Source organism: Triturus cristatus, chromosome 1_1 (genome assembly GCF_964204655.1).
Source record: "Triturus cristatus chromosome 1_1, aTriCri1.1, whole genome shotgun sequence".
In the NCBI taxonomy this organism is placed as follows: Eukaryota; Metazoa; Chordata; class Amphibia; order Caudata; family Salamandridae; genus Triturus; species Triturus cristatus.
Window position 1 is genome coordinate 1,062,030,351 of NC_140579.1, and position 263,286 is coordinate 1,062,293,636.

Genomic DNA, 263,286 nt, shown 5'->3' on the forward strand with positions numbered 1-263,286 from the left:
AGAGTCTGTGAGAGAGTGTCTGTAAGAGTGTCTATGAGAGTGTCTGTGAGAGAGAGTCTGTGAGAGAAAGTCTGTGAGAGAGTGTCTGTGAGAGACAGTCTGTGAGAGACAGTCTGTGAGAGTGTCTGTGAGAGTGTCTGTGTGAGAGTGTCTGTGAGAGTATCTGTGAGAGTGTCTGTGAGAGTGTCTGTGAGAGTGTATGTGAGAGAGTGTCTGTGTGAGAGAGTCTGTGAGAATCTTTGAGAGAGTGTCTGTGAGAGTGTATGTGAGAGTGTGTCTGTGAGAGTGTCTGTGAGAGAGTGTCTGTGAGAGAGAGTCTGTGAGAGAAAGTCTGTGAGAGGGAGTCTGTGAGAGTGTCTGTGAGAGAGTCTGTGAGTGAGAGTCTGTAAGAGAGTGTCTGTGAGAGTCTGTGAGAGTGTGAGAGAGTGTCTGTGAGAGAGTGTCTATGAGAGAGTGTCTGTGAGAGTGAGTCTGTGAGAGAGTATCTGTGAGAGAGTATCTGTGTGAGAGTCTGTGAGAGAGTGTCTGTGAGAGAGTGTCTGTGAGAGAGTGTTTGTGATAGACTGTGAGAGTTTGTCTGTGAGAGAGAGTCTGTGAGAGAGTGTCTGTAAGAGTGTCTATGAGAGTGTCTGTGAGAGAGCCTGTGAGAGAAAGTCTGTGAGAGAGTGTCTGTGAGAGAGAGTCTGTGAGAGACAGTCTGTGACAGTGTCTGTGAGAGTGTCTCTGTGAGTGTGTGAAAGTGACTGTGAGAGTGTCTGTGTGAGAGAGTCTGTGAGAGAGAGTCTGTGAGAGAGAGTCTGTGAGAGAGAGTCTGAGAGAGTCTGTGAGAGAGTATGTGAGAGTGTGTGGGAGACTGTGAAAGAGTGTCTGTGATAGTCTGTGAGAGAGAGTCTTTGAGAGTGTCTGTGATAGTGTCTGTGAAAGAGAGTCTGTGAGTGTCTGTGAGAGTGTCTGTGTCTGTGAGAGAGTATCTGTGAGAGTCTGTGAGAGAGTCTGTGAGAAAGTGTCTTTGAGAGTGTCTGTGAGAGTGTGTCTGTGAGAGTGTCTGTGAGAGAGTGTCTGTGAGAGAGAGTCTGTGAGAGAGAGTCTGTGAGAGTCTGTGAGAAAGTGACTGTGAGAGTGTCTGTGAGAGTGTCTGTGAGAGAGTGTCTGTGAGAGTGAGAGAGTGTCTGTGAGAGTGTCTGTGAGAGAGTGTCTGTGAGAGAGTGTCTGTGAGAGTATCTGTGAGAGTGTCTGAGAGAGAGTGTCTGTGAGAGAGAGTCTGTGAGAGAGAGTCTGTGAGAGAGAGTCTGTGGGAGAAAGTCTGTGAGAGTGTCTATGAGAGAGAGTCTGTGAGCAAGAGTCTGTGAGAGAGTGGCTGTGAGAGTCTGTGAGAGAATGTCTGTGAGAGAGTGTGAGAGAGTTTCTGTGAGAGAGAGTCTGTGAGAGAGAGTCTGAGAGAGTCTGTGAGAGAGTATGTGAGAGTGTGTGGGAGACTGTGAGAGAGTGTCTGTGATAGTCTGTGAGAGAGAATCTGTGAGAGTGTCTGTGATAGTGTCTGTGAAAGAGAGTCTGTGAGGGTCTGTGAGAGTGTCTGTGTCTGTGAGAGAGTATCTGTGAGAGTCTGTGAGAGAGTCTGTGAGAAAGTGTCTTCGAGAGTGTCTGTGAGAGTGTGTCTGTGAGAGTGTCTGTGAGAGAGTGTCTGTGAGAGAGAGTCTGTGAGAGAGAGTCTGTGAGAGAGAGTCTGTGGGAGAAAGTCTGTGAGAGTGTCTATGAGAGAGAGTCTGTGAGCAAGAGTCTGTGAGAGAGTGGCTGTGAGAGTCTGTGAGAGAATGTCTGTGAGAGAGTGTGAGAGTGTTTCTGTGAGAGAGTGTCTGTGAGAGTGTCTGTGAGAGAGTGTGTGAGAGTATCTGTGAGAGTGAGTCTGTGAGAGAGAGTCTGTGAGAGTGAGTCTGTGAGAGAGTGTCTGTGAGAGAGTGTCTGTGAGAGAGTGTCTGTGAGTGTATGAAAGTGTCTGTGAGAGTGAGTCTGTGAGAGTGAGTCTGTGAGAGTGAGTCTGTGAGAGAGTGTTTGTGATAGACTGTGAGAGTCTGTCTGTGAGAGAGAGTCTGAGAGAATGTCTGTAAGAGTGTCTAGGAGAGTGTCTGTGAGAGAGAGTCTGTGAGAGAAAGTCTGTGAGAGAGTGTCTGTGAGAGAGAGTCTGTGAGAGACAGTCTGTGAGAGTGTCTGTGAGAGTGTCTGTGTGAGAGTGTCTGTGAGAGTATCTGTGAGAGTGTCTGTGAGAGTGTCTGTGAGAGTGTATGTGAGAGAGTGTCTGTGTGAGAGAGTCTGTGAGAATCTTTGAGAGAGTGTCTGCCAGAGTGTCTGTGAGAGTGTGTCTATGAGAGTGTCTGTGAGAGAGTGTCTGTGAGAGAGAGTCTGTGAGAGAAAGTCTGTGAGAGGGAGTCTGTGAAAGTGTCTGTGAGAGAGTCTGTGAGCGAGAGTCTGTAGGAGAGTGTCTGTGAGAGTCTGTGAGAGTGTGAGAGAGTGTCTGTGAGAGAGTGTCTATGAGAGAGTGTCTGTGAGAGTGAGTCTGTGAGAGAGTGTCTGTGAGAGAGTATCTGTGTGAGAGTCTGTGAGAGAGTGTCTGTGAGAGAGTGTCTGTGAGAGAGTGTTTGTGATAGACTGAGTCTGTCTGTGAGAGAGAGTCTGTGAGAGAGTGTCTGTAAGAGTGTCTATGAGAGTGTCTGTGAGAGAGAGTCTGTGAGAGAAAGTCTGTGAGAGAGTGTCTGTGAGAGAGAGTCTGTGAGAGAAAGTCTGTGAGAGGGAGTCTGCGAAAGTGTCTGTGAGAGAGTCTGTGAGCGAGAGTCTGTAAGAGAGTGTCTGTGAGAGTCTGTGAGAGTGTGAGAGAGTGTCTGTGAGAGAGTGTCTATGAGAGAGTGTCTGTGAGAGTGAGTCTGTGAGAGAGTGTCTGTGAGAGAGTATCTGTGTGAGAGTCTGTGAGAGAGTGTCTGTGAGAGAGTGTCTATGAGAGAGTGTTTGTGATAGACTGTGAGAGTCTGTCTGTGAGAGAGAGTCTGTGAGAGAGTGTCTGTAAGAGTGTCTATGAGAGTGTCTGTGAGAGAGAGTCTGTGAGAGAAAGTCTGTGAGAGAGTGTCTGTGAGAGAGAGATTGTGAGAGACAGTCTGTGACAGTGTCTGTGAGAGTGTCTCTGTGAGTGTGTGAAAGTGACTGTGAGAGTGTCTGTGAGAGAGTGTCTGTGAGTGTCTGAAAGTGTCTGTGAGAGTGAGTCTGTGAGAGTGTCTGTGAGAGAGTGTCTGTGAGAGTGAGTCTGTGAGAGAGTGTCTGTGAGAGAGTGTCTGTGAGAGAGTGTCTGTGAGAGAGTGTCTGTGAGAGAGTGTCTGTGAGTGTCTGAAAGTGTGAGAGTGTCTGTGAGAGTGAGTCTGTGAGAGAGTGTCTGTGAGAGAGTGTCTGTGAGAGTGAGTCTGTGAGAGAGTGTCTGTGAGAGAGTGTCTGTGAGAGAGTGTCTGTGAGTGTGAGTCTGTGAGAGAGTGTCTGTGAGAGAGTGTCTGTGAGAGAGTGTCTGTGAGTGTCTGAAAGTGTCTGTGAGAGTGTCTGTGAGAGTGAGTCTGTGAGAGAGTGTCTGTGAGAGAGTGTCTGTGAGAGTGAGTCTGTGAGAGAGTGTCTGTGAGAGAGTGTCTGTGAGTGAGTGTCTGTGAGTGTATGAAAGTGTCTGTGATAGTGTCTGTGAGAGTCTGTCAATGTCTGTGAGAGAGTGTCAGTGAGAGAGTATCTGTGAGAGTGTCTATGAGAGTGTCTGTGAGAGAGAGTCTGTGAGAGAGAGTCTGTGAGAGAGTGTATGTGAGAGAGTGTCTATGAGAGAGTGTCTGTGAGTATCTGAAAGTGTCTGTGAGAGTGTCTATGAGAGTGAGTCTGTGAGAGTGAGTCTGTGAGAGAGTGTCTGTGAGAGAGTGTCTGTGAGAGAGTATGTGAGAGTGAGTCTGTGAGAGTGTCTGTGAGAGAGTGTCTGTGAGAGAGTGTCTGTGAGTGTGAGTCTATGAGAGAGTGTCTGTGAGAGAGTGTCTGTGAGAGAGTGTCTGTGAGTGTCTGAAAGTGTCTGTGAGAGTGTCTGTGAGAGTGAGTCTGTGAGAGTGAGTCTGTGAGAGAGTGTCTGTGAGAGAGTGTCTGTGAGAGTGAGTCTGTGAGAGAGTGTCTGTGAGAGAGTGTCTGTGTGAGAGCCTGTGAGAGAGTGTCTGTGAGAGAGTGTCTGTGAGAGAGTGTTTGTGATAGACTGTGAGAGTCTGTCTGTGAGAGAGAGTCTGTGAGAGAGTGTCTGTAAGAGTGTCTATGAGAGTGTCTGTGAGAGAGAGTCTGTGAGAGAAAGTCTGTGAGAGAGTGTCTGTGAGAGAGAGTCTGTGAGAGACAGTCTGTGAGAGTGTCTGTGAGAGTGTCTGTGTGAGAGTGTCTGTGAGAGTATCTGTGAGAGTGTCTGTGAGAGTGTCTGTGAGAGTGTATGTGAGAGAGTGTCTGTGTGAGAGAGTCTGTGAGAATCTTTGAGAGAGTGTCTGTGAGAGTGTATGTGAGAGTGTGTCTGTGAGAGTGTCTGTGAGAGAGTGTCTGTGAGAGAGAGTCTGTGAGAGAAAGTCCGTGAGAGGGAGTCTGTGAGAGTGTCTGTGAGAGAGTCTGTGAGTGAGAGTCTGTAAGAGAGTGTCTGTGAGAGTCTGTGAGAGTGTGAGAGAGTGTCTGTGAGAGAGTGTCTATGAGAGAGTGTCTGTGAGAGTGAGTCTGTGAGAGAGTGTCTGTGAGAGAGTATCTGTGTGAGAGTCTGTGAGAGAGTGTCTGTGAGAGAGTGTCTGTGAGAGAGTGTTTGTGATAGACTGTGAGAGTTTGTCTGTGAGAGAGAGTCTGTGAGAGAGTGTCTGTAAGAGTGTCTATGAGAGTGTCTGTGAGAGAGCCTGTGAGAGAAAGTCTGTGAGAGAGTGTCTGTGAGAGAGAGTCTGTGAGAGACAGTCTGTGACAGTGTCTGTGAGAGTGTCTCTGTGAGTGTGTGAAAGTGACTGTGAGAGTGTCTGTGTGAGAGAGTCTGTGAGAGAGAGTCTGTGAGAGAGAGTCTGTGAGAGAGAGTCTGAGAGAGTCTGTGAGAGAGTATGTGAGAGTGTGTGGGAGACTGTGAAAGAGTGTCTGTGATAGTCTGTGAGAGAGAGTCTTTGAGAGTGTCTGTGATAGTGTCTGTGAAAGAGAGTCTGTGAGTGTCTGTGAGAGTGTCTGTGTCTGTGAGAGAGTATCTGTGAGAGTCTGTGAGAGAGTCTGTGAGAAAGTGTCTTTGAGAGTGTCTGTGAGAGTGTGTCTGTGAGAGTGTCTGTGAGAGAGTGTCTGTGAGAGAGAGTCTGTGAGAGAGAGTCTGTGAGAGTCTGTGAGAAAGTGACTGTGAGAGTGTCTGTGAGAGTGTCTGTGAGAGAGTGTCTGTGAGAGTGAGAGAGTGTCTGTGAGAGTGTCTGTGAGAGTCTGTGAGAGAGTGTCTGTGAGAGTATCTGTGAGAGTGTCTGAGAGAGAGTGTCTGTGAGAGAGAGTCTGTGAGAGAGAGTCTGTGAGAGAGAGTCTGTGGGAGAAAGTCTGTGAGAGTGTCTATGAGAGAGAGTCTGTGAGCAAGAGTCTGTGAGAGAGTGGCTGTGAGAGTCTGTGATAGAATGTCTGTGAGAGAGTGTGAGAGAGTTTCTGTGAGAGAGAGTCTGTGAGAGAGAGTCTGAGAGAGTCTGTGAGAGAGTATGTGAGAGTGTGTGGGAGACTGTGAGAGAGTGTCTGTGATAGTCTGTGAGAGAGAATCTGTGAGAGTGTCTGTGATAGTGTCTGTGAAAGAGAGTCTGTGAGGGTCTGTGAGAGTGTCTGTGTCTGTGAGAGAGTATCTGTGAGAGTCTGTGAGAGAGTCTGTGAGAAAGTGTCTTCGAGAGTGTCTGTGAGAGTGTGTCTGTGAGAGTGTCTGTGAGAGAGTGTCTGTGAGAGAGAGTCTGTGAGAGAGAGTCTGTGAGAGAGAGTCTGTGGGAGAAAGTCTGTGAGAGTGTCTATGAGAGAGAGTCTGTGAGCAAGAGTCTGTGAGAGAGTGGCTGTGAGAGTCTGTGAGAGAATGTCTGTGAGAGAGTGTGAGAGTGTTTCTGTGAGAGAGTGTCTGAGAGTGTCTGTGAGAGAGTGTGTGAGAGTATCTGTGAGAGTGAGTCTGTGAGAGAGAGTCTGTGAGAGTGAGTCTGTGAGAGAGTGTCTGTGAGAGAGTGTCTGTGAGAGAGTGTCTGTGAGTGTATGAAAGTGTCTGTGAGAGTGAGTCTGTGAGAGTGAGTCTGTGAGAGTGAGTCTGTGAGAGTGAGTCTGTGAGAGAGTGTTTGTGATAGACTGTGAGAGTCTGTCTGTGAGAGAGAGTCTGAGAGAATGTCTGTAAGAGTGTGTATGAGAGTGTCTGTGAGAGAGAGTCTGTGAGAGAAAGTCTGTGAGAGAGTGTCTGTGAGAGAGAGTCTGTGAGAGACAGTCTGTAAGAGTGTCTGTGAGAGTGTCTGTGTGAGAGTGTCTGTGAGAGTATCTGTGAGAGTGTCTGTGAGAGTGTCTGTGAGAGTGTATGTGAGAGAGTGTCTGTGTGAGAGAGTCTGTGAGAATCTTTGAGAGAGTGTCTGTGAGAGTGTCTGTGAGAGTGTGTCTGTGAGAGTGTCTGTGAGAGAGTGTCTGTGAGAGAGAGTCTGTGAGAGAAAGTCTGTGAGAGGGAGTCTGTGAAAGTGTCTGTGAGAGAGTCTGTGAGCGAGAGTCTGTAAGAGAGTGTCTGTGAGAGTCTGTGAGAGTGTGAGAGAGTGTCTGTGAGAGAGTGTCTATGAGAGAGTGTCTGTGAGAGTGAGTCTATGAGAGAGTGTCTGTGAGAGAGTATCTGTGTGAGAGTCTGTGAGAGAGTGTCTGTGAGAGAGTGTCTGTGAGAGAGTGTTTGTGATAGACTGTGAGAGTCTGTCTGTGAGAGAGAGTCTGTGAGAGAGTGTCTGTAAGAGTGTCTATGAGAGTGTCTGTGAGAGAGAGTCTGTGAGAGAAAGTCTGTGAGAGAGTGTCTGTGAGAGAGAGTCTGTGAGAGAAAGTCTGTGAGAGGGAGTCTGTGAAAGTGTCTGTGAGAGAGTCTGTGAGCGAGAGTCTGTAAGAGAGTGTCTGTGAGAGTCTGTGAGAGTGTGAGAGAGTGTCTGTGAGAGAGTGTCTATGAGAGAGTGTCTGTGAGAGTGAGTCTGTGGGAGAGTGTCTGTGAGAGAGTATCTGTGTGAGAGTCTGTGAGAGAGTGTCTGTGAGAGAGTGTCTGTGAGAGAGTGTTTGTGATAGACTGTGAGAGTCTGTCTGTGAGAGAGAGTCTGTGAGAGAGTGTCTGTAAGAGTGTCTATGAGAGTGTCTGTGAGAGAGAGTCTGTGAGAGAAAGTCTGTGAGAGAGTGTCTGTGAGAGAGAGTCTGTGAGAGACAGTCTGTGACAGTGTCTGTGAGAGTGTCTCTGTGAGTGTGTGAAAGTGACTGTGAGAGTGTCTGTGAGAGAGTGTCTGTGAGTGTCTGAAAGTGTCTGTGAGAGTGTCTGTGAGAGTGAGTCTGTGAGAGTGTCTGTGAGAGTGAGTCTGTGAGAGAGTGTCTGTGAGAGAGTGTCTGTGAGAGAGTGTCTGTGAGAGAGTGTCTGTGAGAGAGTGTCTGTTAGTGTCTGAAAGTGTCTGTGAGAGTGTCTGTGAGAGTGAGTCTGTGAGAGAGTGTCTGTGAGAGAGTGTCTGTGAGAGTGAGTCTGTGAGAGAGTGTCTGTGAGAGATTGTCTGTGAGAGAGTGTCTGTGAGTGTGAGTCTGTGAGAGAGTGTCTGTGAGAGAGTGTCTGTGAGAGAGTGTCTGTGAGTGTCTGAAAGTGTCTGTGAGAGTGTCTGTGAGAGTGAGTCTGTGAGAGAGTGTCTGTGAGAGAGTGTCTGTGAGAGTGAGTCTGTGAGAGAGGGTCTGTGAGAGAGTGTCTGTGAGTGAGTGTCTGTGAGTGTATGAAAGTGTCTGTGATAGTGTCTGTGAGAGTCTGTCAATGTCTGTGAGAGAGTGTCAGTGAGAGAGTATCTGTGAGAGTGTCTATGAGAGTGTCTGTGAGAGAGAGTCTGTGAGAGAGAGTCTGTGAGAGAGTGTATGTGAGAGAGTGTCTATGAGAGAGTGTCTGTGAGTATCTGAAAGTGTCTGTGAGAGTGTCTATGAGAGTGAGTCTGTGAGAGTGAGTCTGTGAGAGAGTGTCTGTGAGAGAGTGTCTGTGAGAGAGTATGTGAGAGTGAGTCTGTGAGAGTGTCTGTGAGAGAGTGTCTGTGAGTGTCTGTGAGTGTGAGTCTGTGAGAGAGTGTCTGTGAGAGAGTGTCTGTGAGAGAGTGTCTGTGAGTGTCTGAAAGTGTCTGTGAGAGTGTCTGTGAGAGTGAGTCTGTGAGAGTGAGTCTGTGAGAGAGTGTCTGTGAGAGAGTGTCTGTGAGAGTGAGTCTGTGAGAGAGTGTCTGTGAGAGTGTCTGTGTGAGAGCCTGTGAGAGAGTGTCTGTGAGAGAGTGTCTGTGAGAGAGTGTTTGTGATAGACTGTGAGAGTCTGTCTGTGAGAGAGAGTCTGTGAGAGAGTGTCTGTAAGAGTGTCTATGAGAGTGTCTGTGAGAGAGAGTCTGTGAGAGAAAGTCTGTGAGAGAGTATCTGTGAGAGAGAGTCTGTGAGAGACAGTCTGTGAGAGTGTCTGTGAGAGTGTCTGTGTGAGAGTGTCTGTGAGAGTATCTGTGAGAGTGTCTGTGAGAGTGTCTGTGAGAGTGTATGTGAGAGAGTGTCTGTGTGAGAGAGTCTGTGAGAATCTTTGAGAGAGTGTCTGTGAGAGTGTAAGTGAGAGTGTGTCTGTGAGAGTGTCTGTGAGAGAGTGTCTGTGAGAGAGAGTCTGTGAGAGAAAGTCTGTGAGAGGGAGTCTGTGAGAGTGTCTGTGAGAGAGTCTGTGAGCGAGAGTCTGTAAGAGAGTGTCTGTGAGAGTCTGTGAGAGTGTGAGAGAGTGTCTGTGAGAGAGTGTCTATGAGAGAGTGTCTGTGAGAGTGAGTCTGTGAGAGAGTGTCTGTGAGAGAGTATCTGTGTGAGAGTCTGTGAGAGAGTGTCTGTGAGAGAGTGTCTGTGAGAGAGTGTTTGTGATAGACGGTGAGAGTCTGTCTGTGAGAGAGAGTCTGTGAGAGAGTGTCTGTAAGAGTGTCTATGAGAGTGTCTGTGAGAGAGCCTGTGAGAGAAAGTCTGTGAGAGAGTGTCTGTGAGAGAGAGTCTGTGAGAGACAGTCTGTAACAGTGTCTGTGAGAGTGTCTCTGTGAGTGTGTGAAAGTGACTGTGAGAGTGTCTGTGTGAGAGAGTCTGTGAGAGAGAGTCTGTGAGAGAGAGTCTGAGAGAGTCTGTGAGAGAGTATGTGAGAGTGTGTGGGAGACTGTGAAAGAGTGTCTGTGATAGTCTGTGAGAGAGAGTCTTTGAGAGTGTCTGTGATAGTGTCTGTGAAAGAGAGTCTGTGAGTGTCTGTGAGAGTGTCTGTGTCTGTGACAGAGTTTCGGTGAGAGTCTGTGAGAGAGTCTGTGAGAACGTGTCTTTGAGAGTGTCTGTGAGAGTGTGTCTGTGAGAGTGTCTGTGAGAGAGTGTCTGTGAGAGAGAGTCTGTGAGAGAGAGTCTGTGAGAGTCTGTGAGAAAGTGACTGTGAGAGTGTCTGTGAGAGTGTCTGTGAGAGAGTGTCTGTGAGAGTGAGAGAGTGTCTGTGAGAGTGTCTGTGAGAGTCTGTGAGAGAGTGTCTGTGAGAGTATCCGTGAGAGTGTCTGTGAGAGAGTGTCTGTGAGAGAGAGTCTGTGAGAGAGAGTCTGTGAGAGAGAGTCTGTGGGAGAAAGTCTGTGAGAGTGTCTATGAGAGAGAGTCTGTGAGCAAGAGTCTGTGAGAGAGTGGCTGTGAGAGTCTGTGAGAGAATGTCTGTGAGAGAGTGTGAGAGAGTTTCTGTGAGAGAGAGTCTGTGAGAGAGAGTCTGAGAGAGTCTGTGAGAGAGTATGTGAGAGTGTGTGGGAGACTGTGAGAGAGTGTCTGTGATAGTCTGTGAGAGAGAATCTGTGAGAGTGTGCCTGTGATAGTGTCTGTGAAAGAGAGTCTGTGAGGGTCTGTGAGAGTGTCTGTGTCTGTGAGAGAGTATCTGTGAGAGTCTGTGAGAGAGTCTGTGAGAAAGTGTCTTCGAGAGTGTCTGTGAGAGTGTGTCTGTGAGAGTGTCTGTGAGAGAGTGTCTGTGAGAGAGAGTCTGTGAGAGAGAGTCTGTGAGAGAGAGTCTGTGGGAGAAAGTCTGTGAGAGTGTCTATGAGAGAGAGTCTGTGAGCAAGAGTCTGTGAGAGAGTGGCTGTGAGAGTCTGTGAGAGAATGTCTGTGAGAGAGTGTGAGAGTGTTTCTGTGAGAGAGTGTCTGTGAGAGTGTCTGTGAGAGAGTGTGTGAGAGTATCTGTGAGAGTGAGTCTGTGAGAGAGAGTCTGTGAGAGTGAGTCTGTGAGAGAGTGTCTGTGAGAGAGTGTCTGTGAGAGAGTGTCTGTGAGTGTATGAAAGTGTCTGTGAGAGTGAGTCTGTGAGAGTGAGTCTGTGAGAGTGAGTCTGTGAGAGAGTGTTTGTGATAGACTGTGAGAGTCTGTCTGTGAGAGAGAGTCTGAGAGAATGTCTGTAACAGTGTCTATGAGAGTGTCTGTGAGAGAGAGTCTGTGAGAGAAAGTCTGTGAGAGAGTGTCTGTGAGAGAGAGTCTGTGAGAGACAGTCTGTGAGAGTGTCTGTGAGAGTGTCTGTGTGAGAGTGTCTGTGAGAGTGTCTGTGAGAGTGTCTGTGAGAGTGTATGTGAGAGAGTGTCTGTGTGAGAGAGTCTGTGAGAATCTTTGAGAGAGTGTCTGTGAGAGTGTCTGTGAGAGTGTGTCTGTGAGAGTGTCTGTGAGAGAGTGTCTGTGAGAGAGAGTCTGTGAGAGAAAGTCTATGAGAGGGAGTCTGTGAAAGTGTCTGTGAGAGAGTCTGTGAGCGAGAGTCTGTAAGAGAGTGTCTGTGAGAGTCTGTGAGAGTGTGAGAGAGTGTCTGTAAGAGAGAGTGTCTATGAGAGAGTGTCTGTGAGAGTGAGTCTGTGAGAGAGTGTCTGTGAGAGAGTATCTGTGTGAGAGTCTGTGAGAGAGTGTCTGTGAGAGAGTGTCTGTGAGAGAGTGTTTGTGATAGACTGTGAGAGTCTGTCTGTGAGAGAGAGTCTGTGAGAGAGTGTCTGTAAGAGTGTCTATGAGAGTGTCTGTGAGAGAGAGTCTGTGAGAGAAAGTCTGTGAGAGAGTGTCTGTGAGAGAGAGTCTGTGAGAGAAAGTCTGTGAGAGGGAGTCTGTGAAAGTGTCTGTGAGAGAGTCTGTGAGCGAGAGTCTGTAAGAGAGTGTCTGTGAGAGTCTGTGAGAGTGTGAGAGAGTGTCTGTGAGAGAGTGTCTATGAGAGAGTGTCTGTGAGAGTGAGTCTGTGAGAGAGTGTCTGTGAGAGATTATCTGTGTGAGAGTCTGTGAGAGAGTGTCTGTGAGAGAGTGTCTATGAGAGAGTGTTTGTGATAGACTGTGAGAGTCTGTCTGTGAGAGAGAGTCTGTGAGAGAGTGTCTGTAAGAGTGTCTATGAGAGTGTCTGTGAGAGAGAGTCTGTGAGAGAAAGTCTGTGAGAGAGTGTCTGTGAGAGAGAGTCTGTGAGAGACAGTCTGTGACAGTGTCTGTGAGAGTGTCTCTGTGAGTGTGTGAAAGTGACTGTGAGAGTGTCTGTGAGAGAGTGTCTGTGTGTGTCTGAAAGTGTCTGTGAGAGTGTCTGTGAGAGTGAGTCTGTGAGAGTGTCTGTGAGAGAGTGTCTGTGAGAGTGAGTCTGTGAGAGAGTGTCTGTGAGAGAGTGTCTGTGAGAGAGTGTATGTGAGAGAGTGTCTGTGAGTGTCTGAAAGTGTCTGTGAGAGTGTCTGTGAGAGTGAGTCTGTGAGAGAGTGTCTGTGAGAGAGTGTCTGTGAGAGTGAGTCTGTGAGAGAGTGTCTGTGAGAGAGTGTCTGTGAGAGAGTGTCTGTGAGTGTGAGTCTGTGAGAGAGTGTCTGTGAGAGAGTGTCTGTGAGAGAGTGTCTGTGAGTGTCTGAAAGTGTCTGTGAGAGTGTCTGTGAGAGTGAGTCTGTGAGAGAGTGTCTGTGAGAGAGTGTCTGTGAGAGTGAGTCTGTGAGAGAGTGTCTGTGAGAGAGTGTCTGTGAGTGAGTGTCTGTGAGTGTATGAAAGTGTCTGTGATAGTGTCTGTGAGAGTCTGTCAATGTCTGTGAGAGAGTGTCAGTGAGAGAGTATCTGTGAGAGTGTCTATGAGAGTGTCTGTGAGAGAGAGTCTGTGAGAGAGAGTCTGTGAGAGAGTGTATGTGAGAGAGTGTCTATGAGAGAGTGTCTGTGAGTATCTGAAAGTGTCTGTGAGAGTGTCTATGAGAGTGAGTCTGTGAGAGTGAGTCTGTCAGAGAGTCTCTGTGAGAGAGTGTCTGTGAGAGAGTATACAAGAGTGAGTCTGTGAGAGTGTCTGTGAGAGAGTGTCTGTGAGAGAGTGTCTGTGAGTGTGAGTCTGTGAGAGAGTGTCTGTGAGAGAGTGTCTGTGAGAGAGTGTCTGTGAGTGTCTGAAAGTGTCTGTGAGAGTGTCTGTGAGAGTGAGTCTGTGAGAGTGAGTCTGTGAGAGAGTGTCTGTGAGAGAGTGTCTGTGAGAGTGAGTCTGTGAGAGAGTGTCTGTGAGAGAGTGTCTGTGTGAGAGCCTGTGAGAGAGTGTCTGTGAGAGAGTGTCTGTGAGAGAGTGTTTGTGATAGACTGTGAGAGTCTGTCTGTGAGAGAGAGTCTGTGAGAGAGTGTCTGTAAGAGTGTCTGTGAGAGTGTCTGTGAGAGAGAGTCTGTGAGAGAAAGTCTGTGAGAGAGTATCTGTGAGAGAGAGTCTGTGAGAGACAGTCTGTGAGAGTGTCTGTGAGAGTGTCTGTGTGAGAGTGTCTGTGAGAGTATCTGTGAGAGTGTCTGTGAGAGTGTCTGTGAGAGTGTATGTGAGAGAGTGTCTGTGTGAGAGAGTCTGTGAGAATCTTTGAGAGAGTGTCTGTGAGAGTGTATGTGAGAGTGTGTCTGTGAGAGTGTCTGTGAGAGAGTGTCTGTGAGAGAGAGTCTGTGAGAGAAAGTCTGTGAGAGGGAGTCTGTGAGAGTGTCTGTGAGAGAGTCTGTGAGTGAGAGTCTGTAAGAGAGTGTCTGTGAGAGTCTGTGAGAGTGTGAGAGAGTGTCTGTGAGAGAGTGTCTATGAGAGAGTGTCTGTGAGAGTGAGTCTGTGAGAGAGTGTCTGTGAGAGAGTATCTGTGTGAGAGTCTGTGAGAGAGTGTCTGTGAGAGAGTATCTGTGAGAGAGTGTTTGTGATAGACTGTGAGAGTCTGTCTGTGAGAGAGAGTCTGTGAGAGAGTGTCTGTAAGAGTGTCTATGAGAGTGTCTGTGAGAGAGCCTGTGAGAGAAAGTCTGTGAGAGAGTGTCTGTGAGAGAGAGTCTGTGAGAGACAGTCTGTGACAGTGTCTGTGAGAGAGTGTCTGTGAGTGTGAGTCTGTGAGAGAGTGTCTGTGAGAGAGTGTCTGTGAGAGAGTGTCTGTGAGTGTCTGAAAGTGTCTGTGAGAGTGTCTGTGAGAGTGAGTCTGTGAGAGAGTGTCTGTGAGAGAGTGTCTATGAGAGTGAGTCTGTGAGAGAGTGTCTGTGAGAGAGTGTCTGTGAGTGAGTGTCTGTGAGTGTATGAAAGTGTCTGTGATAGTGTCTGTGAGAGTCTGTCAATGTCTGTGAGAGAGTGTCAGTGAGAGAGTATCTGTGAGAGTGTCTATGAGAGTGTCTGTGAGAGAGAGTCTGTGAGAGAGAGTCTGTGAGAGAGTGTATGTGAGAGAGTGTCTATGAGAGAGTGTCTGTGAGTATCTGAAAGTGTCTGTGAGAGTGTCTATGAGAGTGAGTCTGTGAGAGTGAGTCTGTGAGAGAGTCTCTGTGAGAGAGTGTCTGTGAGAGAGTATGTGAGAGTGAGTCTGTGAGAGTGTCTGTGAGAGAGTGTCTGTGAGAGAGTGTCTGTGAGTGTGAGTCTGTGAGAGAGTGTCTGTGAGAGAGTGTCTGTGAGAGAGTGTCTGTGAGTGTCTGAAAGTGTCTGTGAGAGTGTCTGTGAGAGTGAGTCTGTGAGAGTGAGTCTGTGAGAGAGTGTCTGTGAGAGAGTGTCTGTGAGAGTGAGTCTGTGAGAGAGTGTCTGTGAGAGAGTGTCTGTGTGAGAGCCTGTGAGAGAGTGTCTGTGAGAGAGTGTCTGTGAGAGAGTGTTTGTGATAGACTGTGAGAGTCTGTCTGTGAGAGAGAGTCTGTGAGAGAGTGTCTGTAAGAGTGTCTGTGAGAGTGTCTGTGAGAGAGAGTCTGTGAGAGAAAGTCTGTGAGAGAGTATCTGTGAGAGAGAGTCTGTGAGAGACAGTCTGTGAGAGTGTCTGTGAGAGTGTCTGTGTGAGAGTGTCTGTGAGAGTATCTATGAGAGTGTCTGTGAGAGTGTCTGTGAGAGTGTATGTGAGAGAGTGTCTGTGTGAGAGAGTCTGTGAGAATCTTTGAGAGAGTGTCTGTGAGAGTGTATGTGAGAGTGTGTCTGTGAGAGTGTCTGTGAGAGAGTGTCTGTGAGAGAGAGTCTGTGAGAGAAAGTCTGTGAGAGGGAGTCTGTGAGAGTGTCTGTGAGAGAGTCTGTGAGTGAGAGTCTGTAAGAGAGTGTCTGTGAGAGTCTGTGAGAGTGTGAGAGAGTGTCTGTGAGAGAGTGTCTATGAGAGAGTGTCTGTGAGAGTGAGTCTGTGAGAGAGTGTCTGTGAGAGAGTATCTGTGTGAGAGTCTGTGAGAGAGTGTCTGTGAGAGAGTGTCTGTGAGAGAGTGTTTGTGATAGACTGTGAGAGTCTGTCTGTGAGAGAGAGTCTGTGAGAGAGTGTCTGTAAGAGTGTCTATGAGAGTGTCTGTGAGAGAGCCTGTGAGAGAAAGTCTGTGAGAGAGTGTCTGTGAGAGAGAGTCTGTGAGAGACAGTCTGTGACAGTATCTGTGAGAGTGTCTCTGTGAGTGTGTGAAAGTGACTGTGAGAGTGTCTGTGTGAGAGAGTCTGTGAGAGAGAGTCTGTGAGAGAGAGTCTGAGAGAGTCTGTGAGAGAGTATGTGAGAGTGTGTGGGAGACTGTGAAAGAGTTTCTGTGATAGTCTGTGAGAGAGAGTCTTTGAGAGTGTCTGTGATAGTGTCTGTGAGAGTGTCTGTGTCTGTGAGAGAGTTTCTGTGAGAGTCTGTGAGAGAGTTTGTGAGAAAGTGTCTTTGAGAGTGTCTGTGAGAGTGTGTCTGTGAGAGTGTCTGTGAGAGAGTGTCTGTGAGAGAGAGTCTGTGAGAGAGAGTCTGTGAGAGTCTGTGAGAAAGTGACTGTGAGAGTGTCTGTGAGAGTGTCTGTGAGAGAGTGTCTGTGAGAGTGAGAGAGTGTCTGTGAGAGTGTCTGTGAGAGTCTGTGAGAGAGTGTCTGTGAGAGTATCTGTGAGAGTGTCTGTGAGAGAGTGTCTGTGAGAGAGAGTCTGTGAGAGAGAGTCTGTGAGAGAGAGTCTGTGGGAGAAAGTCTGTGAGAGTGTCTATGAGAGAGAGTCTGTGAGCAAGAGTCTGTGAGAGAGTGGCTGTGAGAGTCTGTGAGAGAATGTCTGTGAGAGAGTGTGAGAAAGTTTCTGTGAGAGAGAGTCTGTGAGAGAGAGTCTGAGAGAGTCTGTGAGAGAGTATGTGAGAGTGTGTGGGAGACTGTGGGAGAGTGTCTGTGATAGTCTGTGAGAGAGAATCTGTGAGAGTGTCTGTGATAGTGTCTGTGAAAGAGAGTCTGTGAGGGTCTGTGAGAGTGTCTGTGTCTGTGAGAGAGTATGTGAGAGTGAGTCTGTGAGAGTGTCTGTGAGAGAGTGTCTGTGAGAGAGTGTCTGTGAGTGTGAGTCTATGAGAGAGTGTCTGTGAGAGAGTGTCTGTGAGAGAGTGTCTGTGAGTGTCTGAAAGTGTCTGTGAGAGTGTCTGTGAGAGTGAGTCTGTGAGAGTGAGTCTGTGAGAGAGTGTCTGTGAGAGAGTGTCTGTGAGAGTGAGTCTGTGAGAGAGTGTCTGTGAGAGAGTGTCTGTGAGAGAGTGTTTGTGATAGACTGTGAGAGTCTGTCTGTGAGAGAGAGTCTGTGAGAGAGTGTCTGTAAGAGTGTCTATGAGAGTGTCTGTGAGAGAGAGTCTGTGAGAGAAAGTCTGTGAGAGAGTGTCTGTGAGAGAGAGTCTGTGAGAGACAGTCTGTGAGAGTGTCTGTGAGAGTGTCTGTGTGAGAGTGTCTGTGAGAGTATCTGTGAGAGTGTCTGTGAGAGTGTCTGTGAGAGTGTATGTGAGAGAGTGTCTGTGTGAGAGAGTCTGTGAGAATCTTTGAGAGAGTGTCTGTGAGAGTGTATGTGAGAGTGAGTCTGTGAGAGTGTCTGTGAGAGAGTGTCTGTGAGAGAGAGTCTGTGAGAGAAAGTCTGTGAGAGGGAGTCTGTGAGAGTGTCTGTGAGAGAGTCTGTGAGTGAGAGTCTGTAAGAGAGTGTCTGTGAGAGTCTGTGAGAGTGTGAGAGAGTGTCTGTGAGAGAGTGTCTATGAGAGAGTGTCTGTGAGAGTGAGTCTGTGAGAGAGTGTCTGTGAGAGAGTATCTGTGTGAGAGTCTGTGAGAGAGTGTCTGTGAGAGAGTATCTGTGAGAGAGTGTTTGTGATAGACTGTGAGAGTCTGTCTGTGAGAGAGAGTCTGTGAGAGAGTGTCTGTAAGAGTGTCTATGAGAGTGTCTGTGAGAGAGCCTGTGAGAGAAAGTCTGTGAGAGAGTGTCTGTGAGAGAGAGTCTGTGAGAGACAGTCTGTGACAGTGTCTGTGAGAGAGTGTCTGTGAGTGTGAGTCTGTGAGAGAGTGTCTGTGAGAGAGTGTCTGTGAGAGAGTGTCTGTGAGTGTCTGAAAGTGTCTGTGAGAGTGTCTGTGAGAGTGAGTCTGTGAGAGAGTGTCTGTGAGAGAGTGTCTATGAGAGTGAGTCTGTGAGAGAGTGTCTGTGAGAGAGTGTCTGTGAGTGAGTGTCTGTGAGTGTATGAAAGTGTCTGTGATAGTGTCTGTGAGAGTCTGTCAATGTCTGTGAGAGAGTGTCAGTGAGAGAGTATCTGTGAGAGTGTCTATGAGAGTGTCTGTGAGAGAGAGTCTGTGAGAGAGAGTCTGTGAGAGAGTGTATGTGAGAGAGTGTCTATGAGAGAGTGTCTGTGAGTATCTGAAAGTGTCTGTGAGAGTGTCTATGAGAGTGAGTCTGTGAGAGTGAGTCTGTGAGAGAGTCTCTGTGAGAGAGTGTCTGTGAGAGAGTATGTGAGAGTGAGTCTGTGAGAGTGTCTGTGAGAGAGTGTCTGTGAGAGAGTGTCTGTGAGTGTGAGTCTGTGAGAGAGTGTCTGTGAGAGAGTGTCTGTGAGAGAGTGTCTGTGAGTGTCTGAAAGTGTCTGTGAGAGTGTCTGTGAGAGTGAGTCTGTGAGAGTGAGTCTGTGAGAGAGTGTCTGTGAGAGAGTGTCTGTGAGAGTGAGTCTGTGAGAGAGTGTCTGTGAGAGAGTGTCTGTGTGAGAGCCTGTGAGAGAGTGTCTGTGAGAGAGTGTCTATGAGAGAGTGTTTGTGATAGACTGTGAGAGTCTGTCTGTGAGAGAGAGTCTGTGAGAGAGTGTCTGTAAGAGTGTCTGTGAGAGTGTCTGTGAGAGAGAGTCTGTGAGAGAAAGTCTGTGAGAGAGTATCTGTGAGAGAGAGTCTGTGAGAGACAGTCTGTGAGAGTGTCTGTGAGAGTGTCTGTGTGAGAGTGTCTGTGAGAGTATCTGTGAGAGTGTCTGTGAGAGTGTCTGTGAGAGTGTATGTGAGAGAGTGTCTGTGTGAGAGAGTCTGTGAGAATCTTTGAGAGAGTGTCTGTGAGAGTGTATGTGAGAGTGTGTCTGTGAGAGTGTCTGTGAGAGAGTGTCTGTGAGAGAGAGTCTGTGAGAGAAAGTCTGTGAGAGGGAGTCTGTGAGAGTGTCTGTGAGAGAGTCTGTGAGTGAGAGTCTGTAAGAGAGTGTCTGTGAGAGTCTGTGAGAGTGTGAGAGAGTGTCTGTGAGAGAGTGTCTATGAGAGAGTGTCTGTGAGAGTGAGTCTGTGAGAGAGTGTCTGTGAGAGAGTATCTGTGTGAGAGTCTGTGAGAGAGTGTCTGTGAGAGAGTGTCTGTGAGAGAGTGTTTGTGATAGACTGTGAGAGTCTGTCTGTGAGAGAGTGTCTGTAAGAGTGTCTATGAGAGTGTCTGTGAGAGAGCCTGTGAGAGAAAGTCTGTGAGAGAGTGTCTGTGAGAGAGAGTCTGTGAGAGACAGTCTGTGACAGTATCTGTGAGAGTGTCTCTGTGAGTGTGTGAAAGTGACTGTGAGAGTGTCTGTGTGAGAGAGTCTGTGAGAGAGAGTCTGTGAGAGAGAGTCTGAGAGAGTCTGTGAGAGAGTATGTGAGAGTGTGTGGGAGACTGTGAAAGAGTTTCTGTGATAGTCTGTGAGAGAGAGTCTTTGAGAGTGTCTGTGATAGTGTCTGTGAGAGTGTCTGTGTCTGTGAGAGAGTTTCTGTGAGAGTCTGTGAGAGAGTTTGTGAGAAAGTGTCTTTGAGAGTGTCTGTGAGAGTGTGTCTGTGAGAGTGTCTGTGAGAGAGTGTCTGTGAGAGAGAGTCTGTGAGAGAGAGTCTGTGAGAGTCTGTGAGAAAGTGACTGTGAGAGTGTCTGTGAGAGTGTCTGTGAGAGAGTGTCTGTGAGAGTGAGAGAGTGTCTGTGAGAGTGTCTGTGAGAGTCTGTGAGAGAGTGTCTGTGAGAGTATCTGTGAGAGTGTCTGTGAGAGAGTGTCTGTGAGAGAGAGTCTGTGAGAGAGAGTCTGTGAGAGAGAGTCTGTGGGAGAAAGTCTGTGAGAGTGTCTATGAGAGAGAGTCTGTGAGCAAGAGTCTGTGAGAGAGTGGCTGTGAGAGTCTGTGAGAGAATGTCTGTGAGAGAGTGTGAGAAAGTTTCTGTGAGAGAGAGTCTGTGAGAGAAAGTCTGAGAGAGTCTGTGAGAGAGTATGTGAGAGTGTGTGGGAGACTGTGGGAGAGTGTCTGTGATAGTCTGTGAGAGAGAATCTGTGAGAGTGTCTGTGATAGTGTCTGTGAAAGAGAGTCTGTGAGGGTCTGTGAGAGTGTCTGTGTCTGTGAGAGAGTATGTGAGAGTGAGTCTGTGAGAGTGTCTGTGAGAGAGTGTCTGTGAGAGAGTGTCTGTGAGTGTGAGTCTATGAGAGAGTGTCTGTGAGAGAGTGTCTGTGAGAGAGTGTCTGTGAGTGTCTGAAAGTGTCTGTGAGAGTGTCTGTGAGAGTGAGTCTGTGAGAGTGAGTCTGTGAGAGAGTGTCTGTGAGAGAGTGTCTGTGAGAGTGAGTCTGTGAGAGAGTGTCTGTGAGAGAGTGTCTGTGAGAGAGTGTTTGTGATAGACTGTGAGAGTCTGTCTGTGAGAGAGAGTCTGTGAGTGTCTGTAAGAGTGTCTATGAGAGTGTCTGTGAGAGAGAGTCTGTGAGAGAAAGTCTGTGAGAGAGTGTCTGTGAGAGAGAGTCTGTGAGAGACAGTCTGTGACAGTGTCTGCGAGAGTGTCTCTGTGAGTGTGTGAAAGTGACTGTGAGAGTGTCTGTGTGAGAGAGTCTGTGAGAGAGAGTCTGTGAGAGAGAGTCTGTGAGAGAGAGTCTGAGAGAGTCTGTGAGAGAGTATGTGAGAGTGTGTGGGAGACTGTGAAAGAGTGTCTGTGATAGTCTGTGAGAGAGAGTCTTTGAGAGTGTCTGTGATAGTGTCTGTGAAAGAGAGTCTGTGAGTGTCTGTGAGAGTGTCTGTGTCTGTGAGAGAGTATCTGTGAGAGTCTGTGAGAGAGTCTGTGAGAAAGTGTCTTTGAGAGTGTCTGTGAGAGTGTGTCTGTGAGAGTGTCTGTGAGAGAGTGTCTGTGAGAGAGAGTCTGTGAGAGAGAGTCTGTGAGAGTCTGTGAGAAAGTGACTGTGAGAGTGTCTGTGAGAGTGTCTGTGAGAGAGTGTCTGTGAGAGTGAGAGAGTGTCTGTGAGAGTGTCTGTGAGAGTCTGTGAGAGAGTGTCTGTGAGAGTATCTATGAGAGTGTCTGAGAGAGAGTGTCTGTGAGAGAGAGTCTGTGAGAGAGAGTCTGTGAGAGAGAGTCTGTGGGAGAAAGTCTGTGAGAGTGTCTATGAGAGAGAGTCTGTGAGCAAGAGTCTGTGAGAGAGTGGCTGTGAGAGTCTGTGAGAGAATGTCTGTGAGAGAGTGTGAGAGAGTTTCTGTGAGAGAGAGTCTGTGAGAGAGAGTCTGAGAGAGTCTGTGAGAGAGTATGTGAGAGTGTGTGGGAGACTGTGAGAGAGTGTCTGTGATAGTCTGTGAGAGGGAATCTATGAGAGTGTCTGTGATAGTGTCTGTGAAAGAGAGTCTGTGAGGGTCTGTGAGAGTGTCTGTGTCTGTGAGAGAGTATCTGTGAGAGTCTGTGAGAGAGTCTGTGAGAAAGTGTCTTCGAGAGTGTCTGTGAGAGTGTGTCTGTGAGAGTGTCTGTGAGAGAGTGTCTGTGAGAGAGAGTCTGTGAGAGAGAGTCTGTGAGAGAGAGTCTGTGGGAGAAAGTCTGTGAGAGTGTCTATGAGAGAGAGTCTGTGAGCAAGAGTCTGTGAGAGAGTGGCTGTGAGAGTCTGTGAGAGAATGTCTGTGAGAGAGTGTGAGAGTGTTTCTGTGAGAGAGTGTCTGTGAGAGTGTCTGTGAGAGAGTGTGTGAGAGTATCTGTGAGAGTGAGTCTGTGAGAGAGAGTCTGTGAGAGTGAGTCTGTGAGAGAGTGTCTGTGAGAGAGTGTCTGTGAGTGTATGAAAGTGTCTGTGAGAGTGAGTCTGTGAGAGTGAGTCTGTGAGAGTGAGTCTGTGAGAGTGAGTCTGTGAGAGAGTGTTTGTGATAGACTGTGAGAGTCTGTCTGTGAGAGAGAGTCTGAGAGAATGTCTGTAAGAGTGTCTATGAGAGTGTCTGTGAGAGAGAGTCTGTGAGAGAAAGTCTGTGAGAGAGTGTCTGTGAGAGAGAGTCTGTAAGAGACAGTCTGTGAGAGTGTCTGTGAGAGTGTCTGTGTGAGAGTGTCTGTGAGAGTATCTGTGAGAGTGTCTGTGAGAGTGTCTGTGAGAGTGTGTCTGTGAGAGTGTCTGTGAGAGAGTGTCTGTGAGAGAGAGTCTGTGAGAGAAAGTCTGTGAGAGGGAGTCTGTGAAAGTGTCTGTGAGAGAGTCTGTGAGCGAGAGTCTGTAAGAGAGTGTCTGTGAGAGTCTGTGAGAGTGTGAGAGAGTGTCTGTGAGAGAGTGTCTATGAGAGAGTGTCTGTGAGAGTGAGTCTATGAGAGAGTGTCTGTGAGAGAGTATCTGTGTGAGAGTCTGTGAGAGAGTGTCTGTGAGAGAGTGTCTGTGAGAGAGTGTTTGTGATAGACTGTGAGAGTCTGTCTGTGAGAGAGAGTCTGTGAGAGAGTGTCTGTAAGAGTGTCTATGAGAGTGTCTGTGAGAGAGAGTCTGTGAGAGAAAGTCTGTGAGAGGGAGTCTGTGAAAGTGTCTGTGAGAGAGTCTGTGAGCGAGAGTCTGTAAGAGAGTGTCTGTGAGAGTCTGTGAGAGTGTGAGAGAGTGTCTGTGAGAGAGTGTCTATGAGAGAGTGTCTGTGAGAGTGAGTCTGTGAGAGAGTGTCTGTGAGAGAGTATCTGTGTGAGAGTCTGTGAGAGAGTGTCTGTGAGAGAGTGTCTGTGAGAGAGTGTTTGTGATAGACTGTGAGAGTCTGTCTGTGAGAGAGAGTCTGTGAGAGAGTGTCTGTAAGAGTGTCTATGAGAGTGTCTGTGAGAGAGAGTCTGTGAGAGAAAGTCTGTGAGAGAGTGTCTGTGAGAGAGAGTCTGTGAGAGACAGTCTGTGACAGTGTCTGTGAGAGTGTCTCTGTGAGTGTGTGAAAGTGACTGTGAGAGTGTCTGTGAGAGAGTGTCTGTGAGTGTCTGAAAGTGTCTGTGAGAGTGTCTGTGAGAGTGAGTCTGTGAGAGTATCTGTGAGAGAGTGTCTGTGAGAGTGAGTCTGTGAGATAGTGTCTGTGAGAGAGTGTCTGTGAGAGAGTGTCTGTGAGAGAGTGTCTGTGAGAGAGTGTCTGTGAGTGTCTGAAAGTGTCTGTGAGAGTGTCTGTGAGAGTGAGTCTGTGAGAGAGTGTCTGTGAGAGAGTGTCTGTGAGAGTGAGTCTGTGAGAGAGTGTCTGTGAGAGATTGTCTGTGAGAGAGTGTCTGTGAGTGTGAGTCTGTGAGTGTGAGTCTGTGAGAGAGTGTCTGTGAGAGAGTGTCTGTGAGAGAGTGTCTGTGAGTGTCTGAAAGTGTCTGTGATAGTGTCTGTGAGAGTCTGTCAATGTCTGTGAGAGAGTGTCAGTGAGAGAGTATCTGTGAGAGTGTCTATGAGAGTGTCTGTGAGAGAGAGTCTGTGAGAGAGAGTCTGTGAGAGAGTGTATGTGAGAGAGTGTCTATGAGAGAGTGTCTGTGAGTATCTGAAAGTGTCTGTGAGAGTGTCTATGAGAGTGAGTCTGTGAGAGTGAGTCTGTGAGAGAGTGTCTGTGAGAGAGTATGTGAGAGTGAGTCTGTGAGAGTGTCTGTGAGAGAGTGTCTGTGAGAGAGTGTCTGTGAGTGTGAGTCTGTGAGAGAGTGTCTGTGAGAGAGTGTCTGTGAGAGAGTGTCTGTGAGTGTCTGAAAGTGTCTGTGAGAGTGTCAGTGAGAGTGAGTCTGTGAGAGTGAGTCTGTGAGAGAGTGTCTGTGAGAGAGTGTCTGTGAGAGTGAGTCTGTGAGAGAGTGTCTGTGAGAGAGTGTCTGTGTGAGAGCCTGTGAGAGAGTGTCTGTGAGAGAGTGTCTGTGAGAGAGTGTTTGTGATAGACTGTGAGAGTCTGTCTGTGAGAGAGAGTCTGTGAGAGAGTGTCTGTAAGAGTGTCTATGAGAGTGTCTGTGAGAGAGAGTCTGTGAGAGAAAGTCTGTGAGAGAGTATCTGTGAGAGAGAGTCTGTGAGAGACAGTCTGTGAGAGTGTCTGTGAGAGTGTCTGTGTGAGAGTGTCTGTGAGAGTATCTGTGAGAGTGTCTGTGAGAGTGTCTGTGAGAGTGTATGTGAGAGAGTGTCTGTGTGAGAGAGTCTGTGAGAATCTTTGAGAGAGTGTCTGTGAGAGTGTATGTGAGAGTGTGTCTGTGAGAGTGTCTGTGAGAGAGTGTCTGTGAGAGAGAGTCTGTGAGAGAAAGTCTGTGAGAGGGAGTCTGTGAGAGTGTCTGTGAGAGAGTCTGTGAGCGAGAGTCTGTAAGAGAGTGTCTGTGAGAGTCTGTGAGAGTGTGAGAGAGTGTCTGTGAGAGAGTGTCTATGAGAGAGTGTCTGTGAGAGTGAGTCTGTGAGAGAGTGTCTGTGAGAGAGTGTCTGTGAGAGAGTGTTTGTGATAGACTGTGAGAGTCTGTCTGTGAGAGAGAGTCTGTGAGAGAGTGTCTGTAAGAGTGTCTATGAGAGTGTCTGTGAGAGAGCCTGTGAGAGAAAGTCTGTGAGAGAGTGTCTGTGAGAGAGAGTCTGTGAGAGAGAGTCTGTGAGAGACAGTCTGTAACAGTGTCTGTGAGAGTGTCTCTGTGAGTGTGTGAAAGTGACTGTGAGAGTGTCTGTGTGAGAGAGTCTGTGAGAGAGAGTCTGTGAGAGAGAGTCTGAGAGAGTCTGTGAGAGAGTATGTGAGAGTGTGTGGGAGACTGTGAAAGAGTGTCTGTGATAGTCTGTGAGAGAGAGTCTTTGAGAGTGTCTGTGATAGTGTCTGTGAAAGAGAGTCTGTGAGTGTCTGTGAGAGTGTCTGTGTCTGTGACAGAGTTTCGGTGAGAGTCTGTGAGAGAGTCTGTGAGAAAGTGTCTTTGAGAGTGTCTGTGAGAGTGTGTCTGTGAGAGTGTCTGTGAGAGAGTGTCTGTGAGAGAGAGTCTGTGAGAGAGAGTCTGTGAGAGTCTGTGAGAAAGTGACTGTGAGAGTGTCTGTGAGAGTGTCTGTGAGAGAGTGTCTGTGAGAGTGAGAGAGTATCTGTGAGAGTGTCTGTGAGAGTCTGTGAGAGAGTGTCTGTGAGAGTATCTGTGAGAGTGTCTGTGAGAGAGTGTCTGTGAGAGAGAGTCTGTGAGAGAGAGTCTGTGAGAGAGAGTCTGTGGGAGAAAGTCTGTGAGAGTGTCTATGAGAGAGAGTCTGTGAGCAAGAGTCTGTGAGAGAGTGGCTGTGAGAGTCTGTGAGAGAATGTCTGTGAGAGAGTGTGAGAGAGTTTCTGTGAGAGAGAGTCTGTGAGAGAGAGTCTGAGAGAGTCTGTGAGAGAGTATGTGAGAGTGTGTGGGAGACTGTGAGAGAGTGTCTGTGATAGTCTGTGAGAGAGAATCTGTGAGAGTGTCTGTGATAGTGTCTGTGAAAGAGAGTCTGTGAGGGTCTGTGAGAGTGTCTGTGTCCGTGAGAGAGTATCTGTGAGAGTCTGTGAGAGAGTCTGTGAGAAAGTGTCTTCGAGAGTGTCTGTGAGAGTGTGTCTGTGAGAGTTTCTGTGAGAGAGTGTCTGTGAGAGAGAGTCTGTGAGAGAGAGTCTGTGAGAGAGAGTCTGTGGGAGAAAGTCTGTGAGAGTGTCTATGAGAGAGAGTCTGTGAGCAAGAGTCTGTGAGAGAGTGGCTGTGAGAGTCTGTGAGAGAATGTCTGTGAGAGAGTGTGAGAGTGTTTCTGTGAGAGAGTGTCTGTGAGAGTGTCTGTGAGAGAGTGTGTGAGAGTATCTGTGAGAGTGAGTCTGTGAGAGAGAGTCTGTGAGAGTGAGTCTGTGAGAGAGTGTCTGTGAGAGAGTGTCTGTGAGAGAGTGTCTGTGAGTGTATGAAAGTGTCTGTGAGAGTGAGTCTGTGAGAGTGAGTCTGTGAGAGTGAGTCTGTGAGAGAGTGTTTGTGATAGACTGTGAGAGTCTGTCTGTGAGAGAGAGTCTGAGAGAATGTCTGTAAGAGTGTCTATGAGAGTGTCTGTGAGAGAGAGTCTGTGAGAGAAAGTCTGTGAGAGAGTGTCTGTGAGAGAGAGTCTGTGAGAGACAGTCTGTGAGAGTGTCTGTGAGAGTGTCTGTGTGAGAGTGTCTGTGAGAGTATCTGTGAGAGTGTCTGTGAGAGTGTCTGTGAGAGTGTATGTGAGAGAGTGTCTGTGTGAGAGAGTCTGTGAGAATCTTTGAGAGAGTGTCTGTGAGAGTGTCTGTGAGAGTGTGTCTGTGAGAGTGTCTGTGAGAGAGTGTCTGTGAGAGAGAGTCTGTGAGAGAAAGTCTGTGAGAGGGAGTCTGTGAAAGTGTCTGTGAGAGAGTCTGTGAGCGAGAGTCTGTAAGAGAGTGTCTGTGAGAGTCTGTGAGAGTGTGAGAGAGTGTCTGTGAGAGAGTGTCTATGAGAGAGTGTCTGTGAGAGTGAGTCTGTGAGAGAGTGTCTGTGAGAGAGTATCTGTGTGAGAGTCTGTGAGAGAGTGTCTGTGAGAGAGTGTCTGTGAGAGAGTGTTTGTGATAGACTGTGAGAGTCTGTCTGTGAGAGAGAGTCTGTGAGAGAGTGTCTGTAAGAGTGTCTATGAGAGTGTCTGTGAGAGAGAGTCTGTGAGAGAAAGTCTGTGAGAGAGTGTCTGTGAGAGAGAGTCTGTGAGAGAGAGTCTGTGAGAGGGAGTCTGTGAAAGTGTCTGTGAGAGAGTCTGTGAGCGAGAGTCTGTAAGAGAGTGTCTGTGAGAGTCTGTGAGAGTGTGAGAGAGTGTCTGTGAGAGAGTGTCTATGAGAGAGTGTCTGTGAGAGTGAGTCTGTGAGAGAGTGTCTGTGAGAGATTATCTGTGTGAGAGTCTGTGAGAGAGTGTCTGTGAGAGAGTGTCTATGAGAGAGTGTTTGTGATAGACTGTGAGAGTCTGTCTGTGAGAGAGAGTCTGTAAGAGAGTGTCTGTAAGAGTGTCTATGAGAGTGTCTGTGAGAGAGAGTCTGTGAGAGAAAGTCTGTGAGAGAGTGTCTGTGAGAGAGAGTCTGTGAGAGACAGTCTGTGACAGTGTCTGTGAGAGTGTCTCTGTGAGTGTGTGAAAGTGACTGTGAGAGTGTCTGTGAGAGAGTGTCTGTGAGTGTCTGAAAGTGTCTGTGAGAGTGTCTGTGAGAGTGAGTCTGTGAGAGTGTCTGTGAGAGAGTGTCTGTGAGAGTGAGTCTGTGAGAGAGTGTCTGTGAGAGAGTGTCTGTGAGAGAGTGTCTGTGAGAGAGTGTATGTGAGAGAGTGTCTGTGAGTGTCTGAAAGTGTCTGTGAGAGTGTCTGTGAGAGTGAGTCTGTGAGAGAGTGTCTGTGAGAGAGTGTCTGTGAGAGTGAGTCTGTGAGAGAGTGTCTGTGAGAGAGTGTCTGTGAGAGAGTGTCTGTGAGTGTGAGTCTGTGAGAGAGTGTCTGTGAGAGAGTGTCTGTGAGAGAGTGTCTGTGAGTGTCTGAAAGTGTCTGTGAGAGTGTCTGTGAGAGTGAGTCTGTGAGAGAGTGTCTGTGAGAGAGTGTCTGTGAGAGTGAGTCTGTGAGAGAGTGTCTGTGAGAGAGTGTCTGTGAGTGAGTGTCTGTGAGTGTATGAAAGTGTCTGTGATAGTGTCTGTGAGAGTCTGTCAATGTCTGTGAGAGAGTGTCAGTGAGAGAGTATCTGTGAGAGTGTCTATGAGAGTGTCTGTGAGAGAGAGTCTGTGAGAGAGTGTATGTGAGAGAGTGTCTATGAGAGAGTGTCTGTGAGTATCTGAAAGTGTCTGTGAGAGTGTCTATGAGAGTGAGTCTGTGAGAGAGTCTCTGTGAGAGAGTGTCTGTGAGAGAGTATGTGAGAGTGAGTCTGTGAGAGTGTCTGTGAGAGAGTGTCTGTGAGAGAGTGTCTGTGAGTGTGAGTCTGTGAGAGAGTGTCTGTGAGAGAGTGTCTGTGAGAGAGTGTCTGTGAGTGTCTGAAAGTATCTGTGAGAGTGTCTGTGAGAGTGAGTCTGTGAGAGTGAGTCTGTGAGAGAGTGTCTGTGAGAGAGTGTCTGTGAGAGTGAGTCTGTGAGAGAGTGTCTGTGAGAGAGTGTCTGTGTGAGAGCCTGTGAGAGAGTGTCTGTGAGAGAGTGTCTGTGAGAGAGTGTTTGTGATAGACTGTGAGAGTCTGTCTGTGAGAGAGAGTCTGTGAGAGAGTGTCTGTAAGAGTGTCTGTGAGAGTGTCTGTGAGAGAGAGTCTGTGAGAGAAAGTCTGTGAGAGAGTATCTGTGAGAGAGAGTCTGTGAGAGACAGTCTGTGAGAGTGTCTGTGAGAGTGTCTGTGTGAGAGTGTCTGTGAGAGTATCTGTGAGAGTGTCTGTGAGAGTGTCTGTGAGAGTGTATGTGAGAGAGTGTCTGTGTGAGAGAGTCTGTGAGAATCTTTGAGAGAGTGTCTGTGAGAGTGTATGTGAGAGTGTGTCTGTGAGAGTGTCTATGAGAGAGTGTCTGTGAGAGAGAGTCTGTGAGAGAAAGTCTGTGAGAGGGAGTCTGTGAGAGTGTCTGTGAGAGAGTCTGTGAGTGAGAGTCTGTAAGAGAGTGTCTGTGAGAGTCTGTGAGAGTGTGAGAGAGTGTCTGTGAGAGAGTGTCTATGAGAGAGTGTCTGTGAGAGTGAGTCTGTGAGAGAGTGTCTGTGAGAGATTATCTGTGTGAGAGTCTGTGAGAGAGTGTCTGTGAGAGAGTGTCTGTGAGAGAGTGTTTGTGATAGACTGTGAGAGTCTGTCTGTGAGAGAGAGTCTGTGAGAGAGTGTCTGTAAGAGTGTCTATGAGAGTGTCTGTGAGAGAGCCTGTGAGAGAAAGTCTGTGAGAGAGTGTCTGTGAGAGAGAGTCTGTGAGAGACAGTCTGTGACAGTGTCTGTGAGAGTGTCTCTGTGAGTGTGTGAAAGTGACTGTGAGAGTGTCTGTGTGAGAGAGTCTGTGAGAGAGAGTCTGTGAGAGAGAGTCTGAGAGAGTCTGTGAGAGAGTATGTGAGAGTGTGTGGGAGACTGTGAAAGAGTGTCTGTGATAGTCTGTGAGAGAGAGTCTTTGAGAGTGTCTGTGATAGTGTCTGTGAAAGAGAGTCTGTGAGTGTCTGTGAGAGTGTCTGTGTCTGTGAGAGAGTTTCTGTGAGAGTCTGTGAGAGAGTTTGTGAGAAAGTGTCTTTGAGAGTGTCTGTGAGAGTGTGTCTGTGAGAGTGTCTGTGAGAGAGTGTCTGTGAGAGAGAGTCTGTGAGAGAGAGTCTGTGAGAGTCTGTGAGAAAGTGACTGTGAGAGTGTCTGTGAGAGTGTCTGTGAGAGAGTGTCTGTGAGAGTGAGAGAGTGTCTGTGAGAGTGTCTGTGAGAGTCTGTGAGAGAGTGTCTGTGAGAGTATCTGTGAGAGTGTCTGTGAGAGAGTGTCTGTGAGAGAGAGTCTGTGAGAGAGAGTCTGTGAGAGAGAGTCTGTGGGAGAAAGTCTGTGAGAGTGTCTATGAGAGAGAGTCTGTGAGCAAGAGTCTGTGAGAGAGTGGCTGTGAGAGTCTGTGAGAGAATGTCTGTGAGAGAGTGTGAGAAAGTTTCTGTGAGAGAGAGTCTGTGAGAGAGAGTCTGAGAGAGTCTGTGAGAGAGTATGTGAGAGTGTGTGGGAGACTGTGAGAGAGTGTCTGTGATAGTCTGTGAGAGAGAATCTGTGAGAGTGTCTGTGATAGTGTCTGTGAAAGAGAGTCTGTGAGGGTCTGTGAGAGTGTCTGTGTCTGTGAGAGAGTATCTGTGAGAGTCTGTGAGAGAGTCTGTGAGAAAGTGTCTTCGAGAGTGTCTGTGAGAGTGTGTCTGTGAGAGTGTCTGTGAGAGAGTGTCTGTGAGAGAGAGTCTGTGAGAGAGAGTCTGTGAGAGAGAGTCTGTGAGAGAGTGTCTGTGAGAGAGTGTCTATGAGAGAGAGTCTGTGAGCAAGAGTCTGTGAGAGAGTGGCTGTGAGAGTCTGTGAGAGAATGTCTGTGAGAGAGTGTGAGAGTGTTTCTGTGAGAGAGTGTCTGTGAGAGTGTCTGTGAGAGAGTATGTGAGAGTATCTGTGAGAGTGAGTCTATGAGAGAGAGTCTGTGAGAGTGAGTCTGTGAGAGAGTGTCTGTGAGAGAGTGTCTGTGAGAGAGTGTCTGTGAGAGAGTGTCTGTGAGTGTATGAAAGTGTCTGTGAGAGTGAGTCTGTGAGAGTGAGTCTGTGAGAGTGAGTCTGTGAGAGAGTGTTTGTGATAGACTGTGAGAGTCTGTCTGTGAGAGAGAGTCTGTGAGAGAATGTCTGTAAGAGTGTCTATGAGAGTGTCTGTGAGAGAGAGTCTGTGAGAGAAAGTCTGTGAGAGAGTGTCTGTGAGAGAGAGTCTGTGAGAGACAGTCTGTGAGAGTGTCTGTGAGAGTGTCTGTGTGAGAGTGTCTGTGAGAGTATCTGTGAGAGTGTCTGTGAGAGTGTGTCTGTGAGAGAGTGTCTGTGAGTGTCTGAAAGTGTCTGTGAGAGTGTCTGTGAGAGTGAGTCTGTGAGAGAGTGTCTGTGAGAGAGTGTCTGTGAGAGTGAGTCTGTGAGAGAGTGTCTGTGAGTGTCTGAAAGTGTCTGTGAGAGTGTCTGTGAGAGTGAGTCTGTGAGAGTGAGTCTGTGAGAGAGTGTCTGTGAGAGAGTGTCTGTGAGAGTGAGTCTGTGAGAGAGTGTCTGTGAGAGAGTGTCTGTGTGAGAGCCTGTGAGAGAGTGTCTGTGAGAGAGTGTCTGTGAGAGAGGGTTTGTGATAGACTGTGAGAGTCTGTCTGTGAGAGAGAGTCTGTGAGAGCGTGTCTGTAAGAGTGTCTATGAGAGTGTCTGTGAGAGAGAGTCTGTGAGAGAAAGTCTGTGAGAGAGTGTCTGTGAGAGACAGTCTGTGAGAGACAGTCTGTGAGAGTGTCTGTGAGAGTGTCTGTGTGAGAGTGTCTGTGAGAGTATCTGTGAGAGTGTCTGTGAGAGTGTCTGTGAGAGTGTATGTGAGAGAGTGTCTGTGTGAGAGAGTCTGTGAGAATCTTTGAGAGAGTGTCTGTGAGAGAGAGTCTGTGAGAGAGTGTCTGTGAGAGAGTGTCTATGAGAGAGAGTCTGTGAGCAAGAGTCTGTGAGAGAGTGGCTGTGAGAGTCTGTGAGAGAATGTCTGTGAGAGAGTGTGAGAGTGTTTCTGTGAGAGAGTGTCTGTGAGAGTGTCTGTGAGAGAGTATGTGAGAGTATCTGTGAGAGTGAGTCTATGAGAGAGAGTCTGTGAGAGTGAGTCTGTGAGAGAGTGTCTGTGAGAGAGTGTCTGTGAGAGAGTGTCTGTGAGAGAGTGTCTGTGAGTGTATGAAAGTGTCTGTGAGAGTGAGTCTGTGAGAGTGAGTCTGTGAGAGTGAGTCTGTGAGAGAGTGTTTGTGATAGACTGTGAGAGTCTGTCTGTGAGAGAGAGTCTGTGAGAGAATGTCTGTAAGAGTGTCTATGAGAGTGTCTGTGAGAGAGAGTCTGTGAGAGAAAGTCTGTGAGAGAGTGTCTGTGAGAGAGAGTCTGTGAGAGACAGTCTGTGAGAGTGTCTGTGAGAGTGTCTGTGTGAGAGTGTCTGTGAGAGTATCTGTGAGAGTGTCTGTGAGAGTGTGTCTGTGAGAGAGTGTCTGTGAGTGTCTGAAAGTGTCTGTGAGAGTGTCTGTGAGAGTGAGTCTGTGAGAGAGTGTCTGTGAGAGAGTGTCTGTGAGAGTGAGTCTGTGAGAGAGTGTCTGTGAGTGTCTGAAAGTGTCTGTGAGAGTGTCTGTGAGAGTGAGTCTGTGAGAGTGAGTCTGTGAGAGAGTGTCTGTGAGAGAGTGTCTGTGAGAGTGAGTCTGTGAGAGAGTGTCTGTGAGAGAGTGTCTGTGTGAGAGCCTGAGAGAGAGTGTCTGTGAGAGAGTGTCTGTGAGAGAGGGTTTGTGATAGACTGTGAGAGTCTGTCTGTGAGAGAGAGTCTGTGAGAGCGTGTCTGTAAGAGTGTCTATGAGAGTGTCTGTGAGAGAGAGTCTGTGAGAGAAAGTCTGTGAGAGAGTGTCTGTGAGAGACAGTCTGTGAGAGACAGTCTGTGAGAGTGTCTGTGAGAGTGTCTGTGTGAGAGTGTCTGTGAGAGTATCTGTGAGAGTGTCTGTGAGAGTGTCTGTGAGAGTGTATGTGAGAGAGTGTCTGTGTGAGAGAGTCTGTGAGAATCTTTGAGAGAGTGTCTGTGAGAGTGTCTGTGAGAGTGTGTCTGTGAGAGTGTCTGTGAGAGAGTGTCTGTGAGAGAGAGTCTGTGAGAGAAAGTCTGTGAGAGGGAGTCTGTGAGAGTGTCTGTGAGAGAGTCTGTGAGCGAGAGTCTGTAAGAGAGTGTCTGTGAGAGTCTGTGAGAGTGTGAGAGAGTGTCTGTGAGAGAGTGTCTATGAGAGAGTGTCTGTGAGAGTGAGTCTTGAGAGAGTGTCTGTGAGAGAGTATCTGTGTGAGAGTCTGTGAGAGAGTGTCTGTGAGAGAGTGTCTGTGAGAGAGTGTTTGTGATAGACTGTGAGAGAGAGTCTGTCTGTGAGAGAGAGTCTGTGAGAGAGTGTCTGTAAGAGTGTCTATGAGAGTGTCTGTGAGAGAGCCTGTGAGAGAAAGTCTGTGAGAGAGTGTCTGTGAGAGAGAGACTGTGAGAGACAGTCTGTGACAGTGTCTGTGAGAGTGTCTCTGTGAGTGTGTGAAAGTGACTGTGAGAGTGTCTGTGTGAGAGAGTCTGTGAGAGAGAGTCTGTGAGAGAGAGTCTGAGAGAGTCTGTGAGAGAGTATGTGAGAGTGTGTGGGAGACTGTGAAAGAGTGTCTGTGATAGTCTGTGAGAGAGAGTCTTTGAGAGTGTCTGTGATAGTGTCTGTGAAAGAGAGTCTGTGAGTGTCTGTGAGAGTGTCTGTGTCTGTGAGAGAGTATCTGTGAGAGTCTGTGAGAGAGTCTGTGAGAAAGTGTCTTTGAGAGTGTCTGTGAGAGTGTGTCTGTGAGAGTGTCTGTGAGAGAGTGTCTGTGAGAGAGAGTCTGTGAGAGAGAGTCTGTGAGAGTCTGTGAGAAAGTGACTGTGAGAGTGTCTGTGAGAGTGTCTGTGAGAGAGTGTCTGTGAGAGTGAGAGAGTGTCTGTGAGAGTGTCTGTGAGAGTCTGTGAGAGAGTGTCTGTGAGAGTATCTGTGAGAGTGTCTGTGAGAGAGTGTCTGTGAGAGAGAGTCTGTGAGAGAGAGTCTGTGAGAGAGTGGCTGTGAGAGTCTGTGAGAGAATGTCTGTGAGAGAGTGTGAGAGAGTTTCTGTGAGAGAGAGTCTGTGAGAGAGAGTCTGAGAGAGTCTGTGAGAGAGTATGTGAGAGTGTGTGGGAGACTGTGAGAGAGTGTCTGTGATAGTCTGTGAGAGAGAATCTGTGAGAGTGTCTGTGATAGTGTCTGTGAAAGAGAGTCTGTGAGGGTCTGTGAGAGTGTCTGTGTCTGTGAGAGAGTATCTGTGAGAGTCTGTGAGAGAGTCTGTGAGAAAGTGTCTGCGAGAGTGTCTGTGAGAGTGTGTCTGTGAGAGTGTCTGTGAGAGAGTGTCTGTGAGAGAGAGTCTGTGAGAGAGAGTCTGTGAGAGAGAGTCTGTGAGAGTGTCTAAGAGAGAGAGTCTGTGAGCAAGAGTCTGTGAGAGAGTGGCTGTGAGAGTCTGTGAGAGAATGTCTGTGAGAGAGTGTGAGAGTGTTTCTGTGAGAGAGTGTCTGTGAGAGTGTCTGTGAGAGAGTGTGTGAGAGTATCTGTGAGAGTGAGTCTGTGAGAGAGAGTCTGTGAGAGTGAGTCTGTGAGAGAGTGTCTGTGAGAGAGTGTCTGTGAGAGAGTGTCTGTGAGAGTGTCTGTGAGTGTATGAAAGTGTCTGTGAGAGTGAGTCTGTGAGAGTGAGTCTGTGAGAGTGAGTCTGTGAGAGAGTGTCTGTGAGAGAGTATGTGAGAGTGAATCTGTGAGAGAGTGTCTGTGAGAGAGTGTCTGTGAGAGAGTGTCTGTGAGCAAGAGTCTGTGAGAGAGTGGCTGTGAGAGTCTGTGAGAGAATGCCTGTGAGAGAGTGTGAGAGAGTTTCTGTGAGAGAGTGTCAGTGATAGTCTGTGAGAGTGTCTGTGAGTGAGAGTCTGTGAGAGAGCATCTGTGAGAGAGAGTATGTGAGAGAGAGTCTGTGAGAGTATCTGTGAGAGTGTCTGTGAGAGTATGTGAGAGTCTGTCTGTGAGTGTCTGTGAAGGAGGGTCTGTGAGAGAGTGTCTGTGAGAGAGAGACTGTGAGAGAGTGTCTGTGAGAGAGTGTCTGTGAGCAAGAGTCTGTGAGAGAGTGGCTGTGAGAGTCTTTGAGAGAATGTCTGTGAGAGAGTGTGAGAGAGTTTCTGTGAGAGACTGTCTGTGAGAGTGTCTGTGAGAGAGTGTGTGAGAGTGTCTGTGAGAGTGAGTCTGTGAGAGTGAGTCTGTGAGAGTGAGTCTGTGAGAGAGTGTCTGTGAGTGAGTGTCTGTGAGTGTATGAAAGTGTCTGTGATAGTGTCTGTGAGAGTCTGTCTGTGTCTGTGAGAGAGTGTCAGTGAGAGAGTATCTGTGAGAGTGTCTATGAGAGTGTCTGTGAGAGAGAGTCTGTGAGAGAGTGTATGTGAGAGAGTGTCTATGAGAGAGTGTCTGTGAGTATCTGAAAGTGTCTGTGAGAGTGTCTGTGAGAGTGAGTCTGTGAGAGTGAGTCTGTGAGAGAGTGTCTGTGAGAGCGTGTCTGTGAGAGAGTATGTGAGAGTGAGTCTGTGAGAGTGTCTGTGAGAGAGTGTCTGTGAGAGAGTGTCTGTGAGTGTGAGTCTATGAGAGAGTGTCTGTGAGAGAGTGTCTGTGAGAGAGTGTCTGTGAGTGTCTGAAAGTGTCTGTGAGAGTGTCTGTGAGAGTGAGTCTGTGAGAGAGTGTCTGTGAGAGAGTGTCTGAGAGAGTGAGTCTGTGAGAGAGTGTCTGTGAGAGAGTGTCTGTGTGAGAGCCTGTGAGAGAGTGTCTGTGAGAGAGTGTCTGTGAGAGAGTGTTTGTGATAGACTGTGAGAGTCTGTCTGTGAGAGAGAGTCTGTGAGAGAATGTCTGTAAGAAAGTCTATGAGAGTGTCTGTGAGAGAGAGTCTGTGAGAGAAAGTCTGTGAGAGAGTGTCTGTGAGAGAGAGTCTGTGAGAGACAGTCTGTGAGAGTGTCTGTGAGAGTGTCTGTGTGAGAGTGTCTGTGAGAGTATCTGTGAGAGTGTCTGTGAGAGTGTCTGTGAGAGTGTCTGTGAGAGAGTGTCTGTGTGAGAGAGTCTGTGAGAATCTTTGAGAGAGTGTTTGTAAGAGTGTCTGTGAGAGTGTGTCTGTGAGAGTGTCTGTGAGAGAGTGTCTGTGAGAGAGAGTCTGTGAGAGAAAGTCTGTGAGAGGGAGTCTGTGAAAGTGTCTGTGAGAGAGTCTGTGAGTGAGAGTCTGTAAGAGAGTGTCTGTGAGAGTCTGTGAGAGTGTGAGAGAGTGTCTGTGAGAGAGTGTCTATGAGAGAGTGTCTGTGAGAGTGAGTCTGTGAGAGAGTGTCTGTGAGAGAGTATCTGTGTGAGAGTCTGTGAGAGAGTGTCTGTGAGAGAGTGTCTGTGAGAGAGTGTTTGTGATAGACTGTGAGAGTCTGTCTGTGAGAGAGAGTCTGTGAGAGAGTGTCTGTAAGAGTGTCTATGAGAGTGTCTGTGAGAGAGAGTCTGTGAGAGAAAGTCTGTGAGAGAGTGTCTGTGAGAGAGAGTCTGTGAGAGACAGTCTGTGACAGTGTCTGTGAGAGTGTCTCTGTGAGTGTGTGAAAGTGACTGTGAGAGTGTCTGTGAGAGAGTGTCTGTGAGAGAGTGTCTGTGAGTGTGAGTCTGTGAGAGAGTGTCTGTGAGAGAGTGTCTGTGAGAGAGTGTCTGTGAGTGTCTGAAAGTGTCTGTGAGAGTGTCTGTGAGAGTGAGTCTGTGAGAGAGTGTCTGTGAGAGAGTGTCTGTGAGAGTGAGTCTGTGAGAGAGGGTCTGTGAGAGAGTGTCTGTGAGTGTGAGTCTGTGAGAGAGTGTCTGTGAGAGAGTGTCTGTGAGAGAGTGTCTGTGAGTGTCTGAAAGTGTCTGTGAGAGTGTCTGTGAGAGTGAGTCTGTGAGAGAGTGTCTGTGAGAGAGTGTCTGTGAGAGTGAGTCTGTGAGAGAGTGTCTGTGTGAGAGCCTGTGAGAGAGTGTCTGTGAGAGAGTGTCTGTGAGAGAGTGTTTGTGATAGACTGTGAGAGTCTGTCTGTGAGAGAGAGTCTGTGAGAGAATGTCTGTAAGAGTGTCTATAAGAGTGTCTGTGAGAGAGAGTCTGTGAGAGAAAGTCTGTGAGAGAGTGTCTGTGAGAGAGAGTCTGTGAGAGACAGTCTGTGAGAGTGTCTGTGAGAGTGTCTGTGTGAGAGTGTCTGTGAGAGTATCTGTGAGAGTGTCTGTGAGAGTGTCTGTGAGAGAGAGTCTGTGAGAGAGTGTATGTGAGAGAGTGTCTATGAGAGAGTGTCTGTGAGTATCTGAAAGTGTCTGTGAGAGTGTCTGTGAGAGTGAGTCTGTGAGAGTGAGTCTGTGAGAGAGTGTCTGTGAGAGAGTGTCTGTGAGAGAGTATGTGAGAGTGAGTGTGTGAGAGTGTCTGTGAGAGAGTGTCTGTGAGAGAGTGTCTGTGAGTGTGTCTGTGAGAGAGTGTCTGTGAGAGAGTGTCTGTGAGAGAGTGTCTGTGAGTGTCTGAAAGTGTCTGTGAGAGTGTCTGTGAGAGTGAGTCTGTGAGAGTGAGTCTGTGAGAGAGTGTCTGTGAGAGAGTGTCTGCGAGAGTGAGTCTGTGAGAGAGTGTCTGTGTGAGAGCCTGTGAGAGAGTGTCTGTGAGAGAGTGTCTGTGAGAGAGTGTTTGTGATAGACTGTGAGAGTCTATCTGTGAGAGAGAGTCTGTGAGAGAGTGTCTGTAAGAGTGTCTATGAGAGTGTCTGTGAGAGAGAGTCTGTGAGAGAAAGTCTGTGAGAGAGTGTATGTGAGAGAGAGTCTGTGAGAGACAGTCTGTGAGAGTGTCTGTGAGAGTGTCTGTGTGAGAGTGTCTGTGAGAGTATCTGTGAGAGTGTCTGTGAGAGTGTCTGTGAGAGTGTATGTGAGAGAGTGTCTGTGTGAGAGAGTCTGTGAGAATCTTTGAGAGAGTGTCTGTGAGAGTGTCTGTGAGAGTGTGTCTGTGAGAGTGTCTGTGAGAGAGTGTCTGTGAGAGAGAGTCTGTGAGAGAAAGTCTGTGAGAGGGAGTCTGTGAGAGTGTCTATGAGAGAGTCTGTGAGCGAGAGTCTGTAAGAGAGTGTCTGTGAGAGTCTGTGAGAGTGTGAGAGAGTGTCTGTGAGAGAGTGTCTATGAGAGAGTGTCTGTGAGAGTGAGTCTGTGAGAGAGTGTCTGTGAGAGAGTATCTGTGTGAGAGTCTGTGAGAGAGTGTCTGTGAGAGAGTGTCTATGAGAGAGTGTTTGTGATAGACTGTGAGAGTCTGTCTGTGAGAGAGAGTCTGTGAGAGAGTGTCTGTAAGAGTGTCTATGAGAGTGTCTGTGAGAGAGAGTCTGTGAGAGAAAGTCTGTGAGAGAGTGTCTGTGAGAGAGAGTCTGTGAAAGACAGTCTGTGACAGTGTCTGTGAGAGTGTCTCTGTGAGTGTGTGAAAGTGACTGTGAGAGTGTCTGTGTGAGAGAGTCTGTGAGAGAGAGTCTGTGAGAGAGAGTATGAGAGAGTCTGTGAGAGAGTATGTGAGAGTGTGTGGGAGACTGTGAAAGAGTGTCTGTGATAGTCTGTGAGAGAGAGTCTGTGAGAGTGTCTGTGATAGTGTCTGTGAAAGAGAGTCTGTGAGTGTCTGTGAGAGTGTCTGTGTCTGTGAGAGAGTATCTGTGAGAGTCTGTGAGAGAGTCTGTGAGAAAGTGTCTTTGAGAGAGTCTGTGAGAGTGTGTCTATGAGAGTGTCTGTGAGAGAGTGTCTGTGAGAGAGAGTCTGTGAGAGAGAGTCTGTGAGAGTCTGTGAGAAAGTGACTGTGAGAGTATCTGTGAGAGTGTCTGTGAGAGAGTGTCTGTGAGAGAGTGTCTGTGAGAGTGTCTGTGAGAGTCTGTGAGAGAGTGTCTGTGAGAGTATCTGTGAGAGTGTCTGTGAGAGAGTGTCTGTGAGAGAGAGTCTGTGAGAGAGAGTCTGTGAGAGAGAGTCTGTGGGAGAAAGTCTGTGAGAGTGTCTATGAGAGAGAGTCTGTGAGCAAGAGTCTGTGAGAGAGTGGCTGTGAGAGTCTGTGAGAGAATGTCTGTGAGAGAGTGTGAGAGAGTTTCTGTGAGAGAGTGTCTGTGAGAGTGTCTGTGAGAGAGTGTGTGAGAGTATCTATGAGAGTGAGTCTGTGAGAGAGAGTCTGTGAGAGTGAGTCTGTGAGAGAGTGTCTGTAAGAGAGTGTATGTGAGAGAGTGTCTGTGAGAGAGTGTCTGTGAGTATATGAAAGTGTCTGTGAGAGTGTCTGTGAGAGTGAGTCTGTGAGAGTGAGTCTGTGAGAGTGAGTCTGTGAGAGAGTGTCTGTGAGAGAGTATGTGAGAGTGAATCTGTGAGAGAGTGTCTGTGAGAGAGTGTCTGTGAGAGAGTGTCTGTGAGCAAGAGTCTGTGAGAGAGTGGCTGTGAGAGTCTGTGAGAGAATGTCTGTGAGAGAGTGTGAGAGTTTCTGTGAGAGAGTGTCAGTGATAGTCTGTGAGAGTGTCTGTGAGCGAGAGTCTGTGAGAGAGCATCTGTGAGAGAGAGTATGTGAGAGAGAGTCTGTGAGAGTATCTGTGAGAGTGTCTGTGAGAGTATATGAGAGTCTGTCTGTGAGTGTCTGTGAAGGAGGGTCTGTGAGAGAGTGTCTGTGAGAGAGAGTCTGTGAGAGAGTGTCTGTGAGAGAGTGTCTGTGAGCAAGAGTCTGTGAGAGAGTGGCTGTGAGAGTCCGTGAGAGAATGTCTGTGAGAGAGTGTGAGAGAGTTTCTGTGAGAGACTGTCTGTGAGAGTGTCTGTGAGAGAGTATGTGAGAGTGTCTGTGAGAGTGAGTCTGTGAGAGTGAGTCTGTGAGAGTGAGTCTGTGAGAGAGTGTCTGTGAGAGAGTATGTGAGAGTGAATCTGTGAGAGAGTGTCTGTGAGAGAGTGTCTGTGAGAGAGTGTCTGTGAGCAAGAGTCTGTGAGAGAGTGGCTGTGAGAGTCTGTGAGAGAATGTCTGTGAGAGAGTGTGAGAGAGTTTCTGTGAGAGAGTGTCAGTGATAGTCTGTGAGAGTGTCTGTGAGCGAGAGTCTGTGAGAGAGCATCTGTGAGAGAGAGTATGTGAGAGAGAGTCTGTGAGAGTATCTGTGAGAGTGTCTGTGAGAGTATGTGAGAGTCTGTCTGTGAGTGTCTGTGAAGGAGGGTCTGTGAGAGAGTGTCTGTGAGAGAGAGACTGTGAGAGAGTGTCTGTGAGAGAGTGTCTGTGAGCAAGAGTCTGTGAGAGAGTGGCTGTGAGAGTCTGTGAGAGAATGTCTGTGAGAGAGTGTGAGAGAGTTTCTGTGAGAGACTGTGTGTGAGAGTGTCTGTGAGAGAGTGTGTGAGAGTGTCTGTGAGAGTGAGTCTGTGAGAGTGAGTCTGTGAGAGTGAGTCTGTGAGAGAGTGTCTGTGAGTGAGTGTCTGTGAGTGTATGAAAGTGTCTGTGATAGTGTCTGTGAGAGTCTGTCTGTGTCTGTGAGAGAGTGTCAGTGAGAGAGTATCTGTGAGAGTGTCTATGAGAGTGTCTGTGAGAGAGAGTCTGTGAGAGAGTGTATGTGAGAGAGTGTCTATGAGAGAGTGTCTGTGAGTATCTGAAAGTGTCTGTGAGAGTGTCTGTGAGAGTGAGTCTGTGAGAGTGAGTCTGTGAGAGAGTGTCTGTGAGAGCGTGTCTGTGAGAGAGTATGTGAGAGTGAGTCTGTGAGAGTGTCTGTGAGAGAGTGTCTGTGAGAGAGTGTCTGTGAGTGTGAGTCTATGAGAGAGTGTCTGTGAGAGAGTGTCTGTGAGAGAGTGTCTGTGAGTGTCTGAAAGTGTCTGTGAGAGTGTCTGTGAGAGTGAGTCTGTGAGAGAGTGTCTGTGAGAGAGTGTCTGTGAGAGTGAGTCTGTGAGAGAGTGTCTGTGAGAGAGTGTCTGTGTGAGAGCCTGTGAGAGAGTGTCTGTGAGAGAGTGTCTGTGAGAGAGTGTTTGTGATAGACTGTGAGAGTCTGTCTGTGAGAGAGAGTCTGTGAGAGAATGTCTGTAAGAAAGTCTATGAGAGTGTCTGTGAGAGAGAGTCTGTGAGAGAAAGTCTGTGAGAGAGTGTCTGTGAGAGAGAGTCTGTGAGAGACAGTCTGTGAGAGTGTCTGTGAGAGTGTCTGTGTGAGAGTGTCTGTGAGAGTATCTGTGAGAGTGTCTGTGAGAGTGTCTGTGAGAGTGTCTGTGAGAGAGTGTCTGTGTGAGAGAGTCTGTGAGAATCTTTGAGAGAGTGTTTGTAAGAGTGTCTGTGAGAGTGTGTCTGTGAGAGTGTCTGTGAGAGAGTGTCTGTGAGAGAGAGTCTGTGAGAGAAAGTCTGTGAGAGGGAGTCTGTGAAAGTGTCTGTGAGAGAGTCTGTGAGTGAGAGTCTGTAAGAGAGTGTCTGTGAGAGTCTGTGAGAGTGTGAGAGAGTGTCTGTGAGAGAGTGTCTATGAGAGAGTGTCTGTGAGAGTGAGTCTGTGAGAGAGTGTCTGTGAGAGAGTATCTGTGTGAGAGTCTGTGAGAGAGTGTCTGTGAGAGAGTGTCTGTGAGAGAGTGTTTGTGATAGACTGTGAGAGTCTGTCTGTGAGAGAGAGTCTGTGAGAGAGTGTCTGTAAGAGTGTCTATGAGAGTGTCTGTGAGAGAGAGTCTGTGAGAGAAAGTCTGTGAGAGAGTGTCTGTGAGAGAGAGTCTGTGAGAGACAGTCTGTGACAGTGTCTGTGAGAGTGTCTCTGTGAGTGTGTGAAAGTGACTGTGAGAGTGTCTGTGAGAGAGTGTCTGTGAGAGAGTGTCTGTGAGTGTGAGTCTGTGAGAGAGTGTCTGTGAGAGAGTGTCTGTGAGAGAGTGTCTGTGAGTGTCTGAAAGTGTCTGTGAGAGTGTCTGTGAGAGTGAGTCTGTGAGAGAGTGTCTGTGAGAGAGTGTCTGTGAGAGTGAGTCTGTGAGAGAGGGTCTGTGAGAGAGTGTCTGTGAGTGTGAGTCTGTGAGAGAGTGTCTGTGAGAGAGTGTCTGTGAGAGAGTGTCTGTGAGTGTCTGAAAGTGTCTGTGAGAGTGTCTGTGAGAGTGAGTCTGTGAGAGAGTGTCTGTGAGAGAGTGTCTGTGAGAGTGAGTCTGTGAGAGAGTGTCTGTGTGAGAGCCTGTGAGAGAGTGTCTGTGAGAGAGTGTCTGTGAGAGAGTGTTTGTGATAGACTGTGAGAGTCTGTCTGTGAGAGAGAGTCTGTGAGAGAATGTCTGTAAGAGTGTCTATAAGAGTGTCTGTGAGAGAGAGTCTGTGAGAGAAAGTCTGTGAGAGAGTGTCTGTGAGAGAGAGTCTGTGAGAGACAGTCTGTGAGAGTGTCTGTGAGAGTGTCTGTGTGAGAGTGTCTGTGAGAGTATCTGTGAGAGTGTCTGTGAGAGTGTCTGTGAGAGAGAGTCTGTGAGAGAGTGTATGTGAGAGAGTGTCTATGAGAGAGTGTCTGTGAGTATCTGAAAGTGTCTGTGAGAGTGTCTGTGAGAGTGAGTCTGTGAGAGTGAGTCTGTGAGAGAGTGTCTGTGAGAGAGTGTCTGTGAGAGAGTATGTGAGAGTGAGTCTGTGAGAGTGTCTGTGAGAGAGTGTCTGTGAGAGAGTGTCTGTGAGTGTGTCTGTGAGAGAGTGTCTGTGAGAGAGTGTTTGTGAGAGAGTGTCTGTGAGTGTCTGAAAGTGTCTGTGAGAGTGTCTGTGAGAGTGAGTCTGTGAGAGTGAGTCTGTGAGAGAGTGTCTGTGAGAGAGTGTCTGCGAGAGTGAGTCTGTGAGAGAGTGTCTGTGTGAGAGCCTGTGAGAGAGTGTCTGTGAGAGAGTGTCTGTGAGAGAGTGTTTGTGATAGACTGTGAGAGTCTATCTGTGAGAGAGAGTCTGTGAGAGAGTGTCTGTAAGAGTGTCTATGAGAGTGTCTGTGAGAGAGAGTCTGTGAGAGAAAGTCTGTGAGAGAGTGTATGTGAGAGAGAGTCTGTGAGAGACAGTCTGTGAGAGTGTCTGTGAGAGTGTCTGTGTGAGAGTGTCTGTGAGAGTATCTGTGAGAGTGTCTGTGAGAGTGTCTGTGAGAGTGTATGTGAGAGAGTGTCTGTGTGAGAGAGTCTGTGAGAATCTTTGAGAGAGTGTCTGTGAGAGTGTCTGTGAGAGTGTGTCTGTGAGAGTGTCTGTGAGAGAGTGTCTGTGAGAGAGAGTCTGTGAGAGAAAGTCTGTGAGAGGGAGTCTGTGAGAGTGTCTATGAGAGAGTCTGTGAGCGAGAGTCTGTAAGAGAGTGTCTGTGAGAGTCTGTGAGAGTGTGAGAGAGTGTCTGTGAGAGAGTGTCTATGAGAGAGTGTCTGTGAGAGTGAGTCTGTGAGAGAGTGTCTGTGAGAGAGTATCTGTGTGAGAGTCTGTGAGAGAGTGTCTGTGAGAGAGTGTCTATGAGAGAGTGTTTGTGATAGACTGTGAGAGTCTGTCTGTGAGAGAGAGTCTGTGAGAGAGTGTCTGTAAGAGTGTCTATGAGAGTGTCTGTGAGAGAGAGTCTGTGAGAGAAAGTCTGTGAGAGAGTGTCTGTGAGAGAGAGTCTGTGAGAGACAGTCTGTGACAGTGTCTGTGAGAGTGTCTCTGTGAGTGTGTGAAAGTGACTGTGAGAGTGTCTGTGTGAGAGAGTCTGTGAGAGAGAGTCTGTGAGAGAGAGTCTGAGAGAGTCTGTGAGAGAGTATGTGAGAGTGTGTGGGAGACTGTGAAAGAGTGTCTGTGATAGTCTGTGAGAGAGAGTCTGTGAGAGTGTCTGTGATAGTGTCTGTGAAAGAGAGTCTGTGAGTGTCTGTGAGAGTGTCTGTGTCTGTGAGAGAGTATCTGTGAGAGTCTGTGAGAGAGTCTGTGAGAAAGTGTCTTTGAGAGTGTCTGTGAGAGTGTGTCTATGAGAGTGTCTGTGAGAGAGTGTCTGTGAGAGAGAGTCTGTGAGAGAGAGTCTGTGAGAGGCTGTGAGAAAGTGACTGTGAGAGTGTCTGTGAGAGTGTCTGTGAGAGAGTGTCTGTGAGAGAGTGTCTGTGAGAGTGTCTGTGAGAGTCTGTGAGAGAGTGTCTGTGAGAGTATCTGTGAGAGTGTCTGTGAGAGAGTGTCTGTGAGAGAGAGTCTGTGAGAGAGAGTCTGTGAGAGAGAGTCTGTGGGAGAAAGTCTGTGAGAGTGTCTATGAGAGAGAGTCTGTGAGCAAGAGTCTGTGAGAGAGTGGCTGTGAGAGTCTGTGAGAGAATGTCTGTGAGAGAGTGTGAGAGAGTTTCTGTGAGAGAGTGTCTGTGAGAGTGTCTGTGAGAGAGTGTGTGAGAGTATCTGTGAGAGTGAGTCTGTGAGAGAGAGTCTGTGAGAGTGAGTCTGTGAGAGAGTGTCTGTAAGAGAGTGTATGTGAGAGAGTGTCTGTGAGAGAGTGTCTGTGAGTATATGAAAGTGTCTGTGAGAGTGTCTGTGAGAGTGAGTCTGTGAGAGTGAGTCTGTGAGAGTGAGTCTGTGAGAGAGTGTCTGTGAGAGAGTATGTGAGAGTGAATCTGTGAGAGAGTGTCTGTGAGAGAGTGTCTGTGAGAGAGTGTCTGTGAGCAAGAGTCTGTGAGAGAGTGGCTGTGAGAGTCTGTGAGAGAATGTCTTTGAGAGAGTGTGAGAGTTTCTGTGAGAGAGTGTCAGTGATAGTCTGTGAGAGTGTCTGTGAGCGAGAGTCTGTGAGAGAGCATCTGTGAGAGAGAGTATGTGAGAGAGAGTCTGTGAGAGTATCTGTGAGAGTGTCTGTGAGAGTATATGAGAGTCTGTCTGTGAGTGTCTGTGAAGGAGGGTCTGTGAGAGAGTGTCTGTGAGAGAGAGTCTGTGAGAGAGTGTCTGTGAGAGAGTGTCTGTGAGCAAGAGTCTGTGAGAGAGTGGCTGTGAGAGTCCGTGAGAGAATGTCTGTGAGAGAGTGTGAGAGAGTTTCTGTGAGAGACTGTCTGTGAGAGTGTCTGTGAGAGAGTGTGTGAGAGTGTCTGTGAGAGTGAGTCTGTGAGAGTGAGTCTGTGAGAGAGTGTCTGTGAGAGAGTGTCTGTGAGTGAGTGTCTGTGAGTGTATGAAAGTGTCTGTGATAGTGTCTGTGAGAGTCTGTCTGTGTCTGTGAGAGAGTGTCAGTGAGAGAGTATCTGTGAGAGTGTCTATGAGAGTGTCTGTGAGAGTGAGTCTGTGAGAGTGAGTCTGTGAGAGAGTGTCTGTGAGAGAGTGTCTGTGAGAGAGTATGTGAGAGTGAGTCTGTGAGAGTGTCTGTGAGAGAGTGTCTGTGAGAGAGTGTCTGTGAGTGTGAGTCTATGAGAGAGTGTCTGTGAGAGAGTGTCTGTGAGAGAGTGTCTATGAGTGTCTGAGAGTGTCTGTGAGAGTGTCTGTGAGAGTGAGTCTGTGAGAGTGAGTCTGTGGGAGAGTGTCTGTGAGAGAGTGTCTGTGAGAGAGTGTGAGAGAGTTTCTGTGAGAGAGTGTCTGTGAGAGTATCTGTGAGAGTGAGTCTGTGAGAGAGAGTCTGTGAGAGTGAGTCTGTGAGAGAGTGTCTGTGAGAGAGTGTCTGTGAGAGAGTGTCTGTGAGAGAGTGTCTGTGAGTGTATGAAAGTGTCTGTGAGAGTGTCTGTGAGAGTGAGTCTGTGAGAGTGAGTCTGTGAGAGTGAGTCTGTGAGAGAGTGTCTGTGAGAGAGTATGTGAGAGTGAATCTGTGAGAGAGTGTCTGTGAGAGAGTGTCTGTGAGAGAGTGTCTGTGAGCAAGAGTCTGTGAGAGAGTGGCTGTGAGAGAATGTCTGTGAGAGAATGTCTGTGAGAGAGTGTGAGAGAGTTTCTGTGAGAGAGTGTCAGTGATAGTCTGTGAGAGTGTCTGTGAGTGAGAGTCTGTGAGAGAGCATCTGTGAGAGAGTATCTGTGAGAGAGAGTCTGTGAGAGAGTGTCTGTGAGAGAGTGTCTGTGAGCAAGAGTCTGTGAGAGAGTGGCTGTGAGAGTCTGTGAGAGAATGTCTGTGAGAGAGTGTGAGAGAGTTTCTGTGAGAGACTGTCTGTGAGAGTGTCTGTGAGAGAGTGTGTGAGAGTGTCTGTGAGAGTGAGTCTGTGAGAGTGAGTCTGTGAGAGAGTGTCTGTGAGAGAGTGTCTGTGAGTGAGTGTCTGTGAGTGTATGAAAGTGTCTGTGATAGTGTCTGTGAGAGTCTGTCTGTGTCTGTGAGAGAGTGTCAGTGAGAGAGTATCTGTGAGAGTGTCTATGAGAGTATCTGTGAGAGAGAGTCCGTGAGAGAGAGTCTGTGAGAGAGTGTATGTGAGAGAGTATCTATGAGAGAGTGTCTGTGAGAGAGTGTCTGTGAGAGAGTGTCTGTGAGAGAGTATGTGAGAGTGAGTCTGTGAGAGTGTCTGTGAGAGTGAGTCTGTGGGAGAGTGTCTGTGAGAGAGTGTATGTGAGAGAGTGTCTATGAGAGAGTGTCTGTGAGTATCTGAAAGTGTCTGTGAGAGTGTCTGTGAGAGTGAGTCTGTGAGAGTGAGTCTGTGAGAGAGTGTCTGTGAGAGCGTGTCTGTGAGAGAGTATGTGAGAGTGAGTCTGTGAGAGTGTCTGTGAGAGAGTGTCTGTGAGAGAGTGTCTGTGAGTGTGAGTCTGTGAGAGAGTGTCTGTGAGAGAGTGTCTGTGAGTGTCTGAAAGTGTCTGTGAGAGTGTCTGTGAGAGTGAGTCTGTGAGAGAGTGTCTGTGAGAGAGTGTCTGTGAGAGTGAGTCTGTGAGAGAGTGTCTGTGAGAGAGTGTCTGTGTGAGAGCCTGTGAGAGAGTGTCTGTGAGAGAGTGTCTGTGAGAGAGTGTTTGTGATAGACTGTGAGAGTCTGTCTGTGAGAGAGAGTCTGTGAGAGAATGTCTGTAAGAGTGTCTATGAGAGTGTCTGTGAGAGAGAGTCTGTGAGAGAAAGTCTGTGAGAGAGTGTCTGTGAGAGAGAGTCTGTGAGAGACAGTCTGTGAGAGTGTCTGTGAGAGTGTCTGTGTGAGAGTGTCTGTGAGAGTATCTGTGAGAGTGTCTGTGAGAGTGTCTGTGAGAGTGTATGTGAGAGAGTGTCTGTGTGAGAGAGTCTGTGAGAATCTTTGAGAGAGTGTTTGTAAGAGTGTCTGTGAGAGTGTGTCTGTGAGAGTGTCTGTGAGAGAGTGTCTGTGAGAGAGAGTCTGTGAGAGAAAGTCTGTGAGAGGGAGTCTGTGAAAGTGTCTGTGAGAGAGTCTGTGAGTGAGAGTCTGTAAGAGAGTGTCTGTGAGAGTCTGTGAGAGTGTGAGAGAGTGTCTGTGAGAGAGTGTCTATGAGAGAGTGTCTGTGAGAGTGAGTCTGTGAGAGAGTGTCTGTGAGAGAGTATCTGTGTGAGAGTCTGTGAAAGAGTGTCTGTGAGAGAGTGTCTGTGAGAGAGTGTTTGTGATAGACTGTGAGAGTCTGTCTGTGAGAGAGAGTCTGTGAGAGAGTGTCTGTAAGAGTGTCTATGAGAGTGTCTGTGAGAGAGAGTCTGTGAGAGAAAGTCTGTGAGAGAGTGTCTGTGAGAGAGAGTCTGTGAGAGACAGTCTGTGACAGTGTCTGTGAGAGTGTCTCTGTGAGTGTGTGAAAGTGACTGTGAGAGTGTCTGTGAGAGAGTGTCTGTGAGAGAGTGTCTGTGAGTGTGAGTCTGTGAGAGAGTGTCTGTGAGAGAGTGTCTGTGAGAGAGTGTCTGTGAGTGTCTGAAAGTGTCTGTGAGAGTGTCTGTGAGAGTGAGTCTGTGAGAGAGTGTCTGTGAGAGAGTGTCTGTGAGAGTGAGTCTGTGAGAGAGGGTCTGTGAGAGAGTGTCTGTGAGTGTGAGTCTGTGAGAGAGTGTCTGTGAGAGAGTGTCTGTGAGAGAGTGTCTGTGAGTGTCTGAAAGTGTCTGTGAGAGTGTCTGTGAGAGTGAGTCTGTGAGAGAGTGTCTGTAAGAGAGTGTCTGTGAGAGTGAGTCTGTGAGAGAGTGTCTGTGTGAGAGCCTGTGAGAGAGTGTCTGTGAGAGAGTGTTTGTGATAGACTGTGAGAGTCTGTCTGTGAGAGAGAGTCTGTGAGAGAATGTCTGTAAGAGTGTCTATAAGAGTGTCTGTGAGAGAGAGTCTGTGAGAGAAAGTCTGTGAGAGAGTGTCTGTGAGAGAGAGTCTGTGAGAGACAGTCTGTGAGAGTGTCTGTGAGAGTGTCTGTGTGAGAGTGTCTGTGAGAGTATCTGTGAGAGTGTCTGTGAGAGTGTCTGTGAGAGTGTATGTGAGAGAGTGTCTGTGTGAGAGAGTCTGTGAGAATCTTTGAGAGAGTGTCTGTGAGAGTGTCTGTGAGAGTGTGTCTGTGAGAGTGTCTGTGAGAGAGTGTCTGTGAGAGAGAGTCTGTGAGAGAAAGTCTGTGAGAGGGAGTCGGTGAAAGTGTCTGTGAGAGAGTCTGTGAGCGAGAGTCTGTAAGAGAGTGTCTGTGAGAGTCTGTGAGAGTGTGAGAGAGTGTCTGTGAGAGTGAGTCTGTGAGAGAGTGTCTGTGAGAGCGTGTCTGTGAGAGAGTATGTGAGAGTGAGTCTGTGAGAGTGTCTGTGAGAGAGTGTCTGTGAGAGAGTGTCTGTGAGTGTGAGTCTGTGAGAGAGTGTCTGTGAGAGAGTGTCTGTGAGTGTCTGAAAGTGTCTGTGAGAGTGTCTGTGAGAGTGAGTCTGTGAGAGAGTGTCTGTGAGAGAGTGTCTGTGAGAGTGAGTCTGTGAGAGAGTGTCTGTGAGAGAGTGTCTGTGTGAGAGCCTGTGAGAGAGTGTCTGTGAGAGAGTGTCTGTGAGAGAGTGTTTGTGATAGACTGTGAGAGTCTGTCTGTGAGAGAGAGTCTGTGAGAGAATGTCTGTAAGAGTGTCTATGAGAGTGTCTGTGAGAGAGAGTCTGTGAGAGAAAGTCTGTGAGAGAGTGTCTGTGAGAGAGAGTCTGTGAGAGACAGTCTGTGAGAGTGTCTGTGAGAGTGTCTGTGTGAGAGTGTCTGTGAGAGTATCTGTGAGAGTGTCTGTGAGAGTGTCTGTGAGAGTGTATGTGAGAGAGTGTCTGTGTGAGAGAGTCTGTGAGAATCTTTGAGAGAGTGTTTGTAAGAGTGTCTGTGAGAGTGTGTCTGTGAGAGTGTCTGTGAGAGAGTGTCTGTGAGAGAGAGTCTGTGAGAGAAAGTCTGTGAGAGGGAGTCTGTGAAAGTGTCTGTGAGAGAGTCTGTGAGTGAGAGTCTGTAAGAGAGTGTCTGTGAGAGTCTGTGAGAGTGTGAGAGAGTGTCTGTGAGAGAGTGTCTATGAGAGAGTGTCTGTGAGAGTGAGTCTGTGAGAGAGTGTCTGTGAGAGAGTATCTGTGTGAGAGTCTGTGAAAGAGTGTCTGTGAGAGAGTGTCTGTGAGAGAGTGTTTGTGATAGACTGTGAGAGTCTGTCTGTGAGAGAGAGTCTGTGAGAGAGTGTCTGTAACAGTGTCTATGAGAGTGTCTGTGAGAGAGAGTCTGTGAGAGAAAGTCTGTGAGAGAGTGTCTGTGAGAGAGAGTCTGTGAGAGACAGTCTGTGACAGTGTCTGTGAGAGTGTCTCTGTGAGTGTGTGAAAGTGACTGTGAGAGTGTCTGTGAGAGAGTGTCTGTGAGAGAGTGTCTGTGAGTGTGAGTCTGTGAGAGAGTGTCTGTGAGAGAGTGTCTGTGAGAGAGTGTCTGTGAGTGTCTGAAAGTGTCTGTGAGAGTGTCTGTGAGAGTGAGTCTGTGAGAGAGTGTCTGTGAGAGAGTGTCTGTGAGAGTGAGTCTGTGAGAGAGGGTCTGTGAGAGAGTGTCTGTGAGTGTGAGTCTGTGAGAGAGTGTCTGTGAGAGAGTGTCTGTGAGAGAGTGTCTGTGAGTGTCTGAAAGTGTCTGTGAGAGTGTCTGTGAGAGTGAGTCTGTGAGAGAGTGTCTGTAAGAGAGTGTCTGTGAGAGTGAGTCTGTGAGAGAGTGTCTGTGTGAGAGCCTGTGAGAGAGTGTCTGTGAGAGAGTGTTTGTGATAGACTGTGAGAGTCTGTCTGTGAGAGAGAGTCTGTGAGAGAATGTCTGTAAGAGTGTCTATAAGAGTGTCTGTGAGAGAGAGTCTGTGAGAGAAAGTCTGTGAGAGAGTGTCTGTGAGAGAGAGTCTGTGAGAGACAGTCTGTGAGAGTGTCTGTGAGAGTGTCTGTGTGAGAGTGTCTGTGAGAGTATCTGTGAGAGTGTCTGTGAGAGTGTCTGTGAGAGTGTATGTGAGAGAGTGTCTGTGTGAGAGAGTCTGTGAGAATCTTTGAGAGAGTGTCTGTGAGAGTGTCTGTGAGAGTGTGTCTGTGAGAGTGTCTGTGAGAGAGAGTCTGTGAGAGAAAGTCTGTGAGAGGGAGTCTGTGAGAGGGAGTCGGTGAAAGTGTCTGTGAGAGAGTCTGTGAGCGAGAGTCTGTAAGAGAGTGTCTGTGAGAGTCTGTGAGAGTGTGAGAGAGTGTCTGTGAGAGAGTGTCTATGAGAGAGTGTCTGTGAGAGTGAGTCTGTGAGAGTGAGTCTGTGAGAGAGTGTCTGTGTGAGAGCCTGTGAGAGAGTGTCTGTGAGAGAGTGTCTGTGAGAGAGTGTTTGTGATAGACTGTGAGAGTCTGTCTGTGAGAGAGAGTCTGTGAGAGAATGTCTGTAAGAGTGTCTATAAGAGTGTCTGTGAGAGAGAGTCTGTGAGAGAAAGTCTGTGAGAGAGTGTCTGTGAGAGAGAGTCTGTGAGAGACAGTCTGTGAGAGTGTCTGTGAGAGTGTCTGTGTGAGAGTGTCTGTGAGAGTATCTGTGAGAGTGTCTGTGAGAGTGTCTGTGAGAGTGTATGTGAGAGAGTGTCTGTGTGAGAGAGTCTGTGAGAATCTTTGAGAGAGTGTCTGTGAGAGTGTCTGTGAGAGTGTGTCTGTGAGAGTGTCTGTGAGAGAGTGTCTGTGAGAGAGAGTCTGTGAGAGAAAGTCTGTGAGAGGGAGTCGGTGAAAGTGTCTGTGAGAGAGTCTGTGAGCGAGAGTCTGTAAGAGAGTGTCTGTGAGAGTCTGTGAGAGTGTGAGAGAGTGTCTGTGAGAGAGTGTCTATGAGAGAGTGTCTGTAAGAGTGAGTCTGTGAGAGAGTGTCTGTGAGAGAGTATCTGTGTGAGAGTCTGTGAGAGAGTGTCTGTGAGAGAGTGTCTGTGAGAGAGTGTTTGTGATAGACTGTGAGAGTCTGTCTGTGTGAGAGAGTCTGTGAGAGAGTGTCTGTAAGAGTGTCTATGAGAGTGTCTGTGAGAGAGAGTCTGTGAGAGAAAGTCTGTGAGAGAGTGTCTGTGAGAGAGAGTCTGTGAGAGACAGTCTGTGACAGTGTCTGTGAGAGTGTCTCTGTGAGTGTGTGAAAGTGACTGTGAGAGTGTCTGTGTGAGAGAGTCTGTGAGAGAGAGTCTGTGAGAGAGAGTCTGGGAGAGTCTGTGAGAGAGTATGTGAGAGTGTGTGGGAGACTGTGAAAGAGTGTCTGTGATAGTCTGTGAGAGAGAGTCTGTGAGAGTGTCTGTGATAGTGTCTGTGAAAGAGAGTCTGTGAGTGTCTGTGAGAGTGTCTGTGTCTGTGAGAGAGTATCTGTGAGAGTCTGTGAGAGAGTCTGTGAGAAAGTGTCTTTGAGAGTGTCTGTGAGAGTGTGTCTGTGAGAGTGTCTGTGAGAGAGTATCTGTGAGAGAGAGTCTGTGAGAGAGAGTCTGTGAGAGTCTGTGAGAAAGTGACTGTGAGAGTGTCTGTGAGAGTGTCTGTGAGAGAGTGTCTGAGAGTGAGAGAGTGTCTGTGAGAGTGTCTGTGAGAGTCTGTGAGAGAGTGTCTGTGAGAGTATCTGTGAGAGTGTCTGTGAGAGAGTGTCTGTGAGAGAGAGTCTGTGAGAGAGAGTCTGTGAGAGAGAGTCTGTGGGAGAAAGTCTGTGAGAGTGTCTATGAGAGAAAGTCTGTGAGCAAGAGTCTGTGAGAGAGTGGCTGTGAGAGTCTGTGAGAGAATGTCTGTGAGAGAGTGTGAGAGAGTTTCTGTGAGAGAGTGTCTGTGAGAGTGTCTGTGAGAGAGTGTGTGAGAGTATCTGTGAGAGTGAGTCTGTGAGAGAGAGTCTGTGAGAGTGAGTCTGTGAGAGACTGTCTGTGAGAGAGTGTATGTGAGAGAGTGTCTATGAGAGAGTGTCTGTGAGTGTATGAAAGTGTCTGTGAGAGTGTCTGTGAGGATGAGTCTGTGAGAGTGAGTCTGTGAGAGTGAGTCTGTGAGAGAGTATGTGAGAGTGAATCTGTGAGAGAGTGTCTGTGAGAGAGTGTCTGTGAGAGAGTGTCTGTGAGCAAGAGTCTGTGAGAGAGTGGCTGTGAGAGTCTGTGAGAGAATGTCTGTGAGAGAGTGTGAGAGAGTTTCAGTGAGAGAGTGTCAGTGATAGTCTGTGAGAGTGTCTGTGAGCGAGAGTCTGTGAGAGAGCATCTGTGAGAGAGAGTATGTGAGAGAGAGTCTGTGAGATTATCTGTGAGAGTGTCTGTGCGAGTATGTGAGAGTCTGTCTGTGAGTGTCTGTGAAGGAGGGTCTGTGAGAGAGTGTCTGTGAGAGAGAATCTGTGAGAGACTGTCTGTGAGAGAGTGTCTGTGAGCAAGAGTCTGTGAGAGAGTGGCTGTGAGAGTCCGTGAGAGAATGTCTGTGAGAGAGTGTGAGAGAGTTTCTGTGAGAGACTGTCTGTGAGAGTGTCTGTGAGAGAGTGTGTGAGAGTGTCTGTGAGAGTGAGTCTGTGAGAGTGAGTCTGTGAGAGAGTGTCTGTGAGAGAGTGTCTGTGAGTGAGTGTCTGTGAGTGTATGAAAGTGTCTGTGATAGTGTCTGTGAGAGTCTGTCTGTGTCTGTGAGAGAGTGTCAGTGAGAGAGTATCTGTGAGAGTGTCTATTAGAGTGTCTGTGAGAGAGAGTCTGTGAGAGAAAGTCTGTGAGAGAGTGTATATGAGAGAGTGTCTATGAGAGAGTGTCTGTGAGTGTCTGAAAGTGTCTGTGAGAGTGTCTGTGAGAGTGAGTCTGTGAGAGTGAGTCTGTGAGAGAGTGTCTGTGAGAGAGTGTCTGTGAGAGAGTATGTGAGAGTGAGTCTGTGAGAGTGTCTGTGAGAGAGTGTCTGTGAGTGTGAGTCTGTGAGAGAGTGTCTGTGAGAGAGTGTCTGTGAGAGAGTGTCTGTGAGTGTCTGAAAGTGTCTGTGAGAGTGTCTGTGAGAGTGAGTCTGTGAGAGTGAGTCTGTGGGAGAGTGTCTGTGAGAGAGTGTCTGTGAGCAAGAGTCTGTGAGAGAGTGGCTGTGAGAGTCCGTGAGAGAATGTCTGTGAGAGAGTGTGAGAGAGTTTCTGTGAGAGACTGTCTGTGAGAGTGTCTGTGAGAGAGTGTGTGAGAGTGTCTGTGAGAGTGAGTCTGTGAGAGTGAGTCTGTGAGAGAGTGTCTGTGAGAGAGTGTCTGTGAGTGAGTGTCTGTGAGTGTATGAAAGTGTCTGTGATAGTGTCTGTGAGAGTCTGTCTGTGTCTGTGAGAGAGTGTCAGTGAGAGAGTATCTGTGAGAGTGTCTATGAGAGTGTCTGTGAGAGAGAGTCTGTGAGAGAAAGTCTGTGAGAGAGTGTATGTGAGAGTGTGTCTATGAGAGAGTGTCTGTGAGTGTCTGAAAGTGTCTGTGAGAGTGTCTGTGAGAGTGAGTCTGTGAGAGTGAGTCTGTGAGAGAGTGTCTGTGAGAGAGTGTCTGTGAGAGAGTATGTGAGAGTGAGTCTGTGAGAGTGTCTGTGAGAGAGTGTCTGTGAGAGAGTGTCTGTGAGTGTGAGTCTATGAGAGAGTGTCTGTGAGAGAGTGTCTGTGAGAGAGTGTCTGTGAGTGTCTGAGAGTGTCTGTGAGAGTGTCTGTGAGAGTGAGTCTGTGAGAGTGAGTCTGTGGGAGAGTGTCTGTGAGAGAGTGTCTGTGAGAGACTGTGAGAGAGTTTCTGTGAGAGAGTGTCTGTGAGAGTGTCTGTGAGAGAGTGTGTGAGAGTATCTGTGAGAGTGAGTCTGTGAGAGAGAGTCCGTGAGAGTGAGTCTGTGAGAGAGTGTCTGTGAGAGAGTGTCTGTGAGAGAGTGTCTGTGAGAGAGTGTCTGTGAGTGTATGAAAGTGTCTGTGAGAGTGTCTGTGAGAGTGAGTCTGTGAGAGTGAGTGAGTCTGTGAGAGAGTGTCTGTGAGAGAGTATGTGAGAGTGAATCTGTGAGAGAGTGTCTGTGAGAGAGTGTCTGTGAGAGAGTGTCTGTGAGCAAGAGTCTGTGAGAGAGTGGCTGTGAGAGAATGTCTGTGAGAGAATGTCTGTGAGAGAGTGTGAGAGAGTTTCTGTGAGAGAGAGTATGTGAGAGAGAGTCTGTGAGAGTATCTGTGAGAGTGTCTGTGAGAGTATGTGAGAGTCTGTCTGTGAGTGTCTGTGAAGGAGGGTCTGTGAGAGAGTGTCTGTGAGAGAGAGACTGTGAGAGAGTGTCTGTGAGAGAGTGTCTGTGAGCAAGAGTCTGTGAGAGAGTGGCTGTGAGAGTCTTTGAGAGAATGTCTGTGAGAGAGTGTGAGAGAGTTTCTGTGAGAGACTGTCTGTGAGAGTGTCTGTGAGAGAGTGTGTGAGAGTGTCTGTGAGAGTGAGTCTGTGAGAGTGAGTCTGTGAGAGTGAGTCTGTGAGAGAGTGTCTGTGAGTGAGTGTCTGTGAGTGTATGAAAGTGTCTGTGATAGTGTCTGTGAGAGTCTGTCTGTGTCTGTGAGAGAGTGTCAGTGAGAGAGTATCTGTGAGAGTGTCTATGAGAGTGTCTGTGAGAGAGAGTCTGTGAGAGAGTGTATGTGAGAGAGTGTCTATGAGAGAGTGTCTGTGAGTATCTGAAAGTGTCTGTGAGAGTGTCTGTGAGAGTGAGTCTGTGAGAGTGAGTCTGTGAGAGAGTGTCTGTGAGAGCGTGTCTGTGAGAGAGTATGTGAGAGTGAGTCTGTGAGAGTGTCTGTGAGAGAGTGTCTGTGAGAGAGTGTCTGTGAGTGTGAGTCTATGAGAGAGTGTCTGTGAGAGAGTGTCTGTGAGAGAGTGTCTGTGAGTGTCTGAAAGTGTCTGTGAGAGTGTCTGTGAGAGTGAGTCTGTGAGAGAGTGTCTGTGAGAGAGTGTCTGAGAGAGTGAGTCTGTGAGAGAGTGTCTGTGAGAGAGTGTCTGTGTGAGAGCCTGTGAGAGAGTGTCTGTGAGAGAGTGTCTGTGAGAGAGTGTTTGTGATAGACTGTGAGAGTCTGTCTGTGAGAGAGAGTCTGTGAGAGAATGTCTGTAAGAAAGTCTATGAGAGTGTCTGTGAGAGAGAGTCTGTGAGAGAAAGTCTGTGAGAGAGTGTCTGTGAGAGAGAGTCTGTGAGAGACAGTCTGTGAGAGTGTCTGTGAGAGTGTCTGTGTGAGAGTGTCTGTGAGAGTATCTGTGAGAGTGTCTGTGAGAGTGTCTGTGAGAGTGTCTGTGAGAGAGTGTCTGTGTGAGAGAGTCTGTGAGAATCTTTGAGAGAGTGTTTGTAAGAGTGTCTGTGAGAGTGTGTCTGTGAGAGTGTCTGTGAGAGAGTGTCTGTGAGAGAGAGTCTGTGAGAGAAAGTCTGTGAGAGGGAGTCTGTGAAAGTGTCTGTGAGAGAGTCTGTGAGTGAGAGTCTGTAAGAGAGTGTCTGTGAGAGTCTGTGAGAGTGTGAGAGAGTGTCTGTGAGAGAGTGTCTATGAGAGAGTGTCTGTGAGAGTGAGTCTGTGAGAGAGTGTCTGTGAGAGAGTATCTGTGTGAGAGTCTGTGAGAGAGTGTCTGTGAGAGAGTGTCTGTGAGAGAGTGTTTGTGATAGACTGTGAGAGTCTGTCTGTGAGAGAGAGTCTGTGAGAGAGTGTCTGTAAGAGTGTCTATGAGAGTGTCTGTGAGAGAGAGTCTGTGAGAGAAAGTCTGTGAGAGAGTGTCTGTGAGAGAGAGTCTGTGAGAGACAGTCTGTGACAGTGTCTGTGAGAGTGTCTCTGTGAGTGTGTGAAAGTGACTGTGAGAGTGTCTGTGAGAGAGTGTCTGTGAGAGAGTGTCTGTGAGTGTGAGTCTGTGAGAGAGTGTCTGTGAGAGAGTGTCTGTGAGAGAGTGTCTGTGAGTGTCTGAAAGTGTCTGTGAGAGTGTCTGTGAGAGTGAGTCTGTGAGAGAGTGTCTGTGAGAGAGTGTCTGTGAGAGTGAGTCTGTGAGAGAGGGTCTGTGAGAGAGTGTCTGTGAGTGTGAGTCTGTGAGAGAGTGTCTGTGAGAGAGTGTCTGTGAGAGAGTGTCTGTGAGTGTCTGAAAGTGTCTGTGAGAGTGTCTGTGAGAGTGAGTCTGTGAGAGAGTGTCTGTGAGAGAGTGTCTGTGAGAGTGAGTCTGTGAGAGAGTGTCTGTGTGAGAGCCTGTGAGAGAGTGTCTGTGAGAGAGTGTCTGTGAGAGAATGTTTGTGATAGACTGTGAGAGTCTGTCTGTGAGAGAGAGTCTGTGAGAGAATGTCTGTAAGAGTGTCTATAAGAGTGTCTGTGAGAGAGAGTCTGTGAGAGAAAGTCTGTGAGAGAGTGTCTGTGAGAGAGAGTCTGTGAGAGACAGTCTGTGAGAGTGTCTGTGAGAGTGTCTGTGTGAGAGTGTCTGTGAGAGTATCTGTGAGAGTGTCTGTGAGAGTGTCTGTGAGAGAGAGTCTGTGAGAGAGTGTATGTGAGAGAGTGTCTATGAGAGAGTGTCTGTGAGTATCTGAAAGTGTCTGTGAGAGTGTCTGTGAGAGTGAGTCTGTGAGAGTGAGTCTGTGAGAGAGTGTCTGTGAGAGAGTGTCTGTGAGAGAGTATGTGAGAGTGAGTGTGTGAGAGTGTCTGTGAGAGAGTGTCTGTGAGAGAGTGTCTGTGAGTGTGTCTGTGAGAGAGTGTCTGTGAGAGAGTGTCTGTGAGAGAGTGTCTGTGAGTGTCTGAAAGTGTCTGTGAGAGTGTCTGTGAGAGTGAGTCTGTGAGAGTGAGTCTGTGAGAGAGTGTCTGTGAGAGAGTGTCTGCGAGAGTGAGTCTGTGAGAGAGTGTCTGTGTGAGAGCCTGTGAGAGAGTGTCTGTGAGAGAGTGTCTGTGAGAGAGTGTTTGTGATAGACTGTGAGAGTCTATCTGTGAGAGAGAGTCTGTGAGAGAGTGTCTGTAAGAGTGTCTATGAGAGTGTCTGTGAGAGAGAGTCTGTGAGAGAAAGTCTGTAAGAGAGTGTATGTGAGAGAGAGTCTGTGAGAGACAGTCTGTGAGAGTGTCTGTGAGAGTGTCTGTGTGAGAGTGTCTGTGAGAGTATCTGTGAGAGTGTCTGTGAGAGTGTCTGTGAGAGTGTATGTGAGAGAGTGTCTGTGTGAGAGAGTCTGTGAGAATCTTTGAGAGAGTGTCTGTGAGAGTGTCTGTGAGAGTGTGTCTGTGAGAGTGTCTGTGAGAGAGTGTCTGTGAGAGAGAGTCTGTGAGAGAAAGTCTGTGAGAGGGAGTCTGTGAGAGTGTCTATGAGAGAGTCTGTGAGCGAGAGTCTGTAAGAGAGTGTCTGTGAGAGTCTGTGAGAGTGTGAGAGAGTGTCTGTGAGAGAGTGTCTATGAGAGAGTGTCTGTGAGAGTGAGTCTGTGAGAGAGTGTCTGTGAGAGAGTATCTGTGTGAGAGTCTGTGAGAGAGTGTCTGTGAGAGAGTGTCTATGAGAGAGTGTTTGTGATAGACTGTGAGAGTCTGTCTGTGAGAGAGAGTCTGTGAGAGAGTGTCTGTAAGAGTGTCTATGAGAGTGTCTGTGAGAGAGAGTCTGTGAGAGAAAGTCTGTGAGAGAGTGTCTGTGAGAGAGAGTCTGTGAAAGACAGTCTGTGACAGTGTCTGTGAGAGTGTCTCTGTGAGTGTGTGAAAGTGACTGTGAGAGTGTCTGTGTGAGAGAGTCTGTGAGAGAGAGTCTGTGAGAGAGAGTATGAGAGAGTCTGTGAGAGAGTATGTGAGAGTGTGTGGGAGACTGTGAAAGAGTGTCTGTGATAGTCTGTGAGAGAGAGTCTGTGAGAGTGTCTGTGATAGTGTCTGTGAAAGAGAGTCTGTGAGTGTCTGTGAGAGTGTCTGTGTCTGTGAGAGAGTATCTGTGAGAGTCTGTGAGAGAGTCTGTGAGAAAGTGTCTTTGAGAGTGTCTGTGAGAGTGTGTCTATGAGAGTGTCTGTGAGAGAGTGTCTGTGAGAGAGAGTCTGTGAGAGAGAGTCTGTGAGAGTCTGTGAGAAAGTGACTGTGAGAGTATCTGTGAGAGTGTCTGTGAGAGAGTGTCTGTGAGAGAGTGTCTGTGAGAGTGTCTGTGAGAGTCTGTGAGAGAGTGTCTGTGAGAGTATCTGTGAGAGTGTCTGTGAGAGAGTGTCTGTGAGAGAGAGTCTGTGAGAGAGAGTCTGTGAGAGAGAGTCTGTGGGAGAAAGTCTGTGAGAGTGTCTATGAGAGAGAGTCTGTGAGCAAGAGTCTGTGAGAGAGTGGCTGTGAGAGTCTGTGAGAGAATGTCTGTGAGAGAGTGTGAGAGAGTTTCTGTGAGAGAGTGTCTGTGAGAGTGTCTGTGAGAGAGTGTGTGAGAGTATCTGTGAGAGTGAGTCTGTGAGAGAGAGTCTGTGAGAGTGAGTCTGTGAGAGAGTGTCTGTAAGAGAGTGTATGTGAGAGAGTGTCTGTGAGAGAGTGTCTGTGAGTATATGAAAGTGTCTGTGAGAGTGTCTGTGAGAGTGAGTCTGTGAGAGTGAGTCTGTGAGAGTGAGTCTGTGAGAGAGTGTCTGTGAGAGAGTATGTGAGAGTGAATCTGTGAGAGAGTGTCTGTGAGAGAGTGTCTGTGAGAGAGTGTCTGTGAGCAAGAGTCTGTGAGAGAGTGGCTGTGAGAGTCTGTGAGAGAATGTCTGTGAGAGAGTGTGAGAGTTTCTGTGAGAGAGTGTCAGTGATAGTCTGTGAGAGTGTCTGTGAGCGAGAGTCTGTGAGAGAGCATCTGTGAGAGAGAGTATGTGAGAGAGAGTCTGTGAGAGTATCTGTGAGAGTGTCTGTGAGAGTATATGAGAGTCTGTCTGTGAGTGTCTGTGAAGGAGGGTCTGTGAGAGAGTGTCTGTGAGAGAGAGTCTGTGAGAGAGTGTCTGTGAGAGAGTGTCTGTGAGCAAGAGTCTGTGAGAGAGTGGCTGTGAGAGTCCGTGAGAGAATGTCTGTGAGAGAGTGTGAGAGAGTTTCTGTGAGAGACTGTCTGTGAGAGTGTCTGTGAGAGAGTATGTGAGAGTGTCTGTGAGAGTGAGTCTGTGAGAGTGAGTCTGTGAGAGTGAGTCTGTGAGAGAGTGTCTGTGAGAGAGTATGTGAGAGTGAATCTGTGAGAGAGTGTCTGTGAGAGAGTGTCTGTGAGAGAGTGTCTGTGAGCAAGAGTCTGTGAGAGAGTGGCTGTGAGAGTCTGTGAGAGAATGTCTGTGAGAGAGTGTGAGAGAGTTTCTGTGAGAGAGTGTCAGTGATAGTCTGTGAGAGTGTCTGTGAGCGAGAGTCTGTGAGAGAGCATCTGTGAGAGAGAGTATGTGAGAGAGAGTCTGTGAGAGTATCTGTGAGAGTGTCTGTGAGAGTATGTGAGAGTCTGTCTGTGAGTGTCTGTGAAGGAGGGTCTGTGAGAGAGTGTCTGTGAGAGAGAGACTGTGAGAGAGTGTCTGTGAGAGAGTGTCTGTGAGCAAGAGTCTGTGAGAGAGTGGCTGTGAGAGTCTGTGAGAGAATGTCTGTGAGAGAGTGTGAGAGAGTTTCTGTGAGAGACTGTCTGTGAGAGTGTCTGTGAGAGAGTGTGTGAGAGTGTCTGTGAGAGTGAGTCTGTGAGAGTGAGTCTGTGAGAGTGAGTCTGTGAGAGAGTGTCTGTGAGTGAGTGTCTGTGAGTGTATGAAAGTGTCTGTGATAGTGTCTGTGAGAGTCTGTCTGTGTCTGTGAGAGAGTGTCAGTGAGAGAGTATCTGTGAGAGTGTCTATGAGAGTGTCTGTGAGAGAGAGTCTGTGAGAGAGTGTATGTGAGAGAGTGTCTATGAGAGAGTGTCTGTGAGTATCTGAAAGTGTCTGTGAGAGTGTCTGTGAGAGTGAGTCTGTGAGAGTGAGTCTGTGAGAGAGTGTCTGTGAGAGCGTGTCTGTGAGAGAGTATGTGAGAGTGAGTCTGTGAGAGTGTCTGTGAGAGAGTGTCTGTGAGAGAGTGTCTGTGAGTGTGAGTCTATGAGAGAGTGTCTGTGAGAGAGTGTCTGTGAGAGAGTGTCTGTGAGTGTCTGAAAGTGTCTGTGAGAGTGTCTGTGAGAGTGAGTCTGTGAGAGAGTGTCTGTGAGAGAGTGTCTGTGAGAGTGAGTCTGTGAGAGAGTGTCTGTGAGAGAGTGTCTGTGTGAGAGCCTGTGAGAGAGTGTCTGTGAGAGAGTGTCTGTGAGAGAGTGTTTGTGATAGACTGTGAGAGTCTGTCTGTGAGAGAGAGTCTGTGAGAGAATGTCTGTAAGAAAGTCTATGAGAGTGTCTGTGAGAGAGAGTCTGTGAGAGAAAGTCTGTGAGAGAGTGTCTGTGAGAGAGAGTCTGTGAGAGACAGTCTGTGAGAGTGTCTGTGAGAGTGTCTGTGTGAGAGTGTCTGTGAGAGTATCTGTGAGAGTGTCTGTGAGAGTGTCTGTGAGAGTGTCTGTGAGAGAGTGTCTGTGTGAGAGAGTCTGTGAGAATCTTTGAGAGAGTGTTTGTAAGAGTGTCTGTGAGAGTGTGTCTGTGAGAGTGTCTGTGAGAGAGTGTCTGTGAGAGAGAGTCTGTGAGAGAAAGTCTGTGAGAGGGAGTCTGTGAAAGTGTCTGTGAGAGAGTCTGTGAGTGAGAGTCTGTAAGAGAGTGTCTGTGAGAGTCTGTGAGAGTGTGAGAGAGTGTCTGTGAGAGAGTGTCTATGAGAGAGTGTCTGTGAGAGTGAGTCTGTGAGAGAGTGTCTGTGAGAGAGTATCTGTGTGAGAGTCTGTGAGAGAGTGTCTGTGAGAGAGTGTCTGTGAGAGAGTGTTTGTGATAGACTGTGAGAGTCTGTCTGTGAGAGAGAGTCTGTGAGAGAGTGTCTGTAAGAGTGTCTATGAGAGTGTCTGTGAGAGAGAGTCTGTGAGAGAAAGTCTGTGAGAGAGTGTCTGTGAGAGAGAGTCTGTGAGAGACAGTCTGTGACAGTGTCTGTGAGAGTGTCTCTGTGAGTGTGTGAAAGTGACTGTGAGAGTGTCTGTGAGAGAGTGTCTGTGAGAGAGTGTCTGTGAGTGTGAGTCTGTGAGAGAGTGTCTGTGAGAGAGTGTCTGTGAGAGAGTGTCTGTGAGTGTCTGAAAGTGTCTGTGAGAGTGTCTGTGAGAGTGAGTCTGTGAGAGAGTGTCTGTGAGAGAGTGTCTGTGAGAGTGAGTCTGTGAGAGAGGGTCTGTGAGAGAGTGTCTGTGAGTGTGAGTCTGTGAGAGAGTGTCTGTGAGAGAGTGTCTGTGAGAGAGTGTCTGTGAGTGTCTGAAAGTGTCTGTGAGAGTGTCTGTGAGAGTGAGTCTGTGAGAGAGTGTCTGTGAGAGAGTGTCTGTGAGAGTGAGTCTGTGAGAGAGTGTCTGTGTGAGAGCCTGTGAGAGAGTGTCTGTGAGAGAGTGTCTGTGAGAGAGTGTTTGTGATAGACTGTGAGAGTCTGTCTGTGAGAGAGAGTCTGTGAGAGAATGTCTGTAAGAGTGTCTATAAGAGTGTCTGTGAGAGAGAGTCTGTGAGAGAAAGTCTGTGAGAGAGTGTCTGTGAGAGAGAGTCTGTGAGAGACAGTCTGTGAGAGTGTCTGTGAGAGTGTCTGTGTGAGAGTGTCTGTGAGAGTATCTGTGAGAGTGTCTGTGAGAGTGTCTGTGAGAGAGAGTCTGTGAGAGAGTGTATGTGAGAGAGTGTCTATGAGAGAGTGTCTGTGAGTATCTGAAAGTGTCTGTGAGAGTGTCTGTGAGAGTGAGTCTGTGAGAGTGAGTCTGTGAGAGAGTGTCTGTGAGAGAGTGTCTGTGAGAGAGTATGTGAGAGTGAGTCTGTGAGAGTGTCTGTGAGAGAGTGTCTGTGAGAGAGTGTCTGTGAGTGTGTCTGTGAGAGAGTGTCTGTGAGAGAGTGTTTGTGAGAGAGTGTCTGTGAGTGTCTGAAAGTGTCTGTGAGAGTGTCTGTGAGAGTGAGTCTGTGAGAGTGAGTCTGTGAGAGAGTGTCTGTGAGAGAGTGTCTGCGAGAGTGAGTCTGTGAGAGAGTGTCTGTGTGAGAGCCTGTGAGAGAGTGTCTGTGAGAGAGTGTCTGTGAGAGAGTGTTTGTGATAGACTGTGAGAGTCTATCTGTGAGAGAGAGTCTGTGAGAGAGTGTCTGTAAGAGTGTCTATGAGAGTGTCTGTGAGAGAGAGTCTGTGAGAGAAAGTCTGTGAGAGAGTGTATGTGAGAGAGAGTCTGTGAGAGACAGTCTGTGAGAGTGTCTGTGAGAGTGTCTGTGTGAGAGTGTCTGTGAGAGTATCTGTGAGAGTGTCTGTGAGAGTGTCTGTGAGAGTGTATGTGAGAGAGTGTCTGTGTGAGAGAGTCTGTGAGAATCTTTGAGAGAGTGTCTGTGAGAGTGTCTGTGAGAGTGTGTCTGTGAGAGTGTCTGTGAGAGAGTGTCTGTGAGAGAGAGTCTGTGAGAGAAAGTCTGTGAGAGGGAGTCTGTGAGAGTGTCTATGAGAGAGTCTGTGAGCGAGAGTCTGTAAGAGAGTGTCTGTGAGAGTCTGTGAGAGTGTGAGAGAGTGTCTGTGAGAGAGTGTCTATGAGAGAGTGTCTGTGAGAGTGAGTCTGTGAGAGAGTGTCTGTGAGAGAGTATCTGTGTGAGAGTCTGTGAGAGAGTGTCTGTGAGAGAGTGTCTATGAGAGAGTGTTTGTGATAGACTGTGAGAGTCTGTCTGTGAGAGAGAGTCTGTGAGAGAGTGTCTGTAAGAGTGTCTATGAGAGTGTCTGTGAGAGAGAGTCTGTGAGAGAAAGTCTGTGAGAGAGTGTCTGTGAGAGAGAGTCTGTGAGAGACAGTCTGTGACAGTGTCTGTGAGAGTGTCTCTGTGAGTGTGTGAAAGTGACTGTGAGAGTGTCTGTGTGAGAGAGTCTGTGAGAGAGAGTCTGTGAGAGAGAGTCTGAGAGAGTCTGTGAGAGAGTATGTGAGAGTGTGTGGGAGACTGTGAAAGAGTGTCTGTGATAGTCTGTGAGAGAGAGTCTGTGAGAGTGTCTGTGATAGTGTCTGTGAAAGAGAGTCTGTGAGTGTCTGTGAGAGTGTCTGTGTCTGTGAGAGAGTATCTGTGAGAGTCTGTGAGAGAGTCTGTGAGAAAGTGTCTTTGAGAGTGTCTGTGAGAGTGTGTCTATGAGAGTGTCTGTGAGAGAGTGTCTGTGAGAGAGAGTCTGTGAGAGAGAGTCTGTGAGAGTCTGTGAGAAAGTGACTGTGAGAGTGTCTGTGAGAGTGTCTGTGAGAGAGTGTCTGTGAGAGAGTGTCTGTGAGAGTGTCTGTGAGAGTCTGTGAGAGAGTGTCTGTGAGAGTATCTGTGAGAGTGTCTGTGAGAGAGTGTCTGTGAGAGAGAGTCTGTGAGAGAGAGTCTGTGAGAGAGAGTCTGTGGGAGAAAGTCTGTGAGAGTGTCTATGAGAGAGAGTCTGTGAGCAAGAGTCTGTGAGAGAGTGGCTGTGAGAGTCTGTGAGAGAATGTCTGTGAGAGAGTGTGAGAGAGTTTCTGTGAGAGAGTGTCTGTGAGAGTGTCTGTGAGAGAGTGTGTGAGAGTATCTGTGAGAGTGAGTCTGTGAGAGAGAGTCTGTGAGAGTGAGTCTGTGAGAGAGTGTCTGTAAGAGAGTGTATGTGAGAGAGTGTCTGTGAGAGAGTGTCTGTGAGTATATGAAAGTGTCTGTGAGAGTGTCTGTGAGAGTGAGTCTGTGAGAGTGAGTCTGTGAGAGTGAGTCTGTGAGAGAGTGTCTGTGAGAGAGTATGTGAGAGTGAATCTGTGAGAGAGTGTCTGTGAGAGAGTGTCTGTGAGAGAGTGTCTGTGAGCAAGAGTCTGTGAGAGAGTGGCTGTGAGAGTCTGTGAGAGAATGTCTTTGAGAGAGTGTGAGAGTTTCTGTGAGAGAGTGTCAGTGATAGTCTGTGAGAGTGTCTGTGAGCGAGAGTCTGTGAGAGAGCATCTGTGAGAGAGAGTATGTGAGAGAGAGTCTGTGAGAGTATCTGTGAGAGTGTCTGTGAGAGTATATGAGAGTCTGTCTGTGAGTGTCTGTGAAGGAGGGTCTGTGAGAGAGTGTCTGTGAGAGAGAGTCTGTGAGAGAGTGTCTGTGAGAGAGTGTCTGTGAGCAAGAGTCTGTGAGAGAGTGGCTGTGAGAGTCCGTGAGAGAATGTCTGTGAGAGAGTGTGAGAGAGTTTCTGTGAGAGACTGTCTGTGAGAGTGTCTGTGAGAGAGTGTGTGAGAGTGTCTGTGAGAGTGAGTCTGTGAGAGTGAGTCTGTGAGAGAGTGTCTGTGAGAGAGTGTCTGTGAGTGAGTGTCTGTGAGTGTATGAAAGTGTCTGTGATAGTGTCTGTGAGAGTCTGTCTGTGTCTGTGAGAGAGTGTCAGTGAGAGAGTATCTGTGAGAGTGTCTATGAGAGTGTCTGTGAGAGTGAGTCTGTGAGAGTGAGTCTGTGAGAGAGTGTCTGTGAGAGAGTGTCTGTGAGAGAGTATGTGAGAGTGAGTCTGTGAGAGTGTCTGTGAGAGAGTGTCTGTGAGAGAGTGTCTGTGAGTGTGAGTCTATGAGAGAGTGTCTGTGAGAGAGTGTCTGTGAGAGAGTGTCTATGAGTGTCTGAGAGTGTCTGTGAGAGTGTCTGTGAGAGTGAGTCTGTGAGAGTGAGTCTGTGGGAGAGTGTCTGTGAGAGAGTGTCTGTGAGAGAGTGTGAGAGAGTTTCTGTGAGAGAGTGTCTGTGAGAGTATCTGTGAGAGTGAGTCTGTGAGAGAGAGTCTGTGAGAGTGAGTCTGTGAGAGAGTGTCTGTGAGAGAGTGTCTGTGAGAGAGTGTCTGTGAGAGAGTGTCTGTGAGTGTATGAAAGTGTCTGTGAGAGTGTCTGTGAGAGTGAGTCTGTGAGAGTGAGTCTGTGAGAGTGAGTCTGTGAGAGAGTGTCTGTGAGAGAGTATGTGAGAGTGAATCTGTGAGAGAGTGTCTGTGAGAGAGTGTCTGTGAGAGAGTGTCTGTGAGCAAGAGTCTGTGAGAGAGTGGCTGTGAGAGAATGTCTGTGAGAGAATGTCTGTGAGAGAGTGTGAGAGAGTTTCTGTGAGAGAGTGTCAGTGATAGTCTGTGAGAGTGTCTGTGAGTGAGAGTCTGTGAGAGAGCATCTGTGAGAGAGTATCTGTGAGAGAGAGTCTGTGAGAGAGTGTCTGTGAGAGAGTGTCTGTGAGCAAGAGTCTGTGAGAGAGTGGCTGTGAGAGTCTGTGAGAGAATGTCTGTGAGAGAGTGTGAGAGAGTTTCTGTGAGAGACTGTCTGTGAGAGTGTCTGTGAGAGAGTGTGTGAGAGTGTCTGTGAGAGTGAGTCTGTGAGAGTGAGTCTGTGAGAGAGTGTCTGTGAGAGAGTGTCTGTGAGTGAGTGTCTGTGAGTGTATGAAAGTGTCTGTGATAGTGTCTGTGAGAGTCTGTCTGTGTCTGTGAGAGAGTGTCAGTGAGAGAGTATCTGTGAGAGTGTCTATGAGAGTATCTGTGAGAGAGAGTCCGTGAGAGAGAGTCTGTGAGAGAGTGTATGTGAGAGAGTATCTATGAGAGAGTGTCTGTGAGAGAGTGTCTGTGAGAGAGTGTCTGTGAGAGAGTATGTGAGAGTGAGTCTGTGAGAGTGTCTGTGAGAGTGAGTCTGTGGGAGAGTGTCTGTGAGAGAGTGTATGTGAGAGAGTGTCTATGAGAGAGTGTCTGTGAGTATCTGAAAGTGTCTGTGAGAGTGTCTGTGAGAGTGAGTCTGTGAGAGTGAGTCTGTGAGAGAGTGTCTGTGAGAGCGTGTCTGTGAGAGAGTATGTGAGAGTGAGTCTGTGAGAGTGTCTGTGAGAGAGTGTCTGTGAGAGAGTGTCTGTGAGTGTGAGTCTGTGAGAGAGTGTCTGTGAGAGAGTGTCTGTGAGTGTCTGAAAGTGTCTGTGAGAGTGTCTGTGAGAGTGAGTCTGTGAGAGAGTGTCTGTGAGAGAGTGTCTGTGAGAGTGAGTCTGTGAGAGAGTGTCTGTGAGAGAGTGTCTGTGTGAGAGCCTGTGAGAGAGTGTCTGTGAGAGAGTGTCTGTGAGAGAGTGTTTGTGATAGACTGTGAGAGTCTGTCTGTGAGAGAGAGTCTGTGAGAGAATGTCTGTAAGAGTGTCTATGAGAGTGTCTGTGAGAGAGAGTCTGTGAGAGAAAGTCTGTGAGAGAGTGTCTGTGAGAGAGAGTCTGTGAGAGACAGTCTGTGAGAGTGTCTGTGAGAGTGTCTGTGTGAGAGTGTCTGTGAGAGTATCTGTGAGAGTGTCTGTGAGAGTGTCTGTGAGAGTGTATGTGAGAGAGTGTCTGTGTGAGAGAGTCTGTGAGAATCTTTGAGAGAGTGTTTGTAAGAGTGTCTGTGAGAGTGTGTCTGTGAGAGTGTCTGTGAGAGAGTGTCTGTGAGAGAGAGTCTGTGAGAGAAAGTCTGTGAGAGGGAGTCTGTGAAAGTGTCTGTGAGAGAGTCTGTGAGTGAGAGTCTGTAAGAGAGTGTCTGTGAGAGTCTGTGAGAGTGTGAGAGAGTGTCTGTGAGAGAGTGTCTATGAGAGAGTGTCTGTGAGAGTGAGTCTGTGAGAGAGTGTCTGTGAGAGAGTATCTGTGTGAGAGTCTGTGAAAGAGTGTCTGTGAGAGAGTGTCTGTGAGAGAGTGTTTGTGATAGACTGTGAGAGTCTGTCTGTGAGAGAGAGTCTGTGAGAGAGTGTCTGTAAGAGTGTCTATGAGAGTGTCTGTGAGAGAGAGTCTGTGAGAGAAAGTCTGTGAGAGAGTGTCTGTGAGAGAGAGTCTGTGAGAGACAGTCTGTGACAGTGTCTGTGAGAGTGTCTCTGTGAGTGTGTGAAAGTGACTGTGAGAGTGTCTGTGAGAGAGTGTCTGTGAGAGAGTGTCTGTGAGTGTGAGTCTGTGAGAGAGTGTCTGTGAGAGAGTGTCTGTGAGAGAGTGTCTGTGAGTGTCTGAAAGTGTCTGTGAGAGTGTCTGTGAGAGTGAGTCTGTGAGAGAGTGTCTGTGAGAGAGTGTCTGTGAGAGTGAGTCTGTGAGAGAGGGTCTGTGAGAGAGTGTCTGTGAGTGTGAGTCTGTGAGAGAGTGTCTGTGAGAGAGTGTCTGTGAGAGAGTGTCTGTGAGTGTCTGAAAGTGTCTGTGAGAGTGTCTGTGAGAGTGAGTCTGTGAGAGAGTGTCTGTAAGAGAGTGTCTGTGAGAGTGAGTCTGTGAGAGAGTGTCTGTGTGAGAGCCTGTGAGAGAGTGTCTGTGAGAGAGTGTCTGTGATAGACTGTGAGAGTCTGTCTGTGAGAGAGAGTCTGTGAGAGAATGTCTGTAAGAGTGTCTATAAGAGTGTCTGTGAGAGAGAGTCTGTGAGAGAAAGTCTGTGAGAGAGTGTCTGTGAGAGAGAGTCTGTGAGAGACAGTCTGTGAGAGTGTCTGTGAGAGTGTCTGTGTGAGAGTGTCTGTGAGAGTATCTGTGAGAGTGTCTGTGAGAGTGTCTGTGAGAGTGTATGTGAGAGAGTGTCTGTGTGAGAGAGTCTGTGAGAATCTTTGAGAGAGTGTCTGTGAGAGTGTCTGTGAGAGTGTGTCTGTGAGAGTGTCTGTGAGAGAGTGTCTGTGAGAGAGAGTCTGTGAGAGAAAGTCTGTGAGAGGGAGTCGGTGAAAGTGTCTGTGAGAGAGTCTGTGAGCGAGAGTCTGTAAGAGAGTGTCTGTGAGAGTCTGTGAGAGTGTGAGAGAGTGTCTGTGAGAGTGAGTCTGTGAGAGAGTGTCTGTGAGAGCGTGTCTGTGAGAGAGTATGTGAGAGTGAGTCTGTAAGAGTGTCTGTGAGAGAGTGTCTGTGAGAGAGTGTCTGTGAGTGTGAGTCTGTGAGAGAGTGTCTGTGAGAGAGTGTCTGTGAGTGTCTGAAAGTGTCTGTGAGAGTGTCTGTGAGAGTGAGTCTGTGAGAGAGTGTCTGTGAGAGAGTGTCTGTGAGAGTGAGTCTGTGAGAGAGTGTCTGTGAGAGAGTGTCTGTGTGAGAGCCTGTGAGAGAGTGTCTGTGAGAGAGTGTCTGTGAGAGAGTGTTTGTGATAGACTGTGAGAGTCTGTCTGTGAGAGAGAGTCTGTGAGAGAATGTCTGTAAGAGTGTCTATGAGAGTGTCTGTGAGAGAGAGTCTGTGAGAGAAAGTCTGTGAGAGAGTGTCTGTGAGAGAGAGTCTGTGAGAGACAGTCTGTGAGAGTGTCTGTGAGAGTGTCTGTGTGAGAGTGTCTGTGAGAGTATCTGTGAGAGTGTCTGTGAGAGTGTCTGTGAGAGTGTATGTGAGAGAGTGTCTGTGTGAGAGAGTCTGTGAGAATCTTTGAGAGAGTGTTTGTAAGAGTGTCTGTGAGAGTGTGTCTGTGAGAGTGTCTGTGAGAGAGTGTCTGTGAGAGAGAGTCTGTGAGAGAAAGTCTGTGAGAGGGAGTCTGTGAAAGTGTCTGTGAGAGAGTCTGTGAGTGAGAGTCTGTAAGAGAGTGTCTGTGAGAGTCTGTGAGAGTGTGAGAGAGTGTCTGTGAGAGAGTGTCTATGAGAGAGTGTCTGTGAGAGTGAGTCTGTGAGAGAGTGTCTGTGAGAGAGTATCTGTGTGAGAGTCTGTGAAAGAGTGTCTGTGAGAGAGTGTCTGTGAGAGAGTGTTTGTGATAGACTGTGAGAGTCTGTCTGTGAGAGAGAGTCTGTGAGAGAGTGTCTGTAACAGTGTCTATGAGAGTGTCTGTGAGAGAGAGTCTGTGAGAGAAAGTCTGTGAGAGAGTGTCTGTGAGAGAGAGTCTGTGAGAGACAGTCTGTGACAGTGTCTGTGAGAGTGTCTCTGTGAGTGTGTGAAAGTGACTGTGAGAGTGTCTGTGAGAGAGTGTCTGTGAGAGAGTGTCTGTGAGTGTGAGTCTGTGAGAGAGTGTCTGTGAGAGAGTGTCTGTGAGAGAGTGTCTGTGAGTGTCTGAAAGTGTCTGTGAGAGTGTCTGTGAGAGTGAGTCTGTGAGAGAGTGTCTGTGAGAGAGTGTCTGTGAGAGTGAGTCTGTGAGAGAGGGTCTGTGAGAGAGTGTCTGTGAGTGTGAGTCTGTGAGAGAGTGTCTGTGAGAGAGTGTCTGTGAGAGAGTGTCTGTGAGTGTCTGAAAGTGTCTGTGAGAGTGTCTGTGAGAGTGAGTCTGTGAGAGAGTGTCTGTAAGAGAGTGTCTGTGAGAGTGAGTCTGTGAGAGAGTGTCTGTGTGAGAGCCTGTGAGAGAGTGTCTGTGAGAGAGTGTTTGTGATAGACTGTGAGAGTCTGTCTGTGAGAGAGAGTCTGTGAGAGAATGTCTGTAAGAGTGTCTATAAGAGTGTCTGTGAGAGAGAGTCTGTGAGAGAAAGTCTGTGAGAGAGTGTCTGTGAGAGAGAGTCTGTGAGAGACAGTCTGTGAGAGTGTCTGTGAGAGTGTCTGTGTGAGAGTGTCTGTGAGAGTATCTGTGAGAGTGTCTGTGAGAGTGTCTGTGAGAGTGTATGTGAGAGAGTGTCTGTGTGAGAGAGTCTGTGAGAATCTTTGAGAGAGTGTCTGTGAGAGTGTCTGTGAGAGTGTGTCTGTGAGAGTGTCTGTGAGAGAGTGTCTGTGAGAGAGAGTCTGTGAGAGAAAGTCTGTGAGAGGGAGTCGGTGAAAGTGTCTGTGAGAGAGTCTGTGAGCGAGAGTCTGTAAGAGAGTGTCTGTGAGAGTCTGTGAGAGTGTGAGAGAGTGTCTGTGAGAGAGTGTCTATGAGAGAGTGTCTGTGAGAGTGAGTCTGTGAGAGTGAGTCTGTGAGAGAGTGTCTGTGTGAGAGCCTGTGAGAGAGTGTCTGTGAGAGAGTGTCTGTGAGAGAGTGTTTGTGATAGACTGTGAGAGTCTGTCTGTGAGAGAGAGTCTGTGAGAGAATGTCTGTAAGAGTGTCTATAAGAGTGTCTGTGAGAGAGAGTCTGTGAGAGAAAGTCTGTGAGAGAGTGTCTGTGAGAGAGAGTCTGTGAGAGACAGTCTGTGAGAGTGTCTGTGAGAGTGTCTGTGTGAGAGTGTCTGTGAGAGTATCTGTGAGAGTGTCTGTGAGAGTGTCTGTGAGAGTGTATGTGAGAGAGTGTCTGTGTGAGAGAGTCTGTGAGAATCTTTGAGAGAGTGTCTGTGAGAGTGTCTGTGAGAGTGTGTCTGTGAGAGTGTCTGTGAGAGAGTGTCTGTGAGAGAGAGTCTGTGAGAGAAAGTCTGTGAGAGGGAGTCGGTGAAAGTGTCTGTGAGAGAGTCTGTGAGCGAGAGTCTGTAAGAGAGTGTCTGTGAGAGTCTGTGAGAGTGTGAGAGAGTGTCTGTGAGAGAGTGTCTATGAGAGAGTGTCTGTAAGAGTGAGTCTGTGAGAGAGTGTCTGTGAGAGAGTATCTGTGTGAGAGTCTGTGAGAGAGTGTCTGTGAGAGAGTGTCTGTGAGAGAGTGTTTGTGATAGACTGTGAGAGTCTGTCTGTGTGAGAGAGTCTGTGAGAGAGTGTCTGTAAGAGTGTCTATGAGAGTGTCTGTGAGAGAGAGTCTGTGAGAGAAAGTCTGTGAGAGAGTGTCTGTGAGAGAGAGTCTGTGAGAGACAGTCTGTGACAGTGTCTGTGAGAGTGTCTCTGTGAGTGTGTGAAAGTGACTGTGAGAGTGTCTGTGTGAGAGAGTCTGTGAGAGAGAGTCTGTGAGAGAGAGTCTGGGAGAGTCTGTGAGAGAGTATGTGAGAGTGTGTGGGAGACTGTGAAAGAGTGTCTGTGATAGTCTGTGAGAGAGAGTCTGTGAGAGTGTCTGTGATAGTGTCTGTGAAAGAGAGTCTGTGAGTGTCTGTGAGAGTGTCTGTGTCTGTGAGAGAGTATCTGTGAGAGTCTGTGAGAGAGTCTGTGAGAAAGTGTCTTTGAGAGTGTCTGTGAGAGTGTGTCTGTGAGAGTGTCTGTGAGAGAGTATCTGTGAGAGAGAGTCTGTGAGAGAGAGTCTGTGAGAGTCTGTGAGAAAGTGACTGTGAGAGTGTCTGTGAGAGTGTCTGTGAGAGAGTGTCTGAGAGTGAGAGAGTGTCTGTGAGAGTGTCTGTGAGAGTCTGTGAGAGAGTGTCTGTGAGAGTATCTGTGAGAGTGTCTGTGAGAGAGTGTCTGTGAGAGAGAGTCTGTGAGAGAGAGTCTGTGAGAGAGAGTCTGTGGGAGAAAGTCTGTGAGAGTGTCTATGAGAGAAAGTCTGTGAGCAAGAGTCTGTGAGAGAGTGGCTGTGAGAGTCTGTGAGAGAATGTCTGTGAGAGAGTGTGAGAGAGTTTCTGTGAGAGAGTGTCTGTGAGAGTGTCTGTGAGAGAGTGTGTGAGAGTATCTGTGAGAGTGAGTCTGTGAGAGAGAGTCTGTGAGAGTGAGTCTGTGAGAGACTGTCTGTGAGAGAGTGTATGTGAGAGAGTGTCTATGAGAGAGTGTCTGTGAGTGTATGAAAGTGTCTGTGAGAGTGTCTGTGAGGATGAGTCTGTGAGAGTGAGTCTGTGAGAGTGAGTCTGTGAGAGAGTGTCTGTGAGAGAGTATGTGAGAGTGAATCTGTGAGAGAGTGTCTGTGAGAGAGTGTCTGTGAGAGAGTGTCTGTGAGCAAGAGTCTGTGAGAGAGTGGCTGTGAGAGTCTGTGAGAGAATGTCTGTGAGAGAGTGTGAGAGAGTTTCAGTGAGAGAGTGTCAGTGATAGTCTGTGAGAGTGTCTGTGAGCGAGAGTCTGTGAGAGAGCATCTGTGAGAGAGAGTATGTGAGAGAGAGTCTGTGAGATTATCTGTGAGAGTGTCTGTGCGAGTATGTGAGAGTCTGTCTGTGAGTGTCTGTGAAGGAGGGTCTGTGAGAGAGTGTCTGTGAGAGAGAATCTGTGAGAGACTGTCTGTGAGAGAGTGTCTGTGAGCAAGAGTCTGTGAGAGAGTGGCTGTGAGAGTCCGTGAGAGAATGTCTGTGAGAGAGTGTGAGAGAGTTTCTGTGAGAGACTGTCTGTGAGAGTGTCTGTGAGAGAGTGTGTGAGAGTGTCTGTGAGAGTGAGTCTGTGAGAGTGAGTCTGTGAGAGAGTGTCTGTGAGAGAGTGTCTGTGAGTGAGTGTCTGTGAGTGTATGAAAGTGTCTGTGATAGTGTCTGTGAGAGTCTGTCTGTGTCTGTGAGAGAGTGTCAGTGAGAGAGTATCTGTGAGAGTGTCTATTAGAGTGTCTGTGAGAGAGAGTCTGTGAGAGAAAGTCTGTGAGAGAGTGTATATGAGAGAGTGTCTATGAGAGAGTGTCTGTGAGTGTCTGAAAGTGTCTGTGAGAGTGTCTGTGAGAGTGAGTCTGTGAGAGTGAGTCTGTGAGAGAGTGTCTGTGAGAGAGTGTCTGTGAGAGAGTATGTGAGAGTGAGTCTGTGAGAGTGTCTGTGAGAGAGTGTCTGTGAGTGTGAGTCTGTGAGAGAGTGTCTGTGAGAGAGTGTCTGTGAGAGAGTGTCTGTGAGTGTCTGAAAGTGTCTGTGAGAGTGTCTGTGAGAGTGAGTCTGTGAGAGTGAGTCTGTGGGAGAGTGTCTGTGAGAGAGTGTCTGTGAGCAAGAGTCTGTGAGAGAGTGGCTGTGAGAGTCCGTGAGAGAATGTCTGTGAGAGAGTGTGAGAGAGTTTCTGTGAGAGACTGTCTGTGAGAGTGTCTGTGAGAGAGTGTGTGAGAGTGTCTGTGAGAGTGAGTCTGTGAGAGTGAGTCTGTGAGAGAGTGTCTGTGAGAGAGTGTCTGTGAGTGAGTGTCTGTGAGTGTATGAAAGTGTCTGTGATAGTGTCTGTGAGAGTCTGTCTGTGTCTGTGAGAGAGTGTCAGTGAGAGAGTATCTGTGAGAGTGTCTATGAGAGTGTCTGTGAGAGAGAGTCTGTGAGAGAAAGTCTGTGAGAGAGTGTATGTGAGAGTGTGTCTATGAGAGAGTGTCTGTGAGTGTCTGAAAGTGTCTGTGAGAGTGTCTGTGAGAGTGAGTCTGTGAGAGTGAGTCTGTGAGAGAGTGTCTGTGAGAGAGTGTCTGTGAGAGAGTATGTGAGAGTGAGTCTGTGAGAGTGTCTGTGAGAGAGTGTCTGTGAGAGAGTGTCTGTGAGTGTGAGTCTATGAGAGAGTGTCTGTGAGAGAGTGTCTGTGAGAGAGTGTCTGTGAGTGTCTGAGAGTGTCTGTGAGAGTGTCTGTGAGAGTGAGTCTGTGAGAGTGAGTCTGTGGGAGAGTGTCTGTGAGAGAGTGTCTGTGAGAGACTGTGAGAGAGTTTCTGTGAGAGAGTGTCTGTGAGAGTGTCTGTGAGAGAGTGTGTGAGAGTATCTGTGAGAGTGAGTCTGTGAGAGAGAGTCCGTGAGAGTGAGTCTGTGAGAGAGTGTCTGTGAGAGAGTGTCTGTGAGAGAGTGTCTGTGAGAGAGTGTCTGTGAGTGTATGAAAGTGTCTGTGAGAGTGTCTGTGAGAGTGAGTCTGTGAGAGTGAGTGAGTCTGTGAGAGAGTGTCTGTGAGAGAGTATGTGAGAGTGAATCTGTGAGAGAGTGTCTGTGAGAGAGTGTCTGTGAGAGAGTGTCTGTGAGCAAGAGTCTGTGAGAGAGTGGCTGTGAGAGAATGTCTGTGAGAGAATGTCTGTGAGAGAGTGTGAGAGAGTTTCTGTGAGAGAGTGTCAGTGATAGTCTGTGAGAGTGTCTGTGAGTGAGAGTCTGTGAGAGAGCATCTGTGAGAGAGTATCTGTGAGAGAGAGTCTGTGAGAGAGTGTCTGTGAGAGAGTGTCTGTGAGCAAGAGTCTGTGAGAGAGTGGCTGTGAGAGTCTGTGAGAGAATGTCTGTGAGAGAGTGTGAGAGAGTTTCTGTGAGAGACTGTCTGTGAGAGTGTCTGTGAGAGAGTGTGTGAGAGTGTCTGTGAGAGTGAGTCTGTGAGAGTGAGTCTGTGAGAGAGTGTCTGTGAGAGAGTGTCTGTGAGTGAGTGTCTGTGAGTGTATGAAAGTGTCTGTGATAGTGTCTGTGAGAGTCTGTCTGTGTCTGTGAGAGAGTGTCAGTGAGAGAGTATCTGTGAGAGTGTCTATGAGAGTATCTGTGAGAGAGAGTCCGTGAGAGAGAGTCTGTGAGAGAGTGTATGTGAGAGAGTATCTATGAGAGAGTGTCTGTGAGTATCTGAAAGTGTCTGTGAGAGTGTCTGTGAGAGTGAGTCTGTGAGAGTGAGTCTGTGAGAGAGTGTCTGTGAGAGAGTGTCTGTGAGAGATTATGTGAGAGTGAGTCTGTGAGAGTGTCTGTGAGAGTGAGTCTGTGGGAGAGTGTCTGTGAGAGAGTGTATGTGAGAGAGTGTCTATGAGAGAGTGTCTGTGAGTATCTGAAAGTGTCTGTGAGAGTGTCTGTGAGAGTGAGTCTGTGAGAGTTAGTCTGTGAGAGAGTGTCTGTGAGAGCGTGTCTGTGAGAGAGTATGTGAGAGTGAGTCTGTGAGAGTGTCTGTGAGAGAGTGTCTGTGAGAGAGTGTCTGTGAGTGTGAGTCTATGAGAGAGTGTCTGTGAGAGAGTGTCTGTGAGAGAGTGTCTGTGAGTGTCTGAAAGTGTCTGTGAGAGTGTCTGTGAGAGTGAGTCTGTGAGAGAGTGTCTGTGAGAGAGTGTCTGTGAGAGTGAGTCTGTGAGAGAGTGTCTGTGAGAGAGTGTCTGTGTGAGAGCCTGTGAGAGAGTGTCTGTGAGAGAGTGTCTGTGAGAGAGTGTTTGTGATAGACTGTGAGAGTCTGTCTGTGAGAGAGAGTCTGTGAGAGAATGTCTGTAAGAGTGTCTATGAGAGTGTCTGTGAGAGAGAGTCTGTGAGAGAAAGTCTGTGAGAGAGTGTCTGTGAGAGAGAGTCTGTGAGAGACAGTCTGTGAGAGTGTCTGTGAGAGTGTCTGTGTGAGAGTATCTGTGAGAGTATCTGTGAGAGTGTCTGTGAGAGTGTCTGTGAGAGTGTATGTGAGAGAGTGTCTGTGTGAGAGAGTCTGTGAGAATCTTTGAGAGAGTGTTTGTAAGAGTGTCTGTGAGAGTGTGTCTGTGAGAGTGTCTGTGAGAGAGTGTCTGTGAGAGAGAGTCTGTGAGAGAAAGTCTGTGAGAGGGAGTCTGTGAAAGTGTCTGTGAGAGAGTCTGTGAGTGAGAGTCTGTAAGAGAGTGTCTGTGAGAGTCTGTGAGAGTGTGAGAGAGTGTCTGTGAGAGTGAGTCTGTGAGAGAGTGTCTCTGAGAGAGTATCTGTGTGAGAGTCTGTGAGAGAGTGTCTGTGAGAGAGTGTCTGTGAGAGAGTGTTTGTGATAGACTGTGAGAGTCTGTCTGTGAGAGAGAGTCTGTGAGAGAGTGTCTGTAAGAGTGTCTATGAGAGTGTCTGTGAGAGAGAGTCTGTGAGAGAAAGTCTGTGAGAGAGTGTCTGTGAGAGAGAGTCTGTGAGAGACAGTCTGTGACAGTGTCTGTGAGAGTGTCTCTGTGAGTGTGTGAAAGTGACTGTGAGAGTGTCTGTGAGAGAGTGTCTGTGAGAGAGTGTCTGTGAGTGTGAGTCTGTGAGAGAGTGTCTGTGAGAGAGTGTCTGTGAGAGAGTGTCTGTGAGTGTCTGAAAGTGTCTGTGAGAGTGTCTGTGAGAGTGAGTCTGTGAGAGAGTGTCTGTGAGAGAGTGTCTGTGAGAGTGAGTCTGTGAGAGAGGGTCTGTGAGAGAGTGTCTGTGAGTGTGAGTCTGTGAGAGAGTGTCTGTGAGAGAGTGTCTGTGAGAGAGTGTCTGTGAGTGTCTGAAAGTGTCTGTGAGAGTGTCTGTGAGAGTGAGTCTGTGAGAGAGTGTCTGTGAGAGAGTGTCTGTGAGAGAGTGTCTGTGAGAGTGAGTCTGTGAGAGAGTGTCTGTGTGAGAGCCTGTGAGAGAGTGTCTGTGAGAGAGTGTCTGTGAGAGAGTGTTTGTGATAGACTGTGAGAATCTGTCTGTGAGAGAGAGTCTGTGAGAGAATGTCTGTAAGAGTGTCTATGAGAGTGTCTGTGAGAGAGAGTCTGTGAGAGAAAGTCTGTGAGAGAGTGTCTGTGAGAGAGAGTCTGTGAGAGACAGTCTGTGAGAGTGTCTGTGAGAGTGTCTGTGTGAGAGTGTCTGTGAGAGTATCTGTGAGAGTGTCTGTGAGAGTGTCTGTGAGAGTGTATGTGAGAGAGTGTCTATGTGAGAGAGTCTGTGAGAATCTTTGAGAGAGTGTCTGTGAGAGTGTCTGTGAGAGTGAGTCTGTGAGAGTGAGTCTGTGGGAGAGTGTCTGTGAGAGAGTGTCTGTGAGAGAGTGTGAGAGAGTTTCTGTGAGAGAGTGTCTGTGAGAGTGTCTGTGAGAGAGTGTGTGAGAGTATCTGTGAGAGTGAGTCTGTGAGAGAGTCTGTGAGAGTGAGTCTGTGAGAGAGTGTCTGTGAGAGAGTGTCTGTGAGAGAGTGTCTGTGAGTGTATGAAAGTGTCTGTGAGAGTGTCTGTGAGAGTGAGTCTGTGAGAGTGAGTCTGTGAGAGTGAGTCTGTGAGAGAGTGTCTGTGAGAGAGTATGTGAGAGTGAATCTGTGAGAGAGTGTCTGTGAGAGAGTGTCTGTGAGAGAGTGTCTGTGAGCAAGAGTCTGTGAGAGAGTGGCTGTGAGAGAATGTCTGTGAGAGAATGTCTGTGAGAGAGTGTGAGAGAGTTTCTGTGAGAGAGTGTCAGTGATAGTCTGTGAGAGTGTCTGTGAGTGAGAGTCTGTGAGAGAGCATCTGTGAGAGAGTATCTGTGAGAGAGAGTCTGTGAGAGAGTGTCTGTGAGAGAGTGTCTGTGAGCAAGAGTCTGTGAGAGAGTGGCTGTGAGAGTCTGTGAGAGAATGTCTGTGAGAGAGTGTGAGAGAGTTTCTGTGAGAGACTGTCTGTGAGAGTGTCTGTGAGAGAGTGTGTGAGAGTGTCTGTGAGAGTGAGTCTGTGAGAGAGAGTCTGTGAGAGAGTGTCTGTGAGAGAGTGTCTGTGAGTGAGTGTCTGTGAGTGTATGAAAGTGTCTGTGATAGTGTCTGTGAGAGTCTGTCTGTGTCTGTGAGAGAGTGTCAGTGAGAGAGTATCTGTGAGAGTGTCTATGAGAGTATCTGTGAGAGAGAGTCCGTGAGAGAGAGTCTGTGAGAGAGTGTATGTGAGAGAGTATCTATGAGAGAGTGTCTGTGAGTGTCTGAAAGTGTCTGTGAGAGTGTCTGTGAGAGTGAGTCTGTAAGAGTGAGTCTGTGAGAGAGTGTCTGTGAGAGAGTGTCTGTGAGAGAGTATGTGAGAGTGAGTCTGTGAGAGTGTCTGTGAGAGTGAGTCTGTGGGAGAGTGTCTGTGAGAGAGTGTATGTGAGAGAGTGTCTATGAGAGAGTGTCTGTGAGTATCTGAAAGTGTCTGTGAGAGTGTCTGTGAGAGTGAGTCTGTGAGAGTGAGTCTGTGAGAGAGTGTCTGTGAGAGCGTGTCTGTGAGAGAGTATGTGAGAGTGAGTCTGTGAGAGTGTCTGTGAGAGAGTGTCTGTGAGAGAGTGTCTGTGAGTGTGAGTCTATGAGAGAGTGTCTGTGAGAGAGTGTCTGTGAGAGAGTGTCTGTGAGAGAGTGTCTGTGAGTGTCTGAAAGTGTCTGTGAGAGTGTCTGTGAGAGTGAGTCTGTGAGAGAGTGTCTGTGAGAGAGTGTCTGTGAGAGTGAGTCTGTGAGAGAGTGTCTGTGAGAGAGTGTCTGTGTGAGAGCCTGTGAGAGAGTGTCTGTGAGAGAGTGTCTGTGAGAGAGTGTTTGTGATAGACTGTGAGAGTCTGTCTGTGAGAGAGAGTCTGTGAGAGAATGTCTGTAAGAGTGTCTATGAGAGTGTCTGTGAGAGAGAGTCTGTGAGAGAAAGTCTGTGAGAGAGTGTCTGTGAGAGAGAGTCTGTGAGAGACAGTCTGTGAGAGTGTCTGTGAGAGTGTCTGTGTGAGAGTGTCTGTGAGAGTATCTGTGAGAGTGTCTGTGAGAGTGTCTGTGAGAGTGTATGTGAGAGAGTGTCTGTGTGAGAGAGTCTGTGAGAATCTTTGAGAGAGTGTTTGTAAGAGTGTCTGTGAGAGTGTGTCTGTGAGAGTGTCTGTGAGAGAGTGTCTGTGAGAGGGAGTCTGTGAAAGTGTCTGTGAGAGAGTCTGTGAGTGAGAGTCTGTAAGAGAGTGTCTGTGAGAGTCTGTGAGAGTGTGAGAGAGTGTCTGTGAGAGAGTGTCTATGAGAGAGTGTCTGTGAGAGTGAGTCTGTGAGAGAGTGTCTGTGAGAGAGTATCTGTGTGAGAGTCTGTGAGAGAGTGTCTGTGAGAGAGTGTCTGTGAGAGAGTGTTTGTGATAGACTGTGAGAGTCTGTCTGTGAGAGAGAGTCTGTGAGAGAGTGTCTGTAAGAGTGTCTATGAGAGTGTCTGTGAGAGAGAGTCTGTGAGAGAAAGTCTGTGAGAGAGTGTCTGTGAGAGAGAGTCTGTGAGAGACAGTCTGTGACAGTGTCTGTGAGAGTGTCTCTGTGAGTGTGTGAAAGTGACTGTGAGAGTGTCTGTGAGAGAGTGTCTGTGAGAGAGTGTCTGTGAGTGTGAGTCTGTGAGAGAGTGTCTGTGAGAGAGTGTCTGTGAGAGAGTGTCTGTGAGTGTCTGAAAGTGTCTGTGAGAGTGTCTGTGAGAGTGAGTCTGTGAGAGAGTGTCTGTGAGAGAGTGTCTGTGAGAGTGAGTCTGTGAGAGAGGGTCTGTGAGAGAGTGTCTGTGAGTGTGAGTCTGTGAGAGAGTGTCTGTGAGAGAGTGTCTGTGAGAGAGTGTCTGTGAGTGTCTGAAAGTGTCTGTGAGAGTGTCTGTGAGAGTGAGTCTGTGAGAGAGTGTCTGTGAGAGAGTGTCTGTGAGAGTGAGTCTGTGAGAGAGTGTCTGTGTGAGAGCCTGTGAGAGAGTGTCTGTGAGAGAGTGTCTGTGAGAGAGTGTTTGTGATAGACTGTGAGAGTCTGTCTGTGAGAGAGAGTCTGTGAGAGAATGTCTGTAAGAGTGTCTATAAGAGTGTCTGTGAGAGAGAGTCTGTGAGAGAAAGTCTGTGAGAGAGTGTCTGTGAGAGAGAGTCTGTGAGAGACAGTCTGTGAGAGTGTCTGTGAGAGTGTCTGTGTGAGAGTGTCTGTGAGAGTATCTGTGAGAGTGTCTGTGAGAGTGTCTGTGAGAGTGTATGTGAGAGAGTGTCTGTGTGAGAGAGTCTGTGAGAATCTTTGAGAGAGTGTCTGTGAGAGTGTCTGTGAGAGTGTGTCTGTGAGAGTGTCTGTGAGAGAGTGTCTGTGAGAGAGAGTCTGTGAGAGAAAGTCTGTGAGAGGGAGTCGGTGAAAGTGTCTGTGAGAGAGTCTGTGAGCGAGAGTCTGTAAGAGAGTGTCTGTGAGAGTCTGTGAGAGTGTGAGAGAGTGTCTGTGAGAGAGTGTCTATGAGAGAGTGTCTGTGAGAGTGAGTCTGTGAGAGAGTGTCTGTGAGAGAGTATCTGTGTGAGAGTCTGTGAGAGAGTGTCTGTGAGAGAGTGTCTGTGAGAGAGTGTTTGTGATAGACTGTGAGAGTCTGTCTGTGTGAGAGAGTCTGTGAGAGAGTGTCTGTAAGAGTGTCTATGAGAGTGTCTGTGAGAGAGAGTCTGTGAGAGAAAGTCTGTGAGAGAGTGTCTGTGAGAGAGAGTCTGTGAGAGACAGTCTGTGACAGTGTCTGTGAGAGTGTCTCTGTGAGTGTGTGAAAGTGACTGTGAGAGTGTCTGTGTGAGAGAGTCTGTGAGAGAGAGTCTGTGAGAGAGAGTCTGGGAGAGTCTGTGAGAGAGTATGTGAGAGTGTGTGGGAGACTGTGAAAGAGTGTCTGTGATAGTCTGTGAGAGAGAGTCTGTGAGAGTGTCTGTGATAGTGTCTGTGAAAGAGAGTCTGTGAGTGTCTGTGAGAGTGTCTGTGTCTGTGAGAGAGTATCTGTGAGAGTCTGTGAGAGAGTCTGTGAGAAAGTGTCTTTGAGAGTGTCTGTGAGAGTGTGTCTGTGAGAGTGTCTGTGAGAGAGTATCTGTGAGAGAGAGTCTGTGAGAGAGAGTCTGTGAAAGTCTGTGAGAAAGTGACTGTGAGAGTGTCTGTGAGAGTTTTTGTGAGAGAGTGTCTGAGAGTGAGAGAGTGTCTGTGAGAGTGTCTGTGAGAGTCTGTGAGAGAGTGTCTGTGAGAGTATCTGTGAGAGTGTCTGTGAGAGAGTGTCTGTGAGAGAGAGTCTGTGAGAGAGAGTCTGTGAGAGAGAGTCTGTGGGAGAAAGTCTGTGAGAGTGTCTATGAGAGAAAGTCTGTGAGCAAGAGTCTGTGAGAGAGTGGCTGTGAGAGTCTGTGAGAGAATGTCTGTGAGAGAGTGTGAGAGAGTTTCTGTGAGAGAGTGTCTGTGAGAGTGTCTGTGAGAGAGTGTGTGAGAGTATCTGTGAGAGTGAGTCTGTGAGAGAGAGTCTGTGAGAGTGAGTCTGTGAGAGACTGTCTGTGAGAGAGTGTATGTGAGAGTGTCTATGAGAGAGTGTCTGTGAGTGTATGAAAGTGTCTGTGAGAGTGTCTGTGAGGATGAGTCTGTGAGAGTGAGTCTGTGAGAGTGAGTCTGTGAGAGAGTGTCTGTGAGAGAGTATGTGAGAGTGAATCTGTGAGAGAGTGTCTGTGAGAGAGTGTCTGTGAGAGAGTGTCTGTGAGCAAGAGTCTGTGAGAGAGTGGCTGTGAGAGTCTGTGAGAGAATGTCTGTGAGAGAGTGTGAGAGAGTTTCAGTGAGAGAGTGTCAGTGATAGTCTGTGAGAGTGTCTGTGAGCGAGAGTCTGTGAGAGAGCATCTGTGAGAGAGAGTATGTGAGAGAGAGTCTGTGAGATTATCTGTGAGAGTGTCTGTGCGAGTATGTGAGAGTCTGTCTGTGAGTGTCTGTGAAGGAGGGTCTGTGAGAGAGTGTCTGTGAGAGAGAATCTGTGAGAGAGTGTCTGTGAGAGAGTGTCTGTGAGCAAGAGTCTGTGAGAGAGTGGCTGTGAGAGTCCGTGAGAGAATGTCTGTGAGAGAGTGTGAGAGAGTTTCTGTGAGAGACTGTCTGTGAGAGTGTCTGTGAGAGAGTGTGTGAGAGTGTCTGTGAGAGTGAGTCTGTGAGAGTGAGTCTGTGAGAGAGTGTCTGTGAGAGAGTGTCTGTGAGTGAGTGTCTGTGAGTGTATGAAAGTGTCTGTGATAGTGTCTGTGAGAGTCTGTCTGTGTCTGTGAGAGAGTGTCAGTGAGAGAGTATCTGTGAGAGTGTCTATTAGAGTGTCTGTGAGAGAGAGTCTGTGAGAGAAAGTCTGTGAGAGAGTGTATGTGAGAGAGTGTCTATGAGAGAGTGTCTGTGAGTGTCTGAAAGTGTCTGTGAGAGTGTCTGTGAGAGTGAGTCTGTGAGAGTGAGTCTGTGAGAGAGTGTCTGTGAGAGAGTGTCTGTGAGAGAGTATGTGAGAGTGAGTCTGTGAGAGTGTCTGTGAGAGAGTGTCTGTGAGTGTGAGTCTGTGAGAGAGTGTCTGTGAGAGAGTGTCTGTGAGAGAGTGTCTGTGAGTGTCTGAAAGTGTCTGTGAGAGTGTCTGTGAGAGTGAGTCTGTGAGAGTGAGTCTGTGGGAGAGTGTCTGTGAGAGAGTGTCTGTGAGCAAGAGTCTGTGAGAGAGTGGCTGTGAGAGTCCGTGAGAGAATGTCTGTGAGAGAGTGTGAGAGAGTTTCTGTGAAAGACTGTCTGTGAGAGTGTCTGTGAGAGAGTGTGTGAGAGTGTCTGTGAGAGTGAGTCTGTGAGAGTGAGTCTGTGAGAGAGTGTCTGTGAGAGAGTGTCTGTGAGTGAGTGTCTGTGAGTGTATGAAAGTGTCTGTGATAGTGTCTGTGAGAGTCTGTCTGTGTCTGTGAGAGAGTGTCAGTGAGAGAGTATCTGTGAGAGTGTCTATGAGAGTGTCTGTGAGAGAGAGTCAATGAGAGAGAGTCTGTGAGAGAGTGTATGTGAGAGAGTGTCTATGAGAGAGTGTATGTGAGTGTCTGAAAGTGTCTTTGAGAGTATCTGTGAGAGTGAGTCTGTGAGAGTGAGTCTGTGAGAGAGTGTCTGTGAGAGAGTGTCTGTGAGAGAGTATGTGAGAGTGAGTCTGTGAGAGTGTCTGTGAGAGAGTGTCTGTGAGAGAGTGTCTGTTAGTATGAGTCTGTGAGAGAGTGTCTGTGAGAGAGTGTCTGTGAGAGAGCGTCTGTGAGTGTCTGAAAGTGTCTGTGAGAGTGTCTGTGAGAGTGAGTCTGTGAGAGTGAGTCTGTGAGAGAGTGTCTGTGAGAGAGTGTCTGTGAGTGAGTGTCTGTGAGTGTATGAAAGTGTCTGTGATAGTGTCTGTGAGAGTCTGTCTGTGTCTGTGAGAGAGTGTCAGTGAGAGAGTATCTGTGAGAGTGTCTATGAGAGTGTCTGTGAGAGAGAGTCTGTGAGAGAAAGTCTGTGAGAGAGTGTATGTGAGAGTGTGTCTATGAGAGAGTGTCTGTGAGTGTCTGAAAGTGTCTGTGAGAGTGTCTGAGAGTGAGTCTGTGAGAGTGAGTCTGTGAGAGAGTGTCTGTGAGAGAGTGTCTGTGAGAGTGTATGTGAGAGTGAGTCTGTGAGAGTGTCTGTGAGAGAGTGTCTGTGAGAGAGTGTCTGTGAGTGTGAGTCTATGAGAGAGTGTCTGTGAGAGAGTGTCTGTGAGAGAGTGTCTGTGAGAGAGTGTCTGTGAGTGTCTGAGAGTGTCTGTGAGAGTGTCTGTGAGAGTGAGTCTGTGAGAGTGAGTCTGTGGGAGAGTGTCTGTGAGAGACTGTGAGAGAGTTTCTGTGAGAGAGTGTCTGTGAGAGTGTCTGTGAGAGAGTGTGTGAGAGTATCTGTGAGAGTGAGTCTGTGAGAGAGAGTCTGTGAGAGTGAGTCTGTGAGAGAGTGTCTGTGAGAGAGTGTCTGTGAGAGAGTGTCTGTGAGAGAGTGTCTGTGAGTGTATGAAAGTGTCTGTGAGAGTGTCTGTGAGAGTGAGTCTGTGAGAGTGAGTCTGTGAGAGTGAGTCTGTGAGAGAGTGTCTGTGAGAGAGTACGTGAGAGTGAATCTGTGAGAGAGTGTCTGTGAGAGAGTGTCTGTGAGAGAGTGTCTGTGAGCAAGAGTCTGTGAGAGAGTGGCTGTGAGAGAATGTCTGTGAGAGAATGTCTGTGAGAGAGTGTGAGAGAGTTTCTGGTCGAGAGTGTCAGTGATAGTCTGTGAGAGTGTCTGTGAGTGAGAGTCTGTGAGAGAGCATCTGTGAGAGAGTATCTGTGAGAGAGAGTCTGTGAGAGAGTGTCTGTGAGAGAGTGTCTGTGAGCAAGAGTCTGTGAGCGAGTGGCTGTGAGAGAATGTCTGTGAGAGAGTGTGAGAGAGTTTCTGTGAGAGACTGTCTGTGAGAGTGTCTGTGAGAGAGTGTGTGAGAGTGTCTGTGAGAGTGAGTCTGTGAGAGTGAGTCTGTGAGAGAGTGTCTGTGAGAGAGTGTCTGTGAGTGAGTGTCTGTGAGTGTATGAAAGTGTCTGTGATAGTGTCTGTGAGAGTCTGTCTGTGTCTGTGAGAGAGTGTCAGTGAGAGAGTATCTGTGAGAGTGTCTATGAGAGTATCTGTGAGAGAGAGTCCATGAGAGAGAGTCTGTGAGAGAGTGTATGTGAGAGAGTATCTATGAGAGAGTGTCTGTGAGTATCTGAAAGTGTCTGTGAGAGTGTCTGTGAGAGTGAGTCTGTGAGAGTGAGTCTGTGAGAGAGTGTCTGTGAGAGAGTGTCTGTGAGAGAGTATGTGAGAGTGAGTCTGTGAGAGTGTCTGTGAGAGTGAGTCTGTGGGAGAGTGTCTGTGAGAGAGTGTATGTGAGAGAGTGTCTATGAGAGAGTGTCTGTGAGTATCTGAAAGTGTCTGTGAGAGTGTCTGTGAGAGTGAGTCTGTGAGAGAGTGTCTGTGAGAGAGTGTCTGTGAGAGTGAGTCTGTGAGAGAGTGTCTGTGAGAGAGTGTCTGTGTGAGAGCCTGTGAGAGAGTGTCTGTGAGAGAGTGTCTGTGAGAGAGTGTTTGTGATAGACTGTGAGAGTCTGTCTGTGAGAGAGAGTCTGTGAGAGAATGTCTGTAAGAGTGTCTATGAGAGTGTCTGTGAGAGAGAGTCTGTGAGAGAAAGTCTGTGAGAGAGTGTCTGTGAGAGAGAGTCTGTGAGAGACAGTCTGTGAGAGTGTCTGTGAGAGTGTCTGTGTGAGAGTGTCTGTGAGAGTATCTGTGAGAGTGTCTGTGAGAGTGTCTGTGAGAGTGTATGTGAGAGAGTGTCTGTGTGAGAGAGTCTGTGAGAATCTTTGAGAGAGTGTTTGTAAGAGTGTCTGTGAGAGTGTGTCTGTGAGAGTGTCTGTGAGAGAGTGTCTGTGAGAGAGAGTCTGTGAGAGAAAGTCTGTGAGAGGGAGTCTGTGAAAGTGTCTGTGAGAGAGTCTGAGAGTGAGAGTCTGTAAGAGAGTGTCTGTGAGAGTCTGTGAGAGTGTGAGAGAGTGTCTGTGAGAGAGTGTCTATGAGAGAGTGTCTGTGAGAGTGAGTCTGTGAGAGAGTGTCTCTGAGAGAGTATCTGTGTGAGAGTCTGTGAGAGAGTGTCTGTGAGAGAGTGTCTGTGAGAGAGTGTTTGTGATAGACTGTGAGAGTCTGTCTGTGAGAGAGAGTCTGTGAGAGAGTGTCTGTAAGAGTGTCTATGAGAGTGTCTGTGAGAGAGAGTCTGTGAGAGAAAGTCTGTGAGAGAGTGTCTGTGAGAGAGAGTCTGTGAGAGATTGTCTGTGACAGTGTCTGTGAGAGTGTCTCTGTGAGTGTGTGAAAGTGACTGTGAGAGTGTCTGTGAGAGAGTGTCTGTGAGAGAGTGTCTGTGAGTGTGAGTCTGTGAGAGAGTGTCTGTGAGAGAGTGTCTGTGAGAGAGTGTCTGTGAGTGTCTGAAAGTGTCTGTGAGAGTGTCTGTGAGAGTGAGTCTGTGAGAGAGAGTCTGTGAGAGAGTGTCTGTGAGAGTGAGTCTGTGAGAGAGGGTCTGTGAGAGAGTGTCTGTGAGTGTGAGTCTGTGAGAGAGTGTCTGTGAGAGAGTGTCTGTGAGAGAGTGTCTGTGAGTGTCTGAAAGTGTCTGTGAGAGTGTCTGTGAGAGTGAGTCTGTGAGAGAGTGTCTGTGAGAGAGTGTCTGTGAGAGTGAGTCTGTGAGAGAGTGTCTGTGAGAGAGTGTCTGTGAGAGAGTGTTTGTGATAGACTGTGAGAGTCTGTCTGTGAGAGAGAGTCTGTGAGAGAATGTCTGTAAGAGTGTCTATGAGAGTGTCTGTGAGAGAGAGTCTGTGAGAGAAAGTCTGTGAGAGAGTGTCTGTGAGAGAGAGTCTGTGAGAGACAGTCTGTGAGAGTGTCTGTGAGAGTGTCTGTGTGAGAGTGTCTGTGAGAGTATCTGTGAGAGTGTCTGTGAGAGTGTCTGTGAGAGTGTATGTGAGAGAGTGTCTGTGTGAGAGAGTCTGTGAGAATCTTTGAGAGAGTGTCTGTGAGAGTGTCTGTGAGAGTGTGTCTGTGAGAGTGTCTGTGAGAGAGTGTCTGTGAGAGAGAGTCTGTGAGAGAAAGTCTGTGAGAGGGAGTCGGTGAAAGTGTCTGTGAGAGAGTCTGTGAGCGAGAGTCTGTAAGAGAGTGTCTGTGAGAGTCTGTGAGAGTGTGAGAGAGTGTCTGTGAGAGAGTGTCTATGAGAGAGTGTCTGTGAGAGTGAGTCTGTGAGAGAGTGTCTGTGAGAGAGTATCTGTGTGAGAGTCTGTGAGAGAGTGTCTGTGAGAGAGTGTCTGTGAGAGAGTGTTTGTGATAGACTGTGAGAGTCTGTCTGTGAGAGAGAGTCTGTGAGAGAGTGTCTGTAAGAGTGTCTATGAGAGTGTCTGTGAGAGAGAGTCTGTGAGAGAAAGTCTGTGAGAGAGTGTTTGTGAGAGTATCTGTGAGAGTGTCTGTGAGAGAGTGTCTGTGAGAGTGAGTCTGTGAGAGAGTGTCTGTGAGAGAGTGTCTGTGTGAGAGCCTGTGAGAGAGTGTCTGTGAGAGAGTGTCTGTGAGAGAGTGTTTGTGATAGACTGTGAGAGTCTGTGAGAGAGAGTCTGTGAGAGAATGTCTGTAAGAGTGTCTATGAGAGTGTCTGTGAGAGAGAGTCTGTGAGAGAAAGTCTGTGAGAGAGTGTCTGTGAGAGAGAGTCTGTGAGAGACAGTCTGTGAGAGTGTCTGTGAGAGTGTCTGTGTGAGAGTGTCTGTGAGAGTATCTGTGAGAGTGTCTGTGAGAGTGTCTGTGAGAGTGTATGTGAGAGAGTGTCTGTGTGAGAGAGTCTGTGAGAATCTTTGAGAGAGTGTTTGTAAGAGTGTCTGTGAGAGTGTGTCTGTGAGAGTGTCTGTGAGAGAGTGTCTGTGAGAGAGAGTCTGTGAGAGAAAGTCTGTGAGAGGGAGTCTGTGAAAGTGTCTGTGAGAGAGTCTGTGAGTGAGAGTCTGTAAGAGAGTGTCTGTGAGAGCCTGTGAGAGTGTGAGAGAGTGTCTGTGAGAGAGTGTCTATGAGAGAGTGTCTGTGAGAGTGAGTCTGTGAGAGAGTGTCTCTGAGAGAGTATCTGTGTGAGAGTCTGTGAGAGAGTGTCTGTGAGAGAGTGTCTGTGAGAGAGTGTTTGTGATAGACTGTGAGAGTCTGTCTGTGAGAGAGAGTCTGTGAGAGAGTGTCTGTAAGAGTGTCTATGAAAGTGTCTGTGAGAGAGAGTCTGTGAGAGAAAGTCTGTGAGAGAGTGTCTGTGAGAGAGAGTCTGTGAGAGACAGTCTGTGACAGTGTCTGTGAGAGTGTCTCTGTGAGTGTGTGAAAGTGACTGTGAGAGTGTCTGTGAGAGAGTGTCTGTGAGTGTGAGTCTGTGAGAGAGTGTCTGTGAGAGAGTGTCTGTGAGAGAGTGTCTGTGAGTGTCTGAAAGTGTCTGTGAGAGTGTCTGTGAGAGTGAGTCTGTGAGAGAGTGTCTGTGAGAGAGTGTCTGTGAGAGTGAGTCTGTGAGAGAGGGTCTGTGAGAGAGTGTCTGTGAGTGTGAGTCTGTGAGAGAGTGTCTGTGAGAGAGTGTCTGTGAGAGAGTGTCTGTGAGTGTCTGAAAGTGTCTGTGAGAGTGTCTGTGAGAGTGAGTCTGTGAGAGAGTGTCTGTGAGAGAGTGTCTGTGAGAGTGAGTCTGTGAGAGAGTGTCTGTGTGAGAGCCTGTGAGAGAGTGTCTGTGAGAGAGTGTCTGTGAGAGAGTGTTTATGATAGACTGTGAGAGTCTGTCTGTGAGAGAGAGTCTGTGAGAGAATGTCTGTAAGAGTGTCTATGAGAGTGTCTGTGAGAGAGAGTCTGTGAGAGAAAGTCTGTGAGAGAGTGTCTGTGAGAGAGAGTCAGTGAGAGACAGTCTGTGAGAGTGTCTGTGAGAGTGTCTGTGTGAGAGTGTCTGTGAGAGTATCTGTGAGAGTGTCTGTGAGAGTGTCTGTGAGAGTGTATGTGAGAGAGTGTCTGTGTGAGAGAGTCTGTGAGAATCTTTGAGAGAGTGTCTGTGAGAGTGTCTGTGAGAGTGTGTCTGTGAGAGTGTCTGTGAGAGAGTGTCTGTGAGAGAGAGTCTGTGAGAGAAAGTCTGTGAGAGGGAGTCGGTGAAAGTGTCTGTGAGACAGTCTGTGAGCGAGAGTCTGTAAGAGAGTGTCTGTGAGAGTCTGTGAGAGTGTGAGAGAGTGTCTGTGAGAGAGTGTCTATGAGAGAGTGTCTGTGAGAGTGAGTCTGTGAGAGAGTGTCTGTGAGAGAGTATCTGTGTGAGAGTCTGTGAGAGAGTGTCTGTGAGAGAGTGTCTGTGAGAGAGTGTTTGTGATAGACTGTGAGAGTCTGTCTGTGAGAGAGAGTCTGTGAGAGAGTGTCTGTAAGAGTGTCTATGAGAGTGTCTGTGAGAGAGAGTCTGTGAGAGAAAGTCTGTGAGAGAGTGTCTGTGAGAGAGAGTCTGTGAGAGACAGTCTGTGACAGTGTCTGTGAGAGTGTCTCTGTGAGTGTGTGAAAGTGACTGTGAAAGTGTCTGTGTGAGAGAGTCTGTGAGAGAGAGTCTGTGAGAGAGAGTCTGGGAGAGTCTGTGAGAGAGTATGTGAGAGTGTGTGGGAGACTGTGAAAGAGTGTCTGTGATAGTCTGTGAGAGAGAGTCTGTGAGAGTGTCTGTGATAGTGTCTGTGAAAGAGAGTCTGTGAGTGTCTGTGAGAGTGTCTGTGTCTGTGAGAGAGTATCTGTGAGAGTCTGTGAGAGAGTCTGTGAGAAAGTGTCTTTGAGAGTGTCTGTGAGAGTGTGTCTGTGAGTGTGTCTGTGAGAGAGTATCTGTGAGAGAGAGTCTGTGAGAGAGAGTCTGTGAGAGTCTGTGAGAAAGTGACTGTGAGAGTGTCTGTGAGAGTGTCTGTGAGAGAGTGTCTGAGAGTGAGAGAGTGTCTGTGAGAGTGTCTGTGAGAGTCTGTGAGAGAGTGTTTGTGAGAGTATCTGTGAGAGTGTCTGTGAGAGAGTGTCTGTGAGAGAGAGTCTGTGAGAGAGAGTCTGTGAGAGAGAGTCTGTGGGAGAAAGTCTGTGAGAGTGTCTATGAGAGAGAGTCTGTGAGCAAGAGTCTGTGAGAGAGTGGCTGTGAGAGTCTGTGAGAGAATGTCTGTGAGAGAGTGTGAGAGAGTTTCTGTGAGAGAGTGTCTGTGAGAGTGTCTGTGAGAGAGTGTGTGAGAGTATCTGTGAGAGTGAGTCTGTGAGAGAGAGTCTGTGAGAGTGAGTCTGTGAGAGACTGTCTGTGAGAGAGTGTATGTGAGAGAGTGTCTATGAGAGAGTGTCTGTGAGTGTATGAAAGTGTCTGTGAGAGTGTCTGTGAGGATGAGTCTGTGAGAGTGAGTCTGTGAGAGTGAGTCTGTGAGAGAGTGTCTGTGAGAGAGTATGTGAGAGTGAATCTGTGAGAGAGTGTCTGTGAGAGAGTGTCTGTGAGAGAGTGTCTGTGAGCAAGAGTCTGTGAGAGAGTGGCTGTGAGAGTCTGTGAGAGAATGTCTGTGAGAGAGTGTGAGAGAGTTTCAGTGAGAGAGTGTCAGTGATAGTCTGTGAGAGTGTCTGTGAGCGAGAGTCTGTGAGAGAGCATCTGTGAGAGAGAGTATGTGAGAGAGAGTCTGTGAGATTATCTGTGAGAGTGTCTGTGCGAGTATGTGAGAGTCTGTCTGTGAGTGTCTGTGAAGGAGGGTCTGTGAGAGAGTGTCTGTGAGAGAGAGTCTGTGAGAGAGTGTCTGTGAGAGAGTGTCTGTGAGCAAGAGTCTGTGAGAGAGTGGCTGTGAGAGTCCGTGAGAGAATGTCTGTGAGAGAGTGTGAGAGAGTTTCTGTGAGAGACTGTCTGTGAGAGTGTCTGTGAGAGAGTGTGTGAGAGTGTCTGTGAGAGTGAGTCTGTGAGAGTGAGTCTGTGAGAGAGTGTCTGTGAGAGAGTGTCTGTGAGTGAGTGTCTGTGAGTGTATGAAAGTGTCTGTGATAGTGTCTGTGAGAGTCTGTCTGTGTCTGTGAGAGAGTGTCAGTGAGAGAGTATCTGTGAGAGTGTCTATGAGAGTGTCTGTGAGAGAGAGTCTGTGAGAGAAAGTCTGTGAGAGAGTGTATGTGAGAGAATGTCTATGAGAGAGTGTCTGTGAGTGTCTGAAAGTGTCTGTGAGAGTGTCTGTGAGAGTGAGTCTGTGAGAGTGAGTCTGTGAGAGAGTGTCTGTGAGAGAGTGTCTGTGAGAGAGTATGTGAGAGTGAGTCTGTGAGAGTGTCTGTGAGAGAGTGTCTATGAGTGTGAGTCTGTGAGAGAGTGTCTGTGAGAGAGTGTCTGTGAGAGAGTGTCTGTGAGTGTCTGAAAGTGTCTGTGAGAGTGTCTGTGAGAGTGAGTCTGTGAGAGTGAGTCTGTGGGAGAGTGTCTGTGAGAGAGTGTCTGTGAGAGAGTGTGAGAGAGTTTCTGTGAGAGAGTGTCTGTGAGAGTGTCTGTGAGAGAGTGTGTGAGAGTATCTGTGAGAGTGAGTCTGTGAGAGAGAGTCTGTGAGAGTGAGTCTGTGAGAGAGTGTCTGTGAGAGAGTGTCTGTGAGAGAGTGTCTGTGAGAGAGTGTCTGTGAGTGTATGAAAGTGTCTGTGAGAGTGTCTGTGAGAGTGAGTCTGTGAGAGTGAGTCTGAGAGTGAGTCTGTGAGAGTGAGTCTGTGAGAGAGTGTCTGTGAGAGAGTATGTGAGAGTGAATCTGTGAGAGAGTGTCTGTGAGAGAGTGTCTGTGAGAGAGTGTCTGTGAGCAAGAGTCTGTGAGAGAGTGGCTGTGAGAGTCTGTGAGAGAATGTCTGTGAGAGAATTTCTGTGAGAGAGTGTCAGTGATAGTCTGTGAGAGTGTCTGTGAGCGAGAGTCTGTGAGAGAGCATCTGTGAGAGAGAGTATGTGAGAGAGAGTCTGTGAGAGTATCTGTGAGAGTGTCTGTGAGAGTATGTGAGAGTCTGTCTGTGAGTGTCTGTGAAGGAGGGTCTGTGAGAGAGTGTCTGTGAGAGAGAGTCTGTGAGAGAGTGTCTGTGAGAGAGTGTCTGTGAGCAAGAGTCTGTGAGAGAGTGGCTGTGAGAGTCTGTGAGAGAATGTCTGTGAGAGAGTGTGAGAGAGTTTCTGTGAGAGACTGTCTGTGAGAGTGTCTGTGAGAGAGTGTGTGAGAGTGTCTGTGAGAGTGAGTCTGTGAGAGTGAGTCTGTGAGAGAGTGTCTGTGAGAGAGTGTCTGTGAGTGAGTGTCTGTGAGTGTATGAAAGTGTCTGTGATAGTGTCTGTGAGAGTCTGTCTGTGTCTGTGAGAGAGTGTCAGTGAGAGAGTATCTGTGAGAGTGTCTATGAGAGTGTCTGTGAGAGAGAGTCTGTGAGAGAGAGTCTGTGAGAGAGTGTATGTGAGAGAGTGTCTATGAGAGAGTGTCTGTGAGTGTCTGAAAGTGTCTGTGAGAGTATCTGTGAGAGTGTCTGTGAGAGTGAGTCTGTGAGAGAGTGTCTGTGAGAGAGTGTCTGTGAGAGAGTATGTGAGAGTGAGTCTGTGAGAGTGTCTGTGAGAGTGAGTCTATGAGAGAGTGTCTGTGAGAGAGTGTCTGTGAGAGTGAGTCTGTGAGAGAGTGTCTGTGAGAGAGTGTCTGTGTGAGAGTCTGTGAGAGAGTGTCTGTGAGAGAGTGTCTGTGAGAGAGTGTTTGTGATAGACTGTGAGAGTCTGTCTGTGAGAGAGAGTCTGTGAGAGAGTGTCTGTAAGAGTGTCTATGAGAGTGTCTGTGAGAGAGAGTCTGTGAGAGAAAGTCTGTGAGAGAGTGTCTGTGAGAGAGAGTCTGTGAGAGACAGTCTGTGAGAGTGTCTGTGAGAGTGTCTGTGTGAGAGTGTCTGTGAGAGTATCTGTGAGAGTGTCTGTGAGAGTGTCTGTGAGAGTGTATGTGAGAGAGTGTCTGTGTGAGAGAGTCTGTGAGAGGGAGTCTGTGAGAGTGTCTGTGAGAGAGTGTCTGTGAGAGAGAGTCTATGAGAGAGAGTCTGTGAGAGAGAGTCTGTGGGAGAAAGTCTGTGAGAGTGTCTATGAGAGAGAGTCTGTGAGCAAGAGTCTGTGAGAGAGTGGCTGTGAGAGTCTGCGAGAGAATGTCTGTGAGAGAGTGTGAGAGAGTTTCTGTGAGAGTGTCTGTGAGAGTGTCTGTGAGAGAGTGTCTGTGAGAAAGTCTGTGAGAATCTTTGAGAGAGTGTCTGTGAGAGAGTGTCTGTGAGTGTCTGTGAGAGAGTGTGTGAGAGTGTCTATGAGAGAGTGTCTGTGAGAGAGTGTCTGTGAGAGAGTGTATATGATAGTCTGTGAGAGTCTGTCTGTTACAGAGAGTCTGTGTGAGAGAGTCTGTGAGAGAGAGTCTGTGAGAGAGTCTGTGAGAGAATCTGGGAGTCTCTGGGAGAGTGTGTGAGAGAGTGTCTGTGATAGTCTGTGAGAGACAGTCTGTGAGAGTGTCTGTGAGAGAGAGTCTGTGAGAGAGTCTAAGAGAGTGTCTGTGAGAGTCTGTGAGAGTATCGGTAAGAGTCAGTCTCTGACTGTGAGAGAGAGTCTGTGAGAGAGTCTTTGAGAGAGTGTCTATGAGATAGTCTGTGAGAGAGTGTTTGTGAGAGTGTCTGTGAGAGAATGCCTGTGAGGAATTGTCTGTGAGAAAGAGTCTGTTGGAGAGAGTATGTGAGAGTGTCTGTGAAAGAGAGCCTGTGAACGAGTCTGTGAGAGTCTGTGAGAGTCTGTCTGTGTCTGTGAGAGAGTGTCTGTGAGAGTCTGTGAGAGAGTCTATGAGAGAGTGTCTGTGAGAGTGTCTGTGAGAGAGTGCCTGTGAGGAATTCTCTGTGAGAGAGAGTCTGTGAGAGAGTGTCTGTAAGAGAGAGTCTGTGAGAGATTCTGTGAGAGTGTCTGTGAGAGTGTCTGTGTGAGAGTGTCTGTGTGAGAGAGTCTGTGTGAGAGAGTCTGTGAGAGAGTCTGTGAGAGAATCTGGGAGTCTGTGGGAGAGTGTGTGAGAGAGTGTGTGAAAGAGTGTCTGTGATAGTCTGTGAGAGAGAGTCTGTGAGAGTGTCTGTGAGAGAGAGTCTGTGAGAGAGTGTCTGTGAGTGTCTGTGAGAGAGTGTGTGAGAGTGTCTATGAGAGAGTGTCTGTGAGAGAGTGTCTGTGAGAGAGTGTATATGATAGTCTGTGAGAGTCTGTCTGTTACAGAGAGTCTGTGTGAGAGAGTCTGTGAGAGAGAGTCTATGAGAGAGTCTGTGAGAGAATCTTGGAGTCTGTGGGAGAGTGTGTGAGAGAGTGTCTGTGATAGTCTGTGAGAGACAGTCTGTGAGAGTGTCTGTGAGAGAGAGTCTGTGAGAGAGTCTAAGAGAGTGTCTGTGAGAGTCTGTGAGAGTATCGGTGAGAGTCAGTCTCTGACTGTGAGAGAGAGTCTGTGAGAGAGTCTTTGAGAGAGTGTCTATGAGATAGTCTGTGAGAGAGTGTTTGTGAGAGTGTCTGTGAGAGAGTGCCTGTGAGGAATTGTCTGTGAGAGAGAGTCTGTTGGAGAGAGTATGTGAGAGTGTCTGTGAAAGAGAGTCTGTGAACGAGTCTGTGAGAGTCTGTGAGAGTCTGTGATAGTCTGTCTGTGTCTGTGAGAGAGCGTCTGTGAGAGTCTGTGAGAGAGTCTATGAGAGAGTGTCTGTGAGAGTGTCTGTGAGAGAGTGCCTGTGAGGAATTCTCTGTGAGAGAGAGTCTGTGAGAGAGTGTCTGTAAGAGAGAGTCTGTGAGAGAGTCTGTGAGAGTGTCTGTGAGAGTGTCTGTGTGAGAGTGTCTGTGTGAGAGAGTCTGTGAGAGAGTCTGTGAGAGAATCTGGGAGTCTGTGGGAGAGTGTGTGAGAGAGTGTGTGAGAGAGTGTCTGTGATAGTCTATGAGAGAGAGTCTGTGAGAGTGTCTGTGAGAGAGAGTCTGTGATAGAGTCTGTGAGAGTGTCTGTGAGAGAGAGTCTGTGAAAGAGTGTCTGTGAGAGAGAGTCTGTGAGAGAGTATTTGTGAGAGTCTGTGAGAGTGTGAGAGAGTGTCTGTGAGAGAGTGTCTGTGAGAGAGTGTCTGTGAGAGTATCTGTGAGAGAGTGTGTGAGAGTGTCTATGAGAGAGTGTCTGTGAGAGAGTGTCTGTGAGAGAGTGTCTGTGATTGTCTGTGAGTCTTTGAGAGAGATTCTGTGAGAGAGAGTCTGTGATAGAGTCTGTGAGAGTCTGTGAGAGAGTGTCTGTGAGAGTCTATCTCTGTCTGTGAGAGAGAGTCTGAGAGAGAGTCTGTGAGAGAGTGTCTGTGAGATAGTCTGTGAGAGAGTGTTTGTGAGAGTGTCTGTGAGAGTATCTGTGAGAGAGTGCCTGTGAGGAATTGTCTGTGAGAGAGTCTGTGAGAGAGAGTCTGTGAGAGAGGGTCTGTGAGAGAGAGTCTGTGAGAGTGTCTGTGAGAGAGTGTCTGTGAGAGAGTGTCTGTGTGAGAGTCTGTGAGAGAGTGTCTAAGAGAGAGTGTCTGTGATAGTCTGTGAGAGTCTGTCTGTGAGAGAGAGTCTGTGAGAGAGAGTTTGTGAGAGGGAGTCTGTGAGAGTGTCTGTGAGAGTCAGTGAGACTCTGTCTGTGAGTATCTGTGAAGAAGGGGCTGTGAGAGAGTGTCTATGAGAGAGAGTCTGTGAGAGAGTGTCTGTGAGAGAGTGTCTATGATGGTCTGAGTCTGAAAGTCTGTGAGAGTATCTGTGAGAGTCTGTGAGAGTCTGTCTGTGTCTGTGAGAGAGTGTCTGTGAGAGTCTACGAGAGAGTCTATGAGAGAGTGTCTGTGAGAGTGTCTGTGAGAGAGTGCCTGTGAGGAATTCTCTGTGAGAGAGAGTCTGTGAGAGAGTGTCTGTAAGAGAGAGTCTATGAGAGAGTCTGTGAGAGTGTCTGTGAGAGTGTCTGTGTGAGAGTGTCTGTGTGAGAGAGTCTGTGAGAGAATCTGGGAGTCTGTGGGAGAGTGTGTGAGAGAGTGTGTGAGAGAGTGTCTGTGATAGTCTGTGAGAGAGAGTCTGTGAGAGTGTCTGTGAGAGAGAGTCTGTGAGAGAGTCTGTGAGAGTGTCTGTGAGAGAGAGTCTGTGAAAGAGTGTCTGTGAGAGAGAGTCTGTGAAAGAGTATTTGTGAGAGTCTGTGAGAGAATGTCTGTGAGAGTGTGAGAGAGTGTCTGTGAGAGAGTGTCTGTGAGAGAGTGTCTGTGAGAGAGAGTCTGTGAGAGAGTCTGTGAGAGTTTCTGTGAGAAAAAGTCTGTGAAAGAGAGTGTGTGAGAGTCTGTGAGAGTGTCTGTGAGAGTGTCTGTGAGAGAGTGTCTGTGAGAAAGTCTGTGAGAATCTTTGAGAGAGTGTCTGTGAGAGAGTGTCTGTGAGTGTCCGTGAGAGAGTGTGTGAGAGTGTCTATGAGAGAGTGTCTGTGAGAGAGTGTTTGTGAGAGTGTCTGTGAGAGAGTGCCTGTGAGGAATTGTCTGTGAGAGAGAGTCTGTTGGAGAGAGTATGTGAGAGTGTCTGTGAAAGAGAGTCTGTGAACGAGTCTGTGAACGAGTCTGTGAGAGTCTGTGAGAGTCTGTCTGTGTCTGTGAGAGAGTGTCTGTGAGAGTCTGTGAGAGAGTCTATGAGAGAGTGTCTGTGAGAGTGTCTGTGAGAGAGTGCCTGTGAGGAATTCTCTGTAAGAGAGAGTCTGTGAGAGAGTGTCTATAAGAGAGAGTCTGTGAGAGAGTCTGTGAGAGTGTCTGTGAGAGTGTCTGTGTGAGAGTGTCTATGTGAGAGAGTCTGTGAGAGAGTCTGTGAGAGAATCTGGGAGTCTGTGGGAGAGTGTGTGAGAGAGTGTGTGAGAGAGTGTCTGTGATAGTCTGTGAGAGAGAGTCTGTGAGAGTGTCTGTGAGAGAGAGTCTGTGAGAGAGTCTGTGAGAGTGTCTGTGAGAGAGAGTCTGTGAAAGAGTGTCTGTGAGAGAGAGTCTGTGAGAGAGTATTTGTGAGAGTCTGTGAGAGAATGTCTGTGAGAGTGTGAGAGAGTGTCTGTGAGAGAGTGTCTGTGAGAGAGTAGTCTGTGAACGAGTCTGTGAGAGTCTGTGAGAGTCTGTGAGAGTCTGTCTGTGTCTGTGAGAGTCTGTGAGAGAGTCTATGAGAGAGTGTCTGTGAGAGTGTCTGTGAGAGAGTGCCTGTGAGGAATTCTCTGTGAGAGAGAGTCTGTGAGAGAGTGTCTGTAAGAGAGAATCTGTGAGAGAGTCTGTGAGAGTGTCTGTGAGAGTGTCTGTGTGAGAGTGTCTGTGTGAGAGTCTGTGAGAGAGTCTGTGAGAGAATCTGGGAGTCTGTGAGAGAGTGTCTGTGAGAGAGAGTCTGTGAGAGATAGTCTGTGAGAGTCTGTGAGAGTGTCTGTGAGAGTGTCTGTGAGAGAGAGTATGTGAGAGAGTATATGTGAGAGAGTATGAGAGTGTGAGAGAGTGTCTCTGAGAGAGTGTCTGTGAGATTGTGAGAGTCTGTGAGAGAGTGTCTATGAGAGAGTGTCTGTGAGAGAGAGACTGTGAGAGTCTGTGAGAGTGTCTGTGAGAGAGAGTCTGTGAGAGTGTCTGTGAGAGAGTGCCTGTGAGGAATTCTCTGTGAGAGAGAGTCTGTGAGAGAGTGTCTGTAAGAGAGAGTCTGTGAGAGAGTCTGTGAGAGTGTCTGTGAGAGTGTCTGTGTGAGAGTGTCTGTGTGAGAGAGTCTGTGAGAGAGTCTGTGAGAGAATCTGGGAGTCTGTGGGAGAGTGTGTGAGAGAGTGTGTGAGAGAGTGTCTGTGATAGTCTGTGAGAGAGAGTCTGTGAGAGTGTCTGTGAGAGAGAGTCTGTGAGAGAGTCTGTGAGAGTGTCTGTGAGAGAGAGTCTGTGAAAGAGTGTCTGTGAGAGAGAGAGTCTGTGAGAGAGTATTTGTTAGAGTCTGTGAGAGAATGTCTGTGAGAGTGTGAGAGAGTGTCTGTGAGAGAGTGTCTGTGAGAGAGTGTCTGTGAGAGAGAGTCTGTGAGAGAGAGTCTGTGAGAGTGTCTATGAGAAAAAGTCTGTGAAAGAGAGTGTGTGAGAGTCTGTGAGAGTGTCTGTGAGAGTGTCTGTGAGAGAGTGTCTGTGAGAATCTTTGAGAGAGTGTCTGTGAGAGAGTGTCTGTGAGTGTCTGTGAGAGAGTGTGTGAGAGTGTCTATGAGAGAGTGTCTGTGAGAGAGTGTCTGTGAGAGAGTGTATATGATAGTCTGTGAGAGTCTGTCTGTTACAGAGAGTCTGTGTGAGAGAGTCTGTGAGAGAGAGTCTGTGAGAGAATCTGGGAGTCTGTGGGAGAGTGTGTGAGAGAGTGTGTGAGAGAGTGTCTGTGATAGTCTGTGAGAGACAGTCTGTGAGAGTGTCTGTGAGAGAGAGTCTGTGAGAGAGTCTAAGAGAGTGTCTGTGAGAGTCTGTGAGAGTATCGGTGAGAGTCAGTCTCTGACTGTGAGAGAGAGTCTGTGGGAGAGTCTTTGAGAGAGTGTCTATGAGATAGTCTGTGAGAGAGTGTTTGTGAGAGTGTCTGTGAGAGAGTGCCTGTGAGGAATTGTCTGTGAGAGAGAGTCTGTTGGAGAGAGTATGTGAGAGTGTCTGTGAAAGAGAGTCTGTGAACGAGTCTGTGAACGAGTCTGTGAGAGTCTGTGAGAGTCTGTCTGTGTCTGTGAGAGAGTGTCTGTGAGAGAGTCTATGAGAGAGTGTCTGTGAGAGTGTCTGTGAGAGAGTGCCTGTGAGGAATTCTCTGTAAGAGAGAGTCTGTGAGAGAGTGTCTATAAGAGAGAGTCTGTGAGAGAGTCTGTGAGAGTGTCTGTGAGAGTGTCTATGTGAGAGTGTCTGTGTGAGAGAGTCTGTGAGAGAGTCTGTGAGAGAATGTCTGTGAGAGTGTGAGAGAGTGTCTGTGAGAGTGTCTGTGAGAGAGTGTCTGTGAGAGAGTGTCTGTGAGAGTATCTGTGAGAGAGTGTGTGAGAGTGTCTATGAGAGAGTGTCTGTGAGAGAGTGTCTGTGAGAGAGTGTCTGTGATTGTCTGTGAGTCTTTGAGAGAGATTCTGTGAGAGAGAGTCTGTGATAGAGTCTGTGAGAGTCTGTGAGAGAGTGTCTGTGAGAGTCTGTCTCTGTCTGTGAGAGAGAGTCTGTGAGAGAGTGTCTGTGAGATAGTCTGTGAGAGAGTGTTTGTGAGTGTCTGTGAGAGTATCTGTGAGAGAGTGCCTGTGAGGAATTGTCTGTGAGAGAGAGTCTGTGAGAGAGATTCTGTGAGAGAGGGTATGTGAGAGAGAGTCTGTGAGAGTGTCTGTGAGAGAGTGTCTGTGAGAGAGTGTCTGTGTGAGAGTCTGTGAGAGAGTGTCTGAGAGAGAGTGTCTGTGATAGTCTGTGAGAGTCTGTCTGTGAGAGAGAGTCTGTGAGAGAGAGTTTGTGAGAGGGAGTCTGTGAGAGTGTCTGTGAGAGTCAGTGAGACTCTGTCTGTGAGTATCTGTGAAGAAGGGGCTGTGAGAGAGTGTCTATGAGAGAGAGTCTGTGAGAGAGTGTCTGTGAGAGAGTGTCTGTGTGAGAGTCTGTGAGAGAGTGTCTGTCAGAGAGTGTCTGTGAGAGAGTGTCTGTGATGGTCTGAGTCTGTGAGAGAGATTCTGTGAGAGAGAGTCTGTGAGAGAATCTGTGAGAGTCTGTGATAGAGTGTCTGTGAGAGTCTGTGAGAGTCCGTCACTGTCTGTGAGAGTATCCGTGAGAGAGTGCCTATGAGGAATGTTCTGTGAGAGAGAGTCTGTGAGAGAGAGTCTGTGAGAGTGTCTGTTAGAGCGTGTCTGTGAGAGTGTCTGTGAGAGAGTGTCTGTGTGAGAGTCTGTGAGAGAATGTCTGTGAGAAAGTGTCTGAGAGAGAGTGTCTGTGATACTCTGTGAGAGTCTGACTGTGAGAGAAAGTCTGTGAGAGAGAGTATGTGAGAGAGTCTGTGAAAGAGTGTTTGTGAGAGAGTGTCTGTGAGAGAGTGCCTGTAAGGAATTGTCTGTGAGAGAATCTGTGAGAGAGAGTCTGTGAGAGAGTGTCTGTGAGAAAGAGTCTGTGAGAGAGAGTCTGTGAGAGTGTCTGTGAGAATGTCTGTGAGAGTCTGTGAGAGTCTGTGAGAGTCTGTCTGTGTCTGTGAGAGAGTGTCTGTGAGAGAGAGTCTGTGAGAGAATCTGAGAGTCTGTGAGAGTGTCTATGAGAGAGTATGTGAAAGAGTATGTGGGAGATTGTGTGAGAGAGTGTCTGTGAGAGAGTGTCTGTGATAGTCTGTGAGAGAGAGTCTTTGAGAGTGTCTGTGAGAGTGTCTGTGAGAGTGTCTGTGAGAGAGAGTCTGTGAGAGAGAGTCTGTGAGAGTGTCTGTGAGAGAAAGTCTGTGAAAGAGAGTGTGTGAGAGTCTGTGAGAGTGTCTGTGAGAGTGTCTGTGAGAGAGTGTCTGTGAGAAAGTCTGTGAGAATCTTTGAGAGTGTGTCTGTGAGAGAGTGTCTGTGAGTGTCTGTGAGAGAGTGTGTGAGAGTGTCTATGAGAGAGTGTCTGTGAGAGAGTGTCTTTGACAGAGTGTCTGTGAGAGAGTGTATATGATAGTCTGTGAGAGTCTGTCTGTTACAGAGAGTCTGTGTGAGAGAGTCTGTGAGAGAGAGTCTATGAGAGAGTCTGTGAGAGAATCTGGGAGTCTGTGGGAGTGTGTGAGAGAGTGTGTGAGAGAGTGTCTGTGAGAGAGTGCCTGTGAGGAATTGTCTGTGAGAGAGAGTCTGTTGAAGAGAGTATGTGAGAGTGTCTGTGAAAGAGAGTCTGTGAACGAGTCTGTGAGAGTCTGTGAGAGTATCTGTGAGAGTCTGTGAGAGTCTGTCTGTGTCTGTGAGAGAGTGTCTGTGAGAGTCTACGAGAGAGTCTATGAGAGAGTGTCTGTGAGAGTGTCTGTGAGAGAGTGCCTGTGAGGAATTCTCTGTGAGAGAGAGTCTGTGAGAGAGTGTCTGTAAGAGAGAGTCTGTGAGAGAGTCTGTGAGAGTGTCTGTGAGAGTGTCTGTGTGAGAGTGTCTGTGTGAGAGAGTCTGTGAGAGAATTTGGGAGTCTGTGGGAGAGTGTGTGAGAGAGTGTGTGAGAGAGTGTCTGTGATAGTCTGTGAGAGAGAGTCTTTGAGAGTGTCTGTGAGAGAGAGTCTGTGAGAGAGTATTTGTGAGAGTCTGTGAGAGAATATCTGTGAGAGTGTGAGAGAGTGTCTGTGAGAGAGTGTCTGTGAGAGAGTGTCTGTGAGAGAGAGTCTGTGAGAGAGTCTGTGAGAGTTTCTGTGAGAAAAAGTCTGTGAAAGAGAGTGTGTGAGAGTCTGTGAGAGTGTCTGTGAGAGTGTCTGTGAGAGAGTGTCTGTGAGAAAGTCTGTGAGAATCTTTGAGAGAGTGTCTGTGAGAGAGTGTCTGTGAGTGTCCGTGAGAGAGTGTGTGAGAGTGTCTATGAGAGAGTGTCTGTGAGAGAGTGTTTGTGAGAGTGTCTGTGAGAGAGTGCCTGTGAGGAATTGTCTGTGAGAGAGAGTCTGTTGGAGAGAGTATGTGAGAGTGTCTGTGAAAGAGAGTCTGTGAACGAGTCTGTGAACGAGTCTGTGAGAGTCTGTGAGAGTCTGTCTGTGTCTGTGAGAGAGTGTCTGTGAGAGTCTGTGAGAGAGTCTATGAGAGAGTGTCTGTGAGAGTGTCTGTGAGAGAGTGCCTGTGAGGAATTCTCTGTAAGAGAGAGTCTGTGAGAGAGTGTCTATAAGAGAGAGTCTGTGAGAGAGTCTGTGAGAGTGTCTGTGAGAGTGTCTGTGTGAGAGTGTCTATGTGAGAGAGTCTGTGAGAGAGTCTGTGAGAGAATCTGGGAGTCTGTGGGAGAGTGTGTGAGAGAGTGTGTGAGAGAGTGTCTGTGATAGTCTGTGAGAGAGAGTCTGTGAGAGTGTCTGTGAGAGAGAGTCTGTGAGAGAGTCTGTGAGAGTGTCTGTGAGAGAGAGTCTGTGAAAGAGTGTCTGTGAGAGAGAGTCTGTGAGAGAGTATTTGTGAGAGTCTGTGAGAGAATGTCTGTGAGAGTGTGAGAGAGTGTCTGTGAGAGAGTGTCTGTGAGAGAGTAGTCTGTGAACGAGTCTGTGAGAGTCTGTGAGAGTCTGTCTGTGTCTGTGAGAGAGTGTCTGTGAGAGTCTGTGAGAGAGTCTATGAGAGAGTGTCTGTGAGAGTGTCTGTGAGAGAGTGCCTGTGAGGAATTCTCTGTGAGAGAGAGTCTGTGAGAGAGTGTCTGTAAGAGAGAATCTGTGAGAGAGTCTGTGAGAGTGTCTGTGAGAGTGTCTGTGTGAGAGTGTCTGTGTGAGAGTCTGTGAGAGAGTCTGTGAGAGAATCTGGGAGTCTGTGGGAGAGTGTGTGTGAGAGAGAGTCTGTGAGAGATAGTCTGTGAGAGTCTGTGAGAGTGTCTGTGAGAGTGTCTGTGAGAGAGAGTATGTGAGAGAGTGTATGTGAGAGAGTATGAGAGTGTGAGAGAGTGTCTCTGAGATTGTGAGAGTCTGTGAGAGAGTGTCTATGAGAGAGTGTCTGTGAGAGAGAGACTGTGAGAGTCTGTGAGAGTGTCTGTGAGAGAGAGTCTGTGAGAGTGTCTGTGAGAGAGTGCCTGTGAGGAATTCTCTGTGAGAGAGAGCCTGTGAGAGAGTGTCTGTAAGAGAGAGTCTGTGAGAGAGTCTGTGAGAGTGTCTGTGAGAGTGTCTGTGTGAGAGTGTCTGTGTGAGAGAGTCTGTGAGAGAGTCTGTGAGAGAATCTGGGAGTCTGTGGGAGAGTGTGTGAGAGAGTGTGTGAGAGAGTGTCTGTGATAGTCTGTGAGAGAGAGTCTGTGAGAGTGTCTGTGAGAGAGAGTCTGTGAGAGAGTCTGTGAGAGTGTCTGTGAGAGAGAGTCTGTGAAAGAGTGTCTGTGAGAGAGTCTGTGAGAGAGTATTTGTTAGAGTCTGTGAGAGAATGTCTGTGAGAGTGTGAGAGAGTGTCTGTGAGAGAGTGTCTGTGAGAGAGTGTCTGTGAGAGAGAGTCTGTGAGAGAGAGTCTGTGAGAGTGTCTATGAGAAAAAGTCTGTGAAAGAGAGTGTGTGAGAGTCTGTGAGAGTGTCTGTGAGAGTGTCTGTGAGAGAGTGTCTGTGAGAATCTTTGAGAGAGTGTCTGTGAGAGAGTGTCTGTGAGTGTCTGTGAGAGAGTGTGTGAGTGTGTCTATGAGAGAGTGTCTGTGAGAGAGTGTCTGTGAGAGAGTGTCTGTGAGAGAGTGTATATGATAGTCTGTGAGAGTCTGTCTGTTACAGAGAGTCTGTGTGAGAGAGTCTGTGAGAGAGAGTCTGTGAGAGAATCTGGGAGTCTGTGGGAGAGTGTGTGAGAGAGTGTGTGAGAGAGTGTCTGTGATAGTCTGTGAGAGACAGTCTGTGAGAGTGTCTGTGAGAGAGAGTCTGTGAGAGAGTCTAAGAGAGTGTCTGTGAGAGTCTGTGAGAGTATCGGTGAGAGTCAGTCTCTGACTGTGAGAGAGAGTCTGTGGGAGAGTCTTTGAGAGAGTGTCTATGAGATAGTCTGTGAGAGAGTGTTTGTGAGAGTGTCTGTGAGAGAGTGCCTGTGAGGAATTGTCTGTGAGAGAGAGTCTGTTGGAGAGAGTATGTGAGAGTGTCTGTGAAAGAGAGTCTGTGAACGAGTCTGTGAACGAGTCTGTGAGAGTCTGTGAGAGTCTGTCTGTGTCTGTGAGAGAGTGTCTGTGAGAGTCTGTGAGAGAGTCTATGAGAGAGTGTCTGTGAGAGTGTCTGTGAGAGAGTGCCTTTGAGGAATTCTCTGTAAGAGAGAGTCTGTGAGAGAGTGTCTATAAGAGAGAGTCTGTGAGAGAGTCTGTGAGAGTGTCTGTGAGAGTGTCTATGTGAGAGTGTCTGTGTGAGAGAGTCTGTGAGAGAGTCTGTGAGAGAATCTGGGAGTCTGTGGGAGAGTGTGTGAGAGAGTGTGTGAGAGAGTGTGTGAGAGAGTGTCTGTGATAGTCTGTGAGAGAGAGTCTGTGAGAGTGTCTGTGAGAGAGAGTCTGTGATAGAGTCTGTGAGAGTGTCTGTGAGAGAGAGTCTGTGAAAGAGTATCTGTGAGAGAGAGTCTGTGAGAGAGTATTTGTGAGAGTCTGTGAGAGAATGTCTGTGAGAGTGTGAGAGAGTGTCTGTGAGAGAGTGTCTGTGAGAGAGTGTCTGTGAGAGTATCTGTGAGAGAGTGTGTGAGAGTGTCTATGAGAGAGTGTCTGTGAGAGAGTGTCTGTGAGAGAGTGTCTGTGATTGTCTGTGAGTCTTTGAGAGAGATTCTGTGAGAGAGAGTCTGTGATAGAGTCTGTGAGAGTCTGTGAGAGAGTGTCTGTGAGAGTCTGTCTCTGTCTGTGAGAGAGAGTCTGTGAGAGAGTGTCTGTGAGATAGTCTGTGAGAGAGTGTTTGTGAGTGTCTGTGAGAGTATCTGTGAGAGAGTGCCTGTGAGGAATTGTCTGTGAGAGAGAGTCTGTGAGAGAGAGTCTGTGAGAGAGGGTATGTGAGAGAGAGTCTGTGAGAGTGTCTGTGAGAGAGTGTCTGTGAGAGAGTGTCTGTGTGAGAGTCTGTGAGAGAGTGTCTGAGAGAGAGTGTCAGTGATAGTCTGTGAGAGTCTGTCTGTGAGAGAGAGTCTGTGAGAGAGAGTTTGTGAGAGGGAGTCTGTGAGAGTGTCTGTGAGAGTCAGTGAGACTCTGTCTGTGAGTATCTGTGAAGAAGGGGCTGTGAGAGAGTGTCTATGAGAGAGAGTCTGTGAGAGAGTGTCTGTGAGAGAGTGTCTGTGTGAGAGTCTGTGAGAGAGTGTCTGTCAGAGAGTGTCTGTGAGAGAGTGTCTGTGATGGTCTGAGTCTGTGAGAGAGATTCTGTGAGAGAGAGTCTGTGAGAGAATCTGTGAGAGTCTGTGATAGAGTGTCTGTGAGAGTCTGTGAGAGTCCGTCACTGTCTGTGAGAGTATCCGTGAGAGAGTGCCTATGAGGAATGTTCTGTGAGAGAGAGTCTGTGAGAGAGAGTCTGTGAGAGTGTCTGTTAGAGCGTGTCTGTGAGAGTGTCTGTGAGAGAGTGTCTGTGTGAGAGTCTGTGAGAGAATGTCTGTGAGAAAGTGTCTGAGAGAGAGTGTCTGTGATACTCTGTGAGAGTCTGACTGTGAGAGAAAGTCTGTGAGAGAGAGTATGTGAGAGAGTCTGTGAAAGAGTGTTTGTGAGAGAGTGTCTGTGAGAGAGTGCCTGTAAGGAATTGTCTGTGAGAGAATCTGTGAGAGAGAGTCTGTGAGAGAGTGTCTGTGAGAAAGAGTCTGTGAGAGAGAGTCTGTGAGAGTGTCTGTGAGAGTCTGTGAGAGTCTGTCTGTGTCTGTGAGAGAGTGTTTGTGAGAGAGAGTCTGTGAGAGTGTCTGTGAGAATGTCTGTGAGAGTCTGTGAGAGTCTGTCTGTGTCTGTGAGAGAGTGTCTGTGAGAGAGAGTCTGTGAGAGAATCTGAGAGTCTGTGAGAGTGTCTATGAGAGAGTATGTGAAAGAGTATGTGGGAGATTGTGTGAGAGAGTGTCTGTGAGAGAGTGTCTGTGATAGTCTGTGAGAGAGAGTCTTTGAGAGTGTCTGTGAGAGTGTCTGTGAGAGTGTCTGTGAGAGAGAGTCTGTGAGAGTGTCTGTGAGAGAGAGTCTGTGAAAGAGAGTGTGTGAGAGTCTGTGAGAGTGTCTGTGAGAGTGTCTGTGAGAGAGTGTCTGTGAGAAAGTCTGTGAGAATCTTTGAGAGAGTGTCTGTGAGAGAGTGTCTGTGAGTGTCTGTGAGAGAGTGTGTGAGAGTGTCTATGAGAGAGTGTCTGTGAGAGAGTGTCTTTGACAGAGTGTCTGTGAGAGAGTGTATATGATAGTCTGTGAGAGTCTGTCTGTTACAGAGAGTCTGTGAGAGAGAGTCTATGAGAGAGTCTGTGAGAGAATCTGGGAGTCTGTGGGAGTGTGTGAGAGAGTGTGTGAGAGAGTGTCTGTGATAGTCTGTGAGAGACAGTCTGTGAGAGTGTCTGTGAGAGAGAGTCTGTGAGAGAGTCTAAGAGAGTATCTGTGAGAGTCTGTGAGAGTATCGGTGAGAGTCAGTCTGTGACTGTGAGAGAGAGTCTGTGAGAGAGTCTTTGAGAGAGTGTCTATGAGATAGTCTGTGAGAGAGTGTTTGTGAGAGTGTCTGTGAGAGAATGCCTGTGAGGAATTGTCTGTGAGAGAGAGTCTGTTGAAGAGAGTATGTGAGAGTGTCTGTGAAAGAGAGTCTGTGAACGAGTCTGTGAGAGTCTGTGAGAGTATCTGTGAGAGTCTGTGAGAGTCTGTCTGTGTCTGTGAGAGAGTGTCTGTGAGAGTCTACGAGAGAGTCTATGAGAGAGTGTCTGTGAGAGTGTCTGTGAGAGAGTGTCTGTGAGGAATTCTCTGTGAGAGAGAGTCTGTGAGAGAGTGTCTGTAAGAGAGAGTCTGTGAGAGAGTCTGTGAGAGTGTCTGTGAGAGTGTCTGTGTGAGAGTGTCTGTGTGAGAGAGTCTGTGAGAGAATCTGGGAGTCTGTGGGAGAGTGTGTGAGAGAGTGTGTGAGAGAGTGTCTGTGATAGTCTGTGAGAGAGAGTCTGTGAGAGTGTCTGTGAGAGAGAGTCTGTGAGAGAGTCTGTGAGAGTGTCTGTGAGAGAGAGTCTGTGAAAGAGTGTCTGTGAGAGAGAGTCTGTGAGAGAGTATTTGTGAGAGTCTGTGAGAGAATGTCTGTGAGAGTGTGAGAGAGTGTCTGTGAGAGAGTGTCTGTGAGAGAGTGTCTGTGAGAGAGAGTCTGTGAGAGAGTCTGTGAGAGTTTCTGTGAGAAAAAGTCTGTGAAAGAGAGTGTGTGAGAGTCTGTGAGAGTGTCTGTGAGAGTGTCTGTGAGAGAGTGTCTGTGAGAAAGTCTGTGAGAATCTTTGAGAGAGTGTCTGTGAGAGAGTGTCTGTGAGTGTCCGTGAGAGAGTGTGTGAGAGTGTCTATGAGAGAGTGTCTGTGAGAGAGTGTTTGTGAGAGTGTCTGTGAGAGAGTGCCTGTGAGGAATTGTCTGTGAGAGAGAGTCTGTTGGAGAGAGTATGTGAGAGTGTCTGTGAAAGAGAGTCTGTGAACGAGTCTGTGAACGAGTCTGTGAGAGTCTGTGAGAGTCTGTCTGTGTCTGTGAGAGAGTGTCTGTGAGAGTCTGTGAGAGAGTCTATGAGAGAGTGTCTGTGAGAGTGTCTGTGAGAGAGTGCCTGTGAGGAATTCTCTGTAAGAGAGAGTCTGTGAGAGAGTGTCTATAAGAGAGAGTCTGTGAGAGAGTCTGTGAGAGTGTCTGTGAGAGTGTGAGAGTGTCTATGTGAGAGAGTCTGTGAGAGAATCTGGGAGTCTGTGGGAGAGTGTGTGAGAGAGTGTGTGAGAGAGTGTCTGTGATAGTCTGTGAGAGAGAGTCTGTGAGAGTGTCTGTGAGAGAGAGAGTCTGTGAGAGAGTCTGTGAGAGTGTCTGTGAGAGAGAGTCTGTGAAAGAGTGTCTGTGAGAGAGAGTCTGTGAGAGAGTATTTGTGAGAGTCTGTGAGAGAATGTCTGTGAGAGTGTGAGAGAGTGTCTGTGAGAGAGTGTCTGTGAGAGAGTAGTCTGTGAACGAGTCTGTGAGAGTCTGTGAGAGTCTGTGAGAGTCTGTCTGTGTCTGTGAGAGAGTGTCTGTGAGAGTCTGTGAGAGAGTCTATGAGAGAGTGTCTGTGAGAGTGTCTGTGAGAGAGTGCCTGTGAGGAATTCTCTGTGAGAGAGAGTCTGTGAGAGAGTGTCTGTAAGAGAGAATCTGTGAGAGAGTCTGTGAGAGTGTCTGTGAGAGTGTCTGTGTGAGAGTGTCTGTGTGAGAGTCTGTGAGAGAGTCTGTGAGAGAATCTGGGAGTCTGTGAGAGAGTGTCTGTGAGAGAGAGTCTGTGAGAGATAGTCTGTGAGAGTCTGTGAGAGTGTCTGTGAGAGTGTCTGTGAGAGAGAGTATGTGAGAGAGTGTATGTGAGAGAGTATGAGAGTGTGAGAGAGTGTCTCTGTGAGAGTGTCTGTGAGAGAGAGATTGTGAGAGTCTGTGAGAGAGTGTCTATGAGAGAGTGTCTGTGAGAGAGAGACTGTGAGAGTCTGTGAGAGTGTCTGTGAGAGAGAGTCTGTGAGAGTGTCTGTGAGAGAGTGCCTGTGAGGAATTCTCTGTGAGAGAGAGTCTGTGAGAGAGTGTCTGTAAGAGAGAGTCTGTGAGAGAGTCTGTGAGAGTGTCTGTGAGAGTGTCTGTGTGAGAGTGTCTGTGTGAGAGAGTCTGTGAGAGAGTCTGTGAGAGAATCTGGGAGTCTGTGGGAGAGTGTGTGAGAGAGTGTGTGAGAGAGTGTCTGTGATAGTCTGTGAGAGAGAGTCTGTGAGAGTGTCTGTGAGAGAGAGTCTGTGAGAGAGTCTGTGAGAGTGTCTGTGAGAGAGAGTCTGTGAAAGAGTGTCTGTGAGAGAGTCTGTGAGAGAGTATTTGTTAGAGTCTGTGAGAGAATGTCTGTGAGAGTGTGAGAGAGTGTCTGTGAGAGAGTGTCTGTGAGAGAGTGTCTGTGAGAGAGAGTCTGTGAGAGAGAGTCTGTGAGAGTGTCTATGAGAAAAAGTCTGTGAAAGAGAGTGTGTGAGAGTCTGTGAGAGTGTCTGTGAGAGTGTCTGTGAGAGAGTGTCTGTGAGAATCTTTGAGAGAGTGTCTGTGAGAGAGTGTCTGTGAGTGTCTGTGAGAGAGTGTGTGAGAGTGTCTATGAGAGAGTGTCTGTGAGAGAGTGTCTGTGAGAGAGTGTCTGTGAGAGAGTGTATATGATAGTCTGTGAGAGTCTGTCTGTTACAGAGAGTCTGTGTGAGAGAGTCTGTGAGAGAGAGTCTGTGAGAGAATCTGGGAGTCTGTGGGAGAGTGTGTGAGAGAGTGTGTGAGAGAGTGTCTGTGATAGTCTGTGAGAGACAGTCTGTGAGAGTGTCTGTGAGAGAGAGTCTGTGAGAGAGTCTAAGAGAGTGTCTGTGAGAGTCTGTGAGAGTATCGGTGAGAGTCAGTCTCTGACTGTGAGAGAGAGTCTGTGGGAGAGTCTTTGAGAGAGTGTCTATGAGATAGTCTGTGAGAGAGTGTTTGTGAGAGTGTCTGTGAGAGAGTGCCTGTGAGGAATTGTCTGTGAGAGAGAGTCTGTTGGAGAGAGTATGTGAGAGTGTCTGTGAAAGAGAGTCTGTGAACGAGTCTGTGAACGAGTCTGTGAGAGTCTGTGAGAGTCTGTCTGTGTCTGTGAGAGAGTGTCTGTGAGAGTCTGTGAGAGAGTCTATGAGAGAGTGTCTGTGAGAGTGTCTGTGAGAGAGTGCCTGTGAGGAATTCTCTGTAAGAGAGAGTCTGTGAGAGAGTGTCTATAAGAGAGAGTCTGTGAGAGAGTCTGTGAGAGTGTCTGTGAGAGTGTCTATGTGAGAGTGTCTGTGTGAGAGAGTCTGTGAGATAGTCTGTGAGAGAATCTGGGAGTCTGTGGGAGAGTGTGTGAGAGAGTGTGTGAGAGTGTGAGAGAGTGTCTGTGATAGTCTGTGAGAGAGAGTCTGTGAGAGTGTCTGTGAGAGAGAGTCTGTGAGAGAGTCTGTGAGAGTGTCTGTGAGAGAGAGTCTGTGAAAGAGTATCTGTGAGAGAGAGTCTGTGAGAGAGTATTTGTGAGAGTCTGTGAGAGAATGTCTGTGAGAGTGTGAGAGAGTGTCTGTGAGAGAGTGTCTGTGAGAGAGTGTCTGTGAGAGTATCTGTGAGAGAGTGTGTGAGAGTGTCTATGAGAGAGTGTCTGTGAGAGAGTGTCTGTGAGAGAGTGTCTGTGATTGTCTGTGAGTCTTTGAGAGAGATTCTGTGAGAGAGAGTCTGTGATAGAGTCTGTGAGAGTCTGTGAGAGAGTGTCTGTGAGAGTCTGTCTCTGTCTGTGAGAGAGAGTCTGTGAGAGAGTGTCTGTGAGATAGTCTGTGAGAGAGTGTTTGTGAGTGTCTGTGAGAGTATCTGTGAGAGAGTGCCTGTGAGGAATTGTCTGTGAGAGAGAGTCTGTGAGAGAGAGTCTGTGAGAGAGGGTATGTGAGAGAGAGTCTGTGAGAGTGTCTGTGAGAGAGTGTCTGTGAGAGAGTGTCTGTGTGAGAGTCTGTGAGAGAGTGTCTGAGAGAGAGTGTCTGTGATAGTCTGTGAGAGTCTGTCTGTGAGAGAGAGTCTGTGAGAGAGAGTTTGTGAGAGGGAGTCTGTGAGAGTGTCTGTGAGAGTCAGTGAGACTCTGTCTGTGAGTATCTGTGAAGAAGGGGCTGTGAGAGAGTGTCTATGAGAGAGAGTCTGTGAGAGAGTGTCTGTGAGAGAGTGTCTGTGTGAGAGTCTGTGAGAGAGTGTCTGTCAGAGAGTGTCTGTGAGAGAGTGTCTGTGATGGTCTGAGTCTGTGAGAGAGATTCTGTGAGAGAGAGTCTGTGAGAGAATCTGTGAGAGTCTGTGATAGAGTGTCTGTGAGAGTCTGTGAGAGTCCGTCACTGTCTGTGAGAGTATCCGTGAGAGAGTGCCTATGAGGAATGTTCTGTGAGAGAGAGTCTGTGAGAGAGAGTCTGTGAGAGTGTCTGTTAGAGCGTGTCTGTGAGAGTGTCTGTGAGAGAGTGTCTGTGTGAGAGTCTGTGAGAGAATGTCTGTGAGAAAGTGTCTGAGAGAGAGTGTCTGTGATACTCTGTGAGAGTCTGACTGTGAGAGAAAGTCTGTGAGAGAGAGTATGTGAGAGAGTCTGTGAAAGAGTGTTTGTGAGAGAGTGTCTGTGAGAGAGTGCCTGTAAGGAATTGTCTGTGAGAGAATCTGTGAGAGAGAGTCTGTGAGAGAGTGTCTGTGAGAAAGAGTCTGTGAGAGAGAGTCTGTGAGAGTGTCTGTGAGAATGTCTGTGAGAGGCTGTGAGAGTCTGTCTGTGTCTGTGAGAGAGTGTTTGTGAGAGAGAGTCTGTGAGAGTGTCTGTGAGAATGTCTGTGAGAGTCTGTGAGAGTCTGTCTGTGTCTGTGAGAGAGTGTCTGTGAGAGAGAGTCTGTGAGAGAATCTGAGAGTCTGTGAGAGTGTCTATGAGAGAGTATGTGAAAGAGTATGTGGGAGATTGTGTGAGAGAGTGTCTGTGAGAGAGTGTCTGTGATAGTCTGTGAGAGAGAGTCTTTGAGAGTGTCTGTGAGAGTGTCTGTGAGAGTGTCTGTGAGAGAGAGTCTGTGAGAGTGTCTGTGAGAGAAAGTCTGTGAAAGAGAGTGTGTGAGAGTCTGTGAGAGTGTCTGTGAGAGTGTCTGTGAGAGAGTGTCTGTGAGAAAGTCTGTGAGAATCTTTGAGAGAGTGTCTGTGAGAGAGTGTCTGTGAGTGTCTGTGAGAGAGTGTGTGAGAGTGTCTATGAGAGAGTGTCTATGAGAGAGTGTCTTTGACAGAGTGTCTGTGAGAGAGTGTATATGATAGTCTGTGAGAGTCTGTCTGTTACAGAGAGTCTGTGTGAGAGAGTCTGTGAGAGAGAGTCTATGAGAGAGTCTGTGAGAGAATCTGGGAGTCTGTGGGAGTGTGTGAGAGAGTGTGTGAGAGAGTGTCTGTGATAGTCTGTGAGAGACAGTCTGTGAGAGTGTCTGTGAGAGAGAGTCTGTGAGAGAGTCTAAGAGAGTATCTGTGAGAGTCTGTGAGAGTATCGGTGAGAGTCAGTCTGTGACTGTGAGAGAGAGTCTGTGAGAGAGTCTTTGAGAGAGTGTCTATGAGATAGTCTGTGAGAGAGTGTTTGTGAGAGTGTCTGTGAGAGAGTGCCTGTGAGGAATTGTCTGTGAGAGAGAGTCTGTTGAAGAGAGTATGTGAGAGTGTCTGTGAAAGAGAGTCTGTGAACGAGTCTGTGAGAGTCTGTGAGAGTATCTGTGAGAGTCTGTGAGAGTCTGTCTGTGTCTGTGAGAGAGTGTCTGTGAGAGTCTACGAGAGAGTCTATGAGAGAGTGTCTGTGAGAGTGTCTGTGAGAGAGTGCCTGTGAGGAATTCTCTGTGAGAGAGAGTCTGTGAGAGAGTGTCTGTAAGAGAGAGTCTGTGAGAGAGTCTGTGAGAGTGTCTGTGAGAGTGTCTGTGTGAGAGTGTCTGTGTGAGAGAGTCTGTGAGAGAATCTGGGAGTCTGTGGGAGAGTGTGTGAGAGAGTGTGTGAGAGAGTGTCTGTGATAGTCTGTGAGAGAGAGTCTGTGAGAGTGTCTGTGAGAGAGAGTCTGTGAGAGAGTCTGTGAGAGTGTCTGTGAGAGAGAGTCTGTGAAAGAGTGTCTGTGAGAGAGAGTCTGTGAGAGAGTATTTGTGAGAGTCTGTGAGAGAATGTCTGTGAGAGTGTGAGAGAGTGTCTGTGAGAGAGTGTCTGTGAGAGAGTGTCTGTGAGAGAGAGTCTGTGAGAGAGTCTGTGAGAGTTTCTGTGAGAAAAAGTCTGTGAAAGAGAGTGTGTGAGAGTCTGTGAGAGTGTCTGTGAGAGTGTCTGTGAGAGAGTGTCTGTGAGAAAGTCTGTGAGAATCTTTGAGAGAGTGTCTGTGAGAGAGTGTCTGTGAGTGTCCGTGAGAGAGTGTGTGAGAGTGTCTATGAGAGAGTGTCTGTGAGAGAGTGTTTGTGAGAGTGTCTGTGAGAGAGTGCCTGTGAGGAATTGTCTGTGAGAGAGAGTCTGTTGGAGAGAGTATGTGAGAGTGTCTGTGAAAGAGAGTCTGTGAACGAGTCTGTGAACGAGTCTGTGAGAGTCTGTGAGAGTCTGTCTGTGTCTGTGAGAGAGTGTCTGTGAGAGTCTGTGAGAGAGTCTATGAGAGAGTGTCTGTGAGAGTGTCTGTGAGAGAGTGCCTGTGAGGAATTCTCTGTAAGAGAGAGTCTGTGAGAGAGTGTCTATAAGAGAGAGTCTGTGAGAGAGTCTGTGAGAGTGTCTGTGAGAGTGTCTGTGTGAGAGTGTCTATGTGAGAGAGTCTGTGAGAGAGTCTGTGAGAGAATCTGGGAGTCTGTGGGAGAGTGTGTGAGAGAGTGTGTGAGAGAGTGTCTGTGATAGTCTGTGAGAGAGAGTCTGTGAGAGTGTCTGTGAGAGAGAGTCTGTGAGAGAGTCTGTGAGAGTGTCTGTGAGAGAGAGTCTGTGAAAGAGTATCTGTGAGAGAGAGTCTGTGAAAGAGTATCTGTGAGAGAGAGTCTGTGAGAGAGTATTTGTGAGAGTCTGTGAGAGAATGTCTGTGAGAGTGTGAGAGAGTATCTGTGAGAGAGTGTCTGTGAGAGTATCTGTGAGAGAGTGTGTGAGAGTGTCTATGAGAGAGTGTCTGTGAGAGAGTGTCTGTGAGAGAGTGTCTGTGAGAGAGTGTCTGTGATTGTCTGTGAGTCTTTGAGAGAGATTCTGTGAGAGAGAGTCTGTGATAGAGTCTGTGAGAGTCTGTGAGAGAGTGTCTGTGAGAGTCTGTCTCTGTCTGTGAGAGAGAGTCTGAGAGAGAGTCTATGAGAGAGTGTCTGTGAGATAGTCTGTGAGAGAGTGTTTGTGAGAGTGTCTGTAAGAGTATCTGTGAGAGAGTGCCTGTGAGGAATTGTCTGTGAGAGAGAGTCTGTGAGAGAGAGTCTGTGAGAGAGGGTCTGTGAGAGAGAGTCTGTGAGAGTGTCTGTGAGAGAGTGTCTGTGAGAGAGTGTCTGTGTGAGAGTCTGTGAGAGAGTGTCTGAGAGAGAGTGTCTGTGATAGCCTGTGAGAGTCTGTCTGTGAGAGAGAGTCTGTGAGAGAGAGTTTGTGAGAGGGAGTCTGTGAGAGTGTCTGTGAGAGTCAGTGAGACTCTGTCTGTGAGTATCTGTGAAGAAGGGGCTGTGAGAGAGTGTCTATGAGAGAGAGTCTGTGAGAGAGTGTCTGTGAGAGAGTGTCTGTGTGAGAGTCTGTGAGAGAGTGTCTGTGAGAGAGTGTCTGTGAGAGAGTGTCTGTGATGGTCTGAGTCTTTGAGAGAGATTCTGTGAGAGAGAGTCTGTGAGAGAATCTGTGAGAGTCTGTGAAAGAGTGTCTGTGAGAGTCTGTGAGAGTCTGTCACTGTCTGTGAGAGTATCCGTGAGAGAGTGCCTGTGAGGAATGTTCTGTGAGAGAGAGTCTGTGAGAGAGAGTCTGTGAGAGTGTCTGTTAGAGCGTGTCTGTGAGAGTGTCTGTGAGAGAGTGTCTGTGTGAGAGTCTGTGAGAGAGTGTCTGTGAGAAAGTGTCTGAGAGAGAGTGTCTGTGATAGTCTGTGAGAGTCTGACTGTGAGAGAAAGTCTGTGAGAGAGAGTATGTGAGAGAGTCTGTGAAAGAGTGTTTGTGAGAGAGTGTCTGTGAGAGAGTGCCTGTAAGGAATTGTCTGTGAGAGAATCTGTGAGAGAGAGTCTGTGAGAGAGTGTCTGTGAGAAAGAGTCTGTGAGAGAGAGTCTGTGAGAGTGTCTGTGAGAATGTCTGTGAGAGTCTGTGAGAGTCTGTGAGAGTCTGTCTGTGTCTGTGAGAGAGTGTTTGTGAGAGAGTGTCTGTGAGAGAGTGTCTGTGTGAGAGTCTGTGAGAGAGTGTCTGTGAGAGAGTGTCTGTGAGAGAGTGTCTGTGATTGTCTGTGAGTCTTTGAGAGAGATTCTGTGAGAGAGAGTCTGTGATAGAGTCTGTGAGAGTCTGTGAGAGAGTGTCTGTGAGAGTCTATCTCTGTCTGTGAGAGAGAGTCTGAGAGAGAGTCTGTGAGAGAGTGTCTGTGAGATAGTCTGTGAGAGAGTGTTTGTGAGAGTGTCTGTGAGAGTATCTGTGAGAGAGTGCCTGTGAGGAATTGTCTGTGAGAGAGTCTGTGAGAGAGAGTCTGTGAGAGAGGGTCTGTGAGAGAGAGTCTGTGAGAGTGTCTGTGAGAGAGTGTCTGTGAGAGAGTGTCTGTGTGAGAGTCTGTGAGAGAGTGTCTAAGAGAGAGTGTCTGTGATAGTCTGTGAGAGTCTGTCTGTGAGAGAGAGTCTGTGAGAGAGAGTTTGTGAGAGGGAGTCTGTGAGAGTGTCTGTGAGAGTCAGTGAGACTCTGTCTGTGAGTATCTGTGAAGAAGGGGCTGTGAGAGAGTGTCTATGAGAGAGAGTCTGTGAGAGAGTGTCTGTGAGAGAGTGTCTATGATGGTCTGAGTCTGAAAGTCTGTGAGAGTATCTGTGAGAGTCTGTGAGAGTCTGTCTGTGTCTGTGAGAGAGTGTCTGTGAGAGTCTACGAGAGAGTCTATGAGAGAGTGTCTGTGAGAGTGTCTGTGAGAGAGTGCCTGTGAGGAATTCTCTGTGAGAGAGAGTCTGTGAGAGAGTGTCTGTAAGAGAGAGTCTATGAGAGAGTCTGTGAGAGTGTCTGTGAGAGTGTCTGTGTGAGAGTGTCTGTGTGAGAGAGTCTGTGAGAGAATCTGGGAGTCTGTGGGAGAGTGTGTGAGAGAGTGTGTGAGAGAGTGTCTGTGATAGTCTGTGAGAGAGAGTCTGTGAGAGTGTCTGTGAGAGAGAGTCTGTGAGAGAGTCTGTGAGAGTGTCTGTGAGAGAGAGTCTGTGAAAGAGTGTCTGTGAGAGAGAGTCTGTGAAAGAGTATTTGTGAGAGTCTGTGAGAGAATGTCTGTGAGAGTGTGAGAGAGTGTCTGTGAGAGAGTGTCTGTGAGAGAGTGTCTGTGAGAGAGAGTCTGTGAGAGAGTCTGTGAGAGTTTCTGTGAGAAAAAGTCTGTGAAAGAGAGTGTGTGAGAGTCTGTGAGAGTGTCTGTGAGAGTGTCTGTGAGAGAGTGTCTGTGAGAAAGTCTGTGAGAATCTTTGAGAGAGTGTCTGTGAGAGAGTGTCTGTGAGTGTCCGTGAGAGAGTGTGTGAGAGTGTCTATGAGAGAGTGTCTGTGAGAGAGTGTTTGTGAGAGTGTCTGTGAGAGAGTGCCTGTGAGGAATTGTCTGTGAGAGAGAGTCTGTTGGAGAGAGTATGTGAGAGTGTCTGTGAAAGAGAGTCTGTGAACGAGTCTGTGAACGAGTCTGTGAGAGTCTGTGAGAGTCTGTCTGTGTCTGTGAGAGAGTGTCTGTGAGAGTCTGTGAGAGAGTCTATGAGAGAGTGTCTGTGAGAGTGTCTGTGAGAGAGTGCCTGTGAGGAATTCTCTGTAAGAGAGAGTCTGTGAGAGAGTGTCTATAAGAGAGAGTCTGTGAGAGAGTCTGTGAGAGTGTCTGTGAGAGTGTCTGTGTGAGAGTGTCTATGTGAGAGAGTCTGTGAGAGAGTCTGTGAGAGAATCTGGGAGTCTGTGGGAGAGTGTGTGAGAGAGTGTGTGAGAGAGTGTCTGTGATAGTCTGTGAGAGAGAGTCTGTGAGAGTGTCTGTGAGAGAGAGTCTGTGAGAGAGTCTGTGAGAGTGTCTGTGAGAGAGAGTCTGTGAAAGAGTGTCTGTGAGAGAGAGTCTGTGAGAGAGTATTTGTGAGAGTCTGTGAGAGAATGTCTGTGAGAGTGTGAGAGAGTGTCTGTGAGAGAGTGTCTGTGAGAGAGTAGTCTGTGAACGAGTCTGTGAGAGTCTGTGAGAGTCTGTGAGAGTCTGTCTGTGTCTGTGAGAGTCTGTGAGAGAGTCTATGAGAGAGTGTCTGTGAGAGTGTCTGTGAGAGAGTGCCTGTGAGGAATTCTCTGTGAGAGAGAGTCTGTGAGAGAGTGTCTGTAAGAGAGAATCTGTGAGAGAGTCTGTGAGAGTGTCTGTGAGAGTGTCTGTGTGAGAGTGTCTGTGTGAGAGTCTGTGAGAGAGTCTGTGAGAGAATCTGGGAGTCTGTGAGAGAGTGTCTGTGAGAGAGAGTCTGTGAGAGATAGTCTGTGAGAGTCTGTGAGAGTGTCTGTGAGAGTGTCTGTGAGAGAGAGTATGTGAGAGAGTATATGTGAGAGAGTATGAGAGTGTGAGAGAGTGTCTCTGAGAGAGTGTCTGTGAGATTGTGAGAGTCTGTGAGAGAGTGTCTATGAGAGAGTGTCTGTGAGAGAGAGACTGTGAGAGTCTGTGAGAGTGTCTGTGAGAGAGAGTCTGTGAGAGTGTCTGTGAGAGAGTGCCTGTGAGGAATTCTCTGTGAGAGAGAGTCTGTGAGAGAGTGTCTGTAAGAGAGAGTCTGTGAGAGAGTCTGTGAGAGTGTCTGTGAGAGTGTCTGTGTGAGAGTGTCTGTGTGAGAGAGTCTGTGAGAGAGTCTGTGAGAGAATCTGGGAGTCTGTGGGAGAGTGTGTGAGAGAGTGTGTGAGAGAGTGTCTGTGATAGTCTGTGAGAGAGAGTCTGTGAGAGTGTCTGTGAGAGAGAGTCTGTGAGAGAGTCTGTGAGAGTGTCTGTGAGAGAGAGTCTGTGAAAGAGTGTCTGTGAGAGAGAGAGTCTGTGAGAGAGTATTTGTTAGAGTCTGTGAGAGAATGTCTGTGAGAGTGTGAGAGAGTGTCTGTGAGAGAGTGTCTGTGAGAGAGTGTCTGTGAGAGAGAGTCTGTGAGAGAGAGTCTGTGAGAGTGTCTATGAGAAAAAGTCTGTGAAAGAGAGTGTGTGAGAGTCTGTGAGAGTGTCTGTGAGAGTGTCTGTGAGAGAGTGTCTGTGAGAATCTTTGAGAGAGTGTCTGTGAGAGAGTGTCTGTGAGTGTCTGTGAGAGAGTGTGTGAGAGTGTCTATGAGAGAGTGTCTGTGAGAGAGTGTCTGTGAGAGAGTGTATATGATAGTCTGTGAGAGTCTGTCTGTTACAGAGAGTCTGTGTGAGAGAGTCTGTGAGAGAGAGTCTGTGAGAGAATCTGGGAGTCTGTGGGAGAGTGTGTGAGAGAGTGTGTGAGAGAGTGTCTGTGATAGTCTGTGAGAGACAGTCTGTGAGAGTGTCTGTGAGAGAGAGTCTGTGAGAGAGTCTAAGAGAGTGTCTGTGAGAGTCTGTGAGAGTATCGGTGAGAGTCAGTCTCTGACTGTGAGAGAGAGTCTGTGGGAGAGTCTTTGAGAGAGTGTCTATGAGATAGTCTGTGAGAGAGTGTTTGTGAGAGTGTCTGTGAGAGAGTGCCTGTGAGGAATTGTCTGTGAGAGAGAGTCTGTTGGAGAGAGTATGTGAGAGTGTCTGTGAAAGAGAGTCTGTGAACGAGTCTGTGAACGAGTCTGTGAGAGTCTGTGAGAGTCTGTCTGTGTCTGTGAGAGAGTGTCTGTGAGAGAGTCTATGAGAGAGTGTCTGTGAGAGTGTCTGTGAGAGAGTGCCTGTGAGGAATTCTCTGTAAGAGAGAGTCTGTGAGAGAGTGTCTATAAGAGAGAGTCTGTGAGAGAGTCTGTGAGAGTGTCTGTGAGAGTGTCTATGTGAGAGTGTCTGTGTGAGAGAGTCTGTGAGAGAGTCTGTGAGAGAATGTCTGTGAGAGTGTGAGAGAGTGTCTGTGAGAGTGTCTGTGAGAGAGTGTCTGTGAGAGAGTGTCTGTGAGAGTATCTGTGAGAGAGTGTGTGAGAGTGTCTATGAGAGAGTGTCTGTGAGAGAGTGTCTGTGAGAGAGTGTCTGTGATTGTCTGTGAGTCTTTGAGAGAGATTCTGTGAGAGAGAGTCTGTGATAGAGTCTGTGAGAGTCTGTGAGAGAGTGTCTGTGAGAGTCTGTCTCTGTCTGTGAGAGAGAGTCTGTGAGAGAGTGTCTGTGAGATAGTCTGTGAGAGAGTGTTTGTGAGTGTCTGTGAGAGTATCTGTGAGAGAGTGCCTGTGAGGAATTGTCTGTGAGAGAGAGTCTGTGAGAGAGATTCTGTGAGAGAGGGTATGTGAGAGAGAGTCTGTGAGAGTGTCTGTGAGAGAGTGTCTGTGAGAGAGTGTCTGTGTGAGAGTCTGTGAGAGAGTGTCTGAGAGAGAGTGTCTGTGATAGTCTGTGAGAGTCTGTCTGTGAGAGAGAGTCTGTGAGAGAGAGTTTGTGAGAGGGAGTCTGTGAGAGTGTCTGTGAGAGTCAGTGAGACTCTGTCTGTGAGTATCTGTGAAGAAGGGGCTGTGAGAGAGTGTCTATGAGAGAGAGTCTGTGAGAGAGTGTCTGTGAGAGAGTGTCTGTGTGAGAGTCTGTGAGAGAGTGTCTGTCAGAGAGTGTCTGTGAGAGAGTGTCTGTGATGGTCTGAGTCTGTGAGAGAGATTCTGTGAGAGAGAGTCTGTGAGAGAATCTGTGAGAGTCTGTGATAGAGTGTCTGTGAGAGTCTGTGAGAGTCCGTCACTGTCTGTGAGAGTATCCGTGAGAGAGTGCCTATGAGGAATGTTCTGTGAGAGAGAGTCTGTGAGAGAGAGTCTGTGAGAGTGTCTGTTAGAGCGTGTCTGTGAGAGTGTCTGTGAGAGAGTGTCTGTGTGAGAGTCTGTGAGAGAATGTCTGTGAGAAAGTGTCTGAGAGAGAGTGTCTGTGATACTCTGTGAGAGTCTGACTGTGAGAGAAAGTCTGTGAGAGAGAGTATGTGAGAGAGTCTGTGAAAGAGTGTTTGTGAGAGAGTGTCTGTGAGAGAGTGCCTGTAAGGAATTGTCTGTGAGAGAATCTGTGAGAGAGAGTCTGTGAGAGAGTGTCTGTGAGAAAGAGTCTGTGAGAGAGAGTCTGTGAGAGTGTCTGTGAGAATGTCTGTGAGAGTCTGTGAGAGTCTGTGAGAGTCTGTCTGTGTCTGTGAGAGAGTGTCTGTGAGAGAGAGTCTGTGAGAGAATCTGAGAGTCTGTGAGAGTGTCTATGAGAGAGTATGTGAAAGAGTATGTGGGAGATTGTGTGAGAGAGTGTCTGTGAGAGAGTGTCTGTGATAGTCTGTGAGAGAGAGTCTTTGAGAGTGTCTGTGAGAGTGTCTGTGAGAGTGTCTGTGAGAGAGAGTCTGTGAGAGAGAGTCTGTGAGAGTGTCTGTGAGAGAAAGTCTGTGAAAGAGAGTGTGTGAGAGTCTGTGAGAGTGTCTGTGAGAGTGTCTGTGAGAGAGTGTCTGTGAGAAAGTCTGTGAGAATCTTTGAGAGTGTGTCTGTGAGAGAGTGTCTGTGAGTGTCTGTGAGAGAGTGTGTGAGAGTGTCTATGAGAGAGTGTCTGTGAGAGAGTGTCTTTGACAGAGTGTCTGTGAGAGAGTGTATATGATAGTCTGTGAGAGTCTGTCTGTTACAGAGAGTCTGTGTGAGAGAGTCTGTGAGAGAGAGTCTATGAGAGAGTCTGTGAGAGAATCTGGGAGTCTGTGGGAGTGTGTGAGAGAGTGTGTGAGAGAGTGTCTGTGAGAGAGTGCCTGTGAGGAATTGTCTGTGAGAGAGAGTCTGTTGAAGAGAGTATGTGAGAGTGTCTGTGAAAGAGAGTCTGTGAACGAGTCTGTGAGAGTCTGTGAGAGTATCTGTGAGAGTCTGTGAGAGTCTGTCTGTGTCTGTGAGAGAGTGTCTGTGAGAGTCTACGAGAGAGTCTATGAGAGAGTGTCTGTGAGAGTGTCTGTGAGAGAGTGCCTGTGAGGAATTCTCTGTGAGAGAGAGTCTGTGAGAGAGTGTCTGTAAGAGAGAGTCTGTGAGAGAGTCTGTGAGAGTGTCTGTGAGAGTGTCTGTGTGAGAGTGTCTGTGTGAGAGAGTCTGTGAGAGAATTTGGGAGTCTGTGGGAGAGTGTGTGAGAGAGTGTGTGAGAGAGTGTCTGTGATAGTCTGTGAGAGAGAGTCTTTGAGAGTGTCTGTGAGAGAGAGTCTGTGAGAGAGTATTTGTGAGAGTCTGTGAGAGAATGTCTGTGAGAGTGTGAGAGAGTGTCTGTGAGAGAGTGTCTGTGAGAGAGTGTCTGTGAGAGAGAGTCTGTGAGAGAGTCTGTGAGAGTTTCTGTGAGAAAAAGTCTGTGAAAGAGAGTGTGTGAGAGTCTGTGAGAGTGTCTGTGAGAGTGTCTGTGAGAGAGTGTCTGTGAGAAAGTCTGTGAGAATCTTTGAGAGAGTGTCTGTGAGAGAGTGTCTGTGAGTGTCCGTGAGAGAGTGTGTGAGAGTGTCTATGAGAGAGTGTCTGTGAGAGAGTGTTTGTGAGAGTGTCTGTGAGAGAGTGCCTGTGAGGAATTGTCTGTGAGAGAGAGTCTGTTGGAGAGAGTATGTGAGAGTGTCTGTGAAAGAGAGTCTGTGAACGAGTCTGTGAACGAGTCTGTGAGAGTCTGTGAGAGTCTGTCTGTGTCTGTGAGAGAGTGTCTGTGAGAGTCTGTGAGAGAGTCTATGAGAGAGTGTCTGTGAGAGTGTCTGTGAGAGAGTGCCTGTGAGGAATTCTCTGTAAGAGAGAGTCTGTGAGAGAGTGTCTATAAGAGAGAGTCTGTGAGAGAGTCTGTGAGAGTGTCTGTGAGAGTGTCTGTGTGAGAGTGTCTATGTGAGAGAGTCTGTGAGAGAGTCTGTGAGAGAATCTGGGAGTCTGTGGGAGAGTGTGTGAGAGAGTGTGTGAGAGAGTGTCTGTGATAGTCTGTGAGAGAGAGTCTGTGAGAGTGTCTGTGAGAGAGAGTCTGTGAGAGAGTCTGTGAGAGTGTCTGTGAGAGAGAGTCTGTGAAAGAGTGTCTGTGAGAGAGAGTCTGTGAGAGAGTATTTGTGAGAGTCTGTGAGAGAATGTCTGTGAGAGTGTGAGAGAGTGTCTGTGAGAGAGTGTCTGTGAGAGAGTAGTCTGTGAACGAGTCTGTGAGAGTCTGTGAGAGTCTGTCTGTGTCTGTGAGAGAGTGTCTGTGAGAGTCTGTGAGAGAGTCTATGAGAGAGTGTCTGTGAGAGTGTCTGTGAGAGAGTGCCTGTGAGGAATTCTCTGTGAGAGAGAGTCTGTGAGAGAGTGTCTGTAAGAGAGAATCTGTGAGAGAGTCTGTGAGAGTGTCTGTGAGAGTGTCTGTGTGAGAGTGTCTGTGTGAGAGTCTGTGAGAGAGTCTGTGAGAGAATCTGGGAGTCTGTGGGAGAGTGTGTGTGAGAGAGAGTCTGTGAGAGATAGTCTGTGAGAGTCTGTGAGAGTGTCTGTGAGAGTGTCTGTGAGAGAGAGTATGTGAGAGAGTGTATGTGAGAGAGTATGAGAGTGTGAGAGAGTGTCTCTGAGATTGTGAGAGTCTGTGAGAGAGTGTCTATGAGAGAGTGTCTGTGAGAGAGAGACTGTGAGAGTCTGTGAGAGTGTCTGTGAGAGAGAGTCTGTGAGAGTGTCTGTGAGAGAGTGCCTGTGAGGAATTCTCTGTGAGAGAGAGCCTGTGAGAGAGTGTCTGTAAGAGAGAGTCTGTGAGAGAGTCTGTGAGAGTGTCTGTGAGAGTGTCTGTGTGAGAGTGTCTGTGTGAGAGAGTCTGTGAGAGAGTCTGTGAGAGAATCTGGGAGTCTGTGGGAGAGTGTGTGAGAGAGTGTGTGAGAGAGTGTCTGTGATAGTCTGTGAGAGAGAGTCTGTGAGAGTGTCTGTGAGAGAGAGTCTGTGAGAGAGTCTGTGAGAGTGTCTGTGAGAGAGAGTCTGTGAAAGAGTGTCTGTGAGAGAGTCTGTGAGAGAGTATTTGTTAGAGTCTGTGAGAGAATGTCTGTGAGAGTGTGAGAGAGTGTCTGTGAGAGAGTGTCTGTGAGAGAGTGTCTGTGAGAGAGAGTCTGTGAGAGAGAGTCTGTGAGAGTGTCTATGAGAAAAAGTCTGTGAAAGAGAGTGTGTGAGAGTCTGTGAGAGTGTCTGTGAGAGTGTCTGTGAGAGAGTGTCTGTGAGAATCTTTGAGAGAGTGTCTGTGAGAGAGTGTCTGTGAGTGTCTGTGAGAGAGTGTGTGAGTGTGTCTATGAGAGAGTGTCTGTGAGAGAGTGTCTGTGAGAGAGTGTCTGTGAGAGAGTGTATATGATAGTCTGTGAGAGTCTGTCTGTTACAGAGAGTCTGTGTGAGAGAGTCTGTGAGAGAGAGTCTGTGAGAGAATCTGGGAGTCTGTGGGAGAGTGTGTGAGAGAGTGTGTGAGAGAGTGTCTGTGATAGTCTGTGAGAGACAGTCTGTGAGAGTGTCTGTGAGAGAGAGTCTGTGAGAGAGTCTAAGAGAGTGTCTGTGAGAGTCTGTGAGAGTATCGGTGAGAGTCAGTCTCTGACTGTGAGAGAGAGTCTGTGGGAGAGTCTTTGAGAGAGTGTCTATGAGATAGTCTGTGAGAGAGTGTTTGTGAGAGTGTCTGTGAGAGAGTGCCTGTGAGGAATTGTCTGTGAGAGAGAGTCTGTTGGAGAGAGTATGTGAGAGTGTCTGTGAAAGAGAGTCTGTGAACGAGTCTGTGAACGAGTCTGTGAGAGTCTGTGAGAGTCTGTCTGTGTCTGTGAGAGAGTGTCTGTGAGAGTCTGTGAGAGAGTCTATGAGAGAGTGTCTGTGAGAGTGTCTGTGAGAGAGTGCCTTTGAGGAATTCTCTGTAAGAGAGAGTCTGTGAGAGAGTGTCTATAAGAGAGAGTCTGTGAGAGAGTCTGTGAGAGTGTCTGTGAGAGTGTCTATGTGAGAGTGTCTGTGTGAGAGAGTCTGTGAGAGAGTCTGTGAGAGAATCTGGGAGTCTGTGGGAGAGTGTGTGAGAGAGTGTGTGAGAGAGTGTGTGAGAGAGTGTCTGTGATAGTCTGTGAGAGAGAGTCTGTGAGAGTGTCTGTGAGAGAGAGTCTGTGATAGAGTCTGTGAGAGTGTCTGTGAGAGAGAGTCTGTGAAAGAGTATCTGTGAGAGAGAGTCTGTGAGAGAGTATTTGTGAGAGTCTGTGAGAGAATGTCTGTGAGAGTGTGAGAGAGTGTCTGTGAGAGAGTGTCTGTGAGAGAGTGTCTGTGAGAGTATCTGTGAGAGAGTGTGTGAGAGTGTCTATGAGAGAGTGTCTGTGAGAGAGTGTCTGTGAGAGAGTGTCTGTGATTGTCTGTGAGTCTTTGAGAGAGATTCTGTGAGAGAGAGTCTGTGATAGAGTCTGTGAGAGTCTGTGAGAGAGTGTCTGTGAGAGTCTGTCTCTGTCTGTGAGAGAGAGTCTGTGAGAGAGTGTCTGTGAGATAGTCTGTGAGAGAGTGTTTGTGAGTGTCTGTGAGAGTATCTGTGAGAGAGTGCCTGTGAGGAATTGTCTGTGAGAGAGAGTCTGTGAGAGAGAGTCTGTGAGAGAGGGTATGTGAGAGAGAGTCTGTGAGAGTGTCTGTGAGAGAGTGTCTGTGAGAGAGTGTCTGTGTGAGAGTCTGTGAGAGAGTGTCTGAGAGAGAGTGTCAGTGATAGTCTGTGAGAGTCTGTCTGTGAGAGAGAGTCTGTGAGAGAGAGTTTGTGAGAGGGAGTCTGTGAGAGTGTCTGTGAGAGTCAGTGAGACTCTGTCTGTGAGTATCTGTGAAGAAGGGGCTGTGAGAGAGTGTCTATGAGAGAGAGTCTGTGAGAGAGTGTCTGTGAGAGAGTGTCTGTGTGAGAGTCTGTGAGAGAGTGTCTGTCAGAGAGTGTCTGTGAGAGAGTGTCTGTGATGGTCTGAGTCTGTGAGAGAGATTCTGTGAGAGAGAGTCTGTGAGAGAATCTGTGAGAGTCTGTGATAGAGTGTCTGTGAGAGTCTGTGAGAGTCCGTCACTGTCTGTGAGAGTATCCGTGAGAGAGTGCCTATGAGGAATGTTCTGTGAGAGAGAGTCTGTGAGAGAGAGTCTGTGAGAGTGTCTGTTAGAGCGTGTCTGTGAGAGTGTCTGTGAGAGAGTGTCTGTGTGAGAGTCTGTGAGAGAATGTCTGTGAGAAAGTGTCTGAGAGAGAGTGTCTGTGATACTCTGTGAGAGTCTGACTGTGAGAGAAAGTCTGTGAGAGAGAGTATGTGAGAGAGTCTGTGAAAGAGTGTTTGTGAGAGAGTGTCTGTGAGAGAGTGCCTGTAAGGAATTGTCTGTGAGAGAATCTGTGAGAGAGAGTCTGTGAGAGAGTGTCTGTGAGAAAGAGTCTGTGAGAGAGAGTCTGTGAGAGTGTCTGTGAGAGTCTGTGAGAGTCTGTCTGTGTCTGTGAGAGAGTGTTTGTGAGAGAGAGTCTGTGAGAGTGTCTGTGAGAATGTCTGTGAGAGTCTGTGAGAGTCTGTCTGTGTCTGTGAGAGAGTGTCTGTGAGAGAGAGTCTGTGAGAGAATCTGAGAGTCTGTGAGAGTGTCTATGAGAGAGTATGTGAAAGAGTATGTGGGAGATTGTGTGAGAGAGTGTCTGTGAGAGAGTGTCTGTGATAGTCTGTGAGAGAGAGTCTTTGAGAGTGTCTGTGAGAGTGTCTGTGAGAGTGTCTGTGAGAGAGAGTCTGTGAGAGTGTCTGTGAGAGAGAGTCTGTGAAAGAGAGTGTGTGAGAGTCTGTGAGAGTGTCTGTGAGAGTGTCTGTGAGAGAGTGTCTGTGAGAAAGTCTGTGAGAATCTTTGAGAGAGTGTCTGTGAGAGAGTGTCTGTGAGTGTCTGTGAGAGAGTGTGTGAGAGTGTCTATGAGAGAGTGTCTGTGAGAGAGTGTCTTTGACAGAGTGTCTGTGAGAGAGTGTATATGATAGTCTGTGAGAGTCTGTCTGTTACAGAGAGTCTGTGAGAGAGAGTCTATGAGAGAGTCTGTGAGAGAATCTGGGAGTCTGTGGGAGTGTGTGAGAGAGTGTGTGAGAGAGTGTCTGTGATAGTCTGTGAGAGACAGTCTGTGAGAGTGTCTGTGAGAGAGAGTCTGTGAGAGAGTCTAAGAGAGTATCTGTGAGAGTCTGTGAGAGTATCGGTGAGAGTCAGTCTGTGACTGTGAGAGAGAGTCTGTGAGAGAGTCTTTGAGAGAGTGTCTATGAGATAGTCTGTGAGAGAGTGTTTGTGAGAGTGTCTGTGAGAGAATGCCTGTGAGGAATTGTCTGTGAGAGAGAGTCTGTTGAAGAGAGTATGTGAGAGTGTCTGTGAAAGAGAGTCTGTGAACGAGTCTGTGAGAGTCTGTGAGAGTATCTGTGAGAGTCTGTGAGAGTCTGTCTGTGTCTGTGAGAGAGTGTCTGTGAGAGTCTACGAGAGAGTCTATGAGAGAGTGTCTGTGAGAGTGTCTGTGAGAGAGTGTCTGTGAGGAATTCTCTGTGAGAGAGAGTCTGTGAGAGAGTGTCTGTAAGAGAGAGTCTGTGAGAGAGTCTGTGAGAGTGTCTGTGAGAGTGTCTGTGTGAGAGTGTCTGTGTGAGAGAGTCTGTGAGAGAATCTGGGAGTCTGTGGGAGAGTGTGTGAGAGAGTGTGTGAGAGAGTGTCTGTGATAGTCTGTGAGAGAGAGTCTGTGAGAGTGTCTGTGAGAGAGAGTCTGTGAGAGAGTCTGTGAGAGTGTCTGTGAGAGAGAGTCTGTGAAAGAGTGTCTGTGAGAGAGAGTCTGTGAGAGAGTATTTGTGAGAGTCTGTGAGAGAATGTCTGTGAGAGTGTGAGAGAGTGTCTGTGAGAGAGTGTCTGTGAGAGAGTGTCTGTGAGAGAGAGTCTGTGAGAGAGTCTGTGAGAGTTTCTGTGAGAAAAAGTCTGTGAAAGAGAGTGTGTGAGAGTCTGTGAGAGTGTCTGTGAGAGTGTCTGTGAGAGAGTGTCTGTGAGAAAGTCTGTGAGAATCTTTGAGAGAGTGTCTGTGAGAGAGTGTCTGTGAGTGTCCGTGAGAGAGTGTGTGAGAGTGTCTATGAGAGAGTGTCTGTGAGAGAGTGTTTGTGAGAGTGTCTGTGAGAGAGTGCCTGTGAGGAATTGTCTGTGAGAGAGAGTCTGTTGGAGAGAGTATGTGAGAGTGTCTGTGAAAGAGAGTCTGTGAACGAGTCTGTGAACGAGTCTGTGAGAGTCTGTGAGAGTCTGTCTGTGTCTGTGAGAGAGTGTCTGTGAGAGTCTGTGAGAGAGTCTATGAGAGAGTGTCTGTGAGAGTGTCTGTGAGAGAGTGCCTGTGAGGAATTCTCTGTAAGAGAGAGTCTGTGAGAGAGTGTCTATAAGAGAGAGTCTGTGAGAGAGTCTGTGAGAGTGTCTGTGAGAGTGTGAGAGTGTCTATGTGAGAGAGTCTGTGAGAGAATCTGGGAGTCTGTGGGAGAGTGTGTGAGAGAGTGTGTGAGAGAGTGTCTGTGATAGTCTGTGAGAGAGAGTCTGTGAGAGTGTCTGTGAGAGAGAGAGTCTGTGAGAGAGTCTGTGAGAGTGTCTGTGAGAGAGAGTCTGTGAAAGAGTGTCTGTGAGAGAGAGTCTGTGAGAGAGTATTTGTGAGAGTCTGTGAGAGAATGTCTGTGAGAGTGTGAGAGAGTGTCTGTGAGAGAGTGTCTGTGAGAGAGTAGTCTGTGAACGAGTCTGTGAGAGTCTGTGAGAGTCTGTGAGAGTCTGTCTGTGTCTGTGAGAGAGTGTCTGTGAGAGTCTGTGAGAGAGTCTATGAGAGAGTGTCTGTGAGAGTGTCTGTGAGAGAGTGCCTGTGAGGAATTCTCTGTGAGAGAGAGTCTGTGAGAGAGTGTCTGTAAGAGAGAATCTGTGAGAGAGTCTGTGAGAGTGTCTGTGAGAGTGTCTGTGTGAGAGTGTCTGTGTGAGAGTCTGTGAGAGAGTCTGTGAGAGAATCTGGGAGTCTGTGAGAGAGTGTCTGTGAGAGAGAGTCTGTGAGAGATAGTCTGTGAGAGTCTGTGAGAGTGTCTGTGAGAGTGTCTGTGAGAGAGAGTATGTGAGAGAGTGTATGTGAGAGAGTATGAGAGTGTGAGAGAGTGTCTCTGTGAGAGTGTCTGTGAGAGAGAGATTGTGAGAGTCTGTGAGAGAGTGTCTATGAGAGAGTGTCTGTGAGAGAGAGACTGTGAGAGTCTGTGAGAGTGTCTGTGAGAGAGAGTCTGTGAGAGTGTCTGTGAGAGAGTGCCTGTGAGGAATTCTCTGTGAGAGAGAGTCTGTGAGAGAGTGTCTGTAAGAGAGAGTCTGTGAGAGAGTCTGTGAGAGTGTCTGTGAGAGTGTCTGTGTGAGAGTGTCTGTGTGAGAGAGTCTGTGAGAGAGTCTGTGAGAGAATCTGGGAGTCTGTGGGAGAGTGTGTGAGAGAGTGTGTGAGAGAGTGTCTGTGATAGTCTGTGAGAGAGAGTCTGTGAGAGTGTCTGTGAGAGAGAGTCTGTGAGAGAGTCTGTGAGAGTGTCTGTGAGAGAGAGTCTGTGAAAGAGTGTCTGTGAGAGAGTCTGTGAGAGAGTATTTGTTAGAGTCTGTGAGAGAATGTCTGTGAGAGTGTGAGAGAGTGTCTGTGAGAGAGTGTCTGTGAGAGAGTGTCTGTGAGAGAGAGTCTGTGAGAGAGAGTCTGTGAGAGTGTCTATGAGAAAAAGTCTGTGAAAGAGAGTGTGTGAGAGTCTGTGAGAGTGTCTGTGAGAGTGTCTGTGAGAGAGTGTCTGTGAGAATCTTTGAGAGAGTGTCTGTGAGAGAGTGTCTGTGAGTGTCTGTGAGAGAGTGTGTGAGAGTGTCTATGAGAGAGTGTCTGTGAGAGAGTGTCTGTGAGAGAGTGTCTGTGAGAGAGTGTATATGATAGTCTGTGAGAGTCTGTCTGTTACAGAGAGTCTGTGTGAGAGAGTCTGTGAGAGAGAGTCTGTGAGAGAATCTGGGAGTCTGTGGGAGAGTGTGTGAGAGAGTGTGTGAGAGAGTGTCTGTGATAGTCTGTGAGAGACAGTCTGTGAGAGTGTCTGTGAGAGAGAGTCTGTGAGAGAGTCTAAGAGAGTGTCTGTGAGAGTCTGTGAGAGTATCGGTGAGAGTCAGTCTCTGACTGTGAGAGAGAGTCTGTGGGAGAGTCTTTGAGAGAGTGTCTATGAGATAGTCTGTGAGAGAGTGTTTGTGAGAGTGTCTGTGAGAGAGTGCCTGTGAGGAATTGTCTGTGAGAGAGAGTCTGTTGGAGAGAGTATGTGAGAGTGTCTGTGAAAGAGAGTCTGTGAACGAGTCTGTGAACGAGTCTGTGAGAGTCTGTGAGAGTCTGTCTGTGTCTGTGAGAGAGTGTCTGTGAGAGTCTGTGAGAGAGTCTATGAGAGAGTGTCTGTGAGAGTGTCTGTGAGAGAGTGCCTGTGAGGAATTCTCTGTAAGAGAGAGTCTGTGAGAGAGTGTCTATAAGAGAGAGTCTGTGAGAGAGTCTGTGAGAGTGTCTGTGAGAGTGTCTATGTGAGAGTGTCTGTGTGAGAGAGTCTGTGAGATAGTCTGTGAGAGAATCTGGGAGTCTGTGGGAGAGTGTGTGAGAGAGTGTGTGAGAGTGTGAGAGAGTGTCTGTGATAGTCTGTGAGAGAGAGTCTGTGAGAGTGTCTGTGAGAGAGAGTCTGTGAGAGAGTCTGTGAGAGTGTCTGTGAGAGAGAGTCTGTGAAAGAGTATCTGTGAGAGAGAGTCTGTGAGAGAGTATTTGTGAGAGTCTGTGAGAGAATGTCTGTGAGAGTGTGAGAGAGTGTCTGTGAGAGAGTGTCTGTGAGAGAGTGTCTGTGAGAGTATCTGTGAGAGAGTGTGTGAGAGTGTCTATGAGAGAGTGTCTGTGAGAGAGTGTCTGTGAGAGAGTGTCTGTGATTGTCTGTGAGTCTTTGAGAGAGATTCTGTGAGAGAGAGTCTGTGATAGAGTCTGTGAGAGTCTGTGAGAGAGTGTCTGTGAGAGTCTGTCTCTGTCTGTGAGAGAGAGTCTGTGAGAGAGTGTCTGTGAGATAGTCTGTGAGAGAGTGTTTGTGAGTGTCTGTGAGAGTATCTGTGAGAGAGTGCCTGTGAGGAATTGTCTGTGAGAGAGAGTCTGTGAGAGAGAGTCTGTGAGAGAGGGTATGTGAGAGAGAGTCTGTGAGAGTGTCTGTGAGAGAGTGTCTGTGAGAGAGTGTCTGTGTGAGAGTCTGTGAGAGAGTGTCTGAGAGAGAGTGTCTGTGATAGTCTGTGAGAGTCTGTCTGTGAGAGAGAGTCTGTGAGAGAGAGTTTGTGAGAGGGAGTCTGTGAGAGTGTCTGTGAGAGTCAGTGAGACTCTGTCTGTGAGTATCTGTGAAGAAGGGGCTGTGAGAGAGTGTCTATGAGAGAGAGTCTGTGAGAGAGTGTCTGTGAGAGAGTGTCTGTGTGAGAGTCTGTGAGAGAGTGTCTGTCAGAGAGTGTCTGTGAGAGAGTGTCTGTGATGGTCTGAGTCTGTGAGAGAGATTCTGTGAGAGAGAGTCTGTGAGAGAATCTGTGAGAGTCTGTGATAGAGTGTCTGTGAGAGTCTGTGAGAGTCCGTCACTGTCTGTGAGAGTATCCGTGAGAGAGTGCCTATGAGGAATGTTCTGTGAGAGAGAGTCTGTGAGAGAGAGTCTGTGAGAGTGTCTGTTAGAGCGTGTCTGTGAGAGTGTCTGTGAGAGAGTGTCTGTGTGAGAGTCTGTGAGAGAATGTCTGTGAGAAAGTGTCTGAGAGAGAGTGTCTGTGATACTCTGTGAGAGTCTGACTGTGAGAGAAAGTCTGTGAGAGAGAGTATGTGAGAGAGTCTGTGAAAGAGTGTTTGTGAGAGAGTGTCTGTGAGAGAGTGCCTGTAAGGAATTGTCTGTGAGAGAATCTGTGAGAGAGAGTCTGTGAGAGAGTGTCTGTGAGAAAGAGTCTGTGAGAGAGAGTCTGTGAGAGTGTCTGTGAGAATGTCTGTGAGAGGCTGTGAGAGTCTGTCTGTGTCTGTGAGAGAGTGTTTGTGAGAGAGAGTCTGTGAGAGTGTCTGTGAGAATGTCTGTGAGAGTCTGTGAGAGTCTGTCTGTGTCTGTGAGAGAGTGTCTGTGAGAGAGAGTCTGTGAGAGAATCTGAGAGTCTGTGAGAGTGTCTATGAGAGAGTATGTGAAAGAGTATGTGGGAGATTGTGTGAGAGAGTGTCTGTGAGAGAGTGTCTGTGATAGTCTGTGAGAGAGAGTCTTTGAGAGTGTCTGTGAGAGTGTCTGTGAGAGTGTCTGTGAGAGAGAGTCTGTGAGAGTGTCTGTGAGAGAAAGTCTGTGAAAGAGAGTGTGTGAGAGTCTGTGAGAGTGTCTGTGAGAGTGTCTGTGAGAGAGTGTCTGTGAGAAAGTCTGTGAGAATCTTTGAGAGAGTGTCTGTGAGAGAGTGTCTGTGAGTGTCTGTGAGAGAGTGTGTGAGAGTGTCTATGAGAGAGTGTCTATGAGAGAGTGTCTTTGACAGAGTGTCTGTGAGAGAGTGTATATGATAGTCTGTGAGAGTCTGTCTGTTACAGAGAGTCTGTGTGAGAGAGTCTGTGAGAGAGAGTCTATGAGAGAGTCTGTGAGAGAATCTGGGAGTCTGTGGGAGTGTGTGAGAGAGTGTGTGAGAGAGTGTCTGTGATAGTCTGTGAGAGACAGTCTGTGAGAGTGTCTGTGAGAGAGAGTCTGTGAGAGAGTCTAAGAGAGTATCTGTGAGAGTCTGTGAGAGTATCGGTGAGAGTCAGTCTGTGACTGTGAGAGAGAGTCTGTGAGAGAGTCTTTGAGAGAGTGTCTATGAGATAGTCTGTGAGAGAGTGTTTGTGAGAGTGTCTGTGAGAGAGTGCCTGTGAGGAATTGTCTGTGAGAGAGAGTCTGTTGAAGAGAGTATGTGAGAGTGTCTGTGAAAGAGAGTCTGTGAACGAGTCTGTGAGAGTCTGTGAGAGTATCTGTGAGAGTCTGTGAGAGTCTGTCTGTGTCTGTGAGAGAGTGTCTGTGAGAGTCTACGAGAGAGTCTATGAGAGAGTGTCTGTGAGAGTGTCTGTGAGAGAGTGCCTGTGAGGAATTCTCTGTGAGAGAGAGTCTGTGAGAGAGTGTCTGTAAGAGAGAGTCTGTGAGAGAGTCTGTGAGAGTGTCTGTGAGAGTGTCTGTGTGAGAGTGTCTGTGTGAGAGAGTCTGTGAGAGAATCTGGGAGTCTGTGGGAGAGTGTGTGAGAGAGTGTGTGAGAGAGTGTCTGTGATAGTCTGTGAGAGAGAGTCTGTGAGAGTGTCTGTGAGAGAGAGTCTGTGAGAGAGTCTGTGAGAGTGTCTGTGAGAGAGAGTCTGTGAAAGAGTGTCTGTGAGAGAGAGTCTGTGAGAGAGTATTTGTGAGAGTCTGTGAGAGAATGTCTGTGAGAGTGTGAGAGAGTGTCTGTGAGAGAGTGTCTGTGAGAGAGTGTCTGTGAGAGAGAGTCTGTGAGAGAGTCTGTGAGAGTTTCTGTGAGAAAAAGTCTGTGAAAGAGAGTGTGTGAGAGTCTGTGAGAGTGTCTGTGAGAGTGTCTGTGAGAGAGTGTCTGTGAGAAAGTCTGTGAGAATCTTTGAGAGAGTGTCTGTGAGAGAGTGTCTGTGAGTGTCCGTGAGAGAGTGTGTGAGAGTGTCTATGAGAGAGTGTCTGTGAGAGAGTGTTTGTGAGAGTGTCTGTGAGAGAGTGCCTGTGAGGAATTGTCTGTGAGAGAGAGTCTGTTGGAGAGAGTATGTGAGAGTGTCTGTGAAAGAGAGTCTGTGAACGAGTCTGTGAACGAGTCTGTGAGAGTCTGTGAGAGTCTGTCTGTGTCTGTGAGAGAGTGTCTGTGAGAGTCTGTGAGAGAGTCTATGAGAGAGTGTCTGTGAGAGTGTCTGTGAGAGAGTGCCTGTGAGGAATTCTCTGTAAGAGAGAGTCTGTGAGAGAGTGTCTATAAGAGAGAGTCTGTGAGAGAGTCTGTGAGAGTGTCTGTGAGAGTGTCTGTGTGAGAGTGTCTATGTGAGAGAGTCTGTGAGAGAGTCTGTGAGAGAATCTGGGAGTCTGTGGGAGAGTGTGTGAGAGAGTGTGTGAGAGAGTGTCTGTGATAGTCTGTGAGAGAGAGTCTGTGAGAGTGTCTGTGAGAGAGAGTCTGTGAGAGAGTCTGTGAGAGTGTCTGTGAGAGAGAGTCTGTGAAAGAGTATCTGTGAGAGAGAGTCTGTGAAAGAGTATCTGTGAGAGAGAGTCTGTGAGAGAGTATTTGTGAGAGTCTGTGAGAGAATGTCTGTGAGAGTGTGAGAGAGTATCTGTGAGAGAGTGTCTGTGAGAGTATCTGTGAGAGAGTGTGTGAGAGTGTCTATGAGAGAGTGTCTGTGAGAGAGTGTCTGTGAGAGAGTGTCTGTGAGAGAGTGTCTGTGATTGTCTGTGAGTCTTTGAGAGAGATTCTGTGAGAGAGAGTCTGTGATAGAGTCTGTGAGAGTCTGTGAGAGAGTGTCTGTGAGAGTCTGTCTCTGTCTGTGAGAGAGAGTCTGAGAGAGAGTCTATGAGAGAGTGTCTGTGAGATAGTCTGTGAGAGAGTGTTTGTGAGAGTGTCTGTAAGAGTATCTGTGAGAGAGTGCCTGTGAGGAATTGTCTGTGAGAGAGAGTCTGTGAGAGAGAGTCTGTGAGAGAGGGTCTGTGAGAGAGAGTCTGTGAGAGTGTCTGTGAGAGAGTGTCTGTGAGAGAGTGTCTGTGTGAGAGTCTGTGAGAGAGTGTCTGAGAGAGAGTGTCTGTGATAGCCTGTGAGAGTCTGTCTGTGAGAGAGAGTCTGTGAGAGAGAGTTTGTGAGAGGGAGTCTGTGAGAGTGTCTGTGAGAGTCAGTGAGACTCTGTCTGTGAGTATCTGTGAAGAAGGGGCTGTGAGAGAGTGTCTATGAGAGAGAGTCTGTGAGAGAGTGTCTGTGAGAGAGTGTCTGTGTGAGAGTCTGTGAGAGAGTGTCTGTGAGAGAGTGTCTGTGAGAGAGTGTCTGTGATGGTCTGAGTCTTTGAGAGAGATTCTGTGAGAGAGAGTCTGTGAGAGAATCTGTGAGAGTCTGTGAAAGAGTGTCTGTGAGAGTCTGTGAGAGTCTGTCACTGTCTGTGAGAGTATCCGTGAGAGAGTGCCTGTGAGGAATGTTCTGTGAGAGAGAGTCTGTGAGAGAGAGTCTGTGAGAGTGTCTGTTAGAGCGTGTCTGTGAGAGTGTCTGTGAGAGAGTGTCTGTGTGAGAGTCTGTGAGAGAGTGTCTGTGAGAAAGTGTCTGAGAGAGAGTGTCTGTGATAGTCTGTGAGAGTCTGACTGTGAGAGAAAGTCTGTGAGAGAGAGTATGTGAGAGAGTCTGTGAAAGAGTGTTTGTGAGAGAGTGTCTGTGAGAGAGTGCCTGTAAGGAATTGTCTGTGAGAGAATCTGTGAGAGAGAGTCTGTGAGAGAGTGTCTGTGAGAAAGAGTCTGTGAGAGAGAGTCTGTGAGAGTGTCTGTGAGAATGTCTGTGAGAGTCTGTGAGAGTCTGTGAGAGTCTGTCTGTGTCTGTGAGAGAGTGTTTGTGAGAGAGTGTCTGTGAGAGAGTGTCTGTGTGAGAGTCTGTGAGAGAGTGTCTGTGAGAGAGTGTCTGTGAGAGAGTGTCTGTGATAGTCTGTGAGAGAGAGTCTTTGAGAGTGTCTGTGAGAGTGTCTGTGAGAGTGTCTGTGAGAGAGAGTCTGTGAGAGAGTGTCTGTGAGAGAGAATGAGAGTGTGAGAGAGTATCTCTGAGAGAGTGTCTGTGAGATTGTGAGAGTCTGTGAGAGAGTGTCTATGAGAGAGTCTGTGACAGTGACTCTGTGAGAGAGTGTCTGTGATAGTCTGTGAAAGTGTCTGTGAGAGAGAGTCTGAGAGAGCGAGTCTGAGAGTGTCTGTGAGGGAAAGTCGGTGAGAGAGTCAGTGAGAGTCTGTGAGTGTCTGTGAGAGAGTGTCTTTGAGAGTCTGTGAGAGTCTGTCTGTGAGTGTCTGTGAGAGAGAGTCTGTGAGAGAGTGTTTGTGAGTGTCTGTGAGAGTGAGTCTGTGAGAGTGAGTATGTGACAGAGTGTCTTTTAGAGAGTGTCTGTGAGAGTGTGTCAATGAGAGTGTCTATGAGAGTGCCTGTGTCTATGAGAGTGTCTTTGAGAGTGTCTGTGAGAGTGCCTGTGAGAGTAAGTCTGTGAGAGAGTGTCAGTGAGAGAGAGTCTGTGAGAGAGAGTCTGTGAGAGAGTGTCTGACTGAGAGTCTGTGAGAGAGTATGAGACTGTGAGAAAGTGTCTGTTAGAGAGTGTCTGTTAGAGTATGAGAGTCTGTGAGAGAGTGTCTGTGAGAGATAGTCTGTGAGACTCTGTGAGAGTGTCTGTGAGAGAGAGTATGTGAGAGAGTGTCTGTGAGAGAGTCTGTGAGAGAGTATGAGAGTGTGAGAGAGTGTCTGTGAGATTGTGAGAGTCTGTGAGAGAGTGTCTGTGAGAGTATCTGTGAGAGAGAGTCTGTGAGAGTCTGTGAGAGTGTCTGTGAGAGAGAGTCTGTGACAGAGTCTGTGAGAGAGAGTCTGTGAGAGAGTTTGTGAGAGTGTCTGTGAGAAAATATCTGTGAGAGAGTGTCTGTGAGAGAGAGTCTATGAGAGAGAGTCTGTGAGAGAGAGTCTGTGAGAGTGTCTATGAGAGAGAGTCTGTGAGAGAGTATTTGTGAGAGTCTGTGAGAGAATGTCTGTGAGAGAGTGTGAGAGAGTGTCTGTGAGAGAATGTCTGTGAGAGAGTGTCTGTGAGAGTGTCTGTGAGAGAGTGTGTGAGAGTGTCTGTGAGAGAGTGTCTGTGAGAGAGTGTCTGTGAGAGAGTGTCTGTGTGAGAGTCTGTGAGAGAGTGTCTGTGAGAGAGTGTCTGTGAGAGAGTGTCTGTGATGGTCTGAGTCTGTGAGAGAGATTCTGTGAGAGAGAGTATGTGAGAGAATCTGTGAGAGTCTGTGATAGAGTGTCTGTGAGAGTCTGTCACTGTCTGTGAGAGAGTCTGTGAGAGAGTGTCTATGAGATAGTCTGTGAGAGAGTGTCTGTGGGAGTGTCTGTGAGAGTATCCGTGAGAGAGTGCCTGTGAGGAATATTCTGTGAGAGAGAGTCTGTGAGAGAGAGTCTGTGAGAGTGTCTGCTAGAGCGTGTCTGTGAGAGTGTCTGTGAGAGAGTGTCTGTGTGAGAGTCTGTGAGAGAGTGTCTGTGAGAAAGTGTCTGAGAGAGAGTGTCTGTGATAGTCTGTGAGAGTCTGACTGTGAGAGAAAGTCTGTGAGAGAGAGTATGTGAGAGAGTCTGTGAAAGAGTGTTTGTGAGAGAGTGTCTGTGAGAGAGTGCCTGTAAGGAATTGTTTGTGAGAGAATCTGTGAGAGAGAGTCTGTGAGAGAGTGTCTGTGAGAAAGAGTCTGTGAGAGAGAGTCTGTGAGAGTGTCTGTGAGAATGTCTGTGAGAGTCTGTGAGAGTCTGTGAGAGTCTGTCTGTGTCTGTGAGAGAGTGTCTATGAGAGAGAGTCTGTGAGAGTGTCTGTGAGAATGTCTGTGAGAGTCTGTGAGAGTCTCTGAGAGTCTGTCTGTGTCTGTGAGAGAGTGTCTGTGAGAGAGAGTCTGTGAGAGAATCTGAGAGTCTGTGAGAGTGTCTATGAGAGAGTATGTGAAAGAGTATGTGGGAGATTGTGTGAGAGAGTGTCTGTGAGAGAGTGTCTGTGATAGTCTGTGAGAGAGAGTCTTTGAGAGTGTCTGTGAGAGTGTCTGTGAGAGTGTCTGTGAGAGAGAGTCTGTGAGAGAGAGTCTGTGAGAGTGTCTGTGAGAGAAAGTCTGTGAAAGAGAGTGTGTGAGAGTCTGTGAGAGTGTCTGTGAGAGTGTCTGTGAGAGAGTGTCTGTGAGAAAGTCTGTGATAATCTTTGAGAGAGTGTCTGTGAGAGAGTGTCTATGAGAGAGTGTCTGTGAGAGTGAGTCTGTGAGAGAGTGTCTGTGAGAGAGTATCTGTGTGAGAGTCTGTGAGAGAGTGTCTGTGAGAGAGTGTCTATGAGAGAGTGTTTGTGATAGACTGTGAGAGTCTGTCTGTGAGAGAGAGTCTGTGAGAGAGTGTCTGTAAGAGTGTCTATGAGAGTGTCTGTGAGAGAGAGTCTGTGAGAGAAAGTCTGTGAGAGAGTGTCTGTGAGAGAGAGTCTGTGAGAGACAGTCTGTGACAGTGTCTGTGAGAGTGTCTCTGTGAGTGTGTGAAAGTGACTGTGAGAGTGTCTGTGTGAGAGAGTCTGTGAGAGAGAGTCTGTGAGAGAGAGTCTGAGAGAGTCTGTGAGAGAGTATGTGAGAGTGTGTGGGAGACTGTGAAAGAGTGTCTGTGATAGTCTGTGAGAGAGAGTCTGTGAGAGTGTCTGTGATAGTGTCTGTGAAAGAGAGTCTGTGAGTGTCTGTGAGAGTGTCTGTGTCTGTGAGAGAGTATCTGTGAGAGTCTGTGAGAGAGTCTGTGAGAAAGTGTCTTTGAGAGTGTCTGTGAGAGTGTGTCTATGAGAGTGTCTGTGAGAGAGTGTCTGTGAGAGAGAGTCTGTGAGAGTCTGTGAGAAAGTGACTGTGAGAGTGTCTGTGAGAGTGTCTGTGAGAGAGTGTCAGTGAGAGAGTGTCTGTGAGAGTGTCTGTGAGAGTCTGTGAGAGAGTGTCTGTGAGAGTGTCTGTGAGAGAGTGTCTGTGAGAGAGTGTCTGTGAGAGAGAGTCTGTGAGAGAGAGTCTGTGAGAGAGAGTCTGTGGGAGAAAGTCTGTGAGAGTGTCTATGAGAGAGAGTCTGTGAGCAAGAGTCTGTGAGAGAGTGGCTGTGAGAGTCTGTGAGAGAATGTCTGTGAGAGAGTGTGAGAGAGTTTCTGTGAGAGAGTGTCTGTGAGAGTGTCTGTGAGAGAGTGTGTGAGAGTATCTGTGAGAGTGAGTCTGTGAGAGAGAGTCTGTGAGAGTGAGTCTGTGAGAGAGTGTCTGTAAGAGAGTGTATGTGAGAGAGTGTCTGTGAGAGAGTGTCTGTGAGTATATGAAAGTGTCTGTGAGAGTGTCTGTGAGAGTGAGTCTGTGAGAGTGAGTCTGTGAGAGTGAGTCTGTGAGAGAGTGTCTGTGAGAGAGTATGTGAGAGTGAATCTGTGAGAGAGTGTCTGTGAGAGAGTGTCTGTGAGAGAGTGTCTGTGAGCAAGAGTCTGTGAGAGAGTGGCTGTGAGAGTCTGTGAGAGAATGTCTGTGAGAGAGTGTGAGAGTTTCTGTGAGAGAGTGTCAGTGATAGTCTGTGAGAGTGTCTGTGAGCGAGAGTCTGTGAGAGAGCATCTGTGAGAGAGAGTATGTGAGAGAGAGTCTGTGAGAGTATCTGTGAGAGTGTCTGTGAGAGTATATGAGAGTCTGTCTGTGAGTGTCTGTGAAGGAGGGTCTGTGAGAGAGTGTCTGTGAGAGAGAGTCTGTGAGAGAGTGTCTGTGAGAGAGTGTCTGTGAGCAAGAGTCTGTGAGAGAGTGGCTGTGAGAGTCCGTGAGAGAATGTCTGTGAGAGAGTGTGAGAGAGTTTCTGTGAGAGACTGTCTGTGAGAGTGTCTGTGAGAGAGTGTGTGAGAGTGTCTGTGAGAGTGAGTCTGTGAGAGTGAGTCTGTGAGAGAGTGTCTGTGAGAGAGTGTCTGTGAGTGAGTGTCTGTGAGTGTATGAAAGTGTCTGTGATAGTGTCTGTGAGAATCTGTCTGTGTCTGTGAGAGAGTGTCAGTAAGAGAGTATCTGTGAGAGTGTCTATGAGAGTGTCTGTGAGAGAGAGTCTGTGAGAGAAAGTCTGTGAGAGAGTGTATGTGAGAGTGTGTCTATGAGAGAGTGTCTGTGAGTGTCTGAAAGTGTCTGTGAGAGTGTCTGTGAGAGTGAGTCTGTGAGAGTGAGTCTGTGAGAGAGTGTCTGTGAGAGAGTGTCTGTGAGAGAGTATGTGAGAGTGAGTCTGTGAGAGTGTCTGTGAGAGAGTGTCTGTGAGAGAGTGTCTGTGAGTGTGAGTCTATGAGAGAGTGTCTGTGAGAGAGTGTCTGTGAGAGAGTGTCTATGAGTGTCTGAGAGTGTCTGTGAGAGTGTCTGTGAGAGTGAGTCTGTGAGAGTGAGTCTGTGGGAGAGTGTCTGTGAGAGAGTGTCTGTGAGAGAGTGTGAGAGAGTTTCTGTGAGAGAGTGTGTGAGAGTGTCTGTGAGAGAGTGTGTGAGAGTATCTGTGAGAGTGAGTCTGTGAGAGAGAGTCTGTGAGAGTGAGTCTGTGAGAGAGTGTCTGTGAGAGAGTGTCTGTGAGAGAGTGTCTGTGAGAGAGTGTCTGTGAGTGTATGAAAGTGTCTGTGAGAGTGTCTGTGAGAGTGAGTCTGTGAGAGTGAGTCTGTGAGAGAGTGTCTGTGAGAGAGTGTCTGTGAGCAAGAGTCTGTGAGAGAGTGGCTGTGAGAGAATGTCTGTGAGAGAATGTCTGTGAGAGAGTGTGAGAGAGTTTCTGTGAGAGAGTGTCAGTGATAGTCTGTGAGTGTCTGTGAGTGAGAGTCTGTGAGAGAGCATCTGTGAGAGAGTATCTGTGAGAGAGAGTCTGTGAGAGAGTGTCTGTGAGAGAGTGTCTGTGAGCAAGAGTCTGTGAGAGAGTGGCTGTGAGAGTCTGTGAGAGAATGTCTGTGAGAGAGTGTGAGAGAGTTTCTGTGAGAGACTGTCTGTGAGAGTGTCTGTGAGAGAGTGTGTGAGAGTGTCTGTGAGAGTGAGTCTGTGAGAGTGAGTCTGTGAGAGAGTGTCTGTGAGAGAGTGTCTGTGAGTGAGTGTCTGTGAGTGTATGAAAGTGTCTGTGATAGTGTCTGTGAGAGTCTGTCTGTGTCTGTGAGAGAGTGTCAGTGAGAGAGTATCTGTGAGAGTGTCTATGAGAGTATCTGTGAGAGAGAGTCCGTGAGAGAGAGTCTGTGAGAGAGTGTATGTGAGAGAGTATCTATGAGAGAGTGTCTGTGAGTGTCTGAAAGTGTCTGTGAGAGTGTCTGTGAGAGTGAGTCTGTGAGAGTGAGTCTGTGAGAGAGTGTCTGTGAGAGAGTGTCTGTGAGAGAGTATGTGAGAGTGAGTCTGTGAGAGTGTCTGTGAGAGTGAGTCTGTGGGAGAGTGTCTGTGAGAGAGTGTATGTGAGAGAGTGTCTATGAGAGAGTGTCTGTGAGTATCTGAAAGTGTCTGTGAGAGTGTCTGTGAGAGTGAGTCTGTGAGAGTGAGTCTGTGAGAGAGTGTCTGTGAGAGCGTGTCTGTGAGAGAGTATGTGAGAGTGAGTCTGTGAGAGTGTCTGTGAGAGAGTGTCTGTGAGAGAGTGTCTGTGAGTGTGAGTCTATGAGAGAGTGTCTGTGAGAGAGTGTCTGTGAGAGAGTGTCTGTGAGTGTCTGAAAGTGTCTGTGAGAGTGTCTGTGAGAGTGAGTCTGTGAGAGAGTGTCTGTGAGAGAGTGTCTGTGAGAGTGAGTCTGTGAGAGAGTGTCTGTGAGAGAGTGTCTGTGTGAGAGCCTGTGAGAGAGTGTCTGTGAGAGAGTGTCTGTGAGAGAGTGTTTGTGATAGACTGTGAGAGTCTGTCTGTGAGAGAGAGTCTGTGAGAGAATGTCTGTAAGAGTGTCTATGAGAGTGTCTGTGAGAGAAAGTCTGTGAGAGAGTGTCTGTGAGAGAGAGTCTGTGAGAGACAGTCTGTGAGAGTGTCTGTGAGAGTGTCTGTGTGAGAGTGTCTGTGAGAGTATCTGTGAGAGTGTCTGTGAGAGTGTATGTGAGAGAGTGTCTGTGTGAGAGAGTCTGTGAGAATCTTTGAGAGAGTGTTTGTAAGAGTGTCTGTGAGAGTGTGTCTGTGAGAGTGTCTGTGAGAGAGTGTCTGTGAGAGAGAGTCTGTGAGAGAAAGTCTGTGAGAGGGAGTCTGTGAAAGTGTCTGTGAGAGAGTCTGTGAGTGAGAGTCTGTAAGAGAGTGTCTGTGAGAGTCTGTGAGAGTGTGAGAGAGTGTCTGTGAGAGTGAGTCTGTGAGAGAGTGTCTGTGAGAGAGTATCTGTGTGAGAGTCTGTGAGAGAGTGTCTGTGAGAGAGTGTCTGTGAGAGAGTGTTTGTGATAGACTGTGAGAGTCTGTCTGTGAGAGAGAGTCTGTGAGAGAGTGTCTGTAAGAGTGTCTATGAGAGTGTCTGTGAGAGAGTCTGTGAGAGAAAGTCTGTGAGAGAGTGTCTGTGAGAGAGAGTCTGTGAGAGACAGTCTGTGACAGTGTCTGTGAGAGTGTCTCTGTGAGTGTGTGAAAGTGACTGTGAGAGTGTCTGTGAGAGAGTGTCTGTGAGAGAGTGTCTGTGAGTGTGAGTCTGTGAGAGAGTGTCTGTGAGAGAGTGTCTGTGAGAGAGTGTCTGTGAGTGTCTGAAAGTGTCTGTGAGAGTGTCTGTGAGAGTGAGTCTGTGAGAGAGTGTCTGTGAGAGAGTGTCTGTGAGAGTGAGTCTGTGAGAGAGTGTCTGTGAGAGAGTGTCTGTGAGAGTGAGTCTGTGAGAGAGGGTCTGTGAGAGAGTGTCTGTGAGTGTGAGTCTGTGAGAGAGTGTCTGTGAGAGAGTGTCTGAGAGAGAGTCTGTGAGTGTCTGAAAGTGTCTGTGAGAGTGTCTGTGAGAGTGAGTCTGTGAGAGAGTGTCTGTGAGAGAGTGTCTGTGAGAGTGAGTCTGTGAGAGAGTGTCTGTGTGAGATCCTGTGAGAGAGTGTCTGTGAGAGAGTGTCTGTGAGAGAGTGTTTGTGATAGACTGTGAGAGTCTGTCTGTGAGAGAGAGTCTGTGAGAGAATGTCTGTAAGAGTGTCTATAAGAGTGTCTGTGAGAGAGAGTCTGTGAGAGAAAGTCTGTGAGAGAGTGTCTGTGAGAGAGAGTCTGTGAGAGACAGTCTGTGAGAGTGTCTGTGAGAGTGTCTGTGTGAGAGTGTCTGTGAGAGTATCTGTGAGAGTGTCTGTGAGAGTGTCTGTGAGAGTGTATGTGAGAGAGTGTCTGTGTGAGAGAGTCTGTGAGAATCTTTGAGAGAGTGTCTGTGAGAGTGTCTGTGAGAGTGTGTCTGTGAGAGTGTCTGTGAGAGAGTGTCTGTGAGAGAGAGTCTGTGAGAGAAAGTCTGTGAGAGGGAGTCGGTGAAAGTGTCTGTGAGAGAGTCTGTGAGCGAGAGTCTGTAAGAGAGTGTCTGTGAGAGTCTGTGAGAGTGTGAGAGAGTGTCTGTGAGAGAGTGTCTATGAGAGAGTGTCTGTGAGAGTGAGTCTGTGAGAGAGTGTCTGTGAGAGAGTATCTGTGTGAGAGTCTGTGAGAGAGTGTCTGTGAGAGAGTGTCTGTGAGAGAGTGTTTGTGATAGACTGTGAGAGTCTGTCTGTGTGAGAGAGTCTGTGAGAGAGTGTCTGTAAGAGTGTCTATGAGAGTGTCTGTGAGAGAGAGTCTGTGAGAGAAAGTCTGTGAGAGAGTGTCTGTGAGAGAGAGTCTGTGAGAGACAGTCTGTGACAGTGTCTGTGAGAGTGTCTCTGTGAGTGTGTGAAAGTGACTGTGAGAGTGTCTGTGTGAGAGAGTCTGTGAGAGAGAGTCTGTGAGAGAGAGTCTGGGAGAGTCTGTGAGAGAGTATGTGAGAGTGTGTGGGAGACTGTGAAAGAGTGTCTGTGATAGTCTGTGAGAGAGAGTCTGTGAGAGTGTCTGTGATAGTGTCTGTGAAAGAGAGTCTGTGAGTGTCTGTGAGAGTGTCTGTGTCTGTGAGAGAGTATCTGTGAGAGTCTGTGAGAGAGTCTGTGAGAAAGTGTCTTTGAGAGTGTCTGTGAGAGTGTGTCTGTGAGAGTGTCTGTGAGAGAGTATCTGTGAGAGAGAGTCTGTGAGAGAGAGTCTGTGAGAGTCTGTGAGAAAGTGACTGTGAGAGTGTCTGTGAGAGTGTCTGTGAGAGAGTGTCTGAGAGTGAGAGAGTGTCTGTGAGAGTGTCTGTGAGAGTCTGTGAGAGAGTGTCTGTGAGAGTATCTGTGAGAGTGTCTGTGAGAGAGTGTCTGTGAGAGAGAGTCTGTGAGAGAGAGTCTGTGAGAGAGAGTCTGTGGGAGAAAGTCTGTGAGAGTGTCTATGAGAGAGAGTCTGTGAGCAAGAGTCTGTGAGAGAGTGGCTGTGAGAGTCTGTGAGAGAATGTCTGTGAGAGAGTGTGAGAGAGTTTCTGTGAGAGAGTGTCTGTGAGAGTGTCTGTGAGAGAGTGTGTGAGAGTATCTGTGAGAGTGAGTCTGTGAGAGAGAGTCTGTGAGAGTGAGTCTGTGAGAGACTGTCTGTGAGAGAGTGTATGTGAGAGAGTGTCTATGAGAGAGTGTCTGTGAGTGTATGAAAGTGTCTGTGAGAGTGTCTGTGAGGATGAGTCTGTGAGAGTGAGTCTGTGAGAGTGAGTCTGTGAGAGAGTGTCTGTGAGAGAGTATGTGAGAGTGAATCTGTGAGAGAGTGTCTGTGAGAGAGTGTCTGTGAGAGAGTGTCTGTGAGCAAGAGTCTGTGAGAGAGTGGCTGTGAGAGTCTGTGAGAGAATGTCTGTGAGAGAGTTTCAGTGAGAGAGTGTCAGTGATAGTCTGGGAGAGTGTCTGTGAGCGAGAGTCTGTGAGAGAGCATCTGTGAGAGAGAGTATGTGAGAGAGAGTCTGTGAGATTATCTGTGAGAGTGTCTGTGCGAGTATGTGAGAGTCTGTCTGTGAGTGTCTGTGAAGGAGGGTCTGTGAGAGAGTGTCTGTGAGAGAGAATCTGTGAGAGAGTGTCTGTGAGAGAGTGTCTGTGAGCAAGAGTCTGTGAGAGAGTGGCTGTGAGAGTCCGTGAGAGAATGTCTGTGAGAGAGTGTGAGAGAGTTTCTGTGAGAGACTGTCTGTGAGAGTGTCTGTGAGAGAGTGTGTGAGAGTGTCTGTGAGAGTGAGTCTGTGAGAGTGAGTCTGTGAGAGAGTGTCTGTGAGAGAGTGTCTGTGAGTGAGTGTCTGTGAGTGTATGAAAGTGTCTGTGATAGTGTCTGTGAGAGTCTGTCTGTGTCTGTGAGAGAGTGTCAGTGAGAGAGTATCTGTGAGAGTGTCTATTAGAGTGTCTGTGAGAGAGAGTCTGTGAGAGAAAGTCTGTGAGAGAGTGTATGTGAGAGAGTGTCTATGAGAGAGTGTCTGTGAGTGTCTGAAAGTGTCTGTGAGAGTGTCTGTGAGAGTGAGTTTGTGAGAGTGAGTCTGTGAGAGAGTGTCTGTGAGAGAGTGTCTGTGAGAGAGTATGTGAGATTGAGTCTGTGAGAGTGTCTGTGAGAGAGTGTCTGTGAGTGTGAGTCTGTGAGAGAGTGTCTGTGAGAGAGTGTCTGTGAGAGAGTGTCTGTGAGTGTCTGAAAGTGTCTGTGAGAGTGTCTGTGAGAGTGAGTCTGTGAGAGTGAGTCTGTGGGAGAGTGTCTGTGAGAGAGTGTCTGTGAGCAAGAGTCTGTGAGAGAGTGGCTGTGAGAGTCCGTGAGAGAATGTCTGTGAGAGAGTGTGAGAGAGTTTCTGTGAGAGACTGTCTGTGAGAGTGTCTGTGAGAGAGTGTGTGAGAGTGTCTGTGAGAGTGAGTCTGTGAGAGTGAGTCTGTGAGAGAGTGTCTGTGAGAGAGTGTCTGTGAGTGAGTGTCTGTGAGTGTATGAAAGTGTCTGTGATAGTGTCTGTGAGAGTGTCTGTGAGAGTGTCTGTGAGAGAGAGTCTGTGAGAGAGAGTCTGTGAGAGTGTCTGTGAGAGAAAGTCTGTGAAAGAGTGTGTGAGAGTCTGTGAGAGTGTCTGTGAGAGTGTCTGTGAGAGAGTGTCTGTGAGAAAGTCTGTGATAATCTTTGAGAGAGTGTCTGTGAGAGAGTGTCTATGAGAGAGTGTCTGTGAGAGTGAGTCTGTGAGAGAGTGTCTGTGAGAGAGTATCTGTGTGAGAGTCTGTGCGAGAGTGTCTGTGAGAGAGTGTCTATGAGAGAGTGTTTGTGATAGACTGTGAGAGTCTGTCTGTGAGAGAGAGTCTGTGAGAGAGTGTCTGTAAGAGTGTCTATGAGAGTGTCTGTGAGAGAGAGTCTGTGAGAGAAAGTCTGTGAGAGAGTGTCTGTGAGAGAGAGTCTGTGAGAGACAGTCTGTGACAGTGTCTGTGAGAGTGTCTCTGTGAGTGTGTGAAAGTGACTGTGAGAGTGTCTGTGAGAGAGAGTCTGTGAGAGAGAGTCTGTGAGAGAGAGTCTGAGAGAGTCTGTGAGAGAGTATGTGAGAGTGTGTGGGAGACTGTGAAAGAGTGTCTGTGATAGTCTGTGAGAGAGAGTCTGTGAGAGTGTCTGTGATAGTGTCTGTGAAAGAGAGTCTGTGAGTGTCTGTGAGAGTGTCTGTGTCTGTGAGAGAGTATCTGTGAGAGTCTGTGAGAGAGTCTGTGAGAAAGTGTCTTTGAGAGTGTCTTTGAGAGTGTGTCTATGAGAGTGTCTGTGAGAGAGTGTCTATGAGAGAGAGTCTGTGAGAGTCTGTGAGAAAGTGACTGTGAGAGTGTCTGTGAGAGTGTCTGTGAGAGAGTGTCTGTGAGAGAGTGTCTGTGAGAGTGTCTGTGAGAGTCTGTGAGAGAGTGTCTGTGAGAGTATCTGTGAGAGTGTCTGTGAGAGAGTGTCTGTGAGAGAGAGTCTGTGAGAGAGAGTCTGTGAGAGAGAGTCTGTGGGAGAAAGTCTGTGAGAGTGTCTATGAGAGAGAGTCTGTGAGCAAGAGTCTGTGAGAGAGTGGCTGTGAGAGTCTGTGAGAGAATGTCTGTGAGAGAGTGTGAGAGAGTTTCTGTGAGAGAGTGTCTGTGAGAGTGTCTGTGAGAGAGTGTGTGAGAGTATCTGTGAGAGTGAGTCTGTGAGAGAGAGTATGTGAGAGTGAGTCTGTGAGAGAGTGTCTGTAAGAGAGTGTATGTGAGAGAGTGTCTGTGAGAGAGTGTCTGTGAGTATATGAAAGTGTCTGTGAGAGTGTCTGTGAGAGTGAGTCTGTGAGAGTGAGTCTGTGAGAGTGAGTCTGTGAGAGAGTGTCTGTGAGAGAGTATGTGAGAGTGAATCTGTGAGAGAGTGTCTGTGAGAGAGTGTCTGTGAGAGAGTGTCTGTGAGCAAGAGTCTGTGAGAGAGTGGCTGTGAGAGTCTGTGAGAGAATGTCTGTGAGAGAGTGTGAGAGTTTCTGTGAGAGAGTGTCAGTGATAGTCTGTGAGAGTGTCTGTGAGCGAGAGTCTGTGAGAGAGCATCTGTGAGAGAGAGTATGTGAGAGAGAGTCTGTGAGAGTATCTGTGAGAGTGTCTGTGAGAGTATATGAGAGTCTGTCTGTGAGTGTCTGTGAAGGAGGGTCTGTGAGAGAGTGTCTGTGAGAGAGAGTCTGTGAGAGAGTGTCTGTGAGAGAGTGTCTGTGAGCAAGAGTCTGTGAGAGAGTGGCTGTGAGAGTCCGTGAGAGAATGTCTGTGAGAGAGTGTGAGAGAGTTTCTGTGAGAGACTGTCTGTGAGAGTGTCTGTGAGAGAGTGTGTGAGAGTGTCTGTGAGAGTGAGTCTGTGAGAGTGAGTCTGTGAGAGAGTGTCTGTGAGAGAGTGTCTGTGAGTGAGTGTCTGTGAGTGTATGAAAGTGTCTGTGATAGTGTCTATGAGAATCTGTCTGTGTCTGTGAGAGAGTGTCAGTGAGAGAGTATCTGTGAGAGTGTCTATGAGAGTGTCTGTGAGAGAGAGTCTGTGAGAGAAAGTCTGTGAGAGAGTGTATGTGAGAGTGTGTCTATGAGAGAGTGTCTGTGAGTGTCTGAAAGTGTCTGTGAGAGTGTCTGTGAGAGTGAGTCTGTGAGAGTGAGTCTGTGAGAGAGTGTCTGTGAGAGAGTGTCTGTGAGAGAGTATGTGAGAGTGAGTCTGTGAGAGTGTCTGTGAGAGAGTGTCTGTGAGAGAGTGTCTGTGAGTGTGAGTCTATGAGAGAGTGTCTGTGAGAGAGTGTCTGTGAGAGAGTGTCTATGAGTGTCTGAGAGTGTCTGTGAGAGTGTCTGTGAGAGTGAGTCTGTGAGAGTGAGTCTGTGGGAGAGTGTCTGTGAGAGAGTGTCTGTGAGAGAGTGTGAGAGAGTTTCTGTGAGAGAGTGTCTGTGAGAGTGTCTGTGAGAGAGTGTGTGAGAGTATCTGTGAGAGTGAGTCTGTGAGAGAGAGTCTGTGAGAGTGAGTCTGTGAGAGAGTGTCTGTGAGAGAGTGTCTGTGAGAGAGTGTCTGTGAGAGAGTGTCTGTGAGTGTATGAAAGTGTCTGTGAGAGTGTCTGTGAGAGTGAGTCTGTGAGAGTGAGTCTGTGAGAGAGTGTCTGCGAGAGAGTGTCTGTGAGCAAGAGTCTGTGAGAGAGTGGCTGTGAGAGAATGTCTGTGAGAGAATGTCTGTGAGAGAGTGTGAGAGAGTTTCTGTGAGAGAGTGTCAGTGATAGTCTGTGAGAGTGTCTGTGAGTGAGAGTCTGTGAGAGAGCATCTGTGAGAGAGTATCTGTGAGAGAGAGTCTGTGAGAGAGTGTCTGTGAGAGAGTGTCTGTGAGCAAGAGTCTGTGAGAGAGTGGCTGTGAGAGTCTGTGAGAGAATGTCTGTGAGAGAGTGTGAGAGAGTTTCTGTGAGAGACTGTCTGTGAGAGTGTCTGTGAGAGAGTGTGTGAGAGTGTCTGTGAGAGTGAGTCTGTGAGAGTGAGTCTGTGAGAGAGTGTCTGTGAGAGAGTGTCTGTGAGTGAGTGTCTGTGAGTGTATGAAAGTGTCTGTGATAGTGTCTGTGAGAGTCTGTCTGTGTCTGTGAGAGAGTGTCAGTGAGAGAGTATCTGTGAGAGTGTCTATGAGAGTATCTGTGAGAGAGAGTCCGTGAGAGAGAGTCTGTGAGAGAGTGTATGTGAGAGAGTATCTATGAGAGAGTGTCTGTGAGAGAGTGTCTGTGAGAGAGTATGTGAGAGTGAGTCTGTGAGAGTGTCTGTGAGAGTGAGTCTGTGGGAGAGTGTCTGTGAGAGAGTGTATGTGAGAGAGTGTCTATGAGAGAGTGTCTGTGAGTATCTGAAAGTGTCTGTGAGAGTGTCTGTGAGAGTGAGTCTGTGAGAGTGAGTCTGTGAGAGAGTGTCTGTGAGAGAGTGTCTGTGAGAGAGTATGTGAGAGTGAGTCTGTGAGAGTGTCTGTGAGAGTGAGTCTGTGGGAGAGTGTCTGTGAGAGAGTGTATGTGAGAGAGTGTCTATGAGAGAGTGTCTGTGAGTATCTGAAAGTGTCTGTGAGAGTGTCTGTGAGAGTGAGTCTGTGAGAGTGAGTCTGTGAGAGAGTGTCTGTGAGAGCGTGTCTGTGAGAGAGTATGTGAGAGTGAGTCTGTGAGAGTGTCTGTGAGAGAGTGTCTGTGAGAGAGTGTCTGTGAGTGTGAGTCTATGAGAGAGTGTCTGTGAGAGAGTGTCTGTGAGTGTCTGAAAGTGTCTGTGAGAGTGTCTGTGAGAGTGAGTCTGTGAGAGAGTGTCTGTGAGAGAGTGTCTGTGAGAGTGAGTCTGTGAGAGAGTGTCTGTGAGAGAGTGTCTGTGTGAGAGCCTGTGAGAGAGTGTCTGTGAGAGAGTGTCTGTGAGAGAGTGTTTGTGATAGACTGTGAGAGTCTGTCTGTGAGAGAGAGTCTGTGAGAGAATGTCTGTAAGAGTGTCTATGAGAGTGTCTGTGAGAGAAAGTCTGTGAGAGAGTGTCTGTGAGAGAGAGTCTGTGAGAGACAGTCTGTGAGAGTGTCTGTGAGAGTGTCTGTGTGAGAGTGTCTGTGAGAGTATCTGTGAGAGTGTCTGTGAGAGTGTCTGTGAGAGTGTATGTGAGAGAGTGTCTGTGTGAGAGAGTCTGTGAGAATCTTTGAGAGAGTGTTTGTAAGAGTGTCTGTGAGAGTGTGTCTGTGAGAGTGTCTGTGAGAGAGTGTCTGTGAGAGAGAGTCTGTGAGAGAAAGTCTGTGAGAGGGAGTCTGTGAAAGTGTCTGTGAGAGAGTCTGTGAGTGAGAGTCTGTAAGAGAGTGTCTGTGAGAGTCTGTGAGAGTGTGAGAGAGTGTCTGTGAGAGTGAGTCTGTGAGAGAGTGTCTGTGAGAGAGTATCTGTGTGAGAGTCTGTGAGAGAGTGTCTGTGAGAGAGTGTCTGTGAGAGAGTGTTTGTGATAGACTGTGAGAGTCTGTCTGTGAGAGAGAGTCTGTGAGAGAGTGTCTGTAAGAGTGTCTATGAGAGTGTCTGTGAGAGAGAGTCTGTGAGAGAAAGTCTGTGAGAGAGTGTCTGTGAGAGAGAGTCTGTGAGAGACAGTCTGTGACAGTGTCTGTGAGAGTGTCTCTGTGAGTGTGTGAAAGTGACTGTGAGAGTGTCTGTGAGAGAGTGTCTGTGAGAGAGTGTCTGTGAGTGTGAGTCTGTGAGAGAGTGTCTGTGAGAGAGTGTCTGTGAGAGAGTGTCTGTGAGTGTCTGAAAGTGTCTGTGAGAGTGTCTGTGAGAGTGAGTCTGTGAGAGAGTGTCTGTGAGAGAGTGTCTGTGAGAGTGAGTCTGTGAGAGAGTGTCTGTGAGAGAGTGTCTGTGAGAGTGAGTCTGTGAGAGAGGGTCTGTGAGAGAGTGTCTGTGAGTGTGAGTCTGTGAGAGAGTGTCTGTGAGAGAGTGTCTGTGAGAGAGTGTCTGTGAGTGTCTGAAAGTGTCTGTGAGAGTGTCTGTGAGAGTGAGTCTGTGAGAGAGTGTCTGTGAGAGAGTGTCTGTGAGAGTGAGTCTGTGAGAGAGTGTCTGTGTGAGAGCCTGTGAGAGAGTGTCTGTGAGAGAGTGTCTGTGAGAGAGTGTTTGTGATAGACTGTGAGAGTCTGTCTGTGAGAGAGAGTCTGTGAGAGAATGTCTGTAAGAGTGTCTATAAGAGTGTCTGTGAGAGAGAGTCTGTGAGAGAAAGTCTGTGAGAGAGTGTCTGTGAGAGAGAGTCTGTGAGAGACAGTCTGTGAGAGTGTCTGTGAGAGTGTCTGTGTGAGAGTGTCTGTGAGAGTATCTGTGAGAGTGTCTGTGAGAGTGTCTGTGAGAGTGTATGTGAGAGAGTGTCTGTGTGAGAGAGTCTGTGAGAATCTTTGAGAGAGTGTCTGTGAGAGTGTCTGTGAGAGTGTGTCTGTGAGAGTGTCTGTGAGAGAGTGTCTGTGAGAGAGAGTCTGTGAGAGAAAGTCTGTGAGAGGGAGTCGGTGAAAGTGTCTGTGAGAGAGTCTGTGAGCGAGAGTCTGTAAGAGAGTGTCTGTGAGAGTCTGTGAGAGTGTGAGAGAGTGTCTGTGAGAGAGTGTCTATGAGAGAGTGTCTGTGAGAGTGAGTCTGTGAGAGAGTGTCTGTGAGAGAGTATCTGTGTGAGTCTGTGAGAGAGTGTCTGTGAGAGAGTGTCTGTGAGAGAGTGTTTGTGATAGACTGTGAGAGTCTGTCTATGTGAGAGAGTCTGTGAGAGAGTGTCTGTAAGAGTGTCTATGAGAGTGTCTGTGAGAGAGAGTCTGTGAGAGAAAGTCTGTGAGAGAGTGTCTGTGAGAGAGAGTCTGTGAGAGACAGTCTGTGACAGTGTCTGTGAGAGTGTCTCTGTGAGTGTGTGAAAGTGACTGTGAGAGTGTCTGTGTGAGAGAGTCTGTGAGAGAGAGTCTGTGAGAGAGAGTCTGGGAGAGTCTGTGAGAGAGTATGTGAGAGTGTGTGGGAGACTGTGAAAGAGTGTCTGTGATAGTCTGTGAGAGAGAGTCTGTGAGAGTGTCTGTGATAGTGTCTGTGAAAGAGAGTCTGTGAGTGTCTGTGAGAGTGTCTGTGTCTGTGAGAGAGTATCTGTGAGAGTCTGTGAGAGAGTCTGTGAGAAAGTGTCTTTGAGAGTGTCTGTGAGAGTGTGTCTGTGAGAGTGTCTGTGAGAGAGTATCTGTGAGAGAGAGTCTGTGAGAGAGAGTCTGTGAGAGTCTGTGAGAAAGTGACTGTGAGAGTGTCTGTGAGAGTGTCTGTGAGAGAGTGTCTGAGAGTGAGAGAGTGTCTGTGAGAGTGTCTGTGAGAGTCTGTGAGAGAGTGTCTGTGAGAGTATCTGTGAGAGTGTCTGTGAGAGAGTGTCTGTGAGAGAGAGTCTGTGAGAGAGAGTCTGTGAGAGAGAGTCTGTGGGAGAAAGTCTGTGAGAGTGTCTATGAGAGAGAGTCTGTGAGCAAGAGTCTGTGAGAGAGTGGCTGTGAGAGTCTGTGAGAGAATGTCTGTGAGAGAGTGTGAGAGAGTTTCTGTGAGAGAGTGTCTGTGAGAGTGTCTGTGAGAGAGTGTGTGAGAGTATCTGTGAGAGTGAGTCTGTGAGAGAGAGTCTGTGAGAGTGAGTCTGTGAGAGACTGTCTGTGAGAGAGTGTATGTGAGAGAGTGTCTATGAGAGAGTGTCTGTGAGTGTATGAAAGTGTCTGTGAGAGTGTCTGTGAGGATGAGTCTGTGAGAGTGAGTCTGTGAGAGTGAGTCTGTGAGAGAGTGTCTGTGAGAGAGTATGTGAGAGTGAATCTGTGAGAGAGTGTCTGTGAGAGAGTGTCTGTGAGAGAGTGTCTGTGAGCAAGAGTCTGTGAGAGAGTGGCTGTGAGAGTCTGTGAGAGAATGTCTGTGAGAGAGTTTCAGTGAGAGAGTGTCAGTGATAGTCTGTGAGAGTGTCTGTGAGCGAGAGTCTGTGAGAGAGCATCTGTGAGAGAGAGTATGTGAGAGAGAGTCTGTGAGATTATCTGTGAGAGTGTCTGTGCGAGTATGTGAGAGTCTGTCTGTGAGTGTCTGTGAAGGAGGGTCTGTGAGAGAGTGTCTGTGAGAGAGAATCTGTGAGAGAGTGTCTGTGAGAGAGTGTCTGTGAGCAAGAGTCTGTGAGAGAGTGGCTGTGAGAGTCCGTGAGAGAATGTCCGTGAGAGAGTGTGAGAGAGTTTCTGTGAGAGACTGTCTGTGAGAGTGTCTGTGAGAGAGTGTGTGAGAGTGTCTGTGAGAGTGAGTCTGTGAGAGTGAGTCTGTGAGAGAGTGTCTGTGAGAGAGTGTCTGTGAGAGAGTGTCTGTGAGTGTATGAAAGTGTCTGTGATAGTGTCTGTGAGAGTCTGTCTGTGTCTGTGAGAGAGTGTCAGTGAGAGAGTATCTGTGAGAGTGTCTATTAGAGTGTCTGTGAGAGAGAGTCTGTGAGAGAAAGTCTGTGAGAGAGTGTATGTGAGAGAGTGTCTATGAGAGAGTGTCTGTGAGTGTCTGAAAGTGTCTGTGAGAGTGTCTGTGAGAGTGAGTCTGTGAGAGTGAGTCTGTGAGAGAGTGTCTGTGAGAGAGTGTCTGTGAGAGAGTATGTGAGAGTGAGTCTGTGAGAGTGTCTGTGAGAGAGTGTCTGTGAGTGTGAGTCTGTGAGAGAGTGTCTGTGAGAGAGTGTCTGTGAGAGAGTGTCTGTGAGTGTCTGAAAGTGTCTGTGAGAGTGTCTGTGAGAGTGAGTCTGTGAGAGTGAGTCTGTGGGAGAGTGTCTGTGAGAGAGTGTCTGTGAGCAAGAGTCTGTGAGAGAGTGGCTGTGAGAGTCCGTGAGAGAATGTCTGTGAGAGAGTGTGAGAGAGTTTCTGTGAGAGACTGTCTGTGAGAGTGTCTGTGAGAGAGTGTGTGAGAGTGTCTGTGAGAGTGAGTCTGTGAGAGTGAGTCTGTGAGAGAGTGTCTGTGAGAGAGTGTCTGTGAGTGAGTGTCTGTGAGTGTATGAAAGTGTCTGTGATAGTGTCTGTGAGAGTGTCTGTGAGAGTGTCTGTGAGAGAGAGTCTGTGAGAGAGAGTCTGTGAGAGTGTCTGTGAGAGAAAGTCTGTGAAAGAGAGTGTGTGAGAGTCTGTGAGAGTGTCTGTGAGAGTGTCTGTGAGAGAGTGTCTGTGAGAAAGTCTGTGATAATCTTTGAGAGAGTGTCTGTGAGAGAGTGTCTATGAGAGAGTGTCTGTGAGAGTGAGTCTGTGAGAGAGTGTCTGTGAGAGAGTATCTGTGTGAGAGTCTGTAAGAGAGTGTCTGTGAGAGAGTGTCTATGAGAGAGTGTTTGTGATAGACTGTGAGAGTCTGTCTGTGAGAGAGAGTCTGTGAGAGAGTGTCTGTAAGAGTGTCTATGAGAGTGTCTGTGAGAGAGTCTGTGAGAGAAAGTCTGTGAGAGAGTGTCTGTGAGAGAGAGTCTGTGAGAGACAGTCTGTGACAGTGTCTGTGAGAGTGTCTCTGTGAGTGTGTGAAAGTGACTGTGAGAGTGTCTGTGTGAGAGAGTCTGTGAGAGAGAGTCTGTGAGAGAGAGTCTGAGAGAGTCTGTGAGAGAGTATGTGAGAGTGTGTGGGAGACTGTGAAAGAGTGTCTGTGATAGTCTGTGAGAGAGAGTCTGTGAGAGTGTCTGTGATAGTGTCTGTGAAAGAGAGTCTGTGAGTGTCTGTGAGAGTGTCTGTGTCTGTGAGAGAGTATCTGTGAGAGTCTGTGAGAGTCTGTGAGAAAGTGTCTTTGAGAGTGTCTGTGAGAGTGTGTCTATGAGAGTGTCTGTGAGAGAGTGTCTGTGAGAGAGAGTCTGTGAGAGTCTGTGAGAAAGTGACTGTGAGAGTGTCTGTGAGAGTGTCTGTGAGAGAGTGTCTGTGAGAGAGTGTCTGTGAGAGTGTCTGTGAGAGTCTGTGAGAGAGTGTCTGTGAGAGTATCTGTGAGAGTGTCTGTGAGAGAGTGTCTGTGAGAGAGAGTCTGTGAGAGAGAGTCTGTGAGAGAGAGTCTGTGGGAGAAAGTCTGTGAGAGTGTCTATGAGAGAGAGTCTGTGAGCAAGAGTCTGTGAGAGAGTGGCTGTGAGAGTCTGTGAGAGAATGTCTGTGAGAGAGTGTGAGAGAGTTTCTGTGAGAGAGTGTCTGTGAGAGTGTCTGTGAGAGAGTGTGTGAGAGTATCTGTGAGAGTGAGTCTGTGAGAGAGAGTCTGTGAGAGTGAGTCTGTGAGAGACTGTCTGTGAGAGAGTGTATGTGAGAGAGTGTCTATGAGAGAGTGTCTGTGAGTGTATGAAAGTGTCTGTGAGAGTGTCTGTGAGGATGAGTCTGTGAGAGTGAGTCTGTGAGAGTGAGTCTGTGAGAGAGTGTCTGTGAGAGAGTATGTGAGAGTGAATCTGTGAGAGAGTGTCTGTGAGAGAGTGTCTGTGAGAGAGTGTCTGTGAGCAAGAGTCTGTGAGAGAGTGGCTGTGAGAGTCTGTGAGAGAATGTCTGTGAGAGAGTTTCAGTGAGAGAGTGTCAGTGATAGTCTGTGAGAGTGTCTGTGAGCGAGAGTCTGTGAGAGAGCATCTGTGAGAGAGAGTATGTGAGAGAGAGTCTGTGAGATTATCTGTGAGAGTGTCTGTGCGAGTATGTGAGAGTCTGTCTGTGAGTGTCTGTGAAGGAGGGTCTGTGAGAGAGTGTCTGTGAGAGAGAATCTGTGAGAGAGTGTCTGTGAGAGAGTGTCTGTGAGCAAGAGTCTGTGAGAGAGTGGCTGTGAGAGTCTGTGAGAGAATGTCTGTGAGAGAGTGTGAGAGAGTTTCTGTGAGAGACTGTCTGTGAGAGTGTCTGTGAGAGAGTGTGTGAGAGTGTCTGTGAGAGTGAGTCTGTGAGAGTGAGTCTGTGAGAGAGTGTCTGTGAGAGAGTGTCTGTGAGTGAGTGTCTGTGAGTGTATGAAAGTGTCTGTGATAGTGTCTGTGAGAGTCTGTCTGTGTCTGTGAGAGAGTGTCAGTGAGAGAGTATCTGTGAGAGTGTCTATGAGAGTATCTGTGAGAGAGAGTCCGTGAGAGAGAGTCTGTGAGAGAGTGTATGTGAGAGAGTATCTATGAGAGAGTGTCTGTGAGTGTCTGAAAGTGTCTGTGAGAGTGTCTGTGAGAGTGAGTCTGTGAGAGTGAGTCTGTGAGAGAGTGTCTGTGAGAGAGTGTCTGTGAGAGAGTATGTGAGAGTGAGTCTGTGAGAGTGTCTGTGAGAGTGAGTCTGTGGGAGAGTGTCTGTGAGAGAGTGTATGTGAGAGAGTGTCTATGAGAGAGTGTCTGTGAGTATCTGAAAGTGTCTGTGAGAGTGTCTGTGAGAGTGAGTCTGTGAGAGTGAGTCTGTGAGAGAGTGTCTGTGAGAGCGTGTCTGTGAGAGAGTATGTGAGAGTGAGTCTGTGAGAGTGTCTGTGAGAGAGTGTCTGTGAGAGAGTGTCTGTGAGTGTGAGTCTATGAGAGAGTGTCTGTGAGAGAGTGTCTGTGAGTGTCTGAAAGTGTCTGTGAGAGTGTCTGTGAGAGTGAGTCTGTGAGAGAGTGTCTGTGAGAGAGTGTCTGTGAGAGTGAGTCTGTGAGAGAGTGTCTGTGAGAGAGTGTCTGTGTGAGAGCCTGTGAGAGAGTGTCTGTGAGAGAGTGTCTGTGAGAGAGTGTTTGTGATAGACTGTGAGAGTCTGTCTGTGAGAGAGAGTCTGTGAGAGAATGTCTGTAAGAGTGTCTATGAGAGTGTCTGTGAGAGAAAGTCTGTGAGAGAGTGTCTGTGAGAGAGAGTCTGTGAGAGACAGTCTGTGAGAGTGTCTGTGAGAGTGTCTGTGTGAGAGTGTCTGTGAGAGTATCTGTGAGAGTGTCTGTGAGAGTGTCTGTGAGAGTGTATGTGAGAGAGTGTCTGTGTGAGAGAGTCTGTGAGAATCTTTGAGAGAGTGTTTGTAAGAGTGTCTGTGAGAGTGTGTCTGTGAGAGTGTCTGTGAGAGAGTGTCTGTGAGAGAGAGTCTGTGAGAGAAAGTCTGTGAGAGGGAGTCTGTGAAAGTGTCTGTGAGAGAGTCTGTGAGTGAGAGTCTGTAAGAGAGTGTCTGTGAGAGTCTGTGAGAGTGTGAGAGAGTGTCTGTGAGAGTGAGTCTGTGAGAGAGTGTCTGTGAGAGAGTATCTGTGTGAGAGTCTGTGAGAGAGTGTCTGTGAGAGAGTGTCTGTGAGAGAGTGTTTGTGATAGACTGTGAGAGTCTGTCTGTGAGAGAGAGTCTGTGAGAGAGTGTCTGTAAGAGTGTCTATGAGAGTGTCTGTGAGAGAGAGTCTGTGAGAGAAAGTCTGTGAGAGAGTGTCTGTGAGAGAGAGTCTGTGAGAGACAGTCTGTGACAGTGTCTGTGAGAGTGTCTCTGTGAGTGTGTGAAAGTGACTGTGAGAGTGTCTGTGAGAGAGTGTCTGTGAGAGAGTGTCTGTGAGTGTGAGTCTGTGAGAGAGTGTCTGTGAGAGAGTGTCTGTGAGAGAGTGTCTGTGAGTGTCTGAAAGTGTCTGTGAGAGTGTCTGTGAGAGTGAGTCTGTGAGAGAGTGTCTGTGAGAGAGTGTCTGTGAGAGTGAGTCTGTGAGAGAGTGTCTGTGAGAGAGTGTCTGTGAGAGTGAGTCTGTGAGAGAGGGTCTGTGAGAGAGTGTCTGTGAGTGTGAGTCTGTGAGAGAGTGTCTGTGAGAGAGTGTCTGTGAGAGAGTGTCTGTGAGTGTCTGAAAGTGTCTGTGAGAGTGTCTGTGAGAGTGAGTCTGTGAGAGAGTGTCTGTGAGAGAGTGTCTGTGAGAGTGAGTCTGTGAGAGAGTGTCTGTGTGAGAGCCTGTGAGAGAGTGTCTGTGAGAGAGTGTCTGTGAGAGAGTGTTTGTGATAGACTGTGAGAGTCTGTCTGTGAGAGAGAGTCTGTGAGAGAATGTCTGTAAGAGTGTCTATAAGAGTGTCTGTGAGAGAGAGTCTGTGAGAGAAAGTCTGTGAGAGAGTGTCTGTGAGAGAGAGTCTGTGAGAGACAGTCTGTGAGAGTGTCTGTGAGAGTGTCTGTGTGAGAGTGTCTGTGAGAGTATCTGTGAGAGTGTCTGTGAGAGTGTCTGTGAGAGTGTATGTGAGAGAGTGTCTGTGTGAGAGAGTCTGTGAGAATCTTTGAGAGAGTGTCTGTGAGAGTGTCTGTGAGAGTGTGTCTGTGAGAGTGTCTGTGAGAGAGTGTCTGTGAGAGAGAGTCTGTGAGAGAAAGTCTGTGAGAGGGAGTCGGTGAAAGTGTCTGTGAGAGAGTCTGTGAGCGAGAGTCTGTAAGAGAGTGTCTGTGAGAGTCTGTGAGAGTGTGAGAGAGTGTCTGTGAGAGAGTGTCTATGAGAGAGTGTCTGTGAGAGTGAGTCTGTGAGAGAGTGTCTGTGAGAGAGTATCTGTGTGAGAGTCTGTGAGAGAGTGTCTGTGAGAGAGTGTCTGTGAGAGAGTGTTTGTGATAGACTGTGAGAGTCTGTCTGTGTGAGAGAGTCTGTGAGAGAGTGTCTGTAAGAGTGTCTATGAGAGTGTCTGTGAGAGAGAGTCTGTGAGAGAAAGTCTGTGAGAGAGTGTCTGTGAGAGAGAGTCTGTGAGAGACAGTCTGTGACAGTGTCTGTGAGAGTGTCTCTGTGAGTGTGTGAAAGTGACTGTGAGAGTGTCTGTGTGAGAGAGTCTGTGAGAGAGAGTCTGTGAGAGAGAGTCTGGGAGAGTCTGTGAGAGAGTATGTGAGAGTGTGTGGGAGACTGTGAAAGAGTGTCTGTGATAGTCTGTGAGAGAGAGTCTGTGAGAGTGTCTGTGATAGTGTCTGTGAAAGAGAGTCTGTGAGTGTCTGTGAGAGTGTCTGTGTCTGTGAGAGAGTATCTGTGAGAGTCTGTGAGAGAGTCTGTGAGAAAGTGTCTTTGAGAGTGTCTGTGAGAGTGTGTCTGTGAGAGTGTCTGTGAGAGAGTATCTGTGAGAGAGAGTCTGTGAGAGAGAGTCTGTGAGAGTCTGTGAGAAAGTGACTGTGAGAGAGTGTCTGAGAGTGAGAGAGTGTCTGTGAGAGTGTCTGTGAGAGTCTGTGAGAGAGTGTCTGTGAGAGTATCTGTGAGAGTGTCTGTGAGAGAGTGTCTGTGAGAGAGAGTCTGTGAGAGAGAGTCTGTGAGAGAGAGTCTGTGGGAGAAAGTCTGTGAGAGTGTCTATGAGAGAGAGTCTGTGAGCAAGAGTCTGTGAGAGAGTGGCTGTGAGAGTCTGTGAGAGAATGTCTGTGAGAGAGTGTGAGAGAGTTTCTGTGAGAGAGTGTCTGTGAGAGTGTCTGTGAGAGAGTGTGTGAGAGTATCTGTGAGAGTGAGTCTGTGAGAGAGAGTCTGTGAGAGTGAGTCTGTGAGAGACTGTCTGTGAGAGAGTGTATGTGAGAGAGTGTCTATGAGAGAGTGTCTGTGAGTGTATGAAAGTGTCTGTGAGAGTGTCTGTGAGGATGAGTCTGTGAGAGTGAGTCTGTGAGAGTGAGTCTGTGAGAGAGTGTCTGTGAGAGAGTATGTGAGAGTGAATCTGTGAGAGAGTGTCTGTGAGAGAGTGTCTGTGAGAGAGTGTCTGTGAGCAAGAGTCTGTGAGAGAGTGGCTGTGAGAGTCTGTGAGAGAATGTCTGTGAGAGAGTTTCAGTGAGAGAGTGTCAGTGATAGTCTGGGAGAGTGTCTGTGAGCGAGAGTCTGTGAGAGAGCATCTGTGAGAGAGAGTATGTGAGAGAGAGTCTGTGAGATTATCTGTGAGAGTGTCTGTGCGAGTATGTGAGAGTCTGTCTGTGAGTGTCTGTGAAGGAGGGTCTGTGAGAGAGTGTCTGTGAGAGAGAATCTGTGAGAGAGTGTCTGTGAGAGAGTGTCTGTGAGCAAGAGTCTGTGAGAGAGTGGCTGTGAGAGTCCGTGAGAGAATGTCTGTGAGAGAGTGTGAGAGAGTATCTGTGAGAGTGAGTCTGTGAGAGAGAGTCTGTGAGAGTGAGTCTGTGAGAGAGTGTCTGTGAGAGAGTGTCTGTGAGAGAGTGTCTGTGAGAGAGTGTCTGTGAGTGTATGAAAGTGTCTGTGAGAGTGTCTGTGAGAGTGAGTCTGTGAGAGTGAGTCTGTGAGAGAGTGTCTGTGAGAGAGTGTCTGTGAGCAAGAGTCTGTGAGAGAGTGGCTGTGAGAGAATGTCTGTGAGAGAATGTCTGTGAGAGAGTGTGAGAGAGTTTCTGTGAGAGAGTGTCAGTGATAGTCTGTGAGTGTCTGTGAGTGAGAGTCTGTGAGAGAGCATCTGTGAGAGAGTATCTGTGAGAGAGAGTCTGTGAGAGAGTGTCTGTGAGAGAGTGTCTGTGAGCAAGAGTCTGTGAGAGAGTGGCTGTGAGAGTCTGTGAGAGAATGTCTGTGAGAGAGTGTGAGAGAGTTTCTGTGAGAGACTGTCTGTGAGAGTGTCTGTGAGAGAGTGTGTGAGAGTGTCTGTGAGAGTGAGTCTGTGAGAGTGAGTCTGTGAGAGAGTGTCTGTGAGAGAGTGTCTGTGAGTGAGTGTCTGTGAGTGTATGAAAGTGTCTGTGATAGTGTCTGTGAGAGTCTGTCTGTGTCTGTGAGAGAGTGTCAGTGAGAGAGTATCTGTGAGAGTGTCTATGAGAGTATCTGTGAGAGAGAGTCCGTGAGAGAGAGTCTGTGAGAGAGTGTATGTGAGAGAGTATCTATGAGAGAGTGTCTGTGAGTGTCTGAAAGTGTCTGTGAGAGTGTCTGTGAGAGTGAGTCTGTGAGAGTGAGTCTGTGAGAGAGTGTCTGTGAGAGAGTGTCTGTGAAAGAGTATGTGAGAGTGAGTCTGTGAGAGTGTGTGAGAGTGAGTCTGTGGGAGAGTGTCTGTGAGAGAGTGTATGTGAGAGAGTGTCTATGAGAGAGTGTCTGTGAGTATCTGAAAGTGTCTGTGAGAGTGTCTGTGAGAGTGAGTCTGTGAGAGTGAGTCTGTGAGAGAGTGTCTGTGAAAGCGTGTCTGTGAGAGAGTATGTGAGAGTGAGTCTGTGAGAGTGTCTGTGAGAGAGTGTCTGTGAGAGAGTGTCTGTGAGTGTGAGTCTATGAGAGAGTGTCTGTGAGAGAGTGTCTGTGAGAGAGTGTCTGTGAGTGTCTGAAAGTGTCTGTGAGAGTGTCTGTGAGAGTGAGTCTGTGAGAGAGTGTCTGTGAGAGAGTGTCTGTGAGAGTGAGTCTGTGAGAGAGTGTCTGTGAGAGAGTGTCTGTGTGAGAGCCTGTGAGAGAGTGTCTGTGAGAGAGTGTCTGTGAGAGAGTGTTTGTGATAGACTGTGAGAGTCTGTCTGTGAGAGAGAGTCTGTGAGAGAATGTCTGTAAGAGTGTCTATGAGAGTGTCTGTGAGAGAAAGTCTGTGAGAGAGTGTCTGTGAGAGAGAGTCTGTGAGAGACAGTCTGTGAGAGTGTCTGTGAGAGTGTCTGTGTGAGAGTGTCTGTGAGAGTATCTGTGAGAGTGTCTGTGAGAGTGTATATGAGAGAGTGTCTGTGTGAGAGAGTCTGTGAGAATCTTTGAGAGAGTGTTTGTAAGAGTGTCTGTGAGAGTGTGTCTGTGAGAGTGTCTGTGAGAGAGTGTCTGTGAGAGAGAGTCTGTGAGAGAAAGTCTGTGAGAGGGAGTCTGTGAAAGTGTCTGTGAGAGAGTCTGTGAGTGAGAGTCTGTAAGAGAGTGTCTGTGAGAGTCTGTGAGAGTGTGAGAGAGTGTCTGTGAGAGTGAGTCTGTGAGAGAGTGTCTGTGAGAGAGTATCTGTGTGAGAGTCTGTGAGAGAGTGTCTGTGAGAGAGTGTCTGTGAGAGAGTGTTTGTGATAGACTGTGAGAGTCTGTCTGTGAGAGAGAGTCTGTGAGAGAGTGTCTGTAAGAGTGTCTATGAGAGTGTCTGTGAGAGAGTCTGTGAGAGAAAGTCTGTGAGAGAGTGTCTGTGAGAGAGAGTCTGTGAGAGACAGTCTGTGACAGTGTCTGTGAGAGTGTCTCTGTGAGTGTGTGAAAGTGACTGTGAGAGTGTCTGTGAGAGAGTGTCTGTGAGAGAGTGTCTGTGAGTGTGAGTCTGTGAGAGAGTGTCTGTGAGAGAGTGTCTGTGAGAGAGTGTCTGTGAGTGTCTGAAAGTGTCTGTGAGAGTGTCTGTGAGAGTGAGTCTGTGAGAGAGTGTCTGTGAGAGAGTGTCTGTGAGAGTGAGTCTGTGAGAGAGTGTCTGTGAGAGAGTGTCTGTGAGAGTGAGTCTGTGAGAGAGGGTCTGTGAGAGAGTGTCTGTGAGTGTGAGTCTGTGAGAGAGTGTCTGTGAGAGAGTGTCTGAGAGAGAGTCTGTGAGTGTCTGAAAGTGTCTGTGAGAGTGTCTGTGAGAGTGAGTCTGTGAGAGAGTGTCTGTGAGAGAGTGTCTGTGAGAGTGAGTCTGTGAGAGAGAGTCTGTGTGAGATCCTGTGAGAGAGTGTCTGTGAGAGAGTGTCTGTGAGAGAGTGTTTGTGATAGACTGTGAGAGTCTGTCTGTGAGAGAGAGTCTGTGAGAGAATGTCTGTAAGAGTGTCTATAAGAGTGTCTGTGAGAGAGAGTCTGTGAGAGAAAGTCTGTGAGAGAGTGTCTGTGAGAGAGAGTCTGTGAGAGACAGTCTGTGAGAGTGTCTGTGAGAGTGTCTGTGTGAGAGTGTCTGTGAGAGTATCTGTGAGAGTGTCTGTGAGAGTGTCTGTGAGAGTGTATGTGAGAGAGTGTCTGTGTGAGAGAGTCTGTGAGAATCTTTGAGAGAGTGTCTGTGAGAGTGTCTGTGAGAGTGTGTCTGTGAGAGTGTCTGTGAGAGAGTGTCTGTGAGAGAGAGTCTGTGAGAGAAAGTCTGTGAGAGGGAGTCGGTGAAAGTGTCTGTGAGAGAGTCTGTGAGCGAGAGTCTGTAAGAGAGTGTCTGTGAGAGTCTGTGAGAGTGTGAGAGAGTGTCTGTGAGAGAGTGTCTATGAGAGAGTGTCTGTGAGAGTGAGTCTGTGAGAGAGTGTCTGTGAGAGAGTATCTGTGTGAGAGTCTGTGAGAGAGTGTCTGTGAGAGAGTGTCTGTGAGAGAGTGTTTGTGATAGACTGTGAGAGTCTGTCTGTGTGAGAGAGTCTGTGAGAGAGTGTCTGTAAGAGTGTCTATGAGAGTGTCTGTGAGAGAGAGTCTGTGAGAGAAAGTCTGTGAGAGAGTGTCTGTGAGAGAGAGTCTGTGAGAGACAGTCTGTGACAGTGTCTGTGAGAGTGTCTCTGTGAGTGTGTGAAAGTGACTGTGAGAGTGTCTGTGTGAGAGAGTCTGTGAGAGAGAGTCTGTGAGAGAGAGTCTGGGAGAGTCTGTGAGAGAGTATGTGAGAGTGTGTGGGAGACTGTGAAAGAGTGTCTGTGATAGTCTGTGAGAGAGAGTCTGTGAGAGTGTCTGTGATAGTGTCTGTGAAAGAGAGAGTCTGTGAGTGTCTGTGAGAGTGTCTGTGTCTGTGAGAGAGTATCTGTGAGAGTCTGTGAGAGAGTCTGTGAGAAAGTGTCTTTGAGAGTGTCTGTGAGAGTGTGTCTGTGAGAGTGTCTGTGAGAGAGTATCTGTGAGAGAGAGTCTGTGAGAGAGAGTCTGTGAGAGTCTGTGAGAAAGTGACTGTGAGAGTGTCTGTGAGAGTGTCTGTGAGAGAGTGTCTGAGAGTGAGAGAGTGTCTGTGAGAGTGTCTGTGAGAGTCTGTGAGAGAGTGTCTGTGAGAGTATCTGTGAGAGTGTCTGTGAGAGAGTGTCTGTGAGAGAGAGTCTGTGAGAGAGAGTCTGTGAGAGAGAGTCTGTGGGAGAAAGTCTGTGAGAGTGTCTATGAGAGAGAGTCTGTGAGCAAGAGTCTGTGAGAGAGTGGCTGTGAGAGTCTGTGAGAGAATGTCTGTGAGAGAGTGTGAGAGAGTTTCTGTGAGAGAGTGTCTGTGAGAGTGTCTGTGAGAGAGTGTGTGAGAGTATCTGTGAGAGTGAGTCTGTGAGAGAGAGTCTGTGAGAGTGAGTCTGTGAGAGACTGTCTGTGAGAGAGTGTATGTGAGAGAGTGTCTATGAGAGAGTGTCTGTGAGTGTATGAAAGTGTCTGTGAGAGTGTCTGTGAGGATGAGTCTGTGAGAGTGAGTCTGTGAGAGTGAGTCTGTGAGAGAGTGTCTGTGAGAGAGTATGTGAGAGTGAATCTGTGAGAGAGTGTCTGTGAGAGTGTCTGTGAGCGAGAGTCTGTGAGAGAGCATCTGTGAGAGAGAGTATGTGAGAGAGAGTCTGTGAGATTATCTGTGAGAGTGTCTGTGCGAGTATGTGAGAGTCTGTCTGTGAGTGTCTGTGAAGGAGGGTCTGTGAGAGAGTGTCTGTGAGAGAGAATCTGTGAGAGAGTGTCTGTGAGAGAGTGTCTGTGAGCAAGAGTCTGTGAGAGAGTGGCTGTGAGAGTCCGTGAGAGAATGTCTGTGAGAGAGTGTGAGAGAGTTTCTGTGAGAGACTGTCTGTGAGAGTGTCTGTGAGAGAGTGTGTGAGAGTGTCTGTGAGAGTGAGTCTGTGAGAGTGAGTCTGTGAGAGAGTGTCTGTGAGAGAGTGTCTGTGAGTGAGTGTCTGTGAGTGTATGAAAGTGTCTGTGATAGTGTCTGTGAGAGTCTGTCTGTGTCTGTGAGAGAGTGTCAGTGAGAGAGTATCTGTGAGAGTGTCTATTAGAGTGTCTGTGAGAGAGAGTCTGTGAGAGAAAGTCTGTGAGAGAGTGTATGTGAGAGAGTGTCTATGAGAGAGTGTCTGTGAGTGTCTGAAAGTGTCTGTGAGAGTGTCTGTGAGAGTGAGTCTGTGAGAGTGAGTCTGTGAGAGAGTGTCTGTGAGAGAGTGTCTGTGAGAGAGTATGTGAGAGTGAGTCTGTGAGAGTGTCTGTGAGAGAGTGTCTGTGAGTGTGAGTCTGTGAGAGAGTGTCTGTGAGAGAGTGTCTGTGAGAGAGTGTCTGTGAGTGTCTGAAAGTGTCTGTGAGAGTGTCTGTGAGAGTGAGTCTGTGAGAGTGAGTCTGTGGGAGAGTGTCTGTGAGAGAGTGTCTGTGAGCAAGAGTCTGTGAGAGAGTGGCTGTGAGAGTCCGTGAGAGAATGTCTGTGAGAGAGTGTGAGAGAGTTTCTGTGAGAGACTGTCTGTGAGAGTGTCTGTGAGAGAGTGTGTGAGAGTGTCTGTGAGAGTGAGTCTGTGAGAGTGAGTCTGTGAGAGAGTGTCTGTGAGAGAGTGTCTGTGAGTGAGTGTCTGTGAGTGTATGAAAGTGTCTGTGATAGTGTCTGTGAGAGTCTGTCTGTGTCTGTGAGAGAGTGTCAGTGAGAGAGTATCTGTGAGAGTGTCTATGAGAGTGTCTGTGAGAGAGAGTCTGTGAGAGAAAGTCTGTGAGAGAGTGTATGTGAGAGTGTGTCTATGAGAGAGTGTCTGTGAGTGTCTGAAAGTGTCTGTGAGAGTGTCTGTGAGAGTGAGTCTGTGAGAGTGAGTCTGTGAGAGAGTGTCTGTGAGAGAGTGTCTGTGAGAGAGTATGTGAGAGTGAGTCTGTGAGAGTGTCTGTGAGAGAGTGTCTGTGAGAGAGTGTCTGTGAGTGTGAGTCTATGAGAGAGTGTCTGTGAGAGAGTGTCTGTGAGAGAGTGTCTGTGAGTGTCTGAGAGTGTCTGTGAGAGTGTCTGTGAGAGTGAGTCTGTGAGAGTGAGTCTGTGGGAGAGTGTCTGTGAGAGAGTGTCTGTGAGAGACTGTGAGAGAGTTTCTGTGAGAGAGTGTCTGTGAGAGTGTCTGTGAGAGAGTGTGTGAGAGTATCTGTGAGAGTGAGTCTGTGAGAGAGAGTCTGTGAGAGTGAGTCTGTGAGAGAGTGTCTGTGAGAGAGTGTCTGTGAGAGAGTGTCTGTGAGAGAGTGTCTGTGAGTGTATGAAAGTGTCTGTGAGAGTGTCTGTGAGAGTGAGTCTGTGAGAGTGAGTCTGTGAGAGTGAGTCTGTGAGAGAGTGTCTGTGAGAGAGTATGTGAGAGTGAATCTGTGAGAGAGTGTCTGTGAGAGAGTGTCTGTGAGAGAGTGTCTGTGAGCAAGAGTCTGTGAGAGAGTGGCTGTGAGAGAATGTCTGTGAGAGAATGTCTGTGAGAGAGTGTGAGAGAGTTTCTGTGAGAGAGTGTCAGTGATAGTCTGTGAGAGTGTCTGTGAGTGAGAGTCTGTGAGAGAGCATCTGTGAGAGAGTATCTGTGAGAGAGAGTCTGTGAGAGAGTGTCTGTGAGAGAGTGTCTGTGAGCAAGAGTCTGTGAGAGAGTGGCTGTGAGAGTCTGTGAGAGAATGTCTGTGAGAGAGTGTGAGAGAGTTTCTGTGAGAGACTGTCTGTGAGAGTGTCTGTGAGAGAGTGTGTGAGAGTGTCTGTGAGAGTGAGTCTGTGAGAGTGAGTCTGTGAGAGAGTGTCTGTGAGAGAGTGTCTGTGAGTGAGTGTCTGTGAGTGTATGAAAGTGTCTGTGATAGTGTATGTGAGAGTCTGTCTGTGTCTGTGAGAGAGTGTCAGTGAGAGAGTATCTGTGAGAGTGTCTATGAGAGTATCTGTGAGAGAGAGTCCGTGAGAGAGAGTCTGTGAGAGAGTGTATGTGAGAGAGTATCTATGAGAGAGTGTCTGTGAGTGTCTGAAAGTGTCTGTGAGAGTGTCTGTGAGAGTGAGTCTGTGAGAGTGAGTCTGTGAGAGAGTGTCTGTGAGAGAGTGTCTGTGAGAGAGTATGTGAGAGTGAGTCTGTGAGAGTGTCTGTGAGAGTGAGTCTGTGGGAGAGTGTCTGTGAGAGAGTGTATGTGAGAGAGTGTCTATGAGAGAGTGTCTGTGAGTATCTGAAAGTGTCTGTGAGAGTGTCTGTGAGAGTGAGTCTGTGAGAGTGAGTCTGTGAGAGAGTGTCTGTGAGAGCGTGTCTGTGAGAGAGTATGTGAGAGTGAGTCTGTGAGAGTGTCTGTGAGAGAGTGTCTGTGAGAGAGTGTCTGTGAGTGTGAGTCTATTAGAGAGTGTCTGTGAGAGAGTGTCTGTGAGAGAGTGTCTGTGAGAGAGTATGTGAGAGTGAGTCTGTGAGAGTGTCTGTGAGAGTGAGTCTGTGAGAGAGTGTCTGTGAGAGAGTGTCTGTGAGAGTGAGTCTGTGAGAGAGTGTCTGTGAGAGAGTGTCTGTGTGAGAGCCTGTGAGAGAGTGTCTGTGAGAGAGTGTCTGTGAGAGAGTGTTTGTGAGCAAGAGTCTGTGAGAGAAAGTCTGTGAGAGAGTGTCTGTGAGAGAGAGTCTGTGAGAGACAGTCTGTGAGAGTGTCTGTGAGAGTGTCTGTGTGAGAGTGTCTGTGAGAGTATCTGTGAGAGTGTCTGTGAGAGTGTCTGTGAGAGTGTCTGTGATAGAGTGTCTGTGTGAGAGAGTCTGTGAGAATCTTTGAGAGAGTGTTTGTAAGAGTGTCTGTGAGAGTGTGTCTGTGAGAGAGTATGTGAGAGTCTGTCTGTGAGAGAGAGTCTGTGAGAGAATGTCTGTAAGAGTGTCTATGAGAGTGTCTGTGAGAGAGAGTCTGTGAGAGAAAGTCTGTGAGAGAGTGTCTGTGAGAGAGAGTCTGTGAGAGACAGTCTGTGAGAGTGTCTGTGAGAGTGTCTGTGTGAGAGTGTCTGTGAGAGTATCTGTGAGAGTGTCTGTGAGAGTGTCTGTGAGAGTGTCTGTGATAGAGTGTCTGTGTGAGAGAGTCTGTGAGAATCTTTGAGAGAGTGTTTGTAAGAGTGTCTGTGAGAGTGTGTCTGTGAGAGTGTCTGTGAGAGAGTGTCTGTGAGAGAGAGTCTGTGAGAGAAAGTCTGTGAGAGAAAGTCTGTGAGAGGGAGTCTGTGAAAGTGTCTGTGAGAGAGTCTGTGAGTGAGAGTCTGTAAGAGAGTGTCTGTGAGAGTCTGTGAGAGTGTGAGAGAGTGTCTGTGAGAGAGTGTCTATGAGAGAGTGTCTGTGAGAGTGAGTCTGTGAGAGAGTGTCTCTGAGAGAGTATCTGTGTGAGAGTCTGTGAGAGAGTGTCTGTGAGAGAGTGTCTGTGAGAGAGTGTTTGTGATAGACTGTGAGAGTCTGTCTGTGAGAGAGAGTCTGTGAGAGAGTGTCTGTAAGAGTGTCTATGAGAGTGTCTGTGAGAGAGAGTCTGTGAGAGAAAGTCTGTGAGAGAGTGTCTGTGAGAGAGAGTCTGTGAGAGACAGTCTGTGACAGTGTCTGTGAGAGTGTCTCTGTGAGTGTGTGAAAGTGACTGTGAGAGTGTCTGTGAGAGAGTGTCTGTGAGAGAGTGTCTGTGAGTGTGAGTCTGTGAGAGAGTGTCTGTGAGAGAGTGTCTGTGAGAGAGTGTCTGTGAGTGTCTGAAAGTGTCTGTGAGAGTGTCTGTGAGAGTGAGTCTGTGAGAGAGTGTCTGTGAGAGAGTGTCTGTGAGAGTGAGTCTGTGAGAGAGGGTCTGTGAGAGAGTGTCTGTGAGTGTGAGTCTGTGAGAGAGTGTCTGTGAGAGAGTGTCTGTGAGAGAGTGTCTGTGAGTGTCTGAAAGTGTCTGTGAGAGTGTCTGTGAGAGTGAGTCTGTGAGAGAGTGTCTGTGAGAGAGTGTCTGTGAGAGTGAGTCTGTGAGAGAGTGTCTGTGTGAGAGCCTGTGAGAGAGTGTCTGTGAGAGAGTGTCTGTGAGAGAGTGTTTGTGATAGACTGTGAGAGTCTGTCTGTGAGAGAGAGTCTGTGAGAGAATGTCTGTAAGAGTGTCTATGAGAGTGTCTGTGAGAGAGAGTCTGTGAGAGAAAGTCTGTGAGAGAGTGTCTGTGAGAGAGAGTCTGTGAGAGACAGTCTGTGAGAGTGTCTGTGAGAGTGTCTGTGTGAGAGTGTCTGTGAGAGTATCTGTGAGAGTGTCTGTGAGAGTGTCTGTGAGAGTGTATGTGAGAGAGTGTCTGTGTGAGAGAGTCTGTGAGAATCTTTGAGAGAGTGTCTGTGAGAGTGTCTGTGAGAGTGTGTCTGTGAGAGTGTCTGTGAGAGAGTGTCTGTGAGAGAGAGTCTGTGAGAGAAAGTCTGTGAGAGGGAGTCGGTGAAAGTGTCTGTGAGAGAGTCTGTGAGCGAGAGTCTGTAAGAGAGTGTCTGTGAGAGTCTGTGAGAGTGTGAGAGAGTGTCTGTGAGAGAGTGTCTATGAGAGAGTGTCTGTGAGAGTGAGTCTGTGAGAGAGTGTCTGTGAGAGAGTATCTGTGTGAGAGTCTGTGAGAGAGTGTCTGTGAGAGAGTGTCTGTGAGAGAGTGTTTGTGATAGACTGTGAGAGTCTGTCTGTGAGAGAGAGTCTGTGAGAGAGTGTCTGTAAGAGTGTCTATGAGAGTGTCTGTGAGAGAGAGTCTGTGAGAGAAAGTCTGTGAGAGAGTGTCTGTGAGAGAGAGTCTGTGAGAGACAGTCTGTGACAGTGTCTGTGAGAGTGTCTCTGTGAGTGTGTGAAAGTGACTGTGAGAGTGTCTGTGTGAGAGAGTCTGTGAGAGAGAGTCTGTGAGAGAGAGTCTGGGAGAGTCTGTGAGAGAGTATGTGAGAGTGTGTGGGAGACTGTGAAAGAGTGTCTGTGATAGTCTGTGAGAGAGAGTCTGTGAGAGTGTCTGTGATAGTGTCTGTGAAAGAGAGTCTGTGAGTGTCTGTGAGAGTGTCTGTGTCTGTGAGAGAGTATCTGTGAGAGTCTGTGAGAGAGTCTGTGAGAAAGTGTCTTTGAGAGTGTCTGTGAGAGTGTGTCTGTGAGAGTGTCTGTGAGAGAGTGTCTGTGAGAGAGAGTCTGTGAGAGAGAGTCTGTGAGAGTCTGTGAGAGTCTGTGAGAAAGTGACTGTGAGAGTGTCTGTGAGAGTGTCTGTGAGAGAGTGTCTGAGAGTGAGAGAGTGTCTGTGAGAGTGTCTGTGAGAGTCTGTGAGAGAGTGTTTGTGAGAGTATCTGTGAGAGTGTCTGTGAGAGAGTGTCTGTGAGAGAGAGTCTGTGAGAGAGAGTCTGTGAGAGAGAGTCTGTGGGAGAAAGTCTGTGAGAGTGTCTATGAGAGAGAGTCTGTGAGCAAGAGTCTGTGAGAGAGTGGCTGTGAGAGTCTGTGAGAGAATGTCTGTGAGAGAGTGTGAGAGAGTTTCTGTGAGAGAGTGTCTGTGAGAGTGTCTGTGAGAGAGTGTGTGAGAGTATCTGTGAGAGTGAGTCTGTGAGAGAGAGTCTGTGAGAGTGAGTCTGTGAGAGACTGTCTGTGAGAGAGTGTATGTGAGAGAGTGTCTATGAGAGAGTGTCTGTGAGTGTATAAAAGTGTCTGTGAGAGTGTCTGTGAGGATGAGTCTGTGAGAGTGAGTCTGTGAGAGTGAGTCTGTGAGAGAGTGTCTGTGAGAGAGTATGTGAGAGTGAATCTGTGAGAGAGTGTCTGTGAGAGAGTGTCTGTGAGAGAGAGAGTGTCTGTGAGCAAGAGTCTGTGAGAGAGTGGCTGTGAGAGTCTGTGAGAGAATGTCTGTGAGAGAGTGTGAGAGAGTTTCAGTGAGAGAGTGTCAGTGATAGTCTGTGAGAGTGTCTGTGAAGGAGGGTCTGTGAGAGAGTGTCTGTGAGAGAGAGTCTGTGAGAGAGTGTCTGTGAGTGTATCTGAGAGTGTCTGTGAAAGTGAGTCTGTGAGAGTGAGTCTGTGAGAGAGTGTCTGTGAGAGAGTGTCTGTGAGAGAGTGTCTGAGAGTGTGAGAGTCTGTGAGAGAGTGTCTGTGAGAAAGTGTCTGTGAGAGAGTGTATGCGAGACTGTGAGAGAGTGACTGTGAGAGTCTGAGAGAGTGTCTGTGAGAATCTGAGAGAGTGTCTGTGAGAGTTTGTGAGAGAGTGTCTGTGAGAGTCTGTGAGAAAGTGACTGTGAGAGTGTCTGTGAGAGTGTCTGTGAGAGTGAGTCTGTGAGAGTGAGTCTGTGAGAGTGAGTCTGTGAGAGAGTGTCTGTGAGAGAGTATGTGAGAGTGAATCTGTGAGAGAGTGTCTGTGAGAGAGTGTCTGTGAGAGAGTGTCTGTGAGCAAGAGTCTGTGAGAGAGTGGCTGTGAGAGTCCGTGAGAGAATGTCTGTGAGAGAGTGTGAGAGAGTTTCTGTGAGAGACTGTCTGTGAGAGTGTCTGTGAGAGAGTGTGTGAGAGTGTCTGTGAGAGTGAGTCTGTGAGAGTGAGTCTGTGAGAGAGTGTCTGTGAGAGAGTGTCTGTGAGTGAGTGTCTGTGAGTGTATGAAAGTGTCTGTGATAGTGTCTGTGAGAGTCTGTCTGTGTCTGTGAGAGAGTGTCAGTGAGAGAGTATCTGTGAGAGTGTCTATGAGAGTGTCTGTGAGAGAGAGTCTGTGAGAGAAAGTCTGTGAGAGAGTGTATGTGAGAGAGTGTCTATGAGAGAGTGTCTGTGAGTGTCTGAAAGTGTCTGTGAGAGTGTCTGTGAGAGTGAGTCTGTGAGAGTGAGTCTGTGAGAGAGTGTCTGTGAGAGAGTGTCTGTGAGAGAGTATGTGAGAGTGAGTCTGTGAGAGTGTCTGTGAGAGAGAGTCTGTGAGAGAGAGTCTGTGAGAGAGAGTCTGTGGGAGAAAGTCTGTGAGAGTGTCTATGAGAGAGAGTCTGTGAGCAAGAGTCTGTGAGAGAGTGGCTGTGAGAGTCTGTGAGAGAATGTCTGTGAGAGAGTGTGAGAGAGTTTCTGTGAGAGAGTGTCTGTGAGAGTGTCTGTGAGAGAGTGTGTGAGAGTATCTGTGAGAGTGAGTCTGTGAGAGAGAGTCTGTGAGAGTGAGTCTGTGAGAGACTGTCTGTGAGAGAGTGTATGTGAGAGAGTGTCTATGAGAGAGTGTCTGTGAGTGTATAAAAGTGTCTGTGAGAGTGTCTGTGAGGATGAGTCTGTGAGAGTGAGTCTGTGAGAGTGAGTCTGTGAGAGAGTGTCTGTGAGAGAGTATGTGAGAGTGAATCTGTGAGAGAGTGTCTGTGAGAGAGTGTCTGTGAGAGAGAGAGTGTCTGTGAGCAAGAGTCTGTGAGAGAGTGGCTGTGAGAGTCTGTGAGAGAATGTCTGTGAGAGAGTGTGAGAGAGTTTCAGTGAGAGAGTGTCAGTGATAGTCTGTGAGAGTGTCTGTGAGTGAGAGTCTGTGAGAGAGCATCTGTGAGAGAGAGTATGTGAGAGAGAGTCTGTGAGATTATCTGTGAGAGTGTCTGTGCGAGTATGTGAGAGTCTGTCTGTGAGTGTCTGTGAAGGAGGGTCTGTGAGAGAGTGTCTGTGAGAGAGAGTCTGTGAGAGAGTGTCTGTGAGAGAGTGTCTGTGAGCAAGAGTCTGTGAGAGAGTGGCTGTGAGAGTCCGTGAGAGAATGTCTGTGAGAGAGTGTGAGAGAGTTTCTGTGAGAGACTGTCTGTGAGAGTGTCTGTGAGAGAGTGTGTGAGAGTGTCTGTGAGAGTGAGTCTGTGAGAGTGAGTCTGTGAGAGAGTGTCTGTGAGAGAGTGTCTGTGAGTGAGTGTCTGTGAGTGTATGAAAGTGTCTGTGATAGTGTCTGTGAGAGTCTGTCTGTGTCTGTGAGAGAGTGTCAGTGAGAGAGTATCTGTGAGAGTGTCTATGAGAGTGTCTGTGAGAGAGAGTCTGTGAGAGAAAGTCTGTGAGAGAGTGTATGTGAGAGAGTGTCTATGAGAGAGTGTCTGTGAGTGTCTGAAAGTGTCTGTGAGAGTGTCTGTGAGAGTGAGTCTGTGAGAGTGAGTCTGTGAGAGAGTGTCTGTGAGAGAGTGTCTGTGAGAGAGTATGTGAGAGTGAGTCTGTGAGAGTGTCTGTGAGAGAGAGTCTGTGAGAGAGAGTCTGTGAGAGAGAGTCTGTGGGAGAAAGTCTGTGAGAGTGTCTATGAGAGAGAGTCTGTGAGCAAGAGTCTGTGAGAGAGTGGCTGTGAGAGTCTGTGAGAGAATGTCTGTGAGAGAGTGTGAGAGAGTTTCTGTGAGAGAGTGTCTGTGAGAGTGTCTGTGAGAGAGTGTGTGAGAGTATCTGTGAGAGTGAGTCTGTGAGAGAGAGTCTGTGAGAGTGAGTCTGTGAGAGACTGTCTGTGAGAGAGTGTATGTGAGAGAGTGTCTATGAGAGAGTGTCTGTGAGTGTATAAAAGTGTCTGTGAGAGTGTCTGTGAGGATGAGTCTGTGAGAGTGAGTCTGTGAGAGTGAGTCTGTGAGAGAGTGTCTGTGAGAGAGTATGTGAGAGTGAATCTGTGAGAGAGTGTCTGTGAGAGAGTGTCTGTGAGAGAGAGAGTGTCTGTGAGCAAGAGTCTGTGAGAGAGTGGCTGTGAGAGTCTGTGAGAGAATGTCTGTGAGAGAGTGTGAGAGAGTTTCAGTGAGAGAGTGTCAGTGATAGTCTGTGAGAGTGTCTGTGAGCGAGAGTCTGTGAGAGAGCATCTGTGAGAGAGAGTATGTGAGAGAGAGTCTGTGAGATTATCTGTGAGAGTGTCTGTGCGAGTATGTGAGAGTCTGTCTGTGAGTGTCTGTGAAGGAGGGTCTGTGAGAGAGTGTCTGTGAGAGAGAGTCTGTGAGAGAGTGTCTGTGAGAGAGTGTCTGTGAGCAAGAGTCTGTGAGAGAGTGGCTGTGAGAGTCCGTGAGAGAATGTCTGTGAGAGAGTGTGAGAGAGTTTCTGTGAGAGACTGTCTGTGAGAGTGTCTGTGAGAGAGTGTGTGAGAGTGTCTGTGAGAGTGAGTCAGTGAGAGTGAGTCTGTGAGAGAGTGTCTGTGAGAGAGTGTCTGTGAGTGAGTGTCTGTGAGTGTATGAAAGTGTCTGTGATAGTGTCTGTGAGAGTCTGTCTGTGTCTGTGAGAGAGTGTCAGTGAGAGAGTATCTGTGAGAGTGTCTATGAGAGTGTCTGTGAGAGAGAGTCTGTGAGAGAAAGTCTGTGAGAGAGTGTATGTGAGAGAGTGTCTATGAGAGAGTGTCTGTGAGTGTCTGAAAGTGTCTGTGAGAGTGTCTGTGAGAGTGAGTCTGTGAGAGTGAGTCTGTGAGAGAGTGTCTGTGAGAGAGTGTCTGTGAGAGAGTATGTGAGAGTGAGTCTGTGAGAGTGTCTGTGAGAGAGTGTCTATGAGTGTGAGTCTGTGAGAGAGTGTCTGTGAGAGAGTGTCTGTGAGAGAGTGTCTGTGAGTGTCTGAAAGTGTCTGTGAGAGTGTCTGTGAGAGTGAGTCTGTGAGAGTGAGTCTGTGGGAGAGTGTCTGTGAGAGAGTGTCTGTGAGAGAGTGTGAGAGAGTTTCTGTGAGAGAGTGTCTGTGAGAGTGTCTGTGAGAGAGTGTGTGAGAGTATCTGTGAGAGTGAGTCTGTGAGAGAGAGTCTGTGAGAGTGAGTCTGTGAGAGAGTGTCTGTGAGAGAGTGTCTGTGAGAGAGTGTCTGTGAGAGAGTGTCTGTGAGTGTATGAAAGTGTCTGTGAGAGTGTCTGTGAGAGTGAGTCTGTGAGAGTGAGTCTGTGAGAGTGAGTCTGTGAGAGTGAGTCTGTGAGAGAGTGTCTGTGAGAGAGTATGTGAGAGTGAATCTGTGAGAGAGTGTCTGTGAGAGAGTGTCTGTGAGAGAGTGTCTGTGAGCAAGAGTCTGTGAGAGAGTGGCTGTGAGAGTCTGTGAGAGAATGTCTGTGAGAGAGTGTGAGAGAATTTCTGTGAGAGAGTGTCAGTGATAGTCTGTGAGAGTGTCTGTGAGCGAGAGTCTGTGAGAGAGCATCTGTGAGAGAGAGTATGTGAGAGAGAGTCTGTGAGAGTATCTGTGAGAGTGTCTGTGAGAGTATGTGAGAGTCTGTCTGTGAGTGTCTGTGAAGGAGGGTCTGTGAGAGAGTGTCTGTGAGAGAGAGTCTGTGAGAGAGTGTCTGTGAGAGAGTGTCTGTGAGCAAGAGTCTGTGAGAGAGTGGCTGTGAGAGTCTGTGAGAGAATGTCTGTGAGAGAGTGTGAGAGAGTTTCTGTGAGAGACTGTCTGTGAGAGTGTCTGTGAGAGAGTGTGTGAGAGTGTCTGTGAGAGTGAGTCTGTGAGAGAGTGTCTGTGAGAGAGTGTCTGTGAGAGAGTGTCTGTGAGTGAGTGTCTGTGAGTGTATGAAAGTGTCTGTGATAGTGTCTGTGAGAGTCTGTCTGTGTCTGTGAGAGAGTGTCAGTGAGAGAGTATCTGTGAGAGTGTCTATGAGAGTGTCTGTGAGAGAGAGTCTGTGAGAGAGAGTCTGTGAGAGAGTGTATGTGAGAGAGTGTCTATGAGAGAGTGTCTGTGAGTGTCTGAAAGTGTCTGTGAGAGTGTCTGTGAGAGTGAGTCTGTGAGAGTGAGTCTGTGAGAGAGTGTCTGTGAGAGAGTGTCTGTGAGAGAGTATGTGAGAGTGAGTCTGTGAGAGTGTCTGTGAGAGTGAGTCTATGAGAGAGTGTCTGTGAGAGAGTGTCTGTGAGAGTGAGTCTGTGAGAGAGTGTCTGTGAGAGAGTGTCTGTGTGAGAGTCTGTGAGAGAGTGTCTGTGAGAGAGTGTCTGTGAGAGAGTGTTTGTGATAGACTGTGAGAGTCTGTCTGTGAGAGAGAGTCTGTGAGAGAGTGTCTGTAAGAGTGTCTATGAGAGTGTCTGTGAGAGAGAGTCTGTGAGAGAAAGTCTGTGAGAGAGTGTCTGTGAGAGAGAGTCTGTGAGAGACAGTCTGTGAGAGTGTCTGTGAGAGTGTCTGTGTGAGAGTGTCTGTGAGAGTATCTGTGAGAGTGTCTGTGAGAGTGTCTGTGAGAGAGTGTCTGTGTGAGAGAGTCTGTGAGAGGGAGTCTGTGAGAGTGTCTGTGAGAGAGTGTCTGTGAGAGAGAGTCTATGAGAGAGAGTCTGTGAGAGAGAGTCTGTGGGAGAAAGTCTGTGAGAGTGTCTATGAGAGAGAGTCTGTGAGCAAGAGTCTGTGAGAGAGTGGCTGTGAGAGTCTGCGAGAGAATGTCTGTGAGAGAGTGTGAGAGAGTTTCTGTGAGAGTGTCTGTGAGAGTGTCTGTGAGAGAGTGTCTGTGAGAAAGTCTGTGAGAATCTTTGAGAGAGTGTCTGTGAGAGAGTGTCTGTGAGTGTCTGTGAGAGAGTGTGTGAGAGTGTCTATGAGAGAGTGTCTGTGAGAGAGTGTCTGTGAGAGAGTGTATATGATAGTCTGTGAGAGTCTGTCTGTTACAGAGAGTCTGTGTGAGAGAGTCTGTGAGAGAGAGTCTGTGAGAGAGTCTGTGAGAGAATCTGGGAGTCTCTGGGAGAGTGTGTGAGAGAGTGTCTGTGATAGTCTGTGAGAGACAGTCTGTGAGAGTGTCTGTGAGAGAGAGTCTGTGAGAGAGTCTAAGAGAGTGTCTGTGAGAGTCTGTGAGAGTATCGGTAAGAGTCAGTCTCTGACTGTGAGAGAGAGTCTGTGAGAGAGTCTTTGAGAGAGTGTCTATGAGATAGTCTGTGAGAGAGTGTTTGTGAGAGTGTCTGTGAGAGAATGCCTGTGAGGAATTGTCTGTGAGAAAGAGTCTGTTGGAGAGAGTATGTGAGAGTGTCTGTGAAAGAGAGTCTGTGAACGAGTCTGTGAGAGTCTGTGAGAGTCTGTCTGTGTCTGTGAGAGAGTGTCTGTGAGAGTCTGTGAGAGAGTCTATGAGAGAGTGTCTGTGAGAGTGTCTGTGAGAGAGTGCCTGTGAGGAATTCTCTGTGAGAGAGAGTCTGTGAGAGAGTGTCTGTAAGAGAGAGTCTGTGAGAGATTCTGTGAGAGTGTCTGTGAGAGTGTCTGTGTGAGAGTGTCTGTGTGAGAGAGTCTGTGAGAGAGTCTGTGAGAGAATCTGGGAGTCTGTGGGAGAGTGTGTGAGAGAGTGTGTGAAAGAGTGTCTGTGATAGTCTGTGAGAGAGAGTCTGTGAGAGTGTCTGTGAGAGAGAGTCTGTGAGAGAGTGTCTGTGAGTGTCTGTGAGAGAGTGTGTGAGAGTGTCTATGAGAGAGTGTCTGTGAGAGAGTGTCTGTGAGAGAGTGTATATGATAGTCTGTGAGAGTCTGTCTGTTACAGAGAGTCTGTGTGAGAGAGTCTGTGAGAGAGAGTCTGTGAGAGAGTCTGTGAGAGAATCTGGGAGTCTGTGGGAGAGTGTGTGAGAGAGTGTCTGTGATAGTCTGTGAGAGACAGGCTGTGAGAGTGTCTGTGAGAGAGAGTCTGTGAGAGAGTCTAAGAGAGTGTCTGTGAGAGTCTGTGAGAGTATCGGTGAGAGTCAGTCTCTGACTGTGAGAGAGAGTCTGTGAGAGAGTCTTTGAGAGAGTGTCTATGAGATAGTCTGTGAGAGAGTGTTTGTGAGAGTGTCTGTGAGAGAGTGCCTGTGAGGAATTGTCTGTGAGAGAGAGTCTGTTGGAGAGAGTATGTGAGAGTGTCTGTGAAAGAGAGTCTGTGAACGAGTCTGTGAGAGTCTGTGAGAGTCTGTGATAGTCTGTCTGTGTCTGTGAGAGAGCGTCTGTGAGAGTCTGTGAGAGAGTCTATGAGAGAGTGTCTGTGAGAGTGTCTGTGAGAGAGTGCCTGTGAGGAATTCTCTGTGAGAGAGAGTCTGTGAGAGAGTGTCTGTAAGAGAGAGTCTGTGAGAGAGTCTGTGAGAGTGTCTGTGAGAGTGTCTGTGTGAGAGTGTCTGTGTGAGAGAGTCTGTGAGAGAGTCTGTGAGAGAATCTGGGAGTCTGTGGGAGAGTGTGTGAGAGAGTGTGTGAGAGAGTGTCTGTGATAGTCTATGAGAGAGAGTCTGTGAGAGTGTCTGTGAGAGAGAGTCTGTGATAGAGTCTGTGAGAGTGTCTGTGAGAGAGAGTCTGTGAAAGAGTGTCTGTGAGAGAGAGTCTGTGAGAGAGTATTTGTGAGAGTCTGTGAGAGTGTGAGAGAGTGTCTGTGAGAGAGTGTCTGTGAGAGAGTGTCTGTGAGAGTATCTGTGAGAGAGTGTGTGAGAGTGTCTATGAGAGAGTGTCTGTGAGAGAGTGTCTGTGAGAGAGTGTCTGTGATTGTCTGTGAGTCTTTGAGAGAGATTCTGTGAGAGAGAGTCTGTGATAGAGTCTGTGAGAGTCTGTGAGAGAGTGTCTGTGAGAGTCTATCTCTGTCTGTGAGAGAGAGTCTGAGAGAGAGTCTGTGAGAGAGTGTCTGTGAGATAGTCTGTGAGAGAGTGTTTGTGAGAGTGTCTGTGAGAGTATCTGTGAGAGAGTGCCTGTGAGGAATTGTCTGTGAGAGAGAGTCTGTGAGAGAGAGTCTGTGAGAGAGGGTCTGTGAGAGAGAGTCTGTGAGAGTGTCTGTGAGAGAGTGTCTGTGAGAGAGTGTCTGTGTGAAAGTCTGTGAGAGAGTGTCTAAGAGAGAGTGTCTGTGATAGTCTGTGAGAGTCTGTCTGTGAGAGAGAGTCTGTGAGAGAGAGTTTGTGAGAGGGAGTCTGTGAGAGTGTCTGTGAGAGTCAGTGAGACTCTGTCTGTGAGTATCTGTGAAGAAGGGGCTGTGAGAGAGTGTCTATGAGAGAGAGTCTGTGAGAGAGTGTCTGTGAGAGAGTGTCTGTGTGAGAGTCTGTGAGAGAGTGTCTGTGAGAGAGTGTCTGTGAGAGAGTGTCTATGATGGTCTGAGTCTGAAAGTCTGTGAGAGTCTGTGAGAGTCTGTCTGTGTCTGTGAGAGAGTGTCTGTGAGAGTCTACGAGAGAGTCTATGAGAGAGTGTCTGTGAGAGTGTCTGTGAGAGAGTGCCTGTGAGGAATTCTCTGTGAGAGAGAGTCTGTGAGAGAGTGTCTGTAAGAGAGAGTCTGTGAGAGAGTCTGTGAGAGTGTCTGTGAGAGTGTCTGTGTGAGAGTGTCTGTGTGAGAGAGTCTGTGAGAGAATCTGGGAGTCTGTGGGAGAGTGTGTGAGAGAGTGTGTGAGAGAGTGTCTGTGATAGTCTGTGAGAGAGAGTCTGTGAGAGTGTCTGTGAGAGAGAGTCTGTGAGAGAGTCTGTGAGAGTGTCTGTGAGAGAGAGTCTGTGAAAGAGTGTCTGTGAGAGAGAGTCTGTGAGAGAGTATTTGTGAGAGTCTGTGAGAGAATGTCTGTGAGAGTGTGAGAGAGTGTCTGTGAGAGAGTGTCTGTGAGAGAGTGTCTGTGAGAGAGAGTCTGTGAGAGAGTCTGTGAGAGTTTCTGTGAGAAAAAGTCTGTGAAAGAGAGTGTGTGAGAGTCTGTGAGAGTGTCTGTGAGAGTGTCTGTGAGAGAGTGTCTGTGAGAAAGTCTGTGAGAATCTTTGAGAGAGTGTCTGTGAGAGAGTGTCTGTGAGTGTCCGTGAGAGAGTGTGTGAGAGTGTCTATGAGAGAGTGTCTGTGAGAGAGTGTTTGTGAGAGTGTCTGTGAGAGAGTGCCTGTGAGGAATTGTCTGTGAGAGAGAGTCTGTTGGAGAGAGTATGTGAGAGTGTCTGTGAAAGAGAGTCTGTGAACAAGGCTGTGAACGAGTCTGTGAGAGTCTGTGAGAGTCTGTCTGTGTCTGTGAGAGAGTGTCTGTGAGAGTCTGTGAGAGAGTCTATGAGAGAGTGTCTGTGAGAGTGTCTGTGAGAGAGTGCCTGTGAGGAATTCTCTGTAAGAGAGAGTCTGTGAGAGAGTGTCTATAAGAGAGAGTCTGTGAGAGAGTCTGTGAGAGTGTCTGTGAGAGTGTCTGTGTGAGAGTGTCTATGTGAGAGAGTCTGTGAGAGAGTCTGTGAGAGAATCTGGGAGTCTGTGGGAGAGTGTGTGAGAGAGTGTGTGAGAGAGTATCTGTGATAGTCTGTGAGAGAGAGTCTGTGAGAGTGTCTGTGAGAGAGAGTCTTTGAGAGAGTCTGTGAGAGTGTCTGTGAGAGAGAGTCTGTGAAAGAGTGTCTGTGAGAGAGAGTCTGTGAGAGAGTATTTGTGAGAGTCTGTGAGAGAATGTCTGTGAGAGTGTGAGAGAGTGTCTGTGAGAGAGTGTCTGTGAGAGAGTAGTCTGTGAACGAGTCTGTGAGAGTCTGTGAGAGTCTGTGAGAGTCTGTCTGTGTCTGTGAGAGAGTGTCTGTGAGAGTCTGTGAGAGAGTCTATGAGACAGTGTCTGTGAGAGTGTCTGTGAGAGAGTGCCTGTGAGGAATTCTCTGTGAGAGAGAGTCTGTGAGAGAGTGTCTGTAAGAGAGAATCTGTGAGAGAGTCTGTGAGAGTGTCTGTGAGAGTGTCTGTGTGAGAGTGTCTGTGTGAGAGTCTGTGAGAGAGTCTGTGAGAGAATCTGGGAGTCTGTGAGAGAGTGTCTGTGAGAGAGAGTCTGTGAGAGATAGTCTGTGAGAGTCTGTGAGAGTGTCTGTGAGAGTGTCTGTGAGAGAGAGTATGTGAGAGAGTGTATGTGAGAGAGTATGAGAGTGTGAGAGAGTGTCTCTGAGAGAGTGTCTGTGAGATTGTGAGAGTCTGTGAGAGAGTGTCTATGAGAGAGTGTCTGTGAGAGAGAGACTGTGAGAGTCTGTGAGAGTGTCTGTGAGAGAGAGTCTGTGAGAGTGTCTGTGAGAGAGTGCCTGTGAGGAATTCTCTGTGAGAGAGAGTCTGTGAGAGAGTGTCTGTAAGAGAGAGTCTGTGAGAGAGTCTGTGAGAGTGTCTGTGAGAGTGTCTGTGTGAGAGTGTCTGTGTGAGAGAGTCTGTGAGAGAGTCTGTGAGAGAATCTGGGAGTCTGTGGGAGAGTGTGTGAGAGAGTGTGTGAGAGAGTGTCTGTGATAGTCTGTGAGAGAGAGTCTGTGAGAGTGTCTGTGAGAGAGAGTCTGTGAGAGAGTCTGTGAGAGTGTCTGTGAGAGAGAGTCTGTGAAAGAGTGTCTGTGAGAGAGTCTGTGAGAGAGTATTTGTTAGAGTCTGTGAGAGAATGTCTGTGAGAGTGTGAGAGAGTGTCTGTGAGAGAGTGTCTGTGAGAGAGTGTCTGTGAGAGAGAGTCTGTGAGAGAGAGTCTGTGAGAGTGTCTATGAGAAAAAGTCTGTGAAAGAGAGTGTGTGAGAGTCTGTGAGAGTGTCTGTGAGAGTGTCTGTGAGAGAGTGTCTGTGAGAATCTTTGAGAGAGTGTCTGTGAGAGAGTGTCTGTGAGTGTCTGTGAGAGAGTGTGTGAGAGTGTCTATGAGAGAGTGTCTGTGAGAGAGTGTCTGTGAGAGAGTGTCTGTGAGAGAGTGTATATGATAGTCTGTGAGAGTCTGTCTGTTACAGAGAGTCTGTGTGAGAGAGTCTGTGAGAGAATCTGGGAGTCTGTGGGAGAGTGTGTGAGAGAGTGTCTGTGATAGTCTGTGAGAGACAGTCTGTGAGAGTGTCTGTGAGAGAGAGTCTGTGAGAGAGTCTAAGAGAGTGTCTGTGAGAGTCTGTGAGAGTATCGGTGAGAGTCAGTCTCTGACTGTGAGAGAGAGTCTGTGGGAGAGTCTTTGAGAGAGTGTCTATGAGATAGTCTGTGAGAGAGTGTTTGTGAGAGTGTCTGTGAGAGAGTGCCTGTGAGGAATTGTCTGTGAGAGAGAGTCTGTTGGAGAGAGTATGTGAGAGTGTCTGTGAAAGAGAGTCTGTGAACGAGTCTGTGAACGAGTCTGTGAGAGTCTGTGAGAGTCTATCTGTGTCTGTGAGAGAGTGTCTGTGAGAGTCTGTGAGAGAGTCTATGAGAGAGTGTCTGTGAGAGTGTCTGTGAGAGAGTGCCTGTGAGGAATTCTCTGTAAGAGAGAGTCTGTGAGAGAGTGTCTATAAGAGAGAGTCTGTGAGAGAGTCTGTGAGAGTGTCTGTGAGAGTGTCTATGTGAGAGTGTCTGTGTGAGAGAGTCTGTGAGAGAGTCTGTGAGAGAATCTGGGAGTCTGTGGGAGAGTGTGTGAGAGAGTGTGTGAGAGAGTGTGTGAGAGAGTGTCTGTGATAGTCTGTGAGAGAGAGTCTGTGAGAGTGTCTGTGAGAGAGAGTCTGTGAGAGAGTCTGTGAGAGTGTCTGTGAGAGAGAGTCTGTGAAAGAGTATCTGTGAGAGAGAGTCTGTGAGAGAGTATTTGTGAGAGTCTGTGAGAGAATGTCTGTGAGAGTGTGAGAGAGTGTCTGTGAGAGAGTGTCTGTGAGAGAGTGTCTGTGAGAGTATCTGTGAGAGAGTGTGTGAGAGTGTCTATGAGAGAGTGTCTGTGAGAGAGTGTCTGTGAGAGAGTGTCTGTGATTGTCTGTGAGTCTTTGAGAGAGATTCTGTGAGAGAGTCTGTGATAGAGTCTGTGAGAGTCTGTGAGACAGTGTCTGTGAGAGTCTGTCTCTGTCTGTGAGAGAGAGTCTGTGAGAGAGTGTCTGTGAGATAGTCTGTGAGAGAGTGTTTGTGAGAGTGTCTGTGAGAGTATCTGTGAGAGAGTGCCTGTGAGGAATTGTCTGTGAGAGAGTGTCAGTGAGAGAGAGTCTGTGAGAGAGAGTCTGTGAGAGAGTGTCTGTGAGAGAGAGTCTGTGAGAGAGTATGAGACTGTGAGAAAGTGTCTGTGAGAGTGTGTCTGTGAGAGTATGAGAGTCTGTGAGAGAGTGTCTGTGAGAGAGAGTCTGTGAGAGATAGTCTGTGAGAGTCTGTGAGAGTGTCTGTGAGAGTGTCTGTGAGAGAGAGTATGTGAGAGAGTGTCTGTGAGAGAGTATGAGAGTGTGAGAGAGTGTCTCTGAGAGAGTGTCTGTGAGATTGTGAGTCTGTGAGAGAGTGTCTATGAGAGAGTGTCTGTGAGAGAGAGACTGTGAGAGTCTGTGAGAGTGTCTGTGAGAGAGAGTCTGTGAGAGTGTCTGTGAGAGAGTGCCTGTGAGGAATTCTCTGTGAGAGAGAGTCTGTGAGAGTGTCTGTAAGCGAGAGTCTGTGAGAGAGTCTGTGAGAGTGTCTGTGAGAGTGTCTGTGTGAGAGTGTCTGTGTGAGAGAGTCTGTGAGAGAGTCTGTGAGAGAATCTGGGAGTCTGTGGGAGAGTGTGTGAGAGAGTGTGTGAGAGAGTGTCTGTGATAGTCTGTGAGAGAGAGTCTGTGAGAGTGTCTGTGAGAGAGAGTCTGTGAGAGAGTCTGTGAGAGTGTCTGTGAGAGAGAGTCTGTGAAAGAGTGTCTGTGAGAGAGAGTCTGTGAGAGAGTATTTGTAAGAGTCTGTGAGAGAATGTCTGTGAGAGTGTGAGAGAGTGTCTGTGAGAGAGTGTCTGTGAGAGAGTGTCTGTGAGAGAGAGTCTGTGAGAGAGAGTCTGTGAGAGTGTCTGTGAGAAAAAGTCTGTGAAAGAGAGTGTGTGAGAGTCTGTGAGAGTGTCTGTGAGAGTGTCTGTGAGAGAGTGTCTGTGAGAAAGTCTGTGAGAATCTTTGAGAGAGTGTCTGTGAGAGAGTGTCTGTGAGTGTCTGTGAGAGAGTGTCTGTGAGAGTATCTGTGAGAGAGTGTGTGAGAGTGTCTATGAGAGAGTGTCTGTGAGAGAGTGTCTGTGAGAGAGTGTCTGTGATTGTCTGTGAGTCTTTGAGAGAGATTCTGTGAGAGAGAGTCTGTGATAGAGTCTGTGAGAGTCTGTGAGAGAGTGTCTGTGAGAGTCTATCTCTGTCTGTGAGAGAGAGTCTGAGAGAGAGTCTGTGAGAGAGTGTCTGTGAGATAGTCTGTGAGAGAGTGTTTGTGAGAGTGTCTGTGAGAGTATCTGTGAGAGAGTGCCTGTGAGGAATTGTCTGTGAGAGAGAGTCTGTGAGAGAGAGTCTGTGAGAGAGGGTCTGTGAGAGAGAGTCTGTGAGAGTGTCTGTGAGAGAGTGTCTGTGAGAGAGTGTCTGTGTGAGAGTCTGTGAGAGAGTGTCTAAGAGAGAGTGTCTGTGATAGTCTGTGAGAGTCTGTCTGTGAGAGAGAGTCTGTGAGAGAGAGTTTGTGAGAGGGAGTCTGTGAGAGTGTCTGTGAGAGTCAGTGAGACTCTGTCTGTGAGTATCTGTGAAGAAGGGGCTGTGAGAGAGTGTCTATGAGAGAGAGTCTGTGAGAGAGTGTCTGTGAGAGAGTGTCTGTGTGAGAGTCTGTGAGAGAGTGTCTGTCAGAGAGTGTCTGTGAGAGAGTGTCTGTGATGGTCTGAGTCTGTGAGAGAGATTCTGTGAGAGAGAGTCTGTGAGAGAATCTGTGAGAGTCTGTGATAGAGTGTCTGTGAGAGTCTGTGAGAGTCTGTCACTGTCTGTGAGAGAGTCTGTGAGAGAGTGTCTGTGAGATAGTCTGTGAGAGAGTGTCTGTGAGAGTGTCTGTGAGAGTATCTGTGAGAGAGTGCCTGTGAGGAATGTTCTGTGAGAGAGAGTCTGTGAGAGAGAGTCTGTGAGAGTGTCTGTTAGAGCGTGTCTGTGAGAGTGTCTGTGAGAGAGTGTCTCTTTGAGAGTCTGTGAGAGAGTGTCTGTGAGAAAGTGTCTGAGAGAGAGTGTCTGTGATAGTCTGTGAGAGTCTGACTGTGAGAGAAAGTCTGTGAGAGAGAGTATGTGAGAGAGTCTGTGAAAGAGTGTTTGTGAGAGAGTGTCTGTGAGAGAGTGCCTGTAAGGAATTGTCTGTGAGAGAATCTGTGAGAGAGAGTCTGTGAGAGAGTGTCTGTGAGAAAGAGTCTGTGAGAGAGAGTCTGTGAGAGTGTCTGTGAGAATGTCTGTGAGAGTCTGTGAGAGTCTGTGAGAGTCTGTGAGAGTCTGTCTGTGTCTGTGAGAGAGTGTTTGTGAGAGAGTCTGTGAGAGTGTCTGTGAGAATGTCTGTGAGAGTCTGTGAGAGTCTGTCTGTGTCTGTGAGAGAGTGTCTGTGAGAGAGAGTCTGTGAGAGAATCTGAGAGTCTTTGAGAGTGTCTATGAGAGAGTATGTGAAAGAGTATGTGGGAGATTGTGTGAGAGAGTGTCTGTGAGAGAGTGTCTGTGATAGTCTGTGAGAGAGAGTCTTTGAGAGTGTCTGTGAGAGTGTCTGTGAGAGTGTCTGTGAGAGAGAGTCTGTGAGAGAGAGTCTGTGAGAGTGTCTGTGAGAGAAAGTCTGTGAAAGAGAGTGTGTGAGAGTCTGTGAGAGTGTCTGTGAGAGTGTATGTGAGAGAGTGTCTGTGAAAAAGTCTGTGAGAATCTTTGAGAGAGTGTCTGTGAGAGAGTGCCTGTGAGTGTCTGTGAGAGAGTGTGTGAGAGTGTCTATGAGAGAGTGTCTGTGAGAGAGTGTCTTTGACAGAGTGTCTGTGAGAGAGTGTATATGATAGTCTGTGAGAGTCTGTCTGTTACAGAGAGTCTGTGTGAGACAGTCTGTGAGAGAGAGTCTATGAGAGAGTCTGTGAGAGAATCTGGGAGTCTGTGGGAGAGTGTGTGAGAGAGTGTGTGAGAGAGTGTCTGTGATAGTCTGTGAGAGACAGTCTGTGAGAGTGTCTGTGAGAGAGAGTCTGTGAGAGAGTCTAAGAGAGTGTCTGTGAGAGTCTGTGAGAGTATCGGTGAGAGTCAGTCTGTGACTGTGAGAGAGAGTCTGTGAGAGAGTCTTTGAGAGAGTGTCTATGAGATAGTCTGTGAGAGAGTGTTTGTGAGAGTGTCTGTGAGAGAGTGCCTGTGAGGAATTGTCTGTGAGAGAGAGTCTGTTGAAGAGAGTATGTGAGAGTGTCTGTGAAAGAGAGTCTGTGAACGAGTCTGTGAGAGTCTGTGAGAGTATCTGTGAGAGTCTGTGAGAGTCTGTCTGTGTCTGTGAGAGAGTGTCTGTGAGAGTCTGTGAGAGAGTCTATGAGAGAGTGTCTGTGAGAGTGTCTGTGAGAGAGTGCCTGTGAGGAATTCTCTGTGAGAGAGAGTCTGTGAGAGAGTGTCTGTAAGAGAGAGTCTGTGAGAGAGTCTGTGAGAGTGTCTGTGAGAGTGTCTGTGTGAGAGTGTCTGTGTGAGAGAGTCTGTGAGAGAGTCTGTGAGAGAATCTGGGAGTCTGTGGGAGAGTGTGTGAGAGAGTGTGTGAGAGAGTGTCTGTGATAGTCTGTGAGAGAGAGTCTGTGAGAGTGTCTGTGAGAGAGAGTCTGTGAGAGAGTCTGTGAGAGTGTCTGTGAGAGAGAGTCTGTGAAAGAGTGTCTGTGAGAGAGAGTCTGTGAGAGAGTATTTGTGAGAGTCTATGAGAGAATGTCTGTGAGAGTGTGAGAGAGTGTCTGTGAGAGAGTGTCTGTGAGAGAGTGTCTGTGAGAGAGAGTCTGTGAGAGAGTCTGTGAGAGTGTCTGTGAGAAAAAGTCTGTGAAAGAGAGTGTGTGAGAGTCTGTGAGAGTGTTTGTGAGAATGTCTGTGAGAGAGTGTCTGTGAGAAAGTCTGTGAGAATCTTTGAGAGAGTGTCTGTGAGAGAGTGTCTGTGAGTGTCCGTGAGAGAGTGTGTGAGAGTGTCTATGAGAGAGTGTATGTGAGAGAGTGTCTGTGAGAGAGGGTCTGTGAGAGAGTGTACATGATAGTCTGTGAGAGTCTGTCTGTTACAGAGAGTCTGTGTGAGAGAGTCTGTGAGAGAGAGTCTGTGAGAGAGTCTGTGAGAGAATCTGGGAGTCTGTGGGAGAGTGTGTGAGAGAGTGTGTGAGAGAGTGTCTGTGATAGTCTGTGAGAGACAGTCTGTGAGAGAGTCTGTGAGAGAGAGTCTGTGAGAGAGTCTAAGAGAGTGTCTGTGAGAGTCTGTGAGAGTATCGGTGAGAGTCAGTCTGTGACTGTGAGAGAGAGTCTGTGAGAGAGTCTTTGAGAGAGTGTCTATGAGATAGTCTGTGAGAGAGTGTTTGTGAGAGTGTCTGTGAGAGAGTGCCTGTGAGGAATTGTCTGTGAGAGAGAGTATGTTGGAGAGAGTATGTGAGAGTGTCTGTGAAAGAGAGTCTGTGAACGAGTCTGTGAGAGTCTGTGAGAGTCTGTGAGAGTCTGTCTGTGTCTGTGAGAGAGTGTCTGTGAGAGTCTGTGAGAGAGTCTATGAGAGAGTGTCTGTGAGAGTGTCTGTGAGAGAGTGTCTGTAAGAGAGAATCTGTGAGAGAGTCTGTGAGAGTGTCTGTGAGAGTGTCTGTGTGAGAGTGTCTGTGTGAGAGTCTGTGAGAGAGTCTGTGAGATAATCTGGGAGTCTGTGAGAGAGTGTCTGTGAGAGAGAGTCTGTGAGAGATAGTCTGTGAGAGTCTGTGAGAGTGTCTGTGAGAGTGTCTGTGAGAGAGAGTATGTGAGAGAGTGTATGTGAGAGAGTATGAGAGTGTGAGAGAGTGTCTCTGAGAGAGTGTCTGTGAGATTGTGAGAGTCTGTGAGAGAGTGTCTATGAGAGAGTGTCTGTGAGAGAGAGACTGTGAGAGTCTGTGAGAGTGTCTGTGAGAGAGAGTCTGTGAGAGTGTCCGTGAGAGAGTGCCTGTGAGGAATTCTCTGTGAGAGAGAGTCTGTGAGAGAGTGTCTGTAAGAGAGAGTCTGTGAGAGAGTCTGTGAGAGTGTCTGTGAGAGTGTCTGTGTGAGAGAGTCTGTGAGAGAGTCTGTGAGAGAATCTGGGAGTCTGTGGGAGAGTGTGTGAGAGAGTGTGTGAGAGATTGTCTGTGATAGTCTGTGAGAGAGAGTCTGTGAGAGTGTCTGTGAGAGAGAGTCTGTGAGAGAGTCTGTGAGAGTGTCTGTGAGAGAGAGTCTGTGAAAGAGTGTCTGTGAGAGAGAGAGTCTGTGAGAGAGTATTTGTTAGAGTCTGTGAGAGAATGTCTGTGAGAGTGTGAGAGAGTGTCTGTGAGAGAGTGTCTGTGAAGGAGTGTCTGTGAGAGAGAGTCTGTGAGAGAGAGTCTGTGAGAGTGTCTATGAGAAAAAGTCTGTGAAAGAGAGTGTGTGAGAGTCTGTGAGAGTGTCTGTGAGAGTGTCTGTGAGAGAGTGTCTGTGAGAATCTTTGAGAGAGTGTCTGTGAGAGAGTGTCTGTGAGTGTCTGTGAGAGAGTGTGTGAGAGTGTCTATGAGAGAGTGTCTGTGAGAGAGTGTCTGTGAGAGAGTGTCTGTGAGAGAGTGTATATGATAGTCTGTGAGAGTCTGTCTGTTACAGAGAGTCTGTGTGAGAGAGTCTGTGAGAGAGAGTCTGTGAGAGAATCTGGGAGTCTGTGGGAGAGTGTGTGAGAGAGTGTGTGAGAGAGTGTCTGTGATAGTCTGTGAGAGACAGTCTGTGAGAGTGTCTGTGAGAGAGAGTCTGTGAGAGAGTCTAAGAGAGTGTCTGTGAGAGTCTGTGAGAGTATCGGTGAGAGTCAGTCTCTGACTGTGAGAGAGAGTCTGTGGGAGAGTCTTTGAGAGAGTGTCTATGAGATAGTCTGTGAGAGAGTGTTTGTGAGAGTGTCTGTGAGAGAGTGCCTGTGAGGAATTGTCTGTGAGAGAGAGTCTGTTGGAGAGAGTATGTGAGAGTGTCTGTGAAAGAGAGTCTGTGAACGAGTCTGTGAACGAGTCTGTGAGAGTCTGTGAGAGTCTGTCTGTGTCTGTGAGAGAGTGTCTGTGAGAGTCTGTGAGAGAGTCTATGAGAGAGTGTCTGTGAGAGTGTCTGTGAGAGAGTGCCTGTGAGGAATTCTCTGTAAGAGAGAGTCTGTGAGAGAGTGTCTATAAGAGAGAGTCTGTGAGAGAGTCTGTGAGAGTGTCTGTGAGAGTGTCTATGTGAGAGTGTCTGTGTGAGAGAGTCTGTGAGAGAGTCTGTGAGAGAATCTGGGAGTCTGTGGGAGAGTGTGTGAGAGAGTGTGTGAGAGAGTGTGTGAGAGAGTGTCTGTGATAGTCTGTGAGAGAGAGTCTGTGAGAGAGTCTGTGAGAGAGAGTCTGTGAGAGAGTCTGTGAGAGTGTCTGTGAGAGAGAGTCTGTGAAAGAGTATCTGTGAGAGAGAGTCTGTGAGAGAGTATTTGTGAGAGTCTGTGAGAGAATGTCTGTGAGAGTGTGAGAGAGTGTCTGTGAGAGAGTGTCTGTGAGAGAGTGTCTGTGAGAGTATCTGTGAGAGAGTGTGTGAGAGTGTCTATGAGAGAGTGTCTGTGAGAGAGTGTCTGTGAGAGAGTGTCTGTGATTGTCTGTGAGTCTTTGAGAGAGATTCTGTGAGAGAGTCTGTGATAGAGTCTGTGAGAGTCTGTGAGAGAGTGTCTGTGAGAGTCTGTCTCTGTCTGTGAGAGAGCGTCTGTGAGAGAGTGTCTGTGAGATAGTCTGTGAGAGAGTGTTTGTGAGAGTGTCTGTGAGAGTATCTGTGAGAGAGTGCCTGTGAGGAATTGTCTGTGAGAGAGAGTCTGTGAGAGAGAGTCTGTGAGAGAGGGTATGTGAGAGAGAGTCTGTGAGAGTGTCTGTGAGAGAGTGTCTGTGAGAGAGTGTCTGTGTGAGAGTCTGTGAGAGAGTGTCTGAGAGAGAGTGTCTGTGATAGTCTGTGAGAGTCTGTCTGTGAGAGAGAGTCTGTGAGAGAGAGTTTGTGAGAGGGAGTCTGTGAGAGTGTCTGTGAGAGTCAGTGAGACTCTGTCTGTGAGTATCTGTGAAGAAGGGGCTGTGAGAGAGTGTCTATGAGAGAGAGTCTGTGAGAGAGTGTCTGTGAGAGAGTGTCTGTGTGAGAGTCTGTGAGAGAGTGTCTGTCAGAGAGTGTCTGTGAGAGAGTGTCTGTGATGGTCTGAGTCTGTGAGAGAGATTCTGTGAGAGAGAGTCTGTGAGAGAATCTGTGAGAGTCTGTGATAGAGTGTCTGTGAGAGTCTGTGAGAGTCCGTCACTGTCTGTGAGAGTATCCGTGAGAGAGTGCCTATGAGGAATGTTCTGTGAGAGAGAGTCTGTGAGAGAGAGTCTGTGAGAGTGTCTGTTAGAGCGTGTCTGTGAGAGTGTCTGTGAGAGAGTGTCTGTGTGAGAGTCTGTGAGAGAATGTCTGTGAGAAAGTGTCTGAGAGAGAGTGTCTGTGATACTCTGTGAGAGTCTGACTGTGAGAGAAAGTCTGTGAGAGAGAGTATGTGAGAGAGTCTGTGAAAGAGTGTTTGTGAGAGAGTGTCTGTGAGAGAGTGCCTGTAAGGAATTGTCTGTGAGAGAATCTGTGAGAGAGAGTCTGTGAGAGAGTGTCTGTGAGAAAGAGTCTGTGAGAGAGAGTCTGTGAGAGTGTCTGTGAGAATGTCTGTGAGAGTCTGTGAGAGTCTGTGAGAGTCTGTCTGTGTCTGTGAGAGAGTGTTTGTGAGAGAGAGTCTGTGAGAGTGTCTGTGAGAATGTCTGTGAGAGTCTGTGAGAGTCTGTCTGTGTCTGTGAGAGAGTGTCTGTGAGAGAGAGTCTGTGAGAGAATCTGAGAGTCTGTGAGAGTGTCTATGAGAGAGTATGTGAAAGAGTATGTGGGAGATTGTGTGAGAGAGTGTCTGTGAGAGAGTGTCTGTGATAGTCTATGAGAGAGAGTCTTTGAGAGTGTCTGTGAGAGTGTCTGTGAGAGTGTCTGTGAGAGAGAGTCTGTGAGAGAGAGTCTGTGAGAGTGTCTGTGAGAGAAAGTCTGTGAAAGAGAGTGTGTGAGAGTCTGTGAGAGTGTCTGTGAGAGTGTCTGTGAGAGAGTGTCTGTGAGAAAGTCTGTGAGAATCTTTGAGAGAGTGTCTGTGAGAGAGTGTCTGTGAGTGTCTGTGAGAGAGTGTGTGAGAGTGTCTATGAGAGAGTGTCTGTGAGAGAGTGTCTTTGACAGAGTGTCTGTGAGAGAGTGTATATGATAGTCTGTGAGAGTCTGTCTGTTACAGAGAGTCTGTGTGAGAGAGTCTGTGAGAGAGAGTCTATGAGAGAGTCTGTGAGAGAATCTGGGAGTCTGTGGGAGAGTGTGTGAGAGAGTGTGTGAGAGTCTGTGAGAGTCTGTCTGTGTCTGTGAGAGAGTGTCTGTGAGAGTCTGTGAGAGAGTCTATGAGAGAGTGTCTGTGAGAGTGTCTGTGAGAGAGTGCCTGTGAGGAATTCTCTGTAAGAGAGAGTCTGTGAGAGAGTGTCTATAAGAGAGAGTCTGTGAGAGAGTCTGTGAGAGTGTCTGCGAGAGTGTCTATGTGAGAGTGTCTGTGTGAGAGAGTCTGTGAGAGAGTCTGTGAGAGAATCTGGGAGTCTGTGGGAGAGTGTGTGAGAGAGTGTGTGAGAGAGTGTGTGAGAGAGTGTCTGTGATAGTCTGTGAGAGAGAGTCTGTGAGAGTGTCTGTGAGAGAGAGTCTGTGAGAGAGTCTGTGAGAGTGTCTGTGAGAGAGAGTCTGTGAAAGAGTATCTGTGAGAGAGAGTCTGTGAGAGAGTATTTGTGAGAGTCTGTGAGAGAATGTCTGTGAGAGTGTGAGAGAGTGTCTGTGAGAGAGTGTCTGTGAGAGAGTGTCTGTGAGAGTATCTGTGAGAGAGTGTGTGAGAGTGTCTATGAGAGAGTGTCTGTGAGAGAGTGTCTGTGAGAGAGTGTCTGTGATTGTCTGTGAGTCTTTGAGAGAGATTCTGTGAGAGAGTCTGTGATAGAGTCTGTGAGAGTCTGTGAGAGAGTGTCTGTGAGAGTCTGTCTCTGTCTGTGAGAGAGAGTCTGTGAGAGAGTGTCTGTGAGATAGTCTGTGAGAGAGTGTTTGTGAGAGTGTCTGTGAGAGTATCTGTGAGAGAGTGCCTGTGAGGAATTGTCTGTGAGAGAGAGTCTGTGAGAGAGAGTCTGTGAGAGAGGGTATGTGAGAGAGAGTCTGTGAGAGTGTCTGTGAGAGAGTGTCTGTGAGAGAGTGTCTGTGTGAGAGTCTGTGAGAGAGTGTGTGAGAGTCTGTGAGAGAGTGTCTGAGAGAGAGTGTCTGTGATAGTCTGTGAGAGTCTGTCTGTGAGAGAGAGTCTGTGAGAGAGAGTTTGTGAGAGGGAGTCTGTGAGAGTGTCTGTGAGAGTCAGTGAGACTCTGTCTGTGAGTATCTGTGAAGAAGGGGCTGTGAGAGAGTGTCTATGAGAGAGAGTCTGTGAGAGAGTGTCTGTGAGAGAGTGTCTGTGTGAGAGTCTGTGAGAGAGTGTCTGTCAGAGAGTGTCTGTGAGAGAGTGTCTGTGATGGTCTGAGTCTGTGAGAGAGATTCTGTGAGAGAGAGTCTGTGAGAGAATCTGTGAGAGTCTGTGATAGAGTGTCTGTGAGAGTCTGTGAGAGTCCGTCACTGTCTGTGAGAGTATCCGTGAGAGAGTGCCTATGAGGAATGTTCTGTGAGAGAGAGTCTGTGAGAGAGAGTCTGTGAGAGTGTCTGTTAGAGCGTGTCTGTGAGAGTGTCTGTGAGAGAGTGTCTGTGTGAGAGTCTGTGAGAGATTGTCTGTGAGAAAGTGTCTGAGAGAGAGTGTCTGTGATACTCTGTGAGAGTCTAACTGTGAGAGAAAGTCTGTGAGAGAGAGTATGTGAGAGAGTCTGTGAAAGAGTGTTTGTGAGAGAGTGTCTGTGAGAGAGTGCCTGTAAGGAATTGTCTGTGAGAGAATCTGAGAGAGAGTCTGTGAGAGAGTGTCTGTGAGAAAGAGTCTGTGAGAGAGAGTCTGTGAGAGTGTCTGTGAGAATGTCTGTGAGAGTCTGTGAGAGTCTGTGAGAGTCTGTCTGTGTCTGTGAGAGAGTGTTTGTGAGAGAGAGTCTGTGAGAGTGTCTGTGAGAATGTCTGTGAGAGTCTGTGAGAGTCTGTCTGTGTCTGTGAGAGAGTGTCTGTGAGAGAGAGTCTGTGAGAGAATCTGAGAGTCTGTGAGAGTGTCTATGAGAGAGTATGTGAAAGAGTATGTGGGAGATTGTGTGAGAGAGTGTCTGTGAGAGAGTGTCTGTGATAGTCTGTGAGAGAGTGTCTGTGAGTGTCTGTGAGAGAGTGTGTGAGAGTGTCTATGAGAGAGTGTCTGTGAGAGAGTGTCTGTGAGAGAGTGTCTGTGAGAGAGTGTATATGATAGTCTGTGAGAGTCTGTCTGTTACAGAGAGTCTGTGTGAGAGAGTCTGTGAGAGAGAGTCTGTGAGAGAATCTGGGAGTCTGTGGGAGAGTGTGTGAGAGAGTGTGTGAGAGAGTGTCTGTGATAGTCTGTGAGAGACAGTCTGTGAGAGTGTCTGTGAGAGAGAGTCTGTGAGAGAGTCTAAGAGAGTGTCTGTGAGAGTCTGTGAGCGTATCGGTGAGAGTGAGTCTCTGACTGTGAGAGAGAGTCTGTGGGAGAGTCTTTGAGAGAGTGTCTATGAGATAGTCTGTGAGAGAGTGTTTGTGAGAGTGTCTGTGAGAGAGTGCCTGTGAGGAATTGTCTGTGAGAGAGAGTCTGTTGGAGAGAGTATGTGAGAGTGTCTGTGAAAGAGAGTCTGTGAACGAGTCTGTGAACGAGTCTGTGAGAGTCTGTGAGAGTCTGTCTGTGTCTGTGAGAGAGTGTCTGTGAGAGTCTGTGAGAGAGTCTATGAGAGAGTGTCTGTGAGAGTGTCTGTGAGAGAGTGCCTGTGAGGAATTCTCTGTAAGAGAGAGTCTGTGAGAGAGTGTCTATAAGAGAGAGTCTGTGAGAGAGTCTGTGAGAGTGTCTGTGAGAGTGTCTGTGTGAGAGTGTCTGTGTGAGAGAGTCTGTGAGAGAGTCTGTGAGAGAATCTGGGAGTCTGTGGGAGAGTGTGTGAGAGAGTGTGTGAGAGAGTGTCTGTGATAGTCTGTGAGAGAGAGTCTGTGAGAGTGTCTGTGAGAGAGAGTCTGTGAGAGAGTCTGTGAGAGTGTCTGTGAGAGAGAGTCTGTGAAAGAGTATCTGTGAGAGAGAGTCTGTGAGAGAGTATTTGTGAGAGTCTGTGAGAGAATGTCTGTGAGAGTGTGAGAGAGTGTCTGTGAGAGAGTGTCTGTGAGAGAGTGTCTGTGAGAGTATCTGTGAGAGAGTGTGTGAGAGTGTCTATGAGAGAGTGTCTGTGAGAGAGTGTCTGTGAGAGAGTGTCTGTGATTGTCTGTGAGTCTTTGAGAGAGATTCTGTGAGAGAGAGTCTGTGATAGAGTCTGTGAGAGTCTGTGAGAGAGTGTCTGTGAGAGTCTGTCTCTGTCTGTGAGAGAGAGTCTGAGAGAGAGTCTGTGAGAGAGTGTCTGTGAGATAGTCTGTGAGAGAGTGTTTGTGAGAGTGTCTGTGAGAGTATCTGTGAGAGAGTGCCTGTGAGGAATTGTCTGTGAGAGAGAGTCTGTGAGAGAGAGTCTGTGAGAGAGGGTCTGTGAGAGAGAGTCTGTGAGAGTGTCTGTGAGAGAGTGTCTGTGAGAGAGAGTCTGTGAGAGTGTCTGTGAGAGAGTGCCTGTGAGGAATTCTCTGTGAGAGAGAGTCTGTGAGAGTGTCTGTGAGAGAGTGTCTGTGAGAGAGTCTGTGAGAGAGTGTCTGTGAGAAAGTGTCTGAGAGAGAGTGTCTGTGATAGTCTGTGAGAGTCTGACTGTGAGAGAAAGTCTGTGAGAGAGAGTATGTGAGAGAGTCTGTGAAAGAGTGTTTGTGAGAGAGTGTCTGTGAGAGAGTGCCTGTAAGGAATTGTCTGTGAGAGAATCTGTGAGAGAGAGTCTGTGAGAGAGTGTCTGTGAGAAAGAGTCTGTGAGAGAGAGTCTGTGAGAGTGTCTGTGAGAATGTCTGTGAGAGTCTGTGAGAGTCTGTGAGAGTCTGTCTGTGTCTGTGAGAGAGTGTTTGTGAGAGAGAGTCTGTGAGAGTGTCTGTGAGAATGTCTGTGAGAGTCTGTGAGAGTCTGTCTGTGTCTGTGAGAGAGTGTCTGTGAGAGAGAGTCTGTGAGAGAATCTGAGAGTCTGTGAGAGTGTCTATGAGAGAGTATGTGAAAGAGTATGTGGGAGATTGTGTGAGAGAGTGTCTGTGAGAGAGTGTCTGTGATAGTCTATGAGAGAGAGTCTTTGAGAGTGTCTGTGAGAGTGTCTGTGAGAGTGTCTGTGAGAGAGAGTCTGTGAGAGAGAGTCTGTGAGAGTGTCTGTGAGAGAAAGTCTGTGAAAGAGAGTGTGTGAGAGTCTGTGAGAGTGTCTGTGAGAGTGTCTGTGAGAGAGTGTCTGTGAGAAAGTCTGTGAGAATCTTTGAGAGAGTGTCTGTGAGAGAGTGTCTGTGAGTGTCTGTGAGAGAGTGTGTGAGAGTGTCTATGAGAGAGTGTCTGTGAGAGAGTGTCTTTGACAGAGTGTCTGTGAGAGAGTGTATATGATAGTCTGTGAGAGTCTGTCTGTTACAGAGAGTCTGTGTGAGAGAGTCTGTGAGAGAGAGTCTATGAGAGAGTCTGTGAGAGAATCTGGGAGTCTGTGGGAGAGTGTGTGAGAGAGTGTGTGAGAGTCTGTGAGAGTCTGTCTGTGTCTGTGAGAGAGTGTCTGTGAGAGTCTGTGAGAGAGTCTATGAGAGAGTGTCTGTGAGAGTGTCTGTGAGAGAGTGCCTGTGAGGAATTCTCTGTAAGAGAGAGTCTGTGAGAGAGTGTCTATAAGAGAGAGTCTGTGAGAGAGTCTGTGAGAGTGTCTGTGAGAGTGTCTATGTGAGAGTGTCTGTGTGAGAGAGTCTGTGAGAGAGTCTGTGAGAGAATCTGGGAGTCTGTGGAAGAGTGTGTGAGAGAGTGTGTGAGAGAGTGTGTGAGAGAGTGTCTGTGATAGTCTGTGAGAGAGAGTCTGTGAGAGTGTCTGTGAGAGAGAGTCTGTGAGAGAGTCTGTGAGAGTGTCTGTGAGAGAGAGTCTGTGAAAGAGTATCTGTGAGAGAGAGTCTGTGAGAGAGTATTTGTGAGAGTCTGTGAGAGAATGTCTGTGAGAGTGTGAGAGAGTGTCTGTGAGAGAGTGTCTGTGAGAGAGTGTCTGTGAGAGTATCTGTGAGAGAGTGTGTGAGAGTGTCTATGAGAGAGTGTCTGTGAGAGAGTGTCTGTGAGAGAGTGTCTGTGATTGTCTGTGAGTCTTTGAGAGAGATTCTGTGAGAGAGTCTGTGATAGAGTCTGTGAGAGTCTGTGAGAGAGTGTCTGTGAGAGTCTGTCTCTGTCTGTGAGAGAGAGTCTGTGAGCGAGTGTCTGTGAGATAGTCTGTGAGAGAGTGTTTGTGAGAGTGTCTGTGAGAGTATCTGTGAGAGAGTGCCTGTGAGGAATTGTCTGTGAGAGAGAGTCTGTGAGAGAGAGTCTGTGAGAGAGGGTATGTGAGAGAGAGTCTGTGAGAGTGTCTGTGAGAGAGTGTCTGTGAGAGAGTGTCTGTGTGAGAGTCTGTGAGAGAGTGTGTGAGAGTCTGTGAGAGAGTGTCTGAGAGAGAGTGTCTGTGATAGTCTGTGAGAGTCTGTCTGTGAGAGAGAGTCTGTGAGAGAGAGTTTGTGAGAGGGAGTCTGTGAGAGTGTCTGTGAGAGTCAGTGAGACTCTGTCTGTGAGTATCTGTGAAGAAGGGGCTGTGAGAGAGTGTCTATGAGAGAGAGTCTGTGAGAGAGTGTCTGTGAGAGAGTGTCTGTGTGAGAGTCTGTGAGAGAGTGTCTGTCAGAGAGTGTCTGTGAGAGAGTGTCTGTGATGGTCTGAGTCTGTGAGAGAGATTCTGTGAGAGAGAGTCTGTGAGAGAATCTGTGAGAGTCTGTGATAGAGTGTCTGTGAGAGTCTGTGAGAGTCCGTCACTGTCTGTGAGAGTATCCGTGAGAGAGTGCCTATGAGGAATGTTCTGTGAGAGAGAGTCTGTGAGAGAGAGTCTGTGAGAGTGTCTGTTAGAGCGTGTCTGTGAGAGTGTCTGTGAGAGAGTGTCTGTGTGAGAGTCTGTGAGAGATTGTCTGTGAGAAAGTGTCTGAGAGAGAGTGTCTGTGATACTCTGTGAGAGTCTAACTGTGAGAGAAAGTCTGTGAGAGAGAGTATGTGAGAGAGTCTGTGAAAGAGTGTTTGTGAGAGAGTGTCTGTGAGAGAGTGCCTGTAAGGAATTGTCTGTGAGAGAATCTGAGAGAGAGTCTGTGAGAGAGTGTCTGTGAGAAAGAGTCTGTGAGAGAGAGTCTGTGAGAGTGTCTGTGAGAATGTCTGTGAGAGTCTGTGAGAGTCTGTGAGAGTCTGTCTGTGTCTGTGAGAGAGTGTTTGTGAGAGAGAGTCTGTGAGAGTGTCTGTGAGAATGTCTGTGAGAGTCTGTGAGAGTCTGTCTGTGTCTGTGAGAGAGTGTCTGTGAGAGAGAGTCTGTGAGAGAATCTGAGAGTCTGTGAGAGTGTCTATGAGAGAGTATGTGAAAGAGTATGTGGGAGATTGTGTGAGAGAGTGTCTGTGAGAGAGTGTCTGTGATAGTCTGTGAGAGAGTGTCTGTGAGTGTCTGTGAGAGAGTGTGTGAGAGTGTCTATGAGAGAGTGTCTGTGAGAGAGTGTCTGTGAGAGAGTGTCTGTGAGAGAGTGTATATGATAGTCTGTGAGAGTCTGTCTGTTACAGAGAGTCTGTGTGAGAGAGTCTGTGAGAGAGAGTCTGTGAGAGAATCTGGGAGTCTGTGGGAGAGTGTGTGAGAGAGTGTGTGAGAGAGTGTCTGTGATAGTCTGTGAGAGACAGTCTGTGAGAGTGTCTGTGAGAGAGAGTCTGTGAGAGAGTCTAAGAGAGTGTCTGTGAGAGTCTGTGAGCGTATCGGTGAGAGTCAGTCTCTGACTGTGAGAGAGAGTCTGTGGGAGAGTCTTTGAGAGAGTGTCTATGAGATAGTCTGTGAGAGAGTGTTTGTGAGAGTGTCTGTGAGAGAGTGCCTGTGAGGAATTGTCTGTGAGAGAGAGTCTGTTGGAGAGAGTATGTGAGAGTGTCTGTGAAAGAGAGTCTGTGAACGAGTCTGTGAACGAGTCTGTGAGAGTCTGTGAGAGTCTGTCTGTGTCTGTGAGAGAGTGTCTGTGAGAGTCTGTGAGAGAGTCTATGAGAGAGTGTCTGTGAGAGTGTCTGTGAGAGAGTGCCTGTGAGGAATTCTCTGTAAGAGAGAGTCTGTGAGAGAGTGTCTATAAGAGAGAGTCTGTGAGAGAGTCTGTGAGAGTGTCTGTGAGAGTGTCTGTGTGAGAATGTCTGTGTGAGAGAGTCTGTGAGAGAGTCTGTGAGAGAATCTGGGAGTCTGTGGGAGAGTGTGTGAGAGAGTGTGTGAGAGAGTGTCTGTGATAGTCTGTGAGAGAGAGTCTGTGAGAGTGTCTGTGAGAGAGAGTCTGTGAGAGAGTCTGTGAGAGTGTCTGTGAGAGAGAGTCTGTGAAAGAGTATCTGTGAGAGAGAGTCTGTGAGAGAGTATTTGTGAGAGTCTGTGAGAGAATGTCTGTGAGAGTGTGAGAGAGTGTCTGTGAGAGAGTGTCTGTGAGAGAGTGTCTGTGAGAGTATCTGTGAGAGAGTGTGTGAGAGTGTCTATGAGAGAGTGTCTGTGAGAGAGTGTCTGTGAGAGAGTGTCTGTGATTGTCTGTGAGTCTTTGAGAGAGATTCTGTGAGAGAGAGTCTGTGATAGAGTCTGTGAGAGTCTGTGAGAGAGTGTCTGTGAGAGTCTGTCTCTGTCTGTGAGAGAGAGTCTGAGAGAGAGTCTGTGAGAGAGTGTCTGTGAGATAGTCTGTGAGAGAGTGTTTGTGAGAGTGTCTGTGAGAGTATCTGTGAGAGAGTGCCTGTGAGGAATTGTCTGTGAGAGAGAGTCTGTGAGAGAGAGTCTGTGAGAGAGGGTCTGTGAGAGAGAGTCTGTGAGAGTGTCTGTGAGAGAGTGTCTGTGAGAGAGTGTCTGTGTGAGAGTCTGTGAGAGAGTGTCTGAGAGAGAGTGTCTGTGATAGTCTGTGAGAGTCTGTCTGTGAGAGAGAGTCTGTGAGAGTGTCTGTGAGAGAGTGCCTGTGAGGAATTCTCTGTGAGAGAGAGTCTGTGAGAGAGTGTCTGTAAGAGAGAGTCTGTGAGAGAGTCTGTGAGAGTGTCTGTGAGAGTGTCTGTGTGAGAGTGTCTGTGTGAGAGAGTCTGTGAGAGAGTCTGTGAGAGAATCTGGGAGTCTGTGGGAGAGTGTGTGAGAGAGTGTCTGTGATAGTCTGTGAGAGAGAGTCTGTGAGAGTGTCTGTGAGAGAGTCTGTGAGAGAGTCTGTGAGAGTGTCTGTGAGAGAGAGTCTGTGAAAGAGTGTCTGTGAGAGAGAGTCTGTGAGAGAGTATTTGTGAGAGTCTGTGAGAGAATGTCTGTGAGAGTGTGAGAGAGTGTCTGTGAGAGAGTGTCTGTGAGAGAGTGTCTGTGAGAGAGAGTCTGTGAGAGAGAGTCTGTGAGAGTGTCTGTGAGAAAAAGTCTGTGAAAGAGAGTGTGTGAGAGTCTGTGAGAGTGTCTGTGAGAGTGTCTGTGAGAGAGTGTCTGTGAGAAAGTCTGTGAGAATCTTTGAGAGAGTGTCTGTGAGAGAGTGTCTGTGAGTGTCTGTGAGAGAGTGTGTGAGAGTGTCTATGAGAGAGTGTCTGTGAGAGAGTGTCTGTGAGAGAGTGTCTGTGAGAGAGTGTATATGATAGTCTGTGAGAGTCTGTCTGTTACAGAGAGTCTGTGTGAGAGAGTCTGTGAGAGAGAGTCTGTGAGTGAGTCTGTGAGAGAATCTGGGAGTCTGTGGGAGAGTGTGTGAGAGAGTGTCTGTGATAGTCTGTGAGAGACAGTCTGTGAGAGTGTCTGTGAGAGAGAGTCTGTGAGAGAGTCTAAGAGAGTGTCTGTGAGAGTCTGTGAGAGTATCGGTGAGAGTCAGTCTCTGACTGTGAGAGAGAGTCTGTGAGAGAGTCTTTGAGAGAGTGTCTATGAGATAGTCTGTGAGAGAGTGTTTGTGAGAGTGTCTGTGAGAGAATGCCTGTGAGGAATTGTCTGTGAGAAAGAGTCTGTTGGAGAGAGTATGTGAGAGTGTCTGTGAAAGAGAGTCTGTGAACGAGTCTGTGAGAATCTGTGAGAGTCTGTCTGTGTCTGTGAGAGTGTCTGTGAGAGTCTGTGAGAGAGTCTATGAGAGAGTGTCTGTGAGAGTGTCTGTGAGAGAGTGCCTGTGAGGAATTCTCTGTGAGAGAGAGTCTGTGAGAGAGTGTCTGTAAGAGAGAGTCTGTGAGAGATTCTGTGAGAGTGTCTGTGAGAGTGTCTGTGTGAGAGTGTCTGTGTGAGAGAGTCTGTGAGAGAGTCTGTGAGAGAATCTGGGAGTCTGTCAGAGAGTGTGTGAGAGAGTGTGTGAAAGAGTGTCTGTGATAGTCTGTGAGAGAGAGTCTGTGAGAGTGTCTGTGAGAGAGAGTCTGTGAGAGAGTCTGTGAGAGTGTCTGTGAGAGAGAGAGTCTGTGAAAGAGTGTCTGTGAGAGAGAGTCTGTGAGAGAGTATTTGTGAGAGTCTGTGAGAGAATGTCTGTGAGAGTGTGAGAGAGTGTCTGTGAGAGAGTGTCTGTGAGAGAGTGTCTGTGAGAGTATCTGTGAGAGAGTGTGTGAGAGTGTCTATGAGAGAGTGTCTGTGAGAGAGTGTCTGTGAGAGAGTGTCTATAAGAGAGAGTCTGTGAGAGATTCTGTGAGAGTGTCTGTGAGAGTGTCTGTGTGAGAGTGTCTGTGTGAGAGAGTCTGTGAGAGAATCTGGGAGTCTGTGGGAGAGTGTGTGAGAGAGTGTGTGAGAGAGTGTCTGTGATAGTCTGTGAGAGAGAGTCTGTGAGAGTGTCTGTGAGAGAGAGTCTGTGAGAGAGTCTGTGAGAGAATCTGGGAGTCTGTGGGAGAGTGTGTGAGAGAGTGTGTGAGAGAGTGTCTGTGATAGTCTGTGAGAGAGAGTCTGTGAGAGTGTCTGTGAGAGAGAGTCTATGAGAGAGTCTGTGAGAGTGTCTGTGAGAGAGAGTCTGTGAAAGAGTGTCTGTGAGGGAGAGTCTGTGAGAGAGTGTCTGTGAGAGAGAGTCTGTGAGAGAGTATGAGACTGTGAGAAAGTGTCTGTGAGAGAGTGTCTGTGAGAGTATGAGAGTCTGTGAGAGAGTGTCTGTGAGAGAGAGTCTGTGAGAGATAGTCTGTGAGAGTCTGTGAGAGTGTCTGTGAGAGTGTCTGTGAGAGAGTGTTTGTGAGAGTGTCTGTGAGAGAGTGCCTGTGAGGAATTGTCTGTGAGAGAGAGTCTGTTGGAGAGAGTATGTGAGAGTGTCTGTGAAAGAGAGTCTGTGAACGAGTCTGTGAGAGTCTGTGAGAGTCTGTCTGTGTCTGTAAGAGAGTGTCTGTGAGAGTCTGCGAGAGAGTCTATGAGAGAGTGTCTGTGAGAGTGTCTGTGAGAGAGTGCCTGTGAGGAATTCTCTGTGAGAGAGAGTCTTTGAGAGAGTGTCTGTAAGAGAGAGTCTGTGAGAGAGTCTGTGAGAGTGTCTGTGAGAGTGTCCGTGTGAGAGTGTCTGTGTGAGAGAGTCTATGAGAGAGTCTGTGAGAGAATCTGGGAGTCTGTGGGAGAGTGTGTGAGAGAGTGTGTGAGAGAGTGTCTGTGATAGTCTGTGAGAGAGAGTCTGTGAGAGTGTCTGTGAGAGAGAGTCTGTGAGAGAGTCTGTGAGAGTGTCTGTGAGAGAGAGTCTGTGAAAGAGTGTCTGTGAGAGAGAGTCTGTGAGAGAGTATTTGTGAGAGTCTGTGAGAGAATGTCTGTGAGAGTGTGAGAGAGTGTCTGTGAGAGAGTGTCTGTGAGAGAGTGTCTGTGAGAGTATCTGTGAGAGAGTGTGTGGGAGTGTCTATGAGAGAGTGTCTGTGAGAGAGTGTCTGTGAGAGAGTGTCTGTGATTGTCTGTGAGTCTTTGAGAGAGATTCTGTGAGAGAGAGTCTGTGATAGAGTCTGTGAGAGTCTGTGAGAGAGTGTCTGTGAGAGTCTGTCTCTATCTGTGAGAGAGAGTCTGAGAGAGAGTCTGTGAGAGAGTGTCTGTGAGATAGTCTGTGAGAGAGTGTTTGTGAGAGTGTCTGTGAGAGTATCTGTGAGAGAGTGCCTGTGAGGAATTGTCTGTGAGAGAGAGTCTGTGAGAGAGAGTCTGTGAGAGAGGGTCTGTGAGAGAGAGTCTGTGAGAGTGTCTGTGAGAGAGTGTCTGTGAGAGAGTGTCTGTGTGAGAGTCTGTGAGAGAGTGTCTGAGAGAGAGAGTCTGTGATAGTCTGTGAGAGTCTGTCTGTGAGAGAGAGTCTGTGAGAGAGAGTTTGTGAGAGGGGGTCTGTGAGAGTGTCTGTGAGAGACAGTGAGACTCTGTCAGTGAGTATCTGTGAAGAAGGGGCTGTGAGAGAGTGTCTATGATAGAGAGTCTGTGAGAGAGTGTCTGTGAGAGTGTCTGAGAGTGTCTGTGAGAGTGAGTCTGTGAGAGTTAGTATGTGACAGAGTGTCTTTTAGAGAGTGTCTGTGAGAGAGTGTCTGTGAGAGAGTCTGTGACAGTGACTCTGTGAGAGAGTGTCTGTGATAGTCTGTGAAAGTGTCTGTGACAGAGAGTCTGAGAGAGTGAGTCTGAGAGTGTCTGTGAGAGAGACTCGGTGAGAGAGAGTCAGTGAGAGTCTGTGAGTGTCTGTGAGAGTCTGTGAGAGAGTGTCGGTGAGAGTCTGTGAGAGTCTGTCTGTCAGTGTCTGTGAGAGAGTCTGTGAGTGTCTGTGAGAGTCTTTGAGAGAGAGTGTCTGTGAGAGTGTGTCTATGAGAGTGCCTGTGTCTATGAGAGTGTCTTTGAGAGTGTCTGTGAGAGTGCCTGTGAGAGTAAGTCTGTGAGAGAGTGTCAGTGAGAGAGAGTCTGTGAGGGAGAGTCTGTGAGAGAGTGTCTGTGAGAGAGAGTATGTGAGAGAGTATGAGACTGTGAGAAAGTGTCTGTGAGAGAGTGTCTGTGAGAGTATGAGAGTCTGTGAGAGAGTGTCTGTGAGAGAGAGTCTGTGAGAGATAGTCTGTGAGAGTCTGTGAGAGTGTCTGTGAGAGTGTCTGTGAGAGAGAGTATGTGAGAGAGTGTCTGTGAGAGAGTATGAGAGTGTGAGAGAGTGTCTCTGAGAGAGTGTCTGTGAGATTGTGAGAGTCTGTGAGAGAGTGTCTATGAGAGAGTGTCTGTGAGAGAGAGACTGTGAGAGTCTGTGAGAGTGTCTGTGAGAGAGAGTCTGTGAGAGTGTCTGTGAGAGAGTGCCTGTGAGGAATTCTCTGTGAGAGAGAGTCTGTGAGAGAGTGTCTGTAAGAGAGAGTCTGTGAGAGAGTCTGTGAGAGTGTCTGTGAGAGTGTCTGTGTGAGAGTGTCTGTGTGAGAGAGTCTGTGAGAGAGTCTGTGAGAGAATCTGGGAGTCTGTGGGAGAGTGTGTGAGAGAGTGTGTGAGAGAGTGTCTGTGATAGTCTGTGAGAGAGAGTCTGTGAGAGTGTCTGTGAGAGAGAGTCTGTGAGAGAGTCTGTGAGAGTGTCTGTGAGAGAGAGTCTGTGAAAGAGTGTCTGTGAGAGAGTCTGTGAGAGAGTATTTGTGAGAGTCTGTGAGAGAATGTCTGTGAGAGTGTGAGAGAGTGTCTGTGAGAGAGTGTCTGTGAGAGAGTGTCTGTGAGAGAGAGTCTGTGAGAGAGAGTCTGTGAGAGTGTCTGTGAGAAAAAGTCTGTGAAAGAGAGTGTGTGAGAGTCTGTGAGAGTGTCTGTGAGAGTGTCTGTGAGAGAGTGTCTGTGAGAAAGTCTGTGAGAATCTTTGAGAGAGTGTCTGTGAGAGAGTGTCTGTGAGTGTCTGTGAGAGAGTGTGTGAGAGTGTCTATGAGAGAGTGTCTGTGAGAGAGTGTCTGTGAGAGAGTGTCTGTGAGAGAGTGTATATGATAGTCTGTGAGAGTCTGTCTGTTACAGAGAGTCTGTGTGAGAGAGTCTGTGAGAGAGAGTCTGTGAGTGAGTCTGTGAGAGAATCTGGGAGTCTGTGGGAGAGTGTGTGAGAGAGTGTCTGTGATAGTCTGTGAGAGACAGTCTGTGAGAGTGTCTGTGAGAGAGAGTCTGTGAGAGAGTCTAAGAGAGTGTCTGTGAGAGTCTGTGAGAGTATCGGTGAGAGTCAGTCTCTGACTGTGAGAGAGAGTCTGTGAGAGAGTCTTTGAGAGAGTGTCTATGAGATAGTCTGTGAGAGAGTGTTTGTGAGAGTGTCTGTGAGAGAATGCCTGTGAGGAATTGTCTGTGAGAAAGAGTCTGTTGGAGAGAGTATGTGAGAGTGTCTGTGAAAGAGAGTCTGTGAACGAGTCTGTGAGAATCTGTGAGAGTCTGTCTGTGTCTGTGAGAGTGTCTGTGAGAGTCTGTGAGAGAGTCTATGAGAGAGTGTCTGTGAGAGTGTCTGTGAGAGAGTGCCTGTGAGGAATTCTCTGTGAGAGAGAGTCTGTGAGAGAGTGTCTGTAAGAGAGAGTCTGTGAGAGATTCTGTGAGAGTGTCTGTGAGAGTGTCTGTGTGAGAGTGTCTGTGTGAGAGAGTCTGTGAGAGAGTCTGTGAGAGAATCTGGGAGTCTGTCAGAGAGTGTGTGAGAGAGTGTGTGAAAGAGTGTCTGTGATAGTCTGTGAGAGAGAGTCTGTGAGAGTGTCTGTGAGAGAGAGTCTGTGAGAGAGTCTGTGAGAGTGTCTGTGAGAGAGAGTCTGTGAAAGAGTGTCTGTGAGAGAGAGTCTGTGAGAGAGTATTTGTGAGAGTCTGTGAGAGAATGTCTGTGAGAGTGTGAGAGAGTGTCTGTGAGAGAGTGTCTGTGAGAGAGTGTCTGTGAGAGTATCTGTGAGAGAGTGTGTGAGAGTGTCTATGAGAGAGTGTCTGTGAGAGAGTGTCTGTGAGAGAGTGTCTGTGATTATCTGTGAGTCTTTGAGAGAGATTCTGTGAGAGAGAGTCTGTGATAGAGTCTGTGAGAGTCTGTGAGAGAGTGTCTGTGAGAGTCTGTCTCTGTCTGTGAGAGAGAGTCTGAGAGAGAGTCTGTGAGAGAGTGTCTGTGAGATAGTCTGTGAGAGAGTGTTTGTGAGAGTGTCTGTGAGAGTATCTGTGAGAGAGTGCCTGTGAGGAATTGTCTGAGAGAGAGTCTGTGAGAGAGAGTCTGTGAGAGAGGGTCTGTGAGAGAGAGTCTGTGAGAGTGTCTGTGAGAGAGTGTCTGTGAGAGAGTGTCTGTGTGAGAGTCTGTGAGAGAGTGTCTGAGAGAGAGTGTCTGTGAGAGTCTGTCTGTGAGAGAGAGTCTGTGAGAGAGAGTTTGTGAGAGGGAGTCTGTGAGAGTGTCTGTGAGAGTCAGTGAGAATCTGTCTGTGAGTATCTGTGAAGAAGGGGCTGTGAGAGAGTGTCTATGAGAGAGAGTCTGTGAGAGAGTGTCTGTGAGAGAGTGTCTGTGTGAGAGTCTGTGAGAGAGTGTCTGTGAGAGAGTGTCTTTGAGAGAGTGTCTGTGATGGTCTGAGTCTGTGAGAGAGATTCTGTGAGAGAGAGTCTGTGAGAGAATCTGTGAGAGTCTGTGATAGAGTGTCTGTGAGAGTCTGTGAGAGTCTGTCACTGTCTGTGAGAGAGTCTGTGAGAGAGTGTCTGTGAGATAATCTGTGAGAGAGTGTCTGTGAGAGTGCCTGTGAGAGTATCCATGAGAGAGTGCCTGTGAGGAATGTTCTGTGAGAGAGAGTCTGTGAGAGAGAGTCTGTGAGAGTGTCTGTTAGAGCGTGTCTGTGAGAGTGTCTGTGAGAGAGTGTCTGTGTGAGAGTCTGTGAGAGAGTGTCTGTGAGAAAGTGTCTGAGAGAGAGTGTCTGTGATAGTCTGTGAGAGTCTGACTGTGAGAGAAAGTCTGTGAGAGAGAGTATGTGAGAGAGTCTGTGAAAGAGTGTTTGTGAGAGAGTGTCTGTGAGAGAGTGCCTGTAAGGAATTGTCTGTGAGAGAATCTGTGAGAGAGAGTCTGTGAGAGAGTGTCTGTGAGAAAGAGTCTGTGAGAGAGAGTCTGTGAGAGTGTCTGTGAGAATGTCTGTGAGAGTCTGTGAGAGTCTGTGAGAGTCTGTCTGTGTCTGTGAGAGAGTGTCTGTGAGAGAGAGTCTGTGAGAGTGTCTGTGAGAATGTCTGTGAGAGTCTGTGAGAGTCTGTCTGTGTCTGTGAGAGAGTGTCTGTGAGAGAGAGTCTGTGAGAGAATCTGAGAGTCTGTGAGAGTGTCTATGAGAGAGTATGTGAAAGAGTATGTGGGAGATTGTGTGAGAGAGTGTCTGTGAGAAAGTGTCTGTGATAGTCTGTGAGAGAGAGTCTTTGAGAGTGTCTGTGAGAGTGTCTGTGAGAGTGTCTGTGAGAGAGAGTCTGTGAGAGAGAGTCTGTGAGAGTGTCTGTGAGAGAAAGTCTGTGAAAGAGAGTGTGTGAGAGTCTGTGAGAGTGTCTGTGAGAGTGTCTGTGAGAGAGTGTCTGTGAGAAAGTCTGTGAGAATCTTTGAGAGAGTCTGTGAGAGAGTGTCTGTGAGTGTCTGTGAGAGAGTGTGTGAGAGTGTCTATGAGAGAGTGTCTGTGAGAGAGTGTCTTTGACAGAGTGTCTGTGAGAGAGTGTATATGATAGTCTGTGAGAGTCTGTCTGTTACAGAGAGTCTGTGTGAGAGAGTCTGTGAGAGAGAGTCTATGAGAGAGTCTGTGAGAGAATCTGGGAGTCTGTGGGAGAGTGTGTGAGAGAGTGTGTGAGAGAGTGTCTGTGATAGTCTGTGAGAGACAGTCTGTGAGAGTGTCTGTGAGAGAGAGTCTGTGAGAGAGTCTAAGAGAGTGTCTCTGAGAGTCTGTGAGAGTATCGGTGAGAGTCAGTCTGTGACTGTGAGAGAGAGTCTGTGAGAGAGTCTTTGAGAGAGTGTCTATGAGATAGTCTGTGAGAGAGTGTTTGTGAGAGTGTCTGTGAGAGAGTGCCTGTGAGGAATTGTCTGTGAGAGAGAGTCTGTTGAAGAGAGTATGTGAGAGTGTCTGTGAAAGAGAGTCTGTGAACGAGTCTGTGAGAGTCTGTGAGAGTATCTGTGAGAGTCTGTGAGAGTCTGTCTGTGTCTGTGAGAGAGTGTCTGTGAGAGGCTGTGAGAGAGTCTATGAGAGAGTGTCTGTGAGAGTGTCTGTGAGAGAGTGCCTGTGAGGAATTCTCTGTGAGAGAGAGTCTGTGAGAGAGTGTCTGTAAGAGAGAGTCTGTGAGAGAGTCTGTGAGAGTGTCTGTGAGAGTGTCTGTGTGAGAGTGTCTGTGTGAGAGAGTCTGTGAGAGAGTCTGTGAGAGAATCTGGGAGTCTGTGGGAGAGTGTGTGAGAGAGTGTGTGAGAGAGTGTCTGTGATAGTCTGTGAGAGAGAGTCTGTGAGAGTGTCTGTGAGAGAGAGTCTGTGAGAGAGTCTGTGAGAGTGTCTGTGAGAGAGAGTCTGTTAAAGAGTGTCTGTGAGAGAGAGTCTGTGAGAGAGTATTTGTGAGAGTCTGTGAGAGAATGTCTGTGAGAGTGTGAGAGAGTGTCTGTGAGAGAGTGTCTGTGAGAGAGTGTCTGTGAGAGTATCTGTGAGAGAGTGTGTGAGAGTGTCTATGAGAGAGTGTCTGTGAGAGAGTGTCTGTGAGAGAGTGTCTGTGATTGTCTGTGAGTCTTTGAGAGAGATTCTGTGAGAGAGTCTGTGATAGAGTCTGTGAGAGTCTGTGAGAGAGTGTCTGTGAGAGTCTGTCTCTGTCTGTGAGAGAGAGTCTGTGAGAGAGTGTCTGTGAGATAGTCTGTGAGAGAGTGTTTGTGAGAGTGTCTGTGAGAGTATCTGTGAGAGAGTGCCTGTGAGGAATTGTCTGTGAGAGAGAGTCTGTGAGAGAGAGTCTGTGAGAGAGGGTATGTGAGAGAGAGTCTGTGAGAGTGTCTGTGAGAGAGTGTCTGTGAGAGAGTGTCTGTGTGAGAGTCTGTGAGAGAGTGTGTGAGAGTCTGTGAGAGAGTGTCTGAGAGAGAGTGTCTGTGATAGTCTGTGAGAGTCTGTCTGTGAGAGAGAGTCTGTGAGAGAGAGTTTGTGAGAGGGAGTCTGTGAGAGTGTCTGTGAGAGTCAGTGAGACTCTGTGTGAGTATCTGTGAAGAAGGGGCTGTGAGAGAGTGTCTATGAGAGAGAGTCTGTGAGAGAGTGTCTGTGAGAGAGTGTCTGTGTGAGAGTCTGTGAGAGAGTGTCTGTCAGAGAGTGTCTGTGAGAGAGTGTCTGTGATGGTCTGAGTCTGTGAGAGAGATTCTGTGAGAGAGAGTCTGTGAGAGAATCTGTGAGAGTCTGTGATAGAGTGTCTGTGAGAGTCTGTGAGAGTCCGTCACTGTCTGTGAGAGTATCCGTGAGAGAGTGCCTATGAGGAATGTTCTGTGAGAGAGAGTCTGTGAGAGAGAGTCTGTGAGAGTGTCTGTTAGAGCGTGTCTGTGAGAGTGTCTGTGAGAGAGTGTCTGTGTGAGAGTCTGTGAGAGATTGTCTGTGAGAAAGTGTCTGAGAGAGAGTGTCTGTGATACTCTGTGAGAGTCTAACTGTGAGAGAAAGTCTGTGAGAGAGAGTATGTGAGAGAGTCTGTGAAAGAGTGTTTGTGAGAGAGTGTCTGTGAGAGAGTGCCTGTAAGGAATTGTCTGTGAGAGAATCTGAGAGAGAGTCTGTGAGAGAGTGTCTGTGAGAAAGAGTCTGTGAGAGAGAGTCTGTGAGAGTGTCTGTGAGAATGTCTGTGAGAGTCTGTGAGAGTCTGTGAGAGTCTGTCTGTGTCTGTGAGAGAGTGTTTGTGAGAGAGAGTCTGTGAGAGTGTCTGTGAGAATGTCTGTGAGAGTCTGTGAGAGTCTGTCTGTGTCTGTGAGAGAGTGTCTGTGAGAGAGAGTCTGTGAGAGAATCTGAGAGTCTGTGAGAGTGTCTATGAGAGAGTATGTGAAAGAGTATGTGGGAGATTGTGTGAGAGAGTGTCTGTGAGAGAGTGTCTGTGATAGTCTGTGAGAGAGTGTCTGTGAGTGTCTGTGAGAGAGTGTGTGAGAGTGTCTATGAGAGAGTGTCTGTGAGAGAGTGTCTGTGAGAGAGTGTCTGTGAGAGAGTGTATATGATAGTCTGTGAGAGTCTGTCTGTTACAGAGAGTCTGTGTGAGAGAGTCTGTGAGAGAGAGTCTGTGAGAGAATCTGGGAGTCTGTGGGAGAGTGTGTGAGAGAGTGTGTGAGAGAGTGTCTGTGATAGTCTGTGAGAGACAGTCTGTGAGAGTGTCTGTGAGAGAGAGTCTGTGAGAGAGTCTAAGAGAGTGTCTGTGAGAGTCTGTGAGCGTATCGGTGAGAGTCAGTCTCTGACTGTGAGAGAGAGTCTGTGGGAGAGTCTTTGAGAGAGTGTCTATGAGATAGTCTGTGAGAGAGTGTTTGTGAGAGTGTCTGTGAGAGAGTGCCTGTGAGGAATTGTCTGTGAGAGAGAGTCTGTTGGAGAGAGTATGTGAGAGTGTCTGTGAAAGAGAGTCTGTGAACGAGTCTGTGAACGAGTCTGTGAGAGTCTGTGAGAGTCTGTCTGTGTCTGTGAGAGAGTGTCTGTGAGAGTCTGTGAGAGAGTCTATGAGAGAGTGTCTGTGAGAGTGTCTGTGAGAGAGTGCCTGTGAGGAATTCTCTGTAAGAGAGAGTCTGTGAGAGAGTGTCTATAAGAGAGAGTCTGTGAGAGAGTCTGTGAGAGTGTCTGTGAGAGTGTCTGTGTGAGAATGTCTGTGTGAGAGAGTCTGTGAGAGAGTCTGTGAGAGAATCTGGGAGTCTGTGGGAGAGTGTGTGAGAGAGTGTGTGAGAGAGTGTCTGTGATAGTCTGTGAGAGAGAGTCTGTGAGAGTGTCTGTGAGAGAGAGTCTGTGAGAGAGTCTGTGAGAGTGTCTGTGAGAGAGAGTCTGTGAAAGAGTATCTGTGAGAGAGAGTCTGTGAGAGAGTATTTGTGAGAGTCTGTGAGAGAATGTCTGTGAGAGTGTGAGAGAGTGTCTGTGAGAGAGTGTCTGTGAGAGAGTGTCTGTGAGAGTATCTGTGAGAGAGTGTGTGAGAGTGTCTATGAGAGAGTGTCTGTGAGAGAGTGTCTGTGAGAGAGTGTCTGTGATTGTCTGTGAGTCTTTGAGAGAGATTCTGTGAGAGAGAGTCTGTGATAGAGTCTGTGAGAGTCTGTGAGAGAGTGTCTGTGAGAGTCTGTCTCTGTCTGTGAGAGAGAGTCTGAGAGAGAGTCTGTGAGAGAGTGTCTGTGAGATAGTCTGTGAGAGAGTGTTTGTGAGAGTGTCTGTGAGAGTATCTGTGAGAGAGTGCCTGTGAGGAATTGTCTGTGAGAGAGAGTCTGTGAGAGAGAGTCTGTGAGAGAGGGTCTGTGAGAGAGAGTCTGTGAGAGTGTCTGTGAGAGAGTGTCTGTGAGAGAGTGTCTGTGTGAGAGTCTGTGAGAGAGTGTCTGAGAGAGAGTGTCTGTGATAGTCTGTGAGAGTCTGTCTGTGAGAGAGAGTCTGTGAGAGTGTCTGTGAGAGAGTGCCTGTGAGGAATTCTCTGTGAGAGAGAGTCTGTGAGAGAGTGTCTGTAAGAGAGAGTCTGTGAGAGAGTCTGTGAGAGTGTCTGTGAGAGTGTCTGTGTGAGAGTGTCTGTGTGAGAGAGTCTGTGAGAGAGTCTGTGAGAGAATCTGGGAGTCTGTGGGAGAGTGTGTGAGAGAGTGTCTGTGATAGTCTGTGAGAGAGAGTCTGTGAGAGTGTCTGTGAGAGAGTCTGTGAGAGAGTCTGTGAGAGTGTCTGTGAGAGAGAGTCTGTGAAAGAGTGTCTGTGAGAGAGAGTCTGTGAGAGAGTATTTGTGAGAGTCTGTGAGAGAATGTCTGTGAGAGTGTGAGAGAGTGTCTGTGAGAGAGTGTCTGTGAGAGAGTGTCTGTGAGAGAGAGTCTGTGAGAGAGAGTCTGTGAGAGTGTCTGTGAGAAAAAGTCTGTGAAAGAGAGTGTGTGAGAGTCTGTGAGAGTGTCTGTGAGAGTGTCTGTGAGAGAGTGTCTGTGAGAAAGTCTGTGAGAATCTTTGAGAGAGTGTCTGTGAGAGAGTGTCTGTGAGTGTCTGTGAGAGAGTGTGTGAGAGTGTCTATGAGAGAGTGTCTGTGAGAGAGTGTCTGTGAGAGAGTGTCTGTGAGAGAGTGTATATGATAGTCTGTGAGAGTCTGTCTGTTACAGAGAGTCTGTGTGAGAGAGTCTGTGAGAGAGAGTCTGTGAGTGAGTCTGTGAGAGAATCTGGGAGTCTGTGGGAGAGTGTGTGAGAGAGTGTCTGTGATAGTCTGTGAGAGACAGTCTGTGAGAGTGTCTGTGAGAGAGAGTCTGTGAGAGAGTCTAAGAGAGTGTCTGTGAGAGTCTGTGAGAGTATCGGTGAGAGTCAGTCTCTGACTGTGAGAGAGAGTCTGTGAGAGAGTCTTTGAGAGAGTGTCTATGAGATAGTCTGTGAGAGAGTGTTTGTGAGAGTGTCTGTGAGAGAATGCCTGTGAGGAATTGTCTGTGAGAAAGAGTCTGTTGGAGAGAGTATGTGAGAGTGTCTGTGAAAGAGAGTCTGTGAACGAGTCTGTGAGAATCTGTGAGAGTCTGTCTGTGTCTGTGAGAGTGTCTGTGAGAGTCTGTGAGAGAGTCTATGAGAGAGTGTCTGTGAGAGTGTCTGTGAGAGAGTGCCTGTGAGGAATTCTCTGTGAGAGAGAGTCTGTGAGAGAGTGTCTGTAAGAGAGAGTCTGTGAGAGATTCTGTGAGAGTGTCTGTGAGAGTGTCTGTGTGAGAGTGTCTGTGTGAGAGAGTCTGTGAGAGAGTCTGTGAGAGAATCTGGGAGTCTGTCAGAGAGTGTGTGAGAGAGTGTGTGAAAGAGTGTCTGTGATAGTCTGTGAGAGAGAGTCTGTGAGAGTGTCTGTGAGAGAGAGTCTGTGAGAGAGTCTGTGAGAGTGTCTGTGAGAGAGAGTCTGTGAAAGAGTGTCTGTGAGAGAGAGTCTGTGAGAGAGTATTTGTGAGAGTCTGTGAGAGAATGTCTGTGAGAGTGTGAGAGAGTGTCTGTGAGAGAGTGTCTGTGAGAGAGTGTCTGTGAGAGTATCTGTGAGAGAGTGTGTGAGAGTGTCTATGAGAGAGTGTCTGTGAGAGAGTGTCTGTGAGAGAGTGTCTATAAGAGAGAGTCTGTGAGAGATTCTGTGAGAGTGTCTGTGAGAGTGTCTGTGTGAGAGTGTCTGTGTGAGAGAGTCTGTGAGAGAGTCTGTGAGAGAATCTGGGAGTCTGTGGGAGAGTGTGTGAGAGAGTGTGTGAGAGAGTGTCTGTGATAGTCTGTGAGAGAGAGTCTGTGAGAGTGTCTGTGAGAGAGAGTCTATGAGAGAGTCTGTGAGAGTGTCTGTGAGAGAGAGTCTGTGAAAGAGTGTCTGTGAGGGAGAGTCTGTGAGAGAGTGTCTGTGAGAGAGAGTCTGTGAGAGAGTATGAGACTGTGAGAAAGTGTCTGTGAGAGAGTGTCTGTGAGAGTATGAGAGTCTGTGAGAGAGTGTCTGTGAGAGAGAGTCTGTGAGAGATAGTCTGTGAGAGTCTGTGAGAGTGTCTGTGAGAGTGTCTGTGAGAGAGTGTTTGTGAGAGTGTCTGTGAGAGAGTGCCTGTGAGGAATTGTCTGTGAGAGAGAGTCTGTTGGAGAGAGTATGTGAGAGTGTCTGTGAAAGAGAGTCTGTGAACGAGTCTGTGAGAGTCTGTGAGAGTCTGTCTGTGTCTGTAAGAGAGTGTCTGTGAGAGTCTGCGAGAGAGTCTATGAGAGAGTGTCTGTGAGAGTGTCTGTGAGAGAGTGCCTGTGAGGAATTCTCTGTGAGAGAGAGTCTTTGAGAGAGTGTCTGTAAGAGAGAGTCTGTGAGAGAGTCTGTGAGAGTGTCTGTGAGAGTGTCCGTGTGAGAGTGTCTGTGTGAGAGAGTCTATGAGAGAGTCTGTGAGAGAATCTGGGAGTCTGTGGGAGAGTGTGTGAGAGAGTGTGTGAGAGAGTGTCTGTGATAGTCTGTGAGAGAGAGTCTGTGAGAGTGTCTGTGAGAGAGAGTCTGTGAGAGAGTCTGTGAGAGTGTCTGTGAGAGAGAGTCTGTGAAAGAGTGTCTGTGAGAGAGAGTCTGTGAGAGAGTATTTGTGAGAGTCTGTGAGAGAATGTCTGTGAGAGTGTGAGAGAGTGTCTGTGAGAGAGTGTCTGTGAGAGAGTGTCTGTGAGAGTATCTGTGAGAGAGTGTGTGGGAGTGTCTATGAGAGAGTGTCTGTGAGAGAGTGTCTGTGAGAGAGTGTCTGTGATTGTCTGTGAGTCTTTGAGAGAGATTCTGTGAGAGAGAGTCTGTGATAGAGTCTGTGAGAGTCTGTGAGAGAGTGTCTGTGAGAGTCTGTCTCTATCTGTGAGAGAGAGTCTGAGAGAGAGTCTGTGAGAGAGTGTCTGTGAGATAGTCTGTGAGAGAGTGTTTGTGAGAGTGTCTGTGAGAGTATCTGTGAGAGAGTGCCTGTGAGGAATTGTCTGTGAGAGAGAGTCTGTGAGAGAGAGTCTGTGAGAGAGGGTCTGTGAGAGAGAGTCTGTGAGAGTGTCTGTGAGAGAGTGTCTGTGAGAGAGTGTCTGTGTGAGAGTCTGTGAGAGAGTGTCTGAGAGAGAGAGTCTGTGATAGTCTGTGAGAGTCTGTCTGTGAGAGAGAGTCTGTGAGAGAGAGTTTGTGAGAGGGGGTCTGTGAGAGTGTCTGTGAGAGACAGTGAGACTCTGTCAGTGAGTATCTGTGAAGAAGGGGCTGTGAGAGAGTGTCTATGATAGAGAGTCTGTGAGAGAGTGTCTGTGAGAGTGTCTGAGAGTGTCTGTGAGAGTGAGTCTGTGAGAGTTAGTATGTGACAGAGTGTCTTTTAGAGAGTGTCTGTGAGAGAGTGTCTGTGAGAGAGTCTGTGACAGTGACTCTGTGAGAGAGTGTCTGTGATAGTCTGTGAAAGTGTCTGTGACAGAGAGTCTGAGAGAGTGAGTCTGAGAGTGTCTGTGAGAGAGACTCGGTGAGAGAGAGTCAGTGAGAGTCTGTGAGTGTCTGTGAGAGTCTGTGAGAGAGTGTCGGTGAGAGTCTGTGAGAGTCTGTCTGTCAGTGTCTGTGAGAGAGTCTGTGAGTGTCTGTGAGAGTCTTTGAGAGAGAGTGTCTGTGAGAGTGTGTCTATGAGAGTGCCTGTGTCTATGAGAGTGTCTTTGAGAGTGTCTGTGAGAGTGCCTGTGAGAGTAAGTCTGTGAGAGAGTGTCAGTGAGAGAGAGTCTGTGAGGGAGAGTCTGTGAGAGAGTGTCTGTGAGAGAGAGTCTGTGAGAGAGTATGAGACTGTGAGAAAGTGTCTGTGAGAGAGTGTCTGTGAGAGTATGAGAGTCTGTGAGAGAGTGTCTGTGAGAGAGAGTCTGTGAGAGATAGTCTGTGAGAGTCTGTGAGAGTGTCTGTGAGAGTGTCTGTGAGAGAGAGTATGTGAGAGAGTGTCTGTGAGAGAGTATGAGAGTGTGAGAGAGTGTCTCTGAGAGAGTGTCTGTGAGATTGTGAGAGTCTGTGAGAGAGTGTCTATGAGAGAGTGTCTGTGAGAGAGAGACTGTGAGAGTCTGTGAGAGTGTCTGTGAGAGAGAGTCTGTGAGAGTGTCTGTGAGAGAGTGCCTGTGAGGAATTCTCTGTGAGAGAGAGTCTGTGAGAGAGTGTCTGTAAGAGAGAGTCTGTGAGAGAGTCTGTGAGAGTGTCTGTGAGAGTGTCTGTGTGAGAGTGTCTGTGTGAGAGAGTCTGTGAGAGAGTCTGTGAGAGAATCTGGGAGTCTGTGGGAGAGTGTGTGAGAGAGTGTGTGAGAGAGTGTCTGTGATAGTCTGTGAGAGAGAGTCTGTGAGAGTGTCTGTGAGAGAGAGTCTGTGAGAGAGTCTGTGAGAGTGTCTGTGAGAGAGAGTCTGTGAAAGAGTGTCTGTGAGAGAGTCTGTGAGAGAGTATTTGTGAGAGTCTGTGAGAGAATGTCTGTGAGAGTGTGAGAGAGTGTCTGTGAGAGAGTGTCTATGAGAGAGTGTCTGTGAGAGAGAGTCTGTGAGAGAGAGTCTGTGAGAGTGTCTGTGAGAAAAAGTCTGTGAAAGAGAGTGTGTGAGAGTCTGTGAGAGTGTCTGTGAGAGTGTCTGTGAGAGAGTGTCTGTGAGAAAGTCTGTGAGAATCTTTGAGAGAGTGTCTGTGAGAGAGTGTCTGTGAGTGTCTGTGAGAGAGTGTGTGAGAGTGTCTATGAGAGAGTGTCTGTGAGAGAGTGTCTGTGAGAGAGTGTCTGTGAGAGAGTGTATATGATAGTCTGTGAGAGTCTGTCTGTTACAGAGAGTCTGTGTGAGAGAGTCTGTGAGAGAGAGTCTGTGAGTGAGTCTGTGAGAGAATCTGGGAGTCTGTGGGAGAGTGTGTGAGAGAGTGTCTGTGATAGTCTGTGAGAGACAGTCTGTGAGAGTGTCTGTGAGAGAGAGTCTGTGAGAGAGTCTAAGAGAGTGTCTGTGAGAGTCTGTGAGAGTATCGGTGAGAGTCAGTCTCTGACTGTGAGAGAGAGTCTGTGAGAGAGTCTTTGAGAGAGTGTCTATGAGATAGTCTGTGAGAGAGTGTTTGTGAGAGTGTCTGTGAGAGAATGCCTGTGAGGAATTGTCTGTGAGAAAGAGTCTGTTGGAGAGAGTATGTGAGAGTGTCTGTGAAAGAGAGTCTGTGAACGAGTCTGTGAGAATCTGTGAGAGTCTGTCTGTGTCTGTGAGAGTGTCTGTGAGAGTCTGTGAGAGAGTCTATGAGAGAGTGTCTGTGAGAGTGTCTGTGAGAGAGTGCCTGTGAGGAATTCTCTGTGAGAGAGAGTCTGTGAGAGAGTGTCTGTAAGAGAGAGTCTGTGAGAGATTCTGTGAGAGTGTCTGTGAGAGTGTCTGTGTGAGAGTGTCTGTGTGAGAGAGTCTGTGAGAGAGTCTGTGAGAGAATCTGGGAGTCTGTCAGAGAGTGTGTGAGAGAGTGTGTGAAAGAGTGTCTGTGATAGTCTGTGAGAGAGAGTCTGTGAGAGTGTCTGTGAGAGAGAGTCTGTGAGAGAGTCTGTGAGAGTGTCTGTGAGAGAGAGTCTGTGAAAGAGTGTCTGTGAGAGAGAGTCTGTGAGAGAGTATTTGTGAGAGTCTGTGAGAGAATGTCTGTGAGAGTGTGAGAGAGTGTCTGTGAGAGAGTGTCTGTGAGAGAGTGTCTGTGAGAGTATCTGTGAGAGAGTGTGTGAGAGTGTCTATGAGAGAGTGTCTGTGAGAGAGTGTCTGTGAGAGAGTGTCTGTGATTATCTGTGAGTCTTTGAGAGAGATTCTGTGAGAGAGAGTCTGTGATAGAGTCTGTGAGAGTCTGTGAGAGAGTGTCTGTGAGAGTCTGTCTCTGTCTGTGAGAGAGAGTCTGAGAGAGAGTCTGTGAGAGAGTGTCTGTGAGATAGTCTGTGAGAGAGTGTTTGTGAGAGTGTCTGTGAGAGTATCTGTGAGAGAGTGCCTGTGAGGAATTGTCTGAGAGAGAGTCTGTGAGAGAGAGTCTGTGAGAGAGGGTCTGTGAGAGAGAGTCTGTGAGAGTGTCTGTGAGAGAGTGTCTGTGAGAGAGTGTCTGTGTGAGAGTCTGTGAGAGAGTGTCTGAGAGAGAGTGTCTGTGAGAGTCTGTCTGTGAGAGAGAGTCTGTGAGAGAGAGTTTGTGAGAGGGAGTCTGTGAGAGTGTCTGTGAGAGTCAGTGAGAATCTGTCTGTGAGTATCTGTGAAGAAGGGGCTGTGAGAGAGTGTCTATGAGAGAGAGTCTGTGAGAGAGTGTCTGTGAGAGAGTGTCTGTGTGAGAGTCTGTGAGAGAGTGTCTGTGAGAGAGTGTCTTTGAGAGAGTGTCTGTGATGGTCTGAGTCTGTGAGAGAGATTCTGTGAGAGAGAGTCTGTGAGAGAATCTGTGAGAGTCTGTGATAGAGTGTCTGTGAGAGTCTGTGAGAGTCTGTCACTGTCTGTGAGAGAGTCTGTGAGAGAGTGTCTGTGAGATAATCTGTGAGAGAGTGTCTGTGAGAGTGCCTGTGAGAGTATCCATGAGAGAGTGCCTGTGAGGAATGTTCTGTGAGAGAGAGTCTGTGAGAGAGAGTCTGTGAGAGTGTCTGTTAGAGCGTGTCTGTGAGAGTGTCTGTGAGAGAGTGTCTGTGTGAGAGTCTGTGAGAGAGTGTCTGTGAGAAAGTGTCTGAGAGAGAGTGTCTGTGATAGTCTGTGAGAGTCTGACTGTGAGAGAAAGTCTGTGAGAGAGAGTATGTGAGAGAGTCTGTGAAAGAGTGTTTGTGAGAGAGTGTCTGTGAGAGAGTGCCTGTAAGGAATTGTCTGTGAGAGAATCTGTGAGAGAGAGTCTGTGAGAGAGTGTCTGTGAGAAAGAGTCTGTGAGAGAGAGTCTGTGAGAGTGTCTGTGAGAATGTCTGTGAGAGTCTGTGAGAGTCTGTGAGAGTCTGTCTGTGTCTGTGAGAGAGTGTCTGTGAGAGAGAGTCTGTGAGAGTGTCTGTGAGAATGTCTGTGAGAGTCTGTGAGAGTCTGTCTGTGTCTGTGAGAGAGTGTCTGTGAGAGAGAGTCTGTGAGAGAATCTGAGAGTCTGTGAGAGTGTCTATGAGAGAGTATGTGAAAGAGTATGTGGGAGATTGTGTGAGAGAGTGTCTGTGAGAAAGTGTCTGTGATAGTCTGTGAGAGAGAGTCTTTGAGAGTGTCTGTGAGAGTGTCTGTGAGAGTGTCTGTGAGAGAGAGTCTGTGAGAGAGAGTCTGTGAGAGTGTCTGTGAGAGAAAGTCTGTGAAAGAGAGTGTGTGAGAGTCTGTGAGAGTGTCTGTGAGAGTGTCTGTGAGAGAGTGTCTGTGAGAAAGTCTGTGAGAATCTTTGAGAGAGTCTGTGAGAGAGTGTCTGTGAGTGTCTGTGAGAGAGTGTGTGAGAGTGTCTATGAGAGAGTGTCTGTGAGAGAGTGTCTTTGACAGAGTGTCTGTGAGAGAGTGTATATGATAGTCTGTGAGAGTCTGTCTGTTACAGAGAGTCTGTGTGAGAGAGTCTGTGAGAGAGAGTCTATGAGAGAGTCTGTGAGAGAATCTGGGAGTCTGTGGGAGAGTGTGTGAGAGAGTGTGTGAGAGAGTGTCTGTGATAGTCTGTGAGAGACAGTCTGTGAGAGTGTCTGTGAGAGAGAGTCTGTGAGAGAGTCTAAGAGAGTGTCTCTGAGAGTCTGTGAGAGTATCGGTGAGAGTCAGTCTGTGACTGTGAGAGAGAGTCTGTGAGAGAGTCTTTGAGAGAGTGTCTATGAGATAGTCTGTGAGAGAGTGTTTGTGAGAGTGTCTGTGAGAGAGTGCCTGTGAGGAATTGTCTGTGAGAGAGAGTCTGTTGAAGAGAGTATGTGAGAGTGTCTGTGAAAGAGAGTCTGTGAACGAGTCTGTGAGAGTCTGTGAGAGTATCTGTGAGAGTCTGTGAGAGTCTGTCTGTGTCTGTGAGAGAGTGTCTGTGAGAGGCTGTGAGAGAGTCTATGAGAGAGTGTCTGTGAGAGTGTCTGTGAGAGAGTGCCTGTGAGGAATTCTCTGTGAGAGAGAGTCTGTGAGAGAGTGTCTGTAAGAGAGAGTCTGTGAGAGAGTCTGTGAGAGTGTCTGTGAGAGTGTCTGTGTGAGAGTGTCTGTGTGAGAGAGTCTGTGAGAGAGTCTGTGAGAGAATCTGGGAGTCTGTGGGAGAGTGTGTGAGAGAGTGTGTGAGAGAGTGTCTGTGATAGTCTGTGAGAGAGAGTCTGTGAGAGTGTCTGTGAGAGAGAGTCTGTGAGAGAGTCTGTGAGAGTGTCTGTGAGAGAGAGTCTGTTAAAGAGTGTCTGTGAGAGAGAGTCTGTGAGAGAGTATTTGTGAGAGTCTGTGAGAGAATGTCTGTGGGAGTGTGAGAGAGTGTCTGTGAGAGAGTGTCTGTGAGAGAGAGTCTGTGAGAGAGTCTGTGAGAGTGTCTGTGAGAAAAAGTCTGTGAAAGAGTGTGTGAGAGTCTGTGAGAGTGTCTGTGAGAGTGTCTGTGAGAGAGTGTCTGTGAGAAAGTCTGTGAGAATCTTTGAGAGCGTGTCTGTGAGAGAGTGTCTGTGAGTGTCCGTGAGAGAGTGTGTGAGAGTATCTATGAGAGAGTGTCTGTGAGAGAGTGTCTGTGAGAGAGTGTCTGTGAGAGAGTGTACATGATAGTCTGTGAGAGTCTGTCTGTTACAGAGAGTCTGTGTGAGAGAGTCTGTGAGAGAGAGTCTGTGAGAGAGTCTGTGAGAGAATCTGGGAGTCTGTGGGAGAGTGTGTGAGAGAGTGTGTGAGAGAGTGTCTGTGATAGTCTGTGAGAGACAGTCTGTGAGAGTGTCTGTGAGAGAGAGTCTGTGAGAGAGTCTAAGAGAGTGTCTGTGAGAGTCTGTGAGAGTATCGGTGAGAGTCAGTCTGTGACTATGAGAAAGAGTCTGTGAGAGAGTCTTGAGAGAGTGTCTATGAGATAGTCTGTGAGAGAGTGTTTGTGAGAGTGTCTGTGAGAGAGTGCCTGTGAGGAATTGTCTGTGAGAGAGAGTCTGTTGGAGAGAGTATGTGAGAGTGTCTGAGAAAAAGAGTCTGTGAACGAGTCTGTGAGAGTCTGTGAGAGTCTGTGAGAGTCTGTCTGTGTCTGTGAGAGAGTGTCTGTGAGAGTCTGTGAGAGAGTCTATGAGAGAGTGTCTGTGAGAGTGTCTGTGAGAGAGTGCCTGTGAGGAATTCTCTGTGAGAGAGAGTCTGTGAGAGAGTGCCTGTAAGAGAGAGTCTGTAAGAGAGTCTGTGAGAGTGTCTGTGAGAGTGTCTGTGTGAGAGTGTCTGTGTGAGAGTCTGTGAGAGAGTCTGTGAGAGAATCTGGGAGTCTGTGAGAGAGTGTCTGTGAGAGAGAGTCTGTGAGAGTCTGTGAGAGTGTCTGTGAGAGTGTCTGGGAAAGAGAGTATGTGAGAGAGTGTATGTGAGAGAGTATGAGAGTGTGAGAGAGTGTCTCTGAGAGAGTGTCTGTGAGATTGTGAGAGTCTGTGAGAGAGTGTCTATGAGAGAGTGTCTGTGAGAGAGAGACTGTGAGAGTCTGTGAGAGTGTCTGTGAGAGAGAGTCTGTGAGAGTGTCTGTGAGAGAGTGCCTGTGAGGAATTCTCTGTGAGAGAGTCTGTGAGAGAGTGTCTGTAAGAGAGAGTCTGTGAGAGAGTCTGTGAGAGTGTCTGTGAGAGTGTCTGTGTGAGAGTGTCTGTGTGAGAGAGTCTGTGAGAGAGTCTGTGAGAGAATCTGGGAGTCTGTGGGAGAGTGTGTGAGAGAGTGTGTGAGAGAGTGTCTGTGATAGTCTGTGAGAGAGAGTCTGTGAGAGTGTCTGTGAGAGAGAGTCTGTGAGAGAGTCTGTGAGAGTGTCTGTGAGAGAGAGTCTGTGAAAGAGTGTCTGTGAGAGAGTCTGTGAGAGAGTATTTGTTAGAGTCTGTGAGAGAATGTCTGTGAGAGTGTGAGAGAGTGTCTGTGAGAGAGTGTCTGTGAGAGAGTGTCTGTGAGAGAGAGTCTGTGAGAGAGAGTCTGTGAGAGTGTCTGTGAGAAAAAGTCTGTGAAAGAGAGTGTGTGAGAGTCTGTGAGAGTGTCTGTGAGAGTGTCTGTGAGAGAGTGTCTGTGAGAAAGTCTGTGAGAATCTTTGAGAGAGTGTCTGTGAGAGAGTGTCTGTGAGTGTCTGTGAGAGAGTGTGTGAGAGTGTCTATGAGAGAGTGTCTGTGAGAGAGTGTCTGTGAGAGAGTGTCTGTGAGAGAGTGTATATGATAGTCTGTGAGAGTCTGTCTGTTACAGAGAGTCTGTGTGAGAGAGTCTGTGAGAGAGAGTCTGTGAGAGAATCTGGGAGTCTGTGGGAGAGTGTGTGAGAGAGTGTGTGAGAGAGTGTCTGTGATAGTCTGTGAGAGACAGTCTGTGAGAGTGTCTGTGAGAGAGAGTCTGTGAGAGAGTCTAAGAGAGTGTCTGTGAGAGTCTGTGAGAGTATCGGTGAGAGTCAGTCTCTGACTGTGAGAGAGAGTCTGTGGGAGAGTCTTTGAGAGAGTGTCTATGAGATAGTCTGTGAGAGAGTGTCTGTGATAGTCTGTGAGAGAGAGTCTGTGAGAGTGTCTGTGAGAGAGAGTCTGTGAGAGAGTCTGTGAGAGTGTCTGTGAGAGAGAGTCTGTGAAAGAGTGTCTGTGAGAGAGAGTCTGTGAGAGAGTATTTGTGAGAGTCTGTGAGAGAATGTCTGTGAGAGAGTGTCTGTGAGAGAGTGTCTATGAGAGAGTGTCTGTGAGAGTATCTGTGAGAGAGTGTGTGAGAGTGTCTATGAGAGAGTGTCTGTGAGAGAGTATCTGTGAGAGAGTGTCTGTGATTGTCTGTGAGTCTTTGAGAGAGATTCTGTGAGAGAGAGTCTGTGATAGAGTCTGTGAGAGTCTGTGAGAGAGTGTCTGTGAGAGTCTGTCTCTGTCTGTGAGAGAGAGTCTGTGAGAGAGTGTCTGTGAGATAGTCTGTGAGAGAGTGTTTGTGAGAGTGTCTGTGAGAGTATCTGTAAGAGAGTGCCTGTGAGGAATTGTCTGTGAGAGAGAGTCTGTGAGAGAGAGTCTGTGAGAGAGGGTCTGTGAGAGAGAGTCTGTGAGAGTGTCTGTGAGAGAGTGTCTGTGAGAGAGTGTCTGTGTGAGAGTCTGTGAGAGAGTGTCTGAGAGAGAGTGTCTGTGATAGTCTGTGAGAGTCTGCCTGTGAGAGAGAGTCTGTGAGAGAGAGTTTGTGAGAGGGAGTCTGTGAGTGTGTCTGTGAGAGTCAGTGAGACTCTGTCTGTGAGTATCTGTGAAGAAGGGGCTGTGAGAGAGTGTCTATGAGAGAGAGTCTGTGAGAGAGTGTCTGTGAGAGAGTGTCTGTGTGAGAGTCTGTGAGAGAGTGTCTGTCAGAGAGTGTCTGTGAGAGAGTGTCTGTGATGGTCTGAGTCTGTGAGAGAGATTCTGTGAGAGAGAGTCTGTGAGAGAATCTGTGAGAGTCTGTGATAGAGTGTCTGTGAGAGTCTGTGAGAGTCCGTCACTGTCTGTGAGAGTATCCGTGAGAGAGTACCTATGAGGAATGTTCTGTGAGAGAGAGTCTGTGAGGGAGAGTCTGTGAGAGTGTCTGTTAGAGCGTGTCTGTGAGAGTGTCTGTGAGAGAGTGTCTGTGTGAGAGTCTGTGAGAGAATGTCTGTGAGAAAGTGTCTGAGAGAGAGTGTCTGTGATACTCTGTGAGAGTCTGACTGTGAGAGAAAGTCTGTGAGAGAGAGTATGTGAGAGAGTCTGTGAAAGAGTGTTTGTGAGAGTGTCTGTGAGAGAGTGCCTGTAAGGAATTGTCTGTGAGAGAATCTGTGAGAGAGAGTCTGTGAGAGAGTGTCTGTGAGAAAGAGTCTGTGAGAGAGAGTCTGTGAGAGTGTCTGTGAGAATGTCTGTGAGAGTCTGTGAGAGTCTGTGAGAGTCTGTCTGTGTCTGTGAGAGAGTGTTTGTGAGAGAGAGTCTGTGAGAGTGTCTGTGAGAATGTCTGTGAGAGTCTGTGAGAGTCTGTCTGTGTCTGTGAGAGAGTGTCTGTGAGAGAGAGTCTGTGAGAGAATCTGAGAGTCTGTGAGAGTGTCTATGAGAGAGTATGTGAAAGAGTATATGGGAGATTGTGTGAGAGAGTGTCTGTGAGAGAGTGTCTGTGATAGTCTGTGAGAGAGAGTCTTTGAGAGTGTCTGTGAGAGTGTCTGTGAGAGTGTCTGTGAGAGAGAGTCTGTGAGAGAGAGTCTGTGAGAGTGTCTATGAGAGAAAGTATGTGAAAGAGAGTGTGTGAGAGTCTGTGAGAGTGTCTGTGAGAGTGTCTGTGAGAGAGTGTCTGTGAGAAAGTCTGTGAGAATCTTTGAGAGAGTGTCTGTGAGAGAGTGTCTGTGAGTGTCTGTGAGAGAGTGTGTGAGAGTGTCTATGAGAGAGTGTCTGTGAGAGAGTGTCTTTGACAGAGTGTCTGTGAGAGAGTGTATATGATAGTCTGTGAGAGTCTGTCTGTTACAGAGAGTCTGTGTGAGAGAGTCTGTGAGAGAGAGTCTATGAGAGAGTCTGTGAGAGAATCTGGGAGTCTGTGGGAGAGTGTGTGAGAGAGTGTGTGAGAGAGTGTCTGTGATAGTCTGTGAGAGACAGTCTGTGAGAGTGTCTGTGAGAGAGAGTCTGTGAGAGAGTCTAAGAGAGTGTCTGTGAGAGTCTGTGAGAGTATCGGTGAGAGTCAGTCTGTGACTGTGAGAGAGAGTCTGTGAGAGAGTCTTTGAGAGAGTGTCTATGAGATAGTCTGTGAGAGAGTGTTTGTGAGAGTGTCTGTGAGAGAGTGCCTGTGAGGAATTGTCTGTGAGAGAGAGTCTGTTGAAGAGAGTATGTGAGAGTGTCTGTGAAAGAGAGTCTGTGAACGAGTCTGTGAGAGTCTGTGAGAGTATCTGTGAGAGTCTGTGAGAGTCTGTCTGTGTCTGTGACAGAGTGTCTGTGAGAGTCTGTGAGAGAGTCTATGAGAGAGTGTCTGTGAGAGTGTCTGTGAGAGAGTGCCTGTGAGGAATTCTCTGTGAGAGAGAGTCTGTGAGAGAGTGTCTGTAAGAGAGAGTCTGTGAGAGAGTCTGTGAGAGTGTCTGTGAGAGTGTCTGTGTGAGAGTGTCTGTGTGAGAGAGTCTGTGAGAGAATCTGGGAGTCTGTGGGAGAGTGTGTGAGAGAGTGTGTGAGAGAGTGTCTGTGATAGTCTGTGAGAGAGAGTCTGTGAGAGTGTCTGTGAGAGAGAGTCTGTGAGAGAGTCTGTGAGAGTGTCTGTGAGAGAGAGTCTGTGAAAGAGTGTCTGTGAGAGAGAGTCTGTGAGAGAGTATTTGTGAGAGTCTGTGAGAGAATGTCTGTGAGAGTGTGAGAGAGTGTCTGTGAGAGAGTGTCTGTGAGAGAGTGTCTGTGAGAGAGAGTCTGTGAGAGAGTCTGTGAGAGTTTCTGTGAGAAAAAGTCTGTGAAAGAGAGTGTGTGAGAGTCTGTGAGAGTGTCTGTGAGAGTGTCTGTGAGAGAGTGTCTGTGAGAAAGTCTGTGAGAATCTTTGAGAGAGTGTCTGTGAGAGAGTGTCTGTGAGTGTCCGTGAGAGAGTGTGTGAGAGTGTCTGTGAGAGAGTGTCTGTGAGAGAGTGTCTGTGAGAGAGTGTACATGATAGTCTGTGAGAGTCTGTCTGTTACAGAGAGTCTGTGTGAGAGAGTCTGTGAGAGAGAGTCTGTGAGAGAGTCTGTGAGAGAATCTGGGAGTCTGTGGGAGAGTGTGTGAGAGAGTGTGTGAGAGAGTGTCTGTGATAGTCTGTGAGAGACAGTCTGTGAGAGTGTCTGTGAGAGAGAGTCTGTGAGAGAGTCTAAGAGAGTGTCTGTGAGAGTCTGTGAGAGTATTGGTGAGAGTCAGTCTGTGACTGTGAGAGAGAGTCTGTGAGAGAGTCTTTGAGAGAGTGTCTATGAGATAGTCTGTGAGAGAGTGTTTGTGAGAGTGTCTGTGAGAGAGTGCCTGTGAGGAATTGTCTGTGAGAGAGAGTCTGTTGGAGAGAGTATGTGAGAGTGTCTGTGAAAGAGAGTCTGTGAACGAGTCTGTGAGAGTCTGTGAGAGTCTGTCTGTGTCTGTGAGAGAGTGTCTGTGAGAGTCAGTGAGAGAGTCTATGAGAGAGTGTCTGTGAGAGTGTCTGTGAGAGAGTGCCTGTGAGGAATTCTCTGTGAGAGAGAGTCTGTGAGAGAGTGTCTGTAAGAGAGAGTCTGTGAGAGAGTCTGTGAGAGTGTCTGTGAGAGTGTCTGTGTGAGAGTGTCTGTGTGAGAGTCTGTGAGAGAGTCTGTGAGAGAATCTGGGAGTCTGTGAGAGAGTGTCTGTGAGAGAGAGTCTGTGAGAGATAGTCTGTGAGAGTCTGTGAGAGTGTCTGTGAGAGTGTCTGTGAGAGAGAGTATGTGAGAGAGTGTATGTGAGAGAGTATGAGAGTGTGAGAGAGTGTCTCTGAGAGAGTGTCTGTGAGATTGTGAGAGTCTGTGAGAGAGTGTCTATGAGAGAGTGTCTGTGAGAGAGAGACTGTGAGAGTCTGTGAGAGTGTCTGTGAGAGAGAGTCTGTGAGAGTGTCTGTGAGAGAGTGCCTGTGAGGAATTCTCTGTGAGAGAGAGTCTGTGAGAGAGTGTCTGTAAGAGAGAGTCTGTGATAGAGTCTGTGAGAGTGTCTGTGAGAGTGTCTGTGTGAGAGTGTCTGTGTGAGAGAGTCTGTGAGAGAGTCTGTGAGAGAGTCTGGGAGTCTGTGGGAGAGTGTGTGAGAGAGTGTGTGAGAGAGTGTCTGTGATAGTCTGTGAGAGAGAGTCTGTGAGAGTGTCTGTGAGAGAGAGTCTGTGAGAGAGTCTGTGAGAGTGTCTGTGAGAGAGAGTCTGTGAAAGAGTGTCTGTGAGAGAGAGAGTCTGTGAGAGAGTATTTGTTAGAGTCTGTGAGAGTGTGAGAGAGTGTCTGTGAGAGAGTGTCTGTGAGAGAGTGTCTGTGAGAGAGAGTCTGTGAGAGAGAGTCTGTGAGAGTGTCTGTGAGAAAAAGTCTGTGAAAGAGAGTGTGTGAGAGTCTATGAGAGTGTCTGTGAGAGTGTCTGTGAGAGAGTGTCTGTGAGAAAGTCTGTGAGAATCTTTGAGAGAGTGTCTGTGAGAGAGTGTCTGTGAGTGTCTGTGAGAGAGTGTGTGAGAGTGTCTATGAGAGAGTGCCTGTGAGGAATTCTCTGTGAGAGAGTCTGTGAGAGAGTGTCTGTAAGAGAGAGTCTGTGAGAGAGTCTGTGAGAGTGTCTGTGAGAGTGTCTGTGTGAGAGTGTCTATGTGAGAGAGTCTGTGAGAGAGTCTGTGAGAGAATCTGGGAGTCTGTGGGAGAGTCTGTGAGAGTGTCTGTGAGAGAGAGTCTATGAGAGAGTGTCTGTGAGAGTGTGAGAGAGTGTCTGTGAGAGAGAGTCTATGAGAGAGTGTCTGTGAGAGTGTGAGAGAGTGTCTGTGAGAGAGTGTCTGTGAGAGAGTGTCTGTGAGAGATAGTCTGTGAGAGAGTCTGTGAGAGTGTCTGTGAGAAAAAGTCTGTGAAAGAGAGTGTGTGAGAGTCTGTGAGAGTGTCTGTGAGAGTGTCTGTGAGAGAGTGTCTGTGAGAAAGTCTGTGAGAATCTTTGAGAGAGTGTCTGTGAGAGAGTGTCTGTGAGTGTCTGTGAGAGAGTGTGTGAGAGTGTCTATGAGAGAGTGTCTGTGAGAGAGTGTCTGTGAGAGAGTGTCTGTGAGAGAGTGTATATGATAGTCTGTGAGAGTCTGTCTGTTACAGAGAGTCTGTGTGAGAGAGTCTGTGAGAGAGAGTCTGTGAGAGAGTCTGTGAGAGAATCTGGGAGTCTGTGGGAGAGTGTGTGAGAGAGTGTCTGTGATAGTCTGTGAGAGACAGTCTGTGAGAGTGTCTGTGAGAGAGAGTCTGTGAGAGAGTCTAAGAGAGTGTCTGTGAGAGTCTGTGAGAGTATCGGTGAGAGTCAGTCTCTGACTGTGAGAGAGAGTCTGTGAGAGAGTCTTTGAGAGAGTGTCTATGAGATAGTCTGTGAGAGAGTGTTTGTGAGAGTGTCTGTGAGAGAATGCCTGTGAGGAATTGTCTGTGAGAAAGAGTCTGTTGGAGAGAGTATGTGAGAGTGTCTGTGAAAGAGAGTCTGTGAACGAGTCTGTGAGAGTCTGTGAGAGTATGTCTGTGTCTGTGAGAGAGTGTCTGTGAGAGTCTGTGAGAGAGTCTATGAGAGAGTGTCTGTGAGAGTGTCTGTGAGAGAGTGCCTGTGAGGAATTCTCTGTGAGAGAGAGTCTGTGAGAGAGTGTCTATAAGAGAGAGTCTGTGAGAGATTCTGTGAGAGTGTCTGTGAGAGTGTCTGTGTGAGAGTGTCTGTGTGAGAGAGTCTGTGAGAGAGTCTGTGAGAGAATCTGGGAGTCTGTGGGAGAGTGTGTGAGAGAGTGTGTGAGAGAGTGTCTGTGATAGTCTGTGAGAGAGAGTCTGTGAGAGTGTCTGTGAGAGAGAGTCTATGAGAGAGTCTGTGAGAGTGTCTGTGAGAGAGAGTCTGTGAAAGAGTGTCTGTGAGGGAGAGTCTGTGAGAGAGTGTCTGTGAGAGAGAGTCTGTGAGAGAGTATGAGACTGTGAGAAAGTGTCTGTGAGAGAGTGTCTGTGAGAGTATGAGAGTCTGTGAGAGAGTGTCTGTGAGAGAGAGTCTGTGAGAGATAGTCTGTGAGAGTCTGTGAGAGTGTCTGTGAGAGTGTCTGTGAGAGAGTGTTTGTGAGAGTGTCTGTGAGAGAGTGCCTGTGAGGAATTGTCTGTGAGAGAGAGTCTGTTGGAGAGAGTATGTGAGAGTGTCTGTGAAAGAGAGTCTGTGAACGAGTCTGTGAGAGTCTGTGAGAGTCTGTCTGTGTCTGTAAGAGAGTGTCTGTGAGAGTCTGCGAGAGAGTCTATGAGAGAGTGTCTGTGAGAGTGTCTGTGAGAGAGTGCCTGTGAGGAAATCTCTGTGAGAGAGAGTCTTTGAGAGAGTGTCTGTAAGAGAGAGTCTGTGAGAGAGTCTGTGAGAGTGTCTGTGAGAGTGTCCGTGTGAGAGTGTCTGTGTGAGAGAGTCTATGAGAGAGTCTGTGAGAGAATCTGGGAGTCTGTGGGAGAGTGTGTGAGAGAGTGTGTGAGAGAGTGTCTGTGATAGTCTGTGAGAGAGAGTCTGTGAGAGTGTCTGTGAGAGAGAGTCTGTGAGAGAGTCTGTGAGAGTGTCTGTGAGAGAGAGTCTGTGAAAGAGTGTCTGTGAGAGAGAGTCTGTGAGAGAGTATTTGTGAGAGTCTGTGAGAGAATGTCTGTGAGAGTGTGAGAGAGTGTCTGTGAGAGTATCTGTGAGAGAGTGTGTGGGAGTGTCTATGAGAGAGTGTCTGTGAGAGAGTGTCTGTGAGAGAGTGTCTGTGATTGTCTGTGAGTCTTTGAGAGAGATTCTGTGAGAGAGAGTCTGTGATAGAGTCTGTGAGAGTCTGTGAGAGAGTGTCTGTGAGAGTCTGTCTCTATCTGTGAGAGAGAGTCTGAGAGAGAGTCTGTGAGAGAGTGTCTGTGAGATAGTCTGTGAGAGAGTGTTTGTGAGAGTGTCTGTGAGAGTATCTGTGAGAGAGTGCCTGTGAGGAATTGTCTGTGAGAGAGAGTCTGTGAGAGAGAGTCTGTGAGAGTGTCTGTGAGAGAGTGTCTGTGAGAGAGTGTCTGTGTGAGAGTCTGTGAGAGAGTGTCTGAGAGAGAGAGTCTGTGATAGTCTGTGAGAGTCTGTCTGTGAGAGAGAGTCTGTGAGAGAGAGTTTGTGAGAAGGGGTCTGTGAGAGTGTTTGTGAGAGACAGTGAGACTCTGTCTGTGAGTATCTGTGAAGAAGGGGCTGTGAGAGAGTGTCTATGATAGAGAGTCTGTGAGAGAGTGTCTGTGAGAGTGTCTGAGAGTGTCTGTGAGAGTGAGTCTGTGAGAGTGAGTATGTGACAGAGTGTCTTTTAGAGAGTGTCTGTGAGAGAGTGTCTGTGAGAGAGTCTGTGACAGTGACTCTGTGAGAGAGTGTCTGTGATAGTCTGTGAAAGTGTCTGTGACAGAGAGTCTGAGAGAGTGAGTCTGAGAGTGTCTGTGAGAGAGACTCGGTGAGAGAGAGTCAGTGAGAGTCTGTGAGTGTCTGTGAGAGTCTGTGAGAGAGTGTCGGTGAGAGTCTGTGAGAGTCTGTCTGTCAGTGTCTGTGAGAGAGTCTGTGAGTGTCTGTGAGAGTCTTTGAGAGAGAGTGTCTGTGAGAGTGTGTCTATGAGAGTGCCTGTGTCTATGAGAGTGTCTTTGAGAGTGTCTGTGAGAGTGCCTGTGAGAGTAAGTCTGTGAGAGAGTGTCAGTGAGAGAGAGTCTGTGAGGGAGAGTCTGTGAGAGAGTGTCTGTGAGAGAGAGTCTGTGAGAGAGTATGAGACTGTGAGAAAGTGTCTGTGAGAGAGTGTCTGTGAGAGTATGAGAGTCTGTGAGAGAGTGTCTGTGAGAGAGAGTCTGTGAGAGATAGTCTGTGAGAGTCTGTGAGAGTGTCTGTGAGAGTGTCTGTGAGAGAGAGTATGTGAGAGAGTGTCTGTGAGAGAGTATGAGAGTGTGAGAGAGTGTCTCTGAGAGAGTGTCTGTGAGATTGTGAGAGTCTGTGAGAGAGTGTCTATGAGAGAGTGTCTGTGAGAGAGAGACTGTGAGAGTCTGTGAGAGTATCTGTGAGAGAGAGTCTGTGAGAGTGTCTGTGAGAGAGTGCCTGTGAGGAATTCTCTGTGAGAGAGAGTCTGTGAGAGAGTGTCTGTAAGAGAGAGTCTGTGAGAGAGTCTGTGAGAGTGTCTATGAGAGTGTCTGTGTGAGAGTGTCTGTGTGAGAGAGTCTGTGAGAGAGTCTGTGAGAGAATCTGGGAGTCTGTGGGAGAGTGTGTGAGAGAGTGTGTGAGAGAGTGTCTGTGATAGTCTGTGAGAGAGAGTCTGTGAGAGTGTCTGTGAGAGAGAGTCTGTGAGAGAGTCTGTGAGAGTGTCTGTGAGAGAGAGTCTGTGAAAGAGTGTCTGTGAGAGAGTCTGTGAGAGAGTATTTGTGAGAGTCTGTGAGAGAATGTCTGTGAGAGTGTGAGAGAGTGTCTGTGAGAGAGTGTCTGTGAGAGAGTGTCTGTGAGAGAGAGTCTGTGAGAGAGAGTCTGTGAGAGTGTCTGTGAGAAAAAGTCTGTGAAAGAGAGTGTGTGAGAGTCTGTGAGAGTGTCTGTGAGAGTGTCTGTGAGAGAGTGTCTGTGAGAAAGTCTGTGAGAATCTTTGAGAGAGTGTCTGTGAGAGAGTGTCTGTGAGTGTCTGTGAGAGAGTGTGTGAGAGTGTCTATGAGAGAGTGTCTGTGAGAGAGTGTCTGTGAGAGAGTGTCTGTGAGAGAGTGTATATGATAGTCTGTGAGAGTCTGTCTGTTACAGAGAGTCTGTGTGAGAGAGTCTGTGAGAGAGAGTCTGTGAGTGAGTCTGTGAGAGAATCTGGGAGTCTGTGGGAGAGTGTGTGAGAGAGTGTCTGTGATAGTCTGTGAGAGACAGTCTGTGAGAGTGTCTGTGAGAGAGAGTCTGTGAGAGAGTCTAAGAGAGTGTCTGTGAGAGTCTGTGAGAGTATCGGTGAGAGTCAGTCTCTGACTGTGAGAGAGAGTCTGTGAGAGAGTCTTTGAGAGAGTGTCTATGAGATAGTCTGTGAGAGAGTGTTTGTGAGAGTGTCTGTGAGAGAATGCCTGTGAGGAATTGTCTGTGAGAAAGAGTCTGTTGGAGAGAGTATGTGAGAGTGTCTGTGAAAGAGAGTCTGTGAACGAGTCTGTGAGAATCTGTGAGAGTCTGTCTGTGTCTGTGAGAGTGTCTGTGAGAGTCTGTGAGAGAGTCTATGAGAGAGTGTCTGTGAGAGTGTCTGTGAGAGAGTGCCTGTGAGGAATTCTCTGTGAGAGAGAGTCTGTGAGAGAGTGTCTGTAAGAGAGAGTCTGTGAGAGATTCTGTGAGAGTGTCTGTGAGAGTGTCTGTGTGAGAGTGTCTGTGTGAGAGAGTCTGTGAGAGAGTCTGTGAGAGAATCTGGGAGTCTGTCGGAGAGTGTGTGAGAGAGTGTGTGAAAGAGTGTCTGTGATAGTCTGTGAGAGAGAGTCTGTGAGAGTGTCTGTGAGAGAGAGTCTGTGAGAGAGTCTGTGAGAGTGTCTGTGAGAGAGAGTCTGTGAAAGAGTGTCTGTGAGAGAGAGTCTGTGAGAGAGTATTTGTGAGAGTCTGTGAGAGAATGTCTGTGAGAGTGTGAGAGAGTGTCTGTGAGAGAGTGTCTGTGAGAGAGTGTCTGTGAGAGTATCTGTGAGAGAGTGTGTGAGAGTGTCTATGAGAGAGTGTCTGTGAGAGAGTGTCTGTGAGAGAGTGTCTGTGATTATCTGTGAGTCTTTGAGAGAGATTCTGTGAGAGAGAGTCTGTGATAGAGTCTGTGAGAGTCTGTGAGAGAGTGTCTGTGAGAGTCTGTCTCTGTCTGTGAGAGAGAGTCTGAGAGAGAGTCTGTGAGAGAGTGTCTGTAAGATAGTCTGTGAGAGAGTGTTTGTGAGAGTGTCTGTGAGAGTATCTGTGAGAGAGTGCCTGTGAGGAATTGTCTGAGAGAGAGTCTGTGAGAGAGAGTCTGTGAGAGAGGGTCTGTGAGAGAGAGTCTGTGAGAGTGTCTGTGAGAGAGTGTCTGTGAGAGAGTGTCTGTGTGAGAGTCTGTGAGAGAGTGTCTGAGAGAGAGTGTCTGTGAGAGTCTGTCTGTGAGAGAGAGTCTGTGAGAGAGAGTTTGTGAGAGGGAGTCTGTGAGAGTGTCTGTGAGAGTCAGTGAGAATCTGTCTGTGAGTATCTGTGAAGAAGGGGCTGTGAGAGAGTGTCTATGAGAGAGAGTCTGTGAGAGAGTGTCTGTGAGAGAGTGTCTGTGTGAGAGTCTGTGAGAGAGTGTCTGTGAGAGAGTGTCTTTGAGAGAGTGTCTGTGATGGTCTGAGTCTGTGAGAGAGATTCTGTGAGAGAGAGTCTGTGAGAGAATCTATGAGAGTCTGTGATAGAGTGTCTGTGAGAGTCTGTGAGAGTCTGTCACTGTCTGTGAGAGAGTCTGTGAGAGAGTGTCTGTGAGATAATCTGTGAGAGAGTGTCTGTGAGAGTGCCTGTGAGAGTATCCATGAGAGAGTGCCTGTGAGGAATGTTCTGTGAGAGAGAGTCTGTGAGAGAGAGTCTGTGAGAGTGTCTGTTAGAGCGTGTCTGTGAGAGTGTCTGTGAGAGAGTGTCTGTGAGAGAGTCTGTGAGAGAGTGTCTGTGAGAAAGTGTCTGAGAGAGAGTGTCTGTGATAGTCTGTGAGAGTCTGACTGTGAGAGAAAGTCTGTGAGAGAGAGTATGTGAGAGAGTCTGTGAAAGAGTGTTTGTGAGAGAGTGTCTGTGAGAGAGTGCCTGTAAGGAATTGTCTGTGAGAGAATCTGTGAGAGAGAGTCTGTGAGAGAGTGTCTGTGAGAAAGAGTCTGTGAGAGAGAGTCTGTGAGAGTGTCTGTGAGAATGTCTGTGAGAGTCTGTGAGAGTCTGTGAGAGTCTGTCTGTGTCTGTGAGAGAGTGTCCGTGAGAGTGAGTCTGTGAGAGTGTCTGTGAGAATGTCTGTGAGAGTCTGTGAGAGTCTGTCTGTGTCTGTGAGAGAGTGTCTGTGAGAGAGAGTCTGTGAGAGAATCTGAGAGTCTGTGAGAGTGTCTATGAGAGAGTATGTGAAAGAGTATGTGGGAGATTGTGTGAGAGAGTGTCTGTGAGAAAGTGTCTGTGATAGTCTGTGAGAGAGAGTCTTTGAGAGTGTCTGTGAGAGTGTCTGTGAGAGAGAGTCTGTGAGAGAGAGTCTGTGAGAGTGTCTGTGAGAGAAAGTCTGTGAAAGAGAGTGTGTGAGAGTCTGTGAGAGTGTCTGTGAGAGTGTCTGTGAGAGAGTGTCTGTGAGAAAGTCTGTGAGAATCTTTGAGAGAGTCTGTGAGAGAGTGTCTGTGAGTGTCTGTGAGAGAGTGTATGAGAGTGTCTATGAGAGAGTGTCTGTGAGAGAGTGTCTTTGACAGAGTGTCTGTGAGAGAGTGTATATGATAGTCTGTGAGAGTCTGTCTGTTACAGAGAGTCTGTGTGAGAGAGTCTGTGAGAGAGAGTCTATGAGAGAGTCTGTGAGAGAATCTGGGAGTCTGTGGGAGAGTGTGTGAGAGAGTGTGTGAGAGAGTGTCTGTGATAGTCTGTGAGAGACAGTCTGTGAGAGTGTCTGTGAGAGAGAGTCTGTGAGAGAGTCTAAGAGAGTGTCTGTGAGAGTCTGTGAGAGTATCGGTGAGAGTCAGTCTGTGACTGTGAGAGAGAGTCTGTGAGAGAGTCTTTGAGAGAGTGTCTATGAGATAGTCTGTGAGAGAGTGTTTGTGAGAGTGTCTGTGAGAGAGTGCCTGTGAGGAATTGTCTGTGAGAGAGAGTCTGTTGAAGAGAGTATGTGAGAGTGTCTGTGAAAGAGAGTCTGTGAACGAGTCTGTGAGAGTCTGTGAGAGTATCTGTGAGAGTCTGTGAGAGTCTGTCTGTGTCTGTGAGAGAGTGTCTGTGAGAGTCTGTGAGAGAGTCTATGAGAGAGTGTCTGTGAGAGTGTCTGTGAGAGAGTGCATGTGAGGAATTCTCTGTGAGAGAGAGTCTGTGAGAGAGTGTCTGTAAGAGAGTGTCTGTGAGATAGTCTGTGAGAGAGTGTTTGTGAGAGTGTCTGTGAGAGTATCTGTGAGAGAGTGCCTGTGAGGAATTGTCTGTGAGAGAGAGTCTGTGAGAGAGAGTCTGTGAGAGAGGGTCTGTGAGAGAGAGTCTGTGAGAGTGTCTGTGAGAGAGTGTCTGTGAGAGAGTGTCTGTGTGAGAGTCTGTGAGAGAGTGTCTGAGAGAGAGAGTCTGTGATAGTCTGTGAGAGTCTGTCTGTGAGAGAGAGTCTGTGAGAGAGAGTTTGTGAGAGGGGGTCTGTGAGAGTGTCTGTGAGAGACAGTGAGACTCTGTCTGTGAGTATCTGTGAAGAAGGGGCTGTGAGAGAGTGTCTATGATAGAGAGTCTGTGAGAGAGTGTCTGTGAGAGTGTCTGTGAGAGTGAGTCTGTGAGAGTGAGTATGTGACAGAGTGTCTTTTAGAGAGTGTCTGTGAGAGAGTGTCTGTGAGAGAGTCTGTGACAGTGACTCTGTGAGAGAGTGTCTGTGATAGTCTGTGAAAGTGTCTGTGACAGAGAGTCTGAGAGAGTGAGTCTGAGAGTGTCTGTGAGAGAGACTCGGTGAGAGAGAGTCAGTGAGAGTCTGTGAGTGTCTGTGAGAGTCTGTGAGAGAGTGTCGGTGAGAGTCTGTGAGAGTCTGTCTGTCAGTGTCTGTGAGAGAGTCTGTGAGTGTCTGTGAGAGTCTTTGAGAGAGAGTGTCTGTGAGAGTGTGTCTATGAGAGTGCCTGTGTCTATGTGAGTGTCTTTGAGAGTGTCTGTGAGAGTGCCTGTGAGAGTAAGTCTGTGAGAGAGTGTCAGTGAGAGAGAGTCTGTGAGGGAGAGTCTGTGAGAGAGTGTCTGTGAGAGAGAGTCTGTGAGAGAGTATGAGACTGTGAGAAAGTGTCTGTGAGAGAGTGTCTGTGAGAGTATGAGAGTCTGTGAGAGAGTGTCTGTGAGAGAGAGTCTGTGAGAGATAGTCTGTGAGAGTCTGTGAGAGTGTCTGTGAGAGTGTCTGTGAGAGAGAGTATGTGAGAGAGTGTCTGTGAGAGAGTATGAGAGTGTGAGAGAGTGTCTCTGAGAGAGTGTCTGTGAGATTGTGAGAGTCTGTGAGAGAGTGTCTATGAGAGAGTGTCTGTGAGAGAGAGACTGTGAGAGTCTGTGAGAGTGTCTGTGAGAGAGAGTCTGTGAGAGTGTCTGTGAGAGAGTGCCTGTGAGGAATTCTCTGTGAGAGAGAGTCTGTGAGAGAGTGTCTGTAAGAGAGAGTCTGTGAGAGAGTCTGTGAGAGTGTCTATGAGAGTGTCTGTGTGAGAGTGTCTGTGTGAGAGAGTCTGTGAGAGAGTCTGTGAGAGAATCTGGGAGTCTGTGGGAGAGTGTCTGAGAGAGTGTGTGAGAGAGTGTCTGTGATAGTCTGTGAGAGAGAGTCTGTGAGAGTGTCTGTGAGAGAGAGTCTGTGAGAGAGTCTGTGAGAGTGTCTGTGAGAGAGAGTCTGTGAAAGAGTGTCTGTGAGAGAGTCTGTGAGAGAGTATTTGTGAGAGTCTGTGAGAGAATGTCTGTGAGAGTGTGAGAGAGTGTCTGTGAGAGAGTGTCTGTGAGAGAGTGTCTGTGAGAGAGAGTCTGTGAGAGAGAGTCTGTGAGAGTGTCTGTGAGAAAAAGTCTGTGAAAGAGAGTGTGTGAGAGTCTGTGAGAGTGTCTGTGAGAGTGTCTGTGAGAAAGTCTGTGAGAATCTTTGAGAGAGTGTCTGTGAGAGAGTGTCTGTGAGTGTCTGTGAGAGAGTGTGTGAGAGTGTCTATGAGAGAGTGTCTGTGAGAGAGTGTCTGTGAGAGAGTGTCTGTGAGAGAGTGTATATGATAGTCTGTGAGAGTCTGTCTGTTACAGAGAGTCTGTGTGAGAGAGTCTGTGAGAGAGAGTCTGTGAGTGAGTCTGTGAGAGAATCTGGGAGTCTGTGGGAGAGTGTGTGAGAGAGTGTCTGTGATAGTCTGTGAGAGACAGTCTGTGAGAGTGTCTGTGAGAGAGAGTCTGTGAGAGAGTCTAAGAGAGTGTCTGTGAGAGTCTGTGAGAGTATCGGTGAGAGTCAGTCTCTGACTGTGAGAGAGAGTCTGTGAGAGAGTCTTTGAGAGAGTGTCTATGAGATAGTCTGTGAGAGAGTGTTTGTGAGAGTGTCTGTGAGAGAATGCCTGTGAGGAATTGTCTGTGAGAAAGAGTCTGTTGGAGAGAGTATGTGAGAGTGTCTGTGAAAGAGAGTCTGTGAACGAGTCGGTGAGAATCTGTGAGAGTCTGTCTGTGTCTGTGAGAGTGTCTGTGAGAGTCTGTGAGAGAGTCTATGAGAGAGTGTCTGTGAGAGTGTCTGTGAGAGAGTGCCTGTGAGGAATTCTCTGTGAGAGAGAGTCTGTGAGAGAGTGTCTGTAAGAGAGAGTCTGTGAGAGATTCTGTGAGAGTGTCTGTGAGAGTGTCTGTGTGAGAGTGTCTGTGTGAGAGAGTCTGTGAGAGAGTCTGTGAGAGAATCTGGGAGTCTGTCGGAGAGTGTGTGAGAGAGTGTGTGAAAGAGTGTCTGTGATAGTCTGTGAGAGAGAGTCTGTGAGAGTGTCTGTGAGAGAGAGTCTGTGAGAGAGTCTGTGAGAGTGTCTGTGAGAGAGAGTCTGTGAAAGAGTGTCTGTGAGAGAGAGTCTGTGAGAGAGTATTTGTGAGAGTCTGTGAGAGAATGTCTGTGAGAGTGTGAGAGAGTGTCTGTGAGAGAGTGTCTGTGAGAGAGTGTCTGTGAGAGTATCTGTGAGAGAGTGTGTGAGAGTGTCTATGAGAGAGTGTCTGTGAGAGAGTGTCTGTGAGAGAGTGTCTGTGATTATCTGTGAGTCTTTGAGAGAGATTCTGTGAGAGAGAGTCTGTGATAGAGTCTGTGAGAGTCTGTGAGAGAGTGTCTGTGAGAGTCTGTCTCTGTCTGTGAGAGAGAGTCTGAGAGAGAGTCTGTGAGAGAGTGTCTATGAGATAGTCTGTGAGAGAGTGTTTGTGAGAGTGTCTGTGAGAGTATCTGTGAGAGAGTGCCTGTGAGGAATTGTCTGAGAGAGAGTCTGTGAGAGAGAGTCTGTGAGAGAGGGTCTGTGAGAGAGAGTCTGTGAGAGTGTCTGTGAGAGAGTGTCTGTGAGAGAGTGTCTGTGTGAGAGTCTGTGAGAGAGTGTCTGAGAGAGAGTGTCTGTGAGAGTCTGTCTGTGAGAGAGAGTCTGTGAGAGAGAGTTTGTGAGAGGGAGTCTGTGAGAGTGTCTGTGAGAGTCAGTGAGAATCTGTCTGTGAGTATCTATGAAGAAGGGGCTGTGAGAGAGTGTCTATGAGAGAGAGTCTGTGAGAGAGTGTCTGTGAGAGAGTGTCTGTGTGAGAGTCTGTGAGAGAGTGTCTGTGAGAGAGTGTCTTTGAGAGAGTGTCTGTGATGGTCTGAGTCTGTGAGAGAGATTCTGTGAGAGAGAGTCTGTGAGAGAATCTGTGAGAGTCTGTGATAGAGTGTCTGTGAGAGTCTGTGAGAGTCTGTCACTGTCTGTGAGAGAGTCTGTGAGAGAGTGTCTGTGAGATAATCTGTGAGAGAGTGTCTGTGAGAGTGCCTGTGAGAGTATCCATGAGAGAGTGCCTGTGAGGAATGTTCTGTGAGAGAGAGTCTGTGAGAGAGAGTCTGTGAGAGTGTCTGTTAGAGCATGTCTGTGAGAGTGTCTGTGAGAGAGTGTCTGTGTGAGAGTCTGTGAGAGAGTGTCTGTGAGAAAGTGTCTGAGAGAGAGTGTCTGTGATAGTCTGTGAGAGTCTGACTATGAGAGAAAGTCTGTGAGAGAGAGTATGTGAGAGAGTCTGTGAAAGAGTGTTTGTGAGAGAGTGTCTGTGAGAGAGTGCCTGTAAGGAATTGTCTGTGAGAGAATCTGTGAGAGAGAGTCTGTGAGAGAGTGTCTGTGAGAAAGAGTCTGTGAGAGAGAGTCTGTGAGAGTGTCTGTGAGAATGTCTGTGAGAGTCTGTGAGAGTCTGTGAGAGTCTGTCTGTGTCTGTGAGAGAGTGTCTGTGAGAGAGAGTCTGTGAGAGTGTCTGTGAGAATGTCTGTGAGAGTCTGTGAGAGTCTGTCTGTGTCTGTGAGAGAGTGTCTGTGAGAGAGAGTCTGTGAGAGAATCTGAGAGTCTGTGAGAGTGTCTATGAGAGAGTATGTGAAAGAGTATGTGGGAGATTGTGTGAGAGAGTGTCTGTGAGAAAGTGTCTGTGATAGTCTGTGAGAGAGAGTCTTTGAGAGTGTCTGTGAGAGTGTCTGTGAGAGTGTCTGTGAGAGAGAGTCTGTGAGAGAGAGTCTGTGAGAGTGTCTGTGAGAGAAAGTCTGTGAAAGAGAGTGTGTGAGAGTCTGTGAGAGTGTCTGTGAGAGTGTCTGTGAGAGAGTGTCTGTGAGAAAGTCTGTGAGAATCTTTGAGAGAGTCTGTGAGAGAGTGTCTGTGAGTGTCTGTGAGAGAGTGTGTGAGAGTGTCTATGAGAGAGTGTCTGTGAGAGAGTGTCTTTGACAGAGTGTCTGTGAGAGAGTGTATATGATAGTCTGTGAGAGTCTGTCTGTTACAGAGAGTCTGTGTGAGAGAGTCTGTGAGAGAGAGTCTATGAGAGAGTCTGTGAGAGAATCTGGGAGTCTGTGGGAGAGTGTGTGAGAGAGTGTGTGAGAGAGTGTCTGTGATAGTCTGTGAGAGACAGTCTGTGAGAGTGTCTGTGAGAGAGAGTCTGTGAGAGAGTCTTTGAGAGAGTGTCTATGAGATAGTCTGTGAGAGAGTGTTTGTGAGAGTGTCTGTGAGAGAGTGCCTGTGAGGAATTGTCTGTGAGAGAGAGTCTGTTGAAGAGAGTATGTGAGAGTGTCTGTGAAAGAGAGTCTGTGAACGAGTCTGTGAGAGTCTGTGAGAGTATCTGTGAGAGTCTGTGAGAGTCTGTCTGTGTCTGTGAGAGAGTGTCTGTGAGAGTCTGTGAGAGAGTCTATGAGAGAGTGTCTGTGAGAGTGTCTGTGAGAGAGTGCCTGTGAGGAATTCTCTGTGAGAGAGAGTCTGTGAGAGAGTGTCTGTAAGAGAGAGTCTGTGAGAGAGTCTGTGAGAGTGTCTGTGAGAGTGTCTGTGTGAGAGTGTCTGTGTGAGAGAGTCTGTGAGAGAGTCTGTGAGAGAATCTGGGAGTCTGTGGGAGAGTGTGTGAGAGAGTGTGTGAGAGAGTGTCTGTGATAGTCTGTGAGAGAGAGTCTGTGAGAGTGTCTGTGAGAGAGAGTCTGTGAGAGAGTCTGTGAGAGTGTCTGTGAGAGAGAGTCTGTGAAAGAGTGTCTGTGAGAGAGAGTCTGTGAGAGAGTATTTGTGAGAGTCTGTGAGAGAATGTCTGTGGGAGTGTGAGAGAGTGTCTGTGAGAGAGTGTCTGTGAGAGAGAGTCTGTGAGAGAGTCTGTGAGAGTGTCTGTGAGAAAAAGTCTGTGAAAGAGTGTGTGAGAGTCTGTGAGAGTGTCTGTGAGAGTGTCTGTGAGAGAGTGTCTGTGAGAAAGTCTGTGAGAATCTTTGAGAGCGTGTCTGTGAGAGAGTGTCTGTGAGTGTCCGTGAGAGAGTGTGTGAGAGTATCTATGAGAGAGTGTCTGTGAGAGAGTGTCTGTGAGAGAGTGTCTGTGAGAGAGTGTACATGATAGTCTGTGAGAGTCTGTCTGTTACAGAGAGTCTGTGTGAGAGAGTCTGTGAGAGAGAGTCTGTGAGAGAGTCTGTGAGAGAATCTGGGAGTCTGTGGGAGAGTGTGTGAGAGAGTGTGTGAGAGAGTGTCTGTGATAGTCTGTGAGAGACAGTCTGTGAGAGTGTCTGTGAGAGAGAGTCTGTGAGAGAGTCTAAGAGAGTGTCTGTGAGAGTCTGTGAGAGTATCGGTGAGAGTCAGTCTGTGACTATGAGAAAGAGTCTGTGAGAGAGTCTTGAGAGAGTGTCTATGAGATAGTCTGTGAGAGAGTGTTTGTGAGAGTGTCTGTGAGAGAGTGCCTGTGAGGAATTGTCTGTGAGAGAGAGTCTGTTGGAGAGAGTATGTGAGAGTGTCTGAGAAAGAGAGTCTGTGAACGAGTCTGTGAGAGTCTGTGAGAGTCTGTGAGAGTCTGTCTGTGTCTGTGAGAGAGTGTCTGTGAGAGTCTGTGAGAGAGTCTATGAGAGAGTGTCTGTGAGAGTGTCTGTGAGAGAGTGCCTGTGAGGAATTCTCTGTGAGAGAGAGTCTGTGAGAGAGTGCCTGTAAGAGAGAGTCTGTGAGAGAGTCTGTGAGAGTGTCTGTGAGAGTGTCTGTGTGAGAGTGTCTGTGTGAGAGTCTGTGAGAGAGTCTGTGAGAGAATCTGGGAGTCTGTGAGAGAGTGTCTGTGAGAGAGAGTCTGTGAGAGTCTGTGAGAGTGTCTGTGAGAGTGTCTGTGAAAGAGAGTATGTGAGAGAGTGTATGTGAGAGAGTATGAGAGTGTGAGAGAGTGTCTCTGAGAGAGTGTCTGTGAGATTGTGAGAGTCTGTGAGAGAGTGTCTATGAGAGAGTGTCTGTGAGAGAGAGACTGTGAGAGTCTGTGAGAGTGTCTGTGAGAGAGAGTCTGTGAGAGTGTCTGTGAGAGAGTGCCTGTGAGGAATTCTCTGTGAGAGAGTCTGTGAGAGAGTGTCTGTAAGAGAGAGTCTGTGAGAGAGTCTGTGAGAGTGTCTGTGAGAGTGTCTGTGTGAGAGTGTCTGTGTGAGAGAGTCTGTGAGAGAGTCTGTGAGAGAATCTGGGAGTCTGTGGGAGAGTGTGTGAGAGAGTGTGTGAGAGAGTGTCTGTGATAGTCTGTGAGAGAGAGTCTGTGAGAGTGTCTGTGAGAGAGAGTCTGTGAGAGAGTCTGTGAGAGTGTCTGTGAGAGAGAGTCTGTGAAAGAGTGTCTGTGAGAGAGTCTGTGAGAGAGTATTTGTTAGAGTCTGTGAGAGAATGTCTGTGAGAGTGTGAGAGAGTGTCTGTGAGAGAGTGTCTGTGAGAGAGTGTCTGTGAGAGAGAGTCTGTGAGAGAGAGTCTGTGAGAGTGTCTGTGAGAAAAAGTCTGTGAAAGAGAGTGTGTGAGAGTCTGTGAGAGTGTCTGTGAGAGTGTCTGTGAGAGAGTGTCTGTGAGAAAGTCTGTGAGAATCTTTGAGAGAGTGTCTGTGAGAGAGTGTATGCGAGACTGTGAGAGAGTGTCTGTGAGAGTCTGAGAGAGTGTCTGTGAGAATCTGAGAGAGTGTATGTGAGAGTCTGTGAGAGAGTCTATGAGAGAGTGTCTGTGAGAGTGTCTGTGAGAGAGTGCCTGTGAGGAATTCTCTGTGAGAGAGAGTCTGTGAGAGAGTGTCTGTAAGAGAGAGTCTGTGAGAGAGTCTGTGAGAGTGTCTGTGAGAGTGTCTGTGTGAGAGTGTCTGTGTGAGAGAGTCTGTGAGAGAGTCTGTGAGAGAATCTGGGAGTCTGTGGGAGAGTGTGTGAGAGAGTGTGTGAGAGAGTGTCTGTGATAGTCTGTGAGAGACAGTCTGTGAGAGTGTCTGTGAGAGAGAGTCTGTGAGAGAGTCTAAGAGAGTGTCTGTGAGAGTCTGTGAGAGTATCGGTGAGAGTCAGTCTGTGACTGTGAGAGAGAGTCTGTGAGAGAGTCTTTGAGAGAGTGTCTATGAGATAGTCTGTGAGAGAGTGTTTGTGAGACTGTCTGTGAGAGAGTGCCTGTGAGGAATTGTCTGTGAGAGAGAGTCTGTTGAAGAGAGTATGTGAGAGTGTCTGTGAAAGAGAGTCTGTGAACGAGTCTGTGAGAGTCTGTGAGAGTATCTGTGAGAGTCTGTGAGAGTCTGTCTGTGTCTGTGAGAGAGTGTCTGTGAGAGTCTGTGAGAGAGTCTATGAGAGAGTGTCTGTGAGAGTGTCTGTGAGAGAGTGCCTGTGAGGAATTCTCTGTGAGAGAGAGTCTGTGAGAGAGTGTCTGTAAGAGAGAGTCTGTGAGAGAGTCTGTGAGAGTGTCTGTGAGAGTGTCTGTGTGAGAGTGTCTGTGTGAGAGAGTCTGTGAGAGAGTCTGTGAGAGAATCTGGGAGTCTGTGGGAGAGTGTGTGAGAGAGTGTGTGAGAGAGTGTCTGTGATAGTCTGTGAGAGAGAGTCTGTGAGAGTGTCTGTGAGAGAGAGTCTGTGAGAGAGTCTGTGAGAGTGTCTGTGAGAGAGAGTCTGTGAAAGAGTGTCTGTGAGAGAGAGTCTGTGAGAGAGTATTTGTGAGAGTCTGTGAGAGAATGTCTGTGGGAGTGTGAGAGAGTGTCTGTGAGAGAGTGTCTGTGAGAGAGAGTCTGTGAGAGAGTCTGTGAGAGTGTCTGTGAGAAAAAGTCTGTGAAAGAGTGTGTGAGAGTCTGTGAGAGTGTCTGTGAGAGTGTCTGTGAGAGAGTGTCTGTGAGAAAGTCTGTGAGAATCTTTGAGAGCGTGTCTGTGAGAGAGTGTCTGTGAGTGTCCGTGAGAGAGTGTGTGAGAGTATCTATGAGAGAGTGTCTGTGAGAGAGTGTCTGTGAGAGAGTGTCTGTGAGAGAGTGTACATGATAGTCTGTGAGAGTCTGTCTGTTACAGAGAGTCTGTGTGAGAGAGTCTGTGAGAGAGAGTCTGTGAGAGAGTCTGTGAGAGAATCTGGGAGTCTGTGGGAGAGTGTGTGAGAGAGTGTGTGAGAGAGTGTCTGTGATAGTCTGTGAGAGACAGTCTGTGAGAGTGTCTGTGAGAGAGAGTCTGTGAGAGAGTCTAAGAGAGTGTCTGTGAGAGTCTGTGAGAGTATCGGTGAGAGTCAGTCTGTGACTATGAGAGAGAGTCTGTGAGAGAGTCTTGAGAGAGTGTCTATGAGATAGTCTGTGAGAGAGTGTTTGTGAGAGTGTCTGTGAGAGAGTGCCTGTGAGGAATTGTCTGTGAGAGAGAGTCTGTTGGAGAGAGTATGTGAGAGTGTCTGAGAAAGAGAGTCTGTGAACGAGTCTGTGAGAGTCTGTGAGAGTCTGTGAGAGTCTGTCTGTGTCTGTGAGAGAGTGTCTGTGAGAGTCTGTGAGAGAGTCTATGAGAGAGTGTCTGTGAGAGTGTCTGTGAGAGAGTGCCTGTGAGGAATTCTCTGTGAGAGAGAGTCTGTGAGAGAGTGCCTGTAAGAGAGAGTCTGTGAGAGAGTCTGTGAGAGTGTCTGTGAGAGTGTCTGTGTGAGAGTGTCTGTGTGAGAGTCTGTGAGAGAGTCTGTGAGAGAATCTGGGAGTCTGTGAGAGAGTGTCTGTGAGAGAGAGTCTGTGAGAGTCTGTGAGAGTGTCTGTGAGAGTGTCTGTGAAAGAGAGTATGTGAGAGAGTGTATGTGAGAGAGTATGAGAGTGTGAGAGAGTGTCTCTGAGAGAGTGTCTGTGAGATTGTGAGAGTCTGTGAGAGAGTGTCTATGAGAGAGTGTCTGTGAGAGAGAGACTATGAGAGTCTGTGAGAGTGTCTGTGAGAGAGAGTCTGTGAGAGTGTCTGTGAGAGAGTGCCTGTGAGGAATTCTCTGTGAGAGAGTCTGTGAGAGAGTGTCTGTAAGAGAGAGTCTGTGAGAGAGTCTGTGAGAGTGTCTGTGAGAGTGTCTGTGTGAGAGTGTCTGTGTGAGAGAGTCTGTGAGAGAGTCTGTGAGAGAATCTGGGAGTCTGTGGGAGAGTGTGTGAGAGTGTCTGTGAAAGAGAGTCTGTGAACGAGTCTGTGAACGAGTCTGTGAGAGTCTGTGAGAGTCTGTCTGTGTCTGTGAGAGAGTGTCTGTGAGAGTCTGTGAGAGAGTCTATGAGAAAGTGTCTGTGAGAGTGTCTGTGAGAGAGTGCCTGTGAGGAATTCTCTGTAAGAGAGAGTCTGTGAGAGAGTGTCTATAAGAGAGAGTCTGTGAGAGAGTCTGTGAGAGTGTCTGTGAGAGTGTCTGTGTGAGAGTGTCTGTGTGAGAGAGTCTGTGAGAGAGTCTGTGAGAGAATCTGGGAGTCTGTGGGAGAGTGTGTGAGAGAGTGTGTGAGAGAGTGTCTGTGATAGTCTGTGAGAGACAGTCTGTGAGAGTGTCTGTGAGAGAGAGTCTGTGAGAGAGTCTAAGAGAGTGTCTGTGAGAGTCTGTGAGAGTATCGGTGAGAGTCAGTCTGTGACTATGAGAGAGAGTCTGTGAGAGAGTCTTGAGAGAGTGTCTATGAGATAGTCTGTGAGAGAGTGTTTGTGAGAGTGTCTGTGAGAGAGTGCCTGTGAGGAATTGTCTGTGAGAGAGAGTCTGTTGGAGAGAGTATGTGAGAGTGTCTGTGAAAGAGAGTCTGTGAACGAGTCTGTGAGAGTCTGTGAGAGTCTGTGAGAGTCTGTCTGTGTCTGTGAGAGAGTGTCTGTGAGAGTCTGTGAGAGAGTCTATGAGAGAGTGTCTGTGAGAGTAACTGTGAGAGAGTGCCTGTGAGGAATTCTCTGTGAGAGAGAGTCTGTGAGAGAGTGCCTGTAAGAGAGAGTCTGTGAGAGAGTCTGTGAGAGTGTCTGTGAGAGTGTCTGTGTGAGAGTGTCTGTGTGAGAGTCTGTGAGAGAGTCTGGGAGAGAATCTGGGAGTCTGTGAGAGAGTGTCTGTGAGAGAGAGTCTGTGAGAGTCTGTGAGAGTGTCTGTGAGAGTGTCTGTGAAAGAGAGTATGTGAGAGAGTGTATGTGAGAGAGTATGAGAGTGTGAGAGAGTGTCTCTGAGAGAGTGTCTGTGAGATTGTGAGAGAGTGTCTATGAGAGAGTGTCTGTGAGAGAGAGACTGTGAGAGTCTGTGAGAGTGTCTGTGAGAGAGAGTCTGTGAGAGTGTCTGTGAGAGAGTGCCTGTGAGGAATTCTCTGTGAGAGAGTCTGTGAGAGAGTGTCTGTAAGAGAGAGTCTGTGAGAGAGTCTGTGAGAGTGTCTGTGAGAGTGTCTGTGTGAGAGTGTCTGTGTGAGAGAGTCTGTGAGAGAGTCTGTGAGAGAATCTGGGAGTCTGTGGGAGAGTGTGTGAGAGAGTGTGTGAGAGAGTGTCTGTGATAGTCTGTGAGAGAGAGTCTGTGAGAGTGTCTGTGAGAGAGAGTCTGTGAGAGAGTCTGTGAGAGTGTCTGTGAGAGAGAGTCTGTGAAAGAGTGTCTGTGAGAGAGTCTGTGAGAGAGTATTTGTTAGAGTCTGTGAGAGAATGTCTGTGAGAGTGTGAGAGAGTGTCTGTGAGAGAGTGTCTGTGAGAGAGTGTCTGTGAGAGAGAGTCTGTGAGAGAGAGTCTGTGAGAGTGTCTGTGAGAAAAAGTCTGTGAAAGAGAGTGTGTGAGAGTCTGTGAGAGTGTCTGTGAGAGTGTCTGTGAGAGAGTGTCTGTGAGAAAGTCTGTGAGAATCTTTGAGAGAGTGTCTGTGAGAGAGTGTCTGTGAGTGTCTGTGAGAGAGTGTGTGAGAGTGTCTATGAGAGAGTGTCTGTGAGAGAGTGTCTGTGAGAGAGTGTCTGTGAGAGAGTGTATATGATAGTCTGTGAGAGTCTGTCTGTTACAGAGAGTCTGTGTGAGAGAGTCTGTGAGAGAGAGTCTGTGAGAGAATCTGGGAGTCTGTGGGAGAGTGTGTGAGAGAGTGTGTGAGAGAGTGTCTGTGATAGTCTGTGAGAGACAGTCTGTGAGAGTGTCTGTGAGAGAGAGTCTATGAGAGAGTCTAAGAGAGTGTCTGTGAGAGTCTGTGAGAGTATCGGTGAGAGTCAGTCTCTGACTGTGAGAGAGAGTCTGTGGGAGAGTCTTTGAGAGAGTGTCTATGAGATAGTCTGTGAGAGAGTGTTTGTGAGAGTGTCTGTGAGAGAGTGCCTGTGAGGAATTGTCTGTGAGAGAGAGTCTGTTGGAGAGAGTATGTGAGAGTGTCTGTGAAAGAGAGTCTGTGAACGAGTCTGTGAACGAGTCTGTGAGAGTCTGTCTGTGTCTGTGAGAGAGTGTCTGTGAGAGTCTGTGAGAGAGTCTATGAGAAAGTGTCTGTGAGAGTGTCTGTGAGAGAGTGCCTGTGAGGAATTCTCTGTAAGAGAGAGTCTGTGAGAGAGTGTCTATAAGAGAGAGTCTGTGAGAGAGTCTGTGAGAGTGTCTGTGAGAGTGTCTGTGTGAGAGTGTCTGTGTGAGAGAGTCTGTGAGAGAGTCTGTGAGAGAATCTGGGAGTCTGTGGGAGAGTGTGTGAGAGAGTGTGTGAGAGAGTGTCTGTGATAGTCTGTGAGAGAGAGTCTGTGAGAGTGTCTGTGAGAGAGAGTCTGTGAGAGAGTCTGTGAGAGTGTCTGTGAGAGAGAGTCTGTGAAAGAGTATCTGTGAGAGAGAGTCTGTGAGAGAGTATTTGTGAGAGTCTGTGAGAGAATGTCTGTGAGAGTGTGAGAGAGTGTCTGTGAGAGAGTGTCTGTGAGAGAGTGTCTGTGAGAGTATCTGTGAGAGAGTGTGTGAGAGTGTCTATGAGAGAGTGTCTGTGAGAGAGTGTCTGTGAGAGAGTGTCTGTGATTGTCTGTGAGTCTTTGAGAGAGATTCTGTGAGAGAGAGTCTGTGATAGAGTCTGTGAAAGTCTGTGAGAGAGTGTCTGTGAGAGTCTGTCTCTGTCTGTGAGAGAGAGTCTGAGAGAGAGTCTGTGAGAGAGTGTCTGTGAGATAGTCTGTGAGAGAGTGTTTGTGAGAGTGTCTGTGAGAGTATCTGTGAGAGAGTGCCTGTGAGGAATTGTCTGTGAGAGAGAGTCTGTGAGAGAGAGTCTGTGAGAGAGGGTCTGTGAGAGAGAGTCTGTGAGAGTGTCTGTGAGAGAGTGTCTGTGAGAGAGTGTCTGTGTGAGAGTCTGTGAGAGAGTGTCTGAGAGAGAGTGTCTGTGATAGTCTGTGAGAGTCTGTCTGTGAGAGAGAGTCTGTGAGAGAGAGTCAGTGAGACTCTGTCTGTGAGTATCTGTGAAGAAGGGGCTGTGAGAGAGTGTCTATGAGAGAGAGTCTGTGAGAGAGTGTCTGTGAGAGAGTGTCTGTGTGAGAGTCTGTGAGAGAGTGTCTGTCAGAGAGTGTCTGTGAGAGAGTGTCTGTGATGGTCTGAGTCTGTGAGAGAGATTCTGTGAGAGTCTGTGAGAGAATCTGTGAGAGTCTGTGATAGAGTGTCTGTGAGAGTCTGTGAGAGTCTGTCACTGTCTGTGAGAGTATCTGTGAGAGAGTGCCTGTGAGGAATGTTCTGTGAGAGAGAGTCTGTGAGAGAGAATTTGTGAGAGTGTCTGTTAGAGCGTGTCTGTGAGAGTGTCTGTGAGAGAGTGTCTGTGTGAGAGTCTGTGAGAGAATGTCTGTGAGAAAGTGTCTGAGAGAGAGTGTCTGTGATACTCTGCGAGAGTCTGACTGTGAGAGAAAGTCTGTGAGAGAGAGTATGTGAGAGAGTCTGTGAAAGAGTGTTTGTGAGAGAGTGTCTGTGAGAGAGTGCCTGTAAGGAATTGTCTGTGAGAGAATCTGTGAGAGAGAGTCTGTGAGAGTGTCTGTGAGAAAGAGTCTGTGAGAGAGAGTCTGTGAGAGTGTCTGTGAGAATGTCTGTGAGAGTCTGTGAGAGTCTGTGAGAGTCTGTCTGTGTCTGTGAGAGAGTGTTTGTGAGAGAGAGTCTGTGAGAGTGTCTGTGAGAATGTCTGTGAGAGTCTGTGAGAGTCTGTCTGTGTCTGTGAGAGAGTGTCTGTGAGAGAGAGTCTGTGAGAGAATCTGAGAGTCTGTGAGAGTGTCTATGAGAGAGTATGTGAAAAAGTATGTGGGAGATTGTGTGAGAGAGTGTCTGTGAGAGAGTGTCTGTGATAGTCTGTGAGAGAGAGTCTTTGAGAGTGTCTGTGAGAGTGTCTGTGAGAGTGTCTGTGAGAGAGAGTCTGTGAGAGAGTGTCTGTGAGAGAGAATGAGAGTGTGAGAGAGTATCTCTGAGAGAGTGTCTGTGAGATTGTGAGAGTCTGTGAGAGAGTGTCTATGAGAGAGTCTGTGACAGTGACTCTGTGAGAGAGTGTCTGTGATAGTCAGTGAAAGTATCTGTGAGAGAGAGTCTGAGAGAGCGAGTCCAAGAGTGTCTGTGAGGGAGAGTCAGTGAGAGAGAGTCAGTGAGAGTCTGTGAGTGTCTGTGAGAGAGTATCTTTGAGAGTCTGTGAGAGTCTGTCTGTGAGTGTCTGTGAGAGAGAGTCTGTGAGAGAGTGTCTGTGAGAGTGTCTGTGAGTGTCTGTGAGAGTGAGTCTGTGAGAGTGAGTATGTGACAGAGTGTCTTTTAGAGAGTGTCTGTGAGAGTGTGTCTATGAGAGTGTCTATGAGAGTGCCTGTGTCTATGAGAGTGTCTTTGAGAGTGTCTGTGAGAGTGCCTGTGAGAGTAAGTCTGTGAGAGAGTGTCAGTGAGAGAGAGTCTGTGAGAGAGAGTCTGTGAGAGAGTGTCTGACAGAGAGTCTGTGAGAGAGTATGAGACTATGAGAAAGTGTCTGTTAGAGAGTGTCTGTTAGAGTATGAGAGTCTGTGAGAGAGTGTCTGTGAGAGATAGTCTGTGAGACTCTGTGAGAGTGTCTGTGAGAGAGAGTATGTGAGAGAGTGTCTGTGAGAGAGTCTGTGAGAGAGTATGAGAGTGTGAGAGAGTGTCTGTGAGATTGTGAGAGTCTGTGAGAGAGTGTCTGTGAGAGAGTGTCTGTGAGAGAGAGTCTGTGAGAGTCTGTGAGAGTGTCTGTGAGAGAGAGTCTGTGACAGAGTCTGTGAGAGAGAGTCTGTGAGAGAGTTTGTGAGAGTGTCTGTGAGAAAATATCTGTGAGAGAGTGTCTGTGAGAGAGAGTCTATGAGAGAGAGTCTGTGAGAGAGAGTCTGTGAGAGTGTCTATGAGAGAGAGTCTGTGAGAGAGTATTTGTGAGAGTCTGTGAGAGAATGTCTGTGAGAGAGTGTGAGAGAGTGTCTGTGAGAGAGTGTCTGTGAGAGAGTGTCTGTGAGAGTGTCTGTGAGAGAGTGTGTGAGAGTGTCTGTGAGAGAGTGTCTGTGAGAGAGTGTCTGTGAGAGAGTGTCTATGTGAGAGTCTGTGAGAGAGTGTCTGTGAGAGAGTGTCTGTGAGAGAGTGTCTGTGATGGTCTGAGTCTGTGAGAGAGATTCTGTGAGAGAGAGTATGTGAGAGAATCTGTGAGAGTCTGTGATAGAGTGTCTGTGAGAGTCTGTCACTGTCTGTGAGAGAGTCTGTGAGAGAGTGTCTGTGGGATAGTCTGTGAGAGAGTGTCTGTGGGAGTGTCTGTGAGAGTATCCGTGAGAGAGTGCCTGTGAGGAATATTCTGTGAGAGAGAGTCTGTGAGAGAGAGTCTGTGAGAGTGTCTGTTAGAGCGTGTCTGTGAGAGTGTCTGTGAGAGAGTGTCTGTGTGAGAGTCTGTGAGAGAGTGTCTGTGAGAAAGTGTCTGAGAGAGAGTGTCTGTGATAGTCTGTGAGAGTCTGACTGTGAGAGAAAGTCTGTGAGAGAGAGTATGTGAGAGAGTCTGTGAAAGAGTGTTTGTGAGAGAGTGTCTGTGAGAGAGTGCCTGTAAGGAATTGTTTGTGAGAGAATCTGTGAGAGAGAGTCTGTGAGAGAGTGTCTGTGAGAAAGAGTCTGTGAGAGAGAGTCTGTGAGAGTGTCTGTGAGAGTGTCTGTGAGAATGTCTGTGAGAGTCTGTGAGAGTCTGTGAGAGTCTGTCTGTGTCTGTGAGAGAGTGTCTATGAGAGAGAGTCTGTGAGAGTATCTGTGAGAATGTCTGTGAGAGTCTGTGAGAGTCTGTGAGAGTCTGTCTGTGTCTGTGAGAGAGTGTCTGTGAGAGAGAGTCTGTGAGAGAATCTGAGAGTCTGTGAGAGTGTCTATGAGAGAGTATGTGAAAGAGTATGTGGGAGATTGTGTGAGAGAGTGTCTGTGAGAGAGTGTCTGTGATAGTCTGTGAGAGAGAGTCTTTGAGAGTGTCTGTAAGAGTGTCTGTGAGAGAGAGTCTGTGAGAGAGAGTCTGTGAGAGTGTCTGTGAGAGAAAGTCTGTGAAAGAGAGTGTGTGAGAGTCTGTGAGAGTGTCTGTGAGAGTGTCTGTGAGAGAGTGTCTGTGAGAGAGTGTCTGTGAGTGTCTGTGAGAGAGTGTGTGAGAGTGTCTATGAGAGAGTGTCTATGAGAGAGTGTCTTTGACAGAGTGTCTGTGAGAGAGTGTATATGATAGTCTGTGAGAGTCTGACTGTTACAGAGAGTCTGTGTGAGAGAGTCTGTGAGAGAGAGTCTGTGAGAGAGTCTGTGAGAGAATCTGGGAGTCTGTGGGAGAGTGTGTGAGAGAGAGTGTGAGAGAGTGTCTGTGATAGTCTGTGAGAGACAGTCTGTGAGAGTGTCTGTGAGAGAGAGTCTGTGAGAGAGTCTAAGAGAGTGTCTGTGAGAGTTTGTGAGAGTATCGGTGAGAGTCAGTCTGTGACTGTGAGAGAGAGTCTGTGAGAGAGTCTTTGAGAGAGTGTCTATGAGATAGTCTGTGAGAGAGTGTTTGTGAGAGTGTCTGTGAGAGAGTGCCTGTGAGGAATTGTCTGTGAGAGAGAGTCTGTTGAAGAGAGTATGTGAGAGTGTCTGTGAAAGAGAGTCTGTGAACGAGTCTGTGAGAGTCTGTGAGAGTATCTGTGAGAGTCTGTGAGAGTCTGTCTGTGTCTGTGAGAGAGTGTCTGTGAGAGTCTGTGAGAGAGTCTATGAGAGAGTGTCTGTGAGAGTGTCTGTGAGAGAGTGCCTGTGAGGAATTCTCTGTGAGAGAGAGTCTGTGAGAGAGTGTCTGTAAGAGAGAGTCTGTGAGAGAGTCTGTGAGAGTGTCTGTGAGAGTGTCTGTGTGAGAGTGTCTATGTGAGAGAGTCTGTGAGAGAGAGTCTGTGAGAGAATCTGGGAGTCTGTGGGAGAGTGTGTGAGAGAGTGTGTGAGAGAGTGTCTGTGATAGTCTGTGAGAGACAGTCTGTGAGAGTGTCTGTGAGAGAGAGTCTGTGAGAGAGTCTAAGAGAGTGTCTGTGAGAGTCTGTGAGAGTATCGGTGAGAGTCAGTCTCTGACTGTGAGAGAGAGTCTGTGGGAGAGTCTTTGAGAGAGTGTCTATGAGATAGTCTGTGAGAGAGTGTTTGTGAGAGTGTCTGTGAGAGAGTGCCTGTGAGGAATTGTCTGTGAGAGAGAGTCTGTTGGAGAGAGTATGTGAGAGTGTCTGTGAAAGAGAGTCTGTGAACGAGTCTGTGAACGAGTCTGTGAGAGTCTGTCTGTGTCTGTGAGAGAGTGTCTGTGAGAGTCTGTGAGAGAGTCTATGAGAAAGTGTCTGTGAGAGTGTCTGTGAGAGAGTGCCTGTGAGGAATTCTCTGTAAGAGAGAGTCTGTGAGAGAGTGTCTATAAGAGAGAGTCTGTGAGAGAGTCTGTGAGAGTGTCTGTGAGAGTGTCTGTGTGAGAGTGTCTGTGTGAGAGAGTCTGTGAGAGAGTCTGTGAGAGAATCTGGGAGTCTGTGGGAGAGTGTGTGAGAGAGTGTGTGAGAGAGTGTCTGTGATAGTCTGTGAGAGAGAGTCTGTGAGAGTGTCTGTGAGAGAGAGTCTGTGAGAGAGTCTGTGAGAGTGTCTGTGAGAGAGAGTCTGTGAAAGAGTATCTGTGAGAGAGAGTCTGTGAGAGAGTATTTGTGAGAGTCTGTGAGAGAATGTCTGTGAGAGTGTGAGAGAGTGTCTGTGAGAGAGTGTCTGTGAGAGAGTGTCTGTGAGAGTATCTGTGAGAGAGTGTGTGAGAGTGTCTATGAGAGAGTGTCTGTGAGAGAGTGTCTGTGAGAGAGTGTCTGTGATTGTCTGTGAGTCTTTGAGAGAGATTCTGTGAGAGAGAGTCTGTGATAGAGTCTGTGAGAGTCTGTGAGAGAGTGTCTGTGAGAGTCTGTCTCTGTCTGTGAGAGAGAGTCTGAGAGAGAGTCTGTGAGAGAGTGTCTGTGAGATAGTCTGTGAGAGAGTGTTTGTGAGAGTGTCTGTGAGAGTATCTGTGAGAGAGTGCCTGTGAGGAATTGTCTGTGAGAGAGAGTCTGTGAGAGAGAGTCTGTGAGAGAGGGTCTGTGAGAGAGAGTCTGTGAGAGTGTCTGTGAGAGAGTGTCTGTGAGAGAGTGTCTGTGTGAGAGTCTGTGAGAGAGTGTCTGAGAGAGAGTGTCTGTGATAGTCTGTGAGAGTCTGTCTGTGAGAGAGAGTCTGTGAGAGAGAGTCAGTGAGACTCTGTCTGTGAGTATCTGTGAAGAAGGGGCTGTGAGAGAGTGTCTATGAGAGAGAGTCTGTGAGAGAGTGTCTGTGAGAGAGTGTCTGTGTGAGAGTCTGTGAGAGAGTGTCTGTCAGAGAGTGTCTGTGAGAGAGTGTCTGTGATGGTCTGAGTCTGTGAGAGAGATTCTGTGAGAGTCTGTGAGAGAATCTGTGAGAGTCTGTGATAGAGTGTCTGTGAGAGTCTGTGAGAGTCTGTCACTGTCTGTGAGAGTATCTGTGAGAGAGTGCCTGTGAGGAATGTTCTGTGAGAGAGAGTCTGTGAGAGAGAATTTGTGAGAGTGTCTGTTAGAGCGTGTCTGTGAGAGTGTCTGTGAGAGAGTGTCTGTGTGAGAGTCTGTGAGAGAATGTCTGTGAGAAAGTGTCTGAGAGAGAGTGTCTGTGATACTCTGCGAGAGTCTGACTGTGAGAGAAAGTCTGTGAGAGAGAGTATGTGAGAGAGTCTGTGAAAGAGTGTTTGTGAGAGAGTGTCTGTGAGAGAGTGCCTGTAAGGAATTGTCTGTGAGAGAATCTGTGAGAGAGAGTCTGTGAGAGTGTCTGTGAGAAAGAGTCTGTGAGAGAGAGTCTGTGAGAGTGTCTGTGAGAATGTCTGTGAGAGTCTGTGAGAGTCTGTGAGAGTCTGTCTGTGTCTGTGAGAGAGTGTTTGTGAGAGAGAGTCTGTGAGAGTGTCTGTGAGAATGTCTGTGAGAGTCTGTGAGAGTCTGTCTGTGTCTGTGAGAGAGTGTCTGTGAGAGAGAGTCTGTGAGAGAATCTGAGAGTCTGTGAGAGTGTCTATGAGAGAGTATGTGAAAAAGTATGTGGGAGATTGTGTGAGAGAGTGTCTGTGAGAGAGTGTCTGTGATAGTCTGTGAGAGAGAGTCTTTGAGAGTGTCTGTGAGAGTGTCTGTGAGAGTGTCTGTGAGAGAGAGTCTGTGAGAGAGTGTCTGTGAGAGAGAATGAGAGTGTGAGAGAGTATCTCTGAGAGAGTGTCTGTGAGATTGTGAGAGTCTGTGAGAGAGTGTCTATGAGAGAGTCTGTGACAGTGACTCTGTGAGAGAGTGTCTGTGATAGTCAGTGAAAGTATCTGTGAGAGAGAGTCTGAGAGAGCGAGTCCAAGAGTGTCTGTGAGGGAGAGTCGGTGAGAGAGAGTCAGTGAGAGTCTGTGAGTGTCTGTGAGAGAGTATCTTTGAGAGTCTGTGAGAGTCTGTCTGTGAGTGTCTGTGAGAGAGAGTCTGTGAGAGAGTGTCTGTGAGAGTGTCTGTGAGTGTCTGTGAGAGTGAGTCTGTGAGAGTGAGTATGTGACAGAGTGTCTTTTAGAGAGTGTCTGTGAGAGTGTGTCTATGAGAGTGTCTATGAGAGTGCCTGTGTCTATGAGAGTGTCTTTGAGAGTGTCTGTGAGAGTGCCTGTGAGAGTAAGTCTGTGAGAGAGTGTCAGTGAGAGAGAGTCTGTGAGAGAGAGTCTGTGAGAGAGTGTCTGACAGAGAGTCTGTGAGAGAGTATGAGACTATGAGAAAGTGTCTGTTAGAGAGTGTCTGTTAGAGTATGAGAGTCTGTGAGAGAGTGTCTGTGAGAGATAGTCTGTGAGACTCTGTGAGAGTGTCTGTGAGAGAGAGTATGTGAGAGAGTGTCTGTGAGAGAGTCTGTGAGAGAGTATGAGAGTGTGAGAGAGTGTCTGTGAGATTGTGAGAGTCTGTGAGAGAGTGTCTGTGAGAGAGTGTCTGTGAGAGAGAGTCTGTGAGAGTCTGTGAGAGTGTCTGTGAGAGAGAGTCTGTGACAGAGTCTGTGAGAGAGAGTCTGTGAGAGAGTTTGTGAGAGTGTCTGTGAGAAAATATCTGTGAGAGAGTGTCTGTGAGAGAGAGTCTATGAGAGAGAGTCTGTGAGAGAGAGTCTGTGAGAGTGTCTATGAGAGAGAGTCTGTGAGAGAGTATTTGTGAGAGTCTGTGAGAGAATGTCTGTGAGAGAGTGTGAGAGAGTGTCTGTGAGAGAGTGTCTGTGAGAGAGTGTCTGTGAGAGTGTCTGTGAGAGAGTGTGTGAGAGTGTCTGTGAGAGAGTGTCTGTGAGAGAGTGTCTGTGAGAGAGTGTCTATGTGAGAGTCTGTGAGAGAGTGTCTGTGAGAGAGTGTCTGTGAGAGAGTGTCTGTGATGGTCTGAGTCTGTGAGAGAGATTCTGTGAGAGAGAGTATGTGAGAGAATCTGTGAGAGTCTGTGATAGAGTGTCTGTGAGAGTCTGTCACTGTCTGTGAGAGAGTCTGTGAGAGAGTGTCTGTGGGATAGTCTGTGAGAGAGTGTCTGTGGGAGTGTCTGTGAGAGTATCCGTGAGAGAGTGCCTGTGAGGAATATTCTGTGAGAGAGAGTCTGTGAGAGAGAGTCTGTGAGAGTGTCTGTTAGAGCGTGTCTGTGAGAGTGTCTGTGAGAGAGTGTCTGTGTGAGAGTCTGTGAGAGAGTGTCTGTGAGAAAGTGTCTGAGAGAGAGTGTCTGTGATAGTCTGTGAGAGTCTGACTGTGAGAGAAAGTCTGTGAGAGAGAGTATGTGAGAGAGTCTGTGAAAGAGTGTTTGTGAGAGAGTGTCTGTGAGAGAGTGCCTGTAAGGAATTGTTTGTGAGAGAATCTGTGAGAGAGAGTCTGTGAGAGAGTGTCTGTGAGAAAGAGTCTGTGAGAGAGAGTCTGTGAGAGTGTCTGTGAGAATGTCTGTGAGAGTCTGTGAGAGTCTGTGAGAGTCTGTCTGTGTCTGTGAGAGAGTGTCTATGAGAGAGAGTCTGTGAGAGTATCTGTGAGAATGTCTGTGAGAGTCTGTGAGAGTCTGTGAGAGTCTGTCTGTGTCTGTGAGAGAGTGTCTGTGAGAGAGAGTCTGTGAGAGAATCTGAGAGTCTGTGAGAGTGTCTATGAGAGAGTATGTGAAAGAGTATGTGGGAGATTGTGTGAGAGAGTGTCTGTGAGAGAGTGTCTGTGATAGTCTGTGAGAGAGAGTCTTTGAGAGTGTCTGTAAGAGTGTCTGTGAGAGTGTCTGTGAGAGAGAGTCTGTGAGAGAGAGTCTGTGAGAGTGTCTGTGAGAGAAAGTCTGTGAAAGAGAGTGTGTGAGAGTCTGTGAGAGTGTCTGTGAGAGTGTCTGTGAGAGAGTGTCTGTGAGAGAGTGTCTGTGAGTGTCTGTGAGAGAGTGTGTGAGAGTGTCTATGAGAGAGTGTCTATGAGAGAGTGTCTTTGACAGAGTGTCTGTGAGAGAGTGTATATGATAGTCTGTGAGAGTCTGTCTGTTACAGAGAGTCTGTGTGAGAGAGTCTGTGAGAGAGAGTCTGTGAGAGAGTCTGTGAGAGAATCTGGGAGTCTGTGGGAGAGTGTGTGAGAGAGAGTGTGAGAGAGTGTCTGTGATAGTCTGTGAGAGACAGTCTGTGAGAGTGTCTCTGAGAGAGAGTCTGTGAGAGAGTCTAAGAGAGTGTCTGTGAGAGTTTGTGAGAGTATCGGTGAGAGTCAGTCTGTGACTGTGAGAGAGAGTCTGTGAGAGAGTCTTTGAGAGAGTGTCTATGAGATAGTCTGTGAGAGAGTGTTTGTGAGAGTGTCTGTGAGAGAGTGCCTGTGAGGAATTGTCTGTGAGAGAGAGTCTGTTGAAGAGAGTATGTGAGAGTGTCTGTGAAAGAGAGTCTGTGAGCGAGTCTGTGAGAGTCTGTGAGAGTATCTGTGAGAGTCTGTGAGAGTCTGTCTGTGTCTGTGAGAGAGTGTCTGTGAGAGTCTGTGAGAGAGTCTATGAGAGAGCGTCTGTGAGAGTGTCTGTGAGAGAGTGCCTGTGAGGAATTCTCTGTGAGAGAGAGTCTGTGAGAGAGTGTCTGTAAGAGAGAGTCTGTGAGAGAGTCTGTGAGAGTGTCTGTGAGAGTGTCTGTGTGAGAGTGTCTATGTGAGAGAGTCTGTGAGAGAGTCTGTGAGAGAATCTGGGAGTCTGTGGGAGAGTCTGTGAGAGTGTCTGTGAGAGAGAGTCTATGAGAGAGTGTCTGTGAGAGTGTGAGAGAGTGTCTGTGAGAGAGAGTCTATGAGAGAGTGTCTGTGAGAGAGTGTCTGTGAGAGAGAGTCTGTGAGAGAGTCTGTGAGAGTGTCTGTGAGAGTGTCTGTGAGAAAAAGTCTGTGAAAGAGAGTGTGTGAGAGTCTGTGAGAGTGTCTGTGAGAGTGTCTGTGAGAGAGTGTCTGTGAGAAAGTCTGTGAGAATCTTTGAGAGAGTGTCTGTGAGAGAGTGTCTGTGAGTGTCTGTGAGAGAGTGTGTGAGAGTGTCTATGAGAGAGTGTCTGTGAGAGAGTGTCTGTGAGAGAGTGTCTGTGAGAGAGTGTATATGATAGTCTGTGAGAGTCTGTCTGTTACAGAGAGTCTGTGTGAGAGAGTCTGTGAGAGAGAGTCTGTGAGAGAGTCTGTGAGAGAATCTGGGAGTCTGTGGGAGAGTGTGTGAGAGAGTGTCTGTGATAGTCTGTGAGAGACAGTCTGTGAGAGTGTCTGTGAGAGAGAGTCTGTGAGAGACTCTAAGAGAGTGTCTGTGAGAGTCTGTGAGAGTATCGGTGAGAGTCAGTCTCTGACTGTGAGAGAGAGTCTGTGAGAGAGTCTTTGAGAGAGTGTCTATGAGATAGTCTGTGAGAGAGTGTTTGTGAGAGTGTCTGTGAGAGAATGCCTGTGAGGAATTGTCTGTGAGAAAGAGTCTGTTGGAGAGAGTATGTGAGAGTGTCTGTGAAAGAGAGTCTGTGAACGAGTCTGTGAGAGTCTGTCTGTGTCTGTGAGAGAGTGTCTGTGAGAGTCTGTGAGAGAGTCTATGAGAGAGTGTCTGTGAGAGTGTCTGTGAGAGAGTGCCTGTGAGGAATTCTCTGTGAGAGAGAGTCTGTGAGAGAGTGTCTATAAGAGAGAGTCTGTGAGAGATTCTGTGAGAGTGTCTGTGAGAGTGTCTGTGTGAGAGTGTCTGTGTGAGAGAGTCTGTGAGAGAGTCTGTGAGAGAATCTGGGAGTCTGTGGGAGAGTGTGTGAGAGAGTGTGTGAGAGAGTGTCTGTGATAGTCTGTGAGAGAGAGTCTGTGAGAGTGTCTGTGAGAGAGAGTCTATGAGAGAGTCTGTGAGAGTGTCTGTGAGAGAGAGTCTGTGAAAGAGTGTCTGTGAGAGAGAGTCTGTGAGAGAGTATTTGTGAGAGTCTGTGAGAGAATGTCTGTGAGAGTGTGAGAGAGTGTCTGTGAGAGAGTGTCTGTGAGAGAGTGTCTGTGAGAGTATCTGTGAGAGAGTGTGTGGGAGTGTCTATGAGAGAGTGTCTGTGAGAGAGTGTCTGTGAGAGAGTGTCTGTGATTGTCTGTGAGTCTTTGAGAGAGATTCTGTGAGAGAGAGTCTGTGATAGAGTCTGTGAGAGTCTGTGAGAGAGTGTCTGTGAGAGTCTGTCTCTATCTGTGAGAGAGAGTCTGAGAGAGAGTCTGTGAGAGAGTGTCTGTGAGATAGTCTGTGAGAGAGTGTTTGTGAGAGTGTCTGTGAGAGTATCTGTGAGAGAGTGCCTGTAAGGAATTGTCTGTGAGAGAGAGTCTGTGAGAGAGAGTCTGTGAGAGAGGGTCTGTGAGAGAGAGTCTGTGAGAGTGTCTGTGAGAGAGTGTCTGTGAGAGAGTGTCTGAGAGAGAGAGTCTGTGATAGTCTGTGAGAGTCTGTCTGTGAGAGAGAGTCTGTGAGAGAGAGTTTGTGAGAGGGGGTCTGTGAGAGTGTCTGTGAGAGACAGTGAGACTCTGTCTGTGAGTATCTGTGAAGAAGGGGCTGTGAGAGAGTGTCTATGATAGAGAGTCTGTGAGAGAGTGTCTGTGAGAGTGTCTGTGAGAGTGAGTCTGTGAGAGTGAGTATGTGACAGAGTGTCTTTTAGAGAGTGTCTGTGAGAGAGTGTCTGTGAGAGAGTCTGTGACAGTGACTCTGTGAGAGAGTGTCTGTGATAGTCTGTGAAAGTGTCTGTGACAGAGAGTCTGAGAGAGTGAGTCTGAGAGTGTCTGTGAGAGAGACTCGGTGAGAGAGAGTCAGTGAGAGTCTGTGAGTGTCTGTGAGAGTCTGTGAGAGAGTGTCGGTGAGAGTCTGTGAGAGTCTGTCTGTCAGTGTCTGTGAGAGAGTCTGTGAGTGTCTGTGAGAGTCTTTGAGAGAGAGTGTCTGTGAGAGTGTGTCTATGAGAGTGCCTGTGTCTATGAGAGTGTCTTTGAGAGTGTCTGTGAGAGTGCCTGTGAGAGTAAGTCTGTGAGAGAGTGTCAGTGAGAGTGTCTGTGAGAGTATCTGTGAGAGAGTGCCTGTGAGGAATTGTCTGTGAGAGAGAGTCTGTGAGAGAGAGTCTGTGAGAGAGGGTCTGTGAGAGAGAGTCTGTGAGAGTGTCTGTGAGAGAGTGTCTGTGAGAGAGTGTCTGTGTGAGAGTCTGTGAGAGAGTGTCTGAGAGAGAGTGTCTGTGATAGTCTGTGAGAGTCTGTCTGTGAGAGAGAGTCTGTGAGAGAGAGTCAGTGAGACTCTGTCTGTGAGTATCTGTGAAGAAGGGGCTGTGAGAGAGTGTCTATGAGAGAGAGTCTGTGAGAGAGTGTCTGTGAGAGAGTGTCTGTGTGAGAGTCTGTGAGAGAGTGTCTGTCAGAGAGTGTCTGTGAGAGAGTGTCTGTGATGGTCTGAGTCTGTGAGAGAGATTCTGTGAGAGTCTGTGAGAGAATCTGTGAGAGTCTGTGATAGAGTGTCTATGAGAGTCTGTGAGAGTCTGTCACTGTCTGTGAGAGTATCTGTGAGAGAGTGCCTGTGAGGAATGTTCTGTGAGAGAGTCTGTGAGAGAGAATTTGTGAGAGTGTCTGTTAGAGCGTGTCTGTGAGAGTGTCTGTGAGAGAGTGTCTGTGTGAGAGTCTGTGAGAGAATGTCTGTGAGAAAGTGTCTGAGAGAGAGTGTCTGTGATACTCTGCGAGAGTCTGACTGTGAGAGAAAGTCTGTGAGAGAGAGTATGTGAGAGAGTCTGTGAAAGAGTGTTTGTGAGAGAGTGTCTGTGAGAGAGTGCCTGTAAGGAATTGTCTGTGAGAGAATCTGTGAGAGAGAGTCTGTGAGAGTGTCTGTGAGAAAGAGTCTGTGAGAGAGAGTCTGTGAGAGTGTCTGTGAGAATGTCTGTGAGAGTCTGTGAGAGTCTGTGAGAGTCTGTCTGTGTCTGTGAGAGAGTGTTTGTGAGAGAGAGTCTGTGAGAGTGTCTGTGAGAATGTCTGTGAGAGTCTGTGAGAGTCTGTCTGTGTCTGTGAGAGAGTGTCTGTGAGAGAGAGTCTGTGAGAGAATCTGAGAGTCTGTGAGAGTGTCTATGAGAGAGTATGTGAAAAAGTATGTGGGAGATTGTGTGAGAGAGTGTCTGTGAGAGAGTGTCTGTGATAGTCTGTGAGAGAGAGTCTTTGAGAGTGTCTGTGAGAGTGTCTGTGAGAGTGTCTGTGAGAGAGAGTCTGTGAGAGAGTGTCTGTGAGAGAGAATGAGAGTGTGAGAGAGTATCTCTGAGAGAGTGTCTGTGAGATTGTGAGTCTGTGAGAGAGTGTCTATGAGAGAGTCTGTGACAGTGACTCTGTGAGAGAGTGTCTGTGATAGTCAGTGAAAGTATCTGTGAGAGAGAGTCTGAGAGAGCGAGTCCAAGAGTGTCTGTGAGGGAGAGTCGGTGAGAGAGAGTCAGTGAGAGTCTGTGAGTGTCTGTGAGAGAGTATCTTTGAGAGTCTGTGAGAGTCTGTCTGTGAGTGTCTGTGAGAGAGAGTCTGTGAGAGAGTGTCTGTGAGAGTGTCTGTGAGTGTCTGTGAGAGTGAGTCTGTGAGAGTGAGTATGTGACAGAGTGTCTTTTAGAGAGTGTCTGTGAGAGTGTGTCTATGAGAGTGTCTATGAGAGTGCCTGTGTCTATGAGAGTGTCTTTGAGAGTGTCTGTGAGAGTGCCTGTGAGAGTAAGTCTGTGAGAGAGTGTCAGTGAGAGAGTCTGTGAGAGAGTGTCTGACAGAGAGTCTGTGAGAGAGTATGAGACTATGAGAAAGTGTCTGTTAGAGAGTGTCTGTTAGAGTATGAGAGTCTGTGAGAGAGTGTCTGTGAGAGATAGTCTGTGAGACTCTGTGAGAGTGTCTGTGAGAGAGAGTATGTGAGAGAGTGTCTGTGAGAGAGTCTGTGAGAGAGTATGAGAGTGTGAGAGAGTGTCTGTGAGATTGTGAGAGTCTGTGAGAGAGTGTCTGTGAGAGAGTGTCTGTGAGAGAGAGTCTGTGAGAGTCTGTGAGAGTGTCTGTGAGAGAGAGTCTGTGACAGAGTCTGTGAGAGAGAGTCTGTGAGAGAGTTTGTGAGAGTGTCTGTGAGAAAATATCTGTGAGAGAGTGTCTGTGAGAGAGAGTCTATGAGAGAGAGTCTGTGAGAGAGAGTCTGTGAGAGTGTCTATGAGAGAGAGTCTGTGAGAGAGTATTTGTGAGAGTCTGTGAGAGAATGTCTGTGAGAGAGTGTGAGAGAGTGTCTGTGAGAGAGTGTCTGTGAGAGAGTGTCTGTGAGAGTGTCTGTGAGAGAGTGTCTGTGAGAGAGTGTCTGTGAGAGAGTGTCTATGTGAGAGTCTGTGAGAGAGTGTCTGTGAGAGAGTGTCTGTGAGAGAGTGCCTGTGATGGTCTGAGTCTGTGAGAGAGATTCTGTGAGAGAGAGTATGTGAGAGAATCTGTGAGAGTCTGTGATAGAGTGTCTGTGAGAGTCTGTCACTGTCTGTGAGAGAGTCTGTGAGAGAGTGTCTGTGGGATAGTCTGTGAGAGAGTGTCTGTGGGAGTGTCTGTGAGAGTATCCGTGAGAGAGTGCCTGTGAGGAATATTCTGTGAGAGAGAGTCTGTGAGAGAGAGTCTGTGAGAGTGTCTGTTAGAGCGTGTCTGTGAGAGTGTCTGTGAGAGAGTGTCTGTGTGAGAGTCTGTGAGAGAGTGTCTGTGAGAAAGTGTCTGAGAGAGAGTGTCTGTGATAGTCTGTGAGAGTCTGACTGTGAGAGAAAGTCTGTGAGAGAGAGTATGTGAGAGAGTCTGTGAAAGAGTGTTTGTGAGAGAGTGTCTGTGAGAGAGTGCCTGTAAGGAATTGTTTGTGAGAGAATCTGTGAGAGAGAGTCTGTGAGAGAGTGTCTGTGAGAAAGAGTCTGTGAGAAAGAGTCTGTGAGAGAGAGTCTGTGAGAGTGTCTGTGAGAATGTCTGTGAGAGTCTGTGAGAGTCTGTGAGAGTCTGTCTGTGTCTGTGAGAGAGTGTCTATGAGAGAGAGTCTGTGAGAGTATCTGTGAGAATGTCTGTGAGAGTCTGTGAGAGTCTGTGAGAGTCTGTCTGTGTCTGTGAGAGAGTGTCTGTGAGAGAGAGTCTGTGAGAGAATCTGAGAGTCTGTGAGAGTGTCTATGAGAGAGTATGTGAAAGAGTATGTGGGAGATTGTGTGAGAGAGTGTCTGTGAGAGAGTGTCTGTGATAGTCTGTGAGAGAGAGTCTTTGAGAGTGTCTGTAAGAGTGTCTGTGAGAGTGTCTGTGAGAGAGAGTCTGTGAGAGAGAGTCTGTGAGAGTGTCTGTGAGAGAAAGTCTGTGAAAGAGAGTGTGTGAGAGTCTGTGAGAGTGTCTGTGAGAGTGTCTGTGAGAGAGTGTCTGTGAGAGAGTGTCTGTGAGTGTCTGTGAGAGAGTGTGTGAGAGTGTCTATGAGAGAGTGTCTATGAGAGAGTGTCTTTGACAGAGTGTCTGTGAGAGAGTGTATATGATAGTCTGTGAGAGTCTGTCTGTTACAGAGAGTCTGTGTGAGAGAGTCTGTGAGAGAGAGTCTGTGAGAGAGTCTGTGAGAGAATCTGGGAGTCTGTGGGAGAGTGTATGAGAGAGAGTGTGAGAGAGTGTCTGTGATAGTCTGTGAGAGACAGTCTGTGAGAGTGTCTGTGAGAGAGAGTCTGTGAGAGAGTCTAAGAGAGTGTCTGTGAGAGTTTGTGAGAGTATCGGTGAGAGTCAGTCTGTGACTGTGAGAGAGAGTCTGTGAGAGAGTCTTTGAGAGAGTGTCTATGAGATAGTCTGTGAGAGAGTGTTTGTGAGAGTGTCTGTGAGAGAGTGCCTGTGAGGAATTGTCTGTGAGAGAGAGTCTGTTGAAGAGAGTATGTGAGAGTGTCTGTGAAAGAGAGTCTGTGAACGAGTCTGTGAGAGTCTGTGAGAGTATCTGTGAGAGTCTGTGAGAGTCTGTCTGTGTCTGTGAGAGAGTGTCTGTGAGAGTCTGTGAGAGAGTCTATGAGAGAGTGTCTGTGAGAGTGTCTGTGAGAGAGTGCCTGTGAGGAATTCTCTGTGAGAGAGAGTCTGTGAGAGAGTGTCTGTAAGAGAGAGTCTGTGAGAGAGTCTGTGAGAGTGTCTGTGAGAGTGTCTGTGTGAGAGTGTCTATGTGAGAGAGTCTGTGAGAGAGTCTGTGAGAGAATCTGGGAGTCTGTGGGAGAGTCTGTGAGAGTGTCTGTGAGAGAGAGTCTATGAGAGAGTGTCTGTGAGAGTGTGAGAGAGTGTCTGTGAGAGAGAGTCTATGAGAGAGTGTCTGTGAGAGTGTGAGAGAGTGTCTGTGAGAGAGTGTCTGTGAGAGAGTGTCTGTGAGAGAGAGTCTGTGAGAGAGTCTGTGAGAGTGTCTGTGAGAAAAAGTCTGTGAAAGAGAGTATGTGAGAGTCTGTGAGAGTGTCTGTGAGAGTGTCTGTGAGAGAGTGTCTGTGAGAAAGTCTGTGAGAATCTTTGAGAGAGTGTCTGTGAGAGAGTGTCTGTGAGTGTCTGTGAGAGAGTGTGTGAGAGTGTTTATGAGAGAGTGTCTGTGAGAGAGTGTCTGTGAGAGAGTGTCTGTGAGAGAGTGTATATGATAGTCTGTGAGAGTCTGTCTGTTACAGAGAGTCTGTGTGAGAGAGTCTGTGAGAGAGAGTCTGTGAGAGAGTCTGTGAGAGAATCTGGGAGTCTGTGGGAGAGTGTGTGAGAGAGTGTCTGTGATAGTCTGTGAGAGACAGTCTGTGAGAGTGTCTGTGAGAGAGAGTCTGTGAGAGAGTCTAAGAGAGTGTCTGTGAGAGTCTGTGAGAGTATCGGTGAGAGTCAGTCTCTGACTGTGAGAGAGTCTTTGAGAGAGTGTCTATGAGATAGTCTGTGAGAGAGTGTTTGTGAGAGTGTCTGTGAGAGAATGCCTGTGAGGAATTGTCTGTGAGAAAGAGTCTGTTGGAGAGAGTATGTGAGAGTGTCTGTGAAAGAGAGTCTGTGAACGAGTCTGTGAGAGTCTGTGAGAGTCTGTCTGTGTCTGTGAGAGAGTGTCTGTGAGAGTCTGTGAGAGAGTCTATGAGAGAGTGTCTGTGAGAGTGTCTGTGAGAGAGTGCCTGTGAGGAATTCTCTGTGAGAGAGAGTCTGTGAGAGAGTGTCTATAAGAGAGAGTCTGTGAGAGATTCTGTGAGAGTGTCTGTGAGAGTGTCTGTGTGAGAGTGTCTGTGTGAGAGAGTCTGTGAGAGAGTCTGTGAGAGAATCTGGGAGTCTGTGGGAGAGTGTGTGAGAGAGTGTGTGAGAGAGTGTCTGTGATAGTCTGTGAGAGAGAGTCTGTGAGAGTGTCTGTGAGAGAGAGTCTATGAGAGAGTCTGTGAGAGTGTCTGTGAGAGAGAGTCTGTGAAAGAGTGTCTGTGAGAGAGAGTCTGTGAGAGAGTATTTGTGAGAGTCTGTGAGAGAATGTCTGTGAGAGTGTGAGAGAGTATCTGTGAGAGAGTGTCTGTGAGAGAGTGTCTGTGAGAGTATCTGTGAGAGAGTGTGTGGGAGTGTCTATGAGAGAGTGTCTGTGAGAGAGTGTCTGTGAGAGAGTGTCTGTGATTGTCTATGAGTCTTTGAGAGAGATTCTGTGAGAGAGAGTCTGTGATAGAGTCTGTGAGAGTCTGTGAGAGAGTGTCTGTGAGAGTCTGTCTCTATCTGTGAGAGAGAGTCTGAGAGAGAGTCTGTGAGAGAGTGTCTGTGAGATAGTCTGTGAGAGAGTGTTTGTGAGAGTGTCTGTGAGAGTATCTGTGAGAGAGTGCCTGTGAGGAATTGTCTGTGAGAGAGAGTCTGTGAGAGAGAGTCTGTGAGAGAGGGTCTGTGAGAGAGAGTCTGTGAGAGTGTCTGTGAGAGAGTGTCTGTGAGAGAGTGTCTGTGTGAGAGTCTGTGAGAGAGTGTCTGAGAGAGAGAGTCTGTGATAGTCTGTGAGAGTCTGTCTGTGAGAGAGAGTCTGTGAGAGAGAGTTTGTGAGAGGGGGTCTGTGAGAGTGTCTGTGAGAGACAGTGAGACTCTGTCTGTGAGTATCTGTGAAGAAGGGGCTGTGAGAGAGTGTCTATGATAGAGAGTCTGTGAGAGAGTGTCTGTGAGAGTGTCTGAGAGTGTCTGTGAGAGTGAGTCTGTGAGAGTGAGTATGTGACAGAGTGTCTTTTAGAGAGTGTCTGTGAGAGAGTGTCTGTGAGAGAGTCTGTGACAGTGACTCTGTGAGAGAGTGTCTGTGATAGTCTGTGAAAGTGTCTGTGACAGAGAGTCTGAGAGAGTGAGTCTGAGAGTGTCTGTGAGAGAGACTCGGTGAGAGAGAGTCAGTGAGAGTCTGTGAGTGTCTGTGAGAGTCTGTGAGAGAGTGTCAGTGAGAGTCTGTGAGAGTCTGTCTGTCAGTGTCTGTGAGAGAGTCTGTTAGTGTCTGTGAGAGTCTTTGAGAGAGAGTGTCTGTGAGAGTGTGTCTATGAGAGTGCCTGTGTCTATGAGAGTGTCTTTGAGAGTGTCTGTGAGAGTGCCTGTGAGAGTAAGTCTGTGAGAGAGTGTCAGTGAGAGAGAGTCTGTGAGAGAGAGTCTGTGAGAGAGTGTCTGTGAGAGAGAGTCTGTGAGAGAGTATGAGACTGTGAGAAAGTGTCTGTGAGAGAGTGTCTGTGAGAGTATGAGAGTCTGTGAGAGAGTGTCTGTGAGAGAGAGTCTGTGAGAGATAGTCTGTGAGAGTCTGTGAGAGTGTCTGTGAGAGTGTCTGTGAGAGAGAGTATGTGAGAGAGTGTCTGTGAGAGAGTATGAGAGTGTGAGAGAGTGTCTCTGAGAGAGTGTCTGTGAGATTGTGAGAGTCTGTGAGAGAGTGTCTATGAGAGAGTGTCTGTGAGAGAGAGACTGTGAGAGTCTGTGAGAGTGTCTGTGAGAGAGAGTCTGTGAGAGTGTCTGTGAGAGAGTGCCTGTGAGGAATTCTCTGTGAGAGAGAGTCTGTGAGAGAGTGTCTGTAAGAGAGAGTCTGTGAGAGAGTCTGTGAGAGTGTCTGTGAGAGTGTCTGTGTGAGAGTGTCTGTGTGAGAGAGTCTGTGAGAGAGTCTGTGAGAGAATCTGGGAGTCTGTGGGAGAGTGTGTGAGAGAGTGTGTGAGAGAGTGTCTGTGATAGTCTGTGAGAGAGAGTCTGTGAGAGTGTCTGTGAGAGAGATTCTGTGAGAGAGTCTGTGAGAGTGTCTGTGAGAGAGAGTCTGTGAAAGAGTGTCTGTGAGAGAGTCTGTGAGAGAGTATTTGTGAGAGTCTGTGAGAGAATGTCTGTGAGAGTGTGAGAGAGTGTCTGTGAGAGAGTGTCTGTGAGAGAGAGTCTGTGAGAGAGAGTCTGTGAGAGTGTCTGTGAGAAAAAGTCTGTGAAAGAGAGTGTGTGAGAGTCTGTGAGAGTGTCTGTGAGAGTGTCTGTGAGAGAGTGTCTGTGAGAAAGTCTGTGAGAATCATTGAGAGAGTGTCTGTGAGAGAGTGTCTGTGAGTGTCTGTGAGAGAGTGTGTGAGAGTGTCTATGAGAGAGTGTCTGTGAGAGAGTGTCTGTGAGAGAGTGTCTGTGAGAGAGTGTATATGATAGTCTGTGAGAGTCTGTCTGTTACAGAGAGTCTGTGTGAGAGAGTCTGTGAGAGAGAGTCTGTGAGAGAGAGTCTGTGAGAGAGTCTGGGAGTCTGTGGGAGAGTGTGTGAGAGAGTGTCTGTGATAGTCTGTGAGAGACAGTCTGTGAGAGTGTCTGTGAGAGAGAGTCTGTGAGAGAGTCTAAGAGAGTGTCTGTGAGAGTCTGTGAGAGTATCGGTGAGAGTCAGTCTCTGACTGTGAGAGAGAGTCTGTGAGAGAGTCTTTGAGAGAGTGTCTATGAGATAGTCTGTGAGAGAGTGTTTGTGAGAGTGTCTGTGAGAGAATGCCTGTGAGGAATTGTCTGTGAGAAAGAGTCTGTTGGAGAGAGTATGTGAGAGTGTCTGTGAAAGAGAGTCTGTGAACGAGTCTGTGAGAGTCTGTGAGAGAGTCTATGAGAGAGTGTCTGTGAGAGTGTCTGTGAGAGAGTGCCTGTGAGGAATTCTCTGTGAGAGAGAGTCTGTGAGAGAGTGTCTGTAAGAGAGAGTCTGTGAGAGATTCTGTGAGAGTGTCTGTGAGAGTGTCTGTGTGAGAGTGTCTGTGTGAGAGAGTCTGTGAGAGAGTCTGTGAGAGAATCTGGGAGTCTGTGGGAGAGTGTGTGAGAGAGTGTGTGAAAGAATGTCTGTTATAGTCTGTGAGAGAGAGTCTGTGAGAGTGTCTGTGAGAGAGAGTCTGTGAGAGAGTCTGTGAGAGTGTCTGTGAGAGAGAGTCTGTGAAAGAGTGTCTGTGAGAGAGAGTCTGTGAGAGAGTATTTGTGAGAGTCTGTGAGAGAATGTCTGTGAGAGTGTGAGAGAGTGTCTGTGAGAGAGTGTCTGTGAGAGAGTGTCTGTGAGAGTATCTGTGAGAGAGTGTGTGAGAGTGTCTATGAGAGAGTGTCTGTGAGAGAGTGTCTGTGAGAGAGTGTCTGTGATTATCTGTGAGTCTTTGAGAGAGATTCTGTGAGAGAGAGTCTGTGATAGAGTCTGTGAGAGTCTGTGAGAGAGTGTCTGTGAGAGTCTGTCTCTGTTTGTGAGAGAGAGTCTGAGAGAGAGTCTGTGAGAGAGTGTCTGTGAGATAGTCTGTGAGAGAGTGTTTGTGAGAGTGTCTGTGAGAGTATCTGTGAGAGAGTGCCTGTGAGGAATTGTCTGTGAGAGAGAGTCTGTGAGAGAGAGTCTGTGAGAGAGGGTCTGTGAGAGAGAGTCTGTGAGAGTGTCTGTGAGAGAGTGTCTGTGAGAGAGTGTCTGTGTGAGAGTCTGTGAGAGAGTGTCTGAGAGAGAGTGTCTGTGAGAGTCTGTCTGTGAGAGAGAGTCTGTGAGAGAGAGTTTGTGAGAGGGAGTCTGTGAGAGTGTCTGTGAGAGTCAGTGAGACTCTGTCTGTGAGTATCTGTGAAGAAGGGGCTGTGAGAGAGTGTCTATGAGAGAGAGTCTGTGAGAGAGTGTCTGTGAGAGAGTGTCTGTGTGAGAGTCTGTGAGAGAGTGTCTGTGAGAGAGTGTCTTTGAGAGAGTGTCTGTGATGGTCTGAGTCTGTGAGAGAGATTCTGTGAGAGAGAGTCTGTGAGAGAATCTGTGAGAGTCTGTGATAGAGTGTCTGTGAGAGTCTGTCACTGTCTGTGAGAGAGTCTGTGAGAGAGTCTGTGAGAGAGTGTCTGTGAGATAATCTGTGAGAGAGTGTCTGTGAGAGTGCCTGTGAGAGTATCCATGAGAGAGTGCCTGTGAGGAATGTTCTGTGAGAGAGAGTCTGTGAGAGAGAGTCTGTGAGAGTGTCTGTTAGAGCGTGTCTGTGAGAGTGTCTGTGAGAGAGTGTCTGTGTGAGAGTCTGTGAGAGAGTGTCTGTGAGAAAGTGTCTGAGAGAGAGTGTCTGTGATAGTCTGTGAGAGTCTGACTGTGAGAGAAAGTCTGTGAGAGAGAGTATGTGAGAGAGTCTGTGAAAGAGTGTTTGTGAGAGAGTGTCTGTGAGAGAGTGCCTGTAAGGAATTGTCTGTGAGAGAATCTGTGAGAGAGAGTCTGTGAGAGAGTGTCTGTGAGAAAGAGTCTGTGAGAGAGAGTCTGTGAGAGTGTCTGTGAGAATGTCTGTGAGAGTCTGTTGATGAATTCAGGCCCCAGCTAGGCCCGCAAGACACAAGGGTTCGCTCTCCTGTAACGGAATCTATAAGGAAGTTGGCACGGAAACTGCAAAGTACAAAAACAGCATTTATTAACCCTTAAGGGTGGTCCTACAATCCACACAACACTCTTCAGTATTGCATAGAGTAGCACAAAGAACTTGCGTACATGGTCCCCTTTTATACACATTAGAGGGGCTCATAAGTGGGTGGATACAACATGAGGCCGAAGAACATTACCATTTATGGTCATTCTCGATACTGAATCAATACATGGGCGGAGCCAACACACTCCTTGAGCCCGCGAACACATGGTCAAGCAAGGCTAACTAGTAACAGATGTGGTCAAGTCTGGGCATGCGCCAGATGGACAGAAGGGCTATTTATAGACTGTTACTGGGCAGATTACAAGAGCAACTAACACAGAGGTCGGACTCTCCTCGTGGCGAACACGTGGCAGCATGACAACACAAAATGGAGTCCAAACTTCGGTCAACATAACGGAGAAAACATGATCGTAAGGGAAAGCATTAATGTCTTTGGTAAATGCTTAATCACATTGCTGTTTCAAGTTACAACAGACGACCCTTTCAGCATTTACTGAAGACATCCGGTTTACCAGAATAATCATCATATATGTCAATGGTCATCATTCCTTCAACCTCTTTAGCCAGACGCTTCTGATGAGCAACATCGGCAATAGCTTTCTTATCTGGGATGCAGAATGAAATGCATACAGAACAGAACAATGGTCCACATTGAACACACATACAAAAAAGGAACAGAACTACTATAATAATACAGAGACCAGTTAAGACCTTCCATCCCCAGGCAGTAACCAATGCCCAAAACCATCCAGAAAAGGACCAAGTGCCGTTTTCTGCGTGGATTTCAGCTGCTATTTTATGCAGCTTATTAATGGCGTTATAAACTGATGGCGTATGATCAGGGATGAACACACAGCAGCTACTTCCAATAATTTTACAAGCTCCACCTCGATCAGCTAACATTACATCTAATACCATACGATTCTGTAATGCAACAATCCTAGTGATTTGTAACTCTTCCGTAAGATTCCCAAGAGCAGCAGCAGTCTGATTTGTTACAGCTTCTACCACTCTTGTTAATCTTCGGATCTTCCTACTATTCAAAGCAGCTCCAACAAAGAAAAACAGTCCTAAGTTAAAATCAATATACTGCTGCAAGCTGGTATCAGTCTGATCCACATCATCAATCGATAGAGTACGTTTATACCTATTTACAGTCACATTATTCAACAATTTCAAATCTTTATGATAAGATGCGGGTGCTAGGAATACAGGAGGTAATAGGAATGATACATAGCATACCCCAGACCACCCCGCCAGCAAACGGTAATAACCTTTATTTCCACACACAAAGTAGGTATTATGGGACTCTAGGAAGGTACTATTATTCAACCCATCAATGTTCAAGACAGTGATACAATCACTGACACCAACAGGGATAAAACCCACACTCTGGACACACAGGTCCGCTTGAGCTTGTGCCACTTGGATCACAAATTTGTCCTTCCCCACAGTGTCTCTGGTGTTCGTGAAGATATAGGGAATGGATTCATTGTCTGGTCGGTACTCTTCCCATTCCCAAATTGTCCCATTCGCTTGCGGATATCCATTTTTATCCTGATGACATTCTTTATTAAGTCTGAAAAGCAATCGTCCCACTGTCGGTTTCCGAGTGGCAAACAGCAAAGTGTACCATGCTCTACAAGAGCCATTATGAGAGAAAGGAAGTGGTATGAATGGCGTACCTCCTTTCTTCTGATGGGCTGGCATCATCCCACATATCCAACAGTTCGTAGCGTTCGTAGCAACGTGGGTATGATGCAGCATCTGAATGAAAGTGTTATTCAAATAGGACTGTCGATGCTTCAACTCTTGATATGGTAATATATAAAAGTAGTGCTCCGCAGGCACTGGAGTCGTCAACACAAGTGTTTTCCGAGCAGGAGTTACCTCCTCCACAAACCATGTGGCTATCCCAACAATAGCTACTGTCAGCATGAACCCCGATGCACAAAGGACTTTCTTCTTCTCCATGTCAAAAAGAACAATACCCTGATATCTTCCTGAAACTAATAGGTCTGTCAGAACTCTTCCCCTTGGGCAGCGGTTGATTTCTTCACCAGCGGGCCAAGACGGGTGTCACTACACTAATGCAGGGCTGATCCCCCCCCCTTGCCTCATCGGCTCTCCGTTTCACTAACCCAAGGGCCGTTCTGACAGTATGTCCCGGTACTGGAAACTCACTTCCTTGGTCGAAGATGATATCGCCTTCCTCCAGGAGTCGCGTGGTCCGGAAAGAGCTCCTCAGTGACGTTCGGCTCCCCAGCACGGCCTGTCTCTGCTGCCAGGATTTCTCGTTGATCGGTCAGCACGGCAGGCTCCACCAATCCGGGCGGTACCTTTCGACAGTGCAAGGAATGGATCCAATTCTTCCTGTTCGAGACTCGCACAGCCGTCCTCGTCGCGAGGAGGACCTGCTCAGGGCCCA